Source organism: Erpetoichthys calabaricus, chromosome 18, assembly GCF_900747795.2.
Source record: "Erpetoichthys calabaricus chromosome 18, fErpCal1.3, whole genome shotgun sequence".
Classification (NCBI taxonomy): Eukaryota; Metazoa; Chordata; class Cladistia; order Polypteriformes; family Polypteridae; genus Erpetoichthys; species Erpetoichthys calabaricus.
Genome location: NC_041411.2, coordinates 68,639,411 through 68,845,038, shown reverse-complemented (window position 1 = coordinate 68,845,038; position 205,628 = coordinate 68,639,411). Strand labels below are relative to the sequence as shown.

Genomic DNA, 205,628 nt, shown 5'->3' with positions numbered 1-205,628 from the left:
TCTGATATTTTTCTCTCCTGCTCCAAATTTCTTCCATTTAAGAGTAGTGGAGGCCACTGTGCTCTTGTTAACCTTCATGGATGTTTCTAGAAGCCTTGCCTCGACACAGTCCAGTCTTCGAGCACTGCAGGCAATTCCATTGACCTCATTACTTGGTTTTTGCACTGATACACATTGTCAGCTGTGGGACCTTCTATAGACAGACATGTGCCTGTCCTAATCACGTGTATTAAATTGAATGGACCACAGGTGGACTGCACACTAAGTACAGAAACATCTCAATGACAGTCGATAAAATCGGATGCACCTGAGATGAACTTCAGGTATGACACCAAAGGGTCTGAATATTTGTATCAATGTGACATTTCAGTTTGTTATTTTCAAAAATATTACTAAAATACTATTTTTGTTTTGTCATTCTGAGATATTGAGTGTTGCTTGGTGAGGAGAAAATTAACTTAGATAGATAGATAGATAGATAGATAGATAGATAGATAGATAGATAGATAGATAGATAGATAGATAGATAGATAGATAGATAGATAGATAGATACTTTATTAATCCCAAGGGGAAATTCACATAACTTAAATGACATAGCAAATTAAGAGGGTCTTAATGCTTTTTGTCGGTGCTATAAGAGTTGGGGGCAGCATGGTGGTGCATTGGGTAGCGCTGCTGCCTCGCAGTAAGGAGACCTGGGTTCGCTTCCCGGGTCCTCCCTGCGTGGAGTTTGCATGTTCTCCCCGTGTCTCTGCATGGGTTTCCTCCGGGTGCTCTGGTGTCCTCTCACAGTGCAAAGACATGCAGGTCAGGTGCATTGGCGATCCTAAATTGTTCCTAGTGTGTGTGTGTGTGTGTGTGTGTGGGTATCCTGCGGTGGGCTGGCGCCCTGCCCGGGGTTAGTTCCTGCCTTGCGCCCTGTGTTGGCTGGGATTGGCTCCAGCAGACCCCCGTGACCCTGTGTTAGGATATAAAATGACTGACTGACTGTAAGAGGTGGCCTGATAAACACGTATGACTTTGTCAGTAATCACTGGCGTGTTGATGAGATGCCTTTCTCTAAGCTTTCACGGTCACAAGGGTGTCAAAGCCTTTCCTGGAAGTATTGGGGATAAGGCAGGAGGAAAATAATGGGTTAATGCCCTCAGCACTGACTTTCTACATTCTTTTTTCATAATGTGTGCTCATTTTTAATTTGTCGACACATCTAATCTCGATGTAATGCATTCTTAGAGAGTATAATACATTTCCCCTCAAACGCTCGATTAAGCATTTAATTTTCCAATTAATATTTCTGTTGTAGCGAAGTAAGAGCATTCACAAAACTCAATTTAAGTGTCAAAATATTAAGATGGAGGGTGTGGACAACTTTATTTTTTGTGCGTGTAGTGGGGGAGGGTTACACAGAATCATCTTTCACTCCAAAGCCTAAAAAGGTTTCAAAGAATTTAAGTTAATAAAGTGAAAGGAGCTGCCACAACTGCGGGCATTTTAAGCTTACTGATCCTGGCGTTGGACATGAACCCTTGAGACAGCATGGTCCAAATACACATCTGGTACGGAGTGTAACATTGAAGAAGGCAAAAAAAAGTTTGTGCTTTAATTATAAGATGAGAAATCTCCTTAAATTGTGTTGTGCCTTGAATACTTCAGAAGGTATATGTCTTCCAACTGGCAGAAATGCAATAAAGATAAATTGGTTTGGGAAAGGCAGCATAGTGGTGCAGTGGTTCACTGCTTCAAGAGACTATTTTTGAATCCCAGCCCAGTCCCTCTGTGTGTGTGTGTGTGCGTGTGTGCGTGTGTGTGCGTGTGTGTCTGTGTGTGTGTGTGTGTGTGATAATTTTTATCTATAATTTTAGAGGATAATTTCAAACTGTCTGAATGTGTAATATAAATTTCTAAGAAATCAAAAAGCATGCTCACATATCTGTAAAGGAACAATTATTTCTTATAGTGTGTTTATATCTGACAAAATGCATATGTAAATCAGTGTCCCCAAAATGCAGCTTGTGGTCATATTCTGAGTGACGGTGTGTGTATTCCATTGTCCTAGCTTTACATAAATACCTGAAAATGTCCACATAAGTCTGTAAGAAGTCAAGTTGCCCATGAAGTTAATTTTGGGAATTTAAAATGCTCAGCATACCTAGAGTAAAGCTTTAATATTTGTCATTTGACAGGCTAGACTTAGCAGCCTTCAGAATGTGCTGTCTCCACAAAACATGTTTCATTCATGTGTCCTCATTATGTAGTCTTTACAAGTATGGCTTGGTGTGTGTGGAGTTTACAGACTTTGTTTCAGTAGCAAAGTTCAGCTCTGACATCTCGAAGATCTGCTGTTAAAATTATCTATCACTTTAAATTGGCCCAGTTTTGAGATATGCATGAGTGTGCTTAGTTGAATATATTCTTTGTGCCAGATATTTTTCTTTCTTCTCACATTTCAAAAAAGTGAATGTTAGCTGACAAGTAACTTTTAAGTGACCTATTAGGACTCATTTGTGTGTGTAGTCACACCCTGGGATGTACTAACTTCTTTTCCAGTTTTGTTTCCTGCCTGGTCGTGTTTTACTAACATGCTGGAATTCTATGAGGAGGCAACAAAAGGATACGATCAAAGTGGAGCAGATGATATTATTTATCTGGACTTTCAGAAAGCAATTGATAAGGTGCCACATGAGAGGTTGGGCATCAAATTAAAAGAGGTGGGAGTTCAGGGTGATGTTTGTAGATGGGTGCAGAATTGGCTCAGACACAGGAAGCAGAGGGTGATGGTGAGAGGAACCTCATCAGAACTGGCCAATGTTAAGAGTGGTGTCCACAGGGGGTCAGTGCTAGGGCCGCTGCTATTTTTAATATCTATAAATGATTTAGATAGTAATATAAGTAACAAGCTGGTTAAGTTTGCAGATGATACCAAGATAGGTGGATTAGCAGATAATTTGGAATCCGTTATATCATTACAGAAGGACTTGGATAGCCGACAGGCTTGGGCAGATTTGTGGCAGATGAAATTTAATGTCAGTAAATGTAAAGTATTGCACATTGGAAGTAAAAATGTTAGGTTTGAATACACAATGGGCGGTCGGAAAATCGAGAGTACACCTTATGAGAAGGATTTAGGAGTCATAGTGGACTCTAAGCTATCGACTTCCCAACAGTGTTCAGAAGCCATTAAGAAGGCTAACAGAATGTCAGGTTATATAGCACGATGTGTGGAGTACAAGTCACAGGAGGTTCTGCTCCAGCTTTATAACACACTGGTGAGGCCTCATCTTGAGTACTGTGTGCAGTTTTGGTCTCCAGGCTACAAAAAGGACATAGCAGCGCTAGAAAAGGTCCAGAGAAGAGTGACTAGGCTGATTACAGGACTACAGGGGATGAGTTATGAGGAAAGATTAAAAGAGCTGAGCCTTTACAGTTTAAGCAAAAGAAGATTAAGAGGTGACGTGACTGAAGTGTTTAAAATTATGAAGGGAATTAGTGCAGTGGATCGAGACTGTTATTTTAAAATGAGTTCATCAAGAACACGGGGACACAGTTGGAAACTTGTTAAGGGTAAATTTCGCACAAACATTAGGAAGTTTTTCTTTACACAAAGAACGATAGAAACTTGGAATAAGCTACCAAGTAGTGTGGTAGACAGTAAGACGTTAGGGTCTTTCAAAACTCGACTTGATGTTTTCTTGGAAGAAATAAGTGGATAGTACTGGCGAGCTTTGTTGGGCTGAATGGCCTGTTCTCGTCTAGAATGTTCTAATGTTCTACTGTTCTAATGTTTGTGTCTGATGCTTCCATAAACACCTATTATGGAAAGGATAATAATAATTAATAACCAGCAAACCTGCGATTCTCGAAAGAATCGAAAATCCAAGAATGGCAATCACTTTCTGTTCCCTCTGATATTTGGAGGGAAGAAAAATGATGGAGGGTGGGTGCGTCCTGGGAAATTTTTTTATTTAATTAAATAAATATATTTGTACTAAAGCGGTTTCTTTTTGGAGCCGTGACTCATCTGGTTCTGGTGTTTCAGAAGCGTTCATTGTTTTTATCCATGCGGTCTCGTTTTTGTTTTTCTATGGCTGTGTCGTTAGCTAGAAGTCATTTGCTGACAGCAGCGGATTCACGTGCTGAAGTGACCATGGAGGCGGATCCGGGCTACATTACTAAACGAATGCACAACCTGGCATGCACGCTTTTCCTCAAGTTTAGTTTACAGGTCGTGTTGTGTTGTTTGGGTGCCACCTACTGACTCTGGGAAGTCGCTGGGTTTGACTCAGGGGCGCTTTCAGTGCTTCTTCATTGCATATATACAAACATCACTAAACGAAAGTTGTATATGCGGTGGTGTTCGTGTTCGGCGACGGTTGCATTGTGACATGAAGTTTAGTTTACAGGTCGTGTTGTGTTGTTTGGGCACCACCTACTGACTCTGGGAAGCCGCTGGGTTTGACTCTGGGGCGCTGAGGCGCAGTGTGCGTGCGCGTGCACTTTCGGTGCGTCTGGCATCCGTGCTTATATACAATCTTCGTTTAGCAATATAGATAATAATGATAATAATAATAATAATAAGCAATTTGTAATTCTTAATGACCCTATAAATAAAGACAGGAATATGGTTGTGAGACATGGACGCTATCCAGTAACCTGAGATGAAGACTAGACTCCTTTGGTACTGTGTCTCTGAATGAGTGGTTGCTCATGGAGTCCTGAATGAGGCACATTACCTGCATTGTGAGGGAGTGTCAGTTGTAGCACTACAGCTATGTGGTGCAATTCCTTGAGGGTGACCCGGCTCATAAGATCCTCATTGTTGGGGACCCATGTGGTTGGACCAGGCCAAGGGGTCGTCCACGTAACACCTGGCTGTGGCAGATACAGGGTCATTTCCAGAGGGTGGGGCTGGACGGCGTGTCTGCCTGGGGGGTTACCAACTGGGATCCCGAGTTGTTTCGTCGTGTAGTGGGTGCGGCAATACACTCTACCAGTGCATGCTCCCCAACTTGACTTGACTTTATTATAAATAAACCTATAAATAATAAACCCAGGAAGCATAGGCCGCAGGGCAGGAACAATCTCTGGACACAGTGCCAGTCTATCACATAGTGAACACAAACACACAGATAGGCCAGTTTTGCATCACCAGTCCATCAAACCATATGTCTTTGGGCTGTGGGAGGAAACAAGAGAAGACCCGGGATGCAAATTATGAGGCAACACTTAGCCTCTGTGCTGTCCCTATAGTAATACTTTGTGAATTTTCCCCTTGGGATTAATAAAGTATCTATCTATCTATCTATCTATCTATCTATCTATCTATCTATCTATCTATCTATCTATCTATCTATCTATCTATCTATCTATCTATCTATCTATCTATCTATCTATCTATCTATCTATCTATCTATCTATCTATCTATCTATCTATCTATCTATCTATCTATCTATCTATCTATCTAATTAAAGTAATAATAATGATAATTATAATAAATGAACAGTGGAGAAGTTCAGGTATCTCGGGGTCTTGTTCACGAGTGAGGGAAGAATGGAGCGTGAGATCGACAGGCGGATCGGTGCAACGTTCGCAGTGATGAGGGCTCTGCATCGGTCTGTCGTGGTGAGAAAGGAGCTGAACCATAAGGCAAAGCTCTCAATTTACCAGTCGATCTACGCTCCTACCCTCACCTATGGTCATGAGTTATGGGTAGTGACCGAAAGAACGAGATCGCGAATACAATCGGCTGAAATGAGTTTCCTCCGCAGGGTGTCTGGGCTTTCCCTTAAAGATAGGGTGAGAAGCTCAGTCATCCGGGAGGGGCTCAGAGTAGAGCCGCTGCTCCTCCGCATCGAGAGGAGCCAGATGAGGTGGCTCGGGCATCTGGTCAGGATGCTTCCTGGACGCCTCCCTGGTGAGGTGTTCCAGGCACGTCTAACCGGGAGGAGGCCCCGGGGAAGACCCAGGACACGCTGGATGGACTATGTCTCCTGGCTGGCCTGGGAATGCCTCAGGATTCTCCTGGAAGAGCTAGAAGAAGTGGCAGGGGCAGAGGGAAGTCTGGGCATCTCTGCTCAAGCTGCTGCCCCCCGTGACCCGATCTCGGATAACCGGAAGAGGATGGATGGATGGATGGATGGATGGATGGATAGATGTATGGATGGATGGATGGATGGATGGATAAATGAACACTTAACTCCCATTGATGCTTCCTATCTACTTTCTACCACATAGTTAGGAGAAATCAAGTGGTCGCCAAAACGGCCTCCTGAGCCCCATTTCACATATTAATGTCCAATTCAACCAAAAGCTCTTTATATAAGAATTTAAATAATTCAAGGTTGCTGGCTGTTAGAGCATGGAATGTGATGTTTAGGCATCAGCTACTCTTCCGATGCTAATAGTTTGTGCAGTTCAGTGCATTCTCAGTCTCTGCAATTTTGGTTTCATACTAAAGAAGAAAAAAACATCTATCCATCGATTTTCTAAACATGCTTTTCAATATGCTGGTCCTATCACACTAGCATTATATGCAATAAAGGAGCCAAACATGGAAAGAACATCAGTTCACCTTAGGGCACACTCGCATACACACCCCCACTCAGGCAGGGCTGCTGCAGAATTGCCAATTAGTTTAACATGCCTGTGTTTGGAGAATAAGGGAGGAAAAAACAGAGTACCCAGAGAAAAAGCCATGATGCTTGACACAGTCTAAACCATGTGAATCATTTGCTTTATTTGACAGACTACAGAGTGTGATGTGCTTGTTTAATATCAAGCACACTTGATTTAATATTCTCACAGTTTTCTTTGCATTACACTGTCAGTATTGTCAGGTGTCAAAATGTAACACACATGTGAACATCAGCAGGCCAAGGAAGGCCAAACGACTGGGAATATTCAAAGTGGCAGGGGTCCGTTAAAAGTGGCACAAATAGTCAGCCTAGTCTGTGTAATATCTCTTCTCCTCCATGTACTGTATGTCCTTCAGGGCTATTGTAAGGGGTTGTTTGAACTGAAAGGACAGGTGCCATAGCTTTGTTTAGTGGGAAACAAGTTGCTATCCAGATCCATTTGGAAATGCTGTCTACATTATGCAAGCTCTATTGTTCCACAGATAATAAGCAGCAGATGACAGGGATTCATTACAATGAGGTAATGTATCAGTGCAGCCCAAAAACCCAGCATGGTGATATAATGTCTTTCCATCTTTCCTTTTGCGTTCATATCCATCAAAATTTTGCTCTCACTAGATGATTGCAGGTTGTTAATAGTTCAGAGCAGTAGGTTTTGGAAATAAACAACTGGTGGATTTGTGCTTCAATCTCCAGTTGACCTATCAATCCATTCATTTATTGAGCCTGCTAAATACAGTTTTAGAGTAGCAAACTGGAAAACCTATCCTGGCACCCAAAGCCTCAAGAGAAAAATCAATCCCGAATATGATGAAAATACTAGTTTACAGCCACCAATTCAACTAATGCACCTTTTGAAGAAGAACAACAGGAGTATCCAGAAGAAAGATCTAGTATACATGCAAACTCCACTTAGAAAGTGACAATGCCCAAACTTGAGGTCCTTTTCTTACAGCTGTGCTACAGCAGCACTCACCACTGATCTCATTGGGACCCTGTTTTGAGTGTGAGGTGCAGAGTGTGTGTACACTAAGGGCTCGTTTATATTTTACGCTCAGAACGCGTACGCGCACACATTATGGCTGCCACGCATTCCCAGCATTCATTTGACGCATCCTCTTGAGCACGTCCTCAGAAATTAACGTGACACGTACGTGAGTTGCAGTACCAGCAAAAAGTCGGGGGGCGCAGTGTGATAAAAGTCGGAATGCGACGTCAGAGTCTCTGTTTACCATCTACATGTGACATAAAGCCGCTATGCGGATCCTACAGGATCAATGTGTCCGCTTCGATGTTTGATGAATGGTTCGATGTAGTGAAGCAAAATGGCGACATACAAATGCATCCATGGTGCTTTTATATTCAAGTGTTGCATATTCATCCATCCATCCATCCTCTTCCGCTTATCCGAGGTCGGGTCGCGGGGGGAAGCAGCTTGAGCAGAGATGCCCAGACTTCCCTCTCCCCAGCCACTTCTTCTAGCTCTTCCAGGAGAATCCCGAGGCGTTCCCAGGACAGTCGAGAGACATAGTCCCTCCAGCTTGTCCTGGGTCTTCCCCGGGGCCTCCTCCCGGTTGGACGTGCCCGCAACACCTCACCAGCGAGGTGTCCAGGAGGCATCCTGATCAGATGCCCGAGCAACCTCATCTGACTCCTCTCGATGCGGAGGAGCAGCGGCTCTACTCTGAGCCCCACCCGGATGACTGAGCTTCTCACCCTATCTTTAAGGGAGAGCCCAGACACCCTGCGGAGAAAACTCATTTCAGCCACTTGTATTCGCGATCTCATTCTTTCGGTCACTACCCATAACTCATGACCATAGGTGAGGGTAGGAACATAGATCGACTAGTAAATTGAGAGCTTTGCCTTACGGCTCAGCTCCTTTTTCACCACGACAGACCGATGCAGAGCCCGCATTACTGCGGACGCCGCACCGATCCGCCTATCGATCTCACGCTCTATTCTTCCCTCACTCGTGAACAAGACCCCGAGATACTTGAACTCCTCCACTTGGGGCAGGATCTCGCTCCCAACTCTGAGAGGGCACTCCACCCTTTTCCGGCTGAGGACCATGGTCTCGGATTTGGAGGTGCTGATTCCCATCCCAGCCGCTTCACACTCAGCTGCGAACCGATCCAGAGAGAGCTGAAGATCACGGCCTGATGAAGCAAACAGGACAACATCATCTGCAAAAAGCAGTGACCCAATCCTGAGTCCACCAAGCCGGACCACCTCAACACCCTGGCTGCGCCTAGAAATTCTGTCCATAAAAGTTACGAACAGAATCGGTGACAAAGGGCAGCCCTGGCGGAGTCCAACTCTCACTGGAAATGGGTTCGACTTACTGCCGGCAATGCGGACCAAGCTCTGACACCGATCGTACAGGGACCTACATATTCCCCAACGTAATGACACGATACATTTTAAAAGTCTCACATACCATCTTCTGTATCATCTTTTTTTTTTTTTTTGCACCTTCACAACAGCATCAGAATGTCAGTCAGTCAGTAATTTTCCAACCCGCTATATCCTAACACAGGGTCACGGAGGTCTGCTGGAGCCAAATACCCAGCCGGCACAGGGCGCAAGGCAGAATGTACGGCAGCATATTTGAGCCACAGAGAAAAAAAATGAAGGGCATGGTGAAAAGGTCTGTTTTGTGATTAATGTGGATATTTCGGCTTTAATCTCGAAATGTCCACTTTAACCTCGCAGTTTACTTTATCATTAAAGTAGACCGTCTTAAACGTCATCTTAAAACTGACCCAGTTGTTAATCGCTACGTGCTTCTGGGGCTTCCTCCTGAACTGACAGCAGCAGCAGGCAGTGGTTGCCACACAGAACACATTAAATGTATGATATTCCAGCTCTATGCACATTTAGAATCCTTAGATTTACACTTGATATCATTTTCATGATGAAATGGATTAAAGTATGTATGTTACATTTTATAGATAAGTCGTTAACTTCATTTAAATAATGAATACTGTTAATAATTGCACATATGGGGGTGTCACGGTGGCAGAGTGGTAGCACTGCTGCCTTGCACTAGGGAGTCACGTCGCTGGTGTTCTCTGCCTGGAGTTTGCATGTTTTCCCGGTGGGTTTCTGCAGTGTGCTCCAGTTTCCTTCGAAAGACATGAAGATTTGGGGATTTGGTGATGCTAAAATGATGCTAGTGTATTCGTGTGGTTGTGTTCACCTTGTGATGAGCTGATGCCCCGTTCAGGGACTGATTTTTGTCTTGCACCCAATGCTTGCAGGAATGGGCACATCCCTGGATTGATGGATTTAATCATTAAACATCCTTTTCAGAAATATTGCGGAAAGGTGTCATCGGAATTTAATGGGTGTTTCAGGCCATTCATAACACAGCGAAGCCGAACCTGTTCTCACACCGTGGTGGAATCTTCCAGATTTATGTAAAGTACGCGTGCAAGTATAAACAGTACAACACTTGCGTAGCAGTAGCATCCACTGGAGCACCCCTGGCCTAATAATATCAAGTGTGTCACACAGTAATGACGTAGTAATAATGCTTAGTGAGTTACACAATCACATTGTAGATTTAGACAGATTTACATAATTGCCTAATGTCTTATCCAGGGTGACTTACAATGTTTAAGGTACAACTGGTTACATATTTAAACATTTTTGTTTTTTCCATTTGGAATACAGGCAGGTGAAGTGACATACTTTTACAATACAATACAATTCAACACCATTTGTTTTTGTATAGCCCAAAATCACACAAAAATATATTAAAATAAAATAAATAAAAATACTATTGGTCACACAGTTTCAGCAGCAGGATTTGAACCCACAACCTCAGGATTTGGAGTCAAAACCCTACACCACACATTATAGAAAGATATAATGGCATAAGGTTTTCTAATTGTATGTTATGTATGTACTGTATGTGCATATATGGTAACAAATATGCAAGATATGTAATCCTTTAAAAGAAACATCACAAACAAGGAGTTTAATTTTTTTGTGTGCTTATAAATTGTTCTCTTTATTTTTGATTGAAGTGGTTTTGCTTTGAATGTCTCCAGTTTTGATGTCACTACATTTTTCTGTTGCATTTAGATTCCAAATAAGAAATAACTAAATTGCATTGAGTTTTATTAAGGTTAAAAATCAAATCAAAATATTTAATAATAAAAAAAAAATCAAAAAACAGTAAATACAATAATGCTAAACAGTAATGTTAAAAATGATAATAAATCATTCAGGGTTATTGACTAATGAACACTTATTACTTTATAATTCTGAAGGATATCCTGTGACATAAAACTGGAAGAATATGTGCAAGTGAACTCATTTATGGCCTCAATTTACGGCATCAACAAGAGGGCAAAGTTTATAAAAAGACTATTCCAGAAACTGAAGCCTGGTCTCTGACAAGGTGCAAAGAGCTAACAGTAAAATTTTACACATTTGTTATAAAAATGGCAGCGTCCCGTGCAGATTAAACAGTCATTACCCGAAACGTTACTACAAGCTTTGCTAAACTAAAGTGTGATTGTAGACCTGCTTCCCTATTAAAAGTTCAGCATCCCCGTTTTTGCCCTTTGTGCTATATTGGTTTCAGACCTTATATAAAATGCAACAGGTGGCTCCTCTGGAACATGCCGTAGGTCCTATGCGTGGCATGTTTTCTCTGAGAGTGCCTCTGTAAAAATACAAAGCCACCCTGTCACCACAGAGACCTGCCTCACATTCTAAATATGAAACACCCATCTGATTATTTGTTTTGTTGCCATTTGTCGTGTATTAGGGACTGGAGGTTGTTTTAGATATTCACAGGAAGGGAATTTCAACTATTACAAATATTTACTGGTGGATCCTTTAAAGGTAAGAAATAAAAACCTAAAAAAAATCATTGGAGATTGGAATCTTCAACAGTAATTCAGACTAGAAATGACTAAATGACTTTAAATAAAATACGTAAATATAATATCTGATCTGTGCATGCAAATATTTGTATTTAACATATATCTATGACTATAGATATTTAATGGCAAAGAGGTGGGTGTTGTTCCTCAGTGACTGCTGGGAAAGGCTCCTTGGATTTCTGCTGAATATCTGCATATATCTGCGGTGGGTTGGCACCCTGCCCGGGATTGGTTCCTGACTTGTGCCCTGTGTTGGCTGGGATTGGCTCCAGCAGACCCCCGTGACCCTGTGTTCGGATTCAGCGGGTTGGAAAATGGATGGATGGATGGATATCTGCATATATTAAAATAAAAAAATAAAATCGGATGGATGGATGGGTGGAAGGATGGATGGGCTCAACAAGTTATGAATATATGTAGTAAGTAGATGGCGGGATAAATGGATAATTTAACAAATTTTATTTTTTTATTTTAACATACGCAAAGGTAGCTAATTACAAATATTTAGCAGATATCCAAGGGCGTAGGTTTGGTAGAAACAGAAATGTTTCCTGTATCAAGCCACCCATATTAATTTAGTAATGTTAACCAGTAATCCTAGATAGATAGATAGATAGATAGATAGATAGATAGATAGATAGATAGATAGATAGATAGATAGATAGATAGATAGATAGATAGATAGATAGATAGATAGATAGATAGATAGATAGATAGATAGATAGATACTTTATTAATCCCAATGGGAAATTCACATTCTTCAGCAGCAGCATACTGATACAATAAATAATATTAAATTAAAGAATGATAATAATGCAGGTGAAAAAACAGACAATAACTATGTATAATGTTAAATATTAACGTTTACCCCCCCCGGGTGGAATTAAAGAGTCGCATAGTTTGGGGGAGGAATGATCTCCTCAATCTGTCTGTGGAGCAGGACAGTGACAGCAGTCTGTCGCTGAAGCCGCTCTTCTGTCTGGAGATGATCCTATTTAGTGGATGCAGTGGATTCTCCATAATTGATAGGAGCCTGCTGAGCGCCCTTCGCTCTGCCACAGATGTTAAACTGTCCAGCTCCATGCAAACAATACAGCCTGCCTTCCTCACCAGTTTGTCCAGGCGTGAGGCGTCTTTCATCTTAATGCTGCCTCCCCAGCACACCACTGCGTAGAAGAGGGCGCTCGCCACAACTGTCTGATAGAACATCTGCAGCATCTTATTGCAGATGTTGAAGGAAGCCAGCCTTCTAAGGTAGTATAACCGGCTCTGTTCTTTCTTGCACAGAGCATCAGTATTGGCAGTCCAATCTAATTTATCATCCAGCTGCACTCCCAGATATTTATAGGTCTGCACCATCTGCACACAGTCACCTTTGATGATCACTGGGTCTATGAGGGGTCTGGGCCTCCTAAAATCCACCACCAGCTCCTTGATTTTGCTGGTGTTCAGGTGTAGGTGGTTTGAGTTGCACCATTTAACAAAGTCATTGATTAGGTCCCTATTCGGTACTTACTACATATACTCCTTATTTGCTGAACCCATCTGTTCATCCATTCATCCATCCCTCCGAAATCACGTTTTTCAAACAAGTTTATAAGGTATCAGTGAAGCATTTTCTCCAGCACTTTTATATACTCTGTGCAGTTCATAGGCGGTTGTCACACACGTGTGCCTTGGGGACAGCTTAAAGGCTCTGGTAGTGGTAATTCAATGCCAGTCCACAAGGTGGCGGTGTATACTAATGCCTCTCCTCTTCCTCTCTCTACACACAGGATGATTGATGGCCTGAATAGCTCTGATGTCACTTCCGGTGTCTGTCCCCCCTGGACCCGCCTCTTCCTGCTTGGCCTGTACTATACTTGTACCTGGTTGTGTCATCATCTTTGTCAGTCTGGTCTGAGACTCATGTCCTAAGGGGCATTATTTGGCTGAAAAGCATTTATAATATACTAGCCGAAGCCCGTTGTAGCTCACGTCGGTTTAAGAATAGGAATGGAAAACGGTGAGAAAGGAATTCAGAAATCAAGAAGAAATAAATACTTCTTGAAAGATGCAGTTGTGAATAGGTGTTTTGGTGGAGACGACAGATAATGAGTCGAAAGATCTACTCGTACTACAATATCAGGTCTGTGCTCTGGTCTTTGGGTATCCGACAGTGCATATAGAATTTCTGGCCAAGCAGGATCACATGTGAAAGTGATAAATAAATCAGGCTTTCTGAATTTACATACTATGGCCATGGCATCCTGATAGTTTCTTGGATATCTTGGACTTCCTGGAAATGTGGACGGTAATATGATCATTTTGCCTACACGTATGTTGTTATTTTCAGCGTTTGCTTGCAGTGCGTCTGATAGTCCTTTGTATTGTTCTATGCGCAGATCTTATTGATGTAATCTGAGATAGTTGAGACGCGCGCCCTCTGTTTTAACATACGCATCTATGACGTACTGTTGGAATAGTTTGCCGCTGGAGTGCAAAATACTAAATGTATTCCTCATTGCTAATCTGTGCGCGTAAAATTGGCATTGAGTAAGCCTTATTCGCTTGGCGGTTCTTTTATCGGGAACATGTTGTAAATCTTTGTGCCAGCCAATGTCTCCGTAAGGGAATAAAATTGGGTAAACCATAGGATCGTAATTCATATTGAGCGTGGAAATCTGTTTACAGGATGTTGCCTATGGGATAGATGCAAATGTCCCTTTTGTCAGGCAGTTCGCCATCTTCACAGACGAAAATCGCTGCAACATCGGTGTGACATGTCGGGGCATTGTATCGTCGTAAATCCTGCCTAGGGTTTTCCTTGAAAACTATTCGTACAGATGCTGTTGGATTGGACCGAGCGATTTCATGCATGTGTTTGTATGATTTAGCAAAGGGGTTGATGGTTCTGAGCATGGAATCTAGCTGGAGAAGAGGATGAATAGGAATCGAGAAATGCCGTGTCGGCTGCGTGTGGGTGGGACCAGTTTTGAAGTGGAAGCAGGACGGACCAGAAGAGAAATATACAGTATATAAGAGTCACTCCAACTTTTTCTTTCATCCTTGTTATCTTTTACAGTGGTTTACAGAATGAATAGCAATACAAAATGGAGGTAGCTGTTATAGCTCTTGAGATGCACTTCACAACCTATCTCAGAAATGATGTATAAGACATTTAAACTTCAGCAGACATGTGTGTGTGCGATTTCTTCAGGTTCCCTGTTTTCCCTCCCACATCCTGTGGATGACTGGTTTACTGACAAGTCTAAATCTGGAAGATGTGATGCAGGGTAGAAAATATGGGTGTCCTACCGTAAAACAAAAACACATCCAAGACCGGTTCTTGCATAAATCGTTCCATGACCCTGTACAAGAATAAGAAGGTTTGGAAAATGAATGACTTTATCTAGCATTTTCGAAATAATTCAATGATGGGATAAAAATCAAATTTCAGGTCAACTTCAAGCTATTGGCCCAGTGGAGCCATCAATCAGGCATGTAAAGTTAACATATTACAAATATTCAGCAGCTATCCAACACTGTAGGTTTGGCGGAAACAGAAATATTTCATAATTTGGTATTAGGTTTTGTTTTATATTCTTATCATTTGCTTTTTAAAGCTCTTTGTGCCGATGCTCCCTGTCAAATGCACTGCGTTAGGCAAGGAGGACTGGCGTTTCAAGGTAAGGTTGTTATTCTCAGTAATCAGGGCACTGGAGGATGGCGACGTGTTGCAGTTGATTAGCATGTGCAAGTAAGAATTTTGCTGTACTGTGTCCACATGTCAATAACAACCCAATAAACCTACAAACCTAAGTAAAATAGAGCCTAATTGGTGGCATTAAGCTGAAAATATCATTTGCCATGCTACATACTAGCATTACCAGGCCCTTTTTATTGATTGAAAAAGTACAATGATTGTCAGGCTATCCTGACAAGAGGATTCATAGAGGAGAAATGGAATGCATAGTGCTGTTTAGAGATTTTTTGATTGATTGAGTACATTTGTTTCCAAGGTTTAGAGACAGAGGGAGGTCAGGATAAACTGCAACCATGCATTTAAGGGCATGAGTCCATATCATATTTTATCAATTTAATCTCAGATGGTTATTAAAATCATTCTGAAGGGGGCCTATCATATCTTATCAGTTTAATCTCTGACTTTTATTAATAAGTCATTCTGAACATTAAGGAGCTTACCTTTTAATAATGAATGATTTATAGTGCATTTTTCCTTTTGTAATACCAGGTAAGTTATTTTTATTTGGAACATAAAACAGATGTTGACTCTCTAGTTCATGTTGCGTAATTTGAATATTATAAATAACCAAACTACAGCGTGAACACATTCTGGACCCACTGTGGTATTCACCCTGCCCTCTTTTCCAGCCCACATCTATTTTTAAAATCACAAAAGTCCAGTGTGAGTAGTAGAGCCACAAGTTTTGCTGCCTTAAAACGTCAAGACAATGGGTTCAGATCCAGGCCTGGACACAGCCAGTGCAGACTTCCACGATTGTGTGAAATTTTTTTCTATTGTTTTTCTCCTCGTTCCAAAGATGTCAGTTCTTAATTGAACCCATGTGGATGTTCATGTACTATACAAGTGTCTTACGATGGACTGGCACTCTGTGCTGCTTTGAAATGAGGAGGATAATGATCTATATAAGACGATTCCACTGTGTGAAAAGAAAATATCAGAAAAAAATATGTAACTGTAAACACTTATATATAGTTACGTTAGAAAAACACAACTCCTCTAGGTTTGCTGTTAAGTTTACATTTTCTACATTTCTTCTGTTCCAAATTTAGCTCAGCTTCAAGAGCCAGCATGAAATGAAGTCTGACTGGAATAAATGAGGCCGTCTATCTAAATGAGGGTGTCCTACCTTAGACTGATGCCACATCGAAAGACTGGCTCTTACTTAAAGCCTTCCAAGACCCCATATGGGAAATGGAAAGTAGGTTTGGAAAATAAATGTATGTGCAGTCATACTGCCAATATTCAAAGTTCCTACCCTCATTTCCACTCTCTTAACCTTCCTTCTCTCCTCCTGCCTCAGGACACGTCTCCCCCTCTTCTTCTCCTTCTTGTTATTCTTCTTCAGCCAACAGTAGCCCAATTTCCGCCAACACCTTGTTGGCTAACAGTACTGGTGGTGGTCGTTGTTAACCCGGGGCTCGACCGATCTGGTATGGAAATTTGTATTGTTGTCTGCATATTGATTTGGCAAAATTTTACACCGGATGCCCTTCCTGACGTAACCCTCCCCATTTATCTTGGCTTGGGACCGGCACGAAGAAACACACTGGTTTGTGCATCCCCTAGCATGGCAGAAATAATTCAGCGATGGGGAAAAAATTAATATCAGCTACATCCTATTGGCTCAGTGCAACCATCGACCAGAAGATATGATTAAAGATATGCAAAGGGAGCTAATTACAAATATTCAGCAGGCATCCAAGGGTGTCGGTTTGGTAGAAACAAAAATGTTTCATCTTGCCTGAAGAAGGGGTCTGAGTTGCCTCAAAAGCTTGAGGCTTTTAGTTAGCCAATAAAACGTGTCATTTTGCCTAACTTCTAATTACATCCATAATGGCTTACACCCTACTAACTACATATATTTCAGCAGATATCCAGCACTCTGTGCTATTTTTGCTTTTCCACCAGTGCTGTCATGATAGGCTCTGATTCCTAGTGCTGGATAAGCAGTTTAAAAAATGAAAGGATGGAAATGTCCTTCACAGGCTTCCATTTCTGTTGATCTTCTCAGTCAGTTCTGCTCTGCTATACTTTGTGAGAGACATCTGGCAGCTCAGCCCAGCCGGGACGCCCCTAGAATGGAAGGATGGGGGAAGGCACCTTCTTTTGGACACTGCCGTCCCCAAACCGCTACATGGCAGCTCCCCTGGAGTGTAGTGGTGCCCTGGATTCCCACATGGCATCCTGGAACTTGGAGTTCGGTTTCTCAGCCCTGTTGGGTGCCGTGACTTCTCCAGCCTTCTGGAGTTTTTTTTTTTTTTGTTTTTTCTGTCCACCCTGGCCATTGAACCTTACTCCTTTTCTATGTTAACTAATGTTGTCTTATTTTAATTTCTTATTTTGTCTGTTATTTTTCTTTTCTTCATTATGTAAAGCACTTTGAGCTACTTTTTGTATGAAAATGTGCTATATAAATAAATGTTGTTGTTGTTGTTGTTGTGGGTGCCTCCAGGGGGTGCTGTGAAAGGACCTGGGGAGTCATGCTTCCCTTATAGCCCAGAAGTACTAGGAAGTCACGAGGATGGAAGCCCCAAAGTACTTCCGGGATGATTACAGACCTGGAATTCTCCATCTGACCCAGAAGTGCTGGCAAGTCACATGGGAGGAAGAAAAGAGGCACTTCCGGGTCAAGGACTATATAAAGGATTGCTGTGAACTTAGCAAGCGAGTCAGAGTCGGGAGGAGGTGGACGAACCTTGCTGGGAGGTGTGGAGGAGAAATAGAGAGAGGAGATTGTGCTTGGTGATTATTACTTGCCGGTTTATTGTGGCTGTGGTGCTGGGAGGCACTGTTTAAGGAAGGAAAAGAATTAAAACAACTTCTTAGTGCTTTTACCTAGTGTCCTGCGTGTCTGTCTGTTGGGTATAAGGGGCAACAGTGCCTAGCATTCACAACTGATATACCTTCCTTATATATGTAAGAGGACATTAATCACCAAAGTATTACACTTTCACTTGTGCTTCTCATTCCATTTCATGTATTCAACTTTTTGTTCATTTAACTGTTGAACATTTCCTGTTTATTTGAATTTTTTTTTTTGTGAACTGCTTGGCCTTTATTAGGTATTTGCATATAATACGGGGAAAACAAATAGGGGTAAATTTCACGCAAACATTGCAAAGAGAACAATAGAAACATGGAATAAGTGGCCAAGTACTGTGGTAGACAATAGGACTTAACCGACTTTCAAAACTTGACTTGATGTTATTTTAGAAGAATTAAGTAGATGGGACTGACGAGCTTTTGGTGGGCCGAATGACCTGTTCTCATTCAGATTATTCTAATGATCTAATGAGAAGCATCTACTGTGATAGTCATATTTGTCTCTCTGTCCGCGTGAAACAACTCTGCCCCATCATGGACCGATTTTGTTGAAGTTTGGCACACTTACTCTTCCAAGAAATTTGTCAGGACAGTTTAATTTTCATTGAGATATCATAAACAGATTACACCATACAAAGTTTCTGAAAGTGCAAAATCTCAGATTTAAAAGTATTGGCGAACCTGCGGACACGTCTCTCTTATAACAGAAAAAAAGTTCTGTGTGACTTCAACTACAAATTAGTTAACTGTTTCAGTTTTAACCTTGAGAGCTGTTACTGCAACTTGTATGTTTTTGAAGATTTTCCTTTTATACTCGAATATCCAGGGCTGTCTTAAGAGGATCATAGACCCCTGAACAAAGTAGTGCACTGGGAACCCTGTTTTGAAACCTACATAGGCATCAGAAACATTGTGGGGCCCCTATGTTCCTGGGGCCCATTGGCAGTGCCCATTGTGCCCATATGTTAAGATGGCCCTGCACCAGGGAAAGGGTGCACATATGCAAGCAGCTCATACAGCAGGGGTATGTGAATTTCCCCTTGGGATTAATAAAGTATCTATCTATCTATCTATCTATCTATCTATCTATCTATCTATCTATCTATCTATCTATCTATCTATCTATCTATCTATCTATCTATCTATCTATCTATCTATCTATCTATCTATCTATCTATCTATCTATCTATCTATCTATCTATCTATCTATCTATCTATCTATCTATCTATCTTCTCCTGCTGATTTGGGTAAGCTAACCATAAAACTAAAAAAAAAAGTAATTCTCTGAAAATGAATAGAAGGGAAAAAAAATTGTAAACATATATAAGACTGAATTGACTGAACTAATATTATCTGTTATTGTAAAGAATGGATGTCAACAGCTTAGTAGCTAAACACCATATGAAGGGGGACAAAGTCAGAAAGGCGAGATTGCGTTGGCTTGGACATGTGCAGAGGAGAGATGCTGGGTATATTGGGAAAAGGATGTTAAGGATAGAGCTGCCAGGTAAGAGGAACAGAGGAAGGCCTAAGAGAAGGCTTATGGTTTATGGATTAAAGAGGACATGCAGGTGATGGGTGTGACAGAGCAAGATGGAGAGGACAGGAAGATATGGAACAAGATCATCCGCTGTGGCGACCCCTAACGGGAGCAGCTGAAAGAAGAAGTTATGTGGTAAGGTGCAGCTCCCTTAAGTGACAGAAACATAAGATGGGTTTAGAAAGAGAGTTGCAGTTGAGCTCCAGGCAGAAAATAGCAGCTGCTGGGCCTGAGACAAGATCTGCACTGTGGTGTGCAGCTTCTACAATGCATGAAGTAGTTGATTGTGCCGCAAACAGAAAGAACAGCACAGAATTACAGTTTGCACCATGGTAACGGGGTTACTTAATGGTATAACGCAAGACAAAGAATGAGCTGGTGTCATGGGTTATCCTGAAATTAAAATCTTTAAGAAAATTGCCACCCTTGGTGTTTGAAAAAAGGAAGACTTGGTTCTTTTCCATGTTTTTAGTTATATACATAATGTTAACTAATTACTGGGCTTTAACTAATATTAGAAGCTAGATTGGGGAACTTACTGTATTTCAATAGTTTTTCTCCTTTCATAGGGTAATATCCATCCATCCATCCATTTTCCAACCCGCTGAATCTGAACACAGGGTCACGGGGGTCTGCTGGAGCCAATCCCAACCAACACAGGGCACAAGGCAGGAACCAATCCCGGGCAGGGTGCCAACTCACCGCAATAGGGTAATATCGATAGTGATATTTTGCTAGAATTGGTCATTTTATGTTGATAAATACTTTTCAATTGCTAATTATTGAGTACTACTCTATTGGGTATACTTTCAAAAAAATTTTACATCTATGAAAATTGAACAGCAGTCAGCCACAGAGCCTCCACCTCTAACAGACGTCAATGGATGCCATTTTCACATCACTTGAATTGTACTCCGCTGTAAAATGAATACCACTGAGCAACCACAAGCTTACGTGGGCTTCATTTTGAACTCCATTGTAAAATACTGTTACTAAAGCAGTGTGTAATGCAGTTCACTAACACACATAATTCAATTATATTATCACTGTTATTTTTGAATATGACTCGTTATTACAAAAATATTTACAGTAATAGACAATAATGTGATTTCTGACTGAATGAATTAACTAAAAAGGTGAAACACTCAACGTTCATATCATTTTACTAAGTTGCAGAACACCAACAAACATCTTTTGTCCGTGAGGGGGAGAAGCAGCCAGCCAAAAGAGCGTCTCCAGTCTCATGTCCACTGAATGTAGCCCGAGACTGGGAAATGCAAATGAATCTAAATCAAAGATCTCACATTCCCACCTGAAATCACAATAACAAACCTGCGGCCAGACCTGGTCCTCTCGTCTAAATCCTGTCGACTTGTGTTCATTGTGGAGCTGACAGTCCCATGGGAGGAAGCCATCGATGAGGTATTCGAAAAGAAAAAGCTGTGATATACAAACTTGGCAGATGAAGCGGAGAACCGGGGCTGGAAAGTGTCTGTGCATCCAGTGGAGGTGGGCTGCAGGGGTTTCATGGCTAGTTCCACCACGAGGCTACTGAAGGAGGTAGGAATCAGTGGGCAGGCTCAGCGGAAGATCATAAAGGAGCTGGCAGATACCGCCATAAGAAGCAGCCATTGGTTGTGGCTGAAGCGGAATGAGACCGTATGGGCTGCTCATAGAGCCTCCAGTGCGGCACACACCCAGGTCTGATCAGCCTGTGGTGGGCCATCCTCGGGCGAGGGTGTATTGTGATAAAGGCTGAAACACCCAATGACCCCGGGGTATACAACTGATGATGTGTCGCACTGGAGGCAGTAACACTGCCAGATGAAAACCCATGAGGACACCTCCAGTACTACCTAAGAAATCAATGCTGTCCTGATTACAAAGGGATTGAAACACCTAGTCCTAGTAGACATACCAAAATGTTACGCTGTGTGTACATTTTCTAACTTGTTAATTTTTGACTTTCAAATGTTTGGCTACTCCAATATACGTTCATTCTTACAAATAAAGGTGCCCGAGTGCATCTTCAGCAATGCCATAGGGATATCATTTTTGGTTCCCATAAGACCCATCCACATGAAGACTCCAGAAAGAACCCTTTATTTAATTAGATCTGTACCAGGTTCCATACAGTGCATCCGGAAAGTATTCACAGCGCATCACTTTTTCCACATTTTGTTATGTTACAGCCTTATTCCAAAATGGATTAAATTCATTTTTTTCCTCAGAATTCTACACACAACACCCCATAATGACAACGTGAAAAAAGTTTACTTGAGGTTTTTGCAAATTTATTAAAAATAAAAAAATTGAGAAAGCACATGTACATAAGTATTCACAGCCTTTGCCATGATGCTTGAAATTGAGCTCAGGTGCATCCTGTTTCCCCTGATCACCCTTGAGATGTTTCTGCAGCTTAATTGGAGTCCACCTGTGGTAAATTCAGTTGACTGGACATGATTTGGAAAGGCACACACCTGTCTATATAAGGTCCCACAGTTGACAGTTCATGTCAGAGCACAAACCAAGCATGAAGTCAAAGGAATTGTCTGTAGACCTCCGAGACAGGATTGTCTCGAGGCACAAATCTGGGGAAGGTTACAGAAAAATTTCTGCTGCTTTGAAGGTCCCAATGAGAACAGTGGCCTCCATCTTCCATAAGTGGAAGAAGTTCGAAACCACCAGGACTCCTCCTAGAGCTGGCCGGCAATTTAAACTGAGTGATCGGGGGAGAAGGGCCTTAGTCAGGGAGGTGACCAAGAACCCGATGGTCACTCTGCCAGAGCTCCAGAGGTCCTCTGTGGAGAGAGGAGAACCTTCCAGAAGGACAACCATCTCTGCAGCAATCCACCAATCAGGCCTGTATGGTAGAGTGGCCAGACGGAAGCCACTCCTTAGTAAAAGGCACATGGCAGCCCACTTGGAGTTTGCCAAAAGGCACCTGAAGGACTCTCAGACCATGAGAAAGAAAATTCTCTGGTTTGATGAGACAAAGATTGAACTCTTTGGTGTGAATGCCAGGCATCACGTTTGGAGGAAACCAGGCACTATCTCTACAGTGAAGCATGGTGGTGGCAGCATCATGCTGTGGGGATGTTTTTCAGCAGCAGGGACTGGGAGACTAGTCAGGATAAAGGGAAAGATGACTGCAGCAATGTACAGAGACATCCTGGATGAAAACCTGCTCCAGAGCGCTCTTGACCTCAGACTGGGGCGACGGTTCATCTTTCAGCAGGACAACGACCCTAAGCACACAGCCAAGACATCAAAGGAGTGGCTTCAGGACAACTCTGTGAATGTCCTTGAATGGCCCAGCCAGAGCCCAGACTTGAACATCTCTGGAGAGATCTTAAAATGGCTGTGCACCGACGCTTCCCATCCACCCTGATGGAGCTTGAGAGGTGCTGCAAAGAGGAATGGGCAAAACTGGCCAAGGATAGGTGTGCCAAGCTTGTGACATCATATTCAACAAGACTTGAGGCTGTAATTGCTGCCAAAGGTGCATCAACAAAGTATTGAGCAAAGGCTGTGAATACTTATGGACATGGGATTTCTCAGTTTTTTTATTTTTGAAAAATTTGCAAAAACCTCAAGTAAACTTTTTTCACGTTGTCATTATGGGGTGTTGTGTGTAGAATTCTGAGGAAAAAATTAATTTAATCCATTTTGGAATAAGGCTGTAACATAACAAAATGTGGAAAAAGTGATGCGCTGTGAATACTTTCTGGATGCACTGTATAGTAAATAACCACGACTGGTAATAAATTTGTGTAATACCAGTGAGTCACGATTTTAAAAGGACTGTACTTGCAGGTTTTCTTAATCTGTTACTGTCTTGCTGCACTCTTAAAAATCCTGGTTCTTTAATAGCATTCTTTACTGGGTTTTGTGGTTCCTCATAAATCTATTGCTTGACAAAGCACCATTTCATTCGGGGAAGGGTTCTTTGTATACAGATATGGTTCTTTGGTCTTTTAAAAACTTCATAATATGTTGAAAAAAAAAGTGAAATCTTTAATGTGTTGGGGGCTACCTAGCAGGACAATAACAAATTAAGAAAACCTGGACTAAGCTGGTGTTACTAAACAAATGCTGTCAGAATCCTTTTGAAATCATAACCCATTGTTATTTCACAAATCAGTTACCATTTATTTATGGAGGCATTTAGAGCATGCTTCACCATCTCTGTCACTGTCTCCAAAAAATCTAAGCCAGTGGTAAGAAGAAGATCCCACATGCTCGCTTTGCCCGTCACCAACAACATCAAAACACATCTTGGTGAGGTGCCAGACCAGCCTCTCTCAAGGCCGCTACACCTGGCGGCACAACCACGTGCGATAGTGCCTGGCAGGAGTGCTGGAGAAAGAACGGACAAGTGTTAACCCCCTTCACTCCCCCTTTATTCCATCGGCTGGCAATAATATTAGTCTGGGAAGGAGAAGTTTGAGAAGGACATGCCACTCCAGCACCAGACTCCGGGCAGGTGGGTGGTGCGCGAGGCTGGAAGTTGTTGGTGGACCTAGGTCAAAAACTTTGCTTCCTAGCTGAGGTTGCATCTACCAACCTCAGACCTGACCTTGTGCTATGGTCGGAATCACTCCAGCTTGTCTTTATCATTGAGCTTACTGTACTATGGGACGCCTATGAGCGCATGAAGCTGAGATATGCCGATCTTGTAACCAATATGCAAAAACATGTCTGGAAAGCTAAGGTCTGACCAGTCGAGGTAAGCTGCAGAGGGTTTATTGCCTCCTCAACATCAAGGCTACTCCAGGAGTTGGGAGTGTGGGGACAGGAATCACAGACAGACATTGAAGGACCTGTCCAGAGCTGCTGAAAAGGGCAGTCAGTGGTGCTAGCCCAAGAGGAAGAACTCCAGCTGGGCCTCAACTGAGTAGATGGCATCTTGGGGTTGAGCCTGGGACACCGGGATTCACTGCTGAACCCTCTGGAGATGTTGTGGGCCTATCAGTGAAACATTGAGAAAGGGGGGTGCCCACTTGATAACCCAAAAAGGTGCCATCACTCATTTGACCATTCCACTGAATCTAAGCTGATGGTCTCAGATATGCAATTTGGGATGTAAACACCAAGTCCAATGAAACAGAACTGGTCATTTCCTATATGGAGCTACATAAATAAAGATCTTATTGTGGACAGGTCTTTTGGGAACCATTTATGGCTCCCCTATGGCATCTCTCTGAAGAACCACTATGGTACCTTTTTTAAAAAGTGTAGGTAGCCTACCAAACAATAAAGATTTCTCATCTTTTCTACATTTTAGAAACTTTTCAAAGCACAAAGAATCAACTTGATGTGCAAAAATCCATCCCATAATCAAATGGTGTTTTGTCAAGCAATAGTCCAACAAGGGACCACACAATCCAGTAAAGAACCATAAAGTGCCACTAAAGAACCAGTGTTTTAGTCGGAGCAATTTCTCTAACCCAGGAAGGGATTTTTGCTCGTTCAGGGTCATGTACAGAACTCCAGGGGTTAAATGAGGTGCAAAGCTAAAGACAAAACTTAAGAGACTCATTCCTGTCAGCATGTGGGTACTGATTTCTAAATCAGCAGACTGCTAGTCTTTCAACACTCCATTAGAGTTTTTAAATAGGTAAAAATTCTAGAATTTAATAACTAAGTCAAAGAGCACACTTATTATAACTGTGTTTTTATTTTACTTCAATTAATTTTCATCCGCTGTCTGACTTTTTTGAAGTAGTGTGCTTTATTGCCCTATTTTATTATGCGTACAACTGTCAGAGGCAATTGATGCAATTTGCATGAATTATCCTGTAATGTAATGTTTGTCTCGGTCGTATGAAAGACGCCAAATATCCGGAACAGAAAGACAGTTTTTTTCTTATCTATCTATCTATCTATCTATCTATCTATCTATCTATCTATCTATCTATCTATCTATCTATCTATCTATCTATCTATCAGTGCGCACACGTGGTGGCTTTGTCCTGCCGGCAGGAGGAGGCGGCTGGCTTCTTCGCTTCTTTTGCTCTGCCTCTCTTCGCTCGGGACCTTGGCAGATGGTCTTTACCCAGAGTGCATTGTTTTCATTTAGCCTCTCATTTGTCTGTTGTAATTGGATCCCAGTGGGGGAGCCCCAGCTCTTCTGCCCGCCTGCCTGCCAACCACCACCCCCTCCCTCTCTCTGTATATTGTTACGGTGTGACATCAGGATTATTTGTTACTGTAAAGCGTTTAACTGACAATGTGGAGCGCATCAGCCCGGGACTTATAGATATATCTACTGAACTGGCGCTGTCTTCGCTCTGCGTACTCGAACAGGTAAGGAGATCGGCTTGCCAGCCTCGTATTCATAGCAGCTCAAAGTTAAAAGTGAACTTGGCGTTCGTTTGTTTGTTCTGTTTAATTCGGCGACAGTACTAACTTCATTTTAGCGCACCTCCAACGCTTGGTCTGGAAGCGGAGCTAAATTTAGAACAGCGGAAATTTACAAGATGAAAACTTATTAGTAAATCTAAAGGAGGTGCGTTTCTCCCTCTGTATATATGCATTTATTTACAGTTACAGATTTTTTTCTGATATTTTCTTTGAAGGTCCAAGTGCCGATTTCACATCGCAAGTGGGATCGTCCTGATTTCAGGAGGACAGCTGCAGAACTGTTCGGGATATTTACAAAACTGGTTAATGTTTGCCGACATTTAATATACCAGAGTAGAATAATACGCTCGGTGTAGTCAGCCAGACATCGGGCTGGCAGGTCCGTTAGCAGATAGGGCGGAGGATTGTGGTGTGTGCGTTTGGGGCGGGCTGCTTTTGGGGGGGGGGTTGGTTGTTGTTGTTGGTTTTGTTATTGGGATTGCAATGTTACGGAGGTTCTCTGGGGGAATTACAGGTGTAATAGAGAGGATGGGGTTAAACGATCCCTAAACACTACCTATAATATGTAAAGGCATGAGGAAAGCGAAGTAGATTGGCTGCCCATGTCGTAAAGAAATGTTTACCAGATACCACTGTAAAAGAAATACAGAATGATTGAGTGAGCACCGTCCGAAACGCTCCATTGCTAGGAAATAATAACGTATTTTTCCTTTTTGGGGGGGCATAAACATCCCCCGTGACGTCACATTCATCACAGAGTTTAGCTTATTCCCTGGCCTCCAACTAATTACAAGACCGAAACTCTTAACTTATCATTTTCATTTGACAAATACACCAACAGGCTATCATTATAGTATGCTGAACTAGCACTATCCTCACCTGCTTATCATTATTATTTATTCAGTGTCGTTTCCAAGAAAATCCAGCCATGCGCTCGCTCCTCAGGGATGGATAATATGAGTTACGGTGATGGATTTAACACTGCGCTTGGGTCGACTTTATTGTTTCCACGTTTTCATTAAGATGAAAAGTTAGAAATGCGTACATAAAGAAGTAACGGTCAATTACTCGGGCCAATTTTATCTGTGTATGATCGGACCACTTTAGTCATTTCTTTCTTTCTTTCTTTCTTTCTTTCTTTCTTTCTTTCTTTCTTTCTTTCTTTCTTTCTTTCTTTCTTTCTTTCTTTTCGAAAGAAATTTGCATTTATCGTTAAGAAAAGTCAGCCCACCGCCACCGGAGAGAGGACAGACGTTATACCGATCGAGAGCTATGGACCGAAAGTTTAAAAACGTCGAAATAAAGACGGTTGATCCGATCGAATCTCCTATCTGGTGTTCGCAATTCGATTATATTAGATTTTCAGTAGGCTACCCCCGTGGAGTCAAGAATGGACGGCATTTCAGTTATTATTATTATTATTATTATTAATCAGGAATCTCTATTTGTTTCGATGTACTGTTTTGTTAGGTCGGGTTTTATCCCCTCTGCTAGATCTGCCTTCTTTGGTTTTGTTCATAATCTGGTATTGGAGAGCAAGGTTATGTCTTGCGGTAGGGTGAATGCAAATCACAAAAGTGTTAACCTAGAGCAAAATGTTGGAATGATATGGAAATGGAATTCAGCGAGATGCGTACTCCATTACCAACTGTCTCCAGTATATAACGTGGTGCGCTTTTCATAATTCACTCAGTCGGTTTTTAACTATTGATGTTGAATTTAACCAACAAGAAGGTGGACATTTAAATGACTCGAATTCAACCGCGAGCGTCTGGCATAGTTTTTTTAATGTAAAAAAGTACGTTTTGGTAAACTGAAAAACAAAAACACGTTACTACAGGTAGGGTGGCACGGAGGCGCAGTGATTAACGCAACTGCCCGACCGCGCCATCCCTCTCTCCCCCACCCCTCTTCTCTTCCATAACGCACCAATGGCAATCCGAGAAGTTTACACGTGCCCGCGTAGATTTGTGCGTCAAGTCGATTATCAGTTCTAAACTGGCTTAGCGTTAAGTTTGCCTAAAGAAAGACTGGCGCCTGTCCGCCTTCATTTGCAGACTTGCACAGGATGGGATTAACTGGTTCAGAAAATGTATGGAAGAACAGATTCACTGAAATGAAGCTTTACATTTTATGTTCTATTTCGTGGAATACAGCGGAAAAAAAAACAATTAAACAGACGTTTGCAGTGGAATGCAGCCTAGCCGTGTTTACCTTCAGTTGCCAGGAGTTTTTCAAAGTTGTTCTTGTGCCTCTTTAAACGTGAAATGTGTTTAAACTACATGTGGCCAAATGACATCAAGACATTATCTTAATCAGCTCCTGGCATATCAAGAGTTGAATAGGACAGATGAGAATAGGGCATACAGTTGGAGAACATTGTACTTGTCAATCAGTAATGCTTTCCTGTGGAGGAGGAAAATAAATAAATAACTAAAGAAGCAAAGAATGCCGTAAACAAGGGGACTATTCTAATAGTGCGGACCCCATAAAAAAAAAATCAGTAAATGCCACTGATCTCCCACTGTTCTGTTATGTTTGCAATGATTTGCTACAACAAAAGTGATTCAAAAAAATGTGCTGGAACACATTTCACAAAGAGTTTCATGCCAGTTTCCCAGCTATCATCAAGCAGACTTGTTGGCCATTCCCAGCATTTAAAATTGTGTTTCTGTTTAGTAGGTTGCACAAAGTAGTTGACTTTTGCATATTCTGCTAAATGATTTGTTGATACCAGACAGTTCCTAAGAATTAAATTACAATACCACCCCTGGGATGCAAATAAAAGTAAACTCTTTTGTTTTGAAAGTTGGAAAGACGTTTGGGATTTGTGTCTTTCAGCAATTTGTGATCATCTTACTCATCTTTTTTGTAGTTAAGATCTGGTAGACTTATCAGCTTGGCCACTATCTGTGCGTTGATTATGCTGTCGTTTATCCCTGTGTGTCTTCTCTCTGTAATCAGGTTAAGATAAATGGTGACCCTGAACAACTGTAGATACTCTATGTCCTCTGCAGTGGCTCAGAATCTATCAGGGTCTAGCTCCATTCACAACCCAGAAATGGAAGAGTGTGTGTGTGTGTGTGTGAGTGTGAACATAGCCCTCGTATGGACAGACATCTCCATCAAGGGTTGAGTCATTTGTTGTGTCTGTTTATTGCTCGCAATCAGGGCCGGATTTATACGAAAAGAGACCCTAGGCTATTCCACTTATGAGGCCCTTTCACCTTCCATTTTTAAGTTTGTAAATTACATGAGAGATAATAAAATACATCATTACTGTGATTAACCAATACATTTTTATGTTTGTTTATTAGTCATATGCGTAGAATTTCTCCTTATTTTCGGTTCAGTGTTTTAGTGTTCACTGTTTTTAGAATAGTGAAATTTTAATTTTGCTAACAATTTGAATGTAGACCCCTCTTGATCTTGAGGCCCTAGGCTGAAGCCTAGTTAGCCTATAGGAAAATCCGGCCCTGCTCGCAATAGTTTTTCAGAAGAACAATATGCATCCATGTATCAGCCAAAGTTAATCACCAATTGCCATCATAGTACAAGTGACTGCTTTCTGCTTCAAACCTCGGTCGGTTACTGAGTTCCCGTGTCCATCTAAAAAACAATATGTGTGATGTTCAAGTGCTCTGCGGTCTGAGAAGGGCTGTGCTGTTAACTTATACATCATGGGTCTGCTGTGCCCCACATCTCTCTTACTATATACAGTATGTGTGTGGTGAGTTTGTATATTAATTCACTATGTGCCATTGCTATCTTTATTATCAATGTTAGTTTGCTTTGTAAAAAATACTTTAAATACTTCATGATTAAAACACAATGTGAAATATGGGGTGGTACTGAGATTACCATTACCCAAAATGACTCCAAGCAGGGCAAAATATTAACAAAAATGAAGGGAGATCAGGCAATAGATGGAGCGAGGGGAAATAAATCCTAACTGCAATGGCTTCAGCTCTTTATAACAAATGTGTATTAAAAAGTAATTGAACTCATCTCATTCAGTAATTAATCTCAAAAAGCTGGAAACATTGCAGCTTAAGGCAAACATTTGTGATTAGGTTTATGCTGAAAAGTAATTATACTCTTGCTTCCTGTCTAATATCTCTCTCTCTGTACATATACTGGATATACTATAGATTATATATATATATATATATATATATATATATATATATATATATATATATATATATATATATACTGTGTATATATATATATATATATATATATATATATATATATATATATTTATATGTACTGTATATATATATATATATATATGTATATATATACTGTGTATATATATATATATATATATATATAGTCTACGGTGGGTTGGCACCCTGCCTGGGATTGGTTCCTGCCTTGTGCCCTGTGTTGGCTGGGATTGGCTCCAGCAGACCCCCGTGACCCTGTGTTTGGATTCAGCGGGTTGGAAAATGGATGGATGGATATATATATATAGTAAATAAAAAGTATATATTCCAAAAAAGATAGATATAGTTATATACGCACACATACACATACATGTACACAGATTTCACACTAAGTGTTTAACCCTCTGGAACCCTGAATTAGATTAAAGAGGTTTGACATGCTGTGCTGTTTATACATAACTATAAATTATTTAAACATTTACATGAAAGTATCATGTACACACACAAGCAGATGTGATACCTTTTTATATTTATGTACACACACAAGCAGATGTGATACCTTTTTATATTTTTATGTAAATGTTTATTATGGTGCTTATTTAGCATAATGATATTGAATGTTCAAGTAATGCTAAACCTTGCATTTATCTAGTAATTGATATGATCAGTTCAGCAAATAATGTCTTTCATTTCATGCACCATCAATCAATATGTGTAACTCATGATTAATATACTTTTTATAGTTGCAGGTTTAAATGGGCTTTTTCATTTTAAAACATATACGCAGATTCTCTTAAACTTTTATTTTTCACTTTCTCGACCTTTTTCTGTCTATTGATATCTACATACAACATACAGACAGATAAACAGACAGATACAAATGAAATATATAATAGATATGAATGGCACTATAATAGATAGATAGATAGATTCAGCTTTTTGAATATATACAGTATTTGGATTCCATATGGAGATATGAGTTGATATGGCCCTCTGCACAAACTTGGGCACATGAGTGGAAGGATACTTAACAAGAATATATTTGAAATTTATCTATCTATCTATCTATCTATCTATCTATCTATCTATCTATCTATCTATCTATCTATCTATCTATCTATCTATCTATCTATCTATCTATCTATCTATCTATCTATCTATCTATCTATCTATCTATCTATCTATCTATCTATCACCATTTATGGGTACATATCACAATCACATTTATTCCTCAGTATGTGTCAGGTATATGGATTTGTCTTGTGGCATAAAGCCCCTAATAGGTATGCCCAGTAGTATATTGCACATTAACCTGGCAGTATAGAAGTCATACGTGCATTCACAGGATTTTAAAGTATTGTGCAGGTGTATTAGTCGTATTCATTGTGCATTATAGTATATAGAGAACAGTCTGAGAGGTAAAGTGCAGCTGTGTAAATGAATAGGTTATTCTATACAGTATATGCACATAAATTCATACATAAATAAGTTGTCTAAATAATCAGGTGATACTAAAGCTTTTTACCTGAGATGCTTAAAGTTAAATTTTCATTTACATTAGAAGAAAAGCCATCCCTGCGGTGGGTTGGCACCCTGCCCAGGATTGGTTCCCTGCCTTGTGCCCTGTGTTGGCTGGGATTGGCTCCAGCAGACCCCCGTGACCCTGTGTTCGGATTCAGCGGGTTGGAAAATGGATGGATGGATGAAAAGCCATCCTGCTGAATTTCAATTAAGGGCTGAAATACAATTTAGTTAACAGTGACCCTTCCTTGTTATACTTGCTATAAATTAACAAATCACCCGTATTTAGTGAATTACATGGGTGGTGCGGTGGGTGTCAGGTCCAGTGCCCATTTGTTGTCTGTGTATACTATACACGTGCTCTCTGTGTCTGTGTGGGTTTTCCTCTGATTTCTCTGTTTATCCTCCCACATCCCAACGTTTGGCTGACTAGGCAGTTTCCATCCCAGTTGTCCCTGTGTGATTGTCAGTGTGGGTGTTTGTCTTCTCTGATGTCCCAGGATGTTTCCTGTTGTGTGCCCAGTGCCATTTTAATAGGATCCTCATATAAGTTGATTTGAAAATGTTTTCTTATGTCAAATGCAACACATCACAATCATAATATGTAATTTATTTTTTATAAAAATAATAGTTTTGTGTGAATAGTCATTTTTTCAACATTTTATCTATATATCCTAAACTTTGGATGCTCTCTGCTGCGGGATTGTTTAATGGTAGCAGCGGTAAATCTTTTATAAAGATTTAAAAAGAGAATGCTAAAATAACAAATGACTTTCAGTCCCCTCTCTTCATGTTCATTTGTAAGTGTTGTACAATGGCACCCATTTAGCTCAATATCTGTTATTATAGTACATAATGAGTTTATGAGAGATCATGTCAAATAGTACACTTCCTGAACAATAAAAGGTGAAAGCAGACAAATCACAGAAGAAAAATGGCTTGTGTTGTGACCGTGGCTTGAGCTGATAAGGATATAGAGTGTATTGCTCTGTGTCAGTGATTAAAATAGACCCTGAAGTCATTTGTTAAGTGTCTCAGCTTGGATTGCTATGCTTAGCAGCCACTCCGCCTGAGTATCTGGCAGGTACTTGTTCGCTGCCTTATTGTTAAAGCTCAAATGAAAACAGCCATTTATCACTCTTAGCTTGTGACAAGCTGTGTGTTGATCTGAAGTCTGAATCAGGGATGGCCTTCATTTGGAAGATGTTCAGTTAGTTAAGATGAAGGTTCTTTAAGACCACTGCATAGTGCGCTGGGGTTCATTCAGAAAAAAATATAACTTCTGAACAGGTGTCCATCCTGCAAAAAAGTTTATAAAAAAAATGTCCCAATTTATATTTTGTAATTATTTGTATATTATGGTGGATTTCACATCACTTTTTCTTGATAGTGAATCTTTATTAAGAGGTCAGATGTCAAAGTAGTATGTAGAAACAGAGCCGTGTAAATGCACTTACTGTAGCTGTGTGCCAGCGTAAAGTCATTATTGAGCTATTTGTGCACTCACTTGAGTAATGAATGTGCGCTGAGTGACGGAAATTGGCGTGAACTCAAAAGCAGATTTGACCAAAAGAATTTAACTTGCTAAATCTGTTTGCCTCGTGCAAAGGTCTAAGACCTAATTAAGGAAGGTTGGCTGTTTTCTTCCATCTGTTACGTTCCGCTCCCTAACTAAGAAGAGTTTAGACCTTTTGTATCCCCTTCTACTAAGTGGTGCAGATATGGCGATGGACGGCTCATGAAGCAGATGGCTGGGGGCTGGGGATGGGTAAAAAAAAAAAAAGTCAAGACCGAAAGCACATAATAAGATAGACGACTTCAAATAGTATCAAAAACACACGGACCTGGCCATAAATACATATTAATGCTTCTGCATGTTCCTTAATATTTAACCATTTGGACTGTTAGTTGTTTATGTATCTATTTACTGTACTCAATTTGTTCCATTAGTGCTCTTCACTCAGTACAGGCTCAGATTGCTTACATGATATCAGTTAAACACAAAAACATAAAACATACAAGCAATTGCATTCATAAATACACAGGTTAACGTATTTAATTTTTAGTGACTTGTTATTTTGAAGTGGGTGAAAGGAATAGAAATATTTTCAAAATAATTGAGTTAATGATTACACTAGGATGTTGTGAAGGCATAAATGTTGGGACACACCATCTTATACAAAGCCATTATTGTGTTTGGCACCTCCATGTTGAGAGCTTCACTTCTTCTCTTCCTTGGCTCCTCCTAGACCATAATTAGCATAGTGTGCAACAAATCTGATCAATAGTTAGTATATCACTGTTTTTGATTATTTAAATATATCTATACTACATATATATATATATATGCAGTTGGAGATCCACGAAGGGAGAAAAAACGAATCACGTATCATAAAATAGTTTTATTCCTGAGCTTTCAACCCCTATCAGGGGTCTTCATCAGAGGATAATGCATAGACTTACAAGAATCAAAGGCAATATATAGCAACACATTCAGTTGGGGGGGGGGGGGGTGGGGTTGACTAAGTCAGTATGATCAAGGGGGGGGGGGGGGGTTGTACAGTTTATTTATTGTGTACATGTCCTTCTTAAGTTGGCATATGCTGGATTTATGTCCAAGTGTCTGTTGATGGCGTTTTCATCTGATAGCCAAGACTCGGCCAACTCTCTGGCACTTTTTGTACTGGCACTCCATTTAATGAGGGGTAAAATAAAGAGAAAAAAAGGAAAATCAAAGTCCAGTAAAATTATTGGGCATCTATTGCCAATTACTAGGCTTTACTAGCGGCCCCTTTCAAGCTCAAAGTTCCTGCATTAGGAATTTTTCCCATCGGAGATGTGTCCCTCATAGAGACGTTTTCATCAGTGAGTGCCGACTTCCGATGTCGCCACTCTTTATATAGTTCCTGGGGTGGAAGAGGCGGGACCTCCAGATGAAACCTGGAAGTGATGTCAGAAGTTGCCTCCAGACTCATCCTCTTCTATGCAAATGGAATAGAAGGAGGTGTTAGTGGCCACAATGTTTCAGGTAGGTGATTGAGGCACCCTAACAGAGCCTTGCCATTTCTCATATCTATATATATATAATATTGTAACGGGCAGCTGGGATTCTTACACAGCTGGGATGCCTCCATAACAGAAGGACCAGGGAAAGGAGCTTTGTCTAATGCCAAAAGACTACTAAGCCCCACCTGATAATATTACTGTACTTAAATCTGATGCAGTTATTCATTCATAACTACCCATAAGGAAAAGTCCCAGTTTTGATACTACAGGTATCACCACCATGGTAGCATTCCTCACCCTTTCTAGCAGACAAAGGCTAATGCACACTACTTTGGCTAATATAGACATCTTGCTAAATAGGAGCTGATGTAAGGAATCCGAGAAATATGTGAAGTTTAGTCACCATAATCACTGGGGACTTTACAGGAGTACACTTGTCTTACCAAAACATAATAGTGTCACTTTCTTTTTTTATTGCTCCAACCTTAGCATTTTATTCATATTTTGTACTATACACACTAATAACAAAACTCATTGCAGCCTGTGACACGCTTTATTTGTAATCTTCTGTCCTGTCATGTTTCATTTTGTGTAGTTTGGTCTTAACAGAAGAGAGGAAGAACACACAGTTCATTTTCTATTTAGGATATAAACTATGGGATTTATTTCCACTTTACTGTGCCTTATTCCACCATGTTTTTCCAACAGTTTTTGACCTTTCAGTAAGAAAAATGTTGATTGACATAATGGTCTAACCTGGTCCTTTTTTAGCTTCTCCCCATTAATCCTGGTATAATTGTTTTTAGCTGTCCCGCAATAACCATTCTGCTGCAAGTGGGAAGGATCTAGATAGAATATGCATGTTGGATCAGAAAGCTCTGACACTCCATATAACCCTGAGAAGCAGTGGACAGTAATCACAGTACCTTAAATACACAAGAGACACTAAGCTGAAATACCCATTGGTGGGCAGCCACCATTTATCCCCATCTAATTTCTACACAGGCACATTTAAGGCTAGTTTGTCAACACCAAGTACATCAAATGGTCCTGAGACACATGCACCTGTGACTCATTTACCACACGATTCAAGACAAAAGAGATATTAAAGCAAGCAACAGCAAGGCAAGGTGGTCCAGTGAGTAAAATCTACATGAAATTTAAGCATAGATAGATAGATAGATACAGTGCATCCAGAAAGTATTCACAGTGCATCACTTTTTCCACCTTTTGTTATGTTACAGCCTTATTCCAAAATAGATTAAATTCATTTTTTTCCTCAGAATTCTACACACAACACCCCATAATGACAACGTGAAAAAAGTTTACTTGAGGTTTTTGCAAATTTATTAAAAATAAAAAAACTGAGAAATCCCATGTCCATAAGTATTTACAGCCTTTGCTCAATACTTTGTCGATGCCCCTTTGGCAGCAATTACAGCCTCAAGTCTTTTTGAATATGATGCCACAAGCTTGGCACACCTATCCTTGGCCAGTTTCGCCCATTCCTCTTTGCACCACCTGTCAAGCTCCATCAGGTTGGATGGGAAGCATCGGTGCACAGCCATTTTAAGATCTCTCCAGAGATGTTCAATCGGATTCAAGTCTGGGCTGTGGCTTGGCCACTCGAGGACATTTACAGAGTTGTCCTGAAGCCACTCCTTTGATATCTTGGCTGTGTGCTTAGGGTCGTTGTCCTGCTGAAAGATGAACCGTCGCCCCAGTCTGAGGTCAAGAGCGCTCTGGAGCAGGTTTTCATCCAGGATGTCTCTGTACATTGCTGCAGTCATCTTTCCCTTTATCCTGACTAGTCTCCCAGTCCCTGCCGCTGAAAAACATCCCCACAGCATGATGCTGCCACCACCATGCTTCACTGTAGGAATGGTGCCAGGTTTCCTCCAAACATGACGCCTGGCATTCACACCAAAGAGTTCAATCTTTGTCTCATCAGACCAGAGTATTTTCTTTCTCATGGTCTGAGAGTCCTTCAGGTGCCTTTTGGCAAACTCCAAGCGGGCTGCCATGTGCCTTTTACTAAGGAGTGGCTTCCATCTGGCCACTCTACCATACAGGCCTGATTGGTGGATTGCTGCAGAGATGGTTGTCCTTGTGGAAGGTTCTCCTATCTCCACAGAGGACCTCTGGAGCTCTGGCAGAGTGACCATCGGGTTTTTGGTCACCTCCCTGACTAAGGCCCTTCTGCCCAGATCGCTTAGTTTAAATGGCCGGCCAGCTCTAGGAAGAGTCCTGGTGGTTTCGAGCTTCTTCCACTTACGGAAGATGGAGCCCACTGTGCTCATTGGGACCTTCAAAGCAGCAGAAATTTTTCTGTAACCTTCCCCTCCTGTCTCGGAGGTCTACAGACAATTCCTTTCACTTCATGCTTGGTTTGTGCTCTGACATGAACTGTCAACTGTGGGACCTTATATAGACAGGTGTGTGCCTTTCCAAATCATGTCCAGTCAACTGAATTTACCACAGGTGGACTCCAATTAAGCTGCAGAAACATCTCAAGGATGATCAGGGGAAACAGGATGCACCTGAGCTCAATTTCAAGCATCACGGCAAAGGCTGTGAATACTTATGTACATGTGCTTTCTCAATTTTTTTATTTTTAATAAATTTGCACAAGCCTCAAGTAAACATTTTTCATATTGTCATTATGGGGTGTTGTGTGTAGAATTCTGAGGAAAAAAATGAATTTAATCCATTTTGGAATAAGGCTGTAACATAACAAAATGTGGAAAAAGTGATGCGCTGTGAATACTTTCCGGATGCACTGTAGATAGATAGATAGATAGATACTTTATTAATCCCAAGGGGAAATTCACATACTCCAGCAGCAGCATACTGATAAAGAAACTATTAAATTAAAGAGTGATAACAATGCAGGTATACAGACAGACAATAACTTTGTATAATGTTAACGTTTACCTCCCCGGGTGGTACTGAAGAGTCACATAGTGTGGGGGAGGAACGATCTCCTCAGTCTGTCAGTGGAGCAGGACGGTGACAGCAGTCTGTCGCTGAAGCTGCTCCTCTGTCTGGAGATGATCCTGTTCAGTGGATGCAGTGGATTCTCCATGATTGACAGGAGCCTGCTGAGTGCCCGTCGCTCTGCCACGGATGTTAAACTGTCCAGCTCCGTGCCTACAATAGAGCCTGCCTTCCTCACCAGTTTGTCCAGGCGTGAGGCGTCCTTCTTCTTAAAGCTGCCTCCCCAGCACACCACCGCGTAGAAGAGGGCGCTCGCCACAACCGGCTGATAGAACATCTGCAGCATCTTATTGCAGATGTTGAAGGATGCCAGCCTTTTAAGGAAGTATAGTCACCTCTGTCCTTTCTTACACGGAGCATCAGTATTGGCAATCCAGTCCAATTTATCATCCAGCTGCACTCCCAGGTATTTATTGGTCTGCACCCTTTGCACACAGTCACCTCTGATGATCACGGGGTCCATGAGGGGCTTGGGCCTCCTAAAATCCACCACCAGCTCCTTGGTTTTGCTGGTGTTCAGTTGTAGGTGGTTTGAGTCGCACCATTTAACAAAGTCCTTGATTAGGTCCCTATACTCCTCCTCCTGCCCACTCCTGATGCAGTCCACCATAGCAGTGTCGTCAGCGAACTTTTGCATGTGGCAGGACTCCGAGTTATATTGGAAGTCCGATGTATATAGGCTGAACAGGACCGGAGAAAGTACAGTCCCCTGTGGCGCTCCTGTGTTGCTGACCACATTGTCAGAGCTGCAGTTCCTGAGACGCACATACTGAGGTCTGTCTTTAAGATAGTCCACGATCTATGCCACCAGGTATGAATCTACTCCCATCTCTGTCAGCTTGTCCCTAAGGAGCAGAGGTTGGATGGTAATGTAAGCAAATGTAAGATATTACACATCGGAAATAAAAATATTATGCTGTGTTCCATTTGAACTGGGAAGTCAAAATTTTCAACAAGTCAAATTTCCTACTTGGAAACTTGGGGCTGGTCTGTCAAATCTGAGTGGGTCTGACATCAGATTATGATGTTAATCTAAAATGGTGAGATACACTGCAAAACCTTAGTGAAATCTCTCATATTATACTGTTTATTAGCACTTCAGTCTGTTTGTTTCTTATTAAATTAGTCATATGCATTGTACTGTGTAACTTCATGTTGCTGTGGTGTTTGGATGTGAAAAATACCACGTAATGCATTGTTATTAACTGCCATTTATTTTGAAAAAGCAAGCACAACAAAGGTTTTCCTGGAGGCATCCATATTGGTTCTCCCAGTGTTTTACTGGAATGCAGTCAGCTTCCAGTCCATCCCAGCTCTGACATTCGACTTCCCAGGTAAATGGAGTGCATCATTAGATTTGAATACAAAATGGGAGGCCTGAAACTTGAAAGTATACCTCATAAGAAGGACCTAGGAGATGCAGTGGATTCAACTTCCAGGCAGTGTACAGAAACCATTAAGAAGACTAACAGAATGTTTGGTTATATAGCACTCTGATGTGTGGAGTACAAGTCCAAGGAGGTCCTTCTTAAGCATTGTAATACACAAGTAATACCTCATCTGGAGTATTGTGTTCAGTTTTGGTCTCCAAGCTATAAAAATGACATAGCAGCACCAGAGAAAGCACAGAGAAGAATGACTGGGCTGATTACAGGGTTACAGGAGATGAGTTATGAGGAAAGATTAAAATTCTTTACAGTTTAAGCAAAAGAAGATTAAGAGGTGACATGATTGAAGTGTTAAAATTATGAAGAGAATTAGTCCAGTGTATCGAGGCCATTACTTTAAAATGAGTTCATGAAGAACATGGGGGTACAGCTGGAAGCTTGTTAAGGGTAAATATCGCACAAACATTAGGAAGTTTCTCTTCACACAGAAAACCACAGACATTTGAAATAAGATACCAAGTAGTGCGGTGGAGAGCAGGATTTTAGAGACCTTCAAAACTAGACTTGATCTTGTTTTGGAGGAATTTGATGGATAGGATTTGTTGGGCTGTATGGCCTGTTCTCATCGTAATTTTTCAGATGTTCTGAAGCTCAAATCTTGGCCTGGTCATTTAATGTAGGGAGTTTGCATATTCACCCTGTAGGTAAACTATTATGGAATTTCTCCAGGTACACTGTTTTTGTCTGTCGCACCCCAAAAACGTGCAGGTTCGGCTGACTGATGACTCTAAATTGGCCTGGCATGTGTGAGTATGGGTGTGTGGTCGAGTGTTCTTGGCAATAGACTGGCACTCCATCCAGGTCTGGTTTCTGTTTTTGACCAGTATTTCCAGAATGGAATCTGCAGAATGAATGAATGACTCGTCAAGAGGAAGTGCTAGCTCATCATCTTTACTTGGACATCAAAAGATGTAGAACACGTTAGGATAAGTGCTGCACTCTTATGGAATGTGATTGAAATGTATGCCCCTATGCAGAGCAATTTTCAAAAAACAGTGACATACTATGGGTGTAAAAAATGTAAAGGTTAGCAGAGTTTTGGTGTGCCAGTGTCATTGATCAGAAGGTTGCCGGTTCGAATCCCGTAAATGCCAATAGGGACTCTGCTCTGTTGGGCCCTTGAGCAAGGCCCTTAACCTGCAATTGCTGAGCGCTTTGAGTAGTGAGAAAAGCGCTATATAAATGCAAAGAAAGAATTATTGATGGATATAAAGGAGCCTGCAGAATTTCATGTCCCAGCAACACCAGCCATTAATGACGAAGCCTGAGCTTGTGAGGTTGCCAGTGCCTATTTTGCTTATGCCCTTCTTCTACACAGGAAATGGCTTACTTAAATTTGTGTTTCTGACTTCTACTCTTAATTTAAGGACCGACAAAGAGAGAGGGATATCAGTTGCCATATTGGCATTGTTAGTAAGGACCTGCATGAAGCCAGTCCTGAAAGACAATACAAAGCACATGGCATTGGGCTAAAACCGTGATGAATGTTTTTCGTGATGTGAAACGTAGCTTGTGATTTTTGCCCTGTTTTGAACATTAAATGCAAAGCTTAAAATATTAATAACATGTCCATCACCTGGTGACACACACTCATAAAAGAAATGGTGCGACAAATTCCAATTTCTTGTGCTTGTACTGTAGGTCCCACCTGGTATACCGTGTAATAATAACATTAAAATGGATAAGTGTGACTGACCTCCTGCCGGGGCTTTACTGCCTCATTATATGAACACGAATTGTGTCCTTGCCCTCATGACACCTCTCCATTCTTGCTTATGTGAAAAGTCCGGGTGAAAGCTGCCTGCATCATTTTAAAAGCGAACGACTTAACAAAGACAGCCTGAAGGTGCAAGGTTAGTGCCTCGCCGACTGCAGACACCCGGGTTCAAGTGCTGGCCTGTGTACGGGCATTATTAAAATTGAAAATTTCGTCTATATCTTTGTGTACTGTGAGGTTTTCCTGAAAAAAGGTGTGCATGTTAGACTAATTGGTGACTGTTTAGTCCAGTAAGTGTACTGTGACCTATAGGGGGCTCGCCTGCACCCCAAACACCCAGACACAACAAAACCACACAGTCACGGGTTCAAGGAAAGACGTCTTTATTCAAAACAAAAAATACTTTCTACAGGTTTTTATTACCAGATAAATCCATCACAGTTCCTTTCCTTTCCTTCTCCGACTCCACTCTCCTCAGAACAAGCATTGACAAGCTACTCCCAACACTGACTGGTGGATGCTTTACAACAGGAACCCTGGAGTACTTCCAGTGCAACAGGATTGCCACCTGGAAGCATTTCTGGGTTTGGAGGAAACTTTCTGTAACAGGGGAGCCTGCTTCTTGTGGCACCCGAGAACCCCAACAGGGCCTGCTCAGCAAAACTACAACTCCCATGCAGCCCTGCAGGTGTCCAAACAATAACCATACCAGAGGGATACTGCCACCTGGTGTACTGGGGGAACTCAAAACCTTGGGAGGTAGTCACCCGCTGTTATTCCCATATAATGGCCTCCCAACCCGGGAAAGGTACCACTAGACAACTTCTGTCGGGATGCGTGTCCATCCACGTCCTTTCCTTTATCATTGGGTTCATTGGTAATTGAGCTGTGGACTTTGAAGAGGTAGTGTGAAAAAAAAAATAATTTATTTGAACCCAGGACTGTCTTGGTGTAATTGTGTCTCAGGGTTTGGTGGTGCCCCTGGAGGTCCCTATATATATATATATATATCTATAAAAAAATCTTGGATCGAGACGTGATCATCTCAGAGAGCCACTTTGAAGTCCCGCGAGACTTCTTGCACATCACGACCTACTTACAAACAATTTCTCAGACACACTTTAACGTCCCGCGAGATAAGGAAGTGAGACAAAAGGACAGCTGCTGTACAGGCTTTTAAATGATCGAGAGCAACATGCAGATCACACAGCTCGGTAGCAGCTAGCAACAAGCCAGCAGCTGAACCGTCCTCATCTCCTTACGGTGCGTTCATCCCCCCCCCACACCCCTTCACAACACAAGCGGCAGAGACACGAAGTGGCTAACGTGAAGCACGCCCCCAGAGGTGGGGTGGGCAAACGAAGCGAGTAGGGGACCCAGCCCCCTAGTGTATATATTGTAGAAAAGGCGCTATATAGGCGCCCGACCCGGCACACAAGGACACAGAGGCACGTATAAAGTACAAGGATTTTTTATTTTTCTCTTCACCCGTGGGCACACGTCTTCCCCGTGACCCACAGGCAACACACAGTCCCAAAAGCACTCTTTTCCACACCACACAATAATCCTTCCTTTTTCCCCACCACTCCTCCTCAAGCATCATCCTCTTCCTCCCGATTCTGGCTCTGAGTGATGGTGGCTGGCCCTTTTTATAACCCACCTGGAAGCACTCCAGGTGCTTGACCACCTGGTTCTAATTGCACCTCCGGGTGGGGCTGAAGATTCGAACAGCCGGGCTGCAGACTCCATGCAGCTCCCCCTAGCGGCCATCTGAGCCCCCAACCAGGCTGTGGAGGACTCCATCTCCCATGGAGCCATGTGCCAGGCTGGGGAATCATCGTTTGCCAGGGAGACTGCCACCAAGCGTCCCGGGGGAGGTATTGAACTGTCCATGGCTGCTCCCCCGGAACCGATGCCGCAGGGGCGTCCCTGCCGGGCATGGGACGCGGCTGTCCATTACATTATATCTATATATATAAAATCCCTATGTGTGTCCAGGTGTCCGTGTCTGGGTGTCTTCTGGTGAAGTGCGCCTGCGCGGGGCACGGTGCTATGCGCGATATTACTGTCAGAGAAAGTTAGAGGCGTTTTACGGAAATACAAACCAGTATTACTGCGAGAGGAAATTAAAGGTACACAATACAGTGACGCATATTACAGCCACATACAAACCAGTATTACTGCGAGAGGAAATTAAAGGTACACAATACAGTGACGCATATTACAGCCACATACAAGCCAGTATTACTGTCAGAGGAGATTAAAGGCATATTACCGACGCACACGCCTGTATTACCGCCAGAGAAAATTAAAGGTATATTACGGACGTACAGACGTATATTACGGACGTACAAGCCAGCGGACGTACAAGATGGTATCCTTCAATAAGGGCGTGGACAAAAAGGTGAACCTCAAAAGGACGACCTCAATTGGGCGCAGCGAATAAAGGTGCGCGTAAATAAAGATCTGCACCTGTTGCTCTTCACATATTCCAGAGCCATTTGAACTAAATTATCTACGCGCCCTTATTGAATAGAGCCGTACAAGACAGTATTACTGTCACAGAAAATTAAAGACACACAATACACAGCGGAAGCCCACGAAGAACGGTCAGCTCAGCAAGTAAACATCAACAAAAGAAAGGCTGAAAGAAAGAAAAATACGACCAACAAAAAGAATGAGGTCAAAGTCCCTTGCCATTTAATATAGACTGTTCCTACTAATGTTTATGCACGACTGTTCTAGCGCCCGTTATTGTAACGGGCTAAATGACTAGTAATATATATAAAATCCTAAGTGTAACAGTGCAACGATTTTGTGCAACAATTTTATGTCAATTTTTTTGTCATGCTTTAAATCGGGCTTATTTTAAAACCTACATATTTATGTTTGGTACCATTCTTTTCAGAATTTATTGAACTTTAATGTGATGTTAGATTTTGAGATTCTTATTCCGTTTTTAAATAATAAACAAAAAAATATCAAGAATTCACGTCCCGCGAGACGAGACTTTGTGTCGAGATTTAGACAAGATAAAAGACAAAGAGTAGGACAGCTGCTGTACAGGCTTTTAAATGTTTAAAGCGCCGCATGAGATGCAGATCACATGGCACGATAGCAGCAGCAGCAAGCCAGCAACTGATTGAGCAAAGAGGAGGTAAAAAAAAACTGTGTTTGTTTCCCATTGTATCACCGTTTAAGAGGGGGTTTCGGAAGATCGACCGCGTCTCCTTGGGGTGCGTTCAGCCCCCCTCTTCACAACAGCGCAGGCTGGTGTTGGCGAGTGAAGCGAGCAGGAGGGAAACCCCTAGTATATTTATAGGCCGCGAAGCAGTGAAATAGGAGAAACTTTAAAAAGCAATGAAGAAACAGGCATCACAACCTAGTGTTTGGGGGATACGCTTCAACATGTGGTGAGAAGTACAGTGACTCAAAAGGAAGGCTCCCTCCTCCTGATTTCACGCTTCCCCTCTGCCGCAAGTGAACTATGATACTTGAGAGAATGAGAGAAGTCACAAAATCAACCGGAATGTTCAAGCAAATTCTAGAGAAAAACCCAATCTAAATCCATTAAGCAGTTCTCTTGTGAAAAGCAGACAGACAGACAGACAGAAGTTGGTTTATTTATATGTATATAAATAAAGTATCTATCTATCTATCTATCTATCTATCTATCTATCTATCTATCTATCTATCTATCTATCTATCTATCTATCTATCTATCTATCTATCTATCTATCTATCAATTTTATTTACCAACCAGTTTTAAGGATTTGGGGGGCCTGAATATCACAGTATCACAGGAAGAACAGGAATCAGACCTGAACATGTCAGTTCTGTCAATTTAGCACCGTCAATCGAAGTCCATACCAATGACAGGATGAGAGTGTGCAGACACCCCACAGGCAAACACCAAACTGGAATTTTAGTCAAGTCCTCTGGAGCTGTCAGTCAGCTGTGCTAATTACTATGCCACCGAGCTACTCTTATTTCATGTTCCATCATGCAGTAATTACAGATATACAGTATGTGTCTTTGTCTTGTTTATTGAGTTCTTGTTGAATATTATAATTAAATAAATGCACAGTTTTTATTTTAAACAGTGTGTTTCAGCGGGAATCATGACCACAGAGTGCACTTCACGTACTGCAGAGTGTAATTTGCCTAGAAATACAGAAGTGCACATTTAGACTTCAGGCAAGTGTAATGACGCATTGAGCCAGTGATGGGATTTGAACCTCTCACCGTTTCTGATGTGTGGAAAGGCAGAGCATTTTGAAATTGAGAGAATGTGTTCCTTGCCTTTGTTTAGGAACATGAAATTTACAAAGGCCGCGAACAGACAAATTTCCATAGGAAGGCATAATGCGTCTGCTTACACCCCATGCAAGATACAGCCCAACCGTGGCTTAAAAAATATTTCTGGTTATGCTTTAATTATCCTTTAAATTATACAAGTTTGGCCTGGGCTGGCACAGTGGGTAGAGCTGCTGCCTCAAATATGAGCATCCTGGGTTAAAATGTGGAGCCCAGTTTAAGTCTGTGTGGAGTTTGCGTGTTCTTCTTCTCTCTGAGTAGGTTATTCCCAGGGTAACCTGGTTTTGCCCCCAACGACAGGCAGATTAGGTTAAAGAGTGATTCCAAATCTGTGGTGGGTTGGCACCCTGCCCGGGATTGGTTCCTGCCTTGTGCCCTGTGTTGGCTGGGATTGGCTCCAGCAGACCCCCGTGATCCTGTGTCCAGATTCAGCGGGTTGGAAAATGGATGGATGGATGGATGGAGTGATTCCAAATTAGTGAGGAGAACACACAAATTGTAATTTCATGAATAATTAAAGGATAACCGGAAATATTTGTCAGCACAAGCAGGGACTGTAATTTGCATGGTGTGTTCATGTGCGTGAATGGGCCCTGGAATGGCCTTGTGCCTGGTGCTGCTAGACTCTGAATTGGATGAGAATGCTGTGTTAAGTCTCAGTGACTGTGCTGACTGTGAAAGGCACTATAAAAAGATTCAGCATTGTCTCAGTTTGAAAAATCTGTTCAGAACTTGACAAGAAGTCATTCAGGTATTCCTAAAGCCTGTCGTTAACCTTTTTGTATTGAACTTGCTGTTTTATCTGACATGAAGAACCATTTTAGATGGGGCCATCTAGCTGTAAAGCTTTCTTCTTCTGGTGGTGGTTGAATGGATTGTTTTTCAGAGCATGCTGTCGTACTTACTATGCTCTCATCTTATTTTTGATCGAGGTGTTCTGTTATAATGTTTTCAACTAAAAAAAAAAAATGTAAAGAACACTACCGCAGAGGTTAACACATTAGCCACACAAAAGCACGTATGACGGAAATAGATAAAGAGGTTGGTTTAACACATATTGAATATTCTTTAGATTTGAGAAATATTACAAAATAATGTTATCATTTTTAATGACTTGTTTTGGACGTTGACAAGGATAGCATTCAAATTATTGTGCTTTAAATAGTCTCTTGAACTGGGCTTGATGCTGGCACCGAGCTCCATTACTAAAAATACTGTCTAATAGCTGTCACCGCCCCTTTGCCCATGCCACCATTTAGAATAGCGACTTCACCAGGACGTGCCTACTTACACAAAGCACTTAGTGATGTTTTTTTCTTCCTGTTGTTGTTGCTTATTTTTTTTAACATTCTTTATTTTTCATATTTTTAATATTAATATTCTTTATTTATATTTTTTTTTAATATTCTTTATACAGCTTTTTTTTTTGGTATAAATATGTTTTATCTAACTGCCTTACCTTAACCTTTCTTATTTCTATTTTTCTGTTTTATTTCATTCTGTCTGTTACCTGTTATTAGATGCAACTGAGAAGGCAAATTTCATGTTTTCCTGTGTAAACATGACTAAATAAAGAAACCTAACCTAAACCTAACCTAACCTAAGCTTTAGCTGTATGTAGAGATTTAAGAACTCACTCAGTCATTTTTAACTATTATTTTTATTATTGTGCCAGGACTTTAATATTTTTGGGCAATGTCTGTTGGCTCCCAGACGGTGAGCCCTGTGGATCTGCTCTATCTCGGCTTCTTACCACTTACAGTAATTGCCCTTCACATGCATTCTCACCCCGGGTATCATCCACTCTGTGAAATCACAACTGGCACTGATGATATAAGAGCTGTACAATGAATTTAGCGGCGCTAAGTGCTTTAGTTAAAAAATATGAGCACAGCTGCTGCCTGCTGGACTTGTTCTTGCGTCAGTCTGCGGAGATAAATCTTGGGCTTTTTTTCGGTTGTTCAACACATTATGCAAAGGTGCAGCTTAAAATAAGATTGGTGCAGGTTCACGTGTCGTCAGTGGCTTTTACAGAAAGGGTTTATGTTATTACAATTTTATCGACATTATTTGTGAACACACTGATTAGTTCTTTCTTTCTTTTTTTTCTTATAATTCCAGGAATGTCACATGAACTCCTGGCCTGCTTTTAATTGGTGCAGATTTTTCATAACATCCATTTGTTTGTGTGGGTTTTCCTAAGTACCCTGGTTGCCTCCCACCCGGGGGCACAACAAGCTGTTTTGAAGTGAGTATGCAGGAGGTTTTTTTTTTTGGCCCTGTAGCAATATGCCTCAGTCAGCATGGCACTTAACAGCTTTCACCTCCCTTGTAGACAGAGCACTATATTTTAATCTGCCGTGATTGTCAAGGGGAAGATGGTTGGGAGTTTCTTTTCAGTACAGAGTGCTGTACCTGAATCTGTCATGATGGTGGGGCTGGAGTCTTCTTGAAGACAGAGTTCTGTACTTTCGCCCACTGTGAACAGCTGAGATCATTACATACAATAAATAAGTGAGGCTGTTTATGGGACTCCACACCACTATCCAGGCCTTTAATGACCTCTTAGGTGCAGCCATTAGCATTGTGTTTGTCTGCAGAGAGAGCGTTTACCTCGTCGAGAGGTTTACTTACCTTGGCAATGAAATTCATGTCTCTGGTGACTCTTCCTATGAAGTTAGTAGATGGATTGTGAGAGCACGGCAGGCCATGAGGTCGCAGGAAAGTTATGTTGGGCTCCTGATATCTTTGCAAAAGGTTGAAGGTTTAAGTCTTTAGAGTCCTGGTGCTTCCTATCTTGCTATATTGTTTTGAGACATGGATGCTATCCAGTGACCTGAGGTGAAGACTGGATTTCTTTGGTACTGTGTCTCTTCAGAGAATCCTTTGGTTTGACTTTGTGTTGCTCATGGAGTCCCGGATGAGGCACATTACCTGCGTTGTGAGGGAGCATCAGTTACAGCAGTACGGCCGAGGGTGATCTAACTCATTGCTGAGGACTCGAGTGGCTGGACCAGGCCAATGGGATGCCCACGTAATACCTGGCTTTGGCAGATAGAGGGTCATTTCCGGAGGGTGGGACTGTACTGCGTGTCTGCCTGGGGGGTTGGCAACTGGGATCCCGAGTTGTTTCGTCGTACGGTGGGTGCAGCAACATGCTGTACTAGTGCATGCTCCCCAACCTGACCTGACCTGACACCACTATGAGCTTCTATGCAATGCACCCTTTTCATCATCGCTATTCAACCGCTGCTCCCATCTCTCAAAGACATGCATGTTGTTTGAACTGGCTCAGTGTCATGTACTGTAATGTATTGGGGTGAAAGCATTTCATTGAGGGTCAGTTCTCACTTTAGCCCCAATGCTGATGACTTACGTTTCATCTCTGTGAATCGCTACAAACAAACAAGTGAGTTCATAAAATGGGTGATGGAAGACTGGAAGGATTCATTGACTGTCATCCCATGCAAGGCTGGTTTCTTCTTTTGTGCTCAAACTCTAGCTTCCATGAATCTGAAACAGTAAAATGGAGGAAGGGGTAATTTATGAGTCTCTTTAGACAAACATGTCTGCTAAACCAAAAGACAATATCAAACAGACAAGGTAGTCGTGCCCATCAAGGACGGGCTGCAGGCGACTTTTATCAGTGTTGCAGGGTAAAAGTCATTAAGTGCAAAATTATTTGTACCATGATTAAATTTAGTAATAAAATGTTTTTTGTTATTTGTGCCACACGAAGAATCGGGATTCGAACCCAGGCGGACAGTAGGTGGAGTTAGGTCCTAACTTTGTTCCGGCATCCGGGATCGAACCACCGACTAAGGGTAGTGTGCACTCTACCACCTGAGCTGTATGGATCTTAGTTCCAAGGCAATAATAAACATAATGAAAGATGTTTCTAGTTTAAGTCATGTATGAAAGTGTTACATGACATAAAAGGAACAACTTATCTTTATCAAAATAAAATGATGAATCATTAACACAATCAATGCATACTTAACGAATACGTAAACTATGTTTATTCAAGTATTTAAGTGGATATCCCTGGGTACACTACATTATTGATGTAAAGACCATCTTGATCCTCGTGGCAATCTTTTCAAACTAAGAGCTTGATCTTCTTTCTTGAAGTTGCTCGAGATAAGGCAACATACAGTGTTTCTTCGAAGTTGAGCTTGAATTTCAGACGCGATTGCTCGACTTTGTCGAGTTGGAATGCGATCTTGTTGACGACTTGAATTTGCATCTTCCTCGTTTTAATGAAGTCTATTTTCTCGTAGTCTTTGTCGCTCTTGCTCTCTTCTTTCAACAATTTCACGTTCAGTTGCATTTAAACGATTCTCTCGTTGTCGTAAACGTTCTTGTTCTCTTCTCTCAACAATTTCAAGTTGAGTAGCGTTTGACCGACTTTCTTGTTGTCGTTGCCGTTCATGTTCACGTCTTTCAGCAACTTCAATTTCAGTGGCAGTAGAACGTTTTTGCTGCAATCGCAGACGCTCAATTTCGTGAACCAATTGTGTTTGTATTTCCGTGTGGTTGCTTCTGTAAGCTGCAACTCGTTGGCGTTCATTTTGTCTCTGCTGCGAGATTTGAACACAAATAACAAAAAACATTTTATTACTAAATGTAATCATGGTACAAATAATTTTGCACTTAATGACTTTTACCCTGCAACACTGATAAAAGTCGCCTGCAGCCCGTCCTTGACGGGCACGACTACCTTGTCGTACTGCACGTCGCTGTTTATTCCACAGTTTTTGTTCTTCAGTAAAAATTCTTTTTGGTTTCTTCGTTTTTGGCAATTCTTGAGGTGTAGTTTGAGCACTTGAAATATCCAAAATCTTATTTCTTTTTTCATTTTGGTCTTCTTCAGTCGAGTGACTTCCTTCAGCTTTTCTTTTAATCCGATTGGTCACTCGCTTCCCAGTGCTTCGTTCAGCCAATCAAAACACTGATGTAAACGTACCAACCAACCAACCAACCAACAGACAGACATGCTGAAATATATATATAGATTCTATTTTACTCAAGACCGTTGACTAGTGATGAGCAAAACAATTTGCTTAAAATTGAATTCACAGTGAAACTCACAAAAATTTGTGAAATAAATGACATCTCACTTTCTGCAAAACGTGTGCCATTGACACAAGAAGAAATCTCTTACTTCTAGTCTGGGAGCATTTTCATGCATTGATTCTGAATAAATTGTAATTCAAAAAAGAATAAGAGACCGATGGTAAAGGGTAAAGACCAGCCAGTACCCCGTTTAATCCGGTCAAACTGTATAAAAATAAAAAGTCCAAATAGCAGGCAATAATTGGGGATGTTGCTCATTGATGCCTTTCTGGTTAGGTTTTGTTTTTTGGGGATTTCTTGGTAATCCATGCCCTCTGGAATCTGGTTTGCGAATATAAGTTCTGTTCTTTGGTAGAATAGGTAAGAACTATGTGGCCGAACTGGATAGTAACATCAGTGCGGCTTTGTCATTCAGGCTGTGAGCAAAAAACAAGAGCCTGTTAGCGACCACTCACCTGGTTTGTGAGTCCTTACCAAAAAATATACGGCTGGATGCTCCCGATTTGCGCATGTGGGACAACATCTACCTGTCATTTAGTATTTAAGTGTAGGTCTCTAATCAGGAAAAAAAAAACAGTAGACTCATTTCCTGTCTCGTGTAGATGTTTCATTGACTTATCAGGAATGAGATGTGTTTGTACTGGTAAGAGGGTGTCCATGTTTCTAATGATAATGAAAATCTTGCAATCACAATCCTAAAGATGCATCAGAGACAGAAATGACACTGCATGTGATTCCGGCAGTTGTTAGTTAACGGTTGGGAGGCTGAGGATGCCAGTGACTTTCCATGCAGTGAGATTTTTCCAGTAGAGAAAATACAGTAATTTGCATGTTGGTGTGTTTTGGTGTGTCTTTGTGTGGAAAATATGCAGCATGTCACATTTTTAGAAAACACATAGCACCTCCACATTGATAGGCATAACATTTTGGAGAGGCCACCTCCATTGGAAATTCTGAATCCCTCAATGTGTTTAAGAAGCAGCATTTGAAGCCTCTCTTGTTTGGCAAATTTCTGTCTAACTGACTAGGTTTTGTAACCTGGGAATTGTAATGAGCTTGCATTTTGTTCTGAACTCTTCAGTTGTGATGACCAACTTGGTAATACTTGTTCCCCAAATAGTCCCCCAGACTGATGTTACTCGATTACATAGACCTCTTTTGTAGTTCACTTTAGACAAACATATCTGCTAAGTGTTTAAATGGACATGGACATAGAATTGATTTTACAAGTATGCAGGTAATTACCATTGTGTGACAACAAAAAAAAATGCAGGTAAACACGGAAGTGCAAATGAGTTTTTCGGAAGAAGTATTTCTTGTTTTCTACCCCAAAATAACCTTTAAACCCACCAGGAACTCATTTTATAGAGTTTCACAATATTGTCACTAAAACATATTTTACTGACAATATTTATGCAGTTAAAACTTCCCTGTTTTGTTCATTACTACTGTTAACCCATACAAACATTTTTATATTCTGACTGTTTTTCTGCTAAAGGTCCATCCACCCATCCATCCATCCATCAGTTTTCCATGCCCCCTTTTTTCAGAGCACATATCCCTTACAAATACTGTGCACCTCAGGAACCTTCGCTGGGTGGTTGCCAGTCACCTAAAGTGTTTCTTATTTGTTTAATGGATTTTCTTTCTAAACTTTCATCATTATATATTGTGAAGCAGAAAATGGTTCAATGTGTTGTAAGAAAACACAATACGAGCATAAAGGTTTGTGGTTTTCCGGCCCCATATACTGTACAGTTTCAAAAAAATGGGTCATTGAAATTGCTCTTAAGCGTTACAACAGACAGCATGAAAATGGTGGAAGGGAACAATTTATGGAGTGGGACCGGAAACAGGCAGATGGAATGCTGGGAAGGAACCGAGGTAGTGCATGGGAGTCATGACGTCATCAGAAGTGGACCAGAGGAAGGGATGGAATGCGGAAGTGGTAGCGCGTGGTTAGGGAGTCCGGGTGAATTCAAGGCAGCGTTGTTTCTGTCTTTCTGTGGAGATAAAGAAAGAGAGGTTAGTACCCCGCACGATTTACTACGCTGCTCGTCAGGTCTTTACGTGGCTCCCTATGCGCGCGTGCGTGACAGTGTCAAAACTCTTGAACTTGCGTAATATTTTCAACATTTTTGTAAAATAAATAACACCTACTATGGACTGAATGGGCATCTTTATTGTGTCTACAAGAAATAGAAGCAGAAATTAATTTAGAAAATGTTTGCAGTGGAGCCCTTCTTTCTCTGTGCTAGAATGCAATTTAATTTATCTTTTTGTAATTACTTAATAAATTAATTTATAGTGTCCTCCCATCTGTCTAACCTTAGCCAACAGATGCTGAGCAACCAAACTACACAGGAAGAATTCCCATCTGCCCAACCCCGCTTGCATATTCCCTTCACTTCCACATCTGCTGTTTCACCAGAGTCTACAGCTCCTTTGTCCTCTTGCACTCCTGCTGGTCATTTACATTAGCATTTATACTAATTTCTTTTTTCGTCCTTGTATTTTCCTTGCAGTACATTTTTGCCCTGTGAGACCCTACAGGCTCAGCTGGGTTTTGCATACAACAGAACACAATGTGTTATACTGTATGTAACTTCATGTTTTATTTCTGTGAAACTCAAAAGTGATGCATTACATTTTTTTCAGTGATTGAATTTTTATCAGTTTCTTCATGATTTAGTCAGTTAATTTTGTGTAGTGGGCAGTATGGCTAAATGTTTAAGCTTGGATAATGAAATATAAGCTTGCCACTTTGTCCCCCCACTCTGCAGTCTCATTGAAAAAGTCACACAGTCTCCTCGTGCTATAACTGTATGATAATTTGAAAGGTGATTTGGATAACAGGTTTACCTTGTATGATATAAGACAGACACATGTTGAAGGGTTGGGATACCAGCCTGAAAAAACTAGTTATTGCAAAAAACCAAAGCAAAGGTAAGTAACACAGTTTCATTTAAGTTGACAGTCAAGTGATCTCTGTCTTAAAGTCGGTCCTGGAACTACAATGTGACCAGACCAGATGCAGGTTCCGAAATGAATTCCAACTTCTGGGTTCACTGATGCTTATATGTGTCCCATGGTAGAAAGGGAGAGACTTACTGACTGAATGTGGAAGGGACATCAGTGCTCTTCCTGTCAGGAATCATCTGTTCTGTGGGCAAAAGAGAAGTGAAGGTCAGTGAAAGTGCTCCCACTCTCTGGGGAATAGTATCACATGTATGTTTAAAGCCCTTCAAGATGCACCAGAAGTACTTGTGTCTGACAAATTACTGTACATACTGTACTTAAATTTAAAGTGGATATACAGACTTTATCTTACGAAGCAACATTTCAATCTGTCTTGCACATACATTGCGCAGTCCCATAGCTCCAGTGGCTCATCTGAGCAATTTGACTTGGGGATCACACTCCTCAGCCTCCCTGGAAAAGTCTATTCAGGGGTCCTGGAGAGGAGTGTCCGTCGGATAGTCGAGCCTCAGATTCAGGAGGAACGGTGTGGTTTTCGTCCTGGTCGCGGAACAGTGGACCAGCTCTATACCCTTAGCAGGGTCCTGGAGGGTGCATGGGAGTTTGCCCAACCAGTCTACATGTGTTTTGTGGACTTGGAAAAGGCATTCGACCGTGTCCCTCGGGGAATCCTGTGGGGGATACTCCGAGAGTATGGGGTACCGGCCCCCCTGATAAGGGCCGTTAGGTCCCTGTACGATTGGTGCCAGAGCTTGGTCCGCATTGCCGGCAGTAAGTCGAACCCGTTTCCAGTGAGAGTTGGACTCCGCCAGGGCTGCCCTTTGTCACCGATTCTGTTCATAACTTTTATGGACAGAATTTCTAGGCGCAGCCAGGGCGTTGACGGGGTCCGGCTTGGTGGGCTCAGGATTGGGTCACTGCTTTTTGCAGATGATGTTGTCCTGTTTGCTTCATCAGGCCGTGATCTTCAGCTCTCTCTGGATCAGTTTGCAGCCGAATGTGAAGCGGCTGGGATGAGAATCGGCACCTCCAAATCCGAGACCATGGTCCTCAGCCGGAAAAGGGTGGAGTGCCCTCTCAGGGTTGGTAGCGAGATCCTGCCCCAAGTGGAGGAGTTCATGTATCTCGAGGTCTTGTTCACGAGTGAGGGAAGAATGGAGCGTGAGATCGACAGGCGGATCGGTGCAGCATCCGCAGTAATGCGGGCGCTGCATCGGTCTGTCGTGGTGAAAAAGGAGCTGAGCCGTAAGGCGAAGCTCTCAATTTACCAGTCGATCTATGTTCCTACCCTTACCTATGGTCATGAACTATGGGTAGTGACCGAAAGAACGAGATCGCAAATACAAGCGGCTGAAATGAGTTTCCTCCGCAGGGTGTCTGGGCTCTCCCTTAAAGATAGGGTGAGAAGCTCAGTCATCCGGGAGGGGTTCAGAGTAGAGCCGCTGCTCCTCCGCATCGAGAGGAGTCAGATGAGGTGGCTCGGGCATCTGATCAGGATGCCTCCTGGACGCCTCCCTGGTGAGGTGTTCCGGGCACGTCTAATCGGGAGGAGGCCCAGGGGAAGACCCAGGACACGCTGGAGGGACTATGTCTCTCGACTGGCCTGGGAACGCCTTGGGATTCTCCCGGAAGAGCTAGAAGAAGTGGCTGGGGAGAGGGAAGTCTGGGCATCTCTGCTCAAGCTGCTGCCCCCGCGACCCGACCTCGGATAAGCGGGAGACAATGGATGGATGGATGGAGACACACATAAAAATGAATAAGAAAAGTAATAGCCAGTCACAAGTCACAAATCAATATATGCCGTTATTATTATAGCACAAGAAATGTATGTGTTGGCCCTTGTTATCTCAATTACACAGGAGTTGGTTGAACCTGTCTCTGTGGATTTTTAAAGCTTTGTCTTTAGCCTAGTTATCTCACTACTTGTTCAGCTTTGTACTATCTATCTATCTATCTATCTATCTATCTATCTATCTATCTATCTATCTATCTATCTATCTATCTATCTATCTATCTATCTATCTATCTATCTATCTATCTATCTATCTATCTATCTATCTATCTATCTATAATTATGGATACATATCATAATCAGAATAATATGAATCCAGCTTCCATATGTCAATTTGTTGTCTGCACTCTCTGTGTCTGTGGTTGGTTTTCCTCTGGGTACTCTCTTTATCGTCCCTCACATACTTGAATTTCTCTTACTGCTTTTTAAAATTGCTCAACACAAAGTATCACACAGGTTTATGAGAGACAAAAGCTCACAATAATGTGCACACAGTATTATAGTGGAGGATGTCCAGGACATATTCACAGTGCATGTACCTTCACCCTGTAAGCTCATTGGTTTTGTTTCATTGCTGGTGGGACGCCTGCACCCATTGCTTCAACAGGGTCTCCAGTTCTTCCATACCCTTTAATCGTTGATCATGTGTCATTTCCTCACGGTGCTTGCTGCTTCACAGGATAGCCCAAACCCTGAATCGTCATTCGAGTGTCTAAGCTTTCAGGGAAACACATTTACAAGATTATTAAGATTTATAAAGGTAAATTACTCAATTTATACTTTAAATTTATGCACTGAGTTAAAAGCTTATTTTTTAGCTCAAATTTGTTCAACCACAGTACTGTATGTAGTTCAATTTGTGGTTCAAAAATAAGAAATTTGACTTCTTCATCTTGAAATATGATATTATTTTTGTAAGGGGTGCGATCACAAATCAAGGGTTTCTAGGGGTGTGGACCACTGATTTAAGAGGAGATGAAGAGCTGCGGTGAGCTGGGTAGTGAGTGAATCAAAAATATACAAAGACAGTAAAGACTAATGGGAGAGGTGAACTGACAGCAGGACTCTTGACCAATAAATGGGGGGAAGAGTTGGGTCTTCAATCAGACAGTCCCATGTGAACACGTTTTATCTGCGTACACTGCTCTGATTTTCTGGAATTTTTCATTTAACAATATTTTTGGAAAAAATGCCTGCATTTTGCCCATTGTGAGCATACAACTAAATGATTTGAAGTGTGGATTATGTGACACGAGTATCATGGACTTTTGATAGTGTTTGCAGTGGTTCAGCATTGCTCTTCACAGATTCCTATTGTACCAAAAAGTTTGTTATGTCTGTTTTCCATGAGAACACCAGATTGCAAAATTCTCTGTACCATCACTACAAACCAAATGGGGTGAGTAACAAATTAAAAAATATATCTTTATGGGCAGAGCATTCCTTGAAGACGTTTGGCACCCACGGGCAAGATGAAAGGTAAGTCCAACTTGAAGACTGGTAGGAAGAGAAATTTGAATACTTGGATTGAACTTGAGGAAGATGTAAAAATCGAGGAGAGGAAACATTAGCATAGCCACAAAACGTTTGCATGAAGTCTTCCGATGACATTATAGGCAACAGAGACAATTCAGCAGCTCAGTCGCCGGTACGTCGGCCTCAGGGATTTTTTGGAGTGTGATTTAGTCTGCGTATGATGAGTGTTTGGATGGTGAAAGGTTGTTGTAAAATGTGTTGTCCCTCCATGTAGATGGGTCACTTGAGAGAATTCCTGAGACTGGAATGGATTTATTTCAAGAACATAGAGCAGCATTTCCCATATAGAACACTTCACAAAGCGTAATATACTTTTGGAACAGTTATATTAGTAGTAAAAAATATAAATTATCATTATAAAAGTCTTAATTTAAGCAAAATCAGCACAATAATATACATATAGAAATTATAAGAAAATTACAGTTGTACTTACGTTGTAATACCTAATGTAACAAGCAACAAATGATATTTTCGAAATGAAACAAAAGCAAATTTATAATGCGATTTGTGTTTCTGGGCCTTACAATCACAAATTCTTTTAAAATAAGATGCACCAGTTATCTGGTGTAGCATCAGATCTGTTTCTATACTTTGTTTTTGTTGCTGCATAAAAACAAAAATCCATTGGAGTTCACATGTCAAATGTTGTTTAACCCTTTTAATCCTAAAGAACACAGCAAACAATTATCTTTGTGCATAAGGAGCAACAATACCAGAAAGAAAATGGGAAGCTAATGACAAACACAGTCTCTTGCAATCTTGCACAAGTAAGCCATGGCAAAAGGAAGTAATACTTGAACTCTTCTCTTAAGATAGCCCAGAAATTATTTAATGGAAGGTCCATCAAACCAGATTCACTATTAAATCAATAAAGCTTTCAAAATAATTTTCTGGCTTAGCTGAAATTACCAATAGACTTAGAACCCACAGTTCATTATCGGTGGGTTTGAGAAAAAATTGCAAGAGAGATGATTGCAAATCACGTAAGCGTTCAAAAATGGCACCAGGATGACGTGCATATTTGGTAATATATTGACCTTTTAATAATGTTTGCAATCATTTTAGCAAAAAAAGTGTATTATTTTGGTTGCTGAAGTAAGTAGGGTTGATAGAAAAACTGAGTTCACCCATTAAATGTTATTTAACCCTTTAAATCCTAAAGAACACAGCAACAACAACATTTATTTATATAGCACATTTTTATACAAAAAGTAGCTCAAAGTGCTTTACATAATGAAGAAAAGAAAAATAAAAGACAAAATAAGAAATTAAAATAAGACAACATTAGTTAACATAGAAAAGGAGTAAGGTCCGATGGCCAGGGTGGACAGAAAAAACAAAAAAAAACTCCAGAAAGCTGGAGAAAAAAATAAAATCTGTAGGAGTTCCAGGCCACGAGACCACCCAGTCCCCTCTGGGCATTCTACCTAACATAAATGAAATAGTCCTCTTTGTAGTTAGGGTTCTCACTGAGTCACTTGATGCTGATGGTCATACAGACTTCTGGCTTTTAATCCATCCATCATTTTTGGAACATCATGGTACTTAGAGTAGATGGTGATGACTCAAGGTGCACAAGATGCAATAACACTGGAAAGAAGATGGCCAGCTAATGGCAAATGCAGCTTCTTGGCAACAGCTTTGTGGTCCTACAGCAAGGTCTTCTCACAATGAAGAGCAGTGAAAAAGTAAAGTCCGCATTCGACTTGAATCAAAGCAAGTTGTGTGGAACACTTTGATTTTATTAGTCAAAATCACCTGAGGAATAATGAAAAAGAAGAAAAAACAAAAGAAGCCTTCATCAAAGTATCTATCTATCTATCTATCTATCTATCTATCTATCTATCTATCTATCTATCTATCTATCTATCTATCTATCTATCTATCTATCTATCTATCTATCTATCTATCTATCTATCTATCTCTCCTAAAATGTAAGATATGCATGCCAATCAGCTTTCATTTTTGTGTTTACATAGCAGTGTAAAAACAAAACCTTTAGTTAGGAAATTTGGGTCACCTCCCTACCTTGCACAATGCTGCCAATTAATTTCCATTATTTTATTATTTGCGCACCCGACAGAGATCAATGATTTGTCTCTGGGGCTGACACTCAAGCAGACTTGGCTGTTATGTTCGGCTATTGCCTACAGAAAACAAAGAATGCAATCATTATTGATTCATTTTCTAATTAAAGGCACAATATCAGGTGGCAAAGAGTTTTAGTAACCGGGGCTTTATTAGAGAGAGAAGTGCTCGGTTAAGATTTATTGCAGTTGATTTGGATTCGTGAGCCTCCAGGGCTGTCTTAGTGACATTCAAAAGACTCTCAAGAACAAAGTCAAAAACTAATTGCAACAGATCTTTGCTGTAGTTTCCAAATCGTTTGCACCCGGGAGATCTTGTTTATTGTTCAGAGAAAATGTGCGTACACCCTCATTATTATATTCAGCATGGATGGTTATTAGCGGCAAATTACACAGAACAAAACTGTACCTTTGGACTTCCTGTTTCCCTACCCTGTCGTTTCCATATTTAGAAGTTACTATTTTTAATTTCATGATTTTCAGGTTTTTTTTTTTTTTAAATTAGGAGTGTGTAATGCTGATATTTATTCTAGGTCTGCATTGCATGCTTGGTTATATTTATTTCAGCAGATGGAGCTATAATTTTCTCAAAAGTTTCTTTTACAATCCTTGTTCACAAAAAAAGGCGAGAAGTATCATGTCGCCTACCAGAAGACCCTTCAGTCCTCAATGGCTGCTCGTCAGCACTGCCAGCCTTCAGTTCTCATTCCGAGTAGGCTGTCACTTTATGCATTATTGACACAGCCTTGTTGCAATGTTAAGAGCCAGGAGAGGTGGCTTTGTTTGCGTTTAAGTAATGCTTCTAAATTGCATAATGACAAGCTAAGCTTACTTCTCAATCCATTGCACAGCAGGGATATCCTGTGGTTGGCTCTTCAGGCATTCTAAGCAGTTAACTATACATTTTTGTACATTTTATGATTTCCCCCCAGCTTTTAGAGATTTTTCTTTCCACTCATATTTTTAATAACTTCCACTTCAAGTACTAGTTGAACATTTTTAACCACTTAAAGTGCAGGGGGATAAGCATTAAAAAGGCTGATCTAAGCCCCACCTTATAAAGGAAAAAGTGGATGTGCACCTTCACCATTATGAAAGCCCGCAGGCTACTGTGACCTAGCGGTTAAGGCTAATCCACAAGGCCATCTTTTCGGTCCCCATTACTGACTCAGTGTGTGAACCTAAGCGACTTGCTTAAATTGTTAATGCTCAAGATGTAGAAATCCCATGCTAAAATCTGTACCTTGAAAGATGCTATTGAAAGAGGTGGTATGAGACTGTGATATAAATTTGGATTGAATGAAGATCTTTCTAAATACAGTCGACCCTCGATGCGAACAACTTGGTTTACGACCAAAATTTTTCTTTTGAATTACGACCAACGTCTTGAGTTACGACCTGAATGCGGTCACGTGTATCTGCTTGTGCGATTGTAAACAAACAGCCGAGAGCGTTCGTAAGCGTCAGTCGGAGCCCAGATACATGTGTTTGTGGACATAATTTCGGTCAGTGTCGTGATTTATATAATTTATTTCGATAATTGCTATCAAAATGGCCACAAAAAAGCTACAAAAGAAGCTAAGGAAGAGAAGGTAATGAAGGTAAAGAAAGCAATCACAATCGAAACAAAGAAGGAAATTGTGCGGAAATATGAGGGTGGCGTTCGTGTGACCGATCTCGCTAATATGTACAGCATGTCGAAATCCACCATCTCGACAATGTTACAACGAAAAGACAACCACCTTCCATTTCATTCTTTTCCTTCTCACTTCCTGCAAGCCAAAGATGTCAACTTAAATGGTGAGTACAGTATGAAATTGTTGTTCTGGCAGGCTAGGCACTTTTTATAACTTTTTCGCTAGAACATTAGAAAAATTCTTTATTATATTTTTATTTTATTAATTTTCATTGTAATCATTCCATAGAAACAGATCAATTTATAACCCAACAAATTTGAAGACTAATCAAACCCCACCCCTGAGAAGGAGAGCTTAGCTAAAGGAAAATTGCTTAAGGCTTTTTAATAAGGCAACATTAAACAAAGGAACGGGAGAAGTAAATATATATGTAAATAAGAGATGGAGAAGGGAGTTAAATACGGTAATAGTTATTTCTCTTATTCTAAAATAATATTGATTAAATCCTGCCAGGTTTTGAAAAAATTTTGTACAGATCCTCTAACTGAGAATTAGATTTTTTCCAATTTCAAATAATATAAAACATCGGTTTCCCACTGACTTATCAGAGGAGAGTTAGGATTCTTCCAATTTAACAAAATAAGTCTGCGTGCCAAAAGTGTAGTAAATGCAATCACCGTTTGCTTGTTCTTCTCCAATTCAAGTCCATCTGGAAGAACACCGAACACAGCTGTTAATGGGTTAGGAGGGATTGTGATACCAAGGCTGTCTGAAAGGCACTTAAAAATTTTTGTCCAAAATGATGTTAGTTTGGTGCAGGCCCAAAACATGTGACCCAGTTAGGCAGGAGCTTGGTTGCAGCGCTCGCAGGTTGGATCTTGCCCTGGAAACATTTTGGACAGTTTTAAGCGAGACAGATGAGCTCGATATATAATTTTTAGTTGAATAATTCTATGCTTTGCGCATATAGAACTCGAGTGAATTCTCTGCAGTGCTACCTTCCACTCCTTTTCTGATATATTGATTAAGAGATCTTCTTCCCAATGTCCTCTTGGATCTTTGAAAGGTAGGGACTCTAATAAGATTTTATATATTGCGGAAATAGTGTTTAATTCCTCGAAATTGAGCAGTATTTTTTCCAGCATTGTGGAGGGTGCAAGGTGAGGAAAATCGGGCAATTTCTGTTTAACAAAATTTCTAATTTGAAGATAGTAAAAGAAATGTGTAGCTGGGAGGTTGAATTTTGAACGTAATTGTTCAAAAGATGTAGATATGTTGTCTATATAAAGATCTCTGAGCATTTTAATCCCAAAACTTTTCCAGGTATTAAAAACTGGATATACTTGCGAAGGTTGAAAGAGGTGGTTCTCTTGCAGAGGTGCCACTGATAAAAGATTTTCCATCTTAAAATGCTTTCTAATTTGGTTCCATATTCTGAGTGAGTAAAGCACAATTGGGTTATTAGTATATTTGCGATAACTTTCATTTATTGGAGAGCAGAGCAGGGAATATAAAGAAGTACTGCAGGATTTTACTTCTATTGCAGACCAAGCCTGTGTATGTTCATTTATTTGTGTCCAGGTTTTTATGGCTTGTATGTTTGCTGCCCAGTAATAAAACTGAAAACATTAGAACATTAGAAAAATTCTTGGTGTTTCTGGTTAATTATGCACATTATACAACCCTTTTTTATTATGAAGAGGTAGTGGGAGGTTCGGAACGCATTAAGGGTATTTCCATTATTTCTTTTGGGAAAAATAGTCTTGACTTACAACTAACTTGAGTTACAACCAGCCCTCGCGAACGTATTGAGTTTGTAAGTCAAGGGTCCACTGTAATACGCTACCGTGGCTCTTCGTTTGTTTATTAAGGATTTAACATCACCTGTAGCTCACAAACCGAACTATTGACCTGAAATGTGGTACACACATACTACATGATGTCTACTATCAGCTTTCGGGGTAATGATTGACCTTCAAGGTTATTCCTCTTTTTATGTTTATTTTATTTTATTGTAGAATCAACTCTTGGCAGCGTGCAGCAGGCTGGCCATGTGGCCCTTGTCTATGGGTGCCGTTCTTTCCCTACCACCTTCACCATCACTTCTTCTACCTCTTTATATTTTAAATCATTCTTGAGGCAGATTGAACACTTAAGTGCCAGCTTATGTGAAAAATTAAGAAAAACGTATTAAGTAATTGTAACACAAACACTGACTTAATTACTTTTAACGTGAAAAGATGCCAACGAAAGAAGAGAAGAAGCGGGCCGCTAGAGTGGAGAAAAGAAGAGCTGCTCAGGAAGCAGCAAGCGCGTCAACCTCTGAGCAAACGAATGCTAAACGTAGAGAGAAAGCGGATGAAAACTAGGAATGCTCAAGTCAAGTGTATAACGTGCAGTGCGCCATTACTGGTATTTATATAAGTTCACATTGGATGAAAAACAACAGTAGGGGTTTGTAATGAAAAGATTTTGACACATGTGCGGAAGCTATTCCCTTCATCAAACCTGTCAGGTTAACAATGCTGATTTTGGAATAAAAATTCAGGTTGGGTTTAGTGTCAGCAAATTGCAAGACGAGGAGAAGACATTGTGAGAAGAAGAAGTCCTACTGTTAGAGAGTGAGTGCAACATCAGATGAGAGCGACTGAGCACAACCAATAGTGAGAGATACGTATAAGAGCAGGCCTTACGACTCTCCAAGTCCATTGTACTGGGTATGTAGCTGAGGGTGAGTTCTGGCTTGGATCAGCTCCTAGAGTTGGAGCAAGTAACTGCAGATGGTATTGACTCGGAACCAAAGTGAGCAGTGTTAGGCAGAGTCAGTGGTGTGAATGTGCAGGCAGGGGATGTGGCAGAAAAGGGATTATTAGGGCCACATAGAAGGAGCTGTGGAATAATGGTGAGGAGAATTTGGAGGGTGTCTGCATTTCACAATGAATTAGGTTACCAGCATCAGTGAATTTAAAATGTCAATTGAAAAATGCAATACAAATCAACAAAAATGAAAATATGTGTGCATAATATTTTGTCATACAGTACAAACACCAGAGCCATAATATTCTAATGTGAATCATATAATGTAATCATAATGTGAATTTCCCCGATGGGATTAATAAAGTATCCATCTATTAAAATACTGTATATTTCAGCTCAAATCAAATACTCACAAGCAGAAATGCAAATGAATGTTCATTCAGTAAAACATGCACTGTACGGCTAATAAATAGAAGTCAACACACAAAACATTCATTGTTTATAGCCAAGACTTTAGAATATAATTCATCAGGCAGATGTGATGTCAAATATTTTATTTCCAGTTTTTGTTCTATAAGCAAAATGCTACAACGTACTGTACTTAAATAACTGACACAATTCATCATAATGTTGATAATGACTATTCTGCGCTATGAAACAAGATGTACAAGTGCACACTGTCTTTAAATCGCCAATTGTTGCTTTAGGGGATTCTATCCTTCGAGACTCAGAAAGGAACCATAAAGTTTGGACTGCCGCACATGGGCAAATGTGCAACGTTATGTTGAAAACCTGTGAGATCGAAAGGTCCTGCCCAAGCATCCCAGAAGCAGGTTAGCAGTGCCAGACACAAAGGAAAATTCTCCATCTCCAAACACAGATTTTTTTTAGATAAGAAACTGTATTGAACATATCATGGAAATTGTAATATCATGACAACTTCGTTGGATTTGCCAATAAACATTTTAACAGTAATCTGATGGGCCGATGCCCATTCCAGGGTTTGTTCCAGCTTTGCACCCTATGTTAGTTAGAATAAACTCCAGCACCCCCCGCCACTCTGGTCTGGATTAAGTGGGTTAGAAAATGACATGCCATCTAGAAAGTATGTTAAATTATTGAGACCAGTTTACTATTAATTTAATTTTTGCAAAACAGTGATTTTTGCTGGGAATGGTTAGAGGGCAATACTCCACCTGTTTCTGAAGGAGAGACGCCACTGCAGGTTAGCTAATGGTAAAGAATGTCCCAAAATATCTAATCCAGATATTTTTGAAAAAGTTTTAAGGCTTTCTGCTTCAAGTAAATGACTCGGTACTTAGATCCAGACTTCCACAACAGCTTGTGTGAAGATATGCATACTGGCCTAAGGCACGAAATTACACCGAGCAAAACAACATTCAGTGACCTTTCATAAATGCCATACTATGAATACATATGCAAGAGACAATTTGTGGGACTAGATAGATAGACAGATAGATAGATATGACTCTATAAGATAGGTAGATACAGTATTTGACTGACACTATATAATGATTGATAGATAGATAGATAGTGTTCTTCATATCTCTCTATCTAACAGATAGATAGAAGCCTAAGCTATTTAAATTAACAAACAAATAAATAAAAAATAAATCAATAATTATTACAATATAATATTTATTTATTTATATACTCACACACTATGGTCTGAACACACACCAGAATGATAACAAGGAAGAAAATTTAAAAAGAAAAGACATTTTATGACTTGGCAGTCCCAGTCCCAGTGAGGCGTCAGGCAGGTGTGTTACTGCTGGTGTGAAGGAGTCCCTGTAGAGTTTCTTGACACTGTTTGTTGAATAATTCACTTTATGGAAGTCCTCACTATTAGTGTGTTGGAGAGAGAATGTGCAGAATTGTTCATAGTGGCACTCAGTTTCGTTTTAACACTCTCCTTAGCTATTACCTCCAGTGGTTCCACAGTGTGTCCCATAACTTTAGCCTGCCCTTTTAATTAGTTTGTTAATTCAGTTATCAAGCCAAGGGGGCTGCCCTCTATCGGTCCAGGGGAGAAAGTGTACTGAAAAAGCTCTCTCCCCTGGTCCTTCCATTGTCGGGGTGTCCACCACAACTTATTAAAAAATAGAAAAAGATGCCCAGGCTCATTCATTTATTTATTTTGTGGTGTTGTGCAGCAGCTACATTCATACAGTATTATTACTAAGAAGGACACTTGTTATGTAGATACACAGAATTTACAAATGAGAGGAGACTGTTCGCCACATCAGGCTTGTTCAATAAATGAGTGTTCTTACCTGTACTCCATTTGTAGAGATGTGTCAGATTTGAACAGGCGTCACATCAGAGTCACATCTCAAGATTGCTCTGACGTCAGAAATGACCAGGAGTAAACGTTCAGTGTAAAATGTACACATATGATAAGCCGCTTGACTGTAAAATACATAGTTGCCTATTTACAGGTTGAGTCAAAATTATGTTAACACTAATGGATTATATTTATCTCGACCACACCTTTCCAGGTCGATGGATAGGTCGTGATGAACCATTGCCATGGCCTCCTCACTTCCCTGATTTGACACCCAGTGATTCCTGGTTATGGGGTATGGTGAAGGAGCGCTTGTATAAGAGGAAAGTTTGTGATATCGATGACCTGAAGGACAGAATACAGACTGTGGTATCATCTATAGTGAATGATCCAGCGAAAATGTTTGTCTGTGCTTTAAACGGTACTGTTGCTCGTTGGTTTTTGTGTGTTGAACATGATGGGGAACAGGTTGAGACATTCCTGCAAATCATCTTGCACCTATGAAGTATGTTTTGTGAATGAATTGTTTCCGCTGTTCAAATGTTAACATAATTTTGACTCACCCTGTACTTCCCATCTCACGCTCACTATGTGACCCCATGTAAATCACTTGAATTGTTTCGAAATGTAAAACATTTATTCACAAACAACTGTACAATGAATGTATACTTGCCGAGTTCCCATGGCTGGTGTTCACTGTTGAAATGTGTGATATAAAATAAAAGTTATTTATTATATATCACTCAAATTCTGGAAAATAGTATTCATTTCTTCACATGCCTTTCAGCATCTTTATTGTTTTTTTAATTGACCTTTCTTTTTGCATATATCTTCAAATTGTTGATTAAAGGAGAACATTGATGATACAGATATGAAAAAATTATAGCAACTCCCAACAACTGTATATCTGGTAAGAACACGTTGACCGTCCATATCATATTCTGGTGCTGGTTGTTTGCTGATGTTTTTCTCCTCCTTATTATTAATCTTGTGTGTTATCCTGTGTACCATCAGTCCAATCACCTGTAATTAACTGTAGGACGATTTACGCGTGCATTACAGAGAAATGGATGCAACAGAGCAGCGCTCATCGATGAAGTCTGAATTCAGTCTGATGCGAGTGAGAGTTATGCCAATGCGGATTTTAACAAAGACATCAACAAAGAAGTCAGTCCCACATGAAACTGCAACCATCGATTAGAAAAGCTTTCTAATTGCCCTGGAAAGGTATGGGCTGGGTTGTGCATTAATTTGTGTAAGTGCTTTTGTAATGCTGACATCTGCTGATGTACCATAAGTAATTCATGACATCCCCCTACTCACCCCAGAGGACCATCCCCCTACCATTTACTTAGCGTAATAAAGAAATAGTGTAGTCAAAGAAACTGACAGACGCAGCAGAAATGCCTGTCTGCACACCATATGGACCCAGATCAATAAGTTTGAAGGAGGAGGCCGCAGCAGTGAGTCACGTCGCTGATTTAATTTCCTAATGCATTCTCTAAAGCAAAGATTTAACCCTGCAGGGTAAAAAAATACCAAAAATTGGAGGCACATAAATAATGAAAACAAGTGCCGGTCAAGAAAGTGACTCAGGGTGTAGTATTTGTGAGATTACGTGATACACAGATAATGAGGAACTCAATAAAGCACAAAGATGTAAACTACAAAGACCGGGCCTTTTATATTTTTAAATAACCTTGTAAAAACCAGCAGCCCAAATCATTAGCAGCTGCATACTGAATTAACTCTTAATTGCATTGTGACAATCCAGGCTGAAGACACTAAAGGGGATGTTAGGTGTAGGTGTAGGGTCAGGTCAAGAAGAACCAAATCCCAGGATCGTAAGGCATGGCACATATCTTTTGTGGATTAAAATGTAATCGGAACTATTTGGGCTACATTCTTAATACTGTACATTTGTTATAGTGCAGAAATGAACAGCTAGTACCTTCTGTATATTTTCTGAACCACAATTTCCATTGTCGGGTTCTGAGGATTAAAAGTATATTGCACTGAAACCAGATATAGAATGGTTCTACCTCTGCATTGAATCTCAGTCCATTGCTTATGACTGCATATGCACACTTAGCCAGCTTAGAGTCACCAGTTAAACTTAAAGTAATTTGACATATAAGAGGAAACCAAAGTGCCAGGAAAACCCAGTAGGAACAGGAGGGAGACACAAAAATAAGGATTTAAGCCTAGGTCGCTGGGGCTATGCGACAGTAGCAGTAACGTGCTGCAGCTGATTTCATCACAAATCCAACTTCCAAAAGCAGTCTAATCAGAATGTGAGTGAGCAGTGCCCAGCAATCACACTAAGATCAAAGTGGGTCTACAGGGACTCTAGATAGATGCAAGAAATAGAAGGGAAAACCCTCTTTACTGCAGACCTGTTGGTTAAGTCAGGTGGTGCTGAGTGCAAGCAGTTACTGCACTTTGGGAGATGGAGTGGAGTGGAGTGGAGAGGAGAGGAGTTGCTTCCATCCAGTCATACGACAGAGCGTTAAGGAGACTAAAAACAAGTTGAAGAGTATGCACAACAATACAATACAATACCATTTATTTTCATATAGCCCAAAATCACACAAGAAGTGCCACAATGGACTTTAACAGGTCCTGCTGTATCTAATTAGTCAAAAAAAAACAAACCCTTGTAGGGAAAAAAGGGAAGAAACCTTGGGAAGTCTGTTCAAAGAGAGACCCCTTACCAGGTAGGTTGGTGTGTTCAGTGGGTGTCAAAAAAAGGGGGTACATACAATAGAATACACAGAACAGAACACATGTAATCCTCAATAAAATATAATAGTTTAATAGAAAAATTATAAGTACAGAGCAGAATTCAACAGTAGATGATATCACATAATAGGATATGGATTTGTACAGAGTCCTAGAGACCTCAGCCATCAAGCTGCCTCCTCCTATTGGCCATTCCAAGCTGAGTCAGCTCTGGGCCAGCCAATCCGATGAAAGGGCCCCTCTACCCAATTCCTGTGATCCTCCATCAGAGATTACTTTACCATAGGCAGGTATAACAACTTGGCAGGTGGACTGTGGCACCAAATGTCACATTTGAGTACCAAGGAGAGAACCAGAATAGGTGAGGGTTAGTAACAATTATAACGATCTTATTACTTATGTTTTATTGCTAATGACCAACAACAGTGATGCAGTGTGCACAGTCAATCAGTAGCTCTAGTCAGGGTGTGCTAAACTAAAGCAGTGGTAGTGCTGATGCTTTGCAATAAGGAGATTGTGGGTTCGCTTTCCGGGTCCTCCCTGTGTAGAGAGCGCTTTGAGTAGTGAGAAAAGCACTATATAAATGCAAAGAATTATTATTATTATTATTAAAGTAGCGAGTCTTCAGCTGGGATTTGAAATCTGAGACCGAAGGGGTATCTCTTGTATTAGCTGGCAAACCATTCCACAGTTTAGGGGCCCTGTAACTAATAGCTCGACCTCCCACTGTTATTTTATTAATCCTTGGGATCATAAGCAGACCGGCATCCGGAGATCTTAATGTATGTTCTGGTTTGTAAGTCATGAAAAGTTCAGACAAGTAAGCCGGACCTTGGCCATTTAAGGCGTTATATATTAAAAGGAGGATTTTGAAATCTTCCCTAAACTTAACTGGGAGCCAGTTTAAGGATTTAAGAACTGGAGTTACTGTATGTATTCATATTTTCTTGTTCTTGTAATAATTGTTGCAGCAGCATTTTGGATTAACTGGAAACTGTACAGTTTGAACATCCAGTGAACACGGAATTGCAGTAGTCAGTAGACTGTAATGAGCTCACCAGTTGTTTATGAAGCTTAGATGTAAAATGCATCTTTGTGCCCATTCTACATCATTTGCTACGCATTTCCTTAATTCTGACTAATAATTGGAAAAACTATTTTTATGTACAATTCAGATTGGCAATAGGATAATAAAACTGCCAATATAAGCTATGCAAGTCTTCAAATTCATAGTATGTTAGATAACTTTAACATGCCCTCGATTTTCAGCTCCTTTTTGTGTTTACCATTTTCACCCTTCGTTGAGCGATTGGGATTCATTAATAATGGAGGATGTGGCCAGCTTGGTGAGACGCAAGCAGCTAACCCTGCTGAAGGATGGATTCGAAGATATGCGAGTGATGGTTGAAGGACAGGAGGATGTGATTATATGAGAAAAGGCTGATAAGCCAATTCAAAGTAGAGCCAAGTAGCAGGAAAAACATTTGCCATTGCAGTGCAGCCTATCCACAGAGCTCTCAGTCTTCTGCTAATGGATTCGTTATGTCATCTACATGACACTGTGCTGGTAGCTCATTTCATGGAAATGAGATGACAGTGGGTAGTAACTAAATAGGACTAATATAATGATATTGCATGGTTTGCTGTCACTTTCCAGGCTGTATAAGAGGTACACATGTCCATCATCTGCTCTTCTCTTACGTAGCATATGGAGGTTCCACACTCTTTTGCTACCTCACATTTAAGACATCTAGACTCAGGCTGACTGTGTGTAAAGTCCCCTTTCTCCATATGCCATCAGAAAGCATTAGTTGACAATGTCCATAAGATAAGCAAAATGTATTTTCTTCCTGTAAATTTATATGTTGCTAATTGAGTTAACAGGAATCTACCACCAACGTTTTTGAAACAAAAAAGGTTACGGCCAGCACAAAGCTGGTGCCCTTCATGACACACTCACTGCATTGTGGAGGGCAGAAAATCAATCGATTTCAAAGGACACACCATGCAAGTGGAAATTAGCAGTGGAGAAGGGGGTCTCCTTTCTTTGGGGAAAAGGGACATGTTAGAGCAAAGCAAAAGACAAAGATGTGTAGCCAGCTATTCAGTGTTCGGTGGGCTCAGTGCTTTTATTATTGATTTATTAGAAATGCAAACTCATCCCTTCTGCTCCTTATTGACTTTGGCTAGTGTTCCCAAGCTCTTGTTTTCCGGTGTGCAAAACTATGTTATGAGTTTACATCTACTGTAAGTGAGAGACTCCATAACTGTGTGCAGGGCTTCATTTTTGGTGTGGGACTGGATGTATTGCGCCTATTATTTAAAAATCTCTCGTGTTTAAATTAACAAAGTAAGAAACTCCCACAGTGCTTTCAAGGCAAAAAAATGCCTTTCATTAGTAAAGTGTTAATTGGCTAAACTCACGAAGGCTTTTTTTAACAGCAAATACGCTGTGTTCGCTGGTGACTTTGTTCACAGCATATTTTCCAGGAAATTTGCTGTGCCCAGTGCCCCATGATGCTTTGCAAGGCCAGTGTCATATCACAGAGCTGTAGAAGCCACACACAGCATTTTATGCATGTGTATTTCCACCTCAGGTTTTAACGTCGCTGCCCAATCTGCTTTTCACATGCGTGATGTCTCAATTCTAGCCTGCATGTGTTAAAAAAACATAATTTTCATTTTGTGGGCCACATTAGATGACCTTAATGTGAATATTGTTCTGCAAAGATTTATTGTTTGTTGAATCTTCAAAACTGCTGCATTAAGCTCGCTATACTCCTCGCTATGGGGCGCAGATCAAGTAGTGGACAAGCACCACCCTCGAGTACATAACACTGATCCCTCGCACCACTGGCATCTCTCTGTGTGCCACTATGCACCAGTACAGAAACATTACCTGACGATACTCCATAGCTGGAATAGGGACTTGTAAAGGAAAAGAGTGGACTGCATACGCAGTTGGTCATGAAGCCTGGCACCCAGTCAAAAAAAACATTAAAGGAGGCTCCCTCCCAGAGTCAGAAAACACATGAGACCCTCCGAAATAATAATAATAATAATAACAAAAGATGTACTACAATTTAAAGGCGGTATCTTTTTGATGAAAGAAAAAATATGAAGTGTCGGCACAGACAGAAACAAAAAAGACGCTCCAGCTGCATCTGACTGTATAGAGTAGTAAATCTTTCATTGTTATTATTTTTAATTCACTGGATTGAATCTGCATCACGTTGCTCCCCTTCCCTTATAATGACCCAACGCACAGCCGATTAGTGTTCACTTTCCGCTTTTTGGGACAGCCGATCATTGCCTGGAAGACTGGAACTCAGTAAGCGAAATGATGTTTAACTTATTTACGGCCATTTGTTGCATTTTGTTTGTAGTTATCTTTCCGTCTGTGTCTTTTCTTGTTTAATGTGTGGTGGCACACTGGTTAGCATTGCTGTCACAAAGCTCAGAATCACATTTTTGCCCACGATAATAAGTCTGGCATAGCTGGCAGATGCTTTCCTTTCCCTTTGGGGCAATTTAAAGACCATTATAATCCATTCAAAACTATTTCCCCATTGACTTCAATGCCTTTTGACAAGTTTGGCGAAGTTCACGAACATTTCTACAATCTCGACAAACTCAGAGCGACGTGAATTCCACAGGATTTGCTCATCACTACTGACCAAAAAAGACTATCCATATTCTATCCAGTGGCAGAAAATAGAAAGCTGGAAGTCTGGCTTGTTAGGAAGTCATTAGAAGCATTTTTGCTTTGTTTTATTTTGTTTCCTGAACATTATTGATAATCATTTTAGTTTTCAAATTTTGTTATCATTATGGTTTAGATTCTTGTCTTGTTTTGACTAATAACTTTGAACAGCCCTTTGACTCTGATAACCATCTTCAATAATCTGTGTAACAGACCTGTGTTTCTACTTAAGATGGCTCATTTTCTGGACTCCAAAAGGAAATGTTTGCTCATCTCTGCCTTTCCCTAATTATCATCCAGCTCAATTGGAGTGTCCAATTTGAAAATTACAGGAATGACTAATGCTGCCCATGCTCTCAATGGTGTGTTGTCTTTGAACGCCTTTAGGCGCAGGCTTATTCCACTGTGTTATTCCAGGAGCAGCTACTGGGCTCTGTTTTTGATTATTGCCATCAGACTGTCTAATGTCTCCTCTCTCATGCACATCTTCATCCTAATTAGTTATAACAGACATATTGGCACGGGGACACTATTTCTGTAGTAACCCTGCAAATCGATCGTTTAATGTACTAATGCATCTGCACATTATATGTACACTGTGGTTTCTATGCATAGTTTTGGGACTTGTATATTGCTGTGTGCTGTTTTTCCGAGGAGCAGTTTATGTTCACTGTTGCTGTGGTGAATTTTCCTTCAGGATCAATAAACTTCTACATACCTTGCTGACTACAGAAGTGTAATGAGTGAAGAAATTATGAAGGCAGTACGAAAGGCTGAAACTCTAGTAATGCACTTTTCGCTTGACAAAGCAGGCCCACACCCATGCGCTTTGTGTTAAAGGCAGGAGAGGACTGTTGTGAATTTGTGCCCTGAAGGCTTTACCATTTATGATTGATGTCAGTGAAGTCCCATAATGTTTCAGTGCTACTGAAATGCTACTGATTTGAGGCCTTTTTTTCCTGTTAACAATCAGTCCATTGTTAAACAAAATGTGTGTAAATAAAATTATGAAAAAGAAGGGTGGACACGCACAAAAATGCATTTCATACCAAATATGCTTGCGACACTCGCTTTCAGTGTTGAAAAATACTTGCTCTGGCCCACAGAAATGAGAAACAGAATAATAACTAAATTATAGACAGTGCAGTGCCACTCACGCCCCCACATCTCCTGATTCTTACAGCTCCGCCAGTGAAACCTCTCATTTACTCAGCAGAATTCTCCACAGCCTTCCATCGCATGTGGTTCATCCTCTGCCTAATCTCACGGAGGATTTGAGGATTTTCTGTCAACTAAGCAGATAGACTCTTTTGCCCTGGGCTGAGGGGTTATAGTCCAGTTAAGTGACCTAAAAGAACTTACTTAAGTCATTAGTCACAACACTTTGCAGGCTGGATTTTGAAATAGTGATATGAGATACACTTGCAAAGAGATCCAACGGCTGTGAGACACTTGAGGAGCCCTGCATTCTAAACTTAACTGAAGGACCTCTTCATTATCAGTGATTTAGGATGAGTAGTGCTGGATACAAGGACCAGAGAAGAGGCCATATGTCAAGCAGATCCACTCACGCTTGTCATGGGATTGTCTCACTTATGTTCATGGATTTGGTATATTCACTCTTCTTGGGGAAGACCAGTCATATGCAATACATAATATGGGCTTTACCCTCTATGAAGTCAAGAACCAATTCTCAGATTGCTGCCTCCACAATCTAGACAAGTCATCTATTGGGAGGTTTTTTTTTTTAACAGTGATGGTGATTTTTTTTTTTTACAATAAAGCCCATCCTTCTGTTTATGGAAAATTTTTAAACCAATTTTTGGGTCATTATGAACTTTAGAACATTACAAAAATTATGACGAGAACAGGCCATTCAGCCCAACAAGCTCATCCATCCTATTCACCTCTATTGTTCAAAATAACTTCAAGTCAAGACTGAAGGTCCCTAAAGTCCTACTGCCCACCGCAGTACTTGGTCACTTATTTCATGAGTGCCAATTGTGACAGTATTGAACACAAGTTTCTAATTGATTGTATGCCTAGGGCAGTAAAATGTCTTTTTTAATTTTAGGGCCAGGATCGTCTATTTTTTTTTCCTGTGTTTTGTGCTCAAGGATCAACAAGCCAACTTCTTTCTGATTAAATTAGGGATTCCTAAAAGGGCTTCATGCAACCTGCTTCATTTCAACATACAGCTTGGACAATTTCCTGAATGTTAACGAGAAGTAAATCATTTGCATTGATCATTCCCCCTCATGTTTAAATTAATGGCTGTTTAAACATGCATTATGCCATATGTAACAGTTCATAATCCTCTCATAACCTGTGTGTTTGTCAAATCAGTTTATTAGAATATTTTATGATGGCTTTTGGAAAAACATTTTATTAGGGCATTTTCCTATATGCTGTGGTGGGCTGGCACCCTGCCCAGGGTTTGTTTTCTGTCTTGCGCCCTGTGTTGGCTCGGATTGGCACCAGCAGACCCCCATGACCCTGTAGTTAGGATATAGCGGGTTGGATAATGGATGAATGGATTTTCCTATATGTCATGAATGCTTCTAAGTGTGTGGTCATCTGTTACATGCCAGGACCAGGAAAGGCAAACAGCTGAAAATTTGAATGTGCTGCATGAAAAAAAAGAAGAGGTGGTAAGTCCAAAATCTGGGAGATGAAGAGAGTTGTGTACAAACTAAGCATTAATAGTATGAAGATGGTAATTCAATTTTCCACCATTGGTGCAGGCAACCCTTATTGTCTGGAGTACTGTTGTATGATTTCCTCTAGTGACCTCAAGCTTTTGATACCCATCCCTTTGTCTAACCCTAACTGTCCAGTTGTTGACTTTGCATCCGACAAACATGTCAAATGCGTTGGGTATAAACCATTTCACATCATTGGTCAGCTATCTGCAAGTTGCTTTCCAGTCCCCCTATGCTTTGTCTTACTCTGTTTGTGGTTGCATACTAACAGTGTTTCCCGCTGCTCTTTGTTAGCATGTAATTTCTTACTGTGTGGCTCACTTAGTTTATTATCAAGTAGTAGTAGTGCAGCTTTTAGTGAAAAAATAAAGTTTGAGGACCTTTGGATTAAATGTTTGCCACTTTCCAGTTTTTAAAAACTTAAACAGTTTGCTGAAATTTGACCCAATTAGATGTTTCCACTTTGGAAGCCCAAGGCCTGCCTGTGGCAAAGACAAGAAAGATGTTTCAATGGGGTGTATCTTAGTGGTGAGGTCACTCTAATACAGCCCTGGCTCATGGAGCAGGTGATCTAACAAACAGAGTCATTTTGACAAAGTACTCCGGAGCTGTGTAATGTGGGCTTACAGGACACCATATTGGGTGTTGTGCTGCAGCCAGCCTCATTTGGTAAATGTTTTGTTGTGGTAGGGTCCTATAGTGACCTTATTTTCCCCTGTTTACCCTTTATTACATAGACCTTAATAAAATGCATCAAATCCCATAATTGTTCCACACAGTTAGGGTTGACTGCTATTGTAGTTTAGTATTCAGTCTTCCTCTCACACCTCTAACACCAGTCAACTACAAAGGCTACCAGAACACACAGGAGAAAAAGTTACATGCATATTCATGTATTATAGATAAAATGCCCAAAATGTAAGCAAAGTACAAAGGTTAAATAATATTAATGCAACCTGGATAATAGGATGCCATGTGGCTCTCTGTCTTATTATGTTGATTAGCCTCTAGTCCGGCTTGGTCTTTGCTCCCACATGACCTTTGAATGGAGTGGCAGAAACAGGCAGCATTGCCTATCCTCCTCCTCTTAGGATGGACAGTGCTAAAGAGGGAGACAGAGAATGCCTTTGCTTGCCTCATTAATTCAATGCTAATGGTCTTTGACACATCTCTTGCATGAATGGGAGTGTGCAGTTCCCAATAACTCAGCTCAAACTGATTTAGACCCATTCAATGCTTTCCTCCTGGAGGTAGAAGGGGTGCCTGCCTATCCCTTCCACTCCAGCCACCTGTATTCTCCCAGGCTAGCTGGCCTGGCCACTCAGTTCCTGCTTTGGAATTTCATCTAGGGATACCTGCATGCAAAGGTCTTATCTTGATCTAATAAGTCGTAAATGTCCTCAAGTAAGGACTTGCTTAGACAGATGCCCTGCATTTTAAAACATGGTATTGGTAGACGTTAATAAAACAAAATTACTTTGCATTACAGTATTGTACAGTATATTGCAGTATATTATTCTTTCATGCATAATTGGAACAGGTCACCTGTGCCCCACATAACACTTGGCAACCAGTTTTCATTTCAGAAATGTTTCAAAACCAGTTTACACTACAAGACAAGTTATGACAAGATCTGCCAGATCATTTACATTTAATAAGGTACCCAGGACTTAGCTTTGTGGATTGCTTGGTACTTTACATTTAATAAGGTGACTTGCCTACTTGTCTGCCTACTTTCTTTTTTTTCTAATTAATGGCAGGTTCTGGATTTTTTTTTAGTGTCAAAAATGAGGAGTAAAAATCAGCCTACTAGTGCAATTCGTTTCTCAGCAGCTTCAGTTGTTCAGGCCAGGCCTAATTAATGACACAAGCATTGCCCATGGCGTGATACTGTGCAGTTGCATCACACAGGACTATGAAGCATCCAAATTACTCAGGACTGGATGTGACGCAGTCTAATTGCCCAAGGCTTTACCCAGGGCTTTATATTGTGCAGTCTTGTCAACTAAAATTTAATACGATGCCATCTCATTGCAGGTGCAGGAGTGGATGGATACTGTGCTGTTATATTAACTCAGGCCTAGGCACTATAAAACTGCACTGATGAAGACTGGACACTATGTGCACATTTTATTCAGGATTAAAAAGTATTCATCCCCTTGGATATTTTCACATTATTTATTATATAACATTGAAACACAGTGGATTTCATTTGGCTTTGTTGATACTGATCAACAGCTAAGGACTGTTTATTGTCAAAGTGAAAACAGATCTCTGCCAACTGGTCTAAATTAATTCCAAAAATAAAGCATTAATAAATACTATGCTGTTGCTAGGTAGTAGGAATATCACAATCCTAAAGTTTTTGTACTTGATGTATCAATACCAGTGAAATGTTATGATGCTCAATACCTTTTCAATACCACAGCAAAAACAGAAATCCCATTCAACCTCTTTTTATTAAAACTGCTTCCATTATTCAAGTTATGAATATTGTACCTTTTTCTGTAATAGAAGATGACGTGTGTAAATACTGCTAGTAAGATCCTGGTAAATCTATCAAGTGGTTACTCAGTATCAAAATACAATGTGTGATTGACACTGGTATCCCCAAAGTGTAACAACAAGTAGGTTGGGTTATAATCTTCAGGAAATTTCGAGTTTATAAAGATTGATATTATCATGAACTACCTGATTTACCTTACCATTTGCACATTCTAAATTTATTCTCTGTGTTTTTCCACAGTAACCAAAAATACTGTGTATAATCAATACTAAAACACTAAACCTCAATATTTTTATATCTGTACTGTTGAATTTGTAAATTCCAAACTAAGCCTATTGGACAAACTCCTTAAATTTGTTTTTCTAACAACATTTAAATCTGGTTTGTCCTCTGTTAGATTTGTAACATTTACTATTCTTAAATTCATATTTGCATCCTTAGCTGACTAGCAAAAAAAAAAACTTACTAAAGGGTAATGTTTAACAGGTGAGTCAAATGAATTGAATTTTCAAATGTTACCGACTCCTGGTGCTTTAATTGTCCAAATCTGCACCTCCATTATTTCAGAACCTTTGTAAAACAATTTTTATTGTTTTACTGTCAAAATATCATACAGTACATGAGTTCTTAGCATGATGCACAAATCCAGAATTAAAAGATTAACTGGACTGTCTGTTAACCCCTTAACCGCCCTCTGCCGGATATATCCGGCATCGTAGCGTTATTGCTGACGCCTTACTGCCGGAATTATCCGGCACATTTGCCTATGATTATGTGAATGCCTGGCACGTAGTATAACTGACAGTTTGGCGTGGGTATTATTACTACATTGTATTTCGACAACTCTGCGGTTGTATTGGCCGCTCACGTGATGTGATTCGAAAGTGAAAGCTGTGAATATGGCGAAACGTAAACTGACTTCAAGTGAGGTTTTGCAGGCGATTTTGGACAATAATTCTAATCATGATTGTAGCAGTTCTGAAGAAGATTTTAGCGACAATGATGATCAGCAACGTGCGCTGCATGATACTGTGAATGACGACGCATCGGATGATGGCGATGAGTGGGTGTATCCCCAGCATCTCAACTGGACTGCTGCCCGTTATCTGAGCCAGATAAGAAAGATCCAAACCGTGACCGCTTTTTCAAGCTACGTCCTTTGATTGACCATTTATTTGAAACATTTCAGCAGGTAAATACTGCTTGAATAAATGTAAAGTAAAAAAACGAAAATTGTTCAGATTTCTCCTGGCATGGGAATATTTAGGGAGTTGGCGGTTAAAGGGTTAATTCATCTTAACTATTCAAATATATGGCATATGTGTTTTTAACTACATTCATCACATTTTGGAGGCTATACTCATGAACAGTAGTTTGCTTTCGAAAATCAAATGAATAACATAAATTTAGTGTCTGTATATTCATATTTAGCAGTGAAGCAGTTCTCAGCGATCACGCCATTCTTTTCACACAGTACATGTTTGAATTGTTTGAATCCTTTCTTAATTTTTACGTACTACAACTGTTGTTAGCACTGAAAGTGTGCAGATGTGCTAATAACGATCAGAGAATGAATGCAAAGCCTCTGCTCCTTAATCGGTACTGTGTAGATAGATAGATAGATAGATAGATAGATAGATAGATAGATAGATAGATAGATAGATAGATACTTTATTAATCCCGATGGGAAATTCACATTCTTCAGCAGCAGCATACTGATACAATAAATAATATTAAATTAAAGAATGATAATAATACAGGTGAAAAAAAAAAACAGACAATAACTATGTATAATGTTAAATATTAACGTTTACCCCCCCTGGTGGAATTAAAGAGTCGCATAGTTTGGGGGAGGAACGATCTCCTCAATCTGTCTGTGGAGCAGGACAGTGACAGCAGTCTGTCGCTGAAGCTGCTCTTCTGTCTGGAGATGACATTATTTAGTGGATGCAGTGGATTCTCCATAATTGATAGGAGCCTGCTGAGCGCCCTTCGCTCTGCCACAGATGTTAAACTGTCCAGCTCCATGCCAACAATAGAGCCTGCCTTCCTCACCAGTTTGTCCAGGCGTGAGGCGTCTTTCCTCTTAATGCTGCCTCCCCAGCACACCACTGCGTAGAAGAGGGCGCTTGCCACAACTGTTTGATAGAACATCTGCAGCATCTTATTGCAGATGTTGAAGGAAGCCAGCCTTCTAAGGAAGTATAACCGGCTTTGTCCTTTCTTGCACAGCGCATCAGTATTGGCAGTCCAGTCTAATTTATCATCCAGCTGCACTCCCAGATATTTATAGGTCTGCACCATCTGCACACAGTCACCTTTGATGATCACTGGGTCTATGAGGGGTCTGGGCCTCCTAAAATCCACCACCAGCTCCTTGGTTTTGCTAGTGTTCAGGTGTAGGTGGTTTGAGTCGCACCATTTAACAAAGTCATTGATTAGGTCCCTATACTCCTCCTCCTCCAGCCCATTCCTGATACAGCCCACGATAGCAGTGTCATCAGCGAACTTTTGCACATGGCAGGACTCCGAGTTGTATTGGAAGTCCGATGTATATAGGCTGAACAGGACCGGAGAAAGTACAGTCCCTTGTGGCGCTCCTGTGTTGCTGACCACAATGTCAGACGTGCAGTTCCCAAGACGCACATACTGAGGTCTGTCTTTAAGATAGTCCACAATCCATGCCACTAGGTATGAATCTAATCCCATCTCCGTCAGCTTGTCCCTAAGGAGCAGAGGTTGGATTGTGTTGAAGGCGCTAGAGAAGTCTAGAAACATAATTCTTACAGCACCACTGCCTCTGTCCAAGTGAGAGAGGGATTGGTGTAGCATATAGATGATGGCATCTTCCGCTCCCACCTTCTCCTGATATGCAAACTGCAGAGGGTCAAGGGCGTGTTGAACCTGTGGCCTAAGGTGGTGAAGCAGCAGCCTCTCCATGGTCTTCATCACATGTGATGTCAGAGCAACAGGCCGAAAGTCATTCAGCTCACTAGGACGTGATACCTTTGGGACTGGGGTGATACAAGATGTTTTCCAAAGCCTCGGGACTCTCCCCTGTTCCAGGCTCAGGTTGAAGATGCGCTGTAGAGGACCCCCCAGCTCCGATGCACAGACCTTCAGCAGTCGTGGCGATACTCCATCTGGACCCGCTGCTTTGCTGGCACGAAGTCTCCTCAGCTCTCTGCTCACTTGCGCTGTTGTTATTATGGGTGGGGATGTTTTTCCTATGCTGGTATCAGCAGAAGGATGTGTGGAGGGTGCAGTACTCCGAGGTGAGAGTGAGAGTGGGTTAGGGTGGTCAAACCTGTTAAAAAAGTTGTTCATTTGGTTTGCTCTCTTCACGTCTCTCTCAATGGTGGTACCCCGCTTCGAGCTGCAGCCAGTGATGATCTTCATCCCATCCCACACTTCCTTCATGCTGTTATTCTGCAACTTCTGCTCCAGCTTTCTCCTGTACTGCTCCTTCGCCGCCCTGAGTTGGACTCGGAGTTCCTTCTGCACGCGCTTGAGCTCATGCTGATCACCGTCTTTAAAAGCCCTTTTCTTCTGATTCAAAAGGCCCTTGATGTCACTTGTAATCCATGGCTTGTTGTTAGCATAGCAGCGTACTGTTCTTCCTGGAACTACAATGTCCATACAGAAGTTGATGTAGTCAGTAGTGCAGTCAACAACTTCCTCAATGTTCTCATTATGAGATCCATGCAGGATATCCCAGTCTGTAGTTCCAAAAAGTTCTCTCAGAGTATTCTCAGCCTCCAGGGTCCACTTCCTGAATGATCGTGTGGTTGTAGGTAGGACTCTAACTTTTGGTTTATAGTGAGGCTGAAGCTGAACCAGGTTATGATCTCCTTTCCCAAGCGCAGGCAGCGGGGTGGTGCTGTATGCGTCTTTAACGTTTGCATACAGTAAATCAATAGTCTTATTTCCCTGGGTGTTACAGTCCACATACTGGGAGAATGCAGGCAATGTTTTGTCCAGCGTCACATGGTTAAAGTCTCCAGTGTAGGACGTTATATTAAACAGTGATTAATCTCTCCTTCATTACATCTCCTCATACAAGTTTGTGACACTGCAAGTTAAATGATTACAACTCTCATCTGATCAGTCACATTATTTTGCTCTCAAAGCGCATAATAATCTACTTCTGAGCTAACTCTGTAATGAGATAAAAGTGGCAATAATGAAAGCTTGTGTGTGTTTGTTTTGGCCTCTTTTGTAAAACTATAAGCACAGTTCCTTCAATCGCACGCTGAAATTCAACACAAAGCCCCTCCAGACTTCTATGGTTTTTATCTTTAATGTGTATTGATGTGGTGCTGTACCATCATCTGTAGGAGAAATTTTTATATGTAGTTTTTACTCACATGATAGTGTGCCTTCTGACTTCTACTTGCCATCATACATAATTTCAGCACCAACTTTCACTCATTACTACCAATACTGTAAAAAAGTTACAATCGCTACGTTTCTGGATTTTTGGTATTAATCTGCTAATGAATGACAGTCCTTTTGACATCACTACTATGTTGTATCAACAGAAAGCGTTCACCGCATGGCATCACGGGATCAAAGGTATAAAGGTCTGTGGCATGCACTTCATCTTTGTTCAAGATTGTAAATACCTAAATCGTTTCATTCGTGCTTTCTTAGCTTTTTGACTTCTTTTCTTTAGACTTTTATTCCGTATCTTGTTGACTGATTATTAGGGTTTTGTTTTGTTGTTGACACATTGAGTGCTAGAATGTATGGCTTTGAATTTTGACCATTTTTGAATTTTGTTTCATCTTCTGGTCCTGTACTTAATTACTGCTACTTCGTTTACAGGCGGTTAGAATATCTACAGTCACATTGCTGATGATACAGTGGAGTTACATTAGTCAGGGCTACATATAATGCAGTCATGTTAGGTAGGACAACATATAATACAGTTGCATTACTCAGGGTGTCACTTTGCAAAGCGCTTGATACTTTGAAGTGATATTGCTCAAAACTAGATCACAAGATGCCAACACTTGAATACAGTGTAGACACATTATTCGGGGCCAAATAAGATGTAATCACATCACTCAGGGTTAGTTTTGCTAAAGTTTTCATGTTCCAAGACTAGTTTCAGTGGGGTCTTATTGCTGGGTAATTGCAAGTCCAAGTCATGTCATACATAACCATATATGGTGCAGTCCTATCACCCAGGGCTTAATGATTTGTGACTTTATTGCCCAAAACCTAGCAATGTTCTTGTTCAGACCCTCATTTATACCCATGCAAGAATCATAGTTCACATCCTTTTTATCCTCCATTTTTTGCATCAGTACCTACCCACTCCATATTTACTAGGTTGAAAAGGAGGTGGGCTTTTGTTGAAGAAACTATTAATTAAATTATACATTTGTTCTAACCTAAAGAGAAAAAGATCATAAGAAATTTGACAGGCAAGAAGAGTCCACTTTATCCATCAAGTTAGTTTGATTACCAAAGACCTAAGCTGTCCCAGTATCTTATCCAGGTACTTCTTAAAGGTTGTCAAGGTTTCTGCTTCAACTGCATGTCTTGGTTGTTTGTTCCAGATTCCCATGACGCTTGGTGTAAATAAGTTGTTCCTGTCTTCAGTTCTAAATGCACTTCCACTTAATTTCTAGTGGTGTCCTGGAGTAAGTGATTCACCCTTAAGCTGAAAGATTTCTGCCGGATCTGCCATTTCTATCACTTTGTGGACTTTGAAGACCTGGAGTAGGTCCCCACACTGTCTCCTCTGCTCAAGACTAAACAGGTTTAATTCTCTGAGTCTGTCCCAGTAGGGCATATCCTGAAGTCCTGGTTGTTCTCCACTGCACGGCTTCAAATGCTGCTATGTCTTTCTTGTAGTGTGGTGACCAGAACTTGTACACAGTTTTTACAACATAATCTAACATTTTATTTGTCCTTTTAATTGCTTTCACACATTGCTTACACAAAGAAAATGTTGTGTCAACATAAACCCCTTAATCCTTTTCAGAGGCTGCATTTCCTGTCTTCTTCTTCTTTCGGCCGCTCCTGTTAGGGGTTGCTACAGTGGACCATCTTGTTCCATATCTTCCTGTCCTCTACATCTTGCTCTGTCACACCCATCACCTGTGTGTCCTCTCTCACCACATCCATAAACCTTCTCTTAGGCCTTCCTCTTTTCCTCTACCCTGGCAACTCTATCCTTAGCCTTCTCCCAATATACCCAGCATCTCTCCTCTGCACATGTCCAAACCAATGCAATCTCGCCTCTCTGACTTTGTCTCCCAACCGTCCAACTTGAGCTGACCCTCTAATGTCCTCATTTCTAATCCTATCCATCCTCATCACACCCAATGCAAATCTTAATATCTTTAACTCTGCCACCTCCAGCTCTGTCTCCTGCTTTCTGGTCAGTGCCACCGTCTCCAACCCATATAACATAGCTGGTCTCACTACCGTCCTGTAGACCTTCCCTTTCACTCTTGCTGATACCCGTCTGTCACAAATCACTCCTGACACTCTTCTCCACCCATTCCACTCTGCCTGCACTCTCTTTTTCACCTCTCTTCCACAATCCCCATTACTCTGTACGTTGATCCCAAGTATTTAAACTCATCCACCTTCACCAACTCTACTCCCTGTATCCTCACCATTACACTGACCTTCCTTTCATTTACACACATGTAGTCTGTCTTGTTTCTACTGACCTTCATTCCTCTCCTCTTTAGAGCATATCTCCACCTCTCCAGGGTCTCCTCGACCTGTTCCCTATTCTCGCTAAGATTACAATGTCATCATCAAACATCATAGTCCAAGGGGACTCCTGTCTAATCTCGTCTGTCAACCTGTCCATCACCATTGCAAATAAGAAAGGGCTCAGAGCCGATCCCTGATATAATACCACCTTCACCTTGAATGCATCTGTCACTCCTACCACAGACCTCACCACTGTCGCACTTCCCTCGTACATATCCTGTACAACTCTTACGTACTTCTCTGCCACTCCCGACTTCCTCATGCAATACCACAACTCCTCTTGAGGCACCCTGTCATACGCTTTCTCCAGGTCCACAAAGACGCAATGCAACTCCTTCTGGCCTTCTCTAAACTTCTCCATCAACATCCTCAGAGCAAACATTGCGTTTCTTGTGCTCTTTCTTGGCATGAAACCATACTGCTGCTCGCTAATCATCACCTCACTTCTTAACCTAGCTTCCACTAATCTTTCCCATAACTTCATGCTCTGGCTCATCAATTTTATCCCCCTGTAATTACTACAGCTCTGCACGTCCCCCTTATTCTTAAAAATCGGTACCAGTACACTTTTTCTCCACTCCTCAGGCATCCCCTCACTTTCGAAGATTCCTTTAAATAATCTGGTTAAAAACTCTGCTGCCATCTCTCCTAAACACCTCCATGCTTCCACAGGTATGTCATCTGGACCAAGGCCTTTCCATTCTTCACCATCTTCATAGCTATCCTTATTTCCTCCTTGCTAATCCATTGCACTTCCTGATTCACTATCTCCTTTCCTATCTCCAATGTTGAATTTATAAATGATGTTCTTGTTGCCCATGTGCAGCACTTTGCACTTATATACATTGAAGTGCTTTTTCCAGGTGTTTGCCCAGTTTGTAGTGTTTTTGCTGCCTCCTCAGGGTCTACAAATCCTTAAATTTTTAGTGTCATCTGTGAATTTCGCAGGCTGCCTAACTACACCAGAATCAACGTCATTAATATAAATCAGAAAATATAACGGTCCAAGAAAGAGGAGCAACCCAGGAGGGACTCGACTGATGTCCTCACTCCACGTGTAGCATTTTCCTCTTATTTGTAGTCTTTAATACAAGCTGACAAGCTTTGCATTTTAGTGGGTGAAGGTGAATAGCACAACCAAAACTCAATTAAAACCGATGGCAAAGAGCATCAGCAGTCGCCTCAGCCAGTTCCAGAGTGCTGTTCCTTGAACACACTGAATGAAGAGTTTTACTCTTGTGTGTTTAAGATTTCATGCCTTTTTATAATCTAGCTGGCTGTTGTTTTCTAATTTTTAAACTTTGTGGCTTCACCAGTATAGTCAGAGGCTGACTTCTTGGTGCATTGAATCACTCCTGCCAGAGTTAATTGCTGTTTTCAATCTATATAGTTAGGGGGAAGGAGTTCTGAATACAAATCACTGGGCTTTGTAAATCAAGAAGTAAGACAAGCACTTGTTAAATGAATGCATGTTAATCAGTTTCCTTGCATCGTGGCTTTTTATCAATTCAAAGGTTTTTCTCTTTTCCTTTCCTTCTTAAGCTGTCTGTCACCATGATGGACAACTGGCTACTGGCCTCTTTGATGCGACATAATAATCAGCCATTTTACCACCTGCAAGAACTGCTAGCATCACAAATCCATATTTAAACATAGACAACAGCAGCTGATGTCAAAAAGAAGAAAAAGAAAAAAAAACCTGAAAATGAATTACTTGTTTGGAATCCTAAGCAGGATTAGACTTTGTAAAAAAAAAAATCAGATGAGAAGAAGATCGTTATTTTCCCAGTGCATAACTGAACTGTGTACTCATATCATCGCATGCTAATTAAATCCCAGTTGAACTGAATACTGCGAAGATGCAGTCTCTAATCCCAACTCTTCCTGCAATGAGTCCATTTTGAGCTTCACAGTTGCTATATACACATTATCAAACTCTTACGAACCTAAAAATGGGTAACTATAATAGTTTACCTGGCTTTATATCGTATCTTATTTTAACATGTAGTAATCTGGAACTATTAGTAACATTGCTCATTTATTTATTTTTCTTGTTCTCAGAAAAAAAAAGTCTGTGTAATGGACTGCCTTCTGAGTTCCTTTATGCACTAATTAGTGCAATTCAGACCACAGCACAGTGTGAGGATCTGATTATTCAACATGCTGCTGTGTCGGAAACTGCAGACCATTAGGGAGCATTTTCTCACATTTTTTTAATAAATGAGACAGTACAAGTTCACTAAAGAGAGATTGGCAATTAGTTTTGTTTTCACTGAATCTTGAATTTAATACAACTAATAGTAGTCCTCTGCTGATCGTTGCCTTTTTATAGGACTCACAACCAAGAACTTAAGAACATATGAAGTTTGCCAGACGAAGTAAGACCATTCGGTCCATCAAACTTGTTTGGTTAGCTAATAAATAAAGCACTCAGTATCTTATCCAGATACTTTTTAAGGTTTTCAAGTATACTGATGCAGTACCTGACTGGATTGTTTGTCTCAAAATCGAACAACTCTTTGAGTGAACAAGTGCTTCCAAATTTCTGTTTTAAATACATTTCATTACCGTATATACTCGCGTTTAAGTTCTTCCTCGGCTTGATTTTACCGTATAATTCCCAGTATTTTATAATGTCGGTCGTATAAGTCGAATGCGAAAAAATCATGCTATTGGCCCAAGAGATTATGATATTCTAATGCCGACCTCAGAGAGTAACCATGGAGCACACTGCCTTTATTTTTTTCTATGTATTGTGCCTACGTGACCACACGGTAATACCCAAACTATTCCGAAGAGACATTTGCACTGTTTTGTGTTTTTTGTATCTCACACCCTCATACACCTTTATCATAAGAGCATCCCTTATTTACGATAGAGCGTTCGATCAGAAGAAAATACGAAGCTGGTTTTAAATTAAAAGTCGTTGAAGTGGCGAAATAAATTGGTAAATGCGCTGCTGCAATAAAATTTGATGTGTCTGAGAAACTGGTGCGAGATTGGATGAAGCAAGAAAATTAAGTGTTGTATTTTTGAACGGGCATATAAGTCGGAGTCTGATTTTAGGATTGATTTTTCGGGTTGTAAGACCCAACTTATACGCGAATATATATGATAATTTCTACTGGTGTCCTTGCATGCGTGATGGTGGAAACACTTCTACTAGATTTACAATATGCTGTTGAGAATGTTGAAGGCCTGAATTAGGTGCCCACCTGGCCCCCTCCGCGTCAGACTAAACAGGCTTAACTCCATGAGCTTGTCAGAGCAGAACATGCTCTAAGAACTGGGATGCCCTGTATTGCTCTTCTCTGCACAGCCTCCATTTCTACTATGTCTGCACTGGTAGAACAGAGTGGCAGTAGTTTAAAGTAAGTAGCATATATGACACGGATCTGGGGTCTCATTTATAAAACTCTGCGTGGATGCCAAGGAAACAAGATATTGGGCACACCAAAACAAAATCATATTTATAAAACCTGGAGTATGCCACACTAGTAAATGTGTGGATATGAATGCACCACAGAACCCGCCTGGTCGACACCCTGAAACAACCATAAATGGACTATGCTAATCAACCATGTACATATGCAATCATGATGCTGCAGGCCTTCATTAGCTGGTAGAGAAGTCTCCTACATGGTACACTGAGACCATACCACCTGTATGCTTCAACCACAGCTTGGCATGGAAGAGCATGCACAGTATTATAGCGCTTCTCCTCCGTGTTCTGGGGGTCGGGGAAAAGCAAAATGCACCAGAGTCTGAGCGGGCACATGTAACGACATGACCACTCTTACAATGAATAGTATTAGTTATATGAAAATCTGTGGGTTCGGCCAATTTACCTTACCAACAAGTCTGCCATACCCTATCATGTACAGAACCACCTGCAAGTCATCTTCCAATGCTACTTTACCTCAAAATAAGTAAATCATGGAGTGGCCCAGACTACTGAGCCACAACGTTTGTCAGTCACATGTTGGCATCACAGATGACTTGTGAATTATAAGAATGTCACTGCTAACAATTAATAAAAACAGCTTCATTCTCGCTAGGTGCCGTTAATGCAATATGAAGCAGTAATGTTAGGAAAATAAACACAGCTGCATATTATGATTTGCAGTATGTATGGTCAACCACATCATATAGAAGCTAAATAGAGTGCCTTGTCAGTCAGTTAATGGCTTCCAACACAGCGGGCATGATGGAGGTTAACCTTGGCTGAAATATCCCATGGCTTGTCGGGTCAGTTCCCTGAGAAGTGACAACAGGTAACCGATATAAGCTGGAGAATAACCAAAAAAGTTCTTCAGTACAAATACACAGTATTGGCCCTCTTAAAAAGGGACCTGAAATAGAGTCTATATGTCATATTTGTTACTTTTGAGATATAATGTGTTTGCCACATTAATGAACATTATAACAACGTCTCGGTGATATGAATTTTTGTGCACTTGAGTCTTCATTTAGCTGGTTTGGCTGCATTTCCCTACATGTCGTTATTTCCCAGTTTCTCTAAAATGTTGTGTACTCTTCCAGCATTGCTGTAAATATATGGAAGTTCTCCTATCATGTTTTCTTCTAAATCTTAACTTGTGTGGAAAGTTGCGTATGCACATTTTGGACGTGTGTAAGTTTTACAAATTTGCCTCCTGATCTTTGTGATTAGCAAAAAATGAAATGGACTCAAAACCTTTCAGAAAGAATTTACACTACTTTTGTAACTATTATGTTGCATCTAAAACCTCAGTATCTTGCTCCTTCCAGTTTGAGCTCCTCTGTCATGTCCACAGGTTTCTAGATAGATAGATAGATAGATAGATAGATAGATAGATAGATAGATAGATAGATAGATAGATAGATAGATAGATAGATAGATAGATAGATAGATAGATAGATAGATAGATAGATAGATAGATAGATAGATACTTTATTAATCCCAAGGGGAAATTCACATACTCCAGCAGCAGCATACTGATAAAGAAAATATTAAATTAAAGAGTGATAACAATGCAGGTATACAGACAGACAATAACTTTGTATACCCCCCCCGGGTGGTATTGAAGAGTCGCATAGTGTGGGGGAGGAACGATCTCCTCAGCCTGTCAGTGGAGCAGGACATTGACAGCAGTCTGTCGCTGAAGCTGCTCCTCTGTCTGGAGATGATCCTGTTCAGTGGATGCAGTGGATTCTCCATGATTGACAGGAGCCTGCTGAGCACCCGTCGCTCTGCCATGGATATCAAACTGTCCAGCTCCGTGCCTACAACAGAGCCTGTCTTCCTCAAAAGTTTGTCCAGGCGTGAGGTGTTCCTCTTCTTTATGCTGCCTCCCCAGCACACCACCGCGCTCGCCACAATCGTCTGATAGAACATCTGTAGCATTTTATTGCAGATGTTGAAGGACGCCAGCCTTCTAAGGAAGTATAGTCGACTCTGTCCTTTCTTACACAGAGCTTCAGTATTGGCAGTCCAGTCCAATTTATCATCCACCTGCACTCCCAGGTATTTATAGGTCTGTATTCTACATACAGATACGTCAGTGATAACTGCTCTCTAAGCAACAGCTACATTTCTTTTTGTGTTCTACTTCTTCTCCTTCCCATCACAAGCTGATAAATGCACTAAAATGATGTGAAGAGTAGCACAGCAATCTATTTGGTTGCATGGGAAAACACTAAATATGGGAACCTACAAAGCTGTTATGCAACCATTCACTGTCAGCGAAAATGCAAAACTGCTGGTACACCAGCTCACTTCAAAAATGGTAAAGGGTAAAAATTGTAAAAATTGTAAAAAACAATAAAAAATTAAAAGTCATTGAGTAATCAATACATTATATTATCCTAAAGCTTAAGTATCGGATCTTATAAATCAACTATCCGACATTTCAAAAGTTCCTGAATTCTATAGATTGTAGTAAATAGCTATTTCACTGTGTCAGTGTGGATCTTAGTAAAATCAGAAATCCATTACTATCTCAGGTATTTGTCCCAATTATTAAAATTATTATTTGTTCCCCCTGGAGATACATAAAGTATCTATCTATCTATCTATCTATCTATCTATCTATCTATCTATCTATCTATCTATCTATCTATCTATCTATCTATCTATCTATCTATCTATCTATCTATCTATCTATCTATCTATCTATTTCCTTTTGAAACTAACAGCGTATGCGCTGTTTTATATTTAAACGATGTGGATGGCCATGTAAAATATTTTTTTTTTGAGGTTTTTGATACTTATATCTTAGGTCATGTAACGCTCCTTCTGCTGAGATTGGCTGAGTCTCTGTTACTCAGATTTCCCCCCATTTCCTTTATTTTTTTTCTTTGTTCCATTACTGCATTATAATGAGAATATGAACCCCCATGAGGGAGAATAACAAATCGATTGAGACATGTTTCAAGTACATCAATCAGGTCTGAAGAGGCTATGTTACACTGTAGTTTTCTTCTGCAGTCCACTGTCCTTCTTTAACATATGATAAATGGGAAATATTCATTTTGTACAGCTGATAAAGCTTTCCACTTGCGATTTCTGTTAGAAATCTATCCATTCTTTAATTTTCCTGCTTATCTAGTTTAGTGTTGCAGGCTATTTCCATTAACACTTGAAAAATAAAATAACCTTCTAAACTTTGGTTTATATTTTTTTTTAATAAAGCTAAGCTAAAAACAAATAATAATATTAATTTGAACATATATTCAGATATGCAGTAGGCATATATTGAGACAGGTGCACCCTTTGATGCCATTCAAAAGCAAAGTAAAACGACACCAGATAAATGCTATTTACAAAAACGCATGGAGTAGGATGTGCGGGTAGGAGAACTCAGCACTCAGAAAGACCCTAAACAAAACAAATCCTGCTGCCCACCTTCCTGCTACGTTACAATTATACACTGCTTCTTATTCCAGCAATTGGTGAAAACATTAATCAACCTGATGAAAGGGTCAGGCTTCCCCGCCATAGGAGGTCCTGAGCTAAGGCCCCAAGATCCTACTACACACCCTCAGCTGGGAAGCTGGTGGAATTCTACTTCACATGTTCATGATTTAGTAATTAGCAACTAGAGTGCCCACTTTTATATTTGTTGGCTGTTTCTGTGTATATAAGACAGACATTTTATAAACAGAAATGATCTGGTGTTCCCAGCCAGGTTGATAGCAGATTAACAGCAAATTTCTTGACATCCATGTTGAAAAAGGAAATCATTCTAGACACAATATATACATGTCTTTGTAGAGTGCTCACGCTTTTGTGGCCATTTTTGATTAGCAGCAGCTCTTCTTGAAGTATCTGCTTCTCACATCATATTTAATAAATGAAGTTAAATATGGAGTCTGAAAGCATGTTTTGTGCTTAGCTCAACTGTGTTTCCTGGTGAAGCCTAATGGGCTTTCAGATTTGCTTTGCCGCAGTATGGCAGCATACAGGAGCCTTTAATGACCTTTTAAACTGCAGCAGTACTCGATTTGACAGTGATCAGGTTTCAGGGTGGAATAATGATCTTCTGTAGATAAAGAAAAAATCCAAAGTGAACTGCCGTATAGCTTTTTAAAAGACAATGATGATAGGTTCCCTCATATTTTTATGATAGAGGGCATCTGTTTGTTGCACTGCTTCACACTGTTTGGGGATCTTGGGTCTGCGTTTTTACGGTCACTGAGTATTTGCGTTGCTTTTTTCCAAATACTATAACCCTAAAATCCTTATATGTCCCGACAGATTAATTGATGATTCTAAATGGGTCCACCCTGGGTATGTGCCTCTATCTCGGTATATTCTGGCATCCTGAATTGGTTTCTTCCTTACCCCTGAGGGTGGCTTCTGGCTTTCTGTGACCTTGAATTGAAAAATATGAGTTCAGAATAGCAAAATGAATGGGATTTTGCTACTGAAATTTTGAACTGGATGTTTTATTATGGGTTTAATAATGGTGGCCAGAGTTTTAAAGAGTCAATTAAATGTCTAACACTTTCATTCTTAACAAATGGGTTGATCACAAGTTCCTGGAGGGCAATGGAAAGGGTAAACGATGAAGACAAAAACAATTTTTTATATATATTTTGTTTAAGCCAATAATTATGAACATTTTGTGGCAATTCTATTGTGGTTGGCTGTATTACTTTCCCCTAACACATGAAGAACTGTGGTCATAGCGGTAAAATTGATCAGTCAGTTTCTCTTGTTGTTTTCTAGGAGTTTGCACCAAAGACGAGCAGTGAGTAGCGATCCACTTTTTATGGCTGAAAGTGTGCCAAGGGCCGAAATCCATAGAAGGCTTTATACACGACATGAAGACAGTATTTTTCCACGGTGAAGTGTTTATGAATGGATTGAGAAGTTTAAAACCGGCTGAAGAAGTGTTAAGCGTGAAGAAGGTGTCGATGCCCATCAATGACCACTAATGATGATAAAATCGAGCAAGTCAGTACCATGATTCTGATGGATGGATGAAGATTTCAGTCCTTGGTACACCTTCAGCCCATAAAAAGTGGATCACTGCTCGCTACTCTTCTTTGATGCAATCTGAATAAGTATACACAATTATACCAGAAGGCATCAGCATTTTTAATTATACCGGGATATGGATTTTTGGTTATATTGCACACTGCTGTCTCCAATCAACCCACATGCCACCTGACCTCTTAAACAATCAACCTGGTCTCTCGGCCGGGCACCATAATTTGCCCTGTGTCAGCCCCTTATAGCCTTATATATTATATCTAGCTCTTTTTTGGAAGTAACTTCAGGGGTTATAGATTGTCGCAGATTAAGGTCGCTGTCGTCCTCTTGAATCCTCTGACTCAACTCCAGACACCAGGTAAAAGTCCAAATATTACTTTTATTTAGACAATACAGTGCACAAAGCACCCTACACTCCACAATATTCATAAACTAATCAATAAACAATACAATAATCAATCCTCCACACTCCCAGACACTTAGCCGCACTTCCTCCCAGCTCAGCTCAGTCCCTGACCCGGAAGTGTTTCTCCCTTCTGTCCATGTGATCATGAACACTTCCGGGTCGGATAATAAGCTCCTTTCTTCAACCCAGAAGTACGTCGTTGCCTCTTGTCATGTGATCATGACGCACCTCTGGGTTATAGGGCAAGTAAGAGTCCGGCAGCCTCCCCACAGCGACTCCTGGTGGTCCCCTAGGTATCCAGCAGGGCTGTGCATATAAACTACAAAGTCCATTAGGCCCTGCTGGAATTCGGGGAACGTCCACGCTGTTGGGAGAGCTCCATCTGGCGGCCTGGGGGTGAGGGCCGGAATGTTTAGCTGGCCACACACCACAAGATGAATTGGATTTTACTGCTGGATTCATAAAGTATGCATGGGTTTAATATGTAATCTGTAATACCCCCTCAAAACATTTGGAGCACTGATAGCACATACCACCCACTGGTGCTGCCCTTCCCATAGCTCCTCTGTCTTTCCTGGGACCCTGGTGAGCCCACCCCTGTCTCGTCAGTTTTTCCTGTTTGTAGTCCTTATGTTTTTCTTTACAGGCAACACAATATACAAACAGAGGATTCGGAAAGTGTTCAGATGAATCACTTTCTGTATACTTTATTGTGTTTTTCGATTTATTTGAAAATTGAGGAATTTGGCCATTTTTGCCCAACAAAATGATACAGTTAAGCTTCATAACATAAGAACACAAGTGAAATATTAACGATAAAGGGCCAGCTCAACCAATTCCTATACAGTAATCCCTCCTCCATCGCGGGGGTTGCGTTCCAGAGCCACCCGCGAAATAAGAAAATCCGCGAAGTAGAAACCATATGTTTATATGGTTATTTTTATATTGTCATGCTTGGGTCACAGATTTGCACAGAAACACAGGAGGTTGTAGAGAGACAGGAACGTTATTCAAACACTGCAAACAAACATTTGTCTCTTTTTCAAAAGTTTAAACTGTGCTCCATGACAAGACAGAGATGACAGTTCCGTCTCACAATTAAAAGAATGCAAACATATCTTCCTCTTCAAAGGAGTGCGCATCAGGAGCAGTGACTGTCACAGAGATAGAGAGAAAAGCAAACAGATCAATAGGGCTGTTTTTCTTTTTAAGTATGTGAAGCACCGCGGCACAAAGCTGTTGAAGGCGGCAGCTCACACCCCCTCCGTCAGGAGTAGACAAAGTGAGACAGAGTTTGTTTTTCAATCAAAAATCAATACGTGCCCTTCGAGCTTTTAAGTATGCGAAGCTCCATGCAGCATGTCGTTTCAGGAAGCAGCTGCACAAAAGATCACAATGTGAAGATAATCTTTCAGCATTTTTAGACGAGCGTCCGTATCGTCTAGGTGTGCGAACAGCCCCCCTGCTCAATCCCCCTACGTCAGGATCAGAGAAAGTCAGCGCAAAAGAAAGAGAAAAGTAAGCCGGGTAGCTTCTCAGCCATCTGCCAATAGCGTCCCTTGTATGAAATCAACTGGGCAAACCAACTGAGGAAGCATGTACCAGAAATTAAAAGACCCATTGTCCACAGAAACCCGCGAAGCAGCGAAAAATCCGCGATATATATTTAAATATGCTTACATATAAAATCCGCGATGGAGTGAAGCCGCGAAAGGCGAAGCGCGATATAGCGAGGGATCACTGTATTTGTAATTTTTTGCAAAATATTGTATGTGAAGATTTCAAGGTATGGTCATCTGATATGCAGTCTGGTAAATTATTTCTTGTGTCTGTCCCTCTTTCTTTGAAAAAATACTTTCTACCATTTGTGAGACGTTTACTCTTAACCAAGCATTATGTGTGCCCTCAGACGCTGCTCTGGTTTTGTTTCTATCTTCAAATACCTGCTTATTCCTAAGAGTCTTTTACCGTCAAGTCTTCACAGTTAACCTCTAACCTGCACGCAAGGTGATAACTCAAAAATAAGCCAGGACTATTGATTTCATAGCAGCAGAATACAGTGTATAGTAGGGGTTGGCCTTGCCATCCAATATAATCAATTTCAAAAGAAACAAAGAGCTGCTTGATGTAATTTTTCATGTATGCCCATAGTTTCACGTGATGTGATAGGACTGTTTACAAGGAGAGCTCCCATTTTCAGATGCAGTAAACCTCTCGGGGTTTTGATCGTTCTGTGTCACCTGCTGTGAATCTGGCAATCCCATTTTCTTTTTATACTGCTATTTGTGCAATCGACTTTGAGTTTATTGACAATAAACGATTCAAACTAATTAACATGAAAAGTAAAATAATTAATATAAGCTTGCCTAGACTGGCTGCAAAATAAGCAGCGTTAATAATATTCTACAAGAAGACAAGTGTAGAATGTGGTAGAAATACTGTAATGCACACTTGACATTTATGGAAATGTCATCTAAAAGAAAAGCAGAAATCAATATTAAAAGATATATGCATAATAATGTATGTGTTAAAAGAAACACTCTAATAAAGGTGAATTCAATACCCACTCGGCATATAATCCCCATAAAGGTATAAACAGCAAAACGTGCAATTTACTGAAATCAAAATTTATACCTAAATACAGTAGATTGAGAAAGTATTAAGACCCCTTTCACTTTCTGGAGACTTTATTGTGTTGTAGATTTCATTTAAAATGGATATATTTGCCATTTCTACCCATCAGTGTACACTTAACAACTCATACATTATATTATTCTAAAGCTCAAGTGTTGGATCCTGTAAACCTATCTATCTATCTATCTATCTATCTATCTATCTATCTATCTATCTATCTATCTATCTATCTATCTATCTATCTATCTATCTATCTATCTATCTATCTATCTATCTGTTGTGGGGAACAGACAGGTAGACATGATGGTTTCACCACACAGACGTTTATTATACAATATTTACAAGTTTTGAAGTGCACAAACCCAGTGCCGCAGCACCAATCACCGCTTAAGTCCTGGCCACACAACACAATGCCTTCTCAGTCTCTGGTCCGCCTCCACTCCTCTCCACTGAGCTTCGTCCTCTTCAACCCGACTCTTGCCATTGAATGGAGGGAGGCGGCCCCTTTTATACACTGGACTCCAGGTGCTTCCTGAGAAACCTCCATTGACACACCCCTGTGTGGCGGAAGCTCTGGCTGTGTACCCGGAAGTCCTCCGGGTGTCCCCAATCCTCTTCCCCCCAGCACTTCCGGGTGTGGCGGAAGTGCTGAGGTCCAGAGCTCCCAAGGCATTGGGGCGCCCCCTGGCGGTGACCACGGGCCCCTACAGGGTTGAGCTTCCAAGCTCTGTACCCGTGGCCCCTAGTAGAACCAGGGCGGTCGCCCCCTCGTGTTCTGGAGGAGGCACAAGCCCTCCTCCGGTCCTCCTGGACATCCTGGCTGGGCATGAACCCCAGCCGGGTGCCACACTATCTATCTATCTATCTATCTATCTATCTATCTATCTATCTATCTATCTATCTATCTATCTATCTATCTATCTATCTATCTATCTATCTATCTATCTATCTATCTATCTATCTATCTATCTATCTATCTATCTATCTATCTATCTATCTATCTATCTATAGTTAATGTTTTAATAATCTTAAGCTCCCTTCACACAAGTTCTATCAGGAATAAGTCTGGGTTTTGAATGGGTCACTCCAGAACTGTCAGAGACTTGTCTCTTGCAGAGCTACCCCAACGTTGTTTTGGCTGTATGCTTCGGGTCAATGTTGTGCTAAAAGGGGAACTCTCACCCCAGTCTGAGCTCACATGCACTCTGGAGCAGGTTTTCTTCAAGGACCCCTCTGTATTTGGCTTTATTCATCCTTCTCTCAGTTCTAATCAGTTTTCCTGTCCTTACCATTATCATGTGGTATCATTTTAGTTAAACTTTCCGTGATTTGCTTAAAAAACAACTTACTTTGCAGTAAATGTCAGCATTTTCAGTTGTAACTGAATTTTCATTAGACATTAGCAATTTCGCTAGTTACAATTCCTGGGTTACAAAACCTAATAGCCAAAATCAGTTAGAAAGATATTCACCAAATAGGAGAGTCTTCCAAAGCTCCTTAAACACAATGAGGGAGTCAGAAGTTCAAATGGAGGTGGACAGCCTGTTCCACCAGCTATAGGAACTACACAGTAAAAGAGTTTGGGCAGAGATTTGATACCATGCAATGGTGGCATCACCAGACGCTGTTCAACAGCAGACCTGAGCAGGCAAGAAGGACCTCACAAGTGTCTCCATAGGTATAGGTTTTGATCCATTGACTCCTCTGTGGGCAAGCATCAAAGATTTGAGCTTAATGTGTGTTGCTACAGTTAGCCAATGTAGTGATCTGAACAGAAGAGTGACATGTACCCTCCTCGGCTGGTTGTATACCAAATGTGCTGCTGTGTTTTGATCAGCCTGCAGCGGCTTGGTGACACATATTCGTAGTCCTGCCAGCAGAGAGTTGCAGTAGTCCAGCCGTGACAAGAATAAAGCCCAGACCAGGAGTTGTGCTGCACCCTCTGTCAGATATGGTCTGGTGTTGTGCTGCAAGACCAGGAGACGGTAGCAACATGAACGAGTGTTTAAATAAAACTCACACATACTGGAAGGGTGACCTTTTTTCTGAGTGGCATGTTTTCCTAGTAATGGATGACTGTGCCCTCTGCTGTGCCACCACAGCTTTAGCACCATGAGAATATTTGTCACTTTATATACTGTAGCACCCTTTCCTAAGGACAGTTGCACTCAAGTGAAATATAAAGCAGCCTACAAAATTTAATGTCTAAAAAAGTTGCAATATCCTTAAACAAATATTAAGTGAACACCCAGTCTGCAAAGAAAAGACGTATTCTATGAAAATATTAAATAATACTTTGCTGTATTAATATAGTACACGATTTTAATCATTCTTATAAAATGTTAATATGTTTTTTGTATGGCAGCTCTCATCTGTCAGCCCCAACCTAATTTATACACTGTGGCCCCCGATAGCCGACAGTCAAAGCATCACGCTAAAGAGATTGTCAAAGCATGACCGTTGCCACCTGCTCTGGCTTTTCTTCAGCTATCAGTTAATTTTTAACCCCTGTAAAGTACTTATTTGCCTGAAATGCCTTTTTTTGCATGTGAAGAGACTGCATTTCTTTAGAGCGAGGAGTGACGCTCAATGCGCCTGTCACTCCATTTACTGTACTTTTATATTCACCCGTGTCCGTGACAGAGAGTCTGCACTCGGCCTTCATCTACGCATCTTCTCCTACTTCAGCCTCGCAGCCTTGGCATCTAACGGAAAGTAAAAAAATGGAAGTCGTGTTTGCAGTTTGTAAAGCCCCAATCTACATATGAGAAAAAGTGTGAGAAATAGCCTTCTGATTCACCGTGACTCACTTTTTATTTTTTAGTAGAATATCCCGCTTTCTTTTTCCCCCGCGGCCCATTCATTCAACGTTTCGTCCCCTTTCCATCCTGTCAGAAACAATTATTAAGGCTGAATGTGAAGTTTGACAATTTTAGGCAACCGTTCAACCCAACAGAAAGAAGGGAGCTGCATGGAGGGGCTCAGTTGTGCCATAGATGAAGTTTGGTTAGACGGCAGTAGTTTTACTGTCTTTAGAAGGATAAGAACAGAACTGTAATACGAGTAACAATGACAAGACTACAGGGAGGCCCAGTGCCATAGCCACTTCTGATTGGTTGGTTCACCTCTGATGCTTGTAAGTGCGCCATTTGCGTTTTTTGTTTCAGTGGTCTTTATTCTCTGCCTCTTTTGAGGTCTCTTTAGACCGGCAGCTTCCCAGTTCCATTGTTTGTCTCCCATGACAGTTTCTCTGTAGCTTACTTCCATCCTTTCGTTTTTTAACCCTGTGGTTTCTGTTGTGATTTAATGGAGAGTCAGGGCCAGTCACTGCAGCACTAGGCAACTGGGAATAAGACAAGATCCAGTGCTGGTTGGAGTGCCAGTTCATCTCGTGGCACAGTGTTTCTCAACTTTTAAGTATTTGCAACCCGAGTTTTCATAACAGTTTTAATCGCGCTCCCCTAACGTTTTTTTGAAAGGAGCCCACTAATACCAATTTGTTCTTTTTTAATTAATGATATATCATAGATGCATATTTTATTATACCTACTTAACGTTTATCAACATTTATCTAACTCTATATTTATTTTTCTAGTATCAGAATGTAGTTTAAGTTAATTTATTTTGGTTTCAATAGATGTATATTTCATATTTTCGATTCTTGTGTTCTTTTTTTCACATCTTCGCGCCCCCCTTTTTGTTACTTCACACCCCCCTAGGGGGACCCGCCCCACAGGTTGAGAACCACTGTCGTGGCACATTCACACACTTGGCCAATGTAGAGTCACCAGTCAGTCTAACAGAAACAGAAACACCCAAAGAAAATCCGCAAGCACAGAAACAAAACTGGCAAACTCTACATAATACAGACACTGGTCAAGCCATGATTCAAACCTTGACCAATCTTGGTGTCATCAGGTAGAATTGGTAACCACTGCACTACAAAGACAAACTATCATGCTGAAAACCCAAAGCATCCATCCATCCATCCATCCATCCATCCATCCATCCATCCATCCATCCATCCATCCATCCATCCATCCATCCATTGTTAGCCCCATCACTGCAGGTCTTCAAAGTCTGCAGTGGTTGCTGAGGGTTTTTAAAGTACACACTCACATAAATGAGTGCCTTAAGCAGATATCTCATTGCATGACTTCAAGTCAAATGATGTCAGGTGGTGAGGCTTGGCGGTGGCAACAACATGCTATGGGAATTCTTCTCAGCAGCAGAACAGAAGGAAGGATGAATTCAGGCAAATACAGAGAAGTCCTTGAAGAAAACCTGATCTAGAATGTACACGACCACCAGCTGGGTGGATGGTTCACCTTTCGGCATGGCAATGACCCAAAGCATACAGTCAAGAGAGTGCTGGGGAAGCTTAGGGACAAGTCTCTTTTTTAATTAGGCAAATACAGAGAAGTCCTTGAAGAAAACCTGATCTAGAATGCACACGACCACCAGCTGGTGGTCCTTGAGTGGTCCAGGCAACATCCAGACTTAAACCCCACAGAACTTCGGTAGAGAGACCTGAAGATGGCAGTTTACAGATGTTTTTCATCCAGTCTGACTGAGCTTTAGAGTGTGGATTGATGAGCTACAATTAAAATGAAATCTACAACACAATAAAGTGTGCAAAAAGTGAAAGGACTGAACATTTTCTGAATGCACTCTACAGTACGTCTGGCTCTGTCTGCCTAAGTGTTGTTTATTAGAGACAAGATTACATCTCGCCTGAAGTAGGGGCCTGAGTTGCCTTGAAAGCTTGCATATTGTAATCTTTTTAGTTAGCCAATCAAATGTGTCATTTTGCTTGACTTCTCACCTCATTAGAGACAGTAATGATAATCTGTATAAGTTAAACTTATTAGAGACAGCCTTGGCTTCATAATGTCAATGTCTTTGAGCTTCTAAGCGTAATATGTTATACTAGACAATAACGGCACACTGCACGATAATGTACAGCGAATACACTTGACTTGACCATACTCCATTGACCCTTGACCTTCATTGGTCATATATGTGTACAATGATTTGAAGAGGTAGGGGATGGTGGTAGGGATGAGAACGGCGGCTGTGCAGCGTTGCCTGCTGCCGAGAGTTGATACTACAATGAAATAAAATAAAAATCAGAATAATTCCAAAACTCTTCACTTTTAATATAAAGCTCTAGTGCAGAGTTTCAGATTAGTATCAAATTTCAGGCTACAGGTTATTTGACTTTTGACCTTCCTGGGTTGACCTTTGAACTTGGAGGTCAAGCGTCACCCTGAAAGCGGACAGTAGAGGTCACGTAGTGTGTGTGTACCAAATTTCAGGTTAATAGGTCAAACGGTTTGCGTGCTACAGGTGATTTAAAATCCTGGACAGACAAACGGACAGCCACGGTAGTGTATTATAGAAGAAGATCTAGTGTGAGTGCCTTGGAGAACATACGGGCACCCTTGCTGGATGATGGCATGATCTCTTGGCAAGATGCAAGGCGCCAGGGAATGGATTAGCAGAAGCCAGAGGCCACGAGCAGTTCTGTCTCCCATACATTAGGTCACAGTGGTCCCCCAGACACGTCCCAGATCGGACACCTGCAGGGGCTTCGTGGGAAATTCAATTCTGGCTGCTGTTAGAGGACACTTTTTTGATGGAGGACTGCCGTTGTTCATAAAACAACCTGGAAGGACTCCCCACAAATCATGCTGGATCCAATATAAAGGGAGCCAACAAACTCAAGGGTTCCAATAATGGATTTTTTAAATCCACCAAGCAGTTTTACAATGAATCACAGCCAATAACCATACAAACAATGAAATTCTTCCCTCTATTTCGGCCCCCAGTTGTTATCTTACCTCAGCGAGTCAGAATCGGAAGACAGCAGGCAACACACAGCTGGAAGCAGTAGGAGGGGGAAGAATTTCATTGTCCGTATGGTTATTGGCTGTGCTTCATTATAAAAGTGCTTGGTGCATTAAGAGAATCCATTATTTGAACCTGTGACCGTGTTGTGTATTATTGTGTCTGGGGGTTTGGGGCTCAGTGGCGGCCCCTTGTGGTAACACCAGTTACAAGACTCCATCCCTCCGTATGCCCAAGGTCACTGTGTTTGAGTCAAATGCAGGAATCTTTCTGTCTGCCCGTCTCAACTCATATCATGCAAGGCAGTGTGGTGTAGTGCTTAAGGCTTTGGACTTCAAACCCAGAGGTTGTGGGATCAAATCCTGCTGATGACACTCTATGATGATGAGCAAGTCGCTTGTGCTCCATTTGTAAAACCAAACGAAATGTAACCAATTGTATCATAAATGTTGCAAGTGGCCTTGGATAAAGGCTAGAGGAACTGGTCCACTTCAGGTGTAGTTTATTTTAACCCCATTGTTGCCTAAATTTATTTACAATTATATAAAAAAAGAAATTATTTGTGTTTTTGTTGTCAAGCAGATGCTAAATTAAGTGGAGATTGTTAATCTGAATATAGCACACAAGCAAACAATAAGCAGGTACGTATTTTTATCTTGGCATAACTTACTTCAACTTTGGACAATTTCTCAAAATTAGCAGCCAAAATCCATGCGCACGGCCACACCAACACTTTGCTTCCATCAGGTGGATGTTGTTTCCACTAGGACTGCTAGATGGCGCGACCAGTGCTTCTAATACGATCCTTGGTATGTATCGAATATGCATCAACCGGCATTGGCGGGATACATATGCCACTTCGGTTGCATTCAGGCCGGAAGCGGTTTGAAGCGATTTCACGACAGTCGTCTACAAGGGGTTAAAGATCTACAGGAGTTTGTCTAGCTGTCTCCTAAGCTTAGCTTACCAGACAGAAATGCCACTGTGTCTAAACTTACTCGATTAGAGAGCCAAAGGAATCTCTTAATGTTAACTTTATTATGGGTTACTATACCTGTGAGACTTCTATAGAAATCTATCTGTCTCAGCCTAATCTATTATAGACAGTTACAAGAATCTTTCTTTGTTGCCTGAAATAATCTTACTGAAGATTGGAGGGAGACGCCGGGTCCTCATGATACTGAACAGGATAAGAAGTTCAGAAAATGGATGGGTGTTTGGATTGATGTCAGCCTGCTTTAACTCATTTTATCAGAGAAGGAGTCAGGCTTGGGTCTGCTTGTCTAGGCCTAGGCCATTGGAAAGAGACACAGAGAACCGCCTGCTGTCTGCCTGAGCCTAACCACAGTAATTACAGCCAGTCAGAGGCGTCTGTTCATCTCCTTGTCTAAGCTTAGCTTATCAGAAACAGCTTACTAAGCTTAGGCTGTTAGAGACAGTGACAGGAGTCCGTCTAAGTTAGGCATGTTAGAGGCAGAGTCAATCATCATACGTTCCTGTCTGAGCTTGGGACAATAGAGACTGCGAAAAGTCACTAAGAGTGAAACTATCAAGTATTAGGGACAGCTGCAGGACTTGGTGTGCCTGTCAGTGTAAGCTTATTTTACAAGCGACACTTACTGTATAAATACATGCTGTATATGACATATAAATGAGGATCACTTAGCGTGCAACCAGATTGATGGCAATTCTCACATAGATAATGATTCTTTGAAATAAACTTTTAATGAAAATAAAAAATCTAAAATGATTACAGGAATCAATTCACCAAGACTAAAAACTCCAGAAGCCTAAGAGTAGCTCAACACCTGTATCATGTTTGCACTCGAATGCCACCTTCCTCATGTTTTAATTACAATTAGCAAAAAGGAAGAAATTCAGGTTTGCATATAATTTGACGTCAGAGTGCAAGTCTCCTTAAGCACAATGATCCGTCGACACCCATGTACAGTCAGGAGTTCTCAAGGGTGCGGTCATTTGTGGTGCTCCATTTTTATTTTATGTTAGGGACATAAATGCTAACTAGGCATATACTCTCTACTGAAATGCACAGACTCCATAATGACCATCTTGCATTGTACAATGAAACAGTTACACCACATAGAAGACGCTCATGGAGTAGCAACAGGCGTAATGTGTGGTAAAGTGGAGGAACTGCATGTTGCCCCTGGAAACTGTTGGGATGCCAAACTGGTTATCCCCATTTAATATTTGGTTTAAAAGAAACAAAATAGGGCACGCCAACAGAAAAGCTTCTAAAGAAGGTGGTTCTTTAATGGGTTGTATGAATCCTCATAGTTCCATTACTTGACCAAAAACAATTTCATTCTGGGATGGGTTCTTTGCATATGAAGCTGGCTCCTTTGTACTTTGAAAAACTTCCTAATAAGCAGAAAATAAAACTGAAATCTTTAATATATGGTGGGCTACAGGACACGAACAGATTAAGGAAACCTGGGCATAGCCTCTGTTACTGGATTTATGCAGTGAGAGTCCTTTAAAAACCTTGAGCCATTGGTATTTCACAAATCTACAACTGTCTATTCATGGTTATTCACTCTATAGACCCTGTCACAGATCTAAATAAATAAAGGTTCTTTCTGGAGCCTTCATATGCATGGGTCTTTTGGGAAACAAAAATGGTACCCCTATTGCATTGGTCTGAAGAATCACTTTGGCACCATAATTTTTAAGAGTGGAACTGCAAAGTTCTCAAGAAGGAACTACATGGGACAAATGGGGGATGCTAGGCATAAAACAGGATGCATTGCTTAAAAACGGGACGTCTGGTCAGCCCAACTGGAATGCACAACCTTGAACTATCCTGGTCAAACTAGGGTCTTCTGGTCACCCTAGTCTACATTTCTCTGTGTGAAAAAAAAACAAACTTGAACGAAATTTAATCTTAACAACTTTCTTACTGTGCCCTGCGTTCTTGTTTAGGACATGTTCACTTCGGATTGCATTTCAGGCAACTTCGTTTTTCTTATTTTGCGCTTTATGCTGTATTTTTATATGTTGTTAAATAAATACTTTAATTACAAAGATTCTTTGCTTGCCTGTTTGTGCACAAGCCAGGGTTTTACAACCATCCTCCTCCTTATCATTTTTTTTTTGCTATATTTTGAAACATTTCTTGATATTTTGAACTATTAAGCTAGTTTTCCCTACTTTGGGCCTATCCAGGTTAAAGCCTGCAGGTAGATTTCTGATGTAAGCTGGTCTGGAGTGATTCTCTTCTGAGTTGACCATTGAAGATCCTGGCCTGTTTTATGGTTATTTTTGTAGATAGATAGATAGATAGATAGATAGATAGATAGATAGATAGATAGATAGATAGATAGATAGATAGATAGATAGATAGATAGATAGATAGATAGATAGATAGATAGATAGATAGAGAATTGAAGAGTCACACCATGAGCTTCATAGCCAAATGTCTACCTAGAGCCAAATAAAGCTCTGTCTGTCTGTCTGTCTGTCCGTCCGTCCGTCCGTCTGTGTCTGTGTCTGTGTCTGTTTCTGACTTCTAATCATTACAGTGGCAAGAAACTCTCACATGGTGCACACTATAAATATAAAATTAAATTACCTTCTGTCTTTTATTTCCAAAAGGTCAAATTGATTATGACATCAGGTGTTTATCGCTCAAGATTTGTTTCCTTGGTTTGAAAATTGCTGTGCTGTCTTAGAAATATGTGCTGGGAGTCAATTAAAACAAAAGCAGGTCTCCTACACCTAAAATCACTAAAGACACACTAATTTTGGAAAATGCTGAACATTCCAAAAATGAAAATAAAAAGAAATATGGTAATGACCATCCCAAAATGTCCTTTTCTGCTCATGTTTTTGTTTAATTTGCTTTTGGCGAATTTCCCATGAGTGCTTCTAACTCTTAACATCTTTCCTTTGTTTACTTTTTTTTAAAGCTTTGGGAAATAAGCTATTGAACAGTATTGTGTACTGTAAAGACTGCATAGATCCCCGAGTTAAGAGGATTAAACATTCAGATGACGCTTAAGTCACAACCATGTGCGTAGCCTCTTTTTTCATCTCATCCAATAAAGCTGGAATAGAAGAAATCAGGTGTAATGAAGTTCTAATATAAACTTTGGGATTAGGAGGCTCAGTTTCTAAGATAATCAATCCACATTTATTGCGTGTTTTTTGTTCCATTTCATTTTAATTATTTTAGGATATCCTTCAATGTTAAATTTTCATTCGTTTAAGAAAGCAGACCTGAAATGGGGACTGGGACAAAATGAATGAGTCTTGCTTTGAGATCAAATTATTATTTATAAATTGAAAAAGAAGTATATATCAGATATGAAAGTAACAGTAGATTATTTCAGGCATATAACACCTCCCACCTCTCACCATCTCACCCTAAAACAACATTAAAAGTAATGCAGGTATGGAGTCAACTGGCTGATGCACTTCACTGTTATGATCAACAGTTTTTATTAATTTTTGTGGTTTGATCTGAACTGTTTTAAGTAAATTAAAGTAAAGTATTTTTAGGGGTTTTGGAAACCAAGGATTGTGAAAATAACATCTTCCTCCTATACATTTCATGAAAGTAAAAAATCTGGTATTATGCTGCGACTCCATGTTGTTTTGTATGTAAGTGTCACCATATTGCGGGCCCCATTGCTGAGATGTGGCTCCTGGATGGCAGATGACGTGGTTGAGAAGTTTGCAACATCTGAAGTTGTTCATATGATGGATTTAAAGGTCAGGACTGACGCCCATGTTCCCATTTGGGTTTGCAGATAGTGTGTGCTTTTATTGGTGATTATCCACTTCCTGGCTTTAGAACTCTGCTCTTGTTTTTTGTACCTTGAATCCATTGTTGTCATTCTCAATAGTTTCAAAGGTCTGGCAGAGATCAATAGGTAGAACAAGGTTCAAGGTCTGAGGTTTTAACTTAGTCATCTTAACATGTAATAAAATATGAAATTTGCATTCTCAGTTACATTCAATAACAGACAGAAATGAAAAAAAAACCAGCAAATAGAGATAAGACAGGTTAAAATTTACACAGAAATTCTCAAATAAATAATTAAAAAACAGATTAGCTGTTAACTACTTTTACCAGTTTAGTACCGTGTATTCACTTAAAGATGGTACATATGAAACCTTTACACTTCTGGAATGTTTTATTATCTCCAATTTCCTTTATTAAAAAGACATATGGCACTGGAAAGAATGGATTTTGTAGAGTGATTTGTGTGGGATCTTTCCTCCCTGATTTACCGAAGTGAAGTTCTACATCCAATCGGTGTCTGTCATCAGTGGAAATGATTTCCAGTTTACAAGACAAAAAAATGTCATCGATGTGAGCTCAGATCATAAGATCATTGCACAAAGATCTGTTAAATCATTCACTAACATCTTTTAAGGATAAATCCAAGGTTATAGTCCAAACCAGAGCCTCTCTCTAAATGTGTTTTGGTTAATTGTCGAATACTGGTCTCTTTCCAGGTGTTTACTTTAGTAAATAAAGTTTGGACTTTGTGAAATATCTACCACCGTGGCTACAATGATGACATTTTATGTTTATCACATGAAAAGCATGATTTCTATGTAGTTTCATAGAAATCAAGAGCTCTAAAATAGCAGTTGTGAGACTTGCCCAGACACCACCAGTCGGAAACCACATCTTTATAAAATGCACATGTTTATTAAGCACAAATACACAGTCCACCACAACACACAGTGCTCCCAGCACCAAATCACCCCTCTTCCGGACTTCTATCACAGTCCGTGGCCGCCTTTCTTCTCCTCATGGGAGCTTTGTCCTGCTCCCACTCCCAACTCCAGCTCCCAGACTGTAGTGAGGCGGCCTCTTTTATTTCTCCCCGGATGTGCTCCAGGTGTCTTACGACGTTCTTCCAACAGCACTTCCTGGTGTGGCGGAAGTGCTGCCCTTTGCACCGGAAGCACTCCGGGCGACCCTGGAAGGCTCTTCCTCCATCTTCCCGGGTGTGGCGGATGTAAACGTTTCCCGGGTTCCATGAGGCTTGAGGCGCCCACTGGCAGTGGCCACGGGTCCCACCGGGTTGGAACCTCCTTGCTCCTCTCCCGTGGTCCTCTCCTAACCCAGGGTGGTTGCCCCCTCGTGATCCGGAAGATATAAATGCCACCTTCCGGTCCTTCCAGGCATCCCGGCAGGGTAAGAATCCCAGCCATCTGTGACACAATCTATGTAGAAACAAATATACACAATAGAGAAATCCTTAGGAAAACAAATACGCAAAACTGATATTGTCACTATACTCACCATAAAATAATAACAAATGGAAATAAAATAATAATGACATCTTGAATTGGCACTCCAGCTACCATAAAAAAAAAACTTCACACTGTTCCACTCCATCTGAACTAGTGTGGTGCTGAGGTGTCACCCGTTGCATGGGTGTACTCGGGTCCTAATCTATGGATCCTGAGTTGGTTTGTCGTGTGGTGGGTGCAGCAATGCGCTGTATCAGCGCGTGCTCCTAACCTCCTCCTCCTCCTCCTTGAAACAAATGAAATGACAATTAATTAATTAATTAACAGCCTGACATGACAAGGATTTACAAATCATCAAGTATTTCATTGTTTTTGTCACACAAAAAAGAAAAAAAATCAGACGTGAGCGTCAATAGGCTTTGCACCCTAGAAACCAAGTTACCAGAACTATCCTGTAACATTTCAGTAGTTATTTACCACTCTGATGCTGATCTTTCTGATTATAAAATAGGTCATTAAGATAGCAATTGCCGTGAAGAATTCACAATTAATTGCAGAATTATGGTATTTGAGGGTTCCTCTAGAGTGTCTCTTTCTCTAGCATGATTTGTCTCAGAAAACTAATCAGCACATCATCATCTCTTAGCAGGCTTAAGTTTCGAGTTTGGTATTTTTCCATCCAGCCATTTTACCTCTAGACAGTCCTCAAGAAACACTCACACACACCCATCATTGAGATGCCAGTGTTTTCGGTATCAGGAGGCTCTAAAACGTCAAGATCTGTTGAAAACTGGAGATCGAAAATTTTTGATGAATCTAAAGCTTTTCCTCCTCCCCCATAGATGATAGGTTATGGTGAAGGAGGGTGTAAAGCAAAAAAAAAAAAACAACAAAATGGTTGTGGAAGACCACTGACTTAACAAAAGCTTAGGCATGAAGCATGTAGTATAAAATCCCTATTAATATGTGGCTAATTTTAACATATGTGCCTAACTTAACTAGCTCCTAAAGAGCAAAACTCCTTTACCACTAAAAAAAGGCAAAACAGACATAAACCAAATATAAAAGATATAATGTACAAGTAAGAAGGAACAATAATGTGCAAAATGCACTGTTAAAGTTTAACTTCAAAAAAATGATGAGATGAGCATCTTACCATGTTCCCAGATTCCTCCTTTACATAAGTAAATGAGCAGTTACTTCTGTTGTTGATGCACTTGGCCATATCTGCCACATAATACAGCATTGCCAGGGAGTTTTTTATCCAAAGAAGACCCGGTTAAAATTCGATAAGTGCCTAAGAAGAATGCAACAGTTATTGTACCTGACAGTTTAAATGTTATGTATTTCTGTTGCTCACGGGGCTGAGTGCTGTTGATTCAACTAATTGTGAGATCCTACATGAGAAGCTGCTCTCGTTCTTGTTACTCCTATCACCTATGCAAGTTTGAGCTTCTGTTTGCTCCAGTACTCTCTAGCACAATTTCTTTTGCAGCAAGGAGTTACTGCTTGCCAGTGCTGTGTAGACTGTGCCATTATCAGCCGTTCAAATTTAACCTTTATAAACTATTATATTCTGTTTAACCTTCCACAGCTACAAACAATCATACGCTTGATGCTTGTCCACAGTATTATGCTCCATGGAGCCATGAAAGAGAATATTTAATTCTTGTTTACTGAAGAAAGATACTTCTTTTATTCTGAGCTCTCAGGATATAGCCTGAAAAGAAATGACAAAGTGCTGGCACTGTGCTGACACATTTATCACAAAATGTCCCAAAAGATCTCATTAGGCTCTGGTCAAATACAGGTTTCTGAAACAAAAATTGCTACACTGACTAGTCTGGAGGAAAGCCGAGTAGCCACAGCATCCAATAAAAGCAATGGACAGTATTTAATTAAAAATGGCAGTTCGTGGAAAATGGCAGAGTGAGTCGGGGACATGCTTTAACCCCAATTGACGGCAACTTTATCTCCATAGTTGTGAAATGACACCCCACCGGATTGGGATTGCACTTGTGAGTGAAAGAGCAGAAAGACCCTGCCGCTCCTGCTGTCATCTCAACGCCACCGAATAAGCCAAGAGCCGTGGGCGCAGCTGTTCTTTAGGACAGCTGAGAGTTCCCAGAGGATCAGAGCCACACGCCTGGCTTGATGCCCCACCGTCACCCCCCCCACCACCACCCCCCTTCCATTTGTGCAGCTGACACTTTTCTATGTGATCAAAAATTTAACAAGACCTTTCCATGTTTTTCTTGGGTGCAACAAGAGGAATGTTCACCATAAGCTTCTGTTATTTTGACATCATAAGTGTCTGACTAAGGGCAGCACTTACGTGAGGAGCATTCATTTATTACGATCGTGTCTCCTGTTTATTATTGTTGTGCTCCTGGGTATCTAGTAGACTTTGGATGCTGGTCAGTACTAACATATGGGATTGAGGATTACCTGGTCAGTATTGAAAATACATTTAAATAAAGCAACACTTGCTACCATCAGTATGTCGCAGAGTTTAATTGTTTCATTATTACAGTATAATATGGAATTTAGTTCTTTTAATAAATGGATCTATAAAAAAAATCCAAAGCTTTGGATTTTGCCAAAATTAAATTAAAGCAAAATTAGAATTAGAATTTGACAAAGACTTGCTTGCATTCTGTGGTGGCATTAGATCAAATAGGATCCAATCCTGAACAAAGTCTACAACCAGATTAAGTGGAAGGTCTCTTGGCATGATGGACACTACTGTATACTCATTGAGCAAATTGTTATGAACACTATACTAATACTAGGTAGGGCCTCCTTTTGCCCTCAAAATAGCATAAGCTCTACAGGACTTGGATTCCTCAAGACGTTTGAAGCATTCCTTTGAGATTCTAGTCCATGTTGACAAGATTGCATCGTGCAGTTCCTGCAGGTCTGTCAGTGGCACTTTCATGCTATTTATCTGCCCTTCTACCACATCCCAAAGATGTTCTATTGGATTCAGGTCTTGTGACTGGGAAGGCCATTGAAGAACACTGAACTCATTGTCATGTTCATGAAACTATTTTAAGACAACTTTTGCTATGTGACATGATATATTATCATGCTGGAAGTTGCCATTACAAGATTGGTAAATTGTGGGCATGAAGGGATGCACGTGGTCAGCAACAATACTCAAATAGACCGTGGCATTCAAACGATGATTGATTGGTATTAATGGACCCACAGTGTGCCAAGAAAACATTCCCAACACCATTACACCACCACCACCACCATTAGCCTGGTCTGTTGACCCAAGGCAGGTTGGATGTCTGAATCCATGTTGTTGGTGCCAAATTCTTACTCTGCCATGTGTGTACCTAAGCAGAAATCGAAATTCATCAGACCAGCTTACATTTTTCCAGTCTTGACCTGTCCAATTTTAGTGAGCCTGTGTCCGCTGCAGCCTCAGATTTCTGTTCTTGGCTGGTAGAAGTGGAACCCAATGTGGTTGTCTGCTGTTGTAATCCATCAACCTAAAGGTTCAACATGGTGTGCATTCTGAGATTCTTTTCATGCTCACCACAATTGTTGGTTATCTGCGTTTCCACAGCCTTTCAGTCAGCTCAAATCTTCCTCACTTGCCCTCCTCTGTGGTAGCAAAGATGTACTCGCTGATACCAGATTGATCCTTTGATGAGCTGTTTGCATTCATAGTCATCAGGTATGAAAAGTGAGGAGGTGGCATGTGGGACCTGTGCTTATTATTTTATATTAGGATTTGAACGTCCCTTCTCAGAAGATGCGCTGCTCAAAGACAATATAAGGGACAATTTCAGCACTCTGTAGTTGTTGGAGGAACAATCTGGATTGCCTGTCTTCATTGTGTTGACCATGTCATATACATAGCAGGCTGCCAAACACTTTCCCGTTTGTTTAAAATGCATCCATTCTCTTGTAGTGGTATCGTTATTGAGAGACAAGATGGCTCTCATATTTGTGAAGAATGCTACTATGTTTTGTATCACCAAAACTGTGGAGGCCATGGCAAACAAAGAGTGATTGAAATTCTTTGCCCCAATTAAAAAGGGCTGCTTTTATGTGCTAGATACGGGTGTTCAAGACAAATCTTACATCACATCTCCAACAGCTTATTGTTAACTTCAAGCCATGGTACCTCAAGGAGCAATTTTTCAAAGAATTTGTTACTTATGTTCAACTTTGGTCTCAGTCTGGTGTTTCTTCACAAGTGGTGGAATACCAAAGTGATCACTTTGCTTTTTTCACATTTTGTCAAATGAAATTTAATAGGCAGGCAAAAAAAAGATGTTCTGTTTTGCTGTCTACTAGCTAATTGTGTGGTAGAGTTTGAGGGAGAAACAACGCATGCATTTTCTATTTTGGTCACTCATGTGCAATGGAGCAGCAGCTATATGCAATCCCGTAGATAAAGCTGCATTATATACTAAATACTATTTAAATATTAATCTTGTTCTTGATAACATCTAAAACAGTGACTAGTCCATGGTAATGTATAAAATACCTTGCATTGTATTGTATTGTATACCTTGTCTGGGATGCAATCTATGATAATATCTTAAAGTGAATCATATCCTAGATAAAGTCTAAAGCTTTGCTCTGTCAATTCAATATAATTTATTTTTGTATAGCACTCTTCACTGAGTATGGCATCAAAGTGCATGTGTAGATTTCTATCTATAAAGCAACGACAAACATAATCAAAGTATGTATCATGTACAGTACAGACCTGAAGAGACAAATGAAGTTGAACACACAGCAAATTTCTGTCTGATGACCATAAAATTAAGTCCATTAGAACATTAGAACAATCTAGAAGAGAACAGGCCATTCAGCCCAACAAAGCTCACCAGTCCTATCCACTCAATTCTTCCAAAATAACATCAAGTCGAGTTTCGGAGGTCCCTAGAGTCCTACTGTCTACCACGTTATATGGTAGCTTATTTAAAGTGTCTTTGGTTCTTTGTGTAAAGAAAAGCTTTCTAATGTTTGTACGAAATTTACCCTTAACAAGTTTCCAACTGTGTTTCTGTGTTCTTGATGAACTAATTTTAAAGTAACACTCTCGATCGACTGGACAAACTGTCTTCATAATTTTATACACTTCAATCATGTCACCTCTTAATCTTCTTCTCCTTACTGTAAAGGCTCAGCTCTTTTCATCTTTCCTCATAACTCATCCCCTGTAGCCCTGAATCAGCCTAGTCGCTCTTCTCTGGACTTTTTCCAGTGCTGTTATGTCCTTTTTGTAGCTTGGAGACCCAAACTGCACACAGGACTCCAGATGAGGCCTCACCAGTGTGTTAGCAAGCTTGAGCAGAACCTCCTTGTACTTGTACTCCACACATCAAGGCGCTATATAACCTGACATTCTGTTAGCCTTCTTTATGGCCTCTGAACACTGTCTGGAAGTTGATATTCCACTATGACTCCTAAATTCTTCTCATAAGGTGTACTTTTGATTTTCTGACCTTCCATTGTGTATTCAAACCTAACATTTGTACTTCCTATGTGTAATGCTTTACATTTACTGACATTAAATTTCATCTGCCACAAATCTGCCCAAGCCAATCTGCTGTCCAAGTCCCTCTTGTAAAGATTCAACAGATTCAAGATTATCTGTCAGTCCATCCATCTTGGTATCATCTGCAAATCTGACGAGGTTGTTATTTATATTCCTATCCAAATCATTTATATATGTTAACATTTTAATTGACATATAGTCACTTTAATATGCAAGGTAAGAAAACAAAAACTTCAGCCAACAGCATTCCTGCAGAAAATAAACCTCTGCAGGTCCACAGTCAGTTTTAACTTTCAACGTCACAGTCCTGGAGACGCAGTCCAGTTGTCCGCCTGTCCCTCCCGAGTATTCTACATGTTATAGACGACAGTCTAGCATGAGGATTAAATCCTTTCATTGTTGGATTCCAAATCTTTTACTGTCTTTGTGTTACATCCCAGGGGCAGGAGTAGCAGCTTGGCAATACAGCAGGATACCAAGAAAGGTAATATAATAGACGAGGGTCAGACAAAGTTCATAATGTCTGTCATGCTTGTTTTTTCACAAATGACTAACAAACAGAGAATGGGATTTAAATTGCTAGTACACAGTTCTAATTAGGGAATGCTTCACAATAGTAATGGATTTTCAGGCTGGATATAAATACTGAGACAGGGGTCCTCAATAGCCTTTTAACCTCGAAGTGGACACAGCTTCTTCCAGTGCTTAATGATGTCTAAATCTGCATCCGGTCCTAGTTAGACAATGTCAAAAACTGAACGTAGCGATTAAAGCTGCATCCTCTCCCAAATAACACCTAAGGCTGCATCTGATCCTCGGTGATTTCTAAAGCTGCAGCCTGTGTAAGGTAATGTCTGCACCAACATCCAGATCTCAAGAATATCTAATGTAGTATGAAATGCCAGATAATTTGTAAAGCAGCATACAGTTCATGATAATATCTAAACAAGTAAAGAATCCTGAATAATGTCCTAAATTACATTGAGTCCTAAGCTGCATGTATAGTATAACACACTATTCTCCAACCAATAAATCCAATTCAGAGTCATGGCGAGCCTTAGCAAGAGAATAACACGAATAACAAAAAGGGAATAACATGGAGCTTTGAGTAAGTAAGCAACACTGCCCACAACCTACTGTGAAGTTAAAGTAATATCGAATATAAAGCATTCGTTGAGACAGTAATAACTCTGGCTCAGAGTGTATTAAGTCCATGAAAGTGAGGAAGCTTTGTTCTGTTCATAATTTAGTTAGATGTGTCATTTCAGCACTCCAGAATGATGGCTGAAACTACAAAGTGCAAATGCATCGCAATCCCAGGCAGCATCTCAGTAGCAGTAACATGAGTCTATTGAACGGAACCGTAGACAAGCTTGTAACATGTCCGACGGTCAAGGGTACATGTAGTATATGGCTCACAGCACTGCCTGAGTGGTCCTCGATAACAAGAGAAGAGCAGTAAATCAAGCCAATGCCGAGTTGGAAATAAAGCAAGTGAACAGAGCCAAGTGCCACCTCCTGTATGGACAATGTAAGGTTATGTAGATGTGAGGGCACCTGAGTATTGTAAAATGATTGTTAGGCATCTTGGGGCAATGGATCAAATTCATAACCCTAATTTATAATTGTACGCAAATTTTTACATAACTTTAAAGCTGTTGTGACAGCATCTCCGTGGAAAGAAGACTGTGTTGTAACATTGGATAGGTGCACTGAGAATACAGCTGTAAACACAAAATAGGGATAGAAACAATCTATATATATAAAATCCCTATGTGCGTCCAGGTGTCCGTATGTGGGTGTCTACTGGTGAAGTGCGCATGCGCGGGGCACGGTGCGATGCGCGATATTACTGTCAGAGAAAGTTAGAGGCGTTTTAGGGAAATACAAACCAGTATTACTGCGAGAGGAAATTAAAGGTACACAATACAGTGACGCATATTACAGCCACATACAAGCCAGTATTACTGTCAGAGGAGATTAAAGGCATATTACTGACGCGCACGCCTGTATTACCGCCAGAGAAAATTAAAAGTATATTACAGACGTACAAGCCAGCGGACATACAAGATGGTATCCTTCAATAAGGGCGCGCACAAAAAGGCGAGCCTCAAAAGGGCAACCTCAATTGGGCGCAGCGAATAAAGGCGCACGTAAATAAAGATCTGCACCTTTGTTGCTCTTCACATATTCCAGAGCCATTTGAACTAAATTATCTACGAACGCCTTTATTCGCTGCGCTCAATTGAGGTCGCCCTTTTGAAGCTCGCCTTTTTGTGCGCGCCCTTATTGAATAGAGCCGTACAAGACAGTATTACTGTCACAGAAAATTAAAGACACAGAATACACGGCGGCAGCCCACGAAGAACGGTCAGCTCAGCAAGTAAACTCAACAAAAGAAAGGCTGAAAGAAAGAAAAATACGACCAACAAAAAGAATGAGGTCAAAGTCCCTTGCCATTTAATATAGACTGTTCCTACTAATGTTTATGCACTACTGTTCTAGCACCCATTATTGTAACGGGCTAAATGACTAGTAGATAAATAACAGTGCATGCTTCTGTTTATAAATGTAAGTTGTATGCTTAAATGCTGTGGTATACTGTATATACTTGTGTGCTTATCTAACTCCTTATTGTACTAAATAACATACTTAAGCAGAAATTACCTCCTTACACACAATACTGTATTTTGAGTAAACACTCTGACTTCGGTTTAGTTTTTCTTGCTTTTCTGTATCAAGAAGTTTAACCTTTTCTCTTGAGATCGTTCTAGACAAGTACAACATGTATTCTGCATGCGGGTTGTCCAAATTGGAAATTCTAGTGTGTATTTATTCTTATCTATGTGTTCACTGCGTTCATTCAGTCCTACCTGTTGGTAGCTTTATGTTACACACTGCCTGGGAGCCTACAGTATGCGTGAGATTTAAATTTGTGAAATTAAATATGTCATCTGTGAGCTGTACATACAATCATGTGGAAAAGTAAGTTACTTTTTTAACTTATGTGTACATATCAAGATTGTATTTCATTTAGACAGTATCTGTAGGTAAAGGTACTATAATATTGCAAACATCATGCCACATTTACATTTTGTAGTCCATTGTATAATTTAAATAAACATTTATCACTACTTCAAATACCTCAAATTACAATCAGGTGCCAATGATCAGATTATCATTAGAGAGGATCTCATCTGCGTCTGTCTAATTTAAACCTGATATTTAGTTTGGTGTGGTGTTTGTTGTTGAAGTGTGTGTTTATCACCATGCCGAGGTTGACAGAGCTTTCTGAGGCCTTCAAAAAAAGGTCATAGGTGCCTAGAAGTCTAAGAAGGGATATGCAAGGATGCCAGCAGCCATACCATGTGCATTTTAGAACAGGTCATCCACTAAAGCTAAGCATGTTTAGGCCCGGCCAGTACTTGGATGGGACACCAACCAGGAAATGCTGGGGTTTCTGCTGGAAGATGTGTTCAAGAGGCCAGCAGGGGGTGCTTACCATGTGATCTGAATGTGCACCCCAATGCCCCATTGCAGTGACAGGAAACTGTGCTTTAAAAATGGCTCCATCCTTCAAATGAGACATAAAACCGAGGTCCTGGCTCTCTGTGGTCATAAAGAATCACTTGAAATCCTTTGTAAACAGAAGGGTGTATCCTGATGTCCCTTCTAAAATGTCCACCACAGCCTGGTCATTCTGACCCGCTAATCGTCCCTTGTTACTAATTTTTCACCCCTTCACCACCTAACAACTCATCTGTGGTGAGTGTACTGGCATAAAATGTCTGCCATTGTATCATCTAGGTGGATGATGCACCTTAGTGGAGGTTGAAGTGTCTCCCCACTCACTATATAAAGCGCTTTGAGTAGTGAGAAAAATGCTATAGAAATGTAATAGAATTATTATTATTATCTCCAAACAAAGTAAAATCAACTATTCCCCTCTCTGGAAGATCATCTACAAGTGGAGAAAGAACTGTCAGCATTTCCAGGCCAGGAAGTTCAGCCCAAGAACAGAACACAAGATGCTGAAGGAAGTCTCTTAGAGCCCCAAAAGTTCATCACAGGACCACTAGGTAGCTCTTGCCATAGTTGAATGAGCTTACCATAACAAAGAGGCAGCACAAGATAGACTCGCATATGGGAGGTTTTCCAGGAGGAAACCTTTGCTATTTAGAAAGAACTTCAGGGCAAGAAAAGTTTGTCCATGAACACCTAGGCAAAGGCCAGGACTTCTGGAACAATGTGCTTGTTATATCTCAGGCAGAAATCCTCCTCTGGCTGGGGTTCTAATTCATGTTTTCTGTCTCTTTTGTTCATTCTTGATTCTTTTATTTATGTTAATTATGTGCATCATTCTTTGTTTTTGACTTTGTCTATTTATGTAAACTTCTTTTGTTATGATCCATATGTTTGTGGGTGGACTCCAAGAGGCGGGGCCACCTGCCAATCTACCACTAGCAGCTGTTCTCCATCCTATAAATCCAGACTTTCTCCCATAGTTCCTGGCAGTTCACCTTGAATGTGCTAGGAAGTTCTTGAGATTTCTTGTGTTCTACTGTGTCTTGTGATTTTTGTTTGGATTCCTGACCATTTTGCTCTGTTGTTTGACTTTTTCCTGACTGTAGATATAAGAAAACTGAGAATTTTAGTTATTTTCCATTCTTCTGTTTTTATTAAGGTTTGTCTTCGTTACTCTGAAGTGCTTACTCTCTAGTATGATTCTTCCCGGGGGTCTTCCATGTGGAGATTGGTTTCTTCTGGAGATTCCAGTTACCTCCTATTTTCTAAATATTTACTGTCCAGTTTGTAGGTATCTCTGAATAGCCTCATAGTGTGTTTGAGTGTAGCCCATCTGATTACATTAGAGGGAAATTCCTGCTTTGTGGCCATTGCTGCTTGGATAGGCTTTTCTGAAACCCTGAATTCAGCCCACTTGATTTCAAAATGGTGGCATCGATAGTGTTTGGCATCTGGTAAAGTCACAGAGCAGGCAGTTCCACTTCAGGCAGGAATCAAACCATGATGAGGCCCAAAGTATAAACTCTCACACACTCGAAGTGGGCTGAACAGGTGTGTTCATGAGATGTAGATGAACAGCAGAGTGCCTGGAGAAGAAGCTCTCTGAGCTCCACACTAACAGTGACCAGGCTGGGAGATGTAGGGCAGCAAGGCAGCAGTGCTAAGCAGTATGCCATTGTGCCACCCGGCAATATTATTAATATTATTATTATGAATGCTGTTTTCCTCCCTCAGTACTTAAAAAGACCCCTACAGAGAACTGAAATGAACAGTGCAAATACTTTTGCCACAAATTAAACATGCAAATAGGAATTGAAAGTAAAATGCCGGAGACAGCTCATTTCCCAAATTGCAAATACAGTAGAGTACTGTACATGGATTTTCTTCTGTCATTTCTGCAGCCATTGCCATGAGAGCTCTGCTGGTGTCCTGCAGCATTTAATTAGATATCGAGTTCAGCCCTGCTTTATTTGAATGCGTATGGTTAATACACAGGCCTCCGGTCCTTCAGATCTATTGCACATAAATTCAATTTTGGGAATTCAGCTCTTGCATTATGCAGTAGTATGACACAATGAGGGCAACTCCAGACCTGGATGTTAGTGGCAGAAAATTCAATGTGAAGAGCTCAGCGTTGAGGTATTAGTGCCGGCAAATTCAATGTGGAGAGATTAGTAATGGAACTTTAGCAGCAGGAAATTCAAACTATTTGGATTCAATCCAGTGGAAAGGGAAGGAGCAGAGTAGAGTGCAGATATTAAATTTGCTCACAAAATGGATAAATTGGCGATCTATAGTGTAGGATGAATGAGGATAGGATAATGCAGCTGGGGGCCCATGCCTGTAAGGAGCTGGCAGAGTATGCATGGAGGTATTGTAACCTGTGAAGACCAAAGAAGCCCATTGGGCACTTCGGTACCTTTGATATGGAACAGTGCTGACACAATGGCTGAGTGTGTATTCTGTGAAGTCAAAGGAAAACCAATGGTTACAGGAAGACGCAAGTTTGACACTTTGGCTAAGTGTGTAATTGGTGAAGTACAAAGCATGACTACCAGACACAATGGCCACTTATGACACATATGAAGAACAAAGAAGCCCAATAGACACTTTGGTACCTGTGAGACGGAGAGTGCTGACATGATGGCTGAGTGTGTTTTCTGTGAAGTCAAAGGAAAGCCAATGGACACTATCATGCTTTCAAGAAGACGCAAGTTTGACACTTTAGCTAACTGTGTAATTGGTGAAGTACAACGCATGACTACCAGACACAATGCCCACTTGTGACACATATGAAGAACAAAGAAGCCCAGTGAACACTTTGGTACTTTTGATATGGAACAGTGCTGACACAATGGCTGAGTGTGTATTCTGTGAAGTTAAAGGAAAGCCAATTGACACTATCATGCTTACAAGAAGACAGAAGTTTGACACTTTAGCTAATTGTGTACAGTAATCCCTCCTCCATCGCGGGGGTTGCGTTCCAGAGCCACCTGCGAAATAAGAAAATCCGCGAAGTACAAACCATATGTTTATATGGTTATTTTTATATTGTCATGCTTGGGTCACAGATTTGCACAGAAACACAGGAGGTTGTAGAGAGACAGGAACGTTATTCAAACACTGCAAACAAACATTTGTCTCTTTTTCAAAAGTTTAAACTGTGCTCCATGACAAGACAGAGATGACAGTTCCGTCTCACAATTAAAAGAATGCAAACATATCTTCCACTTCAAAGGAGTGCGCATCAGGAGCAGATAATGTCAGAGAGATAGAGAAAAGCAAACAAATCAATAGGGCTGTTTGGCTTTTAAGTATGCGAAGCACCGCGGCACAAAGCTGTTGAAGGCGGCAGCTCACACCCCCTCCGTCAGGAGCAGAGAAAGAGAGAGTGAGAGAGAGATAGAGAGAGACAGAGTTTGTTTTTCAATCAAAAATCAATACGTGCCCTTTGAGCTTTTAAGTATGCGAAGCACCGTGCAGCATGTCGCTTCAGGAAGCAGCTGCACAGAAGGTAGCAACGTGAAGATAATCTTTCAGCATTTTTAGACGAGCGTCCGTATCGTCTAGGTGTGTGAACAGCCCCCCTGCTCAATCCCACTACGTCAGGATCAGAGAAAGTCAGCGCAAGAGAGAGAGAGAGAAAAGTAAGTTGGGTAGCTTCTCAGCCATCTGCCAATAGCATCCCTTGTATGAAATCAACTGGGCAAACCAACTGAGGAAGCATGTACCAGAAATTAAAAGACCCATTGTCCGCAGAAATCCGCGAACCAGCAAAAAATCCTCGATATATATTTAAATATGCTTACATATAAAATCCGCGATGGAGTGAAGCCGCGAAAGGCGAAGCGCGATATAGCGAGGGATTACTGTAATTGGTGAAGTACAAAGCATGACTAACGGACACAAATGAAGAAGCCCAATGGATGCTTTTGGTGCATTCAAGCGCTGACACAGTGGCCGAATGTGTAAGCTGTGAAGGGCAAAAGAAAGCCGCTGGACACTGTCATGTCTACAATTAGAAACAAGGTTGAAACTCCGGCTAAGTGCAAAAGATCACCACAGGACTTAATGGCCATTAATTGCATGAATAAAGAACAAAGAAGCCCAGTGGACACTTTTGATGCCTATGATATGGAACAGTGTTGACACGACACCTATCTATCTATCTATCTATCTATCTATCTATCTATCTTAGTGTATAAGCTATGAAGGACACATTTAATGCCATGGAGCACTATCATGTTCTTCAAGAACAAATCCTGTAAGGTTAGCGTGATGGCTAAGTGTTTATTCTTCCAGCGAGACTGACAACGCATTTTGTTGAAGAACCAGGAGATGGAGGTTAAACAACAAAAAGGGTGAAAACCAAAAAACTAAGAACACAAGCGAAAATGCAAAGACATGAGACAAAAATCAAAGTCAAAAGTATGTTTGCTAAAAATTCACAACCAGAAATATTACGATAAAAAGTTTAAAGCTAATGTGATAAATAAGGGTATTGGAGTCCACACTTTCGATAACAAATTGCTCTTGTCAGTGACCTTTTAACCCACTGTGTTGATTAGCCGTGGGTGACAACCTCTGTTGGACACTCTCCTGGCAAGACAGAAGGCAGTCCTTGTGGCAGTAAACAAACATGGCAGGGAACGTTAAAATTGGTGACAAAAACGATCCAAAAATGACACAACTGGAATTGAAAATGTTGAAATGAAAAGTTCTGTGACTTCAAGATCCCCCCAAATGAGTGTAAGATCATTCAAATAAATGCACAAAAAATATTAATAAACATCTAACTATAGCAGTCTGTAACTGGTGAAGTTCAAAGGATGGCGCTGGACATTTAGATGCCCTCAAGAAAGGAGAGGGCTCACTCACTGGCTGAGGCTACCAAAACATTACAACCTCCCTCATATGAAGTGAATAACGTTGACTTTTTCAGAATGACGGCACATGACAAGGTCAGGTACATGTTAGAACGTAAGCTTGGCCACTCATGTGTTGAATGTAGATGATGTGGGCAGGTGTAAAGACCTGACGGACTTTGATAAGGGCCAAATGCATTATGGCCAGATGACTGGCAGGGCTTGTGAGGAGCTCATGATCAGCTGTGGTGAGTACCTACAAGACAGTGGTCTGACAAGGGGTAAACCATGAACCACCACCAGGGTGTTGGGGAGCCAAGACTCATCGATACAAGAGGTCAATGAACATTATCAGATACAAACCAACAAAAGGGCTACTATGGAACAAATCAAAGATAATTTTAATGATGGTTATGGGAGTAATGTGTCTCACCACTCAGTGCATTGAACCCTGCTGTGCATGGGACTCCGTAGCCACAGGCCAGTCATACTCAGGCTGACACATGCAATGGACACGTGAGTGTGTATAAGATGGGGACGGCAAAGGATTGTCATTGGGTGCTTGCATGCCCTGAAGAAAGGCAGTCAGAAGAACTGACATGACAGCCAAGTATTAAACCTGTGAAAGCCAAAAGAGACCAGTGGACACTTTGATGCCTATAAGAAAGGACAGGACTGACACAGCATTCAAGTGAGTAACCTGTGAAGAGCAAAGTAGATTTGATTCAATCAAGAAGCAACAATGCTGACACAATGGCAGAGTGTATAGCCTTTGAGGCAAAATGGCCAAGTAATGAGCACTTTCATACTTTCGTGTAGGAACATGGCCAGCATTATGATCAAGCGTGTATCATGTGAAGAGTAACAAAAGATGTCAGGGCACTTTTATGCCTTCAGGACAGACTGAAAATGACACAATGGTTGAGTTTGCAACCTGAGAAGGGCAAAATAAGACCACTGGGATCTGATGTGCGATTAGGAGAGAGACAAGGATGACACGATGTGAAGGCCAAAGAAAGCCAATAGACACTTCTATGTTTACAAGGAGGAACAAGGCTGACCTCCTCTGAGGGCTCCTCTGAAGGGCAAGCACAGGCCACCAGGCACTTTCACATCTATAAGATAGGACAAGGCAGACACAATGGCCGAGTGTGTCTTATGCAAGTCCTGTTTAACTGTTTTTATTGTATCACTTTACTTTCTCCTTTTAAATTTGGATCCCTATGGCGGTATTGTTCTTGGTGAAAACCGTCATACGGGGTGGCACAGGGAAACGGGAGATTTTCAATTGACGTTCAATGCACAAATAAACACATTACAAAATACATTTAATGATGAAATGTAATGTGCAGGATATGCAACTAATGATGGCAATCCATATTCATTCAATATTCATTTTATGTTTTGAAGAAAACATAATGAAGTTGACACCCAGTTGTAATTCTGCATTGCTCGACGTAACATCAAGAGGAATGCCTGCGATTTCCTCAGCAATAGTTGCAGGACATGTGTGGTACCCTTAGCTTTTAAGATGTCCCCACGGAAAAAATAGTCAGATCTGGGAATCTCGGAGGACATGGAATATCGCTGTTATGTGAAATGACGTGCCTTCCAAACAATCGTCGAACAGCTGAAAATTACGCACCCATGTTGCAATCATATGAGCAGACGGAACATGATCGTGACGTCCTAACTAGTAATGGCGCCAAAATTCCCTTTGTGCGGCAGACACACTATCACCATTCTTATAAAAGGCTTTCACAGTAAACGCTTGTGACGCACCACTCCACTGTTACTAATGGCAAGGGCTCCTAAACAAGGTCGCATTGGTCCCAAACAACTGACAACACCTTAGGGTTGCCAATGCCTAGTTCCAAAATTTCCCATTTGATTTGAATGTCCTAGACAGACTGGATCAGAGTAGGCTCCTCTATCTTCATGCATAAAATAAGATAGATAGTAGGAACTACTAGAGGCGTGTTTGTGTTTATCTGTTGTGTTGCCTTAAAAATGGAACGGATGAAATGAAAAAAATAAAAAATAGATAAACTACAGATATGACCATTCAACAGAACACAAGCAGTGTAATAAACGATGTAGAAGAGACACTCTGGTTTCTGTTTTATTGATCTGAGATGATGTATTGTGCCATTTCTTAAAGAATCCCAAGGGGACAGCCACAAAGAAGAAAAGAAATCACAAAAGCCTGAAATCCTCCACCCCAGATCCTCATTTCAAATCTGTTTAAAAGCATGAGCCTGTGCTACCCAGACTTCTTTAATGTGCCAAGTATTCTTTCCCATTTCAGTTGCAGGATTTTATTGGAATCAAGAATCTCAGTGCACTCATCTCTGTTTGTAATGTTAGGAGCTTCATTAGTTCATGTAACAAACAGTCTTTGTCTCCCACCGTTAATGACCAATGGTCACATACCTGGCAATTATGTGCCTGTAGTGCATTGACCAAAACTCAGGGTTGTAAATTCAATGCATAGTGTTGGGATGGTGTTTAATTTGTACTTTTTTCACTTATATAGGAATTAAATTGTGCTTTCATTATTTTATGGTAATTGTATGTATGGGGTCAGTGTCTGTTTTAATCCCAATAGCCAAATTTCTTCATGTTAGGTCAAAGGATAAGGCTTATATTTTTCAAGTCCCAGATATTTTTTTTGTATTTTGCATCCCAGGCACCTTTAGTCCCATCATAAACTGCAAGAAGAGACAAAGTATTTTTGTGGGAAAGAAAATCCAGCTGTGTAGTCATCTACCGTTGATTCAGAAAGTATTCAGACCCCTTTACTGTTTTTTACATTTTGCTATGTTGCAGCCTTATACTAAAATCATTTAAATTAATTTTTCCCCTCATCAAGTAAAACTTAGTACCCCAGAATTACAAAGCAAAAATGGGATTTTAGAATTTTTTTGCAAGTGTATAAAAACGGATATGCAATGTTGACACAAGTATTCATACCCTTTAATATGACACTTGAAATTTGGTTCAGGTGCATCATATTCTATTAGTCATTATTGAGATGTTTCCATAACTTGTTTGGAGTCTACCTGTGGTCAATTCAATTGATTTGACTTGGTTAGGAAATAGTAATAATAATTCTTTACATTTATATGGCACTTTTCTTCTTTCTTTGCTTTTACATATGAGCGGGGGCACCACTTCAACTACTACTAATGTGCAGCATCCACCGGCACGATGCGACGGCAGCCATGTTTGCATCAGTACACTCACCACACACGGGCTGTTAGGTGGTTAAGGGATAGCCAATTAGAGACAGGGGATGATTATGGGGGCCAGAATGACCAGGCCATGTGTACAGTTTAGTCAAGATATTAGCATACACCCTACTGTTTACAGAGGATGCCCAGGGATTTTTTATGACCACAGAGAGTCAGGAACTCGATTTCATGTCTCATCCAAAGGATGCCACCATTTTTACCGCTCAGCATCCCTGTCACTGCACAAGGTAAAGCGTACCTTGCTGGCCTCATCAACACCCCATCCCGCAGGAACTCAAGCTTTTCCTGGTTGGTCTCTCATCCAAGTACTGACTAGGCCCAAACATGCTTAGCTTCAAGTGGATTGCCTGTTCTGAAGTGATTGTGGTAAGGCTGCTGGCCAAGGTGAGACACCCACATGTCCATAGAGGGTCTCACAGTTGTGCCAAAACCAAGTCATGAGGTCTGAGGAACAGCCAACAAAGCTTAGAGACAGGATTATGTCAAGACTCAAATATAGAAAGGCTACAAAAAAAAATTCTATAGCACTGAAAACCACAGAGGCCTCCATTATTCTTAAATGGAGTAAGTTTAGAACATACCTGTCTATTGAAGGTTCCACAGTTGACAATGTGTGTCAGAGCAAAAACCAACCCCTGAGGTCGAATGAATTGCCCGCAGAGCTTAGAGATAGGATTGTGTTGATGTAAAGATCTGGGCAAGGCTACAAAAAAAGTTCTTGCTGCATCGAACGTTCTCATAAGCAACAGTGGCCTTTATCATTCTTACATAGAGGAACTTTGGAACAACCACAACTCTTTCTAGAACTGCCTACAAGTCCAAGCTGAGCATTCGCGGGAGAAGGGCAATGATAAAAAAGTTGACCCAGAACAAGAGATGGTCACAGTGGCTGAGCTCCAGAGAACCCATGTCGAGACAGGAGAAACTTCAACTGCCAAACTCTTATCGATGTGGGCTTTATAACAACAGAGAAGCTGCTCGGAGTTTACATAAAGGCACCTAATGAACTATCAGACTGTGAGAAACAAGAGTCGCTAGTTTTGGTGAAACCAAGATTAGCGTCATGTCTGGTGGAATCTCATGCACCTCTGGCCCTTAAAATAGGACAACGTTGTATACAAAGAATTATGGTTGGTTACATACAGTAGGTGTTTTCGTCTAAGCTGATAAGCACAGTTGATCTTAGGCTAGAGGAGCAATCATTGTGTGCTTTATGTTTGTAATTAATTAAGACCACTTTACAAAGATCTGTTCTTGCTTTGACATGAAAAGGTCATTTTTATGTCAAAAACACCAAAATTAAATCCACTATGGTTTAATGAGCATGGGAAAGGTGCTATATACCGTAAATTAATGTTTTATTATTATTAATATTGTATAACAATAATGAATGTTAATAGGCACTGTAGCTATGTTAAACTAACCTTCTGTTCTAGTTAAGCAAATACCCATGTCATTTTAGCATTAATATTACAATATTACGATGAGAAATTACATTTCTGGCCCCTGTATAGCACCTTTCTCGTACACAGAGCAGAGCTGTCAAATCTCAGCCATTAGACAGCTCATATTTAGTGCAGGATTGTATGCCTGAGGTCTACTCAATACTTTCGCGTTACTCCTCTGTTTATCATTTTGCATTTGGGTTTATTTATTTCCCTGTCATGTAAATGAATATGAATTTCCCTTGCTTCTGCTGCTTTATTTTTTTTTCTTTCTTTCCTTAGCCAGCATAATAAGATTACAAGCCATTACAGAGTTCAGATCATTGGATTAAATTGATGAGAACAGCAGGCCTAATGCTGATCCCTGAACTGCTGCACTAATTACCATTACTTTAAATATAAACCTTCTGCCAGTAAGTGGGAGTTGTGCAGGAGGGAATAGCTGTAATTTGTCAAAAAGAAAACAAAAAAAATACAAATTGAAACAGACTGAAGACATGAATTGGCCCTTCATGTGACTACACTCTACTGTATCTTGCTCCGGTAATGGTGGTGTAGCACCCTGAAGATGGTTTGGGAGGTCACAGGTTTAAGTTTCATTTTGAAAAATGTACATTCTGTTTTATCACTCGGTCACCCAAACAATTGCTTAGTAAACTATTCTAAATAAAATGGAAGAACACAGAAAAGGGTTTGTGTGTAGCCAAATACAGAAAGAAGTTTGGGGTAGCCACCCCATATACTTGAGGATTCTGGTGAATTAAAGGCAAAAAAGAAATATCTTGTATATAAACATCTACGCGTGGAAGTGTGTCTGTCCGGCCCGGAAGTGAGAGGTGGAGTCGGGGTAAGGGCTCCACGTTCGAGGATACGCAAGCGAGGCCAGCACATTGGCAAAATGAAACCTCAAAAGAAAGTTACTCGCTTAGCCGCTATTGCAGTAGCAAGGCAAACACATCGGCCAAATGGTATCCCTTTTACTTTTCCTCCCACGGCTAATACACAAGAGAGGCGAGCATGTCGGCAAAAAAAAACCTCAGAAGAAAGATAAAGTCGCTTAGCCGCTAATACAGAAGCAAGGCGAGCACATTGGCAAAATGAAACTTCAAAAGAAAGTCACTCGCTTAGCCGCTAATGCAGTAGCAAGGCAAACACATCGGTCAAACGGTATCCCTTTTACTTTTCCTCCCACAGCTAATACACAAGAGAGGCAAGCATGTCGGCAAAACAAAACCTCAGAAGAAAGATAAAGTCGCTAAGCCGCTAATACACAAGAGAAGCAAGCATGTCGGCAAAACAAAACCTCAGAAGAAAGATAAAGTCGCTAAGCCGCTAATACACAAGTGAGGCAAGCATGTCGGCAAAACAAAACCTCAGAAGAAAGATAAAGTCGCTAAGCCGCTAATACACAAGTGAGGCAAGCATGTCGGCAAAACAAAACCTCAGAAGAAAGATAAAGTCGCTAAGCCGCTAATACACAAGAGAGGCAAGCATGTCGGCAAAACAAAACCTCAGAAGAAAGATAAAGTCGCTAAGCCGCTAATACACAAGAGAGGCAAGCATGTCGGCAAAACAAAACCTCAGAAGAAAGATAAAGTCGCTAAGCCGCTAATACACAAGTGAGGCAAGCATGTTGGCAAAACAAAACCCCAGAAGAAAGAGTCACTCGCTTAGCCGCTAATACAGAAGCAAGGCGAGCACATCGGCCAAACGGTATCCCTTTTACTTTTCCTCCCGCGGCTAATACACAAGTGAGGTGAGCACGTCGGCATAACGAAACCTCTGAAGAAAGTCACTCGCTTAGCCGCTAATACACAAGTAAGAAAAGCATGTCGGTAAAACAGAACCTCCAAAGAAAGACAAAGTCGCTTAGCTGCTAATACACAAGGGATGTGAGCACGTCGGCAAAACAAATCCTCCTAGGAAGAGAGACACCCAGAGAAGTTCCTTTCAATCACCTGACATCTCTACATTTCAATTTTTTTTCTGACGATTTCAATAATTTCTAGGACCCCGGGTTTTTTACAGCACGGGCTTACATAGCTAGTATATACATATGTCTTTACACACGTGAGACCAAAGCATAACTGTTTTATTAGTAGAAAGATGGCGGTGTTATAGTCGGAGGTTATAGGAAGTGATGTCACTGGGACCAAAACCAGAAGTGATGTCAATGGGGTGCAGAACCAGAAGTGATGCAGTTGGGCCCAGAACAGGAAATGATATTGATGTGCCCAGGCAGGATATCCCTCAGGTGGTCTACATGAAAAAGAGAGAAAGGGTTAGTGCACACTGCCACCCCCTGGTCCAGAATGGAATTATCATCTTTTGAGTCCTTTCATGGCTTCCCATGCTTACGTGTGTGACACCGTCCATCTATTTTCACACCTTCTCAGTCCCATTCAGATTCTCAGAGCTTAGCCTAGTACCATCAGGGGTGCCAGTCCATCAAAAGAAACACTCACAAATGTACCAAAACTGGGTTAACTTAGACTTACCTATTGACCTAACAGAAACATATCTTTTGGAACTGGGAAGGAAGTCCAGAGTACCTGGAGAGAGCACATTCAGTCACGAGGAGAATATACACACACCACACAGATGGTGACCAGGCGGAGATTTGCATCCAAGACTCCCCGTGTCCCCTCAGTCAACCAAACCAGGCATTACTGTATGTTGTGTCATCACAAAACACTTAGTAAATCAAGACAGACTACAACTCAAAGCAAAACAAGGCAACTGGGTACTTTAAAAAAAGATGAAATGACAAAGAGATATGAAGGCTGGAGAAACTCGGAAAATGTCCTGTCTTCAAATCCAAACTTAAAATAAAATTAACTGAAGGTACGTAGGAATGGCTGACTTGAGAACAGAGCAGAGTCTGTAGTGGTACTGCAACAGAGAAATAAATTCAATGGGCAGTTTTTGGGAGAAAAGAGAAGGTTAAGATGAAAATCGCAGAAACGCTGTGATGTGAGGCAGGTGACATTCTGTCTCTGTCACCTGAGAATATCGACTGGAGTACGATTGGCCTGTGCTCTGTTTGCTTTAATTTAAGTGTCATGTACTAGCTACTTTTAACCCTAGGGATGCCGGATCCTTCTTCACCCCGACACACTGTGATATTTAACCTGCCTTGTGCTCCGATTATATAAAATGCAGGTAGCTGACTGCCCTGTTTCTCTGAAAGGTGCTTTGGAAAATGTAATTAAACATATTCATGTTCAGAACACTGTGGTGGGTTGGCAGCCTGCCCGGGATTGGTTCCTGCCTTGTGCCCTGTGTTGGCTGGGATTGGCTCCAGCAGACCCCCGTGACCCTGTGTTCGGATTCAGCGGGTTGGACAATGGATGGATGGATGGATGTTCAGAACACTTCCAAGTATCATCCCAGCATGTTATACAGTAATTACAAGTATATCATGAACAAAGACATGCAGCATAAACGTAAAACATAATGTTGAAACACAAACTGAGAAACATCAGACAGAATGTATACAGAAATGAGTTTACAGTGTCTAGAAAAAGTCTTCACCTCCTTGGAAGTTTTCCCATTTTATTGTTATTCAACATTTAATCATAATAGACTTAATCCGGCTTTTTTTATTAAACTGATCAACAAAAATGACTCCCTAATGTCAAAGTAAAAACATATCTCTGAAAAGTGGTCTAAATGAACCTATAAAAGGTAATCCAACATGGCTGCTGCAGCTCTGGGAGGTCACTCTGGCCTTGCAAAGAATCATGGGGCACTGGGAAAAAAAGAAATTTGTCCAAACCAACTGCATGGTGAATTTCCAGGATAGAGCTAGTCAGGCCATTAGGTTGGTATTTATGAAAATTAATGACTTAAAGGGGGACCACCCCCCGAGGCATAAAAGTATGATAACAATGTCCATGGTATGTACACACAGGGGCACCATTTGTGTTTCTAAATGCATGGATACTCTGAACACTGAGGGGGATTCTCCCCCAAAGTCCCCAATCATCAGTTCCCTACTCGGTCTTTGAACTCTGATGATATTGAGTGGGTGTGGTTAACCTCTGGGTACCATTTATGAAAGTTAAAGTGCACACACACTGTATAACAAGGGATGTACACGCCTTAAAGTCTGAAGTATATATACAAAGAGATGCTGTTTGTGCTATTGAAGGGGCTCCAGACACCTCCTTCCCCACAGGTCATTGAAGTCTAATAATACTGAATAACCACATTGGACTATGAGGGGTGACGCCTGTCAACCCCGCTTTGGGCTATAAATGAGCTTCGGCCTGCACTGTTCCTGGGAAATATTCGATAAACAAGATTACTGGCGAATGCAGTATATTCACAGTGAAAAATGTCTTGGCAAATTACACCGATCAACGCAAGTTATGGTAGGTTTGATGGCATAGCAAGTGACTTACATGTAGAACCTGAAAGCAACACTGAGAACTTGTTTATTTGGTGTGTAACGAGTTGAGCTGCAATTAATCTTATTGATGGTTCTGTTCCGACCACAGCCCGTGGAGTCTTGTGATAGATAACTGAAGCTTTGAAATATAATGCCAGGACTTCCAGTTCCTTTCTGACCATAGTCAGCTGGGCCTTATGCAGGTGAATGTTTCAGACTGCATTGCAGTCAGTTTTTGGTTTAACTCCAACCACAGACGTACGAATCCACTAGTGGCTGAAGTGCAATACATTAGGTTGATGATATAGCTGGGACCACTGCCAGAGTGGTCTTTCGGTGGCTGTTGCTAAATTGACTTGCACAAGGCTGTTCTTCCTATTGCCAGCTGGGCCTTCTGATGTTGAAATGCCATGTACAAGATTGTTGGTTCAAAGCCATCCACAGGCAAAGGAGCCCTCCTTTGTGGTTGGAGTAATATTTTTTTTACTTATGTATTTAATTTTTTTTTTAGCCTAAACCTTAAATATAATTAACTTAAATTATATAGCAATACAAAAACATCCCCCATTTTGCCCCCACCACGTAATTAAGCAGAACTTAACCCACTAAACCCCAACGTTACCCATCCGAGCACACCAGCCAGCTTAGCCACCACATTCTCTGTCCAGAATTGTATAATATATAACAGAATAACAACAGATGAAGAGGAAATGAGAAAGTTTTAGCAGAGACTCCTTCAAAATCAATATTTTAACTTAGTTTGAGATTTCTGAATCGTTTCCCCTCACCCCATTAAGCTTTCCATCCAAGAAGATCAAACTTGTGCCATTTATTCTCCCCGGGAGTGATCCTTTAGTGCAGCTCGGAGAAAATGCATTGGCACAAATTATGGAGAATGTAGTTTGCAACTGTCAATTAGTGGCTACATAGCCTGCAGCGTAGGAGCACGGGTGCTGCCCGTAAAATGGGTGACTCAGTCTTTAGCTTTTTTATTTATTTTTTTTTTTAAAGGTGCCACCACAAAATCTATTTTTATCGATAGGTTTTACTTTGATGTATTTTAGTAAGTAATGTACAGCAGTTAGTGCTTTTGCTTCACAGCTTCAGCATATTAGGTTCAAATCCTGGGATTGTCAGTGCCTGTACGTAGTCTGCACATTCTCCTTATGCTTGTCTAACATTTTCTGTGACTGCTCTGGTTTTTCTCCCACATACCAAAAAAACCAATAGGACCAGTTGAATGACAACTCAAAACAGTCACAATATGTGTGAGATTGTGAATGTGTGTGCCCTGTGACAGGTTGGCAGCCCATCTGGGGTTTGTTCTGCCTACGCCTGGCACTGCCAGGATATGTAATATTAAAGTTGAGGTTTGAACTACTCTTACAGTACATAAGGTTACGTACAGATCAAGTGAGGTGACAGACCACTCACGTTCAAGTCTGTCTTTTTTAAAACAGGGCAAGCAGCCTTTTGATTGGGTTATATGAACATGTGGCATATCCAACAATTTTCTTCCCTTAGTTTTATGCATCAGCTGCATACCACCACCTGCTTTACAATCATGTCCTGTCCTTTCCTATATTGAATGTGGCACACGCATAACATTATCTCAGTTAGTTACTGAAGTCTGAATGTCTTATCAGACTTCCAAAAGCCCCTTTCACATACACTCCATGTCAGCTTTTAATCACAAATTATTCTAACCAAAGATCTAGCTGAATTAAGTTCCTTAAGTTGAAAGGAAGTTAGTTTGACTTGGGCCTTGTTTCATAGTAGCACTCCCTGCTTGCTTTGAGTTTCATTCACTCTTTAACAAACTGAGGCAGCGTGAAGGACAATAACCAGAGTTGCAGTGAACTCACTTTCCAATGTGGATGACTCAGTTAAAGGCACAGCCGAGCAATTTAATAAAAAATCAAGACACCTAAACCTCAGTTTAAATGCTAAACTTTGCCACAAAGACTAACATTTCTGTAAAGTTTTAATGCTGCTTTTATTCTAATTAATCAAATGAAACATGGTGTGATAATGTAATAAAAATGTGAGGTGTCAACACTTGCAAAGTGTTCATTTTAAAATCCTTTGTCTGACATTTATGAAGAAGTTCATGAATAAATGATGATAAGTATGCTTTTCTAACCTTAATTTAATTTGGTGTTTACTTTTCAGTCATATCTATCTATCTATCTATCTATCTATCTATCTATCTATCTATCTATCTATCTATCTATCTATCTATCTATCTATCTATCTATCTATCTATCTATCTATCTATCTATCTATCTATCTATCTATCTTATCCTGCCTATTATACTAAAATCTATCTATCTATCTATCTATCTATCTATCTATCTATCTATCTATCTATCTATCTATCTATCTATCTATCTATCTATCTATCTATCTATCTATCTATCTACAGTGCATCCAGAAAGTATTCACAGCGCATCACTTTTTCCACATTTTGTTATGTTACAGCCTTATTCCAAAATGGATTAAATTCATTTTTTTCCTCAGAATTCTACACACAACATCCCATAATGACAACATGAAAAAAGTTTACTTGAGGTTTTTGCAAATTTATTAAAAAATAAAAAAACTGAGAAATCCCATGTCCATAAGTATTCACAGCCTTTGCTCAATACTTTGTCGTTGCACCTTTGGCAGCAATTACAGCCTCAAGTCTTGTTGAATATGATGCCACAAGCTTGGCACACCTATCCTTGGCCAGTTTCGCCCATTCCTCTTTGCAGCACCTCTCAAGCTCCATCAGGTTGGATGGGAAGCGTCAGTGCACAGCCATTTTAAGATCTCTCCAGAGATGTTCAATCGGATTCAAGTCTGGGCTCTGGCTGGGCCACTCAAGGACATTCACAGAGTTGTCCTGAAGCCACTCCTTTGATATCTTGGCTGTGTGCTTAGGGTCGTTGTCCTGCTGAAAGATGAACCGTCGCCCCAGTCTGAGGTCAAGAGCGCTCTGGAGCAGGTTTTCATCCAGGATGTCTCTGTACATTGCTGCAGTCATCTTTCCCTTTATCCTGACTAGTCTCCCAGTCCCTGCTGCTGAAAAACATCCCCACAGCATGATGCTGCCACCACCATGCTTCACTGTAGGGATGGTATCGGCCTGGTGATGAGCAGTGCCTGGTTTCCTCCAAACGTGACGCCTGGCATTCACACCAAAGAGTTCAATCTTTGTCTCATCAGACCAGAGAATTTTCTTTCTCATGGTCTGAGAGTCCTTCAGGTGCCTTTTGGCAAACTCCAGGTGGGTTGCCATGTGCCTTTTACTATGGAGTGGCTTCCGTCTGGCCACTCTACCATACAGGCCTGATTGGTGGATTGCTGCAGAGATGGTTATCCGTCTGGAAGGTTCTCCTCTCTCCACAGAGGACCTCTGCAGCTCTGACAGAGTGACCATCGGGTTCTTGGTCACCTCCCTGACTAAGGCCCTTCTCCCCCGATCGCTCAGTTTAGATGGCCGGCCAGCTCTAGGAAGAGTCCTGGTGGTTTCGAACTTCTTCCACTTACGCATGATGGAGGCCACTGTGCTCATTGGGACCTTCAGAGAAGCAGAAATTTTTATGTAACCTTCCCCAGATTTGTGCCTCGAGACAATCATGTCTCGGAGGTCTACAGACAATTCCTTTGACTTCATGCTTGGTTTGTGCTCTGACATGAACTGTCAACTGTGGGACCTTATATAGACAGGTGTGTGCCTTTCCAAATCATGTCCAATCAACTGAATTTACCACAGGTGGACTCCAATTAAGCTGTAGAAACATCTCAAGGATGATCAGGGGAAACAGGATGCACCTGAGCTCAATGTTGAGCTTCATGGCAAAGGCTGTGAATACTTACGTACATGTGCTTTCTCAATTTTTTTATTTTTAATAAATTTGCAAAAATCTCAAGTAAACTTTTTTCACGTTGTCATTATGGGGTGTTGTGTGTAGAATTCTGAGGAAAAAAATGAATTTAATCCATTTTGGAATAAGGCTGTAACATAACAAAATGTGGACAAAGTGATGCGCTGTGAATACTTTCCAGATGCACTCTATCTATCTATCTATCTATCTATCTATCTATCTATCTATCTATCTATCTATCTATCTATCTATCTATCTATCTATCTATCTATCTATCTATCTATCTATCTATCTATCTATCTATCTATCTATCGATGTAAAGCCATTTGCGATTATGGTGTTCTACAGAGTTGTTAGATCATGAAGGTGTTAACAGACTGAACGTGACTATAGTATAAGATTGTTAAACTGACAGGTGATAGTTGATTACACACAAGACATCAGATTCCAGAACAGACACATTCCAGAACCACAGTCCATATGTTTTTAGGACACCGTGAAACAGCTTTCTCTAACTGTACACCTAATTCTAACTCCTCCTGCCACAGTCCTTCATGTGATGGAAACTGAATCCCATAAACTTTGTGTCGGAGATGTTTTTTCAGTTAGTGTGGACACCCCACAGTTTATTGAAAGTAATATTCTGAAAAGTTGATTTGCTGCAAGAAGCATACTACATATTTGCTAAGCATACAGTTTATGTAATTGTCAATGAGTGTAATAGGACACCAGAAATTACTCAGAGGTTAACAGGTACACATTTAACTCTGCTTTGTATAAAATAATTATTATCATAGTTTTGATTGTATTATGATGACATGACTTAAAATTAAAGTGTTTTGTTATCTTGTTAGCCCTTTAATTTTGCATGTTTCTCAATGCCTTGATTATAAGTAATAGTGCAGAAATTTAGCTAGTCATCTTCATGAGGGGGAGACAATGGCAGTTGTTATTTTCAGTTTGCAACTGAACAACAAGAAGGAGTGAAGTGAAGCTCAGGGATATAATTAAAAGCAGAGGAACAAAGCACCTAAATTACACAGAAGTGTGACAGACCTGGCTGCTGACAGGCCTTTGTACTCTGTAATTATTCCCTGGATTGCTTATGTTTGGGTGGTGGGATTCCTGTTCCATTGCCTTTGGCCTGCTTTTTATATCTTCTGAAGTCTACCTGGACTTCAGAGACAATGTCTTGTTAAAGTTTTCTAAACTACAGTACTTACCTTTATCTTAATACAAAAAACAAAAAAGGTCTGTGTCGATTGAAGATAGAACACAGGTTATATTAATTCAAACCAGCAAGTGTAAATTCACTCAGGTGAATGAGTAAAGATGTCGTGGACTTGAGGTATTTCTTCATTATCGATCCTCTGATTTTCTGGAGACAAATCTGAAAAGGCTTTAATACTCTGTTCCAATCCTCTCTATCTTTCATTGTTTCACGCTCGTTTGAGCCCTTTGGCTGCCCCCTAAGCGCATGTGTGTGTGTGTGGTGTATGTGTGTGTGTGTTCACCATACGATGGATTTGCCCCCTGTCCAGGGATAGTTCCTACTTTGCAACCCTGCCCAGGATTCAGTATACTTGGAAAATTCAACAGCATGGTATAATATGGTGGTTAAAGGAGCTGCCTTCAAGATCCACAGATGTTGAGTCAAGTCCCGATCTGATCTCCATTTAGTTGGTGTTTACATGTCCTCCCCATCATCTTGAAAGTTTTCTCTATGTAAATCCCAAAGAGACCTCAGAATTGGCCTACTGTGATGGGCCGGTGGCCAGACCAGGGTTGTTTCCTGCCCTTTCGTTATCTGGTACTCCCAAAATAAGCTCTTGCTTCTCATAATCCTGGAAAAAAAAATAAGCAGTTTAGGAAATGGTGATGTGGATTCTTTATTATTTAATTAATTCTGCCACTGGTAATTGTTTAAAATGTTTAGCACCATTAATCACTTTCTTAAATGGCTACTACATGTGGAATGTAGTTCAACTTTAGTTTAATTAAAACAACAGCACTTTAATATCCACGAATTATGTAATTAACTTTGCAGACAATCCAGTTTTACTATAAGAAGGCCTGTAACATTGTGAATCTAGAAAAGGAGCAAATAGGAAGACATTCATTCCTCACTTCCCCTCCTGTCCAGGGCTGCTTCCAGCCTTGTGTCCAGTTCATCATGTGACCCACAATTGTAAGGTTATTTATTTTATGATATGTGAATTCTTCACCGTCTTTCATCCTATCAAGTACCCTTCTTGAGTGAATATCATCCCAAGGCGCTCAAAAGGGATAGAGCGTTAATCGAGTTGCTGAAATAAGTTTTCAACAATTTCAACCCAAGTGGATTAAGGATCCAATATGGAGTTTGATGCAGGATTGAACCTACCACAACATGGTTGACAGTTCAGCAGCTTAAAAGCTGGGCCACACTGTCAAACCCAATTATGTGATATCTGTGATATAATAATCTGATTTTTGCCTCTTCTCTTTCCACAGGTAATCACCCCTGAACCAGTCTAGCGAGTGAGGAATCGGGCTCCTCAGCTTTTTTTCATGCGTCTCCCTGCTTCAGACTCTCACACCAAAATGAACTGTGAGCAGGACCTTCTAGAAGGGGGGCTTAATGTCACCCTTACCCTCAGGCTCCTCATGCATGGAAAGGTAAGAGGATTATACTATTAGAGTCAGTAAAGGTGTCTTATGGTGGACTAACATCTTGGGGCCTGCCATTCATGCCCAAGAAGACTCCAGGCTGGAATCACCACCAAAGGGGATTCAACGAAATACCGAGAAAAGGGTCTGACTACTTGTGTTAGAGAGATATTTCAGCTTTTCGTTTTTTTGAAAAAGATTTCTTATTTTTGCTTTGTCTTTCTGGGAAATGGGGTGTGTGTGGGGGGGGTGGGGGGTCAATTTAAACGATTTTAGCATAAGGGTGCAACATAACTGTAAGAGCCAATCTTAGAAAGTTAAAGCTTTGAATTAAACTCATATTATTAGTGTTTGCTTACTTTCAATAGAATATGGATGGATGGATTTAAATTTTTGTCATAACCGTAGACAATGGTATAGCCTTTTCCGCCATAAGTTAGTAAGAGATCGAACTTTCTTGCTATAACTAAGATATGGTGTGTTAATTGTGTCAGATGTTGTTTAGAAGAGGTCCCAGTGCACAGGGACTTAAAAGAACCATTTTCTACTTAGAAGTGGGATAGGCATACAGTTTTCTGAACATTTAGAAATGGTCCATAAACGTTTTGAAGTGATTTGTAATGATTTGAAATGTACCAAGATTTAAACTTTGAACAGAACTTTTCTTAACAAGAATCTTTTCTCTTTTTTTCCTATTTCAATTTTCTTTTTTTTTGTGTGTGAACTGTTTTACCTTGAATTTTAACTAAAACTTTTAAAAACTAAGATATTTTGTCTGTGGAATCATATCAGCACATCAGGCTTTTATTGAATTCAATTTTTATGCTAGAGCTGCTGAACTTTAGTAATTTTGGAAAAAACACAGCTACAATAATAAAGTGTGTAAAAGGTGAAGGGGCTTGAATTCTTTCTGAAGGGGTTGCATAGTGAACAAATCCTTCTTCTTCTTCTTTCGGCTGCTCCCTTTAGGGGTTGCCACAGCGGATCATCTTCTTCCATATCTTCCTGTCCTCCATATCTTGTTCTGTTACACCCATCACCTGCATCTCCCCTCTCACCACATCCATAAACCTTCTCTTAGGCCTTCCTCTTTTCCTCTTCCCTGGCAGCTCTATCCTTAGCATCCTTCTCCCAATATCCCCAGCACTTCTCCTCTGCACATGTCCAAACCAATGCAATCTCGCCTCTCTGACTTTGTCTCCCAACCATCCAACTTGAGCTGACCCTCTAATGTCCTCATTTCTAATCCTATCCATCCTCGTCACACCCAATGCAAATCTTAGCATCTTTAACTCTGAAACCTCCAGCTCTGTCTCCTGCTTTCTGGTCAGTGCCACCGTCTCCAACCCATATAACATAGCTGGTCTCACTACCGTTCTGTAGACCTTCCCTTTCACTCTTGCTGATACCTGTCTGTCACAAATCACTCCTGACACTCTTCTCCACCCATTTCACCCTGCCTGCACTCTCTTTTTCACCTCTCTTCCATACTCCCCATTACTCTGTACTGTTGATCCCAAGTATTTAAACTCATCCACCTTCGCCAACTCTACTCCCTGCATCCTCACCATTCCACTGACCTTCCTCTCATTTACACACATGTGTTCTGTCTTGTTCCTACTGACCTTCATTCCTCTCCTCTCTGGAGCATATCTCCACCTCTCCAGAGTCTCCTCAACCTGCTCCCTACTATCGCTACAGATCACAATATCATCAGCAAACATCATACTCCACAGGGACTCCTGTCTAATCTCATCTGTCAACCTGTCCATCACCATTGCAAATAAGAAAGGGCTCAGAGCCGATTCCTGATGTAATCCCACCTCCAACTTGAATGCATCTGTCATTCCTACCGCAGACCTGACCACTGTCACACTTCCCTCGTACATATCCTGTACAACTCTTACGTACTTCTCTGCCACTCCCGACTTCCTCATACAATACCACAGCTCCTCTCGAGGCACCCTGTCATATGCTTTCTCCTGGTCCACAAAGACGCAATGCAAATCCTTCTGGCCTTCTCTAAACTTCTCCATCAACATCCTCAGAGCAAACATTGCATCTGTGGTGCTCTTTCTTGGCATGAAACCATACTGCTGCTCACTAATCATCACCTAACTTCTTAACCTAGCTTCCACTACACTTTTGTGACCCTCAAATAGACAACCCTTTTGTTCTCTGGTCTTCTTTTCATATATATGACCCATGATCTTAAGACCCTGGGGTACTAAAAGCTGCAACTCGTGTTCCCTCTGTTTGTCAGTGGATTCCAATCCTCCTTGGGGTGAACATTTAATGGACGCACAGGTGGAGCTTGTGTGTCAGCATATGCTGCAATGGCCTGGGCACTATATCCACAGCTGGTTACCATTTTGCACCCCTAACCCTAAACTGGATAAACTCTTTCCACCTTAAATAGACTATTTGTGGAAAACAATATTCACTTTCTCTTTTTTTGTTTTTAGGAGGTTGGCAGCATCATAGGAAAGGTAAGACATTTAACTTTCTTTTTTTGTTTTTTCCAAAATTTGGCAGAGGTACTCGGAAAAAGATTGCTAGACAATTTACCTGTGTTGTGAACATTTATCATTAGTTTTGACAGACAGATTGTACTTTATTTGTTCTAAAGGGAAACATAGCTTTATTAGAAGCTCAAGAAATATACAAATTACCAAAAAAGAAGAAAATAAAAGTTTTGACTTGGCTGATGACAAGAAAGCAGACGCAGAAGGGTATTGTAAAAATGTACTGCTATATCTTTGAAAGAGTGGCATCATTAAGGGGGCTTCATTATTAGGCTGACACCTTTATCCAAAGTAAATTACAACATTTGGAATACAATTGGTTCCATTTCTTTTGTTTTTCCAATTGCAGCACAAGCAGATGAAGTGAAATGCTCATTTGCAGGATTTGAATTCGCAACCTCAGCATTTAAATGTCTAAAGCCTTAACCACTATAACACACTGCCTAAAAATAATTAGATTTTTGCTTGGACATTTGTAAATCCCAGTTACAGGGCCAGCAGGGCTCAAACTTGTGTCGGTACACTGAGTAGGGCCACTGCCTTTACGTTTGAGCCACTAAAGACCCTCAATATGACTAGAACATGTATTATTATTGTATTATTATTAGTCTGACACCGTTATCCATTTGAGGCACAATTGGTTGTATTTCTTTTTTTTTTTGTTTTGTTTATGAATGATCAAAGATGTCGTGGAGTTGAGGTATTTCTTCATTATTGATCCTCTGGTTTTCTGTTGAAAAAAGTGAAAAGGCATTACCGTATATAATCACGTTTAAGTTCTCCTGCAGATAAGTTGGGGCTTGATTTTAGCGTATAATTTCCAGTATTTTATAATGTCGGTCAAATGCGGAAAACTCACACTATTGGCACAAGAGATTATGATATGCCAATGTCTGCCTGAGAGAGTAACCACGGTGCATACCGCCTTTTTTTTTCTATGAATTGTGCCTACGTGACCACACGGTAATACCCAAACTATTCCGAAGTGACGTTTGCACTGTTTCGTGTTTTTTGTATCTCACACCCTCATACACCTTTATCATAAGAGCATCCCTTACCTACGATGGAGCATTTGATCCGAAGAAAATATGAAACTGGTTTTAAATTAAAGTCATTGAAGTAGCGAAAGAAATTGGTAACTGCGCTGTTGTAACAAAATTCGATGTATCTGAGAAACTGGTGTGAGACTGAAGGAGGCAAGAAGATGTAAAAAAAAAAATTTAAGTGTCGTATTTTTTGAACGGGTGTATAAGTCGGGGTCTGATTTTATGATCAATTTTTTGGGTTTCAAGACCCTAATTATACGCGAGTACATACAGTAATACTCTGTTCCAATCCTCTATCTTTCGTTCTTTCACACTCATTTGAGCCCTTTGGTTGCCCCCTAAGCACACGTGTGTGTGTATTCACCATATCATAGACTTCCCACTTGTCCATGGGTAGCTTCTACCTTGCAACCCTGCTCAGGATTCAGTAGGCTTGGAAAAAACAATGGCATGGTATAATACGATGGTTAAAGGAGCTGCCTTCGAGATCCACAGATGTTGAGTCAAGTCCCGATCTGATCTCCATTTAGGTGCCGTTTACTCGTCCTCCCCATCATCTTGTAGGTTTTCTCTATCTAAATCCCAAAGAGCACTCAGAGTTGACCAACTGTGATGGGCCGGTGGCCAGTCCAGGGTTGTTTCCTGCCCTTTCTTTATCTGGTACTCCCAAGATAAGCTCTTGCTAGATAGATAGATAGATAGATAGATAGATAGATAGATAGATAGATAGATAGATAGATAGATAGATAGATAGATAGATAGATAGATAGATAGATAGATAGATAGATAGATAGATAGATAGATACTTTATTAATCCCAAGGGGAAATTCACAAATCCCAAGGGGAAATTCAGGAAATGGAGGTGTGGATTCTTTATCGTTTAATTGATTCTGCCACTAGTAATTGTTTAAAATGTTTAGTGCCATTAATCACTTTTTTAAAAGTCTACATTTGGAATGTAGTTCAACTTTAGTTTAATTAAAACAACAGCACTTTAATATCCATGAATCATGTAATTAACTTTGCAGACAATCCAGTTTTACTATAAGAAGGCCTGTAACATTGTGAATCTGGAAAAGGAGCAAATAGGAAGACGTTCATTCCTCACTTTCGCTCACTTGAGACACAATTGGTTATATTCCTTTTTTCTGTTTTGTTTATTTTTCCAATTGACGCACAGACAGGTGAAGTGACTTGCTAATTGTCACACAGTGTCAGTAGTGAGATTTAGATCAACAGCCTGAGGTTTTAAACTCCAAAGCCTTAACCACTACACCACACTCCCTGCCCTGTCCAGCTCTTGATTTCTGAGAGTCCTCTCCACAACTCCTCTGCTGAACTTAGGCCACCAGCCACTGATCTTCGAGAGCTCATCCCTTCCGCTGGAGACACCACCAACGTTTCTGAAAGTTTCATCATTGTCAGAGGAGAGGCCTATGCCCTGCTGAAGCTAGCGACGCCCCGGCATTGAAGGAGCGCCAATAGAGCATGTCTTGACACACTTCTGCTGATTAATGTGGTAGCTAAAGGGTGTAATGTTGATACCCCACAAAATGTATGTCTTGCTCCCCTTTCAGGTTCGGACCTAAAGATGATCTTCATAGTCTTTTACTCCTTTAATTACAGCCATTGAAGTCCCCATCAAGTGTTTTTCTTAACGTAAACCCAAAGTAGGGGCTGCTGATACACATTCAAGGATGTGTGATCTTTGTGTACCTCACCTACCCACAAGGGTGGCTGCTATCTGTTGTGTAAGGCGTTGTTATTAGAATTGCTCAAGGAGCTACACATCATAAAAGTTCTTACTTTATATATAATACTTTTTCCTCAGCAGGCTTTATAAAGGTTATAGCATCAATACTGCATAGATCAGTGGATTCTTGTAGAGAGAATGACCTGCTAAAATTCCAGTAATGCAGAATTTTCTGGCCACCATTTCCTGAGACTCCTATTGCTTGCTCAGCCCCCTTTGTGCTCCCTGGTAACACTCGGCTCTCTCTCGACCCTCTTAACAGTCAGTTCAAACCAGGATTTCACTCCACACTTTCATGAAAGTTTAACACTGCAACCAGTGCCAGCTTACCACGCTGCAGATGGCCTTGGATGTTGAACTGGGTAAGGGATTCGTGATGCCTGTCACTTCTGGCAGCCTTATGTGCTTGAAATTGACACCTGACTTCACTTGTGACTGAAAATGTGACTCTGTGAAGAGCAAATAAAAGAAAACCACAACACTGGCATACTACGTCAAGATTAAGAGGGCCCCAATGGGAAATTGAAAACCCTCAGATCAAAAAGAGTAGAAATTAATGAGATGTACAGAACAATGACACCACTGTTTAGAACTAGAGGTTAGGACATGGGACTGCATAGCACTTGGATGCCAGTTCGGTTTCTATCATTAGTTCAATGTGTTAAAGTTATGGAAATACATCTGTACAATACTTTCTTAAACTACGGGTTGCATGCTGTCTGGATTTGGACCACGAAGACTTCTGATTAATAATAGTACATAATAGGAAAGCTTGGCGCTCAGTTTGTGGGGTGTCTTGTGATGTGTCGCTGAGTGCAGTTTAAGCAAACGCCATCGATCCACTACTATCGGTGTCAGCGATGCTGCAAGGGGGAATGATGATGGTTGCCGGTGACTGTACTTGGAGAATAGGGATAACTATTGGCAGTGATTCTCCAAGGCGGTAGCGATTCTCTAAGGTGACGGTGGCTGGCAATTCAGGGTTTCAAAAATGGCAAAATTGGGTTGTGAAAAAAAGGTTTAAGATCCACTGCTCTAAATGCTTTGGGATATTGATTACAATCAAATGGCAGTATATAAAATCCCAAGGTCATCTCTTCTATCTACGACCATTTGACCCTGAGAAACTCATTATTTGTATCTGACAGTGGTGATTTGCAGGGTGATTAATGTCCTTAGCTATAAAACAAGAGGCTGAAGGTTCAGCACCCACCAGTGACCCACCGGATGACCCTCAGAGTATCACTTAACCTGCTTATGCTCACAATGTAAAATATACTGTACTTTGAGATTTATATTAAGGGAAAAGTGGCAGGTGAAATGTTAAGGTCACTGCTGGAATCCCTACCTGAATGTAGGGGTATGCAGTGGGGATCACCAGTGGTTAAAGGAATACTTCATCCAAAGGTAATATTTTTCCATATGTTACTTATCCCGTGTAGTTTGTAGTAATGGCCATGAAAAAATTTTAATCTCATGTTTTCATGCAGAACTAAAGAAAAAAGCTTCTGATATAACAGAACCCAATGGAGACCACTGCTGTACAACCACAAATGATGTTAAAAACCTCCAAAAAGAAAATTCCTTCCATCCCACCATCCCTTCAAGGATTTTATCGCCAATGCACGCATGCCCACTGTAGACAAAGGTCCATGCCAAATGCATTTTTGGTCATTTTAATACGTTAGAACATTAGGACAATCTAGACGAGAACAGGCCATTCAGCTCAAAGAAGCCCACCAGTCCTATCTACTTAATTCTTCTAAAATCGCCTCAAGTTGTGCTTTGAAAGTTCCTAAAGTCCTACTGTCTACCAAATTCTGCTGTGGATGGAGATCATTTTTGTTTAAATAAGCTGTTTTTGAGTGAAAATGCAATAATGTGGGCATAACCTTAGAGTGTAAACCGAGAGTTTGGTTCCCACCACTAAATTACTATGTTAAACTGCCTGAGCTTATATAAAAGAAACTGTGTGATTAATTGTAGTTTGATGTTCAGTTTTCAAGTTAATTTTTAAACAAGCAAATTGGTGAAGAATCAACCAATGCAACATAAATGGGCACATAGAGAAAAGCTGATGAGTTTTCTCTAAATGTTCTCGTCTTGCGTGACTCTTTTGTGTGTTATGTGTGTCGACCTTAACTGCTGGAACTTGAAGTGGTGCCAGACTTTGAAAATTAGGCACAACAAACTTCATCGTCAACTTTAAAAAGTACATTTTCTGGCACCTGAAGTTGTTTATTAAGGATAATGCAGCGTTGGTGAGGATTTCTTTTTTCAGAACTCAGCAGACAGACATCTCGATACAGGGAAGCGAATCACAGGATCAATTCCTTTTATAAAATTACCATCGGAAGATTGAGGATTCAGCAGTATCAAGTGGGCATCTATCACAATTTCATAACAGGAGATTTCATGGGAGGGCCAGCACCAAAAGCAAATGCTGCTGATTAAACACATTAAAAAATGGAATTAGATAAGCAAATATTTACCAGGCTTTGTGTTTCTCGGGACAGGTGACCGTTATCAGAGATGGCACTTCAGCTCCCTGGAGCTCTCCATTGCAAACGTCTGGAAGACATCCAGGCGCTGAATATTGTAGTGTTGGGTCCGGATTCTAGACAAAGGAATTGTGCTGCATTACAGGACTGTCAGACAGCTCAGATTTCACTGGGGCCTGTAGGAACTGATGCCTCATGATAAAAATAAACGGAGGCTTTTATATAGGGATTAAATTGTTATTCATTGACCACCACAGTCCTCCTTTGCTCCTACCGCCGGCACCACAACTACATTGCCCTGATCCAACAAATGTTTCAAAAGCATAGCTCATGATATATTGGTAATGCCTTTACAGCAAGTGAAGTGTGTTGTCGTTTGATTCATGGTATAAGCTCCGACATACTAGAGATATAAAAAAGTTGTACATTTATTTATGAACTGGTACATCTCCCAAAGTGACTTCCAAATTTCATAGATACAGGGCAGCTGCTACTGGTAGTTAAACAGCTGCTTATTATGACATACTGAGTCAGGGTATGGGATTGAACTAGCATCCTTATGGCTCACAGTTCATTATCTCCACCACTAGGCCACACCGTAATTTGATTTGGATTTTACTGTCACTTGTTTGTGTGCTATGGAGGTATATTTTGGACCATAAATAAATAAAAAATATGCAAAAATATAAAATTACCATGAAATGTGGCAATAAATAAATAAACAAATAACAACATGATATGTGAGTATAAATAATTAAATGTGTCACAAAATGTTTGTTGTGGCTTATTAGTTTATGCATTTATTTATTCATTCATTTGCTCATTAATTTATTTCACTGTCACTGCATGCAACATGAACTATGCCTTGAAATGAAAACTGCCATTTTCACTCGTCGAAATTGAGTGGGTGGACTCTTCTGAGTAGTGGTTTTGATTGGTGGCTCCGCTACACAGTCAACATATGGACTTTGGTTGAAATGCGCAAAGCAGTGACAGGTATAAGTGTAAGTGTAAGAAACCTGTGGCTAGAATTAATGCAGAAGGCAGTTACTTTAATTCATAAAGCTCTAAGTTCATCATCAAATAGATAGATAGATAGATGTTTTAGTGTAGTAGGCAGGATTAGATAGATAGATAGATAGATAGATAGATAGATAGATAGATAGATAGATAGATAGATAGATAGATAGATAGATAGATAGATAGATAGATAGATAGATAGATAGATAGATAGATGTTTTAGTGTAGTAGGCAGGATTAGATAGATAGATAGATGTTTTAGTGTAGTAGGCAGGATTAGATAGATAGATAGATAGATAGATAGATAGATAGATAGATAGATAGATAGATAGATAGATAGATAGATAGATAGATAGATAGATAGATAGATAGATGTTTTAGTGTAGTAGGCAGGATTAGATAGATAGATAGATAGATAGATAGATAGATAGATAGATAGATAGATAGATAGATAGATAGATAGATAGATAGATAGATAGATAGATAGATAGATAGATAGATGTTTTAGTGTAGTAGGCAGGATTAGATAGATAGATAGATAGATAGATAGATAGATAGATAGATAGATAGATAGATAGATAGATAGATAGATAGATAGATAGATAGATAGATAGATAGATAGATAGATTTATTGATTGATTGATTGTCCCAAGGGGGAACTTTACTACGGAAGCTGAATCAATAAACAAGTAAATGCATAAATATTATAACAAATAAATGCACACAGCAATTGCTAAAATGAAAACAAAGCATATGTCTTGGCTAAAGATGAAAAGAGAAGACCCAGACCCAGTAAAGCATTATAAAGCCATATTGCAATAGTTATAAAGGAGACTCTGTAGTGTTTCCTTTCACCCTTTTGTTGAATAATTTGTTGACTAAAAGTCCTCAGTGCTAGTGCTGTAGAGTAAGGGTGTGCGGCATTGCTCATAACAGCACTCAATTTTGTCTTCACTCTGCTCTCGACTACTGAAAGAAAAATAACTGAGTGTTTTGTACACTGGGGTTTGGCAGATTTCAACAGATTCTCTGATTGCTTCTGGGAGGTCTGTCCACAGGTCCTTTTTCTGCAAATGGATGAGAGCATTGATATGTATGGACCCCTCTCTGATTGTAGATTCCATATCCAGTGCTCAACAAGTCCTTCTCCAGCTTTGTTTCCCTCAAGATGCCCCACTCCAGCAGGTTTTAACTGGGTAACCCACCGGTCTTTTAGTGTAACCCCTAACTCAGTGGAACAGGTTATGCCTTCCTTTAATACATGCCTTTCTAATAAAATGCAGATCCATGAATTTGGAGTTTTCCTTTATGATGAACGTAGCCCATCAGTCTACATCATCCGGATCCCAAGTGGATATTCAGTACTTTATTGTTACGGCTTGTATGCCTTAGACTGGCATCAACTCCTTCATAATTTTGCTTTGAAAAATGAATCTTTTTAGCAATATTCTTTTCAAAACAGTAATATGGATGCCCCATTCTAGGTGGGGACTGTTTGTCAATTTTTCTCTGTGCTGTCAGAATAGACCTCAGCTCCCTGCTCCTCTGAACTGAATATGTGGGTTAGAAAATGAATGGATTGAAGCTGTAATACACACACACACTCACACACACACACACACATATATATAAAATATTGTATATTTTATTTTATTTATACATATAGTGGTTGTCCAAGGGAATGAAGGATTGAGATACAAGATAAATATTGGGGTGCCAATTCGGTCATCCCCGTTTACTTCTACTGTCCACTAATACCAGCATGCAGTGATGCAGTAACAAACAACAGATTTTGCCCAATGGCGTTATAAACAGCAGAAATAATATCTCTCAAGGGCTTCTTTAGGTCACACGGGATGAAAGTATGAAGGAGCTCCGTCCCTTCGCTCTCCCAGTCAGTGAGTGACACCTCCTTCCAGGTGGCTGCACTTTTATGGTCCGGAGACAGGAAGGGGTGGAGTCAGATGGCCTCATGGGACAGTTTCTCAGCTCTGTTCAGGCAAAGGAACATAGTTAGTGGCATTGCCACCACTCAGGGGGATTACATACCTGGAAGGAACCTAGAAGGTGAACTTCTGATGTGCAATACGAGTTTACATAAAATAGATATATAATTAATAGAAAAGTAGAATCCTTATATATAATATTGTATTCTATATTTCTAAAAATAAGTAATAAGATCAGATGACCGGGAGGACAGAAAAAAACAAAACAAAAAAACTCCAGTTAAGTTGGAGAGAAATCAAAGTCTGCCACCTGACTTTTAACTCTCTTTTATTTTTGATTTTAACATTGATTTTATGCCCCATCAGAACACTTGTTTTTAGGGGTTATTTATTTATTGAACTGCACTGCACTTTTGAGCACAATCTGACTGTTTGTAATAAACCCCACTAAGCACTGCACTCCTCCATACTCAGTACATGACTATCGATGTCTGGGAAACGGGTAATGTCAAGGTTGTGGGCACCTGGGTGCCACTAGTAGTAGTAGTAGTCATAATGTCACGTGTATAGAAGACAATGAAATTATCATTTATGGGTCCAAAAAACTATGCAACACCTCACCGCTCTTCAGAACCATAATAAGCAAAAATATATTCAAATGTAAAATTTCCTTTTATTTAAGAGCAAACGCAAATCACTGTCCTAAACTCAGTTGTACAGCCAGCTAAGCTATGGAGTTTTCCTCGGGGTCTTTCCACAAGGCTTCAGTAAGTGGAACCCCAGAAACCGGAGTCAGCATTGTATCCCTGCCACTAGAACACTAGCACAAGGAATTCTGACATTCTTAAAAGAAATTTGAGACAAACTCACAAGTCTCCAATAATGTTTTTGCTGTTTTTTTTTCCCACAGAAAGGAGAAACGGTGAAAAGAATTAGAGAAGAGGTAAGTATGTTTTCTAAATGTATAAAATGTTGATTTTTTTATATAGCACTTATCTGAATGGCTAATATAAGAAAGCATTTTACAAGAAATACAATAATTGGGATCATTAAATCAAGACATTTTTAATCTGCCTTTCCAAGTAAGCATTGTATAAAAGGTTTAAGAAAAACACTCCATTGTTATAATATATTTCATCAGACATTGTTTTAAACAGGCAAAATAGTAATTGTAATCATAACATAACACTCACAAATTAGATTCATTCAAGGTAGAATGGAGCCTAAAATGGCAGCACTGAAAACAAGGCAGGAACCCTCAGTGAGGCGCCAGTTCATCAAACGTGCACTCACCAACGTAAAAAATTTAAAGCGCCAATTCACCTTGTTATTAATATTATTATTACTACTACTACTACTAATAATATTAATAATAATAATTCTTTACATTTATATAGTGCTTTTTTCACTACTAAAAGAGCTTCAGTGAGTGGGGTGCCACTTCAACCACCACTAATGTACATCCACCTGAATGATGAGATATGGCAGCCATTTTGTGCCAGTACACTCACCACACATTAGCTGCTAGGTGGTGAGGTGGTGAGAGATAGCCAGTTAGAGACAGGGGATGATTAGGGGGCCACAATGACCAGGCCATGGGGGGCAATTTATTCTGGAACCCGGGATACACCCTGCTGTTTACAAAGGATTCCCAGGGATATATTATGACCACAGAGAGTCAGGACTTCTGTGCCATTTTTATGCACTGGGGCATTGGTATCCACATTGAGACCACAGGGTAAGCGCCCCCTGCCGGCCTCACCAACACCTTTTCCAGCAGCAACGCAAGCTTTTCCTGGTTGGTCTACCATCCAAGTACTGGCTGGGTCTGAACGTGCTTATCTTCAGGTGGGGGACCTCTTCTGAAGTGCATGTGGTATGGCTGCTGGCATTGCTCTATGTTATGCATTGTATCTTAACAATCTGATAAAAAAGTTTACTAAATATCCAATAATGCATTTACCTGCAGTGGATTTAATTTCATTTTCAAACTCTTTACTTTTGGACAGTTTATTGTCTTGTGGATTTACTTTTAAATTGATAAATGTACATCTTTTGCCATTAAATCCACACTCAGTGGCCCATAATGACAAAGTGAAGACATGTTTTCAGAAAGGCTTTGCAAATTTATTAAAAATCAAAAACTGAAATTTCTCTTTCATATATGTATTCCGTTGCTTTGCTCTGGCACTCCTAATTTTATTTTTTTTGGTCATGTGTATTACTGAAAGACACATGTATACTGCAAAGTTGTCTCTAATGTTCAGTACCCAGATTGTCTCTGTCACATTCTCCATTGTTTCTATAAAGTATGCAGTTGAATTTGGCCTCTTTAAGTGGGGAGAACCAAGATGATAATTGGCTGTGACCAACTACACCTAATTGGCAAACGTTTGTTTTGCAGAGCAGTGCACGCATCAACATCTCCGAGGGGTCTTGTCCGGAGCGAATCATCACAATCACTGGATCAACAGATGCTGTTTTCAGAGCTTTCACCATGATCACACTCAAACTGCAAGAAGTAAGTGTGTGAGGTGCTTAGCAGGCACTTGGGGACACCACAGATTTGTGTGACTGTTTGCTGTGCCCACCTCCTATTTTAAACCAATGGTTTTGTTTTTTTTCCCCTCCTGCTGGGCTGTGGGTTCATGAAATGAGATTATATGGGCCAGATAGTCCAGTGGTCTACTGTCACCCTGTTTTTTGAATGGTTGTATATAAGAATACATCTCAATGTCTTGTGGACCTGGTATTAAATATTAGATGTATGCCTTAAATACTGTGATCATGATGTTATCATGATATTAATTATATTAGTGTAATTTTGTGTTAAATTAATACTTTGGTAATGATATCATAATAAAATAATATTAATGATATCAATATACTTCAATATCAATATTAATGATATCATTCATTCTTGTTAACTGAATACTTTGGTAATTATATTATCAAATTAATCAGCTTTCTCAATCTTTAAATATTTGCAACCTGAGTTTTCATAACAGTTTTCATCGCGCCCTGTAACATTGTTTTGAAACCCTAATAAAATTTATTCTTATATTTTTTGCTGCCGATACACCACTACAAGTTTAAAATTTCCCTACGAATAGCGAAATTACTCCACATATGGCAACATTCGCACCCCACAGTTTGATATTAATGATGTTATTCTTATTTTCTGTTAACTGAATACTTTTCCAAAGATTAATGATATTGTCATGATATCCGTGGTATTAGTGTAATTTATTGTTAACTATATACTTTTGTAATGATATTCTCATGATATTAATGATGTTTTTAATAATACTATTTTGGTAATTATATTATCATGCTATAAATGATGCTGGTAATGGTAATATGGTTAATGGTATATTTGTTTGTGTATTAAATACCGTGATAATGATATTATCACGATATTAATAATATTATTGATAATGTAATTGTGTGTGTGTTGAATACTATAGTTATGACATTAGTATGACATTAATGATGTTGTTAATAGTATAACTGTATGCATTAAATGCCATGGTAAAAATTTATAATAATAATAATATATTTTTATATACTTTGTTAACCCCAAGAAGAAATTATCTTTTCTGGGGGTAACAGTACAGGGTCAGCCATTATTCAGCACCCCTGGAGCAATTTTCAGGTTAAGAGCCTTACTCAAGAGCCCAACGGAACCAGCAGCCTTCCAGATAGCAGCACAGATCCATTGCCACAGAGCCACCATTCCATCTTTTTATAATCATTATCATGATTGGTTATTTTTTGTTATTAACTTGTCATGTTTTGTCAGAAATTCCATCTTTTTATCTGTTTTTGAGGTTAGTCTAGTTATTCGGATGTTTGCTTTATTTTCTCAGTTGTATTTTAAGAGGTTTTTTTTCCCACAATGCCATTTTGTTTTCCCATGCGAAGCGTGCTTTTGTGTAGTTTTGTTTTGTTAGTTGCCATGTAATCGCCAGCAATGACATCAGAGGTCACAAACAAAGTGATATGAGGAGTCATGGAGTATAAACGTTGATGCATGAGGTCACTTCATTGTCCAAGTCTGGTAATTGTCTAAAAGAAAATATCAAAGTTTGTTTGTGTGTTTCACATGCTTAGGTCTTACTTCACTTCTTGTTTTTGACTATGAGTCTGGGTTATGCTTTGGGCTTTAATGCTTGGTGTTTTGATCATTCGGTTTTGACTTCTGTTTTGCTGTTCAACTCCTGTTCATCTCCCAGTCTGTTCATTTCCTTGGTAACACAACAGTCATGCTATTAATGTTTCTGATAATACAGTATTTTGTGTGAACTGCATAGCATAGTAATGGCAATGTTATGATACTAATAATGTTATTGATATTATCGATATCAACTACTGTGGTAATGATATTATTATTATTATATTAATAATATCATTAATATCACAATAGAATAAGCATATCAATGATAATAATTTAAGAATGTTCTCATGGGATGGTGAGGCAATGTAGTGTTTAGCACTGCTGTCTGACTTCTCCTGAGACCCGCGTTTGGATCTCGGCCCAGCCACCATCTTTGTGGAGTCTGCACTTTTTACACAGATCTTTTGGAGTTTTCTTAGGGTATTTTAGTTTTTTTGACATTTCTCAGAGACATGCATGTTAAGCTAATTGGTGTCTCTAATTGGGCCCAGTGTGAGTAACAGTGGGTGTAAAGTGTGATGGATTTGTATCCTGCTCAGGGCTTTTACATCTCCTGATGATGCTTGGACAGGCTCCAGTTTACAGTGGAAAAGATCTGACTAGAAAATGAATGGAATGATTAATGGACTTTCTTTTCATCCACTGCTAGTATCTGCTTTGTGAATATATTTTTGGTTGTACTACCCAGCTAATCTGTGAACCTTTAAATGAACAGGCAAGTTCAAACTGTGGATAAGTGGATGGATGGACTGATTCGTCTTCTGCCGTAACTGCTAGAATGGGGCATTTGAGAAAAATAGAAAAGCTCTTTTTCAGTTTTACCTTAACAACTAAATGTCATGAGCCTACATTATAACAAAATGTCAAATTTCACACACCTCATGATGTAAAATGTATTTCCTAATACTTCTGTGGCAGTGCACAAGCTGACATTATAAGACAAAAGACAATCCTGGAAGGGACACTAGTCCCTCATGGAGAGCACTCAGACACAAACTCTATTAATGAGCCCATTTATGAAATCTGCTCCTAATCCAGATATTTTTATCTGACTTGTTGTTCATATATTTATTTTTCATTTTCACACTGAGATTTTCAGTGTCAGGTTTAGAAGGTACACACATGACAAAAAAGGGGGTTGAGGCCTCTCTCCACATACACCATAAAGGCAGGCCAGGACCTTCACTGGCAGTCTGGATGAGGCTCCTCCAGTGCAGCTAACTCCCAACTACCAACAGTAGGCATTGACCTTACTAGACCCAAACAATGGAGATATTGAATTAAAGTTTAAAAATAAAGTTAACTGTGGTGGGTTGGCACCCTGCCCGGGATTGGTTCCTGCCTTGTGCCCTGTGTTGGCTGGGATTGGCTCCAGCAGACCCCCGTGACCCTGTGTTCGGGTTCAGCGGGTTGGATGATGGATGGATGAAATAAAGTTAAATGTTCCAAAATGCCTCACAAGAGAAATAACTTATAACACAAAAACTCTGGGGTGTGACCTAAAGGCAACACAAATCCTTTATAAAATAAAACTATTTTTTTTGCAGAAAAGGAATAACAAAAGGATCCCAAAAGTGTTGAGTGTTTCTAAAGGGAAATCCTAAGAGAAACAAATCTCAATACACTTATCCAGAAATCATAATCTATAAAATGTAGCAAAATAATCAAAGAACCGGCAACAGGCAAAGAAATGGCAGTACTCGGGAACACTCCAAATGACTTCATTGAAAACGCTGCTAAGGCCTTTACAGTGGTGATGTCAGGGTGGCCCCGCCTCCTGAGGTACCACCCACAAAGCACAAGGAATGTCTGCATATTTAAGGAGACATAAATAACATAAACAGATGAAAACAAAAATTTAAATACTAGCCAGGGACAAAATCCTGTCTGAAACACAACACAGACTATTGTTATATTTCTAAAAGAATTTTTGTTTTAGTGAGGCACATCCTGGGACTAGCATTGTACACTTGGTCAATGCAACAACATTACTAAATTGGCATGGTATTACTTAAGGTGAGTGTACTCTGTGTGGAAATGCCCCCCCATCCTCCCCCCCCCCACTGTTACCCCGTTGTGACACTGTGCTCAATAAGCAGGTTAGAAAATGCGTTCTTTGGGTGGATAGTTAACTTATTAAACAAAATGAGCCTCTGTTACATTAATGGTCACTGTCTTTACTCATCTTTCCATTTTGTATTCCCCATTTAATCATACAGGATCTCAGTACACTGGTATCTAATGGCACAGTTACCAGCACACCACCAGTGACCCTGCGACTAGTCATCCCTGCCAGTCAGTGTGGCTCATTAATCGGAAAAGGCGGCTCCAAGATCAAAGAAATCAGAGAGGTCAGCACATCTCTGTTTATTTATTTACCTTTTTAATAGTATACTTGTATTGATGAATTTCCTGAAATGTTCTTAGCATTTTATTGGAAAGTAGTTGAGAATTTAGTGATTTTATTTATATGAAGTATTTTTTACCTCACTGTTATCAATCATTAAATAGATCACTTGATCAATAAATCATTCTGTGTTTTACACAATGTTCATCACGCAATACATCACTACAAGGTGCTCTGCAAAACAAACAAGAAAACATTTCAAAGTCAAAACTCTAAATGTAACAAGTTTGAAGACAGGGTAAGACATAAGTAAGAGTGGACAGTAAACTGGAGAAGATGGCCAGGGTAAGATGGCAATAGTGTCGAAACAGAATGAAGAATCAAGTCCTTGATGGAGCTTGATGAACAGACCTAGGCAGAGATGTCGATGCATACCAGCCCCTCCCCAGCGTTATTCCTCCTTCTGAAGCTACAATGTCCCCCTGTGGAATTCATTCTTGAAAAATTCCAAGAGACCACCCTTAACCCCCCTGAATAGGAATGCACCATAACAATGTTTGTTGAATTCCACATTTCTTAAAGTGCGATGATTGGACTATGCAGCCCTGAAAAAACTGCCCTTAGGGGGACATGCTGACCATCAAATAACACACAGGTGCACGCCTTAGTAGGCATAGAAGGTTTCATGTTTCTGGGGCCCATGAGAGCACAGCTGTGTTGCTGAGAGTCAGGGCAGACAGACAAAAGTCATCCAAACATTGAAGTTTTCTCTGCATGTGTTACATTTTTGGATAGACTTCAGCTGTTTCCGTGGCATGTTTTACACAAATTGTTTATGTTCTTTTTGTCATCTTAATGACATAGTAGAACATTAGATCCTGAAAAAGATGAGAAGAGCTAATCCGTTTAAGAGATGAGTCAAATACTAATCACAGCTGTCTGGAGCATAATATATTTTATTATTATTTTTATTATTTTATTAATTTTTTTTAATAACCCATTCGGAGCTCTGAGTTGTGATGTTTCACCACCTCACTCCACCACATTCACGAGATTTTCTGGTGAGGTTACTCAGAGGAACACGAGGTCACTGTTGATTTGCTACATGTTCATTTAATATGAGAAACTTTATATTTTTTATGAAAATAAAGAGTAAACTAAACATATTAAATGTATATCACTTTCAGCAGTTTATACAATTAACTACAGTGAAAAGTCATCATCACATCACAGCTCGGAGAATTTGGGTAGCTTTGTTGTTTCTGAAATGTCCAACTTGTACCCCAGAGTTCATAGGGCGTTCACATGGAATTTCCAACTCCAAACTATCTGTGCGATAGCATGTGAATGCAGCATTATAAAGGCCTGTGTCTGGAGGGCCTGCCTCTTTAGGTTCAAATATAAAAGACAAAAAACTTAGAACACAGGAAAAATATTAACTGAACGAAAAACATAAATACATCAGCATCAATACACAAAATACTTCTTAAGAAGTAATAACCTATAACAAGAAGAAAGACAAAAACATTTTAAAAGCATCATTTACAAAGGAAAGCACAAAGTACAATAAAAGAAAGAAATTAAAAGAAAAAACACTTCAGCTACTGATGAAATCTCTTTCTGTATCAAAATGCCGCGCAGAACTTATCAGCCTAGCTGTAAACTCAAGACGCAGGCTTAATTTATTTATTTGTACAAAAAAGGCCAGACTGAAAAAAATATAAATTTTAGGGTTTTGGTTTCTGTTTTTAGTTCTTGACGTGGATTTCTGAGATCAAATATTCATTTTTGGGTTTTTAAGGCTCCCAATTATGATTATGAAATTTATTTGTGGAAATTCCAGTCAGATAAAAAGTTAAATAATTTTTTGTACTATTTCTTCTCTCGTGATTGCTGCTCTGTTTGGTTCCCATCGTTATGGACTGCTTCATGCGTTGCTAGGGGCGTGTCCTTGGAGGTTGTGACCTTTTTAGTAATAGCACAACAGGATAAAAATTAATTTAGGAATTTACTTCCTCAGCGAGTTGCGGATACAAAGTTCTTTTTTGAATCTCTCTTTCTAAATGTTGTTGGTCATTTTTTTTTCTGGTTCTGACCTTTCTGCCCTTTCTTTTTTCCAATGGTTTGTCACCCTTGCTTTGGTTTTGATGCTCAGGTCTTTCTTTCTTTTCTGTTACTTGTATTTTCTCCCAAGTATTTCTCAAGTCTAGTCAGTTCACTGGCATAACAATCACCATAGGAGAAGAAGGGAACCATAAAGCCCCTGGCCCACCATAAACTAAACAATTTTCCTTTATCTTAATACATAATTCGCCAGTCTCCTCACTCACTCACTCACGTCCGTCCGAAGCCGAATGCGCAGTCGCCTTCTGCGCACGTCGCCTTCTGCGCATGTCCGAAAAAACCCGAAAAAACCTTACGAGACCGACATCGCGGCATGTGGCAGATTTACGGCCGTGAAAATTCAAAGAGAAAGGCGACTACGGCCACGAAAATTCAAAGAGAAAGGCGACTTCAACCGACATCCAACCCCAACATCGCGGGAGGCGGCGGATTTATGGCCGCAAAAATTCAAAGAGAAAGGCGACTTCGATTGAAGCTCTAGAGGCCTGAAAGGCGATTTCGACTACAGCTCAAGGCCTAATTACGCATTCATTCAATACACCTATATCAGGTTTGTGGTGCTTATACGTATTATATATTAGGTGGCCAGACAATTCCCCACATCAGTCAATTCCCCACATTCCCAACTCCCCACAATTACAATTCCCCACATCACAATTCCCCACATTGCAATTCCCCACATTGCAATTCCCCACTTCCACAACTCCCCACATTGGGATAATATGGAGTGCACTGAATTAATAATATAATGAAGGAATTCTAAAATGCAAATAGTAGTAATTAATCTCCAAAAGTTTTATTTCATGACAATTTATTGAAATGCATTACTGATTACAAAATACAAGTAACTGATATACACAAATGAACAAATGAGTTTAATACAAAATATGCTTGGTACAAAATAATGAATTAGATAAGGTCCTATTCCATTTGCTAATAATTCCACTGTACAGGTTTATCTTTACTCCCGACTAGGGTAAGTTCGCTACAGACTATCAAACGTGCAAACTTGGTGCGCGCGACGCGGAGCACGTAGATACGTTGTAAGGCGCGAGAAGAATTTTATTTGATTTATTTCGTGTTTTTATTTTTACACCATAAGTAGAGTCTATTATTTTTGAGAACTTTAATTTTGGTAATTTAAAAAAGATAAAAATCAAAAATGTTACGTTTTAGCATGTTTTAAGAAAGATTCAAAAAATAATAGAATTCAACTTACCTGTTTCAAATTTTTAAAAGGCAAATTGTATATAAAAATGCATGCTTGGATAATGTATTTTTACATATTTATTAACAAGTAGCGTTTTTAAATAAAATAATGCTCGATGTGGGGAAACGGAGGGCACGCTTTTGTATCATTATATGGACTGTCTTATATAGTACATTAGTCTATGGTTATAATAAATATTATCCCAATGTGGGGAGTTGTGGACGTGGGGAATTGTGAATTTGGGGAATTGCAATGTGGGGAATTGTGATGTGGGGAATTGTAATTGTGGGGAGTTGGGAATGTGGGGAATTGTCGAAACGGGCTCTTTGTCTAGTATTTAAATATTTAAAAAATACTAATAATTAAAAAGCAAATAAAGAACAAAGGAAAAACAAAAGTAATTTCCTAAAAGTAAACCTTAAGGGTTGACCCAAGCAAAATAAACCAATCCACAATCAAAAGCCAAAAGCAAAGTTTTAGCACTTATAGAATTGAAAATCATAATCAGAAGAGAGATACTGTAAATATTCACAAAAGTCAGTTTGTAATGAGATGCTGTCTCCAGGGTTTAATGTGAGAAAAGGTAAAGTAAGCAGGAGATGAAACGCGCAGTGAGATTCGTAAATCAAGTTAGATCTGGGAGGAGCAATCAAAACAGGCAGCCAAACCACTAGGGGCAAATCGAGAGACGAAGTCAGAGGCAAAAAGTTAAAAACCGAGACGGACCTAAATGAAGTAACTGACTCCGCTAACAACGTTTGTTTTGATTTTTGAATACAACCGAGGGATTACTCCGTTTCTAGATTTATATCTCAGGTTCACTGACGTAATACACGTGAAGAACGAAATCACATGATGTAAATCCTGTTTGCGATTTAAAATGAAACATCCAATTAAAAATAAGCAAAGTCAAAATAATAAAAATGCTTCAGGAAAAAAAAGAACCTTCTTAATGATAAAAAATTGTACACAGGTGCAAAGTAAAACTGATTACTATGACTTAATGCCCCAATGAGGAACTGACCCCACAAAGCCCACTTTACTATAGGACAGTATCTTTGCTGCAAAGTTGGGGGCTCTAGTCCCTGAGGATCTATTTTAATTGTGTGTTACATTAAGAAATACCTGTATTATTAAATAATAATTCAAACAAAGTATTCATTAAGGAACATATATCTTAATCGTTAATATTTATAAGATAATATTTAGAAAAATAAAAGAGAGAGAATCGAGCCTGGGTTGTAGACCTTGGTCGTATCATAAAAGCTGCACAATAAATTTGGTTTGATCATTTTTTGAAGTGGTTATAACAAACCCCATATTGCATACCATAAAACAACTGATCTATCGATTATCTGAAGAACTCAGCAAGATTGCAAGTTCAAAAAATCAATTGATCGTTCCCTTAGTCGACAAGGAGACTAAAAATCAGGAAGAAGTGTAAAGCCAAGTAATCTCTTAAAATTCAACAGTGTAAGATTACCAAAACTTGTCACTCTGTTCAGCAGGCCAGCTGACATGGTAAGGGCATAGTGATTGGCACCACATGGAAGGGTATAAAACAAAGCAGGATTTGCATAATTCAGATTATGTTGACCTCTTTTGTAAGCCGCTTTGGATAAAAGCTTCTGCTAAGCAAACAAATGTAAATGTAAATGTAAATGTGAAGTGGAATCAACTGTTTAGACCTAATGGGGCAGAAAGGAAAGAAAGCTTGACCAGAGTGGATGCTAGGCCTTTAACATGCAAGTATTGCTGGGCACTTCATTCCATTGTGTTCTTGCCATCTTCACAGCGCCACTGCACTACAATGGAATTGTATTTTTTGCTGATACTGTACTTCCTCTTTCAGAGCACAGGCGCTCAAGTCCAAGTGGCCGGAGACTTGCTGCCGAACTCTACAGAGCGAGGAGTGACGATATCGGGAACGCCAGATGCCATCATACAATGTGTTAAGCAGATCTGCGCTGTCATTCTGGAGGTAAAGGTTCACATATTGGACGGATTTTAATTTGATTACAAGCATAGCTTAGTGTAAGAACCAAACCTAGGAAGTTAATGTTAATGGGTAATTCACCCAAGTGTTTGCTTAATCTGAAAAGAATGTAAGTTTTATATATCTACCTAGATAAAAACCTAGGAAGTTAATGTTAATGGTTAATTCACACAAGTGTTTACTTAATCTGAAGAGAATGTAAGTTTTATATATTATAAAAGCTAGCCCGGCCACAGACAGACACGACAACGCAGTGTCCACAACACACACGTTTATTCCCAACAGTATTTGCAATTATTTACAGTTCACAGTCCTTGGTTCTTCTGGCCGCCTCCACTCCTGTCTCGCAAGCTTTGTCTTTCTTCCACCCGACTCCGGCTCTCTGATTGGAGTGAGGCGGCCCCTTTTATCCTGTCCTGGATGTGCTTCAGGTGCCTGGCGATGAACTTCCGGCAGCACTCCCCAGTGTGGCAGAAGCAGAAGCACTCCAGGCATAAACCATCCCTGGTCTGTCAGCACTTCCTGGTGTCCCGGAAGTGCTGTCCCCCAGGGATCAAGGACCGGCCGGATACCCAGGGAAACGAAGTGCCGCTCTCCCAGTTCCTCCTTCCTCCAGGCATCCCGGCAGGACAGGGTTCCTGGCCGTCTACCACAATATCTACCTAGATAACGGAAGATCCAGTTTTGCCCTTATAAGCTAACTTGTTAATGGAATAGCAGGAGGGAGTCTCGTTCATTATCGGAATTAACCAGACAAATCGCTCCACCAACTAAGAATGGCCATGCACCACCACCCACAGAATCGAGAAAGAGGTATCAATCTGTCAATCCTCTCCATGTCCGGGCCGGGTGAGGTTTCCTGTGTTGAGTCAAATTAAGCGAAAGGCTCCACACCTGGTGGTGCCCTTCCGTCAATTTCTTTAAGTTTCAGCTTTGCAGCCATACTCCCCCCGGAACCCAAAGACTTTGGTTACCCGGTTGGCTGCCTGGCGGGTCATAGGAATAACGCCAGTCGGCATCGTTTATGGTCGGAACTACGACAGTATGTGATCGTCTTCGAACCTCCGACTTTTGTTCTTGATTAATGAAAACATTCTTGGCAAATGCTTTTGCTCTCACTCGAATTGTTGGTGAGCGGGGCTCTGTGAGTTGGCAGCCGTGGCTCTGTTGTACTTGTGCCATGGTCGGCTGCTTAGTGAATTGTTGGTGGGCGTGGCTCTGTGAGTTGGCGGCCGTGGCTCTGTCTTGCATGCGTCTTGCTTGCCATGGACTTAGTGAATTCTTAGAGTTGGTGGGCGTGGCTCTGTGAGTTGTCGTCGTATCCCATGGTCTTAGAGCTGGTGGGCGGGGTGCTGGTAACAGTCAGGCGGGCTGGCGTTCTTGTCCCATACTCTTAGAGTTGGTGGGCGTGGCTCTGTGAGTTGTCGTCATATCCCATGGTGTTAGAGTTGGTGGGCGGGTCTCTGTGAGTTGGCGGGCGTGGCTATGTTGTGCGTATCCCATGGTTGTCTTGCGTGCCCTGTCGGCTGCTTAGTGAATTATATATATAGATACTCTGCTATTTCTGGTGCAACAACAGAATTATCTCGGCTTGTTAGATGGTCAGTTAGGTAGAAACAAACTGTTAGGCCCCATCCACACTGCTACATTTAAATTTAAAAAACATTGACATTATTAGTTTCATTTTCACCTTTCGTCCACACTACCCTGGAAACTTCTGAAAATGCTCTCTAGAAGTGTATACTTTTGAAAATTCTTGCCTGGGATTTCATTGTGGACAGGCAGAAATGCAGATTTTTCAAAAGCGGAGACTCTAATCATCCTTTGATTTGTTCATGCTTATTTTGTGGCCCTTCACTAATTGGATCCTGATTACTGCAACATCTCATTTACTGGTCGGTCACCCTCCTCAGATGAAAACCATATTCCAACATAGTGGGCATAGAGGAGTCTCTTTCCATGGCGCGTGTTGTGCTACTTTCCTGTGTGCATCTAAATTGCATTTTTTATAGTTTGAATTCTGTATACTTGTGCAAAAGGCAAATAATTTTCCAGTTGCTGAATTTTTGCGATAAATTTTGTGGTTGGCCGTGTTACCGTTACAGCGAAAGATTCAGAGCCCTTTGAAAATGAGATTGTAAATAACTCAGTTGACAGCCTTTTATCAATGTGTATTACTTAAACTTGATCTGTTCAATTGCTACGAGGGGAGACCCAAAAATAACAAGAATTTTTTTCTGGAGGCTGGAGGGGCATCAGTTCCGACGTTTGCCGCTAGGTGCGTGCACTAGACTGCCCTCTGTATCATTTGGCCAAGCGGCATCCTTGAATTGTTCAAGCGATTGAGTGACACAGTGTTTAGAAAACGACCCGAATTGTATCAATCAGGCGAGTGGCTTCTGCATCACGACACGCAGCATTGAGTGTGCGGTAGTTTCGCACAAAAAAACGGGATGACAATGGTTCCTCCCTCAGTCCCCGGACCTTGTACTCTGTGATTTTTTCTTATTTCCAAGAATGAAGTGGGACCTTAAAGGAAAGGGTTTTCAGGATGTAGAGGAGGTCATGAAGCAAACGACAAAGGCACTGAAGGCTATCACTTTGCAAAAGTTTCAGTAAAGTTTTGAACAATGGAAAGAGCGGTGGGAAAAGTGTATTGTGTCTCAGGGAGGGTATTTTGAGGGTAATTCAATTTTGGAACTGTTCTGAGGAATATACAATTTTTTTTTTTAATTCTCGTTATTTTTGGACACCCCTTCGTTATGTTGCACCCTTACTAAAAAACTTTTGAATTCTTTTTTTCCTCATCAAACAACACCTAATACCTCAAAATAACAAAGCAAAAACAGGATTTTGCAAACATATTTGAAGTTAAAAGGCTGAACTGTCCCATTGACACAAATATTCAGACCCTTTACTCAGCACTTAGCTGAAGTCCCTTTGGCAGTGATTCCAGCCTGGAGTCTTCAGGTGTATGGTGTGACAAGCTTCATTTTTCTCTGCAGAACCCCTGAGTTCTGTCAGGTTGGGTGGAGGCCATCAGTGGACGGCTATTTTCAGTTCTCTCCAGAGATTTTTGATTGGATTCAAGTCCAGACTCGGGCTGAGCCACTCAAGAACATTGACAGAGTTGTTCCTAAGCCACTCCTGTGTTATCTTTGCTTTGTGCTTAGTGTCATCGTCCTGATGGAATGTAAACCTTCGCCCCTGTGTGATGTCCAGAGTGCTCTGGAGAAAGTTTTCACTAAGGATATCTTTGTACTTTGCTCTGTTAAACTTTTTCTGTACCTTGTCTAGTCTCCCAGTACCTGCTGCTGAAACATAATCCCACATCATGATGCTGTCTCCACCACACATCTCTATTAGAATAGTATTTTACAGGTGATGAGTGGTTTCCATAATTTCCTCCTGACATTACACTAATCTTGGTTTCATCAAGCCATTTGTTTCTGTGGCTTTTTGTTGAGCCTTTTAGGTGCAAACATCAACTTGTTAATGGAGTATTCTTAATACTCTGCTGTATTTCTGGTGCAATAATAGAATCATCTCAGCTTGTTATATGGTCAGTTAGATAGAAATGAACTGTTAGGCCCCATCCACACGGCTACATTTACATTTAAAAAACATTGACATTAGTCTCATTTTCACCTTTCATCCACACTACCCTGGAAACTTCTGAAAATACTCTTCAGAGGTATATACTTTTGATATCTCTTGCCTGGCATGATGCTGTTTCCACCATGTATCTCTGTTAGAATGGTATTGCACAGGTGATGAGTGGTTTCCATAATTTCCTCCTGACATTACGCTTATCTTGGCTTCATCAAGCCATAGAATTTTGTTTCTGTGGCTTTTTGTTGAGTCTTTTAGGGGCCTTTTTTGCAAACGTCAATCAGACTTCCATGTGTCTTTTACAAAGCCACTCTGTCATAAATTCTAGATTAGTGGAGTGTTGTAATGATGGTTGTCCTTCCTGCTTAGAAGTTTCTCCCATTTCTACGCTGGTTCTTCAACTGGCAGGGAAATCCTGGGGGTTATTGGCAGGATTGGCACTCAAGCCACTGTAAAAAAATCTCACACTGTTCCATTCCATTTGAACTAGTGTGGTGCTGAGGTGTCACCTGTCACATGGCTGCTGAGTGCGGCTGGGTATCAGTGCATGCTCCCAACCTCTACTCTCTCTGTCTGTCTGGAATTCAGCTGGAGTGATCATTGGGTTCTTGGTCACCTCTCTTACCATGGCCCTTCTCCCACAATTGCTTAGTTTGGGCTAGTGGCAAGCTCTAGGAAGAGTCATGGTTGTTTTAAACTTCTTCCATTTAAGGATTATGGAGGCAACCACGCTCTTGGGAACTTTTTGCAGCAGAAATTTGTGTGGCCTTTCCCAGATCTGCATCTCAACACAGTCCTGCCTGTAAGATCTGCAGGCAATTCCTTCGACCTCCTGGCTATAGACAGGTGTGTGCCTTTCCTAATTAGGTCCAGTCAATTGAATTGACCACAGGTGGACCCCAACCACGGTGTAGAAACATCTAAATGTGATGCACCTGAGACAGATTTCCATAGCAGAGAGTCAAAATAATTGTATTAATGTGATATTTCAGTTTTTAATTTTTAGTAAATTTGCAAAACTTTGGTGTCGCAATCTCTCCTAATCCACTACTAATATTGTGTTTGATGGATCTTCCCAGATGGTCTTAAATTTGAGAAGGATAAATAATCTGTGGTTGCCTTTACTTCACTATTGGCACGCAGACTTCTCTTGCGCAACTGGAAGAATCCTAGTTGACCTCTTTTTTTAAGTGAGTGGGTAACTGATGTTACATATTATTTGAAATTGGAAAAAATCAAATTCTCACTTTAGAGGATCTGTTCATAACTTTTTTTAAAACCTGGCAGGATCTAATCAATAACATTTTAGAATAAACATTTATATTGAGAAAGTGGATTCTTGTCCCTTATTTATTTTAATCATTGTTATTGATTTTTTCCTTCCTTTTCTTACTATTAAAGTTTTACTCTGTTGGCTTAGCTCTTTTTCTCATGGGTTTGGGTTGATTTGATTTGAAGTTAGTTTTGTTAAATTTGACTTGCTTGTATGGAATATTATTTGCTTTTAATAAATTCAATAAAATGTAAAAAAAAAATCTTAAAACTTTCTAAAATCCTGTTTTTGCATTGTCATTCTTGGATATCGAATCTTGCTTGATTTTAAATTATAAATGACCAGTAACGGCGCACTGCACAATAGCGTGCTGTGAATACACTTGATTTATAGTTTCCATCCTCTTTCTCTATACATTTAGCATTTGTTTGCTCAGAGGTTGATGCACTTGCTGCTTCCTGAGCAGATCTTCTTTTCTCCACCCTAGTCGCCCGCTGCTTCTCTTCTTTCATCAGCATCTTTTCACGTTAAAATTGATTAAGTCAGTTGCAATTGCTTAGTATGTATTCCTTAATTTTTCACTTAAGCTGGCAATTAAGTCTTCAATCTGCCTCAAGAATGATTTAAGATATGAAGAGGTAGGGGAAGTGATGGTGAAGGTGGTAGGGAATGAGAACGGCTCCCTTACACATGTGCCACATAGCCGCCCTGCTGCACACTGATTCTACAATAAAATAAAAATAAAATGAGGAATAAAAATCCTCACCCTGAAAGTGGACAGTAGATGTCACGTAGTATATGTTTACCAAATTTCAGGTCAATAGGTCAAATGGTTTGTGAGCTACAGGTGATTTAAAATCCTGGACAGACAAACGGACAGCCACGGTAGCGTATTATACAGTGCATCCGGAAAATATTCACAGCGCATCACTTTTTCCACATTTTGTTATGTTACAGCCTTATTCCAAAATGGATTCAATTCATTTTTTTCCTCAGAATTCTACACACAACACCCCATAATGACAACGTGAAAAAAGTTTACTTGAGGTTTTTGCAAATTTATTAAAAATAAAAAAATTGAGAAAGCATATGTACATACTGTAAGTATTCACAGCCTTTGCCATGAAGCTCAAAATTGAGCTCAGGTGCATCCTGTTTCCCCTGATCATCCTTGAGATGTTTCTGCAGCTTCTTTGGAGTCCACCTGTGGTAAATTCAGTTGACTGGACATGATTTGGAAAGGCACACACCTGTCTATATAAGGTCCCACAGTTGACAGCTCATGTTAGAGCACAAACCAAGCATGAAGTCAAAGGAATTGTCTGTAGACCTATTGTAGGGATTGTCTCGAGGCACAAATCTGGGGAAGGTTACAGAAACATTTCTGCTGCTTTGAAGGTCCCAATGAGCACAGTGGCCTCCATCATCCGTAAGTGGAAGAAGTTCGAAACCACCAGGACTCTTCCTAGAGCTGGCCGGCCATCTAAACTGAGCGATCGGGGGAGAAGGGCCTTAGTCAGTGAGGTGACCAAGAACCCGATGGTCACTCTGTCAGAGCTCCAGAGATCCTCTGTGGAGAGAGGAGAACCTTCCAGAAGGACAACCATCTCTGCAGCAATCCACCAATCAGGCCTATATGGTAGAGTGGCCAGACGGAAGCCACTCCTTAGTAAAAGGCACATGGCAGCCTGCCTGGAGTTTGCCAAAAGGCACCTGAAGGACTCCCAGACCATGAGAAAGAAAATTCTCTGGTCTGATGAGACAAAGATTGAACTCTTTGGTGTGAATGCCAGGAGTCACGTTTGGAGAAAACCAGGCACCATCCCTACAGTGATGTATGGTGGTGGCAGCGTCATGCTGTGGGGATGTTTTTCAGCAGCAGGGACTGGGAGACTAGTCAGGATAAAGGGAAAGATGACTGCAGCAATGTACAGAGACATCCTGGATGAAAACCTGCTCCAGAGCGCTCTTGACCTCAGACTAGGGTGACGGTTCATCTTTCAGCAGGACAACAACCCTAAGCACACAGCCAAGATATCAAAGGAGTGGCTTCAGGACAACTCTGTGAATGTCCTTGAGTGGCCCAGACTTGAATCCGATTGAACATCTCTGGAGAGATCTTAAAATGGCTGTGCACCGACGCTTCCCATCCAAACTGATGGAGCTTGAGAGGTGCTGCAAAGAGGAATGGGCGAAACTGGCCAAGGATAGGTGTGCCAAGCTTGTGGCATCATATTCAAAAAGACTTGAGGCTGGAATTGCTGTCAAAGGTGCATCGACAAAGTATTGAGCAAAGGCTGTGAATACTTATGTATATGTTTTTTTATTTTTAATAAATTTGCAAAAACCTCAAGTAAGCTTTTTTCATGTTGTCATTATGGGGTGTTGTGTGTAGAATTCTGAGGAAAAAAATGAATTTAATCCATTTTGGAATAAGGCTGTAACATAACAAAATGTGGAAAAAGTGATGCGCTGTGAATACTTTCCGGATGCACTGTATAAGAAGATTTTAGCACAATGCAGCGACATATCAAAATCTGAAAAAATTACAGGGGTCTAAATACTTTCTAAATTCTCTATATCTGCTTTTACCGATAGACGCCAGGTCTGCTCTAGCACCGGTCAGATTCTCATAACGTGCAGCCTGAAAAATAAGAGACATTCATAACATTCTTAAAAAGATACTCTGCCTTCTTCATTACCTGTTATAATTCATCAGAAGAATATTTTAATCAAATGCATAGATCTTCTCAGGCATTAAAGCGCAGTCACGGCGTCAATGCTGTCAAGGATTACCAGCACATAATTAAAGCATCGGTTACAAGGAACTGCTTATTCATAGAAAACCTTTCCTCTAAGCACTTTAACATAAGGAGATAATTGTTTCTGAAAACAGCTTAATAAAACCAACTCATTACAACACAGAATCTCTGGCTTTCTGAAAAGAACCCTCTGACATGCACACGGTTTTATTATCGGTTTTACACCAACACACATAACAGACAACAACTCGGGCTTGTCATCCTACCCCCCACCAAACACCGAAATGTGAAAAGCACAACTCAAAGGCTCACTGTCAGATTCGCTCTAAGTCATTATCTGATTTCACATTTCTCCACTCCTCTTAGTTCCGAGATGCGTTATGAGAAAACATTCCCCAGGTAATGATCAGCCCCATTAGTGTGATGCCGTCTACATTTTATTATTTGTTCAGGTCTGCAGGTACTGGCACTCACTTTTGCTTACTCGTTTTTTCAAGCTTATTTTCTTTATCCCGGAAACTAAGTACCAGCATGTGTCCAATTAGTTCAATATCACTAAAGGGTCGGCGTCATCCTCTGTCATGAGCTGAATGATTAATTTTGAAAGGTGACTTTAATTATGAAGTGGGGCTGAGGTTGGTGCTGCTGCCTCATGGGTTCTGCCTGGTTGCTGCCTATAGAATGTGTATGTTCTCCCCATGACTACATGGGGTTTCTTTTGGGTGTGCCTGTTTTACCACCACATCACCAAACATGCGTAAATTAGGATAACTGGCCGTTCAAAGCAGGGCCGTCTTAACAGCATTATAGGCCCCCGGGCAAAGCAGTACACTGGGACCCCTACACTACACAACCACTCACAGGAATAAAAATGTAAATGGTCGATAAAATGAAACACATTTATTGTATTGGTACTTCCAACAAAATCAGTGTTTAAACATTAAAAAACATGCTGTACAGAAAAGATTAATCAACACAAACATTTGAACAATATAACATGAGCCTTGAAAAACGCAAAAATTTCACCAGATAAATAATACTCAATTGGCAAACCATTGTGATATTTGCCCGGACACCACCAGTCGAAGACCACATCTTTATCCAAATCTTGTCTTTATTTTTCTTTTCCCACAACACAACACAGTCCCGCACAACTCACAGTGCCTCTAGCCCCAGTCACCCTTCTCCTGGGCCTTTCTCTCTCTCAACGTCCCTGGGCCACCTGTCCTCTCTCTCCAGGAGCTTCGTCCTGCTCCTGCTCCCGACTCCAGCTCCCTGATAGGAGGGAGGCCCCATTTATCCTCACCCAGATGAACTCCAGGTGCTCTACCTGACGTCACGTCCTGGTGTGGCGGAAGCGTCAGGAGAACACCCGGAAGCACTCCGGGTGACCCTGGAAGGATCAACATCCATTGGCATGGCGGAAGTAAATAAGCCCCGGGCTCCATGAGGCTCAGGGCGCCCCCTGGCGGTGGATACGGGCCTCCACGGACTTGAGCCTCCCTGCTCCCCTTCCGTGGCCCTCTTCTGCTCCAGGGCGGTTGCCCCCTCGTGGCCCGGAGGACAAATATGCCACCTCTTGGTCCCTCCAGGCGTCCCGGCCGGGTCTGACCCCCAGCCATGTACGACACCATACAGACGGAGATTGCACAGTATGAAATTACTATGAATTATTTACTATTAATCAAATGTTGTGAAATTTCTTTGCAGAGAATTGAGTTGAAGTGACGTTAACATATACGCTTTAATGTTATATAGAGCACAAGATCTGTATACATACATGCACGTGAGGTTACAGAGGTGACCGTGATACTAAATCAATGGTAACACAATAACAAATATTTATTCTGTAGTTTAGTATAGTATTTATTTATTGACAGCTAGTCAGAATATACATAGATTAACATGGGGCCCCTATGCTCGTGGGGCCCCTGGGCAACTGCCCAGCGTGCCCATGCGTGAAGACGGCCCTGGTTCAAACATTGCCATAAGATGGGCTGGCCTCCTCTTGTGCTTCTGAGACCATGATCTGGGTTTCATGGGGCAGGCCTAGGGATGTTATATTATGATATAGTATATTCAGTGTGATCCACAGCAGAAAGAAACCTGACAGATATTCAAGAAATAAGCATCTAATCTAATATAACAATGCAGAATCAACCAGGTAATCTTTGCAAAGTGTATTTGAGAACGTTATGTCTTGTTACTTTAAAAGAGAAGAGTAACACTGTGTTCCAACACTGTAATGTATCTCTCTAACACTGCTATCTGTATGTTGAATGTGAATGTTCTGCATTAGAACAGCTGGAAAAATACATTATTAGGGATAGGAAAACCAATAAATAACCGATATCACCAATGCATAAACACATAGACTACGGCTATTCAATTACAAATTAATTTGGGCCGGATTTTCACACCAAGAAATTTAGCTGGGCCAGATGGTTTAAACCAACACAAATGAATGTTTTAAAAAAACAAGTAATGTTTAGCCATGGTCAGTCATTATCCAACCTGCTATATCCTAACACATGGTCACTGGAGTCTGCTGGAGCCAATCCCACCCAGCACAGGGTGCAAGGCAGGAACAAATCCCAGGCAGGGCACACACACACACTAGGGACAATGTTGGATCGCCAATGCACCTAACCTGCATATTTTTGGACTGTGGGAGGAAACCCATGCAGACACAGGGAGAACATGCAAACTCCACGCAGGTAGGACCCGGGAAGCAAACCCAGGTCTCCTTACTGTGCAGCAGCAGCGCTACCACTGCGCCACAGTGCCGCCCTGTTTAGCCATTGTTTCGTTTTTAAATTTGGTCACATCTGACACAGGCACGTCAACAAGTGATAGTAATTTCAGACAGAAACTGTCAAATAGATGATTGATGACCTTAAACCCTGCCCCAAATTATGACTTATGAAACATGATGCGTGAAAATATAATTTATGAAAATATGAATTATGAATTATGATGTATGAAATTAAGTCCCATCCCAAAATTATGAATTATGTAATTTACCTCCACACCGAATTATAGTTTATGAAATTTATGTCCTGACCCCCGAATTATGAATTATGATACTTATGCTCCCCGCCCTGACACGTAACGTCATTGTAAAATCACCAGATTCAAAACTAATAACAGGAGCCTCATTTAAAAAATACACTCTTCTTGCTTGTAATACAAAGCCAAGTAAGTGTGTACCTTTACATTCCTTACGACCTTTGTATATTTTAATATGAACGATGGGCATCGTTCAAATTATTTTAATGAGTGCTCAAAGGTACACAGGTTACTATGACTTAATTGCACACATCATATTTCATAATTCATATTTTCATAAATTATATTTTCACACGGGCAGCACGGTGGCGCAGTGGTAGCGCTGCTGCCTCGCAGTTAGGAGACCTGGGTTCGCTTCCCGGGTCCTCCCTGCATGGAGTTTGCATTTCTCCCCGTGTCTGCGTGGGTTTCCTCTGGGCGCTCCGGTTTCCTCCCACAGTCCAAAGACTTGCATGTTAGGTGGATTGGTGATTCTAAATTGGCCCTAGTGTGTGCTTGGTATTTGTGTGTGTCCTGCGGTGGGTTGGCACCCTGCCCAGGATTGGTTCCCTGCCTTGTGCCCTGTGTTGGCTGGGATTGGCTCCAGCAGACCCCCCGTGACCCTGTGTTCGGATTCAGCGGGTTGGACAATGGATGGATGGATGGATATTTTCACACATCATGTTTCATAAATCATAATTTGGGGTGGGGTTTAAGGTCATCAGTCATCCATTTGACAGTTTCTATCTGATACTACTACTATGTGTCAACTATGTTCCCTGGTACTTTTGTCAGTGTTTTGAGTTTACCCTTCAGTTGCCTCTTACTGGTCACTTATCCTCTAATATTTCCCTCCAATATCCCTCTCCTACCGCATGCCCTTCTGCTCTATCTCTTACTCCTTTTCAACACACACTTTACTTATTAAGCAGTATGGCTGCAAAGTTAACGTTAGACAAAGTATGATCTGTGTCTTCTAACCGATGGAAGAACCTTCATTCTCTTCTCCATAACCCCATGCAAACCCTCATTTTGTGATCTATTTCTTTTGGAACTTTCTGGATCTCAGAAAAGTGGGTCATCTGGTTCTGTTATTGATGCAATATCAAAGAACTTAGAGAGAATTTGGGTTGATTCTGTTCTCCATAACCCCTGTAAAACCTCTTTTTCGGATCCAGTTCTTTTAGAACTTTCCACATTTCAGAAAAGCAGGTCATCTCATTCTGCTGTTGAAGCTAGATGTTAGAGAGAATTTTAGTAAAGGGTCTGAAAAAATGATGTGCTGTGGTGGCTAAGGCTCTGGACTTTAAGCCACTGGTTTGCATGCTCAGTTCTTGACACTGTGTACTCCTGTGGAAATCGGATAATCTGCTTGTACCCTACCTGTGCTAACAGTGGACGGCTGTAATGTGTCCTGACATTGTAAGTAGCCTTGGCTAATGGTGGGTGACAAATGCAAAGTAATAAAAGCTTTTCATCTCCTAAACCTGATGATATTTTTTTTTCTGAATTGCAGTCACCACCTAAAGGAGCCACCATTCCATATCGACCAATTCCCACACAAGGACCACTTCTAATTTCTGGCAATCAGGTAAGACATGGTAGCCCGACTTAGTTCTGTGCTTACTCTTACTCAGCATCATCAGTAAAATGTACATTTTGTGTGTACCTGGAATATATTTGTGTAAATGAAAGTCTGTGTTCCTGCTTTGTACTAGATGTTGCTAGAATCTACTATATAAAAGCGGTCAGGATTGCCCTTCCGTCCCGTGAGTGCAAAGTGTAGTGGTATTCCGCTTATCACAGAATTACTACTTGCAGCTTGCGGTACGAAGCAATGCGATGTGAGCAGAGTTCTGGTGCTCCCATCGTTCCCTTGCTTTTGTGCGCGATGTGCTAGAAAAATAGACAAAATTATGTCTCTGGAAATAATTAATGTTGATGGAGTACAAATGCCTCACCGCGTAGTAAATATCAGGGGAGATGGTGCTTGCTTATTCTCATCTATAGCTTATTTAGTGCATGAAACTCCGTCTTTAGCGGTACAGATTCGGGCTGACATTGTACGACTTTGGACAGGCACTTGAGGGGATAAAAAACTTAGGTTTTCGGGAGATGTTATGAATGGGCACTTTGATGTTCTCATTCCCTACACTTACATGCCTGATGTACACATGGAGCGCACACAAATTGAGGATAAAAGTCGGTCGCCTTAAAAGGCGGGTGAGCCTAGTATGCCTCTATTTTCTGTGTCCCTGTAGTGGACTATGGAAATGAATGGTTGGTTGGAATAAATGAGCACAGAATGAGTGAATGTAGATGAGGGAGCGTTCCTGCCTGGCACCTGCTGCTGCTGCCACAATTCTAAATTTGGATTATGCAGGTTTAGTGAATGGAGGGAAAGGCTATTATTTGTATATTGTATATTATATAGTTAATAAATCACATAAAAATTGTAAGAGGAGTTAAGGGTTTAAGACATTGAGGGGATGGTAAGAAAATAAAAAATAAGGAGTGTTAATGAACTTGTGCTTCAGTTAAACTGGTGTGATGCAGTCACTCGCTAGTCAATGCTGGTACTTTGTTAAGCGATTCTTTTGGGCTAAATGGGCTGGAGGCCAGAGGAGGCAAAGTTACCCAAGCGCATGAGGATGTCAAGGCTGGGTAGGTAGAAGAGAGATGGTTAAGTTCCTGTTGCTCCCTTAACATCTGCATCTTTCCCTGGTCTCTGTAAGGCTTATGCCATACTTACACAACTGACTACATAAGGGAACAGACTGGTCACACCAACCAGGTTGCCCCTTTTAATGTTTACAATACCCAAAAAATAAACAGACGCTCAATGACACAATGATAAACCAAAACCAGTGTGAACTAAAGAAGAAACAAGAGGATTTTAGTGTTCTGAAATTCTGGTGGGAGCTCTGCTCTTCGATCTGCTCTCTTTGGAATGACAAAAGCCATACCTGGAGTACCTTGGCTTTATAGCAGAGGGACCGGAAGGGCAGAGTCAGTTTCCCTCCATGGAGGATTTCTCAGAGCTATGGGAGAAAAATCAGATAATATTGTCAAGTGACAGCACCCCTTGTGTCCCAGAGTGGTAGTGTGTGCCTATGATGAGCCCAGAAGGCAAACCTCAGATATGCATGCATGACCATATATATGTATATATATATATGTATATAATATATTGTAGAGCATGGCCCAAACACAGACGGGTGGACAACGCTGGTTCACCCAACACACGTTTATTGTACATTCTAATTACAAATAAGTGACACACACAACCCCAAACTCCCCCAAAGTCCAGGCCTTCTCAGTGATGCCTTCTTAAGGTCCGCCTTCACTCCTCTCCTCCAAGACTTTGTCTCTCGTCCTCCCGACTCCTGCCACTGAACGGAGGGAGGCGGCCCCTTTTATAATCACCAAGATGTGCTCCAGGTGCCTCCCGATAATCTTCCGCCGGTACTCCCCAGTGTGGCGGAAGTACCAGCTGTGCACCCGGAAGCACTCCGGGTGTCCCTGGTCGTCTTCCCCCCAGCACTTCCAGGTGTGGCAGAAGTGCTGAGGACCATTGGGGCGTCCCCTGGCGGTGACCACAGGCCCCTATAGGGTTGAGCTTCCAAGCTCAGTTCCCGTGGTCCCCAAAGCCACCAGGGTGGTCGCCCCCTTGTGGTCTGGAGGAGGCGTAATCCCTCCTCCAGTCCTTCCAGGCATCCTAGCTGGGTGCCACCCCCAGCAGCTTGCCACTATATATATATATATATATATATATATATATATATATATATATATATATATATATATATACTAGCTGTGTAAGGTCATGCTATAAAAAGCCCAAGGTCCTAGAAACTATTGAAATCGTCAGAAAAAAAATTGAAATGTAGAGATGTCAGGTAATTGAAAGGAACTATTCTGAGCGTCTCTCTCCTAGGAGGTTTTGTTTTGCTGATGTGCTGACATCGCTGGTGCCTTAGTGGCTAAGCGACTTTGTCTTTCTTTGGAGAGTTTGTTTTCCCGATGTGCTCGCCTCGCTTGTGTGTTAGCGGTGGGAGGAAAAGTAAAAGGGATACCATTTTGTCGATATGTTCACCTCATTTCTGAATTAGCAGCTAAGAGAGTGACTCTTTCTTCAGAGGTTTTGTTTTGCCGATGTGCCCGCCTCGCTTCTGTATTAGCGGCTAAGCGAGTTTGTTTCCTCAAAGGTGGAGCCCTTACCCCAACTCCACCTCTCACTCACACAGACACACACACTTCCACGCATAGACTTTTATATATAAGATATATATATATGTGTGTGTGTGTATGCGCATGTATGCTGTATATCTGCTTTTATTTTTCTTGTGGCCCCATATGACATCATATGTAAATATTCAGCAACATTGTACGTATATAATACATATAACCATAAGATGTAATATGATATGCAGTACATTAGCCATTCATTTTCTTGCCCATGTATTCAGTTAAGATCTGTAGGTGACTGGTGCCTGCCCTGTCAGCATTCGGTAATAATCAGGAATCTGTCCTGGATTGAACACAAATCAATCACCGTGCACACACACAAGCACACACACACAACTCAACACTTACCCTCCCATTCACACCTGGCTAACTCAGAGTCACCAGATGACTCAACTTGCACGTCTTTAGAAGTGAGGGGGACACTGTACTATCTGGTTTCTATTTACATACATCAACATTACGTTTACTCCAATTTAGAGACACAAGGACTAAAGCCTACCTCAGCATCCTCAAATATATTGCAAGAATCATCATTCACATCTATGTACAATTCAGACTGGTTCAGTTCAGACTAAGTAGTATATTATTATTGACAGTATTTTTATTTAAAATTATTACATAACTGTCAAGAAAATTGCTACCTTAAATAAGGAATATAAATACATCTAATAATGGATGTCCTTTATTTTGACAAGCTTGAGGGAGCCTACCCTGTAAAAAAGCTCAGTTCTCTATGACAAGACTGAAGAATATACTGTAACAAAGCTACAATCTTAAGTTAATTAGGTTCATTTATATAACAGAGTTATGAAGCATATCAGTCTGTATTTATCAGCATAGACATAAATAGAATAACAGACAGCACACCCTACATCTTTTGTATATCTAAAGGTCTCAAAATTGTTAAACAATTTAAAAGTCTTTGACACGCATCTATATCTAAATTTTCTGCATATATTATATATAAATTACTATTAAGAACAAAATAATAAGTATTAATTGTAATTATTTCATCATTATCTTGGTAATGTGCTTGGTATAAATGGTACAGTTAAACGGTCAGTTACAGTTAGAAGAACTTTACAGATTCATACAGAAAGATTTTCGACAACACTTTACCTTCGATTTTGCAAAAAATCACCAATTACTAATTTACTTAACTTAATAAAAACTTCTTTGGGTCTTCATAACACAAAACATCAGTAAAGTGTTTTTCATTTCCATAATACAGGGTGTCCCACTCGGGAGTACAACTTTAAAAATGCGAATTACTCGCGAACGCGTGAACGTAACGGCGAGCTGTACGAACTGAACATACCTGTATTTAGTGGAAAACAAGTCCACATTACAAAAGGTGCTGAAAATGTCCTCCCCCAATGTCCGCGCACAAGGAAACGCGACGCACCATATTTGAGAATGTCCTCTGCAACATGTCACTGTCGATGGAAACAATTTCACGCTCGATGTTTGCTTTCAGTTGTTCGACGGTCCTGGGTTTGCTTGCATAAACCTTGCCCTTTAAATATCCCCATAGAAAAAAATCTGGGGGAGTTAAATCGGGCGATCGAGGTGGCCACAAAACCTTTCGAGATCACTTTGTCTCCAAAAAACGATCGTATCTCTTCCATACTGGCATGAGAGGTATGGCACGTTGCCCCGTCCTGTTGCCCCGTACAGTGCCCGCCTCTTTATGACACAGAATCAATTCTTCATTAAATAAGGAATATTTTGAACCTTGTTGCATGATGATACATGCACGCGTTGCAGAGTAATTCGCATTTTTAAAGTTGTACTCCTGAGTGGGACACCCTATATAACCTACTAGCAAAATGTCACTTTGGAGTGGTTTGAAGTGGCTTCACTAAGACACATTTCTCTTGATATTACATATTTAGTAAAAGTGTGAACTGTGAATCCTTCATATTGACAAGTCATTTGACCATCATGTCAATATGCCACACTGCACAGATATGAATAACCCATCTACTGATGTTTTATAAGAGTTATGAAGACCAAAAGAAGTGCATGTTAAGGTCTTGTTACATAAGAGTAAATGAGTAATAGATGCATTTTTGCAGTATCTAAACTAAAGTGTTGCCAGTTTTTCCCTAAAAGTAACATTCATTTAGATGTTCTGTTAATTTCTATTAAATGTATTAGCATTTTCTTGTCTTTGCACTTTATTTTATGGCTTTGTACACTTTGTAAGGTGCCTTGTGATGTTCTGTGAAAGGCATTGTATGAGTAAAGATTCAACTTGCTGTTGGTGTGCATTTGTGTGTGAGTATGCCATGCAGTAGACAAGTTTCCCATCCAAGGTTGGCATCTGCTTTTCATTCAGTTATTCACCTTAACAGAATAAGCATACTCAGAAAATTTGTGGTGGGCAATGTAAAGGGTCTCAACATTTCACTCATCTGAATTCATATTTCATGTCCGGTTGTTGTTTCTATGGAGTTTGAATGTTCTCTACCAGGTATTCTCTTATTTCTCCCACTATCCCCAGAGACATGGAGATTAGTTAAATAGGTAATCCTAATCTGTTTGAAAGTGTCTGTGTGCGCATTTGTTTGTACGTGAGTGTCCATGTCCAGGGCTGGTCCTTGCCTTGTTCACAAGGTTGCTGGGATAGGCGTCTCTTCTTCCCAATGACCCTCAATTGGATTAAGTAGGTTTGACAATATTATGTTATGAGACAAAATACATGGATGACGAAATGTAAAAAAAATTTAAGTTATACACCACATGCACAAATAACATTCAAGAAAATGTATTATTCAGCAAATGTTCTCAAAGAAACTGCTAATCGATGGAATACTTAGAAACGCTGCTCTGTTATTGACAGAGGTCCACTAAGGCCAGCCACCTTACTCTGAACTTAGGTGTCACTGTGCCCCTGATAGCCTCAGCTATATACTCACATATGAAGATACTCAGATGGCTGACACACACTCTACCTGTACTATATAGCTATATTCATACCACACACACTATATTTACAGGATGTAAAGAGAGAGTGGTCTCAGTTTATGTGATGTGAATATTTTACAGGACAAGGCAGTTAACGAGATCTCAGATTCAAACGTTTTTCACATTTAAATGATGTACTTTACTTTCTGCTTGTTAATTCCTGACCTACTGGAAAATAAGGTGCTTATTATTTCTGGGCTGATTTACCACTCAGCTATTATTCTACTTTTAGTAAACTCCCCGAGTTAAATTGTAAGTTATGTATATTCATTCACTAATGAACTAGCTTGGTTTCAAATTAGCATGTGACAAGTACAGGGGTTGAATGAATGAATAATAAGATATTTATTGTGATTAATTCTTAATAGCATTTATTTAATGGTCTGACTGAACATTTTTTCATATCTTCTTTGGTTTTGTTTTTTCTTTTTTGCTGCTCACCCCTTGTTTCCAAGCGTATGCCAGCATTTCACATTTGTGAGTCAGCATTCAGACATCATGGACTTTTACTGTCTGTCACATTTACTTCTGGTTGAAAGTTTTATTTACCATGGCAGTGTTAAAGCTTTGTGACAAAGTATGATGTTTGTAGTCTGTCAAGTGAACATTATTCTCAATTTTATCTTTCTCCAAAAAGGACAGATGTACTGAATCCATGAAAGTCAGGAATACATTTCACTCAGCAGAAGGATAAACAGCAATGCCAGTCACTGCCTATGTGGATAGATATGAAAGGTTCTACAGATAGATAGATAATAATTCTTTACATTTATATAGCGCGTTTCTTATTACTCAAAGCGCTCTCCACGCAGGGAGGTCCTGGGAAGCGAACCTGGGTCTCCTAACTCTGAGGCAGCAGCATTACCACTGCGCCACCAGATAGATAGATAGATAGATAGTTATCCTATGAAATCTATCTATCTATCTATCTATCTATCTATCTATCTATCTATCTATCTATCTATCTATCTATCTATCTATCTATCTATCTATCTATCTATCTATCTATCTATCTATCTATCTATTTGTCACCCCATCCAATGTTGGCTCCTGCCTAGCCTCCAGCATTACTAAAGATAGGCCTCACCCCCCTGTGAACCCGAACTAGATAAAACCAGTTTGAAGCTGGATGGATGGATATTGCACATTGCATATGTTAGTGGTGTCATTAGGCTGAGTAAGTCACTCAAGTTTAATTACATATATCGGAGATGAAAGTAATAAAATAAATGTAGTGAAGACCAGGGACAGATTAGCACAAAGACACCTTAAACTTGTCATATGAACGCTGGTATTACTTGGTTGTAATTACATTGATCTATCTAGATCTATCTATCTATGTGCACACTATATAATAGAGGCTGTAGTCTAGTCTACCCTGCGCTGACCCGATCACTACCCTACACTACACGTGTTCTACTACAGGGAGTCAGTGGATTGATCTGAAATGAAAGGTGATATGTGCCCATCTTAGATGGCTGAATGCAAGACCTGCAGCTACATTGTGCAGTGGCCTGGTAGCACATTCAGGTACTCCTGCCAACTTGAGAGTTCAAGCAGTCAAAGCGTAACAAGACCAATACCTGTCCTAGGCGTTGTGCTACATACTCCATCAGATATGCCCTGATCTTGAATCCACACGAATGAGAGACTGTTTCAGTGTGGTCAGTGAAGGATAGTTGGTCACCACTCACCACTCCAACGCTGTGTATTGACTTGGCAGGTGTTAATCATAATGAGCTGAGTTGAACACAGATGGTGTTCCTTCATCCATGTTGAGGTTTCAGTGAGCCCAGCTGAGATTCTAGCTGAGACTGTGTGGTCCTCTGGAATGAATGACAGATACAGCTGCATAGTACTGATATGTGAATGCATGGGACTGGTTGATAAGGCCTGTCATTTAGGGCGATGCTTGGGACACCCCTAGTGCATGTCTGATGGACCTTTGACATCTCTCCTCACCAGGATACACAGTAGGATCTGCTTGAAAGGTAGAACACAAACCATCTTAGAGTAGTCACAGGTCAGATCAGGTTGGGGAGCATGCACTGGTACAGCACGTTACCGCACCCACCACATGACGAAACAGCTTGGGATCTCAGTTGGCAACCCCCAGGGAGACACGTGGCCCAGTCCCACCCCCCCAGAAATGGCCATTTTTCTGCTGCAAACAGGTGTTACGTGGTGTTACGTGTTACCCTCTGCCATGGTGCTATAACTGACGCTCCCTCACAATGTGCCTCATTTGGGACTTGTGACAGATAGAGGGCACTATCGTCCTCTCGAACCCTCTGACTTGACTCCAGACACCAGGTAAAAGTCCAAATATAATTTATTTGAACAATATACAGTGCACAAAGCACCCTCCACTCCACAATACTCATAAATCAATCAATACACTAGTCAATACAATCCTCCACTCCCAGACGCGTTGCCACCCTTCCACCCAGCTCAGCTCCCTGTCTGGGATTTCCCATAGTCCTTTTATAGTCCTTGACCCGGAAGTGTTTCGCCCTCTCTGTCCACGTGACCTGGAACACTTCCGGGTCAGATAAAAACTCTTCTTCTTCACCCCGGAAGCACGTTATTCTTCCTGTCGCTATGACTATGACGTACTTCCGGGTTATAGGGCACATAATAGTCTCTGGGCCTTCCTGCAGCGTCCCCTGGAGGTTCCCATGGTATCCAGCAGGGCTGTGATGAAAAACTCCACTGTCCATGATGCCTTGCTGGAACTCGGGGCACCTCTATGTTGCAGGCAGGGCTCCACCTGGCGGCCTGCGTGTATTGGCAGGGATAAAAGGCCGGCCATGTCCCACAGACTTCATGAGCAACCACTCGTTTGACACAAAGTCAAACCAACAGTGCCCAAGGATTCTCTGAAGAGACACAGCACCGAAGGAATCCAGTCTTCATCACGGGTCACTGGATAGTATCCATGTCTCGCAACCATATAGCAAGATACGAAGCACCAGGAGTCTAAAGGCTTGGACCTTTGTCTTTTTGCAAAGATATCAGGAGTGCCACACACCCCTTTCTAGTGACCCTCCCAATTAGAGCAGTCCCAGTGATGCCTCAGTCTTTTTTTATGTATTTTTATTGATTTTAATTTGAAGCAAAAAACTTTCCCTACAATCAAGTTAGACTTAACAAACCAAATTTCAACCCTCACCCCAGAGAAAGAGCGGAGAGCCAACAACCAGAGCAAATCTTTAAAAGTAGCAAGTGATGCCTAAATCAGAGAGGGTGACAAGTAGAAGCTTTACAATAAATGACAACTGTAGACAAAGCAAGGGGGTTTGGTATGGCCTGCAACGATGTTAATTGTTATTGTGCAGAAGGCAGTTTCTGCTTTTATACATTTTAAAGAGTGCTTTGAATTGGGTGCCCAGTGAGAACACTTTAGATTAAATTCCCTTTGCTAATGTGGATGCTGATGAGGAAAGTGTTTTGCTGCAGCTGGTAGACCAAGTATGTAAATCGGTGCTGTCAAGAATGACTAATTAGTTATGGGGAGTCATTAGCATGGCTCAGGTAATCGCTTTCTTGAGTTGTCGGGGGAATTACAGTTGCCAACACCATTGTTCAAGTCACTTTCTGTACTATTGTACCAACATGAAGACACATTTATTCAAAACCACTGTTCACCTCAGTTGCATTTGCAGTCTGCTAGAACCAAATAACAGCATCATCCGTTTACGTCTTCATCTATTGTGAAACCCCCTGGACAGACTTTAACCTGGAGTGGCAATTGTAATATTAACAAACCTTAAAATATACTCACTGAGTGGTTTGAATCAGCATCTTAGGGTCCCATTGTACGTGTGGGGCACACGTCTATGTTCAGGTCAAGTCAGGTTAGGTTGGGGAGCATGCACTGGTACAGCACATTGCCATACCTACCACACGACTAAACAGCTTGGGATCCTGGTTGGCAACCCCCCAGGCAAACACATGGGAAATGACCAACTATGTGCCGCATCCAGGTGTTACATAGTCAGTCCCCTTGGCCTGGCCCAGCCACTCGGGTCCTCAAAGGGTGAGGATCCTGTGAGCCGGATCATCCTCAGGAGCCCCAAGGCCGTATTGCCGTAACTGATGTTCCCCTCACAATGCAGGTAATATGCCTCATTCAGGACTCCATGAATAACTTCTCATTCAACACAAAGTCAAACCAGTGATACCCAAGGATTCTCTGAAGAGACACAGTACCAAAGGAGCCCTTTGTCTTAGGTCACTGGCTAGTGTCCATGTCTCGCAACCATATAGCAAAACAGGAAATCTGTTCTTGCTATTTACCTAGAAGTTATAACTACAGTAGACACTACAAATCTGCAATGTAACTGCACTGTCATCATTTTTGTCTTTGCTACACTTTCTTTATTTTACCGTATGCCGTGAAATCATTTTAAACTTAAATTCAACACATTTCCTTCTGAGGACTGTCTTCGCCATTCATCCTTCACCTATCTATCTCACTACTGAATCCACAAAATCCAGTTTTAGGGTAACAGTCGATCCCAACAGTATGAGATACATGTGATCCCACCTTGGATGTGATTCCAGTCCATCAATCAACCATTTTTTGAAAGCAGTGTTTTTCACTGAATCCGATAATGAATTATTATTATTATATCTCGAGGAAAATGGTTTCAGGTAGAGAAATTGAAATTTCAGAAATGGATTCAGCACACCTAAATCTCTAAAGTATACTAAATTTTGTAATTAGAAGAAGAAAGAAAATAATTTGTTTCTTGACACTGAAGATTCTGTACAAAGACATTTAAAAAACAAACCATTAAAAGGAATAAACTCTTAAACTGTCTTTACGTCTGCGCTCTTAGACATTAACTGTGGTAGTTTCCTTACCTATTATATTGAGGTATCAAGCAGAATTTCGAAAGTCCTTGGGGGAGTCACCATGGAAATACTTTAGAAAGCCCCCTTTATGCGACAGTAACATTTACAGGATATTGCGCCAACGTCTTCTTAAATACATCTTAAGATACCTCAACTTCAATCACTCTTTCAGTGACTATATCATCAGATGGTGCCCAGCCTTCGCTTAGTGTTTTGACCCCTAATTGTGACACCCTTCAGCAGGTGCATTGGCAGTGGTGGCCAAATCACTGCCCTTCACCTCCAACCCAGCACATCCCGTTTGTACCCCAAAACTAGAACGCTCCTTCTGCTGCCCCTCCAGTCCTGTGAGCAGCTGTCCCTGATACTCCCAGGGCAGTATGTACTGACCATGACAACTGTGCAGCCATGCCATGCTTCACACTCTTTATCCCTGCACTCTCGGCTTTACTCTTGTTGCCTTTACCGTACTCCTCCTCCCATGGGACAATCAGTTTGATCAGGCTGACCTTCCTCACATGCTCTGACCAAATGACAATGTCAGACCTCAGGGATATTTGAAAATTTGGGGGAACTGCAGCATCCTTACCAAGTCCGCACTCATCTGCCACCCTTGTACCATCTGGAGAATGTTGCTTTTTGTCTTCCTTGCCGAAGATGGCTTGTCCACCCTCCCTGATGAACTAGATAGGTGGTGCTGGAGTCTCTAAGAATCCCATGAGGCTTGAATGTGTATATAGAACAAGTGCACTTCCTCAAGAGTTATCTAGTTATCTTTCTATTATAAAAAAAAATTCTGGGACGAGACAAGATTTTTTAGCCTGGGACGAGATGTGACTTTTTTAGAAAGATACTTTCACGTCCCATGAGACGAGACTTTGTGCTAAGAGATTTAACTAAGCCTGGGGCTGGAAATAAAAGATAAAGAGTAGATGACAAAGTAGAATGTCATAAAGAATTCAAAAACGTTGGCGTGAAACACAAGCAGGTTAGAAATAATGAAAGTACGAAAATTCAAAAGTCTCAAAAAAAATGATCGTAAAGATCACATTAGCGCAAACACATGGAAATTATTACTTGGTGAAATAATTGAACAGTGAAAAGAGATAGAATATATTGTTCGGATTTAAACTTTAAGTCAGAGACTTGTAGATCGTCTAATTCGTGTTAGCATCAGGGAAAATTTATTGTTTCTTCAGAATTAAGAGGCTTATCCGCGAGAATTTAAAGATTTGCTGTTTGGTGAAAATGAAATCCACATACGCGAGTGGCAGAGATGAGAAGTAGCTGGCGCATAGCGCAGGATGGAGGGGTTGGCAAGCAAAGTGAGCAGGGGGTGAAGTCCCCTAGTCTTTATAAATGTTGATCTGTAACATTCTGTGCATGTAATAGATAGACAGATTCTAACATAATAGGCAGGATAGATAGATAGATAGATAGATAGATAGATAGATAGATAGATAGATAGATAGATAGATAGATAGATAGATAGATAGATAGATAGATAGATAGATAGATAGATAGATAGATAGAACTTGATTTGTTCCCAAATATCAATGTTTTCCAAAGAGTTATGTTAATGTCAGAAATTTCAGTATCATAACAATCCTATTAGCTATAAAAAGCTTGGACAACTCTCGTAATTGTCTCTCTTTTATTTTTCTTTCCAGACCTACGCAATACAGAGCCATTACACCATTCCACATTCAGAGGTATGTTGACTTTATAGCCTTGCCTGTTTTGTTTGGGTGTGTACAGATTTCCAGATTTCTAATTAAGATGGCAGATGTGCCCTTACCCACTAACAGGTTCAAGCTATATTAATACAATTTTAAAAAATGCTACTCAAGATGTATTTGGCCCAAAAGGAAAAAAAAAAGAAGAAAGAACTTTGTTAATGGAGCAATCTTTGAAGCAGCAGGCCATCAGATCTCCTGACTTTGTGCCCAGTGTTTGCTAACCCTTTGGCACACAAGTAATGGTTTCTTAAAAGCAGCCTCATTAAATGAGGACTTATTAATTCTGGTAACTCTATATCCTCTGAAGCATCCTGTACTTTCAGTCCAGATTTCTGCTCAGATGTCCATATCTGCTTTCTAGCGCCCACCGCTGTCAGCAGAGTGCAGCCCAATCCTGACCAACCAGATCCGATTCCCATTAGCGCTGGCAGTGAACCAAACAAAGCTGATAAACTTGTAAATAAAATATGGAGCCCTCGCGCTTTTAACAGCGGCCCTTCTCAGTACGGTCTTATCTTGTTTCTCTTCAGGCAGACATTAATTACAGAATTATTTCAACAGTCTCCTATCTGTACTTTTTAAATTCATACTAATCTGCATTTTGTATAACAAAATGAATAAGCAAAGTGCATTTGGAAAGTAGCATTGTATGTTTACAATAACTATGATGATTTCCTTAGCATTCATAGCATATGGTGGCACTAATCCCCAAGCGTATTTCCTTTCGTTGTACTCTTTGACTCGGTACTGGTGCATGCAGGTTATGGTAAGGTATGCAGCCGCTGAATGATTTATTCTTTGTGTTATGCTCTTTGTAGCTAGCCAAGCTCCAGCAGCTGTCCCTGCAACAAGGCACTCTAACTCCCATGGGCCAGACGACTGCTGCTGTTCTTTCTGGTAGGTATGCAAAGAGGGGTGGGAGCTCTAAAGAGAAGCACATTCCTGGGGGACTCCCCAGAGACACACATAAAAGGCAATATAAATGCTTGGCACCACAACATGGGGTGTGCTCGGCCACTGGCTCAGGCAAAGTGGTGGGACATTGGTAGCGGCGCATGCACTATTTCACAAATAGATTTTATTAATTCAAGCTGGTTTAAAAATGAATGGACGGATTCTATTATTAAAGTTAAATAATGTCTATTTTTAAAGTTTTGTAAAAAGTGTACACTATAACCAGGCCTTGCATACTACGGTTACGTCTTATAAACAGAGAATGTTTTTACTGCACTAAAATAATTCATTCTTTGCACTGGAGTTGTGTCTTCATCAGCAATGGGATGTAGCTACATATTTATTGTAGGTCACCATTTATTGTTTCATCTCATGAGAGTAATATAAATTTTACCCAGAATGTATAGTTTGTAGTATGTCACATTATACTTCTCCATCATATTGTGGTTTTGGACTGTGTGCACTACATCATACTGAACAGCTCTTAAGATTTGTATTATGTATTGTGCAAATCATTAGCTCACACTTTTAAATTATCATCATTTTACCTAATGGTTAGCACACATTTATAAATAATTTTTCATTCTTGGATTGGCGCAGAGTTTCTGTCATGATTTAGGAGTCCCAAAGCACATAAATCCCAATAAATTCCAAAAGCACTTCCAAAAATGTTCACAAGACGGGGATGTAACTATCAAATTCTGGCTACTAATAAAAGGAAAGCTCTGATTCTTTATAAAATAAAATATTTATTCTTTACAATACATATTCCAATCACTATGAAGCTCCCTGGAGCACAATGGGAAAGTGGAATTGCCCGAGACACAAAGCAATCCAAAGCAAGCAAGTCTCGATACAGAAAATCAGAGAATCATCAAAAAGTTGAAAAACTCTTAAAATCCAATTAATCAGAAAAAATAAACACAAGTTCATGTAACAACTACCTAGAATGTTCAAAATGAGCCACGAGGAACTGTGGAAGACCATCCTCATTTATAGAACAGAGGGCAGTTTCTGGGAGTGATTGGCAGGTTGCTCCACCCCTTTGGGGGACCACCCACAAAACACATGGGACATAACACTTGAAGACAAGATGAAAAAAAGAACAATGCACATAATCAACAAAAACAATATTATCATGGCGCAAAAAACAATAAAAAAAACATGAAACAAGACTTTGAACTCCAGCCCAGTAGAAGAACCCTGGCTGAAACGTGACAGTTACGCTCAGAATGACTGAGAAGGGGAAGCCCATTAGGGACTGCAATTATAGCAGCACTGCCCTGCTGCGGAAGAGGAGTCTGTGTTATGCTTCAGCTAGAGCTTTATCCTCAGGCTTATGTATGTTTTGCGTTGTTCTGTTTAATTGTGATTTACTGTTTTTCATGCTTTTGTGATATTTCTGTTGTGTTTGTTTATCTACTACTAGCCGTTCCCTGCGGCTCAGCCCACATAGTAGTGAAACAGGACAAACTTCAATAATCAATAAACATAAAGGTATCTTTAGCTAAGTGGAAGCAAGTTACGCTCCAAAACACAGAGGTAGACCAACTCCCCACTCCTGACATTACTCTTCCCCCTCCACTCGGCCCGTAGCCTCTGTTTCTGATTAGTGCAGATATATCGCTTCTGCAAGTGAACTATGATTCTTAACGTGATGAGAGAAGTTGCAAAATCAACCAGAATGTTCAAGCAAATTCTAGAAAAAACCTGATCTAAATCCATTAAGTAGTTCTCTCATTCGCTAGCTAAGCAGATGTAAGATATGTCCCGAGGATGGTGAGAGAGTGAGGAGGGCCCTGCCCCCCTCCACTTGGGCCACTGCATCTCTCTCGGATTTGTTCAAATAAATTGATACCGCAAGCGAACTATGATGCTTAGCGTGATGAGAGAGGTCGCAAAATCAACGGGAATGTTCAAGCAAATTATAGAAAAAAATCCGATCTAAATCCGTTAAGTAGTTCTCTCATGAAAAGCAGACTGACAGACTGACAGATGTTGGATTTTATATATATAGAGATATAATAAAACACTACTGTCTGTGAGTGCATGTCTGGCCACTCTGAATAATCTGATTGGTCAATTTGGCTTTGGCCTGATTGGTCAGTGTGGCTTTGGTGGCTCAGTAGTAAGGATGATGACGACACAATACTTTAGGAGTGCAGGGTTCGATTTTTGATTCTGACCATTTTTTTTATTTTATTTTTACAAAAAAGAAGTTAAAAAGGAGCATTTCGACAACAACAAAGCAAAATAACTTACCATGCAATGATGGGTTACTAAATGCTAATGAGGTTAAACCCGAGTCACCTTCAGAGACGGGAATACGAATGATGTTTATTTAGCGGATCATGGGTAGTCAAAAAGAGGACAGGAGGTGAGCAAGGCACCTCAAAATGACAAAGTCTGAGAAGCAGGCATTATAAGAACATGATGGAGAGGTGAAGCACCGGGAAGAGAGGCTGAGACACTCAAGGATACCGAGGAAAGGTGTAGGAGGAATGCTGAGGCTACATGTAGGACAGGAGATATCAATTGTCAAATATTTTAAAATGTATTCTGTGTAGCTAGCATGTACTGAATGAAAAACAGAGAGGTCCTACATTCACTTGAGCCCATTATCTCCTTTACCAAGTCACAGCCTGTGACATATTTGTGCATTGTCATTTAAACATATTGCCATTCCTTGCATTTTGAGGGTGGTGTCTCAGAAGCCAGGGCCACTGTGATGTATCTGCTGCTTTATAATGCAGTCAGAAAGAGAGACCCAGCAGTGGGTCATTGAGTTTGTTATAGGAATGGTGTCTGTACTGCTTGTCTTTGATTTATTCTGCCGATGGATTCTTTTGCTCTGTTTACTGAATTACTGCTAATTACTACTGTCCTGCTCCACTGACAGACTAAGGAGATTGTTCTTCCCCCCACACTATGCAACTTTTCAATTCCACCCGGGGAGGTAAACGTTAACATTACACAAAGTTACTGTCTGTTATACCTGCATTTTTATCACTCTTTAATTTAATATATTTTTTTTTTATCAGTATGCTACTGCTGGAGTATGTGAATTTCCCCTTGGGATTAATAAAGTATCTATCTATCTATCTATCTATCTATCTATCTATCTATCTATCTATCTATCTATCTATCTATCTATCTATCTATCTATCTATCTATCTATCTATCTATCTATCTATCTATCTATCTAACTGCATAAGGCAGTTCTAGTGATAAGGGAACATAACAACAATCAGAAGGGGGAATGTAGGTATTCACCATTATATAAGTAACAGGCAAGAAAGCTTGCATAGCACATTTAAAAATACAGCAACATAACAAGATGATAATGGCACTGGCTATTAAAATGACAAAAACTGCTTTTAGCTAAACTGGGCAAAAACAAAGAAAATTAGTGAACCAGTCCATGTTCAGTCCTAATGTCCAATGAAGAGTAAAAACTGATTCAGCTGCATGAAGTACTTTATAGGCCAGATCAGAGATATTATAAGAAGAATCCAGAATTTAGGAGCAACATTTTTGTCCTATCACATTCCAGGTGCCTCTATGGGCTGCCATGAATTATTATGCGCCTGAGTCGTCATTCATTTGGTTTGGCTACATTTCCCTAGTCGATCAAGGGTGTCATCATTTGTCAATTTCCCAGAAATGTTGCATGCACATGGATCAGAGTTACTATAAATATATGCAAGTTCTTCCATCTTGTTTTTCTTATATGTATCGTGTCTTTTCCGTATTTTCGGCCTAATTTTGTGTGTATGCAAGTTTTATAAAATGAACCCCTTGCAATCCTATACAAGAAATAAGGTCTATAAAATGCATGAATAAATGATTGAAAAGCTGCATTCATTGGTAATAAACACAAATTCTCAGAAAAGTGTATGTGTTTTAAAGTGTTATGTAATCCCTTGATGTTTCTTCCTAAACCTCGTTTAATGAATCTCTATTGATTTGTTTAATCAGTGACATTGAAGTGAATTATAAAAACGCTACATGAAATTGTTGAAGACCTTCATTTCTAGTGATGCTTGGAAGCCTGTATTTAGTTTTCCAAGTTGTGATGCTTTTCAAAGAAACTTTGATCAAAATGCATAAAACATGTAAACCAGCCACAGTGGAGTTTCTCCAGCCTCGGGTGTGTAAGGCCTTCCTTGTTGAATTTTAACTGCATTTTTCATAGATTACTTTATGTTTCATTGTAGGTTTGGAAAGCAGTTCACAGACAACATCTCAGGAACTTTTAATTCCAAATGATGTAAGTTTTTGATTCCTAATATATTTGTAAACCTTTCTGAAAACGTGTTTTTACTTTGTCATCATGGATGTATTGAGTGTTGATGAATGGGCAAAAATAGCAAATGTTCCCATTTAAAATTAAATTTACAACACAATAAAGTGTGCAGAAAGCGAATGGGTTTGAATAATTTGCTGGATTAATAGAATAGTCCTGAAAATAAAGATAAGAAACGGACTCAACAACTTGCAATCATGTATGATTGGAGCTCAGAATTTCAAGATCACATCTATTACATTTACATTTTCTAATGCAAAGAATTAAATGCATTTTTGTTTAGTATTTTGCACCATGGATGACTGCTAGTTAAGATTGATTTTGTAAAATTTTATTAGACTATTCTGAGTGAGTGTTTAATTTATATACAAAGACACAACATTTATACAACATTTATACAATTAAATAATACAGTATATGTGAAAAAGGTATGATTTCTTTAATTAAATTCAGAAGTGTATCTTATATTGTGCTATATTTAATTTTAGTGTATTTGTATGTGTATCTAAATTTGTGATAAAATTTATTTTTGTATAATTTTTCATCTGTATTATACAGATTCCATACCAATTTTTTTTAATTGTATACACTATAAATTACTAATCTGTCATTTTTGTGTTTTTTGCTACAATGTTGTTCAATCATGATTGAGTTGTTATCATTTTTTCACATTTACTTTCAATAAGCAGAAGGAACTTAAATTACAATACTTGTGATATCCAGGTGTTTTGATTACATTTCTCGATGTTATTAACCTTATTGCTACTGATTATTTAAAAGATGTCTTTATCCAACACAAATTATAAGCCAAATGATGATGCATACAACAGCACAAAGTTCACAGGGGTCGCAGAAAATACTCAATAAATAAAGACGTGTCTTGAGCCATTGTTATATATGAACTCCAAACATGGCCGTCCTTTATTTACACATACAAGTGGAGTCCCACATGCTCTTGTTAATGCAGCATTGTGTACTGAAGAAATCTAACAAAACACTTCCTTTCATCAGAAAGGTTAATTTATATATATTGAATATGAAGCGATTAAAAAAAACTAATCAGCATACAAATAAATGGTATGTTCCCGAAACCATCTCTACCATCAATTATTATGTAAAGTCTCAAAATAGACTTAAAATAGACTTAAATCATTGAGTGTTTTGGGTGATACCTGGTTAAAAGAAATAAGATTTCTTATATGTAAATTGTTATCAGAGATCATAACATAAAGTTAAGTGTTATATATGATTTCATTTTATAATTTAAATATACTGGTACAAATGTCAGGATTCCCAGTTAAACAGACATGCATTTTGAAGTAATTTTTCTGTTACACGTGCAAACTTTATATATAAAATATTAAGGGTTGTCTCTCGTGCAAAAACTCACAAACTGCTTGGCCTATAAACTTGAACTTGGTTTCAATCGACAGCTTATTATTCCATGTGTAAAATAGAGAAACAACAAGCATAAAGAGTTTGGGTTCCCACGCAATATACTTGGCAAAGGGTAAGCAAAAAAAGGACGCGATATGTCTTTACAGACTTGAGTTCAAAATAGAATTGTGACATAACAAGAACATAGCTGTTATATATCTGGAAGGCTGGAATTGGGGGCTCTGCTGGACTGGAAATGGAAGTGATGTCTCTAAGGGGTGCGTTCTTCTGACAGTCTGTAGAGTCAAAGAGCGCCAACCCCTTGACTGGCGGAGAAACACAATTATTCAAGCCTATAAACTGCTTACCATGCGCACATGCGTGAGTCATGATACACATAACATCACTCGTGAATTGTTCATACAGGCTACCTCAACCACAAAATCAACCTTCAGGTCCTTCTCACATCAAGCAGAGGCACAACGACACACCACGGTGGACAGAAAACCAACTGCTACACGGGCATAAACACTGGCTGCATTGCTGACAGGAAAACAAGTACTGCAAACTCTGTTGATGAGAAGAAAACCAGAGCTGCATGGTCATGCAGCGCTGTTAACAGGAAAACAACTGTGCTGAGCTTTGCTGTGGACAGGACAACAACATCTCCATGGGCACACAGCATTAAAAAACAGCTAAGTGAGCCTGCATAACATCATTTACAAAATGGGCTGCAGCGACACTGAATTGCAGCAAAGGACATTAAAGTGGCCTCTGCAGGCTGTCCTGGTCTGCTGTGTTTCGAGAAAGGCACTTCTTTGAGGGCTGAAGGTCTGAGTGTTTCTAGGAGAGAATACAATCAAAATAGAGCACAAGAAATGTAGAACTATAGTTAGCCCTAAGATGAGACACAAAGTGAAAGTTAAACAAAATAAAAACTGCTCAATGGCTGATTAGGTCAGGTATCCAGGAGGAAAGCAAAGAGGTAAAATGTCGAAGCCGTCTCAAGACTTACATTTTTAAAGTCATGTTGATCATAAACTGAACACTTCAAATGAGATAATAATAATAATAATAATAATAATAATACATTTAATTTCTTTGAGCTTGTCTAGACTCCTGAAGACACATTACAAGATAAATCCATTAAACAGTACAATTAAATAAATATTAGGTGTTTCACCCTCTGCTCACTTTGCTTGCCAAAGGCCTGCGCTACGCACCAGCCACTTCACGTCCCTGTCACTCGTGTTGTGAAGAGGGGGGCTGAATACACCCCAAGGAGACACGGTCGCTTCTCCGAAACCCCCTCTTAAACGGTGATACAATGGGAAACAAATCCAGTTTTTTTTTTTTACCTCCTCTTTGCTCGATCAGCTGCTGGCTTGTTGCTGCTGCCGTGCCGCGTGATCTGCACCTTGCGCAGCACTTCGAATATTTAAATGCCTGTACAGCAGCTGTCCTACTCTTTGTCTTTTATTTCCAGCCCCGAGCATGGTTAAATCTCCTGGCACAAAGTCTCATCTCGCGGGATGTACGTTTTTGATCATTTTTTAGTTTATAATTTAAAAATGGAATAAGAATCTGAATATCTAACAACATCACATTAAAGTTTGATGAATTCTGAAAAGAATGATACCAAACATATATATGTAGGTTTTAAAATAAGCCTGATTTAAAGTATGACAAAAAAACATCACATAAATTCATTGCACAAATCGTTGCACTTTTAGGCTTAGGATTTTATATATAGAGAGTAGAAATAGAACACAATAAAACAATAAGTAATCAGAACAATTAAGAAGGATATAATCTATGGCACCGAGAAGGCAGTTCTGAAAAGGTGAGTTATAAGATATGTTTTAAGTAAAGAAACAGAATTAGGAGTCCTTATATAATGAGGTAGGGAGATTCAGAGCTGAGGAGCAACAAAACTAAAAGCCCAACCTTCCATGGAAGACAAATGGACTAAAGGGACAACAAAAATGGCAGAAGTAGAAGAGCGCAGTGAGCAGGCCGGTGTATAATCTTTAAGAAAATGTTTTCAATAAGTGGGAACAGATCATGGAGTGCTTAGTAAACGAAGGAAAGAATCTTAAAGTTAATACGGTACCTAAATGGGAGCCAGTGAAGTTTATATCGAATAGGATTAATGGAAGTGTGAGTTTATGTTTGACTCAATAAGCGTGTGGCAGAATTTTGATTGCTCACAAGTTTATGAAGGATACAAGACAGTAGGGCGATACAATAGTCTAGCCTTGATGCGACGAATGCATGAATTAGTGTCTCAGCCACAGAACAGGACAGTGAGAAACAAAGTCTTGAAAGGTTATGTAAGTTATAAAAGACAGCATGGGATTTAGCGTTAATGTGAGATTGAAAAGACAAAGTGCTGTCAAAAACAACACCAAGGCTCTTGAATTGAAGGCATAAAGGAATAAGGGTGTCGTTGATGCAAATATTAACATTTCCAAATTTTGAAATGGTAGCTCTAGAGCTCACAAGGAGAATTTCAGACTTGGCACTATTAACCTTGAGCAGATGATAAGCATTTCAAATTGTAATATCATGGAGGCAACTAATCAAAGAGGATAGAGAATAAGCCTGAGATGGTTTGGAAGAATAAAAAGCTGGAAATCATCAGCATTTTATTATCGTATTATTTCCCTCTACTTACCCTTTACCTGTTTTCCCTCAAGGGTAAGTGTTCTCGTCAAGTTCGTTATCGAGTTATTCTACTGTTGCACTTTAAGATGAACGCACACATATATAGCTACACACATACACACAGACCCTAAACACAACAGTGCCCCATGAATGAGACACACACGCTGAGTAATCTCTAGCACTTTAAACCACACAAGTGCTTTAGGAATAACACAGCCTGTCACTCAGCACTTCAAGAGACTTACTTATTATCGGCACAAACAACACACAATGTTTTAGTGATATCTCAGACCTAAATATTACTTTTGGTTTACAAGAATACATTTAAACATACAAAGACTCAGCACTCTTAACTATAGGCCATTTATCAGCCAAGAATACCTTCTATTCATACTGTTCCAACTATTGAGTGGCGCTCCTCACTCTCAGCCAAATAAACCCCGCAGCACAGAAATAATGGCAAAAGTCCGGCTGCACTAGGTGCTCAAAGAAATCTAACTCATTACTTCAATCACTCTAGACATTAAGACAAAGCATAGAAAGTTAAAAGCAGCATGGTATTTATTACAAGAATAATAATACCACTGGAACAAAGAATAATAGAAAATAGGTACTGATAGGAAAGTCTGAATATATATAGTCTTTAGGAAAAGCTTACAAAAAAGTTACAGATGACAAGGATGAATGTCCCAGGGCGGCGTTTGATTTAGCAATCGACGTTCGTGAAAATGCAGTTAACTGACGATCTGATGAAAACTAGTCACACGTGTCTTTGTTGTCTTCTCTGACGTCACTCTTCCTTCGTCGCTGTTTCTCTTCTTCTGACGTTGCTTTCAAATGAGTCATATTTATTATGAAATGTCATGCAGTGGTTTCACAACACATGCACCTGATTGGCTGGCTGTCAATATGATTGATGAATTTTGCTCAAACTCTTTAATCTATCTTTTCCCAGATAATAAAGTTCTTTGATATTGCCTCATGTCCGTCTTTCCCAGGCTGTAAACCAAATTATTGTCCCAGATGTCCATCTAATAACCTGAGGTGTCGGCTCAGTCTTCCTTTCCCAGGCTGTAATACCAAATTAGCACTAAGCTGTGAACAACTGTTATAAAAGTGAGGTGTAATGGAAGAGGATATGCCTTTTTTATCCTAAATGTAGTTCATCTGTTGTCTTGTCTTGAACAAAATATAATGGAAAATTAAACCAAAATGTACAGATTTTATACACCATAACAAGCATAACATAGCATAACATAGCATGGAACTGAATACAATGGTGACGGATAATTGAGAATTCTGAGAAATGCAGTTATTCTGTTAATAAACTGAAAACTATTAGTTAAGTAAGACTGAAACAATGAATTACCAGATGCAGTTATATGCTATGAAGAGAGGTGATCCGATAATAGTGTATGAAAAGAATAAGAATATCCAGTAAATGGGAATCAGCTTCATTGGTTCATTGTTTTTAGTATTTGGTTTTTAGTGAGTAAACATCATTATTCTTCTGTTTTAACTGATTAAAGATTTGAAGGCAAGAAAATAAAAGAAAATTTTGGCACATGCCCACCATTGAAACATGTCATGAAAGCTTTAACTGTAGATTAGAATGTCTCTCCAGTCGTTGTTTTTCCGGAAAATATCATGTGCGTCTGCCATAATAGTCCCAACTGTTAATGTAACAAATCCAGCACTGTGAGTCCAGAGGATTCTTATTGAGGGGAATGTTCATCGGGATTCCTTGCCATGCATTGTTTCAGCAGTTCAGCAAAGAGAGGGGGAAGAGAGCAGTGAACAAATGGAGGCCTGTCCTTGAACTGTATGTCAAGCCGCCAGCGCACAGACCCTGATTGTAAAAGCTGCCTCAGCATTGATAGACAGACTACAGTCTTTCCAGGGAGAGCTTTTTCCCTTTTTCCCTCCTTGGAAGGCATTTAAACGACTTTGATGACCTTTGCATGTACAGATTTAATCACATTCATCCTGGAAGTCAGAAATAAATATGAGTCTAGGAGAGGCAAAAATCTCATGATGACTTCTTTAATACTCATTAGGTCCCATGAGAAATCACACCGTTAACTGAGCACGTCGCAGAGCCTTTTGTCAAAGAGACACAAGAGCTCCTTCAACGACTGATTTTTTTTCCCCAGACGTCTTGAAGTTCACAACGTTACTCATAAAAATGATTAGCTGGTCTCCTATATTCCATTAGGCTTTAATTGTTTAATTGATTTAAAACTGAAAAGTGTGACCCGTAACTGCATGATAGCTGAAACAGCTCCAACATATATATCATATATTTTTTTTAGTCATCTTACAAAGCCAGGGTACATACATGGAGTATGAGTGAAAACTGACATTTGCTTTTTTCGACCTATGTTAATCTGTGCTTGAAGCTGTTGTGCTGTGATGCGCCCATCACACAAGCTGGTGACCCTCAGAAACTTGTCTTCTGATGGAGTTGTGACTTTGGGTCTGCCAGAGCTCCTCCTATCAGAGCTACTTCCAGTTTCCAATTACGTTTGGATTGTGTAGGACACCACTGGACTCACTGACACTTTTGCAGTTTCTCTCAATGAAAGGCCTACACTTCTAAGGGTAATAATGCTCTATATCATGTCATTTGTTAATTACTATAGTCACTGAAACTGACAACTTTGTACAGTGTAATACTGTCCAAGAAAGTTTCTTCAGAGGGTGTAGTAACAAAGTCTGTTCCAGCTCTGCTTTACGACAGACAGAAGGTTTTTAAGTAATCGACAGAAGGTGGGACATCTGTGCAAATTGTTTGCTTCAACTTGCAAAGCTTTGTTTACTTTAATTGCTGCAGAACATCTGTAGGTTGTAACCTATTACAGTGGAACCTCGGTTCACGACCATAATTCGTTGCAAAACTCTGGTCGTAAACTGATTTGGTCGTGAACCGAAGCAATTTCCCCCATAGGATTGTATGTAAATACAATTAATCTGTTCCAGATGGTACGAACTGTATGTAAATATATTTTGTTTTAAGATTTTTAAGCACAAATATAGTTAATTACACCATAGAATGCACATCGTAATAGTAACCTAAATGTAAAAACATTGAATAACACTGAGAAAACCTTGAACAACAGAGAAAAATAACATTGCAAGAGTTCGCGCTATAGCCTTACGACCCGATCTCTGTATAAACGCTTTTTTAAATGATTTTTAAGCACTGGGGAAAAAAAGGAACATTTGAACAAATCCAAACTTTATTTAAAAACCAACCACAAGCAACCATGAAAGTAACATTGCAGCAGTTCACGCTATAGCCTTACAACCAGATCGCAGGGAAAAAAAATGAACATTTGAAAAATCCGTAGCTTAATAAACAACCAAGAAAAGTAACATTGCAACAATTCACGCTACGAACCAAAAAATGAACATTTGAAAAATCCGCAATACAAAAACTAACCATAAACCACCAAGAAAACTAACCTTGCATGAGTCGAGTTCTGGCAGTGCTTAGAAGCCATGGTTAACTGCAGAAGTAGATAGATACACGAAATACTGTAGAGCACAAAGAGTTCACAGGTAAAGCACGCACGTCTGACCGAGAATAATGCAACACGTGCGGAAATCATCGGCACGCACAAACCAAAAGGGAAACTGGCTTGTTCGTATACCGAGTGTGTGGTCGTGAACCGAGGCAAAAGTTTGGCGAACTTTTTGGTCATAAACCGATTAGTACGTGTACCGAGACGTTCGTGAACCGAGGTTCCACTGTAGTTGTTCACTGAAGATGGCCCATTTGTAATATTATATTTACTTTTTTAAATTTTTTCTTAACTTAAACCAGTGGTTCTCAATCTGTGGGGTGGGCCCCCCTAGGTGGGCGCAAAGTAACAAAAAGGAGGGCGCAAAGATGTGAAAAAAAGAAAACAAGAATCAAAAATATGAAAAATACATCTATTGAAACCAAAACAAATTAACTTAAACTACATTCTGATACTAGAAAAATAAATATAGAGTTAGATAAATGTCGATAAAAGTTAAGTAGGTATAATAAAATATGCATCTATGATATATCATTAATTTAAAAAGAACAAATTGGTATTAGTGGGCTCCTTTCAAAAAAACGTTAGGGGGGGCACGATTAAAACTGTTATGAAAACTCAGGTCGCAAATACTTAAAGGTTGAGAAACGCTGACCTAAACTTTAAATTTAAACCTGTGGCAGTTTGCTACTTACCGTTTTGCCATATTAGGTTATTCATTGCATTTCAACTGATTACATTTGAAGTGGAGGTGTTCTAAAACTTTTGACTAGTAGTGGATGCAATATGGTGTTCACACATTAGTTTAAAATCAGCATCTAATGTAGTAAAGTTTACTCAGTGGACTTTAAGCTTTGAACTTTAACGCATGAATGCATGAATTAGTGTGTCAGCCACAGAGCAGGACAGTGAGAAACAGTCTTGAAAGGTTATGAACAGGGCCGGATTAAGAGCTTTGGGGGCCCGTAGCACATTTCAAATTTGGGGGCCCTTTTGGTCTGCATCATCTGAAGTTTAGATTCTGAATAGTTCAAACCGGACTAAATAATTATTTTACTCTCGATTATAATAAGAATCTTATAATATTTATGTGAATTTTATGTGTTGGGCCCCTAAAGTTTTGTTGTGTAAGAAATTTACAGTTTAAAAACGTAAAGATAATATTTTTAAAGACCACTTTTTCAATGCTACACTTTTTCATTAAATATTGGGTCCACCATTTGGGGGCCCCCGAAATTGCGGGGCCCGTAGCATATGCTACATGTGCCTATTGGTTAATCCGGCACTGGTTATGAAAGTTATAAAAGACAGCTTAGGATGTAGTGTTAATGTGAGATTGAAAAGACAAAGTGCTGTCAAAAACAACACCAAGGCTCTTGACTTGAGGGCCTAAAGGAAAAGGGGTGTCGTTGATGCAAATATTAACATTTCCAAATTTTTAATGGGTAGCTTTAACACAATGGACTGATAAATATAAGTTTTCTCTGTATCATAGTTCTACGAATAAGCTGTCTCAAATTAGGGAAAATTTGAAATGCTGAGTGTCTTTGGGTCCATGCAGGCCTGAATTATTTGTCCACTGCTTGAAATAGTTTTGGACACACTCAGTGGACTACATACCAGCCTGCCATTAGGAAGAATCAGTTTCTGTAGGAAAGGCGTGTTGCTGTGACAGTTTCAGTTCCCTTAGCACAACGCTCTGTAGTGCTAACCTCATGGATGACAAGGTGACTTCGGAGAAAGTGGTCTTATGGGAACCATCAATCTAAAAATCAAGCCGATTCTCAAGAGCATCGGTGTAACTCAGAGATGAAAAGGGTGTACAACCATTTCAGGAGGTTAAATCTCTTCTTGTGAAGCAGAATAGTTTCAACAGACAACGACCTGATAAACCATGTAAACCAGGGCCCATTTTACAAGACAACAAAAGGGGGGGGGGGTTTAATGGACAGGATCTAAAGCTAACCATTTGGACACTGCAGTTCATCTAAGTGATTAGCTTATAATTACATCTTTGTATTTCTTTGTTGTTTAGATGGGTGGGGGAACAATAATTGAATAAAAATCGCAATTAAACCTAGAAGACAATAAAATAATTATTTTTGAAAAAGTTTTCGGAACGCATACAATTATCTTTATCATTATGCAACATTGTGGCCCAGTGTCACCTCGATGAGCTGCAGATATCCATGTCCTCAGATTGAATGGATGAGTTTTTGTAAACGCCTGCATCATTATGATTATGACCTTTAAAGGTTTCTGGCTCATTTAGTAAGGTATTTATTTATTCTTTCTTTTTTCTTTACAGCTGATTGGATCTATTATTGGCCGTCAGGGTAGTAAAATCAATGAAATCCGGCAAGTGTCAGGAGCACAGATCAAAATTGGTAATCAGTTGGATGGCACAAGCGATCGTCACGTCACCATCACTGGATCTCCCATTAGCATCAACCTGGCACAATATCTCATTATATCTTGGTAAGGAATGTTGGAGGATGTTTTCTGGAAGTGGCTTTAGTGTCTGGAATGAAGGCAAGAGCCAAAAAAGAAAAGAATTTAGAAAGATTTACTGCAACTTATTGTCACCATAAATTCACTATATAAGTTCAGTTTGGGAGTAAATCGAATGTACAATCAAGTCATATAGGAGGAGAAGAATGAGACTACAGGCCCAAGCAGTCTAAATTAGGTTCTTCCAAAAATATTTTGGGGTTCATTCTCTTCTCAGCAAAGTTGAAAGACCTGTAAGACCCAATGGATAAAGAGGCCCCAGTTGAGATGGTGTGGGTATCTAGTGCTGGATACCTCCCACTGGAGGTCTACCAACCACATGAAAAGACCCAGGGCACGTTGGAAAGGGTATACAGCATGTCTTAGCTGGCCCCTCAGAAAAGCTTTGGGGTAATGGATGTCTGACCTGACCTGCTTAGATGACCATAGTCTTCATCAGGTCTACCAAAAGGCATATGAGAATGAGAATGCAAATGATTTGGTAGATAATGAATCAAGCAAATTATGATGCTTGTGCCAAAGGATACAAAATATACATTTATTCAAAACAGTGAGTCTAGTTTTTAATATACTGTAAACACACTAAAGAATGACAAAAGTATAAGGCAAGAGCACAACCTGGATGGGGTGCCATTTAATCACAGGGCACAATTAAGTATACATCCATACTCAACTATATAGTGCCAGTTGAGAGGCATCAATTCACTTAACCTGCCACAATGAAGACGATGCAGTAAGTCAGGTAGAATGCAAATGGATCGTTGATATGTGACATAACATTACACATCATCAATATATACTCTCAAGCTCTGATACGTGTCTCATAATTCTTTATGAAGTCTATTAAATTATAGTTCAGGAATGCAGACTCACTACTTAATACCACATTTTTCATACACAAAAAAATAAGCTAAAAAACTGTTCTTATATACAACAGAAAGATACTGCCAGAGCCAAAGAACAACTTTTAGTTCACAACCTAGTACCACATTTATTCAGAGGTTGAATCAGGATACCAATACCAATCAGCAGTTTATCTCATCGTAAACCACGCTGTCTTTCTCATGACTTTAACCCTGTCACCTCTTGGCTCTTTACACTGGTACTGATCTGTGTGTGTCGGTCCACATTTAGAGTAGAACCGAGGCCATTCTTACTCTCATTTCCCGTCGGTTTGTTGGTGGACTACAGTGTCTCTGAACAGAGAACAGTGATCAGTGTTAGAGTGAGCGACTTTACACATTTCAGCTGTGCCTGCCGCAATATGCACTGCACACGTACCTACTGTATCTTTATCAAATGTTTTTATTCAATGTAATTACAACCAAGTAATACCAGCGTTCATATGACAAGTTTAAGGTGTCTTTGTGCTAATCTGCCCCTGGTCTTCACTACATTTATTTTATTACTTTCATCTCCGATATCCATCCATCCATTTTCCAACCCGCTGAATCCGAACACAGGGTCACGGGGGTCTGCTGGAGCCAATCCCAGCCAACACAGGGCACAAGGCAGAAACCAATTTCGGGCAGGGTGCCAACCCACCGCAGGACACACACAAACACACCCACACACCAAGCACACAATAGGGCCAATTTAGAATCGCCAATCCACCTAACCTGCATGTCTTTGGACTGCGGGAGGAAACCGGAGCGCCCGGAGGAAACCCACGCCGACACGGGGAGAACATGCAAACTCCACGCAGGGAGGACCCGGGAAGCGAACCCAGGTCCCCAGATCTCCCAACTGCGAGGCAGCAGCGCTACCCACTGCGCCACCATGACGCCCTCGTCTCCGATATACACTATGTAATTAAACTTGAGTGACTTACTCAGCCTAATGACACCACTAACATATGCAATGTACAATATCCATCCATCCAGCTTCAAACTGGTTTTTATCTAATTCAGGTTCACAGGGGGGTGAGGCCTATCCTTAGTAATGCTGGAGGCTAGGCAGGAGCCAACATTGGATGGGGTGACAGACAGATAGATAGATAGATAGATAGATAGATAGATAGATAGATAGATAGATAGATAGATAGATAGATAGATAGATAGATAGATAGATAGATAGATAGATAGATAGATAGATAGATAGATACTTTATCAATCCCAATAGGAAATTCACTTGGTACAAGTTCTGTACAATTCCTGAGCACATCATAGAATCATTTAAATATAAAATTAGATAATTTTAATAATATTTGTGTTAATAGTAATAGTAACAATTTACACAAATGTTTTCATTTGCACTAGACCAAACTGCAGCTCGTCTATTGTATTTTACGGCCCAAAGCAGTAGGCCTGCTCCTGGGATGGCTGTCCTAACAATTGTGCTTAAAGGCCGACATTATAAATCCTTGGTCATGGCACACTGAGGTGGAACTCAATGCTTTTTTGTTTTTGACCTATTTGGACAAAGTCCTCTTGCAGGTTATTTTAAAAGAAAAGTGTACCGCTGTTAGCCAACCATTTAAGCATTTATGACATCAGTGTTACTCATATTGATTCCACAGTTCAGGGACCTTTAGCATAAAAGCAGAGAGCTTGTTAAAATTTCAGATGAAAAGTTACAATTTGTTTAAAATGAATGGGACTGTATGAATCCTATTGGTACCTCCTACTTCCAGAAGGCTTTATCTCCATACCCCAAGTGTGTCTCTCTCACTTCTCCATCTTCTGCTTGTCCATTTTGCCTGCCATCTTCTGCGGTTTCAGACTGATTCACCAAAAGAGTGTAACTCATTATTACGAAGTTGCAGTAGCCTTATAAGTCACAGGCTAATCTTTTTACTGTTTTAATTGACTTAAAGATTTAAACAAAACAAAACAAAACAAAAAAAAAAGAATCAGTCTTGGGGTGTTATTCATTAGCATATATTTCTGTGTTTCCCAGCTAACACTGAAAATGATGTGTTATAAATTTTGGTTTGAATTTTATTGTGAAAGCTGGCAGATTGCCAAATTGAAAAAGCAGGTTGCATGCCAGTAAAATGAAAAGCACCCTTGAGCAAGCCTCCATTAATTGGAAACCATTTTGTTTCTTCTCCCCTAAGCCCATCCTGAGCCACCCAAGCTCCTCCCCATTCTCAGTGTCATGAGAATTCAAATCCTCCAGTGATCTGTTGCTGCCTTCAGCAGACACCTTCGTTATGGATTTTTATTTCTGTTTATTTATTTTGTTAACATGTGTTTGTTTAACCTTCTAACCCTTTCCATCTTATCCCTCCCTTTTGTCTCCCCCTTTTCCCCTCTCCTCTACCCTCACAGTTTAGAGACCGCCAAATCCACTGCCCAGCCCTCCTCCATTACGACCCCCGTTGACCTCAACATGACCTTCACCCAGCCTGCCTCCCCTGCCTCCACTTCAGCTGCAGCGCTTGCGGCAATGGGTGCTGTGCCCCATGGTCATGTGTTGGGCACCCCCTATGCCCTTCCCCTCTCCAGTATCCTTGGAGTGAAATCCGTTCCCTTCCTTGCTCTCTCAGCACCCACCGCTGCCACCCACGGGTCTTTAACATCCTACACGGCCAAAATCTCCTCCACCAACGGGATCAAGAAGCCAGAGAGACAAAAGTTTGCCCCCTACTGATCGAGAGAAGAAAGGCAACCGTGTGTTTGTATCCTAGAGAGTCCAGAACTGTATGGAGGAATGGCGACCCGTCTTTTTTTTGGTAGCACATATCTGGAGAAGGCATGCGCAGTTTTCAAAGGCGACTTTTCTGACCTGTTTTCAAGCACACAGGAGGATGTTTGAACAAATCTGCCAACATCAGAGCCTGAAACCAACACCAATGGAATTTTTCTAGAAGTTTCAGAATGTTCTATTTATTGCTTTTTTTTCCTTGTAAAAAAAAAAAAAAACTCAAATATTCTGTATACTTGATTAATGTAGCTAATTCTGTGTATTTACATGAATATTTTAATATATATAAATATACATGAAATGCTTAAGCGCCTGTACATATTTTATGCTATTTCTATTTGCTTTTCTTTGCCTCCATTATCTTTATTTTTTCCTCATTTCTGAAAGGTTTAAGTTATTTGAATGTCAAATGTGTGTGAGATCTTTTATTTTATTCAGTAGTTGGACCAGAAGTGAAGTGCCAAGTGTTTCATGTATAATAACGTTGGCAGGGTCATTTAAGAATCTTCAGGTCTGGTGGCTTTTAATACTATAAAAAACAAGCAGATCTTTCATGTGGATCTTTCCTGAGGAGACTAAAGGGTGACAAACATAATGAATTACTGCAGATAAGTGTTTTTTACCTGTGTAAAAGCAGTAAATAATAAATAATACAGCATCTCAGAAGACTCATCAATCAATATGTATAAATAGCAGTGTTTGTTTGAAAGCAGCAGTGTCCACATTTAAAATGAGATATGAAGATAAACTGACATCAAAATACTGGGAGATTAACTCGAAAGAGACCCCGAATATTCTGTTGTAACTCCCCTTAGGATGAAGCAATCTGAACCAAACAAATACACTATATACCTTGACGTATGTGTGATCGATTGCATTACATGTGATGTTGGAATTGGCTTCCGTTTTCTGCCAGACACATTTCGACACTGCGCTCCATGTTCTTGAACGTGTCGGCAAGCATCTCGGGGGGGAATAGCAGCAATTTCACATTGGATGTTTTCCTTCAAATCTTCCACAGTTGAGAAGTTTGTTCTGATAGACTTTTCATTTGAGCAGACCCCAAAGGAAGAAGTCTGGTGGTGTCAGATCCAGCAAACATGGTTGCCAAATCCCCTTTGAAATTACCCTGTTGCCGAAGAAGGACTCAATTTCTGCCATGCTCCTTGCTGATGTGTGACACATTGCTCCATCTTGCTGGAAGTAACCTTTCCGTTAACTCACGATCATCCAGTTGATTGTGACATCGCTTAAACGAATTGGTGACCCAATAGGTTCGCACCATGAAGACGCGCTGCTCAATACCGTACACCATCATCCTGATGAGAAGTCGAGTGACTGAGTGAAGGGGTATGCACCCAGAAGTTGTAAACGTCATGACGGCTGTCCAGCGCCCACCTCATCACTCCGACGCATGGGCATCCCAGCTTATTCACAGCTCCATATAATGAGGAGCACATTGCGCGTTGTTTCGTTCAGATTGCTTCATCCTAGCGAGAGTTATTACAGAATATTCAGGGCCTCTTTCGAGTCAGTCTCCCTGTACATGCAAGACAGGGTTCAGGAATTTATTTTTTTAAATATCTGGGGGACATTGTATTGGTATTGAAACAAGAGAAGTTAATTTATTGATAGGAAATTGGAGATTACCTGTGTACAATGATACCAGCAGGCTCACTTGGGCACATTTCTATGTTTTCAACTATATTTTAGCATTCTAAATTATGCTAAATTCTAAATTACATTCTAAATTACTCCAAACTTTTGGTATGACCTCGTGTGTATAGAGTGCATATGCAGTGGAATCGGAAAGTATTCAGAGACCTTCACTTTCTGCCCACTTTATGGTGTTATAGATTTCATTTTAAATGGATAAACTTGTCATTTTGTCTATTTATCTACACTCAATCACCCATCATGACTAAGATAAAACAAGGGTGTGCAAATTTGTTAAAAATCAAAAACTGACATCTCTCATGAATAGAAGTATTATGCCCTTTAGCTGTGGGACACCAAACTGTGGACAGGTGTGTCCAATTTACTTTAATTATTCTTGAGGGTGTGTCTAGAACTTGATTGGAGTCACCTGTGGCTAACTAATTTGATTGGACATTGTTTAGAAAGGCACACAGCCAGGTATATAAGGTCCCACAATTCATAGCAGGACAAACAACAAACCTTGAAATTTAGGGGCCTCTTTGTAGACCTCTGCAATCAAATTGTGGTGGTCAGAGCAAGGTTATAAAATTCATTTCAAAAACTCTGAGTGTTCCCACTAGCATTGATGGCTCAATAATTGTGAAATGAAAGAAGTGTGGCTCCACTAGGAGTCCTTCCAGAGTTCAAAGTGATTAACCGCGTGAGGAGGGTCTTGGTCTTGGTCTTGGTCTTGGTCTTGGTCAAGGGTAGTGATCTACAACCCAAAGGTTATTCTGAGAGAGTTTTAAAAGTTCTCTGCTGAGATGGGGGACCATCTCACCAAACACTCCATCAAGAAGGCACTTCTTCTGGAGTGGCTGACTCCTGCTTGGAGTTTGCAAAACAGTATTTAAAGAACTCTGAGGACATGAGGAAAAAGATCTGACTAGACAAAA

General features: G+C 40.3%; 1 protein-coding gene across 3 annotated transcripts; it reads left to right on the top strand.

The window, feature by feature from the left end:
* The first annotated feature begins 25,769 nt into the window (after positions 1–25,769).
* Positions 25,770–203,342, top strand: pcbp4 (poly(rC) binding protein 4). Of its 3 annotated transcripts, none has more exons than XM_028824722.2 (14): positions 25,770–25,956; positions 47,313–47,439; positions 136,735–136,899; positions 139,356–139,379; positions 148,592–148,624; positions 150,086–150,202; positions 154,078–154,209; positions 159,392–159,520; positions 171,747–171,821; positions 183,979–184,020; positions 184,866–184,944; positions 189,219–189,271; positions 199,184–199,353; positions 202,445–202,559. In XM_028824722.2, exons 3-14 carry the CDS (start codon positions 136,792–136,794, stop codon positions 202,452–202,454), a joined length of 972 nt encoding a protein of 323 aa, XP_028680555.1. In that variant the 5' UTR covers positions 25,770–25,956; positions 47,313–47,439; positions 136,735–136,791; the 3' UTR covers positions 202,455–202,559. The 3 variants fall into 3 exon arrangements, with proteins under 3 accessions (XP_028680555.1, XP_028680553.1, XP_028680554.1); XM_028824720.2 differs by lacking the exon at positions 202,445–202,559 and adding an exon at positions 202,659–203,342 and having other exon boundaries at positions 25,787–25,956; XM_028824721.2 differs by lacking the exons at positions 47,313–47,439; positions 202,445–202,559 and adding an exon at positions 202,659–203,342 and having other exon boundaries at positions 25,787–25,956.
* Positions 203,343–205,628: the final 2,286 nt, after the last annotated feature.

What these genes read in the sequence shown, in the direction of transcription:
- pcbp4 (XM_028824721.2), top strand. Translation starts at nt 136,792, where the DNA reads ATGCGTCTCCCTGCTTCAGACTCTCACACCAAAATGAACTGTGAGCAG. An exon ending in AACTTTTAATTCCAAATGAT is followed by an intron (nt 189,272 to 199,183) that starts GTAAGTTTTTGA and finishes TTTTCTTTACAG; the next exon opens with CTGATTGGATCTATTATTGG. An exon ending in CAATATCTCATTATATCTTG is followed by an intron (nt 199,354 to 202,658) that starts GTAAGGAATGTT and finishes CTACCCTCACAG; the next exon opens with TTTAGAGACCGCCAAATCCA.